We start from the raw sequence: 278,715 nt of genomic DNA on the forward strand, positions 1-278,715 counted from the left end.
AATAGAATATAAACACACTTTCGTGGGAGCAGAAAAATGTTTCAGGTGCTCTAGGCTTCACCGGGGTAAGTTTTCAACTTGCTGCCCAGTTGTGAAGCTGACGTTGCAGATCAGCCACCCGTTATAGACATTTTCTTTGGGGGGCAGGGGGGAGAAAACAGTTGTCCTACCTGCTGCGGAGCTCCTTTGAAGCTTCTTCCTACGTTGCCCTCAGGCTCTAATTTGAGGAGGATCTCAGCACAAGCCCCACTCAGTTTTCTACAGATTCGTCCATGGGGCACCCCATGGACGAATCTGTAGAAAACTGAAGCAGCCATCTCATTACCTTAGCAATGCTGGAACAAGTCCAGGTCCATCCATTTGGAAAAGCCTCGTAAATCCCAGGGGAAGGTAGAAGGAGCAGAGACCTGAGGTAGTGGATCTCTGCAATTTAATTCTTTGTATATCCTCTGAATTTTACAACATGGATTATTGTAGGTGGTCTTTTTTTTTATTCGTTCATGGGATGTGGGCGTTGCTGGCAAGGCCAGCATTTATTGCCCATCCCTAATTGCCCTTGAGAAGGTGGTGGTGAGCCGCCTTCTTGAACTGCTGCAGTCCGTGTGGTGAAGGTTCTCCCACAGTGCTGTTAGGAAGGGAGTTCCAGGATTTTGACCCAGCGACGATGAAGGAACGGCGATATATTTCCAAGTCGGGATGGTGTGTGAGTTGGAGGGGAATGTGCAGGTGGTGTTGTTCCCATGTACCTGCTGCCCTTGTCCTTCTAGGTGGTAGAGGTCGCGGGTTTGGGAGGTGCTGTCGAAGAAGCCTTGGCAAGTTGTTGCAGTACATCCTGTGGATGGTACACACTGCAGCCACTGTGCGCCGGTGGTGAAGGGAGTGAATGTTTAGGGTGGTGGATGGGGTGCCAATCAAGCGGGCTGCTTTGTCCTGGATTGTGTCGAGCCTCTTGAGTGTTGCTGGAGCTGCACTCATCCAGGCAAGTGGAGAGTATTCCATCACACTCCTGACTTGTGCCTTGTAGATGGTGGAAAGGCTTTGGGGAGTCAGGAGGTGAGTCACTCGCCGCAGAATACCCAGCCTCTGACCTGCCCCTTTTATTTCAAGAACCAGAAGAGCTAGACTTGTGAAAATAAAGACAACATAAAGTTAGGAAGCTCTAAAGCAACCAGTAGCCCTAGTTCGGAACCCTGGCAATCAGCCCCTCAAAGCCCAAACAACTTACTCCTATGCAGGTGTTAGTGGGTCTGGATATTTAGAGAAGGTTGTTGCCTCATTGTTGGATAAATCCTCAATCAAAGCACTAGGATCTGTTAATATCAGCAACTTTTGTATGCAATCTAATGGGAACGTGGAAATAAATTTTATATGTAACTCTCCACGCTCCACGGTAAATATCTATGTGGCTCATGAAGGCAAACATTTGGGCAGCCCTGCTCTAATTGATATTTGAAGTTAAGTCATGAATTTGAGTGTAAAGAATGCATTTGATTTTGCTAAAAATGGTGAGCAGAAGAAGTATTTCCCCTAAATAATTTGGAGAAACTATTAAGAACTGGATGGATGCAGCAGAGCCACTGGGAGTGGAGGAGGTGTGGGCTAGTGCTTGGGGTGAGAATCCCCTATCGGTCGGCGGAGTGGCCTCCACCCCTGGGGTCTTCCTTCCTTTCTTCCGCCACATCCTCGAACTATGGCAACCCTCTCTGCTTTGCCAGCTTTCTCATGCTTCCCTCCCCCTCTGCTATTCTCCTGTAACCATTCACAGCTCCTCTGGACCCATCTTTTGTTTCTATACTTGTCCCATTATCATCTCCTTTTACTTTGCACCATCTTCCCTTTTATCATTTAATGACTCCTGCCCTCCACCCTATCACTAGCCTGTCTCCTTTGTTCTTTCCATGCTCCTTTTTTCTGTAGCTCTGTACTTGCTTTAAAGCTGTTCATCTCCAATATCTTCCAGTTCTGAAGAGAGATGATTGACCTGAAACGTAACTCTGCTTCTCTCTCGGCAGATGCTGCCTGACCTGCTGAGTGTTTCGAGCATTTTCTGATTTTATTTCAGATTTCCAGCATCCCCGGTATTTTGCTTTTGTTGGAGAAACTATTTGTCTGCTTGCATATCTTTTCCAAGAAATCGCAGTCAAAACAATCGCAGATGGACTTGTCAAGACTGGCAGCTCTGTAAGAATATTCTTTGGTGTTGCCTGTGTGAAGCTGGTTTTTACTCTCTACCAGTTCGATCAGTGTCACTTTCTTCATCATTTTCTGCATCATCAGGTTCAAATGTGCCAGAGGAAAGTTTATATTCTGCCTCTTCTACTTTTTCTGAGCTATCTTCCTTTTCACTTATAACTTCAACTACTCTTAATCTGTTTTGGGTAGAAATCTCCTCTGTACCATTCACTTCTGTCACTGCTGTGTTGGTACTTCAAAATATTGAGGATTATTAAGATTACTGGGACATATTTTCTGGTCAGCGACATCAAAGCTAGCTTGGAATGAGCATGCGGGAAATGGGAAACCAGGCAAGGGATCTGTTGGCCGGATCTCGGCTCCGATAGTGCAGCATTTGATCTTTCAGTTTATGCTGGCCTAAAGTGCTGATTTTTTTTTATTCGTTCATGGGATGTGGGCACCGCTGGCAAGGTCAGCATTTATTGCCCATCCCTAATTGACTTTGAGAAGGTGGTGGTGAGCTGCCTTCTTGAACCACTGCAGTCCGTGTGGTGAAGGTTCTCCCGCAGTGCTGTTAGGAAGGGAGTTCCAGGATTTTGACCCAGAGACGATGAAGGAACGGCGATATATTTCCAAGTCAGGATGGTGTGTGACTTGGAGGGGAACGTGCAGGTAGTGTTGTTCCCATGTGCCTGCTGCTCTTGTCCTTCTAGGTGGTAGAGGTCGCGGGTTTGGGAGGTGCTGTCGAAGAAGCCTTGGCGAGTTGCTGCAGTGCATCCTGTGGATGGTACACACTGCACCCACAGTGCGCCGGTGGTGAAGGGAGTGAATGTTTAGGGTGGTGGATGGGGTGCCAATCAAGCGGGCTGCTTTGTCCTGGATGGTGTCGAGCTTACAACAACAATAACAACTTGCATTTATACAGTGCCTTTAACGTAGTAAAACGTCCCAAAGCACTTCATAGGAGCGATTTTCAAACAAAGTTTCACACCGAGTTACATAAGAAGATATTAGGACGGGTGAGGTAGGTTTTAGGGAGTGTCTTCAAGGAGGAGAGAGAGGCAGAGAGGTTTAGGGAGGGAATTCCAGAGCTTAGGGCCTAGGCAGCTGAAGGCACGGCCGCCAATGTTGGAGTGATTAAAATCGGGGATGAGCAAGAGGCAAGAATTGGAGGAGTGCAGAGATCTCGGAGGGTTGTAGGGCTGGAGGAGGTTACAGAGATGGGGAGGGGCGAGGCTATGGAGTGATTTGAAAACAAGGATAAGAATTTAAAAATTGAGGCATTCCTGGACCGGGAGCCAATGTAGGTCAGTGAGCACAGGGGTAATGGGTGAACAGGACTTGTTATGAGTTAGGATACGGGCAGCAGATTTTTGGATGAGCTCATGTTTAGATATTATAATGTGCGTTAATAGATGTTAATTGTGTCTAGCGCAATATCCCATCCTTTTAAACTGGATTTTAATGTGTGCTGGGCCTGACCATCTGGAATGGGAAAATAAGCAAGATTTAGAAAGTTTCTATTGCAAGGCTCAGTCCAGCCTGGGAACGTGCTTGAATATATAACAAGGCTGAACCAGGAAGATCTGTCGGGGCTGGCCATTGCCTGTATATGTGAGCACAAAGTTTGCAATGGTGTAGCCCTACAGCCCCATTCGAAAATAGTTTCCATAACTATGCTAATTGAATTTTTACCATCTTGTTTACTGCACCTTTTGATAAAACTTTTTTGTCAAGTACTGCTTTTTTTGCATATTGTTTTAAGAGCAGTCCACTTGATTAGCACTCCTGCCGCTGAATTCAATATCCACCCTCTTCAGGGCACCATGGCTGTAGTATGGTCAGGATGTGGAATTCTCTGCCAACGGCAGAGTCCATAAATTCTTTTCAAAGGGAATTAGATATTTGCTTGAAGGAGAAGAATATTAAAGGATATGGGGAGCGAACTGGAGAGTGGAATTAGACTAGGTGACTCATGTGGAGATAAACACCAGCGCAGATTTTATGGGTCAAAGGGCCTGTTTCTGTGTTTTAACTTTAGTAGTATGTACTATTTACAAGACACACAAAAATTCACCAATTTTACTTTGATAGCACCACCCAGCCCTGCAACCTCTACCATAAAGAGGGACAAGAGCAACAAGATCACCTGATCATCTCCAAGGTCCCCTCCAAGTCGCACACAATTCTGACTCGCACATGTACCACAGTTTCTTCATCGTCGCTGGGGCAAAATCCTTGGAATTTCACACCTATCACCATAATGGGATCACCATCATCATAAGGACTGTAACAATGCAAGGTGAAGGCCCATCTCCACCCACCCAGCTCGCTGGATTCATTTAAGACGCCCGAGGCTCAATATCGGGTGGGCCTCAGGCCTACCCATTCTCGTGCAGGGATAGTTCCCTATGCCCAGTTTGATGGGGTCAATGGCCCTGTTTCTGTGCTTTAACATGCTATGATTTTATGATTGTCTTACCGTTGAGTCTTTCTGTTTTAAGTCATACAGCTTTTCCTGCACCTCCTTCAAGATCTTCACAATAATGGACTGCAGTATCAGAATTCGCATTATGTGTTAGCATGCTTGCCATCTCTAACATGTTTGGAGGGCTTCATCCTGCACTAAAAAGATCCCATTATTTCTCCATTTATCGTTCACCAGTATCTGCAAAGTCTCATGGAAAAAAACTGCCTTTGGAAAACTGCCACTCAGCCATATTGTTACTTGTGTTACCTCCTTTAATGATCGATCGTTTTTACCAGTTAAGTTATCATTATTAGCTGCTCGAGAATTGTTACTGAATCACTATTATAATTATCATGTTTACTTTTTTTGCCATTTCCCCATTGAATTTACATTTGTTGAAATCAGGGTATTCCTGCCACTTGGTTAACATGTCATAACCCTTTTTTGCAAGAAAATATAGCCCATTATTTTCTAACCAAAACCTACTAAAAGGGATCCTTCAATGTGCCAATTTGGCAACCAGTATGTCCCTGCTGTGTGTCTTCTCTCTTCTATTCCCCTCAGAACAACTTGTAAGTGTAAAGGAGCCAAGCCAATACTGTGATTGTCACAAAACCAAATACACAGGAACAAAATAATGCAATGACTTATCACTTCAAACACTGTGGAGACAGATGCCAAAGTTGAGATCTACAGACATCCAATAGCTCAACTTGCGTTTGGACTGTGCATTTCTTAAAGGAGCCTGACTTCTGGAAAAAGTATTTGGCAAAATCTTTCTTTTGCCTAAGAATGGAATAAAGGCCAGAATAGTTATTCATCATTCTCTACATGATGAGGAATTTCAATCAGATTTACTTTATTGTGCCATATCTTTTTAAACAAATGAATTATGGTTTCCTCAACACTTTCTCATTCAAGCAATGGTGAGATCTATCAATCCAATTTTTATATCTCTTCTAGGTTTTCCTCCAGATAGTTTCAAAGGAACATTTTCAGTTTTTAATTTTTTTTAAACAAATGCACAGATTCTTTAATTTTTTACCTTTTTACAATGTGTGATGCATTGTCTACAGTTATAACTTTCAACTGTAAGGATTGATAAAAAAGTTAAAAATAGTCCAATCTCCATCATTCTTCAATGCAACAAACATATCTCACATCAATGACATTTCACTCCAATAGTTGATGCATTTCTTAATTGTCAACATTCCGAAGTGGGAAGAGTAGGGTGAGATTTTTATTAATGTGGCACGGTATTGTCTGCTACACATAACTGCCTCAGAATAATGAATCCTGAAAGGAATTCTAAGTGGGGATGGATGAGATGATTGCAGCATTGCATAGTTACAGAAAAGAAAACACTTGCATTTATATAGCACTTTTCATGACCTCAGGACGTCCCAAAGCGCGTTACAACCAATGAAGTACTTTTGAAGTGAAATCACTGTTGTAATGTAGGAAACATGGCAGCCAATTTGCGCTCAGCAAGGCCCCATAAACAACAATGAAATAAATGACCAGATAAACTGTTTTAATGATGTTGGTTGAGGGATAAATATTGGCCAGGATGAAATCCCCTGTTCTTCTTCGAACTAGTGTCATGGGATCTTTTACGCCCACCTGAGAGGGCAGATGGGGCCCTAGGTTTAAAGTCTCATCTGAAAGACAGAGTAGCACTTCCTCAGTACTGCACTGGAGCGTCAGCCTAGATTTTGTGTTCAAGTCTCTGGAGTGGGACTTGAACCCACAACCTTCTGACTAAGAGGCGAGCAAAGAAAGACCAAGCGAAATTATCTCTGTTTGAACTATTTGGATTTTTAAAAAAGTGCACGTATGACACAAGTTTCAGACCATTATATTGGTTGGAGGCTGACCCTAGAGCCACAGTATTAAAAAAGTGAGTGGCGAGTTGCATAAGGAGAGTTTGATTTCAAACTCCCTGGTGGCTTTCTGAGGGGCAGGAATTGTACCTGGTTTTCCTTGTGGCCTGGTGGTGCAATGTCTCCAATTCTCCTGAGAGTGCTGTCCAGCTGATCAATTCAAAAGTGGCCTGCCTCTGGGTCTCTCGTGCTTTACTGATATTTGTGTCCATCGCCTGGCAGTAGAGGTGAGCAGGTAATTGTCTACCTGGTAGGATAACTTGCTTCCAGCGGGAAGCATCAGCCACTGGGAGCGCATATCGGAAATTCAGGTATACACATAATGACTGGCTGGAAAATCATGTGCAGGCCCGAATTTCTGGTGGCAGGTGAGGCCTCCACTTTGTGCAGACTCACAAAATTACCCCCACTGCCTCTGAATTTCAATTAAACCAGGGCATGAAGCATTTAGCTAAGTGCCTGAGTTGCTCCTTTAAAGTATCCTCCTGACCGCATGTATACAATAAAGTGGCTTAAAATACTTACCGCAATACTGTCCTCTGTACTTCCTCAACTAAGATTAATGCCTATCATTTGCTGTGCTGCTACCTTGTTCTGTAAAATCAGGAGCAATCTCTTTGGATAAAGTTCAAGTACAGTGCAGCCAATTTATTACATTACTTTGTGCCATGTGTGAGTGATGTGAGTGAATTTTACCACGTTCTTAGTGTTGGCATGTTGTGTGCGCCACCTCACCCCAACCTGTAACTTCTCAGAGATTCCCTTGTGGGATGGGTAAGTAAGCTGGCTGGCTGTAGGGTCTCAATTGGTGTTGGTTGGGATTCAGGTGGCTCCCCACCTGACTCCCCAAAGCCTTTCCACCATCTACAAGGCACAAGTCAGGAGTGTGATGGAATACTCTCCACTTGCCTGGATGAGTGCAGCTCCAACAACACTCAAGAAGCTCGACAACATCCAGGACAAAGCAGCCCGCTTGATTGGCACCCCATCCACCACCTTAAACATTCACTCCCTTCACCACCAGCGCACCGTGGCTGCAGTGTGTACCATCCACAGGATGCACTGCAGCAACTCGCCAAGGCTTCTTCAACAGCACCTCCCAAACCCGTGACCTCTATCACCTAGAAGGACAAGGGCAGCAAGCACATGGGAACAACACCACCTGCAGGTTCCCCTCCAAGTCACACACCATCCAGACTTGGAAATATATCGCCGTTCCTTCATCGGCGCTGGGTCAAAATTGTGGAACTCCCTTCCTAACAGCACTGTGGGAGAACCTTCACCACAAGGACTGCAGCGGTTCAAGAAGGCGGCTCACCACCACCTTCTCAAGGGCAATTAGGGATGGGCAATAAATGCTGGCCTTGCCAGCGATGCCCACATCCTATGAATGAATTTTTAAAAAGTACCTCCTTGTACTGGTACTCAAGATATCCCTGCAACTGAAATCAAACACATCTACTGCTGTAATTGCCAGGTCTTGTCTGCTTTCTGGTACATCCAATGTCACTTATACAGGGATGCTGGATGGGTCAGATGTGATACTCTGAGACACAGCGGCCCCCTTTGTGCTTACTCCAAGTGTGCTGCTGATGGGCACTCCTTCAGCACGTCCGCTGATCTGTATGGGAACAGGCCTCAGGGTCTATGAATCCCTGCCTTAAGGTTTTCTCAATCCAATCTCACAGCATGTTGGAGCTCGGTATAACAGCCTGTAGATAGGAACCAAAGACCTCACGGCAGCAGTCTGAGGTTAGGGGCTTAGGGATTGTGCCACCAAGGGCTCCACTGCAGATGCCCCTGGAGTTGCCACACACTCCATGGTAGATGGCAGTGCAGACAATTCTTCATCAATGGTTGTTCATGCATGACTCCTCCATGTTCAAGTGATTCCCGTAGATGTCCCTGTTTAAACGGCAAGCTCCCTTTAGTCAGAATTCCCAGGCACTGTAGTTGAGGAAGGAGCCATGCTGGCTTTCTGACTAGCAGATGCCTGCCCCTTATTTGCCACTATGACTCACTCCTCCTTCCCTGTACATTCACTCGGTGCTGCCCCCTCAAGCTCACTACATCCTCCGGGGTGTGCAGCTTTGCGGGTGCTTGGCAAAGTTGGTGAAAGTGATGCATGGCGTGTGAATTGCTGCCTTGATCTGAGACATTGGCTGTGTTGGCATTTAGTTTTATCAGGCCACCAGAAATAAAATCAAAACACTGTCTTGAAGAACTACCTTCAAACAGTTTTGCATTGTAATATACTGTGTGCATGGGTTTTTTTGGGTGTTGTTGAGTGTCAGTGAGTGAATGGGTGAACAAGACATGACAAGAACAGAAGCGCACCCCGAGCCTGAGGGAGGGCTCCAGCTTCACCCTCCCCTATTCCCTCAATGCTCTTATACCCAATGATATCCAGGATGATCTCCTCAAATTGTGTCAATGGCTTGAAATTCCTGGGAGTACACCCCTTCCGGTCCTGCTATGCTCCTTTTATTCCATGCCATCTTTACCTGCGAGCAGAGTAGTAGTCAGAGCCTATCCTGCCATTCTAAACGACAATGGGTCATGCAGCTAGGTTGTCTCACAAGGATTTCCTGCGTCAAACCCCTTTAAGAACTCTGTCTGCCAACAATTTCAGTTTTAAGTTATTGCTTCTGTTTCTGCCGTGCTGCAGTTTGACCATGCGTGATCGGCATTTAGTGGGCTATTCCCCTCCTGTTAGGACTGTATAGACTGTATAGAATTTTCCATCTTAAAATAAAATAAAAAATCTGAAACATAGATAACACATTGAAGAAAAGTATAACGGGTTTTATTTCATAGCAGTTTTTCCTTATAAGCTCAATAGGTTGTGGAGATTCTGAAATGAAACAGAAATACGGGCAGATGTTTCACCAAGAATTCTAACAAATTCACAGTAGAGTCCAATGAAGAATTACCACCTACAAAATGAACACTTATAGTGCAATCACACAATCTGTTCTAGCATATGCTGAGGGGGTTTTTTTTGAACATGGTTAGAAAGACTCAGAAGTACTAGAGAAAGTAATTAGCAGTCTGTGCCCGGAGTTGGGAAAACATCAGGACGTGTGGGCCTCCTTTCTGCACTCTCTTCGCTCCTTTGAAGTACCTACAACTGAATGATTCAGGCCAACCAACGAACATGCAATCCCTCAACACCCACAGGGGCCACTTAACTGCCCAAACCAAGTGCACATTGAGCTCCTAGCTTGCCTTAAGCCCCCTGCCAAGCAATAAACCCAGTTCTTGCAATGAGTAATACTACCCAAATGCAGGAATCTGCAACTGAAAACGACCCCATGTATGAATCTGCAAGTGTCATATCATCTGTAACAATTTGATAAGTTTCATTTGTTTTTATTATTTGGGTTTCTATTGGTTGTGCCCCTCTAAAAAGGGGGCACTTTTGTTAGATTCTTTGGTTGATTACACTGGGGCAACCCAGTGTCTCCTTAAGGGTTTGACAAGAAAAGGGCAAGTGTCATAGTTCTACATTGTACTATGACCTCAGGAGAGCCTGCAAATTGTCTATACCTCATGAAAAGAAGGCATGTGCAGTTGAGAATTATTAGTGACATTTTGGTGGTAGTTTGGTGGTACATCTAATGGGAGACAACAACTTGCATTTATATAGCGTCTATAATGTAGTAAAACAAGGCGCTTCACTGGAGCGGTATCAAACAAAATTTGACACTGAGCCACATAAGGAGATATTAGGACATGTGACCAAAAGCTTGATCAAAGAGAGAGGTTTTAAGGAACGTATTAAAAGAGGAGAGAGCGGTAGAGAGGCGGAGAGGTTTAGGGAGGGAATTCCAGAGCTCGGGGCCCAGGCAGCTGAAGGCACGGCCGCCAATGATGGAACGATGAAAATTGGGGAGGCGCAAGAGGCTAGAATTAGAGGAGCGCAGAGATCTTGGTGGGTTGTAGGGCTGGAGGAGGTTACAGAGATAGGGAGGGGTGAGGCCATGGAGGGATTTGAAAACAAGTGTGAGAATTTTAAAACTTGAGGTGATGCCGGACGGGGAGCCAATGCAGGTAGCAAGCACAGGGGTGATAGGTGAACGGGACTTGGTGCGAGTTAGGATACGGGCAGCAGAGTGTTGGATGAGCTCAAGTTTACAGAGAATGCAAGGTGGGAGGCCAGCCAGGAGAGCATTGGAATAGTCAAGTCTAGAGACCAGTAGAGTTCCAAAGTACTTGTTTCACTGTTGCTACAGTGGGAACACTGGTGGTGAGAGGATACGTCAGCAAACAAATGGAAGCATAAATTGCATAGATGAATCAGCTGAGCTGGAGAATGGGCACTTGCCCTTTCTTGGAGACATGGGTTTGTTTTCACTGCTGTTAAAAGCAGGTAAAGAACAAGAGGCAAGTCAACATGCCAATCATGCATCACAGAAATAGAAAGTCTCATTAAAGAAGTCGTCAAATAATAAAAGGCTACTCTAGATTTCAGAAAGATGCTGCTACACAGGCAAGGCATTCTGTGGCCCCAAAAATAAAGGTTTCCAGCAGTATTGTGTTTCCCTGGTGCTGGCACAATGATAATCCTCTGTCAGAACTTGTGAAGGTCTCACTCCTGCTGGGACACTGAAGAGCAGCCCGAGCATTCTGTCAGTAACTCCCAATCACCTCTCCCACCCCTTCCCAGGACTTACCTAAGAGCCACTGCCGGTGACACTTCAGCCCGAAATTTAAATCCGCTTCGCCAGCAAGCTGCCTGAGGATGTACAGCAGGCATCTGCAGCTCGCCAGTCTAATTTAAATGAGGCCCAAAGCCCAATATCGAGTGGGCCTCGGGCCTACCCATTCCGGTGCAGGGATCACTCCCTGCGCCTTCTTTGCAGATCGGTATGAACCAATTCCACCCCCATTGTAACAAATTATGATGCTCATGAACTGATGCTGAAAACAAAAGATGACTAAATTCAGTCAAGTTCATCCATATTTTGTGTAACAGCCATCTCTTTCCACTACCTGAATCTGTTTCATATAACACTGACAGCATGTGGGGTACTGCTCTATAAGTAAACAATAATCTTAGAAATTACAGTACAGAAGGAAGCCATTCAGTCAATCATCCTTGTGCCAGTTCTAGCTCTACACCAGAGCAATCTGCTTTAATGTCACTTCCCTGCTCTTTCCTTATACCGTCAATATTTTTCTCCTTAAAGCAACCATATTGTTATCTGCTGTTCCAGAGAGAGAGAGCAGCCTTTATATTTTGTAATGCATTTTAAATAGTTACAGTATCTGCCTTCCTTCTAAATGTCTTGATTATCTCAGTCTCAATATTCACCTGTGGTAAAGCATTCCATGTCCAAATAATCCCTTGTGTGCAAAAAATCACTTCTAACTTCCCCCTTTTACACTTCTAGTACTCATCCTTAGTTTATTCCGACTCGCCAACCAGTGAAAATATTCTTTCAATATCGACTCCCTCAAGCCCTCAATAACAACCTCAATAATGGTGTGAACATTTTATTTTGCGTTAATCCATTCTCAGTTACAGCGGTGGGGGACCCTGGGAGTACTCAAATCAGAGAGCATTTGATGGGGTTAGGGCCACGCAGTACTCAGGGGTTGGGCCTGGGCACAGTGAGCAAACATGGGTAAGAGGGTGAGGAGCAGCAGCCAATAAATACTTGGAATGGGTCACCGATTATTGGCAAGAGCAGTGAACATTTGCCAGAAAAATCCCAGAAGCCTGTGAATTGGCTATTTCTGTGTAAAAGCTATAAAGTAAATGCTTTTGATTTGTTCAAGGAAAATAAATCAATAGCATTTTCTTTACCCACTGCAGCTAGACAAGTGAGTAGATACTGCAGTTACATAAGTAATCTGTTTATATGAACAATTGCTGTTTTCATCTTCGAAGTATAAAAGTAAAAGGAAGGCAGATACTGTAACTATTTAAAATGCATTACAAAATATAAAGGCTGCTCTCTCTCACTCTGGAACAGCAGATAACAATATGGTTGCTTTAATAAACATAAATAAAGAAGTTAATTGTTTTTTCTGTCCAAAATTAACATTTTTTGTTTTCCTGTTTTTTAACAAAACAAAAATTATTTTTACCCTCAAGTACCCAAATGGTTTCCGACCTTTGATCTGTCAGCAATTTTTATCACCTGAGAAAGGCTGGTGATGGGATGGAATTTATATTCAGTGTGTTCAGGAATGTTCTGTGAAAGGCCTGTCTTGCTATCAATCTCAAATAAACATCATTTACCTCAGAGAAATTACGAAGGTTTATGGTTCATGTCATTTTCAGGTTTTTATACGGAAATTGCCAATTTACAGATTTCTGGGATTTTTCCATTTGGTTGGACGGAGCCAGGGCTTACAAATAAAAACTCTTGGCGTGCTCTGTGAATGTTCATTAGGTTCAGAAGGGAAGTATATTTGGTGCATTTTTGAAGCCAAAATGAAAAGGGGAGCGACTTGCCATTAATCATCAACTAATCGGCACGAATAAAAACATTCACAGAGAAAAAAATAGACAGCATTGCTCAACCCAATCATTAAAGTTCAAGCAAATTGAGACAGGTCAGTGGCACCGGTCTACAGCTCCCAGTGAAGAAAGGGTTTCCTGGATTTACAGCGTAGTTAAGACAATTAATTCTAAGATTAAGAAAAACCATTTTATGCCTAAATGGTTAAAATTTTATACATTTCTTGTGTTATCAGTCTTACTTTTACCTCATCTGCCAAGGGAAAATGCAAAATTGTAGCTCAAACCAACTTCACAAAAGTTTTACAGTGATTTAATTGGTTCAACTTCTTTCTTTTATTGGTAGCTATTGCTGACAACTCATTTTTGATTCATAGTTTTTTGAACTTCTGCCTTGTACTTGCTGATTGGAATAATGCCTACATGTTCAGTGGTGACTTATTGCTTCTTATCAACACAAAATTCTGAATGAATCAGCAGCAATAATTTTGCACATGAGCAGGTGCAATGCCTGAAGTATGATGCCTGAAGTGTGATGCAGGACATGGAACGAGAAGTGCGCACAGATACATAGCATTTTATAATATCATAGCAGATCTCCTGTAATCCTGTTTCATAATGACACACAGTTTCTACCATGTATTGGATGAAGTGTGACAGAAATGAAGGCTAGATAAAAATGTTTTTATTCTAAGGCCAGTGGATGTCCTGTGACATTGCTCGTGGCAAGACAGAAGATACGCTGATTCCTTTACAGGATACACGGCAAGATGTGTCATGTTGGAGATGGATAGTGGGCATTTAGGAGCATATGGGAGGGGGTGGTGGGGGGTTTATGAGATTTAGGAACACATGGGGGCCTGGACTTAAGCTATACTAGAGGGAGGGTCATCCTGGAATTTTAGCTATGGAGACAATGGTAGGGCCTTGTCAGGTAGTGTCCTAGCCAAGGAGGGAGAAACTGCCATGGTTCCTATTCCTGTTCCCTGTCCAAGGACTCCAACTGAGACCAGACAGAACTTAACTGCAATACCCCCCATATCAAATAGCCTACAGACACTGGAGGAATTTCTGGAGTTATGCTGGGCATATGCTGGAATGGCTATGCACTGTATAACTGCTTTTATATTAGTGTCAGCTTGCACTACCGGCCACAGAAGTGCAGGTCCCCAATGTAAACTTGGCGTGTTCTCCAAGGCCCGTGTCCAGGATGACCTGGCTTGAATCTTTCTGGGTTAGGGCCTTAGCAAAACCAGTAGGTTTATATTGAAGTTACAGACCTATACTTCAGGAACTGCAGTGCAACATCCTACTGATACCGATATAAAAGCAGCGCAGGTGAATCAAGCGTTTGTTGAAGAGGTGAAAATAAGCAGTGTTCTACAATAACTAACTGAGTTTATCAGATCTAAAATGAAGTGACGTCTGCTGGAAACAGTTGAGATGGAGCAGCGAGCTGTACAACACATCGGGGCACTGATTGTGCTGAGCATGAACTGGTAGCATGCAGTCTGTTGCCATGATTCCCAAACGGTGAAATCCAAATTGCAGCTGGAATGTCTGGATGAATGCTGTGAGGCAAACAGTGGGCTTTCCCAGGGAAAGGAAAGGGAAATTGAAATAGGCCAATTGAAGAGTTTTACTGTCGGATGTGTAGGGCCATTGTGCCTGCTCACTGTCTTAGTCAAGGTGTGGAGATGCCGGTGATGGACTGGGGTTGACAATTGTAAACAATTTTACAACACCAAGTTATAGTCCAGCAATTTTATTTTAAATTCACAAGCTTTCGGAGGCTACCTCCTTCCTCAGGTGAACGATGTGCAATTTTCCACATCGTTCACCTGAGGAAGGAGGTAGCCTCCGAAAGCTTGTGAATTTAAAATAAAATTGCTGGACTATAACTTGGTGTTGTAAAATTGTTTACAATTAGTCAAGGAACATAGTACATTGTGGAGTAAGGCTGTCACCTTTTGTTAATTCGAAAACTAGATGGGGGGGCGGGGGAGGGTTTTGAGATTGTGCCTTGGGTTCTGAAGTTTGCTTTGATCAAAATTCATTCAAAACCTTAATAACCTCCATGATCAAGAAGCACAGAAGTAGGAAATCAGCTTTTATTTAATTCTGAATAAGAGACTTTTGAAGGGTTAATTTTTTTTGAATTTGTGCTGTTGGGTTGAGGGGTGGGGAGGAGAAGCCTTGACCATCAGATGTGCGTACCGGAAATTGGCCGCTCAAGATTCCCTGATCATTTCAATGAATGGCTGGAAAATCCCACTCAGCCCGTGCTCGAGTTTCTGATCGGTGAAAGCTCCCCTCCGGTAGCGCAAACCCTTCGAGACTGATTTGCACCTGAGAAATATCCCAGACAGCACAACCTTGGGAGGGCAATGTAGGGAAGGGAACGAACAGAGAGAAACTGAATTAAGTCAGATAATTGTTACATTTAACAAGCTGACAAAGCTTAGGCGCCAGGAGAGAGAAAAAAATAATTGAGCTCTGTACAGCTGGAACGAAAGTTAGGCTTTGCCGGCTGCTTTTATTATTCAGAAAGCTCTTAATCAATTTTCTTTTTGTGCTGTAGAGGCCCTCTCTCTGCAAGCAAGCATGTGCAGTGGCAATGCGCTCTGCAATTGCAATGCATCATGGCAACAGACACCGACTGCAGTCAGATGTGCAATGAATTAGTCATTTCCCAGCCAGATGCCTGACGGGGGAAAAACCTAGCGGCATCATATTGATAATTCTATCCTGAAAGCCAAGGGCCGGGAGGCCTGCCTCCTGCTTGTCTCACTGGTTGTGATTTGCATAGCAGCGTCGTAGGAAGAAGATAAATAAGCATTGATTTTACATCTGCAGGAAGCACGCACCTTCACTCTGGCTAATTACATTTGCCTCTGCATACATCAAGTTGTCACAGCTACACCTTTGCATCGACTGTAATTATATCAAAGGTTTCCAGGTATAGATAGTTCGATGTGTATCGGAATTATTCTGAGAACGGGAGCAGTATTGATCCCAATCCTTCAAACACAGGGAATCCTCTTATTACACAGAGTTAGGTTATGGCATTCAGTGAGAAATGGGAAGGAATGGAAATGGAGTTAAAGAAATAAAGGGAAAAGCAAATAAGGAAATGAAGAGATGTCAAAATAATGGAAATAACTGTTGCTGTATTTCAGAGTTTAAAAAGTGCTACAAAAACCTGGCCCAAAGAATTACCCCACACAATGTTTTGTTCAGAAGAACAGAATTTATCTACCCAGTCCATATTGTGTGGAGATGCCGGTGATGGACTTGGGTGGACAAATGTAAGGAATCTTACAACTCCAGGTTATAGTCCAACAGTTTTATTTGAAATCAAAGCTTTTGGAGGCTTCCTCCTTCGTCAGGTGAGTGTGGGATTCCATGAAAGGTACCGCATATATAGGCATTGTTCTCTGACTATATATGTTCTCTGTTCATTGTTTTATATATATGTTCATTGTTCTCTGACTATATATGCGGTACCTTTCATGGAATCCCACACTCACCTGAAGAAGGAGGAAGCCTCCGAAAGCTTGTGATTTTCAAATAAAACTGTTGGACTATAACCTGGTGTTGTAAGATTCCTTACATCAGTCCATATTATATTATACTTGAAGCTGGTAACAGAGAAACATAGAAACATAGAAAATAGGAGCAGGAGTAGGCCATTTGGCCCTTTGAGCCTGCTCCACCATTCAATATGATTATGGCTCATCCTCTATCTCAATACCATATTGCCGCTCTCTCCCCATACCCCTTGATGCCTTTTGTGTCTAGAAATCTATCTAGCTCCTTCTTAAATATATTCAGTGACTTGGCCTCCACAGCCTTCTGTGGTAGAGAATTCCACGGGTTCACCACCCTCTGAGTGAAGAAATTTCTCCTCATCTCTGTCCCAAATGTCCTACCTCGTATCCTGAGACTGTGACCCCTCGTTCTGGACATCCCAGCCATGGGAATCATCCTCCCTGCATCCAGTCTGTCTAGCCCTGTCGGAATTATTTGTTTCAATGAGATCCCCTCTCATTCTTCTAAACTCTAGTGAATACAGGCCGAGTCATCCCAACCTCTCCTCATACGACAGTCCTGTCATCCCAGGAATCAGTCTGGTGAACCTTCGCTGCACTCCCTCCATGGAAGATAGGAAGAAGCTCCTGGACTGAATAAAAAATTCTAGCCTTACTATCAAAACTCACTGTAAGATGGTATGATATTTCTCCATGAAATATAAACACATTAGCTTAGCAGTAGGTGTCAAATTGGCTCTGTGGTGGCACTCTTGTCTCTGAGTCAGAAGATCATGGATTCAAGCCCAACTCCAGAAACTTGAGCACATATTCTACCTGACACTTCAGTGCAGTACTATGGGAGTGCTGCACTGTTTGAAAGGCTGCTTTATCGATAAGATGTAGGGGCATTCTCCCTGTGTCCTAACTAATATTTAGCTCTCAACCAACCCCACCAAAAAAAACAGATTATCTGGTCATTGCTATTTGTGGGACCTTACTGTATGCAAATTGGCTGCCGTGTTTCCCTACACTAAACAGTGACTACACTTCGAAAGTACTTAATTAGCCGTGAAGTGCATTGAGTCATCCTGAGGTCATGAAAGGCACTGTATAAATACAAGTTCTTTCTTTTTCTCATGGTACAATATCACTACAATTTGAATTGTGATTTGGCTACAGCTGTCTGCTGTCTGGCAATGTCTTCGACAGAGGCTGTGGTTTATTCTGGAACCCAAGTCATCGGGTACTGCAGGAAACAAAAAGTTTGCCACTACTTTTGTAGTGAACTGTGGCAATCTTTCAAGCTGATGATGCATTTACTTTACAATCTTGACTTCAACAGCAGTGCATTAAGGCAACCGAGGTGTCTAGAGGCAGCAGCAACATATAAATGCTTCCTCTCTACGGCTGGCTGCCATTTTTCATGACTGTCAGAACAGTGCAGCGTGCAGTTTTCTGTATAAATCATCTGCAGCATTGGGGAGGCCAGAAAACAAAGTCAGTAAACATGATTTTCAGACAACAGTGCAAGCATAATTGTCTCCTGCTCATAAGCTGTGGAATCTGCGCGCGAAAGGGTATTACAGAACTCTTCTCTTCTTGAAGCAGTTCTGCAATATAAACCCAGCATAAGATTTCTGCAAAACAAAGCAGAATGTGATGGGAACAGTGAAGGCCGTCACTGTCATGGTTTGCAAATGACAAATTTACAATTAAAAAAAAGTCAATTTATGAATAACCGAAAGGTAATTTCATCCCTGTGAGTGAGGTTACCTACATACCTCACAGGTAATGGTCAGGTTCAAAATGTGACCATTTATGTAAAGCAGGCACTTACATTGTCATCATCCCAGTCCAAATGCAGAACTCATTTTTAGGCAGTATTTAAGACAACATTTAAATTACTATGAAGTCACAAATCTAAACTTTATAAATAGATTCCTGACTAACTGTAAAAACACACTGGCCTGGATCCTTCTGCAGATCTGGGGCATGTGGGAGTGGAAAATTGCTCTACCATGTCCCCGTTTTGCTTTGTGGGCCCCACCCCCGCCCCATGCTCTGTTCACCGGGCCAGAAAGTGGACAGTATACCTGTCCATATATGGGTGGGAATATAGAAAGTCAATGCAAATGAGGGAAATATGTCCTCCAATGTACTTCAACCTATTTGCATCACTAATACACACGGGGCCCTTATTAGTCCCAGGCCAAAGACGATGGAGGGCGGCACATGAAATTTTTGAGGCCTGTGCAATTGCCTTCAGTGCGATGGGTTGCACGGGCCCAAAAGGTATCAGCTGAAATTTTTCAAAATTTTGGTTCCCTTTCACAAGAAGGACAGAGGCTGCTCGCACCCCTACTGTGTGACCAGCAAAACCCTGCCCCCACCCCACAATCCAGCAGGAGTCCCCAGCGGAGGCTAGGGAGTCTGCCTCCAATATGTAAACAATCTCAAAGTCAAAAGATTGGCCAGGGTCAAGGGTACATCTCTGAGGTTGGATGAAGTTCCAGCCCAAAGGAGCTGCACCGAATTCTACTTAGGCAGAAAATCTAGGCTATTCTATCTGGGGCTGCAACAAATTTTATTCTTAGATGAACTTTGATGCTCATTAAAGTGACTGAGAAATGGAACACTTTTCACCTGTACCAACTTAGCGATCAAGAATAATATCTTAACTCAGCCCCAGAAGAACATCCCTTCTGCACCAGCATGAGGGTTAAATTGGTTTTCGTTCCACAGTTTTCGCCTTTCCACTCCTGAAGGTGGTGGCTCCAAGTGAGGTAAAGTTACAAAGGCTTCAGCTGCCCTTTAGCATCTTATTTAAGTGGCCTGTTTTCATGCGTCTCCCTAACCAGTGAGTATTGCTAGGCAATGGAGGTATTATGGCCAAGTTCAATAGTGTCTTTACCAAAATGTGTAAAAATACACATATTTTCAGGGGCACTGATCAGAAGCAGGAAGCTCAGTGATAGTGTCCTTACCACTACTCTGGCTCAGAACATAAACTAAGGATTGATCCTCAGACTTTCCTGGTTCATATGATTCAGTTCCACACCTGGTAGTGCACCAACTGAGCCATTAGGGGAACTCATAAAATTATTTTTTGGTTTAAATTGTCTAACTTGACTACCTCAGTGCTGGCACTAGCTCTTCAGCTGGAGATGTGTTGTCTACTCTAATCCCATTTCCTTACCTTTCCTCCCCATCCTCTTATATTTTTCCTTTTCAAATACTGATCCAGTTCCATTTTGAATTATGATATAGTGATGGTGGAGTATTCAATGTTCTAATCAGCCTCAATGTGAAAAGAGGTGGAGGCACTTTCTGGGGCAAGGAGATCCTTGGCTCGGATGGAGAAAAAGTTTAACTCATTGAAGGAGTTTGCCAAAGTAAGTTTTCCACTGAATATATCTGTTTCCGGTGCTATGGGCATGGCAGCAGCACACATTTTTTCCTCAACCAGCTACATTGTAGGAGAAATGCCCTAAGAATTACCTTAAATGTTTCCTCAAAATGGAGTCGGTAGTCATTTTGAATGCGAGGAAAGGAAAGGCCTAATGCTAATTTAGCCACAAAAGTTTATGCAAACAAAACACTCCTTACCAGGAACAGAAGACGAGCCTTACAGACCACAGGACAGGAGATGGCTTCTTAAGGGTGGATATAAATATGTCCTGTGGGCCTTTTGTTAGCAAAGTCCTGAAGCTAAGGAGTAAACAAGTGACCGAGGTCATTGAATTTGAGGTTATCAAGGATAACAATGGGGGCTGTGCATGGTGACTGACACCAGAAGGGCAGAATTCTTCGAACACATGTTTCACTCAGGTTGGTCGATAGAATTGGGGAGCCTTCTTTGGAAATTAAGGATGTGTAAGATAATATTTTTGACGCTGAAGTTCAGTCTCAGATCTCAGTCTTTAATTTTCAGTCTTTACTTCTTAGTTCTTTTAATGGTACTTTGTCTAGTATATGTAGAAGAATGTGTCTGTAAGATTGGAAAGTGCACCTCCGACAGAGGGAAAGGTTACAGAAATTATGATTGTCCGGTGATACCAGCAGATATAAGTGTATCAGTTTACCTGAGATCAAGACAGGTGAGATTTAAGGCAGGTAGTCCAGACACAGCTACCAGCGCGGAAGGTAAATTTACTAAGGAGCGGAGCATCCAGAAGTAGATTCATCACTCTGATGTTTCAGAAGGCTAACACCATCCTCCCAGAGGAAGACAAGGCAACCAGTTCATCCATGCCAGCTCCAATGAACAAGTTTGCATATGTCCTGGACACATAACTACAAGCATATAGACTTTAACCTGTTCCTTAGGCTGGGTATCTAATCCTGTTAATTTGCCATCTTTCTAAGGAGTCTAATTCTAAATTAATCTCACCGATTTATATCAATCTCAGACACTGATCTCAACTGTAAATTTATAATTAGCAAGCAGTTAATGCTAAATTATGGTGACACAACTGAACTGCCTTTGTAACCTCTGCTATTTATTTCATCAATCAACTCTCTCTACTAATTATTTGCTTGCTCAAGGTTTAAGTATGCTAATTGTGTTTCTGAGAGGTGTAAATAGTTAATAGTGTATAACTTGTCTTATTTCTTTGATGATTTGGCAAGGAAGGATTAATTTATTTACTCTTTAGCTGTGTATATCCTACTTGCAGGTTGGTAGAGTAAAAACTAACACGATCTGATGTAAGACATTTCGTCAAGCCAAATACGGGCATTGTTCACTCCTAGACATAAACCAGGTAATAAACCCAAGAAGGTTCCTTGACGGGAAGGTACGGTGAAGGATTAAGGATTCGTCTGGTGACCATGATAAGTATTCTTGTTATGGTTCTAATCCAGTCTTCTTATAGCATCCTTATGTTGGATGCGTGTTATCATTTGGGAATCCTTTAGTCTTTCTCAAACAATCACAAGGGGTCTAAATTCCAAGCAAACCTTTCAATGATGGTGGGCAGGACTGTAAAAGGATTCATCAACTCCTACTTGCGCACTGCATATTCTTGCAGAGTGGCCAATTTCAGAGCAATGGCAAGGCTTGTGAAGCAGCTAGCGCTTCACCAATCTTTTTATGATTACGGGGAAAGGAAACCCACAACAGAAGGGAGAGGCAAGCAACTGGAGGCAACATCCCATCTAGAAACCATTAATGAAGCTCGAACACTCCAGCAGCATGAGCTTCTATTGATGCCTGGTCAGATAATACAGGAACACAATGGTGTAGAACATCCACATGATGCGTTGCACAGCTTTTATGCCAATGGAAAGAGATTTGCCCCTGGCGATGGTCTGGAGAGCTTTTTACATGAGAGTTTCCTGGGTCGGCTCATCTCCATATTCATTGGAGGAGTCATCGGCAGAAGTCCCCTGTAAAATGGGTATAATCTGCTGGGCCTAGACAGTTGAAAGCATGGCCACCAGTAGTGAGGTGAAGGGGGAGGCCAGATTCAGAGGAACAGAGAGTTTGGGAGGTGGGGGGTGGGGTTTGTAGGGCTGGACATACAGAGGTAAAGATAGTTAAGGCCATGAAGGGATTTAAACGCATGATGAAAATTTTAAATTTGAGTCACTGGGGACCAGGAGCCAATGCAGGTCAGCGAGCACAGGGGTTTTTTTTATTCGTCAATGGGATGTGGGCGTCGCTGGTGAGGCCAGCATTTTATTGCCCATCCCAAATTGCCCTTGAGAAGGTGGTGGTGAGCCACCTTCTTGAACCGCTGAAGTCCGTGTGGTGAAGGTTCTCCCACAGTGCTGTTAGGAAGGGAGTTCCAGGATTTTGACCCAGCGACGATGAAGGAACGGCGATATATTTCCAAGTCAGGATGGTGTGTGACTTGGAGGGGAACGTGCAGGTGGTGTTGTTCCCATGTGCCTGCTGCCCTTGTCCTTCTAGGTGGTAGAGATCGCGGGTTTGGCAAATTGCTGCAGTGCATCCTGTGGATGGTACACACTGCAGCCACAGTGCGCCGGTGGTGAAGGGAGTGAATGTTTAGGGTGGTGGATGGAGTGCCAATCAAGCGGGCTGCTTTGTCCTGGATGGTGTCGAGCTTCTTGAGTGTTGTTGGAGCTGCACTCATCCAGGCAAGTGGAGAGTATTCCATCACACTCCTGACTTGTGCCTTGTAGATGGTGGAAAGGCTTTGGGGAGTCAGGAGGTGAGTCACTCGCCGCAGAATACCCAGCCTCTGACCTGCTCTTGTAGCCACAGTATTTATGTGGCTCGTCCAGTTAAGTTTCTGGTCAATGGTGACCCCCAGGATGTTGATTGTAGGGGATTCGGCGATGGTAATGCCGTTGAATGTCAAGGGGAGGTGGTTAGACTCTCTCTTTTTGGAGATGGTCATTGCCTGCGGCTTGCCTGGCGCGAATGTTACTTGCCACTTATGAGCCCAAGCCTGGATGTTGTCCAGGTCTTGCTGCATGCGGGCACAGACTGCTTCATTATCTGAGGGGTTGCGAATGGATCTGAACACTGTGCAATCATCAGCGAACATCCCCATTTGTGACCTTATGATGGAGGGAAGGTCATTGATGAAGCAGCTGAAGATGGTTGGGCCCAGTACACTGCCTTGAGGAACTCCTGCAGCAATGTCCTGGGGCTGAGATGATTGGCCTCTGACAACCACTACCATCTTCCTTTGTGCTAGGTATGACTCCAGCCACTGGAGAGTTTTCCCCCTGATTCCCATTGACTTCAATTTTACTAGGGCTCCTTGGTGCCACACTCGGTTAAATGCTGCCTTGATGTCAAGGGCAGTTACTCTCACCTCACCTCTGGAATTCAGCTCTTTTGTCCATGTTTGGACTATGGCTGTAATGAGGTTTGGAGCCGAGTGGTCCTGGCGGAGCCCAAACTGAGCATCGGTGAGCAGGTTATTGGTGAGTAAGTGCCGCTTGATAGCACTGTTGACGACGCCTTCCATCACTTTGCTGATGATTGAGAGTAGACTGATGGGGCGGTAATAGGCTGGATTGGATTTGCCCTGCTTTTTGTGGACAGGACATACCTGGGCAATTTTCCACATTGTCGGGTAAATGCCAGTGTTGTAGCTATACTGGAACAGTTTGGCTAGAGGCGAGGTTCGTTCTGGAGCAGAAGTCTTCAGCACTACAGCCGGGATGTTGTCGGGGCCCATAGCCTTTGCTGTATCTGATGCACGTGGAGTGAATCAAATTGGCTGAAGACTGGCTTCTGTGATGGTGGAGACATCGGGAGGAGGCCGAGATGGATCATCCACTCGGCACTTCTGGCTGAAGATGGTTGCAAACGCTTCAGCCTTGTCTTTTGCACTCAGGTGCTGGACTCCGCCATCATTGAGGATGAGGATGTTTACAGAGCCTCCTCCTCCCGTTAGTTGTTTAATTGTCCACCACTATTCATGACTGGATGTGGCAGGACTGCAGAGCTTTGATCTGATCCGTTGGTTGTGGAATCGCTTAACTCTATCTATAGCATGTTGCTTCCGCTGTTTAGCATGCATGTAGTCCTGAGTTGTAGCTTCACCAGGTTGGCACCTCATTTTTAGGTACGCCTGGTGCTGTTCCTGGCATGCTCTTCTACACTCCTCATTGAACCAGGGTTGATCTCCTGGCTTGTTGGTAATGGTAGAATGAGGAATATGCCGGGCCATGAGGTTACAGATTGTGCTGGAATACAATTCTTCTGCTGCTGACGGCCCACAGTGCCTCATGGATGCCCAGTTTTGAGCTGCTAGATCTGTTCTGAATCTATCCCATTTAGCACAGTGATAGTGCCACACAACACGTTGGATGGTGTCCTCAGTGCGAAGACGGGACTTCATCTCCACGAGGATTGTGCGGTGGTCACTCCTACCAATACTGTCATGGACAGATGCATCTGCGACAGGTAGATTGGTGAGGACGAGGTCAGGTAGGTTTTTCCCTCGTTTTGGTTCGCTCACCACCTGCCGCAGGCCCAGTTTGGCAGCTATGTCCTTCAGGACTCGGCCAGCTCGGCCAGTAGTGGTGCTACTGAGCCACTCTTGGTGATGGACATTGAAGTCCCCCACCCAGAGTACATTCTGTGCCCTTGCTACCCTCAGTGCTTCCTCCAAATGGATGAATGGACTTGGTGTGGGAAAGGATACAGACAGCATCGTTTTAGATGAGATGAAGATTGCAGAGGGCGGATGGTGAAAGACCGGCAAGGAAAGCATGGGAATAGTCGAGTCTGGATGTGACAAAGGCGTGGATGTGAGAGGAGAATCAAATGAAAACTAAACTTTTCCAAAAACACTTTCAAAATTAGCCTGTTCAGTCCTGTCACACTTAAGGGAAGTCTGCACTTCCCTCACGCTTTCCAAAATTTCAGATGCCCATGTTTAATTGCATCGCCTGCATTGAGCATACATGTGCTTCTCTCAACAGCTCATTATGCTTCTCATTATAATATTAAAATCAGTATGTCTCTGGTTCTCAGTGAGGCTGCCAAGCACTGACTTCACCCAACTGGATATGTTTGTGCAGTGGGGACGAGGCGATGACAACCTCCACCCATTCTTCTGGCTCCCAATTGCTGGCGTAAAGCAGTGGAAGATTTTTCCTATTATGTTTTAAAAGTGTGATTTTGGTAATAATATTTATTTTAATATATATTCATCTACCTTTTTAGATGCGGTAGACAAATTCCCTTTTGAGAGCTAAATTCACTGCAGTACTGCCACTAGAGGCCACTGAGGTCCTTTCATTGTTCCCAGTGGGTGGATTATGGAACTCTTCCACGGTGTGTGTTTACTGGGTTGTCAAAGCAGAAAGGTCCAGCAAATCCTCACTGGGTTTAGTTCAATAACTGCGCTGTTGGAGCCTATCTTAGTCTCAATCATGGCATACTATTATTTAGCTTCATCCACACGTAAACTAGAGCTGCATTTAAACAAAATGCCTGTAAGATGTTCTTAAAGGTGCTGTGCTGCCAAGGTCAAATCATTAATACACAACGTCTACCATTAACTATCTGTAAAACTAAAATCAAAATATATCTTAACATATTGAAAAGCAACAACCATTGGGGCATTTCTTGTCTCCATACTGGGCCAATCACTATAATGAATTATCAACTTCAGCTTCAAACATTTATTTTTGGGTCTTTGCAAAGTTAGGTTCAGTCTTTCTTTTTTCTGCATCTTTGGCTCTTCATGATCAATAATGGGAAATAAATATGGTGATTATTACCTTAATTAGTAAGGCCAGTTTACTGCTAGTAAACATAAAGGTTTCCTTTGCTCTTTACTTAAATGCACCTTTTGGTGGGTTGAGCAACTAATAGCATTAACAATATCTACAGCCTGAACTGTTGGCCTCATGATGTGCTGTATCATAACTTAACTTTATAAGAGCTCTTGGTCACACTGAAGTGGCTTCAATATTACTTTAAAGGCCCTTTGCTTTTGTCCAACACCATTCTTCCCTTTGCAGTTACTTTAACAAGATGCTGATTCATTGAATGAGTGGCTAATAGGCTGCAGCTTCAGTTTATTCATGATTTCAGATGCAGAAGCAAGGAAATCACTGACTACATCATCTGCCATCAAGTCCGTCCTATCGGCAATCACGCAGACCCAGTCCCAGGCTTCGAGGTCAGCAAGGGTGCTTTTGCTCAATCTCTCATAGCAAAGATGTCATCAGCCACTTTGACCTGGCAGTCACCTTTTGTTTTGAGTGCACTATCTCGCCAAAGGTGGCTAAGTGCTGCCACTTAATGAAGAATGTGGTTATCAGTCGTTTAACTGTAATTGGACATCATGGGATTTGTCAAGCTATTGACAACTATATAGCTGACTTCTGTGCTCCTCCGAACAATGTGCTGATCCACATAATTAATGAACCTCAGAAAGGAAGCAGAGAGCACGACTGCTGGAGGGATTTGCACCACCCTTGAAGACTGATATAGTCTTGTCATCCATAAGGAACAAAGAATTCTCTGTTCTCTGAGGCCACCCAGAGACGTAAATCTAGTCTTGAGAGTCACCCAGCATCCTGCGGCTTCTGAGGAATCCACAAGGATCCAAAACGCCAAGGCCTACTCCCTTAAAGCCTATCTTTGCTTAGACTAGGTGGTCCGAGCACACCCAACTAAGCATTAGATTATTTGAGCGTGAAGCAATACTGAATTCGCAGGATCCAATTAGCAAAAAAAATGTTGAAGTCTATGAGGATTCACATAATTTACAATTTTCCCTACAAACAGGTCTCCTGACTAAAGTATAACCAGACAGTCACAGAGGACATATAATTAGTTCATTCAAATGATGGGAACGCTCTGCTATTTACATTCATGTCTCCATTAATAATTTATATCAGTGAACCAATTTGAGCTGGGACCAAAAGATACCATCTGTTTCTTTAAAATGAACAAATCCACACGTTTGTGACAGTGCTCCAGTATAAGCTATTCATCTCACTTTGTTCTCTGAGCAACACCAAGGTCAATTTCATGAAACATCTGTTCGCATTTCTTTGCATCTGGACTCACAGCTCAAAGTTTATGACTGGTGCTGTGCAGTCTGCCTTACACCAGCTGGCCAATGATACAACACGCTCATATCAATTATGTACATGTTGGCTGGGCAGTTAGCTGAACTGGCCGGCTATTTAGCCAATCTACTATGCTCACTCACAGACAATCACTTTTTTCCTATCTCACTCTGGGATATTGCCAGTCAAATCTCTTTGGAGTCTACTAATACCCCAAGATCATTTTCTATTTCCTCTTTAGCTAACTACTAAAGTTTCAGTTAACAACCTGGATTCAGAAGCTCAATGCAAACTGGTCAGATACCAAACTAGGGAGGACAGTCTAACCTGAGTGAAAAGGAGTAAATGGCTCTTCGGTTCATGTTTACTGAACGAGGCCAAAATGGTCACATTCAATTATTCGATGAATCCAGGGAATTTTACATTCAGATTACAGGTGCTGCTTTGTGCCAAAGTTGACATATTGGTGGACACAGTCCGTGGCCCGAAGAATGGCTCCCCCTAGTGACGTTGCCTGTTGTGGTTTGGCATAAAATTCATGTGTGATCATTACCTTGATTGGCAGAGGGAGGGCAGTGCTGACTGCAGACCACCCCTGCTGCTCGTTGTTCAGGAGTTCTCCCAGGTTGGTAATCACTTCCCTGGAGTGGCAGGGCATTCTGATTTTTACATTGTTTCAGACTGTTTTTGTTTTCATTTACTTTCCAATTTTTTTTTCATTTCTATCCCTTTCATTTCCTCGAATGAAGATAGAATATGAGCTGCTTGATAGTGCCACTATGGTGGGATGTAAGACGCTATATAAATGCAAATTCATTCACTCATCTGTGGCGTCCGCCTTCCTAATGCTGCTGGAAACTCCAGTCTTTTTATGTCCTTGAGGGAGTGTTGCCCAGGCCCTCCACACCCTCACCCGGACAATCCTATCGGCCCCATAAGCATGGCGACTGGGTTTCTAGAAAATATATTTTTTATTCATTAAGGGGCCCAACTGTTCTTCTGGTCTGGACCCACCAGTAAGGCAGACATCGGTGGGGGATGCCATAAGGGGGTTATGGCAGCCTCATCTTACTGGGTTTACCAGAAGGCACTACTCTGCTGAGTCGTTACTGTGGATCTGTAGCAGCAATACCTGGCTTAGGGTGTCCCCACCCCTGGCCGGTCGTTTGCCTTGTAAAGGGCGGATGGAAGTCAATGCAGAAGCGTCCGGGAACAATGGAGACCTGGCATAACTGGGTCGCTGCCACTTACCTGTAGTTTTAATGGAAGACCAGTGGAATCCCAAGGAATTTTGGGGCCAATGTTTAGAGAGTGCTCAAAAATAGCAATCAGCAGCTCATCCCAGTAAATGTAAAAGAGCCATCATCTTACATAAGCCTTCAATACAGGAAACAAAAGCAAAAAGATTAATCATCTTTACTCAAAAATTGTCCATTTCTCAGCAACTATTGTACTTCAATAGGCAATTTACCTCTTTCTTTATTAACTTTCAACAGCTGATGTGACACAGCTTGAAAAAGAATGCAAAGCAACGTTACCCCCAACAACATCTGCTGAAGCTTCTCTTGTGTCATTAATACAGCAACTCCTAAAAGAGAAATTGTCTGGTAATCTCTTACTTCATTGAATGCAATGAACATAATAAATGCTAGCACACATCTGTATTAATATTATAACCTTAACTATTACTGGCATAAGACAATTTTAAGGCCCGATTTAACCCTGCCCGCCAGGCAGGAATGGGGTGTGCGGGTGGTTAAAATGGTGGTCGGGCGCTTCCCACTGCATTCCCGATGAAGCTCCCGCCTGCTGCCATTTTAATTGGCGGGTTTTCAGTCTTGGGAAAGGTGCCAGCCACGGGCATGTGAGGGCCTCGTTAATATTTAAATGCCACGTTCCTATGACGCGATTAGGACCCCGATTGAATTTTTACTCTGGACCGCAGCTGTTGCGCACAGTGCCGGAGCTGCCAGTGAAACCTGGCAACAAGTGAGGGCTGGGCCAGAAGTGGTCCAGGAGCAGCAATATTTTAAATTTTTTAATGGTTTCCTTATAGCCAGGATTGCTCCTTAGGGCCTCACAAGAGAAGCTTGGGGCTTCCTCTGCCATGGGCTTCCCTTCACCTCCCTTTGCACACACCTTCCCGTTACAGCCTATACAACCTTTAAGAACATAAGAACATAAGAAATAGGAGCAGGCGTAGGCCAATCGGCCCCTCGAGCCTGCTCCGCCATTCAATAAGATCATGGCTGATCTGATCCTAACCTCAAATCTAAATTCATGTCCAATTTCCTGCCCGTTCCCCGTAACCCCTAATTCCCTTTACTTCTAGGAAACTGTCTATTTCTGTTTTAAATTTATTTAATGATGTAGCTTTTACTGTGTAACAAGTGAATTTAAATATATAGTGCATCCCTTTATAAATTGTTACACCTCTACAGTAAATTTCCCCCTCCCCTTCCACGGCTGTGTGAGTTCCTAGCAGTAGGTTCAACTCAGGATGGGAACTCACTCTGCAGAGATAATGAGCCCCAACACCAGAGTTTGGACTTGGTGCGTGTGCCTTATTTGGCTAGATGTAAATTGCACAGTGCACTATTCCCTCTACTTCTGCAAGAACAGCGGAAATTGCACCCCAAGAAGCATTTGCTCATCTGATGATACCTTGGTAGTGAGTGCCAGATTTAAAACGTTATTGGTATTCCAGCTGGCACGTTTCGTCATTTGATCATTTGCCATCGAGGCAATAACATTTTCTCTAATCTGACAGTCAATATCTTTGTAAAGATCTTACAACTAATACCTAGGGACATAAAAGAGAACACGTACAAGGTAGATTTCAACCCTCCCCCCACAAGCGGACTTCGGGTGGCTGGCCAGCAGAGCACGATAGAATGAAAAGTTGGCTTCTGGACACATATGGCTGACAAAATTACTGTCAACCCTCAGACCTCACAAGAAAAGGCATACAATGATGCACATTCATGAAGCAAATATAAATTGTTAAACAGTTCAAACATTGAAAGGTGTGTCTTGCAGTATGAGGCAGGGTGAGTTGCTAGAATAATTGCAGTTTGTTACACGCTACACATTATTACCATTGAAAGAAGCATGTACATGCTTGCCGAAGAGACGCTCCATCATAGGTACATAGGAATAGGAGTAGGCCAGTCAGTCTCTTGAGCCTGTTCCGCCATTCAATTAGATCATGGCTGATCTATACTCAATTCCATTTAATTGCCTTTGATCCATATCCCTTGATACCTTTACATTAAAAAAAATCTGTCGACCTTAGTCTTGAAAATTCCAATTGACCCAGCATCCACAGCCTTTTGGAGGAAAGAATTCCAGATTTCCACTACCCTTTGTGTGAAAAAGTGCTCCCTGATTTCATTCCTGAATGGCCTAGCTCTAATTTTACGATTGTGCCCTCTTGTTAACCCACCAGAGGAAATAGCTTCTCTGTATCTACTCTATTGAATCATTTGATCATTTTAAACAACCCAATTACATCAACCTTCTACACTCAAGGGAATGCAAGCCAAGTTTATGCAACCTGTCCTCTTAATTTAACCCTTTAAGCCCTGGTATCATTCTGATGAATCTGCGCTGTACCCTCTCCAAGGCCAATACATCCTTCCTGAGGTGCTTTGCTCCAGATGAGGTCTGACCACAGCTTTACACAACTGTAGCCTATCTCCCCCTGCCTTTTGTATTCCAACCACCTTGAAGTAAAGGCCAACATTCCATTTGTCTTTTTGATTACTTTTTGTACCTATGCACTAGATTTTAGTGATTTGTGTACCTGGACTCCCAAATCGCTTTGGTTCTCCACAGTTCCTAGTCTCTCGCCATTAAGAAAATATTCTGATTTGTCTTTCTTGGATCCAAAGTGGATGACCTCACATTTGTCCACAGTGAACTCCATCTGCTGTAGTTCTGCCCACTCACTTAATCAGTCAATGTCCCTTTGTAACTTCAATCCGCACAATTTACTGTGCCTCCTAACTTGGTGTCAACTGCAAACTTGGATATACAACTTTCTATTCCTTCATCCAAGTCATTGATATATATGGTGAAAAGCTGAGACCCCAGTACAGATCCCTGGGGAACACCACTCATCACATCCTGCCAATCAGAGAATGTTCCCTTTATCCATACTCTCTGTCTCCTACCTACCAATCAATTATTAACCAATGTCACAAGGTTACCTCCAATTCCATGTGCTCTCATTTTTGCTAATTTCTGGTGTGGAACCTTATGAAATGCCTTCTGGAAGACAATATAGACAACATCCATAGACACTTTCTTGTGCACCTTGCTTGTGTCCTCCTCAAAAAATGTAACTAGATTAGTCAGACATGACTACATTGGTCAGACATGAAGGCATCAAGGTGGGCCTCAATGTGGTGAGGGAACCACAAACCCACTGCAGCACCAGGTAGTGTCTAAAAAGTGACACTGGCGTGATGGACATTCACAAACAACTTTTTGCCACTGAAGCTTGCAGACAATCCTTTCCCCAAATGGAAAGAAAAAACACAGAACTAGGTACATTTTAGCAAAAATTACTCTGCTGCTCACCATGTTGTTTGTAGCACAGGACTAAGTGGGGGACATTGTTATGTACAAAATGTATTTTTAAAAATACACAGAAAAGTAATGACTGCATCTTTATGATGTTGAGTATTTCCTTTTATTCATGTACACTTCAAATGTGCAATATGTTTAATGTAATGTGCTCTAAGTTGTCCCCTTGCACTTTATGTATTAGTGCATCATTTTCTTGGGCAGTCCCCTAAGTGATTCCTTATTGCAAGGAATAGATGTGGGGGTTCCTTGATCTTCTGAGCACCTGATTACAGATTCTACCATACAGTGTGGTAATGTCTGCAGACTGTCATGGAGCAGAATACAGCTTCAGTGGCACTTGCATTGACCTGAGGCAAAGCTCAGGATTGTAGGTGATGAGCACAGTTGGATCATCTCTCAGAAATGCTTCTGCTGATAATATTGAGTGGTTCGGATGCACTCTCCAAGGAATGATAAAGGCCAGTCTCGATACACTTGGAAACACGGTTAAGACAGCAATCAAAGAGGGATTTGCAACAGTACAATGTTTTCTGCACACAGAGACAAGTTGCTACAGTCAGGATTTGGCATCCACTAGCAATAAGGGCAAAAGAGTAACTAGGGAGAAAGTAGGGCCTCTGAAGGATCAACAAGGTCATCTATGTGCGGAACCACAAGAGATGGGTGAGATCCTAAATGAATATTTCACATCGGTATTTACGGTTGAGAAAGGCATGGATGTTAGGGAACTTGGGGAAATAAATAGTGATGTCTTGAGGAGTGTACATATTACAGAGAGGGAGGTGCTGGAAGTCTTAACGCGCATCAAGGTAGATAAATCTCCGGGACCTGATGAAATGTATCCCAGGACGTTATGGGAGGTTAGGGAGGAAATTGCGGGTCCCCTAGCAGAGATATTTGAATCATCCACCGCTACAGGTGAGGTGCCTGAAGATTGGAGGGTAGCAAATGTTGTGCCTTTGTTTAAGAAGGGCGGCAGGGAAAAGCCTGGGAACTACAGACCGGTGAGCCTGACATCTGTAGTGGGTAAGTTGTTTGAGGGTATTCTGAGAGACAGGATCTACGGGCATTTGGAGAGGCAGGGACTGATTAGGAACAGTCAGCATGGTTTTGTGAGAGGAAAATCATGTCTCACGAATTTGATTGAGTTTTTTGAAGGGGTAACCAAGAAGATAGATGAGGGCTGTGCAGTAAACGTGGTCTACATGGACTTTAGCAAAGCCTTTGACAAGGTACCGCATGGTAGGTTGTTACATAAGGTTAAATCTCACGGGATCCAAGGTGAGGTAGCCAATTGGATACAACATTGGCTTGACGACAGAAGACAAAGGGTGGGTGTAGAGGGTTGATTTTCAAATTGGAGGCCTGTGACCAGCGGTGTGCCTCAGGGATCGGTGCTGGGTCCGCTGTTATTTGTTATTTATATTAATGTTTTGGATGAGAATTTAGGAGGCATGGTTAGTAAGTTTGCAGATGACACCAAGATTGGTGGCATCGTGGACAGTGAAGAAGGTTATCTAGGATTGCAACGGGATCTTGATAAATTGGGCCAGTGGGCCGATGAATGGCAGATGGAGTTTAATTTAGATAAATGTGAGGTGATGCATTTTGGGAGATCGAATCGGGCCAGGACCTACTCCGTTAATGGTAGGGCGTTGGGGAGAGTTATAGAACAAAGAGATCTCGGAGTACAGGTTCATAGCTCCTTGAAAGTGGAGTCACAGGTGGATAGGGTGGTGAAGAAGGCATTCAGCTTACTTGGTTTCATTGGTCAGAACATTGAATACAGGAGTTGGGATGTCTTGTTGAAGTTGTACAAGACATTAGTTAGGCCACACTTGGAATACTGTGTACAGTTCTGGTCACCCTATTATAGAAAGGATATTATTAAACTAGAAAGAGTGCAGAAAAGATTTACTAGGATGCTGCCGGGACTTGATGGTTTGACTTATAGGGAGAGGTTAGACAGACTGGGACTTTTTTCCCTGGAGAGTAGGAGGTTGAGGGGTGATCTTATACAAGTCTATAAAATAATGAGGGGCATAGATAAGGTAGATAGTCAAAATCTTTTCCCAAAGGTAGGGGAGTCTATAACGAGGGGACATAGATTTAAGGTGAGAGGGGAGAGATACAAAAGGGTCCAGAGGGGCAATTTTTTCACTCAAAGGGTGGTGAGTGTCTGGAACGAGCTGCCAGAGGCAGTAGTAGAGGCGGGTACAATTTTGTCTTTTGAACAGTTACATGGGTAAGATGGGTATAGAGGGATATGGGCCAAGTGCAGGCAATTGGGACTAGCTTAGTGGTATAAACTGGGCGACATGGACATGTTGGGCCGAAGGGCCTGTTTCCATGTTGTAAACTTCTATGATTCTATGATTCTATAATATCTACACAAAAGCATGCAAAACAAGCAGGTGGCTCTGAAATTGCTGCTAGCCCCTTGCAAGCATCTGGCTCTGTGCAATTGACAGATATGCAGACCCATAACTGGAATAGCACAAGCTATTTCTAGACGTGCAACTCACAGAGGCAGGCAGTCAGTGGACTCACAAATAGGCCCTGGAGAAACCTCTCAGAAATCCTTCACACCTATTCCTTCCAATTGGATATAATTTAGTAATATACAAGAAAAACTTCTATTCTAAGCTAAATTGTAATTAATTTTTATACATAGTTGATCTTTTTACCTTCTCATCAGTTATAGAAGTATCCAACTTAACTAACATTCTACAGATAATTCAGATTCACTGTAGGATACAGACAGCCTCCTTCTGTGTTAGCTTGGCTCAGTGGTAGTATTCTTACTTCTGAGTCAAGCCTCCCTCCATAATCTAAGCTAGCGCTTCTAGTGTGGTACTGAGGGAATGCTGCATTGCCAATGTTGCTGTCTTTTGCATGAGACATTTGCTTCTTCAGGTGGACGTAAAAGATTCAGTGGCACTTTTTCAAGAAGAGCAGTTATCTCTCAAGCGACACCAAAAATAGGAAAATACCAAATAAACAAGTTCACCATCGCTGCAGATTGTTGTTCTGTTTCTCAAACTTGTGCTTTCAGAGTTTCTTAGTTAATAAAGTAATAATATTAAATTCTGAAGTAAAGTAAAAAAGAGAGTTTGCAATTCTTACAGTTTCCTAAATAGTCCAAGGTGTGGTACAACCGATTTCATTTGAAATTGAAAAATTAATTTTGGATTGCCTTGGAGTGTTTAAGCACCTTGGGATGTTAAAGGTGCTATATAAATGCAAGTTGTTGTTGTTAATCTTACTGTGATCTAGCTCCTGAAATTGGCCCTTTTAGGTCAGCTTAAGGATTCCAATGCTATTAATCATTTATCGCTGGAGGTTTAAAGTTATAAACCATCCCTAATATTTATATCATTGGTTCCACTGAGTTTTTTTCTGATTGAAAGAAAAATATAACTTGTCGAAACTGATACATTTCAAACGGTCAAGGTATGAAGCACAGTTATACTTAATCAGTATAAAAAGAAAAAAAAACTGCAAATGCAGGAAACTTACAATGAAATGCAATAGGTCCATAGTATCTGAAGAGAGAAATGGGAAAGGTTTCTGGTGCAGAGCCTTCATCAGAACGGAATTGTGTTTCCCTCTCATATTTCATATTATTATTGTTTGAATCTTAAAAGCAGTTTTAGAGATCTGTTAATAAGAAAATCAATAGGCTCATTATGATAAATTAGTGTAAAATATCTTTTCAGTCAAATAGAAATATGAAATATGAAACCTATATTTGTCTGGTCTTAGAAATAGGCAATACTTTTTCTACTTTAACTGTCCCAACTGTCATGTTTAATAATTCTCTTTTATTAAATAAAGATGACAGTTAAATGAATAAATATTACAATAATAAGCAAGCTTTTTAATGTATGAGAAACATGTTTTTGTAACAATCATTTTATTTTTAAGAAACTATACTTATTTTAAGAACAAGATGGGAAAATTGGAACTGATGGGTAGTTCAACCAAAATGGACTCAGTCTTGGGAAGGTCATTTTCATTAATCTTACAATTACAGTGTACCTGACAGAATGCCCAAGTATTTACGATAGCAATAGTACTATTTCTTCTGTGCAGTTATTATAGAGTTTAAGTCAATCTGGCAAATCTAATAGTAGTATTTCTGGTCCATAAATTACCAGATTTACTGAATTCAATCTCACAACTTGGTATGATGTATAACTTGACCTCGGGGTGCTAGTCTAATAACATAACCACAAAGCTACCGTACCCAGACTGACGATGTTTATTAATGGCAGGCATTTATCAACATATTGCAAAACTGTCAGGAAAATATTTTGTGCACTGCTATCGACAACAGCGTTCTAATGCAAGTGTTCCCTCTTTATTAATATTTCCACCCTCTTTTTCAATGTTCCTCCTAATCTCTCCTTTCGCTTGGCATCTGTTTTTTGTTCCTGCCTCAATGATGCACCTTGGGACATTTTTCTACATTAAAGACACAATATAAATTCAAGTTGTTGCTAAATAGTTCGAATAATATTGCATAGCAATACAGCCCTTTTGTTTTAATACTCTTCCAGTTATGTTTATTAATTACACTTGACAATAACCAGTGCACTTTGGTGAAAATAGAATTGCATTTTATACAGTTAAAGTGCTGTGCATTGGTTTACTTTATTTACACCTCCCCACCCCCCAACACACTTTAGAACAGTAGATCACACTATAATCAAATGAAGGGAGAGGGCCTTGTCTCTCCCTCCAACCTGCATTCTATTTTTGCAGCTTCACTGAATAGAATTGGGGAATTAGTGTCAATGTGTGGCAAATCTATGAGCAGTTTTGTGTTGGCAACCAAAGTCCAGGCATGATTAGCTTGAGCTTCCTAAACGTAGGGGCCCGAAGTTCTGAGGACCCTGACACTGAATGTACAGTGGGGGAGGTTATGCGGTTTTCAGCCTGTAGTGCCCCAAACCCATCCCAAATTCCGAACTCATGGTCATTTGCACGGTTGGGGGAGTTGGCACCCACATAAAGGGTGATATTTCTTTAGTGGGGCCAGTCATTCTAGCCTAAGATGGCCAAGAAAAATCTAAATAATTTAAAGTTGTCACTTTCCCAGAGTGAAACCAGTGTGTGAGGTAGTTGTGGGCCCCACTTCCATCAGGACCTGACCCTGGCATGCAAGCGCAACTGCATCATGCAGCCCATACCTAGAGCTGGGGGACAATGAAGGCGAAACTAGCAGGACTTTCCATGCATGACGTCCTCCTATCGGTCCCACCCTCTTCCATGAGAGGTACGCATGAGAGGATCAGGTGCAAGAAGAACTTGCCCCCACTTCCAGCAGAATTTATGAACATGCAAGAAAAGTGGCGGACACCCGGTGGAACTAGGCCCCACGTCAATTCTGGCCGGCCTACCTTAATGGCACTGCAGCCCTCCCCTCTCTTCCTCCCCTCCACCAGAAACCCAGCAATTCAAGGCCCAGCATTGTTAACTAGCTGTTGAGAGAGCAGACTTGCAGTTTACCTACACACACTTGAGTTAAACCTGACCCAGTGGTGAAAGGACAATGATCTCCTCAATTACTTTACGTACACACACATACACACGCACACACACACACTTATTTCAGTGCAGAAGAAATAAAATGATAAATGATTAAAAATCCTAAACAGCCCAGGAGATCTAAACAAATTGTTTGAATAAAGGATGCTGATTTGATTTATGGGGCATGTTGGAGGAAGGTAAGATAAGGTTGGACCAAATCAAGATTAATGACGGCTTGTGTAGCTGCAGTGTAAAGCGTTCCATCACATTTCCACACTTAAAGCTATACAGCCAATTTGGCTTCATGGATAAATCAATAAATGAGAGTTATTGAACTGTCTGGAGTTCCCTGATTTAACCACAAATGGATGACACAACCAACACTTCACCACATAAGTAGAGTTGCTGGCCATACAAAATTACTTACGCTGAAAGATATTGGACAGCCAACAAGTTCATCAATATTTGATCCCTTAGATCAGGGCCCATATAATCATCTTTATCTGAAAAATAACAATCAATAAGGTTTTTTTGTAGACTTTACGGTCCCCCACACCACCCCACCCCGTGACTGAAATGCTAGGTGTGCACAGGTTTGCTGCAGGTGATTCTGTTAGTGTCGAACTAGAGGAACTAATGGAAAATCAGCAATAACTTGCACTTATATATCAGCATATCATGCAAAGTGTTTCCATGCAGTCCACACAACGAATTACCTTTGAAGTGCAGTCACTGTTATTATCTATTCCCTTTTTATCAATTCCCAAGCAGAAAAATAGCCACTCAGCGGATATAAATGATGAAAAGTTTAGTAATGCAGCTGCAAATGACACAATATTTATACATAGTGCTTCAATGAAAGTGAAGGTAACCCTGATTTGCCCATGAGGCTCTGGATGGAGTAATAAGTCCAGTAGAAACACAAAAGGGATTACAGAGAGATTGTGAATAATTGTAAAGGGAAAATAGCAAAGGAAATCCACTGAAGTGAACCTTTGAAGAGATAAAACTGCCAACATTATATTGAAAATATAAGAACAATCAAGAACAATAAAAGGCCACACGATCCATCATTTTAATACCCTAACTGTCCAAGCCTAGCATCCCACATGCCCCAATGTCTCTGCCTCTGCTACTTATCAGATTATTCTTCCTTCTCTGTGGAATGTACAGTTAAACTTTTCTAATCTTTTCTCATGGCTCAACCCCTTTACATTTGGATCCTTCTTGATTGAAACGTATAAAATTCTGACAGGGCTAGACAGACTGGATGCAGGGAGGATGTTTCACCTGGCTGGGGTGGAGGGTCCTAGATCGAGGGGTCACAGTCTCAGGGTACGGGGTAGGGCATTTAGGACAGAGATGAGGAGAAATTTGTTCACTCAGAGGGTGGTGAACCTGTGGAATTCTCTACCGCAGAAGGCTTTGGAGGCCAAGTCACTGAATATATTTAGGAAGGAGATAGATAGATTTCTAGACACAGAAGGCATCAAGGGGTATGGGGAGAGAATGGGAATGTGGTATTGAGATAGAGGATCAGCCATGATCATATTGAACGGCGGAGCAGGCTCGAAGGGCTGAATGGCCTACTCCTGCTCCTATTTTCTATGTTTTCTATGTTTTTCTTGTTAGTCTTCTCTGCATTCTTCCTATGCATCCCTTTTAAATTGTGGCAAAAAAAACAATAAACAGCACTCCGAGTTGTCTGACCAGTGCATTATTAACTCTTAATATAATCTCCGTAGACTTGCATTTTGCTATTGTGGTAATATATCCCAACATCCTTTTTGCTTAATTATTTCCATCTCTCCATTGTTTAGACATTGTTTACCACTACTTCCTGGTCCCTTTTCAAGTCTGCCTGTGCTAATTCTATTCCATTCAATAGCCTAGAAATTGGTCCATACAACACCCGTTTATGGTCCCACTATGGCAGGCAGGAAGCGTGCACTCATTTCTGGCTGAAAGTGTGCCGCCCGCCATATTAGGTAAGGACAAACAGGAGATGTCCTTTACCCACGCCTGAAACAGGCATTAGGCCCTTTACATGTGCAAGTAAGGGGTCTAACGCCTGTTTGACGCCTCCTCCTGTAATGTTAAATCCATGCCGATTCATTGAAGATAGAGAAGGATAAGTTGGATAACTAAAGACCAGTTAGTTCATCCTCAGTTGTGGGCAATCTTTTAGAATCCATAATTTGAGATAAAATTAGTGAGGGTTTAGAAATATGTGAGCTAATCAAGGACAGCCATCATGGATTTGATAAAGGTAAGTTGTGTTTGACAAATTTAGTCAAGTTTTTGAAGAAATGACTGATTAGATAGATATAGTATATATGGATTTTAGGAGTTCAATAAGATGGCTCACAAGAGAAAATAGGGGCATGGAGTACAAAAATAAAGAAGTAAATACAAATTTGTATAAAACATTGGTTGGATCTTGGATCAGAGTTAGAATAATGTATGCAGTTTTGAGTGGCCCATTATAGGAAGAACCGTAAAACCAGAGGGAGTATTCAGAGTCGATTCACCAAGATAATGACAGGTATAGGAAACTACAGTTATGAGAAGAGACTTGAGATACTGTGACTATTGTCACTAGAACAGGGCAGCGGCTTTCTCCCCATAGCTCTGTATCTTCCTCTTCTTCAAATTTTGCTGGAGTTTTGGATTGTTCTGGCAAAGAGCTGACACAGACACAATGGGCTGAGTGGCCTCCTTCTGTGCTGTAAACTTCTAAATAGTTACTTTTTAAAAAATCCAACAACTACCATAGAACCTAATGAGCCCAGGTCCTGGTTTACTCTAATATGTGCACTATACAAATATTGTTACAAATATCACTATGATATTCTCATGTAGTGTGTGTACATCTGTGCAGGCCTGTTTTAAATGTGGATGGCGAAGCTCAGTTGAGTGCTCTCTTCCTGTATACCCAGTTGGCCATTGGCTATATGTCGCTTAAGTGGATGGTTAGGTGCTTGAGAGGTGTTAAAGGATCATTATTATAGATGTGTCATCACAGGCTGCTAGTTTTTCTTTCCCATTAATGAAATTGCATTCAGAAGAACAGATAATTTCAAAACTGCACATTTTCAACATTTCATTAGCAGGTTATAAATTATGATGATAAAGAGGCATTTCACCTGTTTTTCAAGAAAAGAGGATAATGCAGCCCATTATTATTTCATATCTCTTGTTAACTCCAAAATTAAGTATAAGGTTTCCATTGAAAGGCAGCATATAAAACCAGGCCCACATGACTTGTGAAAGAAATGACATTACATTGATGGCTTGCATTATTCTGGCCAGGCCTTTGTTAACGCTGAATCTTCCAGGAAAAAAAATAAGTTTAGGGAACAAATTATTAAGACAACCTGATGGGAAATCAGTTCTACAAAGTTACTAGAAAAAACGAGAGTTCAGCCTCTAGACAGCCTAAACTGCTGTCCTTACCACACAAAAGCAAATTGGGTTAAAATTGACAAAGCAGGGCGAAGCTCTGGGTGGGTGGGGGGGTTGTAACTTACAACTTCGGGAGAGGCAGAAAGCTGAAGGTATTGGATCAGCCGCATGTTATACGTCCCACCGGATTTTCCTTTCCATTCATTGGCGGGGTGAATAACGACCTGATACCGTCAGTTTCACACTTTAGCTGAAGTTGCCAGTTACCCCCTTGGATTCTTCAAGGACTTAATCTGGATGAATTTGATTTTTTGAGTAATTTTATTTTACATTTTAGTCTGCATCTTCTGTAATTTAGGTCTCTGCACGTCACATGTAGTGTGGACCCTGTCCACCAAGGCTGTTTACTTTCAGCTCCACAATGTTGCCCATATCTTTCTTTACCTCATCCACATCACAACAGAAACCTACACGTACACTTTTGTTATCTTCACATTCTACTTACATAGGAATTACAATACAGGAACAGGCCATTCAGCCCAACCAGTCTCTGTTGGTGTTTATCCTCCACATGAGCAGTTGTCCTAATCCTATGTGTCTGCCCCATTTCTATAGCCCATTCCTTGAACTACCTATCTAACCTTTTCTTATATGCCATGGTCTCTCCTTCACAATCTAATTGTGTATTATACAGCCTCACAACTCTGCATAAAAAAGTTTCTCCTGCCCTCTGTCCTAAATCTTACATCTATATCCCCTCATTGTAGACCCCTCAATCACTTCCCCAAAGTCCTCCTTTCCAGCTTCCCCACTTACTCTAGTGCTCACATCCTATCCCACATGAACTCTCAATCATCCATCAACCCTATACATGCTGACCTCCACTGACTGCCTGTCCTCCAACACATTGAATTCAGAATCCTTGTCCATAAAGCCCTTCGCTTGCATTGCCCCACCGTATCTCCGCAACCTCTTCCAGCTCTATTTCCGAGTCTGTGATCTCCAGTTTTCTGACTCTGGCTTCCTATGCATCCCCTTTCCTGTGCTCCCCCATTGGTGGCACAACCTACAGCCATCTCAGCCCTACCCTCCAGAACTTCCTTCCTAAACCCCTCCAGCTTGCTACTTTTCTCCTCACTTTTGAAAGCCTTCCCAAAACCTAGGTTTTTGGCAATGCCATAGCTATTCTGTTGCTGCTTGCTGTCTACACTCTCCTATGTAAAGTGCCTTGGGACATTCCACTACATTAATAGAGCTATAAAAATGCAGTTGCTATTGTCTCTGCAATTTACCATCGCCATACAATCACTCCTACTGTGAAGAAAAGCCACAGACAGATTAATAGTACATTATGGGTTTCTTTTCTCAACAATATAATTAGTTGCTAATTAATCTGTTAATTTTAGGACATTAAAAGGCAGTGGTGGCATGTTACATAAAATCTTGCAAGAGAGCTAGAAATATTTGTAAGGACAGTCGGACATTTGGACAACATTGGTAGGTAACGTTTTCCTGCCGTCTCACACCTAAACTGCACTAAATTTTAAAAACATCATTAAAAAAGGTTCTAAAAAAAACGCATTTGAGAGAAGTTTAAACCACACTGAATTATCTGTAAGTAACTAATGTAGTAGAGTAATAGACCAATCCGTTCCCTCATGTTACAATAACTGAGCCCACTGACGTCAAAATACTGATGTCACTCCTTTACCGGCCAACTTTATGTTGGGCTCAACAAAATCCCTCATTCAATTAAAAATTTGCTGGATTTCCATGAAACTGGTGATTAGGTTCATTTAGTAATTACAGAATTCATATTGTCCATTTAAAAAGAAAAAGATTCCAAGTAAATATATTTGAACTTTTGTAACTGTTCTTTAAAACACTCATTATTTTGAGTGAGAAACCTGGGAGAGAAGACAAGATAAACCAAAGACTAGTGACGAGCTTGAATTTTACAAGCCTGTAGATTGTGGGCAAAAAGGGAAAAGGTGAGCAAGGTAAGGAGCATAGCTTTGAGGACCTAAGAAAAAGTGGGATAGAGTAGAAGCCAGTGCGATGAAAATACAAGTAGGGTGGGATGAAATTCCATTGTAATCTAAGTGAGTATTGTTTACATTGTTTTGGGAAGTGACTAATCAGAGGATTATTTTTAACAATTTCCAAATGTAACTAAGGGTTTGATGCAAAGGAAAATTACACAATGAATCACCTCATAAAATCCCATCTAAAAGATCAAGGATATTACTTCATGTTTCATTTTTTCACCAAATATTGAACATGGATTTAGAACAGAGTGAGAGACGAAAGATTGAAAAGTATTGGCATGTAGAGAGAATTGGTGATTAAAGGGAAAATGTTACATTTTAGTTTCCGCATTGGTAATTAAAAATTTTATCGCCAGGCGAAAACGGGCGATGGCAAATCGGCCGCAGGATTTTCTTTTCTGTTGATGTCAATGGACTCCCGACCAGTGCCGTTTCCACTGATAACAAAACAACTGTGGGGTCGATTTTAACTGTTTTCATTGAAACAAATGGAAAGGAAAATCAGCCGGGGGGGTAAAAAAAACAACTGCCAGCAGGCGGGAACATTAAAATCGACCACTTCGTCTAGAATTGTCAGAATGTAGAAAAACATTCTCAGAATAATTAGAACATTTACTATTAGTTATAGTGCATCATGCTAGCCCTCTCATAAGTGTATAAATCTGTAAGTTAGGTATGCCACAAGTATGGGTGAGATATAATCATCTTTCTTATATGCTGCTGGTCCTTTCAGCTGGCTGAAATTCATAGAAATGTTGGAGTTTATGTTTTACTTGGTGTGTTATCCATTTAGTACACTTTTTATGAAACCTTCTCCATGAGAAAACACTCCAAGTTTTGTGCTGACAGTGAATTAAAGAAGCATTCTGAAAGGAATCAGTTTTCAAGCTTTCCTTTCTCCATGCCTATCTCCCTCCCCTTTAGCTACTGACACAACCTCTCTGTGTCTTGTAAACGTCTTTTGTTTCTTTGATTAATCTCGTTAGGCCTCCTATTGCCACATACCAATATCACATCTGCCATTTAACCATCTCTATACGCTTCTATAATCCTCCTTCACAGCATACAGAACTAGAAATATGCAGAAATTCATTTTTATTAATGTTAGAAAACCCATAACAATGATGAACTGCAAAGGGCATTCACTATTAAATATGTCAAAGATGTGTTTCAATTTACGGCCCTGAAAGTGTTTTAGTGATTCACGTGTCTTTTCCTGTTTATCTATTTTGTCAAACCAAAAAAGTCATTGTTACCATTCCAGTCTTATACAATTTAGTTGAGTTTCATCACATCACAATGTGAAAAGCCCTCTCGTGGGAGCACTTGCATAAGCATATGTCAGGACTGTACATTAGGCGATTCAGGTACTCTATCAAAATCTTTCTTATTAGATAATTTCCTTAGGGCCACGCTCTAGCAATCAGAATTATAACCAAAGCCTATTTCATGTGAAGAGTACTACATTACCATTTAAATGTGAGCGTGGGAGTTCAGTTCTTCATGCATATCTCTTAGAGAAGTGCTTTGTAAAATAGAAATATTGATTATAATTCAAATGACATTTGCTGCCAGTTGTAAGCACAACACTGAACACAGATTCTACTCCAAACACCAATCCCACAGCTTTGAAATTACCAAAATTGTTTGGAAAGTATTGTCATAATGTCCCATGAATGCGATTTCAATACGGCAAATTTGTTACGAATTTTTAAAAGATATTTAGTGATTATAACTGGCCTCTCCATGTCAATCGATCAATTGCTTTTAAATCTAAAACAAAATCTAAAATCCAATTTTTTAAAATCTGAAAATTGTTTACCTCTTAAGTTTTTTGAAATAGCAAATAAAATGAAAGAAAAATGTAAAATATTGGCAGTACACCGCAGAGCAGAGAAAAGGCAAATTCATATTTTGAATATATATCTGTTATCAGACTGAAGACTAAAGGATAGGGATCGTTTTGGTAAGGTTGGAAAAAATAAAGAGAAAAGGGGGAAATTGCAGGGAGGGGGGAGAGGGAAGCGAATCAGCAGATATTCCAATCACAAAGGGAATTAATGGGTTGAATGACCTACAATATGAAAGTATTGTTCCTTTATTGTCAGTAGTATTTGGAATCTTGTGCACCTGTGACTGTGGCTCATTATCTTATGAGGGAGAAAGGAATAGAAGGTTATGCTGATAGGGTTAGATGAAGAAGGGTGGGAGGAGGCTCATGCAGGGCATGAACAGGACAAAGCAGCCCGCTTGATTGGCACCCCATCCACCACCCTAAACATTCACTCCCTTCACCACCAGCGCACAGTGGCTGCAGTGTGTACCATCCACAGGATGCACTGCAGCAACTCGCCAAGGCTTCTTCAACAGCACCTCCCAAACCCGCGACCTCTACCACCTAGAAGGACAAGGGCAGCAGGTACATGGGAACAACACCACCTGCACGTTCCCCTCCAAGTCACACACCATCCCGACTTGGAAATATATCGCCGTTCCTTCATCGTCGCTGGGTCAAAATCCTGGAATTCCCTTCCTAACAGCACTGTGGGAGAACCTTCACCACGGACTGCAGCGGTTCAAGAAGGCGGCTCACCACCACCTTCTCAAGGGCAATTAGGGATGGACAATAAACGCCAGCGACGCCCACATCCCATGAACGAATAAAAAAAAAGAACACCAGCATAGGGCTGAATGGTTAGTTTCTGTGCTGTAAATTCTACATCATTCAACGTAAGTTATTTGTGTGAGGGAGGAGAAGCCTGCTGGGATTCCTTCTCCTTCAACCATTCAATGGATGCCTAGTGGAAGGTTGGCTGAGCAGTGTTAGTGCATGAAAGGAGATATTTGCAAACTGAAATGTCCTGCCTTGTCAACCAAGGAGGAGAAAATTAATTTGGGAGATAATTAAAAGAAAATGAGAGGGAAAGATTGCAAAGATTTTAGAGAGTAAGATGGATATTAATGTTCAATTCCAACAATTTCACACATTGAGGCGTCTATCAGTAGAACAGCAGTAAGCTTTGTTGCAGCATTAGCTGAAAGGCCCCTGGAGTTTCATTTATCTGATCTTTAGCAATTTAGATTACCAACAATGCCTATTTCCTTTATGGAAATCTACCTTTAGCTGGCTAATGCATAAACTGTTCAAAAGTATTTTTATCACCATTTGTACTTTACCAGCAAGTAATGGTAACTATCACGGGAAGATATTTATTCCGCATTGCAAACTAAAAATGGGAATGTCTTTTTATTTTGTAACTTCTTTATCTTTAACAAGTACTTTTGATAATTGCATTTGACAATCCAGCAATGTTTGTTCTTTTCTAGCTCACTGTAATTGTACCATTGCAGCAGCTGCTGTCCATTTTGACAGGTAAATTATAACATGGTCTGACTTTAATTGCTCCAAGGCAATAATGCTAGTAATTTTCTTAGTCGCAGGTTATTAATTAGTTTTATCTCCTTACTATTTCACAAAATGTGTATTCAGATGTTATTCATTTAATAGTTGCACTTAGACAAGTTTGAATTACATTTTACAAGTCCCTTCAAAATGTACCTTGGTAGAGACTTTCAACAGCTGGCCATCCAATTCGAAAGTCCGGTGGAGTCCTTGTGCTCCCATTTGCCCGTCTGATTCAAATTTTCAGGCAGGCCTTTAAATGGGTGCCCAGCACTCCCACCCAAAACAGGCAAGAGGCTGTTTAAATACACCTGCTGTAGGACCCTGATTGCAACTTCCAAGGAGAAATGGGCAAAGCATGCAAGGCAACTAGTTTGGTATCATCTGCAAATTTGACCAATTTTCACAGGGTTTCTGAATCCAAGTCATTGATGTGAATTAATATTGTTCCCTATTCCGATTCCTGGGACACCCACTCAGTACTTTGCACCACCTTGAGATAAGGGCCCAGTTTTCTGCTTTTGTGGAATTGGGGAGCATCTTCAGCAGAGGGACACAGATACATGCTTGATCCCAGAGGGGCTCTGGATTTGCTGGGCTCCCCAGCCCAAAGAGTCAACCAGCAGAGGGTGAAAAGGCCTCGGAGGCCTGCAGCTGCGTGACATTGCCAGCGGTGGTAGAAAATATAACATTTCTTTTTAAATTTTCACTCTGAAAACCACTGTACAGACCTCCCAACATTTAAAATTGAAATTCCGCCTACACTGTCATAGCTGGACATCAGTGCTGCAGAGGCGTCCCTTATAAAAACATAAGAAATAGGAGCAGGAGTAGGCCACAAAGCCCCTCGAGCCTGCTCTGCCATTCAATAAGATCATGGCTGATCTTCAACCTCAACTCCACTTTCCCGCCTGATCCCCATATCCCTTGATTCCGCTCGTGTCCAAAAATCTATCAATCTCAGCCTTGAATATATTCAGTGACTGAACATCCACAGCACTCTGGGGCAGAGAATCCCGAAGATTCACCACCCTCTGAGTGAAGAAATGCTCCTCATCTCAGTCCTAAATGGCCGACCCCTTATTCTGAGACTATGCCCCCTAGTTCTAGACTCTCCAACCAGGGGAAACAGCCTCTCAGCATCTACCCTGTCAAGCCCTCTAAGAATTTTATATGTTTCAATGAGATCACCTCTCATTCTTCTAACCTCCAGAGGATATAGGCCCATTCTACTCAATCTTTCCTCATAGGACAGCCGTCCCAGGAATCAATCTGGTGAATCTTCGTTGCACCGCCCCTAAGGCAAGTATATCCTTCCTTAGGTAAGGAGACCAAAACTGTACACAGTACTCCAGGTGTGGTCTCACCAAAGCTCTGTACAATTGTAGCAAGACTTCCTTTCTCTTGTACTCCAACCCCCTTGCAATAAGGGCCAACATACCATTTGCCTTCCTAATTGCTTGCTCTACCTGCATGTTAATTTTCTGTGTTTTGTGTACAAGGCCACCCAAATCTCTTTGAACACCAACATTTAATAGTTTCTCACCATTTAAAAAATATTCTGTTTTTCTATTCTTCCTACCAAAGTGAATAACCTCACATTTCCTCACATTATACTCCATCTGCAACCTTCTTGCCCACTCACTTAATCTGTCTATATCCCTTTGCAGACTCATTGTGTCCTCCTCACAGCTTACTTTCCCACCTAGCTTGTATCGTCAGCAAACTTGGATACATTACACTCGATCCCTTCATTTAAACCATTAATATAGATTGTGAATAGCTGAGGCCCAAGCACTGATTCTTGCGGCACCCCACTAGTTACAGCCTGCCAACCTGAAAATGACCCGTTTATTCCTACTCTCTGTTTTCTGTCTGTTAACCAATCCTCTATCCATTCTAAGATATTATCCCAACCCCATGAGCCCTTACCTTGTGTAACAACCTTTTGTGTGGCACCTTATCGAATGCCTTTTGCAAGTCCAAATATACTACATCCACTGGTTCCCCTTTATCTACCCTGCTAGTTACATCCTCAAAAAACTCTAATAGATTTGTCAAACATGATTTCCCTTTCATAAAACCATGTTGACTCTGCGTAATCATATTATGATTTTCTAAGTGCCCAGTTACCTCTTCCTTAATAATGGATTCTAGCATTTTCCCAACAACTGATGTCAGGCTAATTGTTTTCTCTCTCCCTCCTTTCTTGAATAACGGTGTTACATTTGCTACCTTCCAATCCATGGGGACCATTCTAGAATCTAGGGAATTTTGGAAGATCATAACCAATGCATCCACTATCTTTGCAGCCACCTCATTTAGAACCATAGGATGTAGCCCATCAGGTCCAGGGGATTTGTCGGCTTTTAGTCCCATTAATTTCTCCAGTACTTTTTGTTTATACATTAATTACTTTAAGTTCTTCACTCTCATTAGTCCTTTGGTTCCCCATTATTTCTGCAATGTTTTTTGTGAATTCTACTGTGAAGATAGATACAAAATATTTGTTTAACATCTCTACCATTTCCTGATTCCCCATTATAATTTCTCCTGTCTCAGCCTCTAAGGGACCAACGTTTACTTTTGTTACATTCTTCCTTTTTACATACTTGTAGAAGCTCTTACAATCTATTTTTATATTTCTTGTTATTTTACCCTCATATTCTATTTTCTCCCTCTTCATCAATTTTTTGGTCATCCTTTGCTTATTTCTAAAACTCTCCCGATCCTTAGGCTTACTACTCTTCTTGGCAACATTATAAGCCTCTTCTTTTAATCTAATACTATCCTTAACTTCTTTTGTTAGCCACAGATGGATCACTTTTCCTCTGGAGTTTTAACTTCTTAATGGAATGTATGTTCGTTGAGAATTATGAAATATTTCTTTAAATGTTTGCCATTGCTTATTTACTGTCATACCTTTTAATCTAATTTCCCAATCTACCTTAGCCAACTCACCCCTCATACCTAGGTAATTGGCTTTACTTAACTTTGTCTCATTACACAAGACAAGATCTAAAATAACCTGTTCCTTGGTTGATTCCACGACATATTGTTCTGGGAAACTGTCTCGAATGCATTCCATGAACTCGTCCTCCAAACTACCTTTGCCAATTTGATTTGTCCAGCCTGTATGAAGATTAAAGTCCCCCATAATTATTGCATTACCTCTGTTACAAGCTCCTATTATTTCTTGATTAATACTTTGTCCAACTTATCTTCACTGTTGCTATGGGATGGAAAATATGTCAGATTACATATTTCTGTTATTTGAATATGCTTTCAATAGGCAGACATATTGAGCGTCACCGGCAGGAAGATAGATGGGTGTCAAAATGAGCGGAGACGTAACAGAGTGGGCCCAGAAATCAGCAGAAGGAGGGCAAAAGATCTGGGCCAACTTCAACAAATTTCTGTTGTTTTCTATCCTTAAGCCAATTTCTTATCCACACCCATGACTTGAGTGTAACTAATCATCTTTCGTGTGGAACCTTATCAAATGCCATTTTAGAAGTCTAGGTATATCTACACCTTAGGGCTTTCCATAGTCCACTTGAGATGTCACTTCAAATAAGTCAAGGACCTTGGTCAGACAGGATCTTCCCCTTCTGAATCCATGTTGACTTTACTAGGTTATTACTGTACTCTTCAAATTTTCTCCTGATAAGTTTGTTTTACAAGGGATTGAAGTAAGATTAATGGGTCTGTGGTTGCCTGTATTTCCTATCTTTTTATAGAGTAAATTGTCTTTCTTCTTATGCTGACCTGGTGCACACCTTCCAAAAATGCACCATGCATGTCTGCCATTTACAATGATGTCCCCAGATGCTGTTCTAAAGAGCTTGAATTGCTTACCATCAATGTCCATAAGGTAGCACAATGGTCTTTATGTCTCAATTTTAAGCTAGAAGTGACCTTTACTCACATCCTTACATGTATTCACTGCCCACAAAACCTTCCATGGAATGTTGTCGCTTGCTGCATTCATCTGTGTCATCACCCCCATTATGGGTTGCATTGCTGACACCTGGAATTTTGGCAAAAAATAGCTATAGAAGGTGTTGAATATGGGGAAGTGAGAAGACGTGTCAGATGATAGTTCATCGTGACATTCTGCTTCTCTTCCAATTGTAATCTGCACCAAATGTCAGTGAACTATATCATGAAATCCTCATTTCACTCTACTAAAAATTCCACTCCTCTGTAAACTATTCTAAACTCTCTTCCTCTTTTCATCCTTTACAGCTATTGCCCACAGAGAAAGGGCTGCAATTGATAGAACATTTGCGGAGTGGGAAGGTGTAGACGGGACTATTAACACAGTGGCCAGATGTGGAAGCCATGGGAAAGCCTCGTGTTTAACATTAGCACAAATGTCTCTTTCAACCAACAATGGTTGGTCTTCTGTATCTTTTTAGTCTGCTACTGCCTCTCTGCTGCCTTTAGGACCTTCCTTCTCTGGGGCCTCCCTGAAGAGGCTTCCTTGTAAGACAAAACTGTACAACAGGCAGCACAGAAATACAATGCTTAACACGCCAGCCAAACTGTACTGCAGGATTCCCCCAGATCAATCCAGGCAATTGAAGTACGCATTCAACATGCCAAATCCCAAGGCAGTGTAAAGGGGGTTGAGACCCAGTGCAACAGGCCTCCACATCTTTTTCCTCTCCATAATGCCTGGAAAATAAATGATCTCAGATGCTACAGAGAGGAGCATTGGGGCCAATCTACCTGGTATACCACACAAATATTTGAATGGTTCATAAATTCTATCATTTCCTGATGGATGATTTTTAGGCTATTTAGGACCAAGATGAGGAAAAATTTCTTCACTCGGAAGGTTGTGAATCTTTGGAATTCTCTGCCCCAGAGGGCTGTGGATGCTCAGTCGTTGAGTATATTCAAGACTGCGATCGATGGATATTTTGACACTAAGGGAATCAAGAGATATGGGGAATAGGGCGGGAAAGTGGAGTTGAGGTAGAAGATCAGCCATGATCTTACTGAATGGCGGAGCAGGCTCTAGGGGCCATATGGCCTAGTCCTGCTCCTATTTCTCACGTTCTTACGTTCTTATGTTCATAAATTCTCCTATTTCCTGGTGGATGACTTTTGGAGGTTGTGGTTATGGTTATAAACAGTCTAGTCATACTTCTGCATTCAGCCATTTTGAATCAGAGGCCATGGAGAACATTCTGGGCCTTGCAAAACTTGCAGACCCAAGCCTGTGTGTATTAAGCCTAGTGACTGGAGAACGAGCCCCTTGGCAACACATAGACTAATGAACCTGTCACTGCTAACTGCAAGAAAATCCATTCCACTCCTACGGTGAAATGCAACCTTTGCCATAAGCAAGCTTGTGAATGAAACACCTACGAAAAGGTATGATCTGCACCTAGAGTTCTGGGAGATACTAATCTGGAGCCCTTTGCTGGAAGCCGTCATGGTTCTAAGGTCCCCCACACAATCAGGCTTCTAACAAGGTTAAAACAGACCAAACCAGAACGCAGCCACAAGCTAACAAGGATTTTTTTCTGATTGGCGGTCTCCTAAAACCCCATAGAGGGCAACAACCCAACCCTACAAAATCCCACTCTGTTTCAGCAGGACTCAAACGATCTTCCCTCGGAGGTACCAACTTCAATTTTTAACAAATAGAATACTTTGTACTGAAAGCATTACCCTCAGCTATTCCTTTGCCTTTAATTTCTTGAATTTTAGAATTTTGCCTGACCATAATCACAATAAAATTAGTTTGCATTAGGTTTGATCAAAATGTTTCCAGAGGACAATGACTAATATTTAGGTTTGCCCTCCACTTGCTTTTTGCCAGTACCAGTAACACTACATGTTGATGTGGTACTTTCTGAATGTATATATATACAAAGGAGTTATGATTCAACAAGAACGAAACATGTTATTTTAAAATAACAAATTGGTTTGACAACAAAAAGTCAATCTCAAATAATGGCTTCACAGCAGCTCAGGCTGAGTACGATCATAAGGGCTTTGCAAAATTCACAATGGCAAAGGCTGAGATTAAGGCACTTATACTTAAAGGCGGCTGCTCAATTTATGAATAACGATATTCATGCGAATTGGATGCACAGCATAAGTGGTGTGCAGGCCATGGCGTTAATTGAATAGCAGTGACATTTGTAAGAGTGGCGTTCAAGAATACAGTATCATAATGATGATGAGATCTCAAGGTGATTCAAAGGAACACTGGGAGCTAAATTGGGCCTCCCAGTGCCCATTCTGTAGGCGTTACGCAGCCTCCTATGGACCCAAAATGGCGTCCGGAATGCGCGCGCACACTTCGAGCGTGACGTGCGCTGGACGCCACCTTGGTTAAGGCTTTTGCGAACGCGCAGATAATGAACGCCGGCAGCATGTAAAGTAGAGAGAATGTGCGGTAGATCAGTGTGTAGTGCTGATTTAAAGGGACAGATGTGATTTTGGAACTCAATGCTCCAGCCAACGTATTGTCTTAACCTCACACAGCTGAACAGGTCGTAGACGGCCTGGAAGATCCCCCACCAGCGCTGTTTAAAGGGAGCATGCAGTTTAGTTGCTGGATTCGTTATTCTGGCTGCTGGTACAATTGTATATGTTTGTTGAAGCTTCCTATACCTGAAGAAAGTTGCAATATTATATAGAGAGTGGTCTGGCTGGTTGTGCATCACTGTTGGTGGCATTTAAAACATTGTGCTGAACAAGGTTGCTGCTAACCATGCTAGAGCTCCCGCTGGGCACTGAACACCACTGGGAGCATGCAGAGAGGCCACGCAGAGCAGGTCAAGCTGTGAGGAGAGGGAGGACGCGCAGGACACTGAGCAGGAGGCCATATCCAATGAGGGTTTTCAAGGACCAATTCTCTTACCTGAGTGAAGATCAGTGCATCCGATGGCTGCAGTTCACGAAAGAGGTCGTAACGGAAATATATCAACTGCTGCAGCCACAACTGCAGCCTCAGAACAGGGCGAGGGCAGCTTTACCTGTGGCTCTGAAGGTAACCGTGGCGCTGAATTTTTACAGCTCTGGTTCCTTTCAGGCTGCTGCTAGCGATATGTGCAACATCTCGCAGTTTGCAGTGCACTGCTGCACAAGGGAGGTCACAGAGGCACTGCACGAGCTGGGCAACAGAATCAACATATTCCTTCTTGTCAGACAGAAGCAGAACGAGCGAGCATGAGGATTTGCTCACATTGTAGGCTTCCCCATGGTGCAGGGTGCCATTGACTGCATGCGTATTGCCATGCGTACTCTACAACAGAACTCGGCCATGTTCATGATCAGAAATGGGTTCCACTTCCTCAATGTGCAGCTAATTTGCGACCACACGCAGCGCATCATGCAGGTCAATGCCCGCTACCCTGGCAGCAGTCATGACGCCTTCACCGTGCCGCAGTCAAATGTGCCACCTATCTTTCAACCAGCATGGCAAGTCAAAGGCCGGCTACTGGGCGACAAGGGTTATCCCCTCATGAAGTGACTCATGACTCCGGTCAGGAACGCACGCACAAGTGCAGAGCAGGCATACAACGAGAGCCATGTGGCCACACAGAACGTCATCGAGCACACCATAGGCATCCTAAAGCAACACTTCCGCTGTCTGGACCGTTCCGGAGGAGCCCTGCAGTAATCAGCTAGACGGGTGTCACAATTCGGCGTTGTATGCTGCATGCTGCACAACCTCGCCATTATGAGAAGACAGCCCTTGCCACCGCCTATCCGGCAAGATCCTGAGGCAGAGGAGGAGGAGGCGGAGGAGGAGGAGGAAGAGGTGACGGGGGAAGTGGAGAAAGAGGCAAGGGGGCAACAAGTTGCACAGGCTCTGTCTGCCGCGGCTCTACGTGCTCACCTTATTCGTGAGCGATGTCAGTAACCTCAACACCTCCTCCCAAGTCGCCAACAGTCCTACACTCCTCACCTTTCCTCTCCCACATGACCATCAAATCGTCCTCATGATTACACGTTGCTTCCTCCAGCAGCTCATCACATAAATAAAAACCAACTGCGAGTTCAAATCCAAATTTATAACGTAATACTTTAACTGTAGTAGCAAACATTACACTATTCACCCTTGTGCATTCCCTCAGTGCCTGTTGTTCGTGAGCCTTTGCCTTTCCTAGTGCTCCAACGAGTTGCATCCCCAGTGGCTGGAGCATGGGTGGTGGAAGGCTGCTGACCTTCAATTGAGGAGCGTGCAAATGGCAGTGGAGGACGACCTCAAGCAGCTCTGGGCCAGGAGGGCCCGGCTTCAGACTGCACCATCTCAGCATGGGCTGCAGCAATCTGGCCTGGCTGGCTGACAGACAACAGCAAGGGCACTGGGGAAGTGGCAGGGGTGGGAGCAGAAATGCTGTCATTCTGAGAAAGGACAGCAGGTTCGTCTGCATTGGTGCCTTTGCCACACACAATGGGGCGGCGCCTCAGCATTCCTGGTGATCTGCTGGAGAACAGATTGCTGGAATGCTGTGATGTCCTGGAAGCCCCATTCCACAGTTAAACCCAGAGCCATGACAGCGGCAGTCTGAGTCCGTAACGCAGCAGACAGAGCTTCCAAAGCAGCGGTCTGAGCTCCAAATACAGCACGCAGACCTTAGATGGCGGATGTCTCTGCTGCAATGGAAGCTGTGACTTCGGCCATCAGACGCTGCATCATAGTGGGTTCCACAGGTATGCTGATGGAGGTGACCACCCGATGGGCTTCAAGCTCTGCGCAAAGCCCTGTGCCAAGTTCGAGGTGGACTCCTTCATGCCCCTTGACATTGAACACAGGATTTCTGGCAGGCTTTCCAATGCACCAAGCATTTGGCTGTGTATGTGCATCAGCCTTCTTCTGTAACCTGGCCCATCAAAGTCATCATCTGACTCCTCGGCAGCAGAACTAGTGCCCAAGCTGGCACCTGTGGTATCCGTTCCCCCTGCCCCAGCTCCTGCGCACTTGTGCCCGGTGTCTCACCATGTGCAGATCCCTCCTCTAACCTTGCCTCTACAGTACGCACAGTGTCGGTATCTGACCTGGTGGATGCGAGTCTCGGATCAAGTAATGGTGCAGCTTCAATGTCACTGTCTTCCTCCTCTTTCACCTCGGACGGTGCCAGCTCCAATTCTTGTGTATCAGTAATAACAAAGGGAGATGGGTTGAGTTGTGGAGCGGGGATAGGAGTGAGTAAAACGTGCGTGCTGTGAACCCATCTGCAAGCACGTGAGTCAGAAAAGATTGTGGGATGCGGGAGATGTGGGAAACGAGGAGGATTAAGTATGCAGAGACATTCATCTTCGATACCTCCAGCACTGCCAATGGCCATGGCCACAGCGACGGCCCACCCAATGATCAACAGCACAGTCTCCTCCATGGGGGTGAGGACGTGTAGGTGTGCCTGTCCTCCCCCTGCTGCCTGCTGTTATGTGCCACTTTCTCTGCAAGACAGAGGGAAGTATGTCAGTGAGTGTCCTGCAAGGTCTTTGGGTGATGTGGCTGTCATGGTTGAAATAGCTGCCAGTGTGTGTGACCTGTGAGTTGTGGGTGTGTGGCTTGCAAGAGTGGTACTCTGTGAGGGCGAGGTTGCAGCATCCGATGTGCAGCGTTGGATGGAAAGCGTTTGTTGGTAGGTGGGTGACGGGGGGGTGTAGTGGGTGGAGCAGTGGATGAGGCTCATGGTGCATTTGGTAGGATATGCCACTTGACAGTTGAATTCACTCACCTTGACCACTCATGTCAAATCATTGAACTTTTTCCTGTATTACATCCACGTGCGTGGTGCAATGCTCCTGGCATTTACTTCCATCGCCACTTCCTCCCATTGCCTCCGCAGCATGTGTCTGGAGGGCCTCCTGCCCCCCTACGGATACAGGATGGCCCCCTGTCCGTCCACCTTGTGCACCAAGGCCTCTAGTGCATCGTCTGAGAACCTTGGTGCACACTCCCTTGCAGGCCCAGCCATTACTAATCTTCCAGCACAGATTTAATTGCCAATGCACTTCCTGCAGCCATAGTGCACCTCCCCCTTAAGAGTGCAAGCTGCCTTTAAGTAGTGCTGGCCACGCCCCCATATCGGGGCCCCCTGCTGGTGCGCGCAGCCACTCAGCAACACAGGTAGTGCTGGCTACACGCAGAAATCGTGGAAATCAGCAGGCAGCATGAATCTCACGTGCTGCCTGCATCTCAACCCACAAGCATGGGGTAATCATGCACCGCGACCCCAGTGCCTGCTTTCGGGGGTTAACCAATTTTACCCCCACTGTGTTAGTGCTGTAATGTAAACACTGGGGGAAAGATTGTACAATTGAGGATTGGAGCAAAAACAGGTACCAAACTCTGAAGATCAGTGCATGCATCTTTATGTTGTGAGCATAAATAAGCTCAGTATCACACAGAGGCGCCATCCATTGTTTTGTGCCAAACACTTCTTTCCTACGCAAAGACTTTATATAATCTTCACAATTTTTGCCCACCATAGCTTTTTGTCAGCCTTCAAAATTTTATCCCCCACATGCGACCATTTATCTTGAAGTGATTGAATCTTCTTTTTTAAATAGCATGCCGCAGCAGCCCCAGATATGATGGCCTTCCCATTGTGCAAACTCTGAGCAGGAGTTGCAATCCAGACCTGGAGCTCATTATAACTGCTGAAGTTCCAGAGGGATTGGCTATGCTCAGTACACACAGGCACAAATCTATTGGCATCGCGTTCTGGCTTAAAAGTCTGGCAACAGGAAATCTATCCCTGGATGACAATGAGCAGCAACGCTTGCTGATATCTGCCGAATTTAGCCTGGGGATTCCAAGACTAACTGTACCACTTTAATTGTTGCCCCAGCTGACAGTGCCTAACCCAGCGCAGACTGGTTACAAATCTGGGATCTTCTGGACGACATGGTTGGGTTCTGCACTCAAATGCTGGGTTGCTGGCATTTAAAGTTTGCTCAGGTACACAGAATGTTGTCATTCCACATAACAATACAGATGATGGTTTAGTCAGAGCTGTATAATTCCTCACTTCACTGTTTCATTATTCTGTTTACAGGACATTAGAGACATTTATTAGATCTCAATGTCTTTGAAAGAGAAGCCAATGATTTTTAACTTTTCCACCACTGGCACTCTTCCCTGCACCCCCCCCCCCCCCTCTCTTTAGCCTGCAGATTATTGCTTGCTTGCCTTTGCAGAATTCCCAAGCGCCTTGTACAGGCTCAGCACAGAATCTGCTGTCATGGCAACAGCAGTAAGTTATACATTTGCTAGTGGTTTGTTTCAGTCATGATTATAAATGCAACGCTTGTGGTTATATTCTGGTACTTTTCTATTCTGCCTAATATAATAATGTTATGATGTCCAACTACTGTTTGCACTGAAGGTTTTTAATAAAAAAAAGTGTGGTTGGATGTATTTTGCTCGTTTGGATCATTTTTATTCAATTCTATGCTGAAAAATAACATATTCGGTACTTGCATTATTGAAATGTTCCTACTAAAATATTCTGTTATGATATAATACTGAATATATAATTTCACAGTGATTAGGGATTGAGTGTGACAGTGGGTGTGAATACAATCCTTTTATCTCTGGGAGTATAAACCAAGTGGAGACTGATGTGTTAAATGAAACAGGAAAGTGTCAGCCTAGTTCATAGAGGTTATAGACCCAGGACAAGACCAAACTGGATTGAGTACTAACTGGCACATAATTGGAAATCATATTTAACCAGCCTAAAAAGATTGAACCCCCCATACTCGTGCAGCAGGGGTACTCTTCTGAGATTGAGGAAGTGAATATACAGTACAGGCTTCTAACAAAAGCAGTTGATACTCTGTTGGTAAAATTGTTCAAACAAACCTGGATAAATATTTGATTAGGAATGGGATTGCAGGCTACACAGGTAAGTGTAGACACAGATGATCAATGGTTCATGTGTTGCTAGGGCTGAGGAAGGGGGTGTATGTGCAGGGCAGCTGACCAACAGAGAAGATCAAATGCTCCATAGGCCACAATGGTTCCTGTGCTGCTAGAGTCATAAATATATCATCTGTGAATTCAGACTCGCTAGGTTGAATAAGGGAGTCAGATAGATAGAAGCTTAGTCCAACTACCTTTGAGGGGTGAGGTGGGGTGGGGGGGGTAAGGAACACATTTTGCCAAGCCTTCCCTCAGGTGATTAAATAAATAACATTGAATCCTTGATAGGGCAGATTTTATATTGTCTGTGGAAGATGCAAATTTGATAGATTGAATGTTTTTTTTCTCCTTACATTTTCTTTTTCTTTCTGCCAATTTTATCTCGTCGATCTGAAACATTGATATCTTCATGGGCCATTGCTTCATTGGCACTGGGCATCTCCCAGTAACTCACCCCCAGTACCTACATATGAACACTTCCAGCAGGGGTCAAGCTAATGCTGACCATGAAATCAAACCTTAGCTTAGTTTCCCCTCCCTAATTCTGGGCCACAGAGGGCAATTTTAGTGCCTTTCCCCGTCAGTACACATCGGGGATTGATGTTGGAATCACTGGATAACTTGTTGGGGAGCCCTGTATCAAACCCATGTCATAGTTGACTTACAAGATACTCGAGAGTCAAGTGAGTGTGCAGTGCATGGTTCCTTGCTTACCTGGTTGTCCCCCAGCCTGCTGCTGATGTTTGCAGTCTGAACTGTCTTTTTAAAGGCTGCCTTCATCCCAGTGTCATCCTGGTGAATTATTGCTGGACTCCCTCAAAGAGCAGTACATCCATCCTGAGATCGCAAAACTGAACACAATAATCCAAGTGAGGTCTGGCCAGAAGTCAGTACAGCTGCAGTAGTAGTATTAAATTAAAGCATCTTAACTGGTGTCTGGGAAGCAGGCGTTGACTTGCGTGTTCCTGGTCACCGACCAGCTGCACAGTGATAGAGTACAATCCCTTTGTGTTCATGTAGGCCATGGCAATGTGCCAAGGAATCCAAATCATCATCCGAGTACAAATGGCCCCCTGCAGCTTGGGACATCCAGCAGTGTGTTGCAATTGGGCAACTCTACCATGTACTTTTACTATTGAGTGGGAAAGGATATGAAAGCACTGGCCCTGCTGAACACTGCGTCAATCACCTGTTTGAGCTGTGGTCAACTTGTCTGCCAGTGTAGAGGCAGTTTCCCCCACCCCCCCCACCTCCTCCCATTATTGCTAAGTGAAGGCTGAGGGGTGACCTAATAGAGGTCCTTAAAATTATGAAGGGATTTAATAGGGTAGATTTTTCCACTTTTGGGCAGTCCAAAACTAGGGGTCATAAATATAAGATAATCACTAATAAATCCAATAAGGAATTCAAGAGAAACTTCTTTACCCAGAGAGTGGTAAGAATGTGGAACTTGGACTGGTCGAGGTGAATAGCATGGATGCCTTTAAGGGGAAGCTAGATAAGTACATGAGGGACAAAGTAATAGAAGGATACGCTGATAGGGTGAGATGAAGTAGGGTGGGAGGAGGCTTGTGTGGAGCATAAAAACCGGCATAGACCAGTTGGGCCAAATGGCCTGCTTCTGTGCTGTAAATTTTATGTAATTCTATGTAGTGCTGCCTGGTCCTGTAGGTTGGTGGAATATAGTGAATGTTCACCACTTGTGCCATACGCTAACCCTGGCATGCCTTCTTTGTTCTTCTTTGTCGTTTTCTGTTGAATTTAGTGAGAGCAGAGCACTGGGAGCAACTTCCATCGCTTGTGATTGAATGGCACGAAAAAGAAATGAACACACATTTAAGCAATTCCTTGCCCAACAGGCAAGAACCTGGCTGGTCTTCAATGCCCATTTAGAATGGGTGAGATTAGCACACTGCACATGCACAGCAGAAGTTGAGGAATATCACAGGGTCTCCCTTTAACACTTGCGTTACATGTGATTTAAATGTATAATGAGGCTTTGCACATTCTCGTACAACAAACACAAAGTTAGCATGCAGGTTAAGCAAGCAATTAGGAAGGCTAATGGCATGTTGGCCTTTATTGCAAGGGGGTTAGAGTACAAGGTTAAGGAAGTCTTGCTACAATTGTACAGGTCTTTAGTGAGACCACACCTGGAGTACTATGTATAGTTTTGGTCTCCTTACCTAAGGAAGGATATACTTGCTGTAGAGGCGGTGCAACGAAGGTTCACTAGATTGATTCCTGGGATGAGAGGGTTGTCCTATGAAGAGAGATTGAGTAGAATGGGCACATACTCTCTGGAGGTTAGAAGAATGAGAGGTGATCTCATTGAAACATATAAGATCCTGAGGGGGTTTGACAGGGTAGGTGCTGAGAGGTTGTTTCCCCTGGCTGGAGAATCTAGAACTAGGGGGCATAGTCTCAGGATAAGGGGCCGGCCGTTTAAGACTGAGATTAAGAGGAATTTCTTCAGTCAGAGGGTTGTGAATCTTTGGAATTCTCTACCCCAGAGGGGTGTGGATGCTGAGTCGTTGGCTGAGATGGATAGATTTTTGGACTCTAGGGGAACCAAGGGATATGGGGATAGGGTGGGAAAGTGGAGTTGAGGTCAAAGATCAGCCATGATCTTATTGAATGGCGGAGCAGGCACCAGGGGCCGTATGGCCCACTCCTGCTTCTATTTCTTATGACCTTATGTTCATTCTGGTAATTGTGTCTTTGAAGTCAATAGAAATAAGGGGGGAGATGTAAAACAGGCTGCTGATTCACTATCACCCGTTTTACACTATCGCAAAAAGTCAAAATGACTCGCTCTCTTTAAGAGAGCGCAATACTGACACGCTTCTGAGTGAGGAAATTGTTGCAAAACAGAGTTGGAGGAGCAAATTCCCTAACTTGCAATTTTCTGGCTTCTGCTCACTCAATTCTCCCCAGCAAAAGTAGGAATTTCCAATAAACAATGTACTTTCAATAGAATGGATATATCTTATTTTAGTGTTTTAAATACAAATATACATCTTTTCCAATATATACTGGTCTTTTTATTGAGTGGTGCAGAATTGTATAATGTAAAATCCAAAGTACTTAGGAGCAGCTACGGAGGAAGTTACCATGGATACAACTAGCCCCTGCTGATGGTGTGAACATAAGAGTGCTGTTTGGTTTATTTTTAATTCTGTTTTTTTTTCTGGAATTTCCTGCTCTAACATTTTATAGCACATTAGAAGTGACTGAATCAATCTTTGGACTTGTGACACTTGGTTGGCTAACAAATTGGCTTTTGGAGCCAGTTTTCAGCCAATTAGAAGGCAATTTTTGTCCTTTTGTGACAGCCTGGAGACAGAGCAAGCTGGGTTTTTTTTAAGTTTCATTATTTTTGAGTCAAGGCTTTGTAGATCTCATGGAAAACAAGGTATTTTGTCTGTGAGGTCAGGCATATTCATGAGGGCGACTTCCAGCAAGGGCAAGCAGGTAGCTCGCAGTGTCTACCACCTGAACTTCATACGGGCAGCAAGGTGATGCCATCACTAGTGAATAGTATTGCAGTCATTGCAGCTTCCTCATTCTCAACAGTAGTCTAATATTAATGTTGCTAGCTGAGCTGTTGCTAGGTGCTGAGTATGGAGAATGCTTAACGCAACATGCTGTGCTTTGTGAAAGACCTTGGTGCCATTGAATCTTGGAATCTCGGCTTTAGAAGAACTTTGAGGAATAAAGAAAAGGGCAGCCAGTTACAATGCATCCACATGATAATACCTTCAAAGAGAAATAGGAATGTAAGACATTTTGTGCGCGATACAGCTACTTAGCAAGTGTAACCTCAGGGAAACAGGAAGATAGGAAGTATTGGAAAAATGTCAAAAAGAGGATACTTGGCTTAAGCTGCTGCCATGGAGACCTAGAGCGGCGGATTGGTGAGGATTGTCCCTTCCAGCCTCTAAGCTACTGGGGCGTGGGATACAGGCAAACATTTCACAGGGCTTCACTGAATTCATTTGTACCATTAGGTCTGCTTTCCCATAAGTCAGTGTCTATGAAGAGGCAGAACCCAGTACTAGTAGCTTAGCAGGAAATGGCAAAATGATGCTGCCCTCTCTCAGGCTCACAGCACATCTGGGATTTTCAGCCTAGTCCAATGTCTTAAACAGCCCGAGCAGCCTGGGCTGGGGTTTCTACCGTGTTCTGAAAACGATGAGGAAAATTGCACAGTTGATGATGTGGGCAGGAATCCAGCAAGAGATTCAGGTTATGGTGACCCCATGATTTCCCCATTGAAAGTCTGGGTTTAATCCTGTGCTATGTGGAGAATGCTGGAATGAAGAAGGAAAGATAAGTACAGCAGATGGAGAGCAGCGGGTAGTCGGAACAGTGAATGGTATTTTCACAAATGGTGTGGTGTAATTTTTATTTTCAGTACTGTAAAATATCAATGGTAAGGTACTGTCAAAATAAATAGACAGCCTAAAGGTTATTAATCAATCTGCTACATACCTAAAGACAGATAAATACTGGAACGGGAAGCAAAGCAATACATTTGGACAATATCTTGACTTGCAGACATTAAGGCATTTTACATTGTAACGTTGCAGTAAGTGCCTTGGCAGGAACACTGTAAACTTTGATACTGTGCGTCTTAACTTACTGTTAACAATTCATCTTAACTTACTGCCAACAGTATATTAAGAAAGCCAATCAGGTATTCATCTAAAGCTATTAGCCCCAACAAGTGAGAGTAAGCTACTCAACCACTGGCAGTGCTGTGCCAACTGGAATTTGGCTGTTCATTAGCTTGTGGCATGAAGCATAACTTTGTCACAGCTTCCCTGGTGAACTGTGGCCCCCACATATGTTGTTCTTCAGGAAACTCCAGGTAAGCCCACCTTTGCCCATATTTGTGGCTGTCAGGGTAAACACTAATGAACATAGTCCTATGCTGTAATCTAACCTGTTTGGCATCCCGCTGTTCCTCCTTCTGCATTTTTTCCTCCAAATCGTATAAATAAAATGGTATTTTCATAGGGACAGCTGTTATCCCAAGGAGTAGTTTGTTAGCAAAAAGTAGGTGCACCATAACAAACCCCTTCAACCACAGAGTCGGCCAAAAAGAAAAAGCAAAAGTACCAACAGCCTATTCAGACGCACACCAAATAACAATGTATTCAAAGGCACAGGCTAGTAACCCTGGACATCTAACATCTATGGGTGAAATTAAGAAGCCGTATAATACTGGTGTAAAGATCAGGAAATGGTATCAGCAACTAAATGAGGTCACATTTGCTGCATTACCATATTAAAATTAGGCTTCTACCTCTTTCTGGCAGAAGCTTCTTGTGGTATTCATTCTGTCCGCTGGAAATTAACGCCGTGCACATTGTTGGCACAGATCCAGTATAAATGATCTGCACCACCATTTCTGCTCCATAATGTCCTACTTGAGCACATTTATGGGGTGTTTTTGAGGTCAAAATCGAGGCCTATCTGTCTATTAACATTATTGTCCATCGTGTTTAGTGAACTAAGTCCCAAATCTAAGTTGAGAGGCCATTTGAGGTCAGTTTCAAAGATACTTATTATAGACAGGCTTCACTGCATTTGGTGCTAAGCAAATTACTCCCAACAGAGCACCTATCTAAACTCACTGGAAAGTAGGCTTCTCTGTGAGAAAGAAGCTCAATAAAAGGTTTGAAGAAGTGTTCCAATCAATACGTCGCATAATATAGCATTTTCCTGATAACTGCATCCTTCAGCTGAGCGTGCCCCTTGGTTAGACTTTCTCCCTCTAACTTCAGCTGGAAAGTTTTTTGCCCTGTAAATTGCTGGAAGTGCAACCTGATAACAGTACGGTGAGGGCAACGGGACATCTGGGACCTTAGTGAATGATGGGACCAACCTTAACTAATGAGATTGAGGATCGAGAAAGAAATAGAGGAACGACGGAGAAGGAGAGTGAATTAGAGTAGGTTAATTAGAGTCAAATCAGATACAGAAAGGGAAATAAAGAGAGGGAAAGAAAGATTTGATTGAGAGAGAGCAAAAAGATGTTAGGAAAAAAAATTACAATTTTAAAAATCTCGCAGAACGATTTACTATCTATACGAATGAGACTCCTCAGTTTAAATTGTTCCCTTTCTGGGCTGGAGAAGTTGAGTGGCATTGCAGGAACATAAATCTCTTCATTAAAAAGATACTTACGCTGTTAAGTACTAGCCCTAACCTTCTGTGGTGAATTTAATTCGTTTTAACAGCTCAAATGCAGCAATTTCTTAAAACTCATGGGGAGGTTGAGGGCGAGCTGTCATTTTCACGAGGCTAATGGCAGAGCAGCGAAAATCGTCCAGCAACTTGTGGCGATTCTTAATTCACGGGGTACCTCTTCCTCGTCACATGTTGCTGAACGAATTACACATTGATAACGGCCATCAAACTCGCCGTTATTTTGGCAGCAAATTCTGGGCCATTAAGTTGGCCCTGATGTTTCTTAAGCTGCTGAGAATCAGCCAAAGAAGTGAGTTTCATTTGTGCCTCTAGAGGTACCAGCACACCGGTGACAAATATGAACAAACAGAGGAAATTCCGCAGCACCCTGCCGCTCCCAGAGAGGGAGCCCAGAGCCAATCGGCCTGAAAAAGATGTATCTTCGTAACTTTTACAATTAAATACTGCAGAGCAATGGCCCCAAACAGAGCTCTAATGATCAAATACCTTTGTTTCTGTTACAATTGGGCCTTCAGTAGACCCATAATGGAACCTATGCTTGCTATCACCAGACGTAGGTCCCACTGGGGCCTATCAGGGGCGCTTTGGGCATTCTACCTACAGTAGCCCAGGAACACCACCAGAAATGTCCCCAAAATGCCGGATCAATGTGACGGGGGTGGGCAGAAGAAGCGCCCACGCCTCCTTTTCAAGTGCAGTTTGTTGGAGATCTTGAGGGGATAGAAACCCAGGAGATCCAGGTTCCATCCCCACTGACTCATCATCAGAATTACAGCCCAATTGTTCCCATCCCCTAATTAGCAGAGTTTCTGGTCTCGCTGTTTTTAATAGCCAAAGGCCAGCTCAGTCTATCCATACCGTGTAGCTGTGTGTTTTTTTTTCCATTGCTGGCTTGTGCAGACCTTCCACAGCCACTGGGGAAATTGCAGGACCCAGAAATAAAGTCATGAATCGTGACTTTCAAACATGAGCAAGGTGTATGTGTGCAGTTGTTTGCCTATTGTTTGTGGAATTTGCCCTGCTGTATAAAAAGGGCAAGTTCGACAGCACCAGCAGCCTGAGGTATTATAGAAACACCTTTCCTTAAATTTGTGGGTTCAATTTACTGTTAAGCTTTTAATATTAATTAATTAAAAAAGAATTTACTAAATAATGTCCCTGATTAATCAATTCTTCATAACTTGTCAGCTACAGAGATTATACTGAGGTTTGTCCTGCGGGAGTAATTCTATTATGCTGTAATGTATTTGGCAATAACTGCTGGATGCATTCTGCGTTAGAAGTTGATATTAATCAGCAGTTTGTCCCAGAAGGTTCAACAAGCCAGGTAAGCAAGTAAATGATGAACTTTTCACTCCATGTTGTTTTCTGAGATGCTTTAAAGCTGTAGTTATGTTCTTTTAAAAAAAGGCAGGGATGATATTTTAATCCTGAACCAATAACCCCCAGAGAACTTATAGGGTGCAACAGTAGTGACAGCCGAGATCAAGCGATCACAGATCGTAGACTTGTGAAAGTAGGCCTCAGGCCTGTTGTTCGCCTGATTCACAGACCATGCTAATCAGCAGCTAGGCTGCCTTTTAATTGCAGATGGCTACCGTACTTTTCATACAGTACCAACACTGAGGCCTGAAAAATATGTTAATAACCTGACGGCAGCATTCCTTGTCTTTTTTAGCGGGGATGCACTGAAATTGTTGAGTGCATATTTAAAAGGGGCACTGCAGTGAAGGCGCCTCCATCCATTTTGAATATTGCAATCTTAAAGGGGTGTTTCATTATTAGCTTTACAGCTTCCATTGCTGCACTGCACTTTGATCGAGTCTCTTTTCACTTTTTAATCACACATTCTGTTGATTTCACATGTGGTATTGTTTTGCACTTTTCAGAATTAACTTTCTGCCCCTATTTTTCATCTGTGGCTTGTTGCCTGTTTCAATTTCAGTTGGCACAATCACAATTCAAAAGATTGGCATCCCACTGGGTACAGCTCCCTATTTGCTGGTTGAGGAGGTAGAGGTTCTAAGGAGTTATTAGGTGCAGGTACCATTTACATATAAGACAATCTTATTGCATCTTCATTTACCCAACCACTCGTGTACAGACCAAGTCACAACTACCTAGACTGGTCTGAGGAGATCCACCTTCACCACCTTCAATTCATTCGGGGAATAGTCACTGAAATATGGCTTGTCCTGGAGCCAATCCTTCAGGAAAGTGCCACAACGACTCAGCCTCAGACTTAACTCTTAAGGTAACCATTGCTTTGAACTTCTATACAAATGCAAAATTTCACAAGCAGTATTTTTAAAAATTCATTCTGGGATGTGGGCATCGCTGGCAAGGTCAGCATTTATTGCCCATCCCTAAATGCCCTTGAGAAGGTGTTGGTAAGCCTTCTTTTTGAACCGCTGCAGTCCGTGTGGCGAAGGTGCTCCCACAGTGTTGTTAGATAGGGAGTTCCAGGATTTTGATCCAGCGATGATTAAAGAACAACAATATATGTCCATGTCAGATTGGTGTGTGACTTGAAGGGGAACTTGGAGGCGATGATATTCCCATGTTCCTTTTGGTGGTGGAGGTCACGAGTTTGGGAAATGCTGCTGAAGAAGCCTTGGCGAGTAGTTGCAGTGCATTCTGTAGGTAGTACACACTGTAGTCACGGTGCGCTGGTGGTGTTGGGAGTGAATGTTTAAGGTGGTGGATGGACTGTTGATCAAGCAGACTGTTTTGTCTTGGATGGTGTCGAGCTTCTTGCACTGATGCACGAAGCAGGTGACAGGTGCTTTGCTTGCCAGGGCTAATCCTTCCTAACTTTCCTCATGGAAAGCATCAGTAGCATGATAGAACACTGCACTTTTACCTTGTGGCAGGTTTCCACCAATTGCATCATTAATGGCACACATGTGCACATCCAGGTTCAATGTCTAGCTCCTTTTCTGACCCAACTGCTTGCTCCCAGTGCTCCCTCCTCAAACTCACTAACTGCATCCTCCAAGCTATAAGTAGTTGGGCTGCTGTCTGCAAACATTGATGAGAGGGATGCTGTATGGTGTTGTCTTCTTCTGGGCCACCGGCAATGCTGGCAGACTGCTTTTCCAAGTCTATAATGACAGAAACAGAACAAATGTTAAAATGCTAGCTGCAAGAAATACCTTCAAACAGAGATGGCTTTGCAATATATTGTGTGTGAAGGTTGTGTATTTCCCAATGTGGCAGTGAGCGTGAAGAGGGACAAGGCATTACAGGGCCAATTTTGGCCTACTGGTTAGTTCCAAATGGTTAAAAAATAGTCCTGATCTAACCAGAATGGTAATGTGCTAAAAGCACTCAATTCTGTGGGTCAGCCTATTTATCTAATTATTCACAGGTTTACACAAATGTAGGGTGCATATGGTGCACAAATGACCTTAAAATTGTTGAATGAATGTCCTTACTAGGCTCTTTAAACTTACTGCCATATACAGCTTAGCACCTGACGATCCTAGATGCCCATTTATATGGGTGTGATTTGGAACCAGCAATGTACTGGCATAAAGGCTGAAAAATACCCATCATTCGAATATTATAATGAAGCTCCCATTTGTTTCAGTTGGGAGCTTCCTGTGCCCACACCCAGCCCACCAGAAGTGCATGTCATGTGCAAAAGGGGACAGAACATGAGCGTAACGATGAGTCCAGCTCCAACAACACTCAAGAAGCTCAACAACATCCAGGACAAAGCAGCCCACTTGATTGGCACCCCATCCACCACCCTAAACATTCACTCCCTTCACCACCGGCGCACAGTGGCTGCAGTGTGTACCATCCACAGGATGCACTGCAGCAACTCGCCAAGGCTTCTTCGACAGCACCTCCCAAACCCACAACCCCTACCACCTAGAAGGACAAGAGCAGTAGGCACATGGGAACAACACCACCTGCACGTTCCCCTCCAAGTCACACACCATCCCGACTTGGAAATATATCGCCGTTCCTTCATCGTCACTGGGTCAAAATCCTGGAACTCCCTTCCAAACAGCACTGTGGGGGAACCTTCACCACATGGACAGCAGCGGTTCAAGAAGGTGGCTCGCCACCACCTTCTCAAGGGCAATTAGGAATGGGCAATAAATGCTGGCCTCACCAGCGACGCCCACAACCCATGAACGAATTTTTTAAAAAACAGATTTCCATTCCCTTTTCCAGTCGGTAAAGTCCCGACTGTGCAAATTTATGGGACATTATGACATGAAAATCATCCCAAATATCAGACTGGTGCAAGCCTTGAGTTTGGGGGTGTCCAGTGGCACATCTTCCCCTACTGCTTCCATACTCTTATATACAAGGATGTCCAGGGTGGGCTCCTCCAAGGAAGTCGAGGGCAAATGATTTTCTGATCACTTCTCCAGTTTGGGTCTGTTTCCTTTCTACAAATGATTGTGCTCCCTGTAAAGCTATATCCTCCTCTAGAACTTCACTGTGTTCAGTGCTAAGAATTTCTAGTATGTGCTGCCCGCCCACTCTATTTCCCACCTGCAGGGGCACTTGCAATACATCTGTTCTGCCCACCCACTCACTACTGCTTGAATATCTTTGAAAAAGAATTAAATCTCACCTTTTCCAAAATTAGCTTTTAAGAAAATATTTCTGAAAAGGACCAATATTCCGGGTGGCTCAATTCAACAGCCTTTGAATTTTCAATACTAGAATATGGGAACTGTGGTTACTATTCAGTCGGTTAATGTACTCACCCACAAACCCTAGACTTGTAATTCATATCACAAGTTTTAAATGTAGCAGGGGCAATCAAATATGACATAGTAAATAGTCAAAATAAAAATGTTTATATCTTTATATCATGTCCAGTACATCTCCATTTTAGATCAACTGGTACACTTCAGGCATCACACATTTGCAAAATGTGTGTCACATTTCCAGTTGATTGGCTTGAGTCTCATTCATAAAACAACCACAAATCACAACTGAACAAGCATGAAATCTACCAATGAACAAGTATACAATGGAACAACCAACAGTCATCAGCATATGGCTGCTACTAAAACCACATTCCGGGGCGGGGGCGGGGGTGGGGAGAGCAAACCAATTAAAACATTTAGAAAAAACTCCTAATTTTTTAATCTTATTTCCATTATTTGCCTTTCTGACCATTTATGAGAAACAAAACAGAGTTGGGGGTCTGTTTTTATTTTCTGGCCATGCTCACACTTACCTCCACCTACTTTTTTGCTCCACTATAAAAACTGGAAAACTTGTAAAGTACAAGATAAGCCAAGTTATCTCCGAACCAGACCAGCATGAGTCATCTGTAGGTTGGGTTGCGTCTTTGAACTTCTGAGCCACAACCTCACTGAAACTTCCACACACACTTTCAGTCAGGAAGTTAGATTGGACCGAGTCGGGTGAAGTCTTCTGCTGGGCTTGTTCCAAAAGTGCCAACACGGTTCTCAAAATGTTAAAATCATTAATATTTCAAAATGATTTCCCTGTTTGGTGTTAGTGTAATCTGGTATTATTGTAGCCATTGTTCTCTAAGAATAGAGTCTAAATCATACCTGCAATCATTTTCTTAATAAATGTTCTTTTCAGTCATTGACAATGACCATTTTTGCCAAAGCTTGGGCTCCTTTCCCAAATGCACACTTCTGGCATGGAGCCTCACCCACTGGGAGCAGTCATTTGGAAAATCAGCTCTTAAAAGTTAATCTTGAATTTTTTGACTCTAATTAGATGTCGGCTGAGGCTCAGTGGTAGCACTCTTCCCTCTGAGTCAGAAGATTGTTGGTTCAAGCTGTGCTCTAGACACTTGAGCACATAATCTGGGCTGACACTTCAGTGCAGTAATGAATAAATAAACTTGAGCTCATCCAAAACTCTGCTGCCCATATCCTAACTCGCACCAAGTCCCATTCGCTAGTGCATGTCCTGCATTTTGTTGCATTCCTCCAACTCTGGCCTCTTGTGCATCCCCCACTTCCTTCATTCCACCATTAGTGGCTATGCCTTCAGCAGTCTAGGCCCTAAGCTCTGGAACTTCCCCCTCAAACCCCTTCACCTCTCCAACTCTCTCTCCTCCTTTAAGACGCTGCTTAAAACCTATCTCTGTGGCCAAGCATTTGGTCACCTGCCTAATGTTTCCTTCTTTGGCTCGGTGTCAATTTTTGTCTGATTACGCTCCTCGGAAGTGCCTTGGGATGTTTTACTACATTAAAGACGCTATATAAATGCAAGCTATTGTCACTGTTGAAGGAGTACTACATTGTTATAGAGTCATAGAGTCATACAGCACGGATAGAGGCCCTTCGGCCCATCGTGTCCGCGCCGGCCATCAAGCCCTGTCTACTCTAATCCCATAAGGTGATGTCTTTTGAATGAGAAATACTGAGGTGTTAGCTGTCCTCTTGGTGGATGTGAACGATCCCATGGAACTAGTCAAAGAAGAACAGTGAAGCTCTCCCAGCCAATGTTTGTCCCTCAACCAACATCACCATAAAAACAGATTATCTAGTCATTCATTGTGAGAGAGAGAGAAGCCAGGTTATTTACATTTAACTGGATATTGCGATTATTGAAAGTTTCTTGAACAATACTTTAATTGTAAATTATTTATATTTTGAATGTTTGTCCTTAATACATTAAATATTACATTATTACATTTGGCACTAGGATCAAGTTTTGCTAGGTATAGATCTATGGAGGAATCTATGATATAGCCTTTTTTTCTTAAATCAGTAATCTCCTCAGCACTATGGGATTGTATTTTCCAGTCATTCAATTCCTTAATGTTTGGGACCACAATTGCTAAACTAATGCAGCAATTTGTTTACAGGGGATGTGATTAAAATTGCCACAAAAAGTTATAGGTGATCTTCAATACCTCTCCATGGCTAAATCTCGAGGTGAAAACAACGAGAAATTACTATCCTTGGCCATTAATCCAATTCAAAGTCTGTCTCTTTCCAAATTACAAGTCTGTCACTCAACTTTTGAAATTAGCGGTGATGTACGTGGTTCTATCACTTTTGGTTCTGGTTGGGAGGTTTAGCATTAATTAACCTTGCTGTTTTTTTGTGTGCCTGCTATGCTACATTCTTCATAGAATTCTAATCAGGGCTCCAGAAAGCCTAAAGGCTTACAATTCCTCTTGCAGGCACAAATCATTCTGAACCCAGGGGGAAGAAACTCAATAAAAGTTTTACAATTAAAAGTCTTTGACAGGAATGCAGAGTTGACTTCATAATGAGCCATTTGAAAAACATTTTGTCCAGTCAATTAAATTAGACAAAAATACGCATCAGATTTTTAAAACATTTTTAGCCCTCTCTGCAGCATTGTACCAGATATTATGGCATCTCATTGCTAATCTATATATATAAAAAATAAATTAGCAGATCTGCCGGCATGTTACCCAGGGTGAGTCAGATGATATAATGTTTTCTGACACTAGGGGTGTTACCGATAAATCGATAAGTGTCAGAGGAAATGTATGGTACAGGCAAAACTTTTAATATATTACAGATAGATAAATTAGCATAGAATAAATATTTTTATATAATATGTATAAAGTTTTGAACAACATGTGTATGGAGCATTTTGTATGTAAAAAACCCCGATATAGGAAGTTTTGGCAGGACCATGCGGCAGTGGGAGGGGAAGCCAACAGCCAAAGAAAATATCTTAAACACTATTTCCAGTTGACTGCTGGGAGCCTGCAGACAAATAAAAAATGTAGACACCCTGCAGGAATCTGCGAGCCAGGCCAGCCATCGACCAAATAAAAATGTTAAACACTATTCCCTGTGAAGAACCCATGGTCAAGGCCAGCTGGACCGGCTAATGACATTTTTCCATATTGTTCCCGGTGGGACGCTTGTGAACGACACCAGCTGATGGCTGAGGAAAAACTGAAGTACCACATTCGCAACTGATGGCGGGGGAACCTGCCAAAAGATTTACCTACTCACTGTTTGGGGCTGGGACCGTGTTGGGAAGCCAATTGATTCAATCGCAGGCCTCAGGGGGAGGGGGCAAGAATAGTGCCATTGGAGGTGGGAGACAATAATGGAGCATTGGTGGTAGAAGCACATGAGAAGAATTACATAGAATTTACAGCACAGAAACAGGTCCATGCCGGAGTTTATGCTCCACAAGAGCCTCCTCCCACCTTACTTCATCTCACCCTATCAACATGTCCTTCTATTCCCATCTCCCTCATGCACTTATTCACCTTCCCCTTAAAGGCATCTATGTTATTTACCTCAACTACTCCATGTGGTAGCGAGTTCCACATTCCAACCACTCTCTGGGTAAAGAAGTTTCTGCTGAATTCCCCATTGGATTTATTAGTGACTATCTTATATTTATGCCTCCTAGTTCTGGTCTCCCCTGCAAGTGAAAGCATCTTCTCTACGTCTACCCTATGAAACCCTTTCATAATCTTAAAGACCTCTAACAGGTTACCCCTCTTTTCTGAGAAAAGAGCCCCAGCCTGATCAATCTTTCCTGATAGGTATAATTTTAAAGACCAGAAATGGCCAAAATACTATGGGAGTGACCTTCCACGAGGGTTGTCCTGCTTGTCCACCATAACTTCAGGGGGGGAGCCACAGAAGCCCCCTGAAACATAAACAGTAAATGGCATACTGAGGGAGTGCTGCACTGTTGGCAGTGCCATCTTTCAGGCTGAGACGTTAGACTGAGGCACTGTCAGGTGGATGCAAAAGATCGCACGGCACCATTCGAATAAGAGCAGGGGAATTCTCCAGGTGTCTGCCCAATATTTATCTCTCAACCAACCCCAGTGAAACAGATTTAAATAAATATATATTTGTACAGAAAACTAGTTCTCCTATCTACCCAAACACAGGGACAATACCGTGGATTTTGTCACATTAATTAAACACTTCATTAACCTGTGAGCAGAGCTCTGCAAAATAAAACCTCCCGTGTCCCCTCAGCCATCATGTTATTTCCTCAGCATCGAAATCTTTTTTCTTTCATTCCCCTTCTCATAAATACTTGTTGCTTCATTACTGCTGCTGTTCCTGGTGTAAGTATTCTTCATTTATTTCCTCCCAGCCACTCCTGCTGTATTATTTCTTTCTTTGCTACTGGTCCATTCGTGATGCAATATTTATTACCCACTTGTTGATTGGCACTGTATTTATTTGTTTTCAGCTGACCCATTAGGAGATTCATGTAATCATAGAATATTCCATTCAGCCCATCGAGTCTGTGCCAGTTTTCTCCACAAACCCACCAAGTCTAATCCCACTTTCCTGCTCGATCCCCACACCCTTTCATACGCTTCTTTTTCAAACGATCTCATTTTCTTTTAAAATGAATTGATGGACTCTGCTCAACAATGGTTTATGGCAGAGAATTCCACACTCTCGCCACTTTCTGTGTCATTTCTTTTGTGATTATCTTAAATTGTGTCCTCTCATTACTGTGACACCAGGCAGTGGAAACAATCTGTCACTATTTATCCTACCCTAACCCTTCACAGCCTGAAAGCCCTCTATCAAGTCACTCCTTAACCTTCTTAGCTTTATGAAAAGTACCCTAACATCTCAATTCTCTCTTCTTAACTGTAACTCCTCATCACTGGTAATATCCTAGTGAATCTATGCTGTACCTTTCCCATTGTTTTTATATCCTTCCTATAATGGGGTGCCGAAACTGTATATAATATTGCAACTTGGTTCCAATCTTACCTATCTGATCATAAGAAGAGCATCTCCAGCAATGGCTTCTCTTCGCACCCCGCACTTGTTACCTCTGGAATCCCTCAAGGATCTATCCTTGGCCCCATCCTCTTCCTCATCTACATTCTGCCCCTCGATAACCTGCAAACATGGAATCAGCTTCCACATGTCCACCGATGACACCCAGCTCTACCTCTCCATCATCTCTCTTGACCCCTCCACTGCCTTTCATAGAATCATAGAAATTTATGGCACAGAAGGAGGCCCTTTGACCCATCGTGACTGTGCTGGCCGAAAAAGAGCTATCATGTCTAATCCCACTTTCCAGCACTTGGTCCATAGCCTTGTAGGTTATGGCACTTCAAGTGCACATCCAAGTACTTTTTAAATGTGATGAGGGTTTCTGCCTCTGCCACACTTTCAGGCAGTGAGTTCCAGACCCCCACCACCCTCTGGGTGAAAACATTTCTCCTCAACTCCCCTCTAATCCTTCTACCAATTACTTTAAATCTATGTCCCCTGGTTATTGACTTCTCTGATAAGGGAAATAGGTCCTTCCTATCCACTCTATCTAGGCCCCTCATTATTTTATACACCTCAATTAAATCTCCCCTCAGCCTCCTTTGTTTTAAAGAGAACAACCCCAGCCTATCCAATCTTTCGTCATAGCTAAAATTCTCCATTCCTCGTAAATCTCCTTTGTGTTGTCAGACTACTTGTCTAACATCCAGTCTTGAATGAGCTGCAATTTCCTCCAGTTATACACTGGGATGACTAAACCCATCGTCTATGGCCCTTGCCACAAACTCCATACTCTTGTCATTGATTCCACCCCGCTTCCTGGGAACTGCCTCAGGTTAAACCAGACATTTTGCAACCTCTGCATCTTATTTGACCCCAAGCTGAGCTTCTGATCCTATATCCTCTCCATTACAAAGACTTCCACCTCCGTAACATTGCCCGCTTCCACCCCTATCTCAGCCTAACAGTTACTGAAACCCTGATCTATGCCTTTGTTACCTCCTGACTTTACAATTCTAATGGTCTTGTGGCCAGCCTCCGATCCTTCACCCTTTCTAAACTTCAGTTCATCCAAAACTCTGCTGCCCATGAAGCACCTTGGATCATTTCTGTACATTTATGGCACAAAATAAAGTCAAGTTTTTGTTGTTATCTCCAATCAGCCCACTGGTCACCTTATGACCAACACTATGGGAAATCCACTTTGTTTTCTAACAGTATATTATCTGTGAAATCAGAGTAAATTCAGTGAGATTGTGCTTTCCAGCACAGAACTTCATCAGACAGAATGATAGGTCAGAAATAACGTTATATTATTATAGCCCAAACTCTCTGACCTGTGCTCCCACCTAGTGAAGGTGTACACTAGAAGTATTGGCTCCTGCTTGCTGATGAGAATCCTATTGGGAGCCTGTGATTTGTCCCTGTATGGGCAGAAAAGGGAAAATACAGCCTTTCATTTCAACACAGTGGGAATGTAGAGAGGATGAAAAGCATATTGTGCCATCTCCTGAATCCAGATGTGCAACCAACGATCAACGTCAACATCATCCTCCCAGTAACAATAAAAGTGATGAGTTGCTCAACCTACTTGCCACATGTTCCTTCTAGACAACAGCAAGAGATTAGGTAAGGACCAGTCACTACTGTGATATCCAGATCATAGATGCCCTGTATTAACATGATGGTGAATATATTAAAATCAGTGCCAAAAGATGTAGCATTCTTAGGACACAGTGTGCCATCAACTGCACCCATGTGTTCATTCAGGCACCTGTGCATTATTGCATGGTACTCAACAACAGGAAAGGATAACAATCAGTGGACATCCAAATAGTTACCACTATCAAATAATGCTCCTTGTGAATGTACAGTTTCCAGGAAGTGTCCATGATGGCCATCTTTTCGGGAATTGTGGGCTCTCTACTGCTCCCAGGTTTGAAGACAAGTTGGAGGCTTGTCTCCTCAGATACATGGGTTTCCTGCTCGAAATGTGACTCCTGATACTGCTTCACTACCCCTTAACACTCAGTAAAGAGCGTGCAAGTACGCACATTCAAGAGGCAGGAACATCATCAAGCAAATATTCGAAGAGCTCAAACAATGGTTCTCCTGTTTGTTCCAGACTGTATACAATGCCAGTGAGAGAGCTGACAAAATGGTAATGGTGTGCTTCATGTCAGGACTCTGGAAAGGAACATGTATGTGTTTCTAGAAGATGGGCAGCTACAAGATGATGATAAGGCACTAGCAGAAGTTGAGCAGCCACAACAGGAAGGAGCATGGGTTCACCAGGCTCTGATTGAGTAATTCTTTTCTCAAAGCCTGCCATTAGGTTTCATTGGGTTATTTGTTTCTTTTATGAACAGCCATTCCTCAGTAGTGCTTTTTATGTGGAAACCATTCACTTCAAAAGTAAACAGTAACTACAAAGTTTAAGACAATATGTCAGACCTTTATTGACAATAATAAAGGTGTGATTAATGTAATGTACTGCTGTGCTACCTCTTGTAGTACATTGATTCATGCAACATGGTAATTCTACTCTTCTATTCCTACTGGAAGGACTGGATGTGGAATCTTCCTGAGAGATCTGCAGTAGATCTGCTTACCTTGATGCATGGCAAACCAGATATTATGTCCTGCGTACTGGAGATGGCCTATCCTGATCTAGCTGGGATAGTTTGTTTACTTTCAAGGTCCTCTCCTGTCATTTGTCCAGAGGTAGCTGCAGGGAAACAAGTGGCAGTGAGACGAGAGCCGTCCACTTGTTCCTGAGCTTCTAGGTGTAGGCCCCTGCTGAAGGCCAGTTGACCATTGCTCTCTTCCAGCAAGTCAATGCCAAGCAATTGAGAAACTCAAGGGGGTCAATTAAGAAACTAAAATGAGTCAAACTTGATGAGTAGCCTTTCCAGGATGGCCTTGGTTTCTTACATTTTCAGCATTTGCTAATCAAACAAAGGCCCCGGAACTTGCGATGGTAGGCTAATTAGGAGCACTAGTGATTAATCTACTTTGAGGTTTTTTCCCCATACGACATTGTTAAAGAGAAAGTATTTCAATTTTCAGTAATGAAATCTAGAGACCAAAATGTAAACAGGAAAGAAAATCATCCACCAAAAAAATCTTTCTCAACTGGACAATATTTATTTTCTGTTATACGTTGAAGGATTGATCTTGTATCAAATGAATCAATGATCCTTTGTAAGACAGTTCTGTTTGAAGGAAACATGAAATGCGTTACACATTATGCAGTACAACAACAAAAAAATACAATGGGCAATCATTGAACCCTGATGAATCAGTAGGTAAATGAACTGCAGGTATTGTATAGAGCCACGTAGATCAGGAAGGCCTTGGGTTCAATCGCCAGTCTGTGCTGAGTAGGCTTATCTCAGCAGAGTGGCAGTAGGGGTGCTATGCTTTACCTCAATATACCTTGGCTAGGGAAGGAAAGCTCAGCCACAGTCCCCTTTCTTGATTGCTGTCCAGTGACCCATCCTGGAAAGTGCCTATGTGAGAATGCGTGAACATTGGATGAGGATAGGACTGAGCTGTGACGTGCCCCCTGATCGAATAACCTGCCTGGAAAAAAGTGAGCTGTGAGGGGTTGAAGAACTAGTCGATCGGTGTCTTGAATATACTGGACCCCTCCTTTCAATATTTTTAAAGAAACCGCTACTGCAATATTGGCCGTCTGAATTTCTCCACTCCCTTTATTCACTTATCTACCTCTCCCTGAACTTGGAGTTCTCCATCTCCTAAGTTCCAACCCCAACATCATCATCAAACCTGCCGACTAGGGTGATGCTGTTGTTATATGGTGAAAGGCCCTCTACCTGGCTGAGGATGAATGGTGACTATCTTACCCCTTCTTGCTTGCTCCCTCTGGACCATGAACACCAAACCATTGTTTACCAAACTGCCACCAATACCTTCTGCAGATCTTCCCTCCACTGCCTACAATCTTGTAGTTCCCCAATCCAACACATCCTATTGTGATGACAGTGCAGATGGTATTTGTATCCGACCCCTATTACATCAGCAAAATATAATTTATAATTCATAGAAAGCATGAAAATATTTTAACATGTTTGGAGAGTTGTTGCCAATCAAACAAAACTAAATGAAATGCAAAATCTGCTACATAAATATATAATAAAGAGAATGCAGAATAGTGTTTTATTATAGAACAATTTAATGTAAAAAGATAGAGAAATACAAAAACACAAAATCAACATTGCTGGACTATTATTTAATGGCCATTTTTATATTTTTTATATTGTCTCTAATGACCCACAAATTGTTCTTGGTATTGACGCTGCAGTCAATTTTATTTGCTTTGCTATTCTGTTTCTTTCTTGGGTAGCAATTATGTTTTGAACCCAAGGCAACAGTGCTTGATATGGTTCCAATTTGATATTTGGAAAACAAAATATTAAAGTAATTTTTCATACTGGCATCGCAGATAAAATTATAACCTGGAGACCATTTCATATAATCATAGAATGCTAGACATTATAGCATAGAAGGGGGTCTTTTGGCCCACTGTGTCTGTGCTGATGCAAGATTTTCAACTGAAGCTGCCTATTCTGATCCCATTTCTGTGCTCTTTTCCCATATACTTATATATTCTTCATTTGCAAATACTTAAACAATTCCCTTTTGAATGATATTATAGCCTGTGCCTCAATAGCCACTTGTGGTAAAGTATTCCATGTTCTAATAACCTTCTGAGTGAAAAAAAAATTCTAACTTTTCCTATTCTATATCTATGCCTCCTTGTTACCAAAACACCAACCAGTAGAAACCATCTTTTACTATTTACCCGTGCAAAACCTTTCATAGTTTTGAAAAGCTTGATTAGATCCCCTTAATGTTTGTTACAGTGCAAAAAGCCATGATTTTTCATGCTGTTCTTCAGCTTTTCATTCCTAATATCGTTCTAGTGAATCTTTGCTGTGTCCTTTCCATGGCTCTAATATCGTTCTAATAATGGATTGGCCAGAACTGGAGACAATACTTCAACTGTGGCCTAACCAATGTCTTGTGCCAAATTCAACATCAATTTCTTCTTATATTCAATGCCCCTATGTATAAAACCCAAGTCTTTTTGTGGCCTCTTCTACCTGCAGTCACACCTTTAAAGATTTACGTGTCTGTACCCTTAGACCTCTCAGTCCCTTCATTCTGTGGTTGCTGCATTTGGTCCTAAGTCCAGGGAGAGATGATATTGACTTGCTCCACTTCTTCCTTCCATGCAGCTTAAGCTATTGCTATTGCAGGAGGATGGCTCTCTGGCCCAGAAGAGCCCCCCCATCCTTTGCTGTAGCTCTTGCAGTGGGACCTCTAGGCCATCATCACTGAATGGAAAGGTTTTGTCCACATTCCTCCTTCCAGCCATGACCATTTAGGGTGTACTTCCTTTTACTGCTCTTTTTCCCAAATGTACTACTACACATTTCTCTGCATTGACTGCATCTGCCACTTATCTGTCCATTATCCCACTAACCAATGTTCTCCTGCATTCTTCCCCACAATTTGCCACACTTACTCATTTGATATCATCCAACTTCAGTTTGTGGCTATGTCCAAATCATTTATATATATATATATATATATATATATATATATATAATGTGTGTGTGTAAAAGCAAACAGGTACCAGGAAAAATCCACGGGAAACATCATTATTCACCAACATTAAAGGTACCATAAAAATGGCAAATGGGGTTCCAGAATTTACATACAGGGGTATTGAATATAAAAACAAGGAAATTATACTGAATTTGTTGCTTATCCCATTAACCTGAACATCCATTTACCCCTACTGTCTGCTTTCTGTCCCCCAGCCATCCATCTATTGATGTGGTTACATTCCCTTTAATGCCCTGCGCCTCGATCTTCATAACAAGTCTCTTTATTCCAAGTGTTTAAGTTTATGTATATTGTTGTGTGTCTACTGTCATTTCTATTAATTTCTCTTCCTATAGGTTCCTACTATGGTAATCAAGCAAGTTCCCACCAGCCAAGTATTGGCCTCCGTGTACAGAGTAAAAAGGCAAATTATTGTAGTGTATCCAGCCAGAACCTGGTCCAATTAAGGCAGCACATTTTAATGGATTCAAACATCTTATCATTTTATATATCTGAATGTAGCCTGTGAGAGGCAAGACTAATTAGCACACAGGGGAATTATACACAAAATAGAAAAGAGAAGTTCAAGGAAAACACAAATGCCAAAGAACAATTTCTTTATGCTTTATGTCTTTTTCATTATAATGATTTTATGCCAAACCATTGAAAATAGACAATACATTACAGGGAAAGCAGTTCTGAGTAAATAGTCTTTGATTTTTCTCCTAATGCTATCTCTTACACTGCATCTATCTTGAGTAATACTCCTGTCTGAATAACAATGGAAGCCATGAATGCTATTTCAGAGACTATTGTGAAGCATCAACTCTTCTGTAAATAGTAATTGAATCAACAGCAAAAACTTGCTTTAAAGTAATAAAAGATTCCAATGGAGGTAACAGGCTCTGAGCAAGAATTTGGGGGTGGGGCCTGAAGGTATAGTCAGAGTTAAGTTTTGAAAGGGGTTTTGAAATTAGGGAAAGATGTAGCAAAGTAGAGGGGTCTGGGAAATGAGTACCAGAGCGCTGTGCTAAGATGGCTGAAGGCTGTGCCACTGATGGAGAGACGAACAGTTGGCCAAAGCCTGAAGAATGGAGGGTGTGAGATGGGACACAGGCCGAAAGGAGGTTTCACAGCCAGGTTGGGGAAAAGTGGCCATTTCGAAATATGTAACTGAGTATGAGGTATTTGAAGTCAATGTGTTGATGGACAAGAAACCAGCGGAGGTCGACAAGGGTAAATGAGCAGGGCATATATTTAGAAAGAAAGACTTGCATTTATATAACACCTTTCATGACCTCAGGACATCCCAGCCAATGAAGTATTTTTTTGATGTGTAGTCATTGTTGTAATGTAGGAAACGTGACAGCCAATTTGCGCACAGCAATGTGTTAATGAGCAGATCATCTATTTTAGTGGTGTTGGTTAAGGGATAAATGTTGGCCATGCTTTTCTTCAAAATAGTACCATGGAATCTTTTACATCCACCTGAGAGAGCAGATAGGGCCACAGTTTAACATCCACATCAGAAAGGCAGCACTGGAATATCAGCCTAGATTTTGTGCTTAAGTCCCTAGAGTGGGACTTAAACCTACAACCTCCATTGACTCAGAGGCAAGAATGCTACCCACTGAACCATGGTTGATGGTGGTAGGATGTAGAGTTTTGGATGGTGGTTGGGAAGCCAGTAAGGCGAGCGCTGAACTCAGTGGACTCAGCATCTTTGATCTGAGGGAAAAATATCATCCAAGGATCCTGCTGCTGATTATTATCCAGTAACTCCTGCTGGAAAGTTCATGGTCAAAATTTTAACTCCGAGCCAGGAAGACAGCGAGGGGTGGATTTCCTGATGGGAAATCCTAATTTTGAGGTAAGGACGTCTTTTAGTTTTTTTCTCTTGGTTTCCCGCCTGACAGGCCAGCCTGATTGACAGGGGTTGGGGTCGGGAGTCGTCGAGATTGGGAGTCATCGGGGTCAGGGTCAGGAGTCATCGGGAGGGGTCGTAGATTATGGGGGGGGTCAGAGATCGTGGGGGGTCGGAGATTGTGCAGGGAGGGTCAGAGATCGTGGGAGTGGGTGTCGGTGCAGGTAAGCTCGTTGTGCCTGGGGAAAGCAACCCTGCTCTTCCAGGCCCACAAGCAGTGCTATAAAGGCACTTACCTGCTGTTTTGGTCCTTCTCGCCTCCTCTCACATGGCATGAAGTAGAAGGCCCAGGAATCCCTGCCCCCAGGGGTTAAAAACAAAAAAAAATTTCAAAATGGAGCCTGCGGCCTCCTTGAAAGATTTTAGTGACCGACCCGCCTCCTCAGAGCAAGTTGATCTCCCGCCTCTCGTCCTGCTGCTGTAAAAACCGGAAATGGGTGGGTTGGAGGCAGGTTTTAGATTTTTTAAATTTTTACTGTCCCCCCCACCTCTTCCCCGCCCTCCCCCAGCTCCCCCCCTCCCCCAGCTCCCAACCCACCCGTTTTTCCGAGTTAAAATTTAGGCCCGTGTGCGTGGGTGTCAGGTAAGGTCAGGAGTGGGTTCAGCTGTGATCTCCCATGGTCCAAAATAATAGGAGGCCTCAGAGCCAGACAGGAGCAGAGCACCCAAAGTGCACTGCAGTTCTTCAGGCCCTGATTGCTGCTGTTACTGTGCAGGGCCAATGTCATGACTCAGGGGCACCCCCAGCACAGGCCCATGCGCCTGAAAAATGGCAGAAAATTTAAGTATTTTAAGGACATTTGCTGCCCATTGAGTCCTCGAGATCGGAGCATTCTGGCTACCATTGGGGGGGGAGGGGAGGCGGGGCAGAATTTTAAAATCCTAACCAGCCACCAAATCTTCCAGTTTCCAGAAAAGAAGGTTGGCCTAGAAACTGGGCACAGGGAACAATCCCTGCACCGGAACAGGTGGGCCCAAGGCACATCCAATATTGGGCCTCGGGCCCCATTTAGGTGAGATCGTCGCGCTGCGGACACCTACTGGACATCCCAAGGCAGCTCGCCGGGGAAGAGGCTTTGAATTTCGGCCACTGCGTAACCGGGAAAGGGAGGCGTTCGGCACGGTGGGTCAATTGGGACATCGGAATGGGGGGGGGTGGAGGCTAAAGTTTGGAGGGGAGGCGAGCGGTGGCCAGCAACAACCCGTGGTTTTAACATGGGGTCATTAATTGGGACAAACCCGAATATAATAGTGAGGAAACTAAATAAATAATTAGCAACAATTTCAATAAAGACACTTTAAATGTAGAGGCTTTCATTTCTTTTTACCGTTTAGTTTTACTTTAACTTAATTTCTAACTTTTTTTATTTGTTCATGGGATGTGGGCATCACTGGCAAGGCCAACATTTATTGCCCATCCCTAATTGCCCTTGAGAAGGTGGTGGTGAGCCGCTTTCTTGAACTGCTGCAGTCCGTGTGGTGACGGTTCTCCCACGGTGCTGTTAGGAAGGGAGTTCCAGGATTTTGACCCAGCGACGATGAAGGAACGGCGATATATTTGCGAGTCGGGATGGTGTGTGACTTGGAGGGGACGAGCAGGTGATGGTGTTCCCATGTGCCTGCTGCCCTTGTCCTTCTAGGTGGTAGAGGTTGCGGGTTTGGGAAGTGCTGTTGAAGAAGCCTTGGCGAGTTGCTGCAGTGCATCCTGTAGATGGTACTAATATAACCTATACTTTTCCTTCTTTTTTTCTACAGTTCAACTCTTTTCCTTGTCTTTCCATGTCCCGCTGGTCACCTTGAAGGTGGGACATACATTGGAAAAGATTTCCTCCAATTGACCGAGAACCAATTCCAAAGACTTTTTCCACCCAATTTTGTGCCAGATTTCAATAGTCCTGACTAGGAAAATCTTTGATGTATTAGTACACATCAAACCAGGAAATGCTACTGAACGATAAGTTATCTTGTCCGTGGCACTGGCAGCCCAATCATGCCCAGAGATTCAGTCAGCTACAGCTGATTTTTCCATCAGCAGTTCCACTGTATACCCAATGCATATTGCTATTTATAAAATGACAGTAAACATTGCTGCTATCTTGTTAATGGTGCATTCACTTTCTATGTATAATTGATGTTTACATATGTGCCACTGACGGTGAAGTAACTGTCAGAAGCTGCTAGTTACATGAGGCAGTGTTGCAGCCTTGAAAGAAGCCAAAACACAAAAGGCCAGCAACATGATTCTCTACCAGCTGCCTGGTCCCTAAGCTCTGGAATTCCCTCCCTAAATCTCTCCACCTCTTTACCTAAGTTGCTTCTTAAAACCTACCTCTTCCTGTCCTAGTATCTCCTTATGTGGCTCGGTGTCAAATTTTGTTGATTATGCTCCTGTGAAGTACCTTGGGACGTTTTACTATGGTAAAGGCCCTATAAATATGTACGTTGTTATATGGACTTTCCACAGCCATTGTACATTCCACAGCTTCGTACTGTGGTTTTATGTCCACTACAGCAGTAGTATTCACAACACAGCTCAGGAGCCACTTGCGCCCTACTTCCCCTTCATCTGTGGCCCTCAGCGGAGCTGCCATTCCATGTTTCTCTAGGCCTCGATTCATTGCCCACTCAGCTGTGAAATGTTGCCAGAGTCGGGATTCCCTCTCTCTATCTTTCTGTCCAGTGAGAAAGAAAAGGAGTGCTGTTCAAAAGTGGAACTATCCTGACACCTGAGCAAATGAAGCAACTCCATGAAAACTGCAGTAGCTTTGCCAAATGTTTACCAATGGGAGTCTATGCAGAGATATTTGTGGTGATGTAGTGACGTCTTTGTATGGAATTTGGCAAATCTTGTGCTTATTGAGGTGTACAGTGTCAATGCTGGGATGGACCATCCTTCCAACTTTTATATTCACTGCATCAAGCTCTCCTGGGTCAGATACTGCACTGATTAGGTGTTGGACGAGGCGGCCTCTAAACACTTCTGTTCTCCTCTATTCCTTCTTTGCCTTTTTTTATCTTCTAACTTTAATTTTACCTTTTCGGCTTAATCTATCTTTTTGTGCAATTCTCTAAAGTAATCTTTTGAACACTTTTCTTACCATGTTTGAAGTGGGAGTAACTAAAATGTGGAATTTAGCTGATTAAAAACTGACTCAAAAACTGCATTTTGGCCAATTGAAATCTAGAAAAGTGATGTTGGTCTGATTGCATCTAGTTAATTTCTGACATGTTGTTACCTGCCAGAAGAGGAAGGAGCTGCTGCTGACTGATGGCCCATTGAGGAGGAGCATTCATGGTGAGGTACACTAAGAGTTAAGGGGAAACTCAGGTTTTAATAACTCTTCCCTCAAATGGTCCTCGTCAATTAAAGAGAAGTTTGAATAAATTGTAATACTTGTTTAGGACTTTATGTCGTTATTGTACTGTATGTCATGATGTGAATGGTGATGTGTAGCTTTTAGTTCTCCTATGCAGGTACAAAAAATAATTTAAAGGCTAATGGAATGTTGGCCTTTATCTCAAGGAGGCTGGAATACAAAGGAGTGGAAGTTATGTTACAGTTCTATAAAGCTCTGGTTAGACCCCATTTAGAGTACTGCATTCAGTTCTGGGCACCGCACCTCAGGAATGATATATTGGTCTTGGAGGGGCTGCAGCGCAGATTCACCAGAATGATACTGGGGCTAAAAGGGTTAAATTATGAGGACAGATTGCCCAGACTTGGCTTGTATAGAAGATTAAGAGGTGATCTAATTGAATTTTTTTAAGATGATTATAGGAGTTGATAGTGTAAATGGAGACAAACTATTTCCTCTGGTGGGGGACTCCAGAACATGGGGCATAACCTTAAAATTAGAGCTAGGCCGTTCAGCGGTAATGTCAGGAAGCACTTCTTCACACAAAGGGTAGTGGAAATCTGGAACTCCCTCCCCCAAAAAGCTGCTGAGGCTAGGACAATTGAAACATTCTAAACTGAGATGGATAGATTTTTGTTAGGCAAGGATATTAAGGGATATGGAACCAAGACGGGTAGATGGAGTTAAGATGCAGATTAGTCATGATCTAATTGAATGGCCGAATAGACACAAGGGGCTGAATGGCCTATTCCTGTTCCTATGCACAACCAACACTGATTTTCTGTAAGGTTGCCACATTTTTCCTATTTAAAAAACAAGCTACGTGTAATTCTGTTCAGGACTCTGGATTTACTCACTCTCTGTCGAAGATTTCTTAGGTATGTTATTCACATTGGAAGATGAAAGGACCCATCCATTCACTGACAGTATAACCAATAGGTCATTCACAGCAGGAGTCATAACTCAAACTCACTTTAATCTAAAAGATTTTGATTGGTATCATAGCTGACGTAAAATATTCTTTGAATTATTTTCCTAGGAAAATATGCGTCCAGTGAAAAAGGTCAAGTTCTTATTACCATTGGATCTGAAAGGTTGAATCTTTAGTATTTTTTTAAAACACAATGCTTTGTAAGCAATATTACCTTAGCATGTGTCACATAAGCAGATTGATCTGAAGTAGGTAACATCACTATTGATACTAATGATAAAGGTTTGCATTAAATGGACATGAGAGTGAAGAACATTACGAAGCCTGTCTAATTAGCCTGGTATGCAAGCCATTTTAGCAATTAGATGCATCGATCTCTTATTAACACACTTGTATTTATCTAAGCCACAGAGATTCAATTAAAGGCCTTGTTTGAAATTTATGAGATTCCACCAACATTAAAAGCTCCTGCTTTGAAGTGAAAGATCCATTGGGTTACTGTAACACAAAGGCATTCATTTAGAAGCTGCAGTTACTTAAAAACTGATTTTTTTTTTAATATCCCTATGTTGCTTCCATTATATTAGACAGGCAGTATACTTTTTGATGTCCTATTTGGGTTAGATCCAAACAAAATCATGTCTCAGGTAGTATTTTAATGAGAGTACATTTTTATCCTGTAGCATTCTAACTGAATTTTTAAAGACATGGGAGTAGAGTGTCCCATTGGGCTATATTCTCTGGTACCAGCCTTTGATTTATCATAGATTATAATTCTTTAATGACTTTTGGATACAGTACTATTTCTGTCAAATATTCTATATGGACCCAGGGTCATTGTGAACAAGCTCATGATCTCTGAAGCAACCGACAATAGGTTCAGGCATCTTTGCCCTGAAATTCCATGTATCGAGTTGCACCAGATTTGCGCCAATGAGTCTGAAGTTGCACCCGCTGATGCTCTGCAGAATCGAATCTGCCAAAATTTGCTGGGTCCGCTCATTTAAATATCCATTGATGTTTCTCTAGTCCAAAACAGGAGTGATTTATTTAGGGTGATGGAAATTAGAGTGTAGCCTTTAAAAAGCCAGTCTGGCTGAAGATTGCAGCAGCAGGTTTGTGTTTGTATGGAATGATGTACAATGGAGAAAAGAGGGGAGATGGAAATTCAGCGGATCTAAAAATGTAACAATTAAGTTTGAAAAAAGAAAAGAAATAATTCTGACACGTTGAACAAGTTACTTTTTAATATATTATAACCTTTTTTTTAAAAGGAAAATCATGCAATTTACGACAAATAAAACAAAGATAGCATTCATGTCAGCATTATTTTCAGACACTCAATACAATAGGAAGTACAGCCGAACAAGCTGATTAAATTCCATTACAGAGAAATGCAATGCCAATAAACAATATAATGTAGCTCTCTGAAGTACATATGATTTGTAAACAATCACTTTACTTTTATCCTTAGTTTTACCTATTATAAACTAAAGAACAATGACTTAGTTAGGCACTTCATGAGAATCAAGGTGTACCAGAAATCCTAGAACCTTACAGCACAGAAGGAGGCCATTCAGCCCATCGTGCCTGTGCCGGCACTTTGAAAGAGCTATCCAAATAGTCCCACTCCCCTGATCTCTCCCAATAGCCCTGCAATTTTTTCCTTTTCAAGTATTTTTCCAATTCCCTTTTGAAAGTTACTATTGAATCAGCTTCCACCACCCTTTCAAGCAGTGAATTCCAGATCATAACAACTTGCTGCGTTAAAAAAAATTCTCCTCACCATTCCTTTGGTTCTTTTGCCAATTATCTTAAATCTGTGTCCTCTGGTTACTGATCCTTCTGCCAGTGGAAACAGTTTCTCCTTCTTTACTTTATCAAAACACTTTTATAATTTTGAACCCCTCTATTAAATCTCCCCTTAACCTTCTCTGCTCTGAGGAGAACAATCCCAGCTTCTCCAGTCTCTCCACATAACCGATGTCCCATCCCTGGTATCATTCTAACCAGGGCTAGTAAATATTACTCATTTACTAGACAGTAGCAAATTCCTAATCCCTTGTGGCGTGATGGAGAGCTTCAACATCCTAATTCCTTCCCCACACCAAAGGCGTAATTTATTTTTGTAATTTGTTTCCCAGTTCACAATTCAAGTAAATCTTTTGGCACGTGAACGTTATCAGACAAATATGGTTGATGGACATCCTACACAGCAATCAGTGAGTGACTGATTTAATATTTCTCCAACACTACTAGAAAGGCTTGAATAAAAAGATGTGTTTTCAGCACAAACCAACCACCATGCGCTTTGCTTAACAATCGAACACTGAAAAGCCAAGTCAAACAATAGTACCAATTTTTAATACAGGAGCAGCTAAAATAAATAATCAACTGTGCACTTAGACTTCTGGATTCTCAATTTTTTTCTACCAATTTTCCAATGTTCTGAGAAACATAATGGGTATGGTGGCTGGCAAATTGCTAAAAGGCTATTCAACCAGCAGTCCAGGTGCGGTTCAATTTTAGCTGTTAAAAATCAAAACTAAAATGAGATCTAATTGTCTCGCTAAACCCACAATAGAACACTGACAACCTGGCCACCCACTTTGTTAATCAGCAATATATTATTTAAAACAGCGCAGAACAGAAATTATGCTGGATCAAGCTGGGAGAGGATATTCCGCTGCAAGGCTGAATGGGATATAATGGGATATGCTCATGTATCTACAATAATCTAGAGGTCATTAGTGCTGGCGTTTAAAGCAAAGTAGAAAAAAGGCCTATTTCTCAGCATTCTCTGCTTCACTGTTGTTACCAGCAGCAAAGAAATTTAACCCTTAGACAGCCAGCAAATCTAGAGAAATAATTGTCTCCCTGGACCATCCAATTATGTACATTTTTAGTTCACAGACTCTGATCCTGAAACAACCATTAATATTACAATGAGAAAGTGCTCCAGTGCCAGGAGTACTTAATTACATTCATCTTAACTATAAGCAAATAAAATAACCATTTCAAATATAATTTTAGTTAAAAAATTAAAAGGCAATGACAATTTAATTCCGCTCACCTTTTCTGCTTCCTCACAGTTCTCTTGGTTTCCTATTCTCTAATTGTCTTGTTTTATTTTTTAAACTTTTTTTTTAACTTCATTTCTATCCAATCAAACTTTTCCTATCTTTTCTTAGCTTTGTTTTTCCTGAACACAATGGGCGTAATTTTAAGTTCAGGTGATGGTATTAACTGGGAGATTAGCCGTCCATTATACACTACGTCCGACTTTCCTTTCCACTGCAGTTAATGGAAGCGATGATCCAGCAGGGCCTATGATGAGTGCCCAATTTGATATTGCCAAGCTTACACTATCTCCCAAAGTTAAAATTACCTCCAACGGCGCTGAAATTACATTATGCGATACCAGCGTACGAAGGCTAAATGTGTTTGTTTGCTCTCCAGTATTTTAGCAACGGAGTTAAAGGAATTTCAGATGGATGCGTTAGGCACTCATATATTAGAATCCCATGGGATCAGTTCAGAGCCATTGGGGGTCATTTTAACTTAATCCACCCGGTGGGAAGCTGACGGGATTGGCTGCCTATTTCAAACACCACCCACTTTTAGTGTTCACTAACTTCAATGGAGAGTAAAACAGATGGCCAATCTGATCCTGTCAGTTTCCCACTGGGTGGGTTAGGTTAAAATTACCCCATTAAATTTAAAACCAGTCATTTACCTTGCTTCTTCCTCCCCCTGACTCGTGCCATCCATTTTGGAAATCTTTTCATTGGCTGAAAACCAACTTTAATGGCAATTTTTCCAGCCAATTGAAATTCAATACTTGGAAAACTGACATGGTCATGACCAGATCTAAAACTCTGACACATTTTTACACATCAAATCAAGAAGAGGGATACCAAAGGCATAGACCCACAGTGATCTCCCGAGCCCCACGGTGCTAGGTTGAGTAAAACTATCCATGGCACTCAAAGGGTTAAAATAAAGAACAAACGGATCGATCAGATCATCTGCTGAACACACACGGGCTTAAGACCCAGGTTTGAAATCCTGCTTCAATTATCATTTCAGGAAGAAAAGTTCAATTAACCCGTCCCAAAAAAATAAAACCTATCAGCAATACAGACCAGCAATGGTGATATCATTAGAGAACTACCCCATCCCAGACTAATACGCTCTCCCAGCTGAAGGGTGCCTGTGGGGAGGTTGTACGGCAAAAATGTGTAAAACTTAGGAAAATCATTAATAAATCAATTGCTAAATTCAAAAAGAATTTTGTTAAGAATAAAGATTGAAAATTCAGCTGTCTGAGGCAAAACATTTAAACACTGTTTGGGTTGTAACACAACATATTCAACTGAAGGTTTTCATCCCAGTGTCTTAACAGGACAAATAACTGTCTTGCTGAAGCTTTGACAGTGGTAAGTTCACGACCCTCAGGTATATGCTGCGAATCCAGCCACATGCTAGCTTTTGCGGCCACCAGCTCCCACTCAATGAAATATGCAGCTGAACTATGCTCCAGCCAGGCTAAGGCAACAGCTGTGGACCAGATTGTTCCTTCTGGGTCCGTGAACTGTTGAAGTTCATTTGAAGTTGTCGAGAATGAAATGTCACTACTGTCTGTTTCAGACCCTCTGCCACTGTCGGCCTGTGAGGCGCTCGAAGCCTCGGGGTTTCCTGGAGAGGAGAACCGCCGCACAGTGACTGATGGGGGGAGAAGTTCGGAACTACCACTTGTAACCCTTGACTGGATTTCAACCAAACTGCTTGAAAAGTGCCGCGGTCTTAACTTTTCTGAATCACCTTGGACTTCATCTATTCCCAAGTAACTCAAAGTTTCCACTTTCCCAGCTTCTGTCTGATGGATGGGCCCCGTGGATCCATTCTCTTGATCATGCTGGGCTGCTTTTTTGTCACTGAAGGTATTGGAATAGCTGTGAGGAGTGGGGCTGACATTTGATCGATGACTTGTGAAGGGCGAAGTCCATCTCAGCTTTTCCATGGGAATGTTAATAGCGTCACAAAAAGCCTGATTGAACAAGAACGCCCCTGATGCCAACTGCAAAATAACCTGAAAAATGCAATGATATCACTATTTTACAACGGCAATAATATACAGCTTGATGGGGATATACAAACAATTAATCATTCAATTCATAATATTAAGAGGTTTTATTGATGGAAAATAGAAAGTCCACTCATGATAAGTGTTAAATATACACAATTATATTTACAATTATTGTACACTTAGAGTTCAGACAAATTACTGAAATTAGATTATTTGGAAAAGTGCTGGTTAATATTTCCAACAGGAGAACATTAAATGGACTAGACTCAAGTGGATAGGGAAACAACTAACAGATCACCATTTGCATAGTGGAGAATTAGAAATACAAACTACAACACAATGCCCATTAAACATTCATTATTATCCATTTAATGGAAACAGTCATCATTACAACTGAGTGGTATGGGGAGGGGCTTTGAGCCTTTGTCTGTCTGGTGTCACTCATTCATTTATTTTTCTTATCTTCCCCTTCTCCTGAGTTGATTCTTCTATACTCACTGTTCACATTCACATGATTTAAAACAATGAAGAAACATACAGCTACATCCTGGATAGCCTGCATGTAATAATAGGCTTCAACAGAATCCAAACTATAATATTTCAGTTATAATCCTAGCCTAGATTTTTAACAGCATTTGTTTCTCTGAGTAGAACCTGTCACATTAATTCTTTTGCACTCTTCCCCCCCCCCCCACAAATTAAATGAGACATCTTTCAATAGTAAAAATAGTTGAACACAATTTTGTCACTAACCAGTGGTAGGTAGTCATTGTTCTCGCCCTCTGGCTCACAGATAGACTCACTCATCTTGCTGGGCGATCTGCACATAAATCCTTTGGCAGCCCAAGTCAACATTCGAGTTTTACTGAGGCTCAACCTTAAACAAAGTATAAGAAAAGATTCTTCAAAGTTCCGCCAACACTCTGGCTGGGAGACGATTAATGATAATAACTGGGCTATAAGTAATTTATCCCTTGATTTATTTCTGGTGAGTATTTGTAGATCTGTCCACTTAACACAGAAAGTTATATGTGTTTCTAAATGTATATTTCCATTACTGGAGTAAGCAGTGTGTTCAAAAAACTGGTCAGAAGATACTTTAGGGAGCTTCCTATGGAGACACGTGTTGTAATATTATGCGATTTGAACAACTTGCCTCATTTGCAGATCCTCAACTAAATAATTAAGCATTTACAAGTGATGGGACCCGAGACCTTATCTTAATATTAGCACAGGCCCGGGTGAGCAGTCCAAACACGGCTAAATACTTCAAGAGGCTTACACTGTAAAGAGTTTCCTGTAAAATGCATTCACTTACATAAATATAATTAATTATCAGCATGGCAAGCTGATAATGAGAAATGATGAATCTTAAATAATTTTAATATGATCCAGAACCAAATAATTTGTTACAGATGCATCATAATTTGATTTTTGCAGGAGGTTAAAATCCATTTTGACTATGCTAAAAATCAAAATGCAATTGTGAAATAGTGCACCCACGCAGTACAATACACGCATGTACTGTTATTCAAAATTCCTCATCAATGTTACATGGATCATATTTTTAAGTTACTGAGAGGCTGTTAAGAAAGCTCTCTCTCTATTGACTCTTGCAGCCTGATTTCCTCATGGCGTTAATGTGGCGAAAAGCACCAACAACAAGAACTTGTTTTTAGCGGCATTCTGAGTTTTGCACTAATAATGAAAGTTGTCCCAGTAGTGAAAACTTTCCTTGCTTTGCACAGGAGAATTGTGTTGTTGTTTTTGATATTTTGAGGAGAGTAGTAAAGTTTGTAATGAACGTAAATATATTTGGGGCTGATTCTCCGACCGGGCTCTCCAGGCAAGGAACAGTGCTTGCAGGGAATGCCGATCAGGAAATCGTGGGCCTGCAACTCCCAATTTTCCACCCATTAATTTAAACAGATGGAAAATAATCTTACCCACATTAATTGCCACTCCCCATCTGGAGAATTAGCCCTAATGTTTGCACTTATTCCTGTTCATTTACTTGCTTAATGTTTAATAAAGCAGTTAATAGCCAAAGAAAAAACAGTGTTAAGCCAGTTTAGTGCTTGTTTAGGGCCTATTAAAATGCAATGGGTTTCCTTCAGAAACGTAATCAATGGTGACGTTTTGTAACTTCAACTCAGATTAATGACTATTGTTGACATTTAAGCACAAATGCTCCTTGCTTCAGCAATGCAGTCCCAAGAGTATATTGCAGAGACAATTATGGGTGCAAAACAATTTTCTTTTAATGGGGGCAGTTTGTGGAGGGGGTTCAAATGTTTTTAGGGGCTATGTGACCACAGGTGGAGGAGGAAGGGTCAACTGACTACTTACTGATAATAAGTTTAGTTAATCCTCCTGCGCTCCTAAAACACATCCAACTTGTCCAAAATTCTGCTACTCACATCCTGTCCTGCACTAAGACCCATTTGCCCATTGCTCCGATCCTGACCAACCTCCACGGGCTCCCTGGCTCTCAATGCACTGAATTCAAAATTCTTGTGCTTGTTTATAAATCCAGCTAAGGCATTGTCCCCACTCCCAGCTCTGCAACCTCCTCCTGCAGCCCTACTTCCCCTCCTGCACCCTTAGGTCCTCTGACTCCTGCCTTCGGTGCATCCTCTGGCATTGCTCATTTGCTAGAAGAGTATTCAGCCGCCCAAGTTCTACCCTCTGGAAGTCCCTCTCTTAAACCTGTTGTTTTGATACTTCTCTGCTCCCCATTAAAAGCCTCCTCAAAATCCATCTTTTTGACCATGGCTTCTTGCCAACTGTCTTAATTTTCTTACTGCCACTTGGTCCATCTTCTCATATATGAAGCATCTTGGGATGTTTAATAATGCTCAATATACTATACAAATACTGTTTCCCTCAGACTCTTCTCATAACTCCAAAATCTGCTCTTCCAAAGTCCTGTGCCATTATATTGTGGTTTGTGGTCTTAGCTTTAACAGCAATATCAAATATTACAACACAGTGCTTACCAATCTCCAAATAACTAACCAGCTCTCATAGATTGTTCAACAACAAATCCAATAGCAACAAAAACTGCTCATTAACAATCCACAGCTTGTGCCTAAAGAACTCTGAAAACACTACTGCAATAGTGCAAAAACACAATAACATTTATAAAAATTTCCACCAGGAGAATGTAAGAGTGTTTCTAATTTTCTTTCATTCGGTTATATGCCATAATCTACTGATCCATTTAACATGCTGAGGTAGCACTTCTGATACAAGTGAAATGTATCATTTCTACAGCGACTCTACCTAACCAACAGTTTTATCTTTTTTGTTCCACTTTTCTCCCCTTCTCTCCTTAAGCCATTGACTCATGCTGAAGACATCCATGAACAGAAAATCACGAGCACTGCACCTGCAATTTTTCCAATGAGCTGCAGCGAGTCCCCATCACCGGGACCCAACATGCATATGTAAAGATATTTAAAGCCGGCTTTGGGTGGCTGTCCTTGCTGCCTGCTCGGTCGGGCAGATTAAAATTGAGAACGGTCATCTCCCAGCGGCTCCAAGCTGGGTAATTAACCTTGGTGATGTTAATGGATAGTGTTAAAATCGATGCCTACGATTCCCAGTTTAAGGCTGCTCCTCTCTTCCTGTCTCACACTTCAGTTTATACTTAAAAAAAGAAGGTTGGGTTTACAAACAGGAAGCCTTGCTGCAAATCATAACAAAAATGCTGACGCTTTAAAGATATACCCTTAATTTCTAATTGGAGAAAGAAAAAGCCATACAGTCTTCAGATGGAAAATCAGATCAAGTGAAAAATACATTGCTCTGAACACCTATAATCAGAGTTTGGCACTTTCTCGGGGCTAAACAAATAAATCCCAACTTCTTTCAAGGTCCAATGATTTTGTTTTAAAACTGTCTGGGGTCTGTAGCTTGCCTTCCGCTCCATTCCTGAAACTTGCAATCCTTAACTGGGCACTTTCTGCTGTTCACGTGTGATGCCAATCTCCTTAATCCTTCTTTTGGTGTCCCTGCACATGGGTGGCCCATCAGTGCTCTAGCATGACCTCATGGGCCATTTTCAGTTCGGGCCCCAGGCTTTGCTGCTCTCTCCTTCACCCAGGTCCAGACTCTCCTTCTCCATTCTGACGGTGGTGCAACCATAGACAACGTGATGCTCAGGATAGGTACACAACATGTGTCACAGTGTGAATGCCAGCTCCCCATCTCTGCATTTTCCTCGTTCAATGTAATGTACAGAGGCTTGGGGAGACTTTTGTTAGAAGTTCTGCTAGTTCAAGTTTAAAAGCTGACTTTGTGTGGTTGCAGGTATATAGATGTCATAGTGAAGTCCAAGTTGCATAAGGCTACTTCCTCGGGGTGGTCTCATACCCAACACATGCCACTGTGCCAACTTGGCTTTGGGTACACTGCATCGCTACAAAGTTAATACTGCATCACAGCAACCCAAAATGTGAAGCGTAATTGGGCCATTATTTAAAGAGTCCCCACTGGATTTCAGTGGCGTGCACCTCTGCAGTTGAGGCAGTAGATTCATTACATTTATAATCTGCTTACTGACTGATCCCGGGACATTCATTTTCATTTGGTTTTCCAGTTCTCGCTGCGTATTAGTTAAAACCCACTCAGATGTGAATGGAACAGTGGTTTGAAAAATACATTCAGCGTTAGATATGAGCAGGTAAGACTCCCTGCCAATAAAATTAGAGAATAACAGCAAACATAGTGAATACGTAAGTAGCAGACTGGTCTTTTACCTCTGGGACCTGGGACAGATCCAGCTGAAGTGTCCGATGTGAATTGAATTTGGGTTGTGTCAATCCAATTGCTGGTGGACATAGGCTCACAGTTAAATCTGATCCCTATTTCAGCACAAATTGGCAGTTTCAATCAGAGATTGTACAGGATGACTGGCATATGAAGTAGAGAAGTCACACTGATGCAGTGGGGCGGTAGAGTGTTTTTCTGAAGTTTGGGCTGAGACACATTACCAGGGAAGAGCTTTATTCTTTGTCTAAACCTGTTATATCTGAGCTGGGTGTACCTGATACTGACACAAGTGCCTGAAATGGAAAGTATTCCACATCCCAGCACTCACAGCCCTGACCTGGCAGAGCATAAAGAAGAAGCAAAAAAGAAAGAAAACAAGATGATGAATTAAGAATTAGTGGCACTAATGCCACAGTTCAGGTACCTTGCAGCAAACAGGCTTTCAACAGATCGCTGGGATGAAACTGAAGGGCTTCTCTGTGGTGCTGAAAAATAGAGAGGCAGTACAATCAGAAATAATTCAAAATGACATGTTCAGTAAGTGACAACTTATGTTTTCTTTTCCATAATTGAGAATATACATTATATTTTACTGCCAAAAATGAGGTACATTATAGAGCGCAGTCAAGATGAAAAAATGCATGCCAATTTTATTTTGTTCGGGGAGGGAGCAAAGTCATACACCATTTTTGTTACTGTAACACCACGGAGGTATCGCAGATCAGAAATTCCAGTGCATGTTGCCTACGCTTTTCCAACCGTTCATTTCAATGTCCCCACAAGTAAACTTACACTTCCATTATACTCTTTATTCTCAATTGACTATTCCATGGAAGCTGTCTCACACTGAATCTGAGCCACAATCCATCTTTTTATCTGTTCAACGTAATAACTTTCTGTGGAACAGTTCAAAACTGAAAGAGCTCCGTCGCCATGGCAATAGCATTTAAGTACTAGGATATTATTCAGGATATTACATTTTTCAACACTAGATTTTAATAAGGGGTCCGTGCGCTGTCAGTAGTCTGGAAGCATATTGTTATCTGTGGATAAGACTGTTGTTTAACCCTCTGCAATGCCGCAGATGGTTTTACCTATGTGGATGTGATTGGGCTTCCAGGGCCACTGTTGGGATCTATTATGGGTTTTGAGGCATAAAACCTCTGTGATACAATCATTTCAATCACCCATGTTTGCGCTCCTATTAGTCGAAAGGATAGCCTTTAAAGCTGGTTTTCCGCCAATGAAAAGCAATATTTTCCAAATGCGACCAAAGGAAGAAGAGATGAAGTACGCAAATGTTTTATATTTAATTTTATCAGGAGAATAAAGTTTAGAAAAAATAGATTAGATAGAAAAATTTAATACATTTTTTAAAAGTCCAGAGAATAGGAAAGAAGACGATGCGGGAAAGTAGAATTAAATTTTTAAAAAATTTTTTAATAAAATTGTAAATTGAGTTGAATAGAGTTAATATTATTGTAATAAATCTACTCCTGACGTGTACTATAATAAGATCCAAATTCCAGAAAGCCTGCTCCACTGGTAGATGTGCAATGGAGTGGAACTCCCGGCTGCTTCAGGACCCCGCTGTAAACCCCATCCCGAATTGCAGGGGCAAGTTATTAACATATTTGGGGTGCCTCTTGGTGCCTGTAAGTGGGTATCAGCACTGCCAGTTCTGACAGTGGCCCAGAAAGTGGGAGGGGTACCATACTGCTCCAACGCAGCACAGAAGGAATTCCCCAAATATGTTGTGGCCCAACTCCGCAGATCGCAAAGCAGTCATCTCCAGATGGTAATTGATCCCTTCCAGGATTGATTAACTGTTCCCTCCTACATTTTGGGATCTTCAGAAGCCCCGTTCCAGAACCTGTGCCAGCTCTCTTAGGTTCCATTAGGCCTATCAGGAGGTGAACTGGGCGGAACTTCCCAGGGAAGCCAATGAACTCCCGTAGCCATGCCTCCGAGATGCAGTGTGGGATGGGTGGATGATCCGCCCAGATTCCCCCTGTTGTAATTTTCCGACCTCCTCTGAATGTGGCAGAATCCCATTGAAAACAGGGTCTGCCCAATTTTCCAGCTCCCCTTTGGCACTTAAGGTGGAGATGCATGTGTTTGCATTAGTGTCATAGTGTGTGAGCTGGAAACTTGCAAATTAACAACCATTTTTCTAACAGAGTTGAATAGCACTTCTTAACTCAATTTACTGTATTTTCTCCTTCAGTCTCCCTTTCTTTGGCTTAAGCTCCATTTTATTTGAGTAATGGTTACATTAATTCATTTATTTTTTGTTTAATTCCTCAATATAGCAATTAACTTGGCTTGAAGTATACATGGTTCTAGTGTGCAGATTGTTTACACTATGCTTGTCATATGCAATTCATGGGCCAGGTGTATATTTTTGCACAGAAGTCTCATAGTCACTCACAAGGTGTAATCTTTCGAGTTATGATCATATGATTTCCTACTGGATGAAGTGTTTGGGAATGTCAAAGATGGGAAGCAATGTGGTTTTTCAGTTATACTGCACAGCAACATATTATTTTGCACAATCATCTATAATTGGTGGAAGAAATCTTTGTAAATTCTAGCCTGCAAATCCTATGCTACATTTTCAAAAATGGTTTTATTATAGTTCACCAACACTCCTTTCTTTGATAAGAATAAAAAACATCCAAAAAACCTGAATATCAAAACATCTAATTTGGTCTGCTGTTTCTATCATGACCACAGTGTAATTTTTTAAAATACATTAGCGATATTATTTACTACAAATCTATACTGTTCCTATCTGTCCCAGAGAAACTTCATGAACAATTAGACAAAGCAAAAGAAATATTACACAACTCTCCAGTGTGAATTCACTAAACTAAAGAAGTATCCAGTCCTTACCTTCAGTGAAGCTGCATCTCTCCCATCCTGAGGATGAAGGGGTACTGCAGGGTGATTGATTATTATCCTCCATTGCTGAAAAATACATAAATACTTTAGTTCAAGGTAACATTTTCTACAACTTTAGTCAAAAGAAATAAGTGAGCTCGCCAATGGCTCAGTAGATTTAGCCATTGAGTAGCTGAGCAACACAAACTAGGAATCTCCCGGCTTTAATCCCTGTCTGTCCTTAAAGGGACCACTGGAAAGTGCTCAAAGTTGGCCACCAAAATTTTAGCTCCACAGAAATAATGCTTCCACTTTGGTCGGATACCCTCTTTGGCTAATATTGCTGAATGAATGGTGATTTTTGAGAGCAGTTTTGTTCTGTGAACTTATGCCCACTGTGAACCTGGAAGAGACTGAGAAGAGCTCATTATTTTTGACGATGTTAACAACTCTGGAGAAGCTGGTTACTTTGTAATTGCTTGCCAGTTTCTCCCAAGTGGTTTGCACCCACAGCCCTTTGGGCATTACTAACTGAGCATATCAATATCTTGACCATTGGATTTGCGTTGCATTTATTCAGATTTCAGATTTGTTTTTCAGTGTTCATTTGATTGATTTGTTTTATTATTGTTTACTTCATTATATATTAAGAGTAAAAAGTGAGGAATCTGACCACGACTAAGGAGAGATGATGTGAATTTGTCTGAGCTGCAATAAATATTCTGTAATTTCCCTCTTTGGCTATAGACAGCAATTTAACTTATTGTATAATAAGATGCATTATCCCTGATCCTGCATGGTGTAGCATTGGTTCCAGATACAGAGTACTGACAGTGCCGCAGAAAAACTTGTGCTCCACCAAAGAGACGCTCCAAAAAGATCAAGGTTATATTTGCAATTTATCTGAAAGCTAATGTGGCCATTTTCAAGTACATTTTTGGCAAACTACCAATGGTGACTACTTTACTGAGATGACAACGTCTCTCTCAATTTTTGTGCTAGGCTGAGTGCACTGGTATGGAAATGAAGATAATTTGCCGATAACTAATGTCTTTCATCAAAAAACAATAATGCATTTTATACAGCTGGAACCAGAACAGCGTTTATTTGCTAAGTGGCTGTCCCAAATACCACAAAAACTGATGCAATTCACTGCCTCGCGATGCTTTTCACTTGCTGTAATGGGTTAAATGACCCATATATACACTCTAATTCACAATAACATCATTCCCAGTGCCTTATTACAAGTTACACATGTCAGACATTTGGACCACTAATAGATGTATTTGTTATCAAATGCAACAAATTCACAGAGGTGAGAATGGCTGTATGTTCCTCTCAGCGTCCCCAAGGTGCTCAATATTTGTCGAGTTTAGTGGACTGTTTTGAACCAAATGCAACAGAGCAGCAATTATCACAGTTCCGCACCTTACAAAGAAGGAAGACAGTCTCTTGATCCCTATATTAAAAAAAACCCCTTCACCAGTGCACAAGTGTTGATTAGAAAATTTAGAGCCACAGTGGGGAAATAGATCAGAAAGGCACAGTTCAGTGATGCAGAGATGAATTTAATAGACAGATATTGGCTAGGAACGTAGCAATACCTGTTTCTGGTATGCCCCCACCCCTCCCCACCCCACCTCACCCCCCAAAATTAGAATGCCTGGGAGGAGGGTTATGCCATGTCCATCACTATAGAACATAGCTACAGGTCTTGGCATCAAGAAGAAAACTAAGCAAAAGTTGATTTTTATCAACAGTGGGTGAAATTGGTCATCACCAGTAGCGTGAAACAGGCTCACAGCAAATCGGCAGCCTTTCCACTGACTAAAATGGAAAAGGAAACCAGGCTCAGTGTAAAACGGGCTACTGATTCGCTATGAGCCCATTTCTCGTTGCTGACAGAGACCCTATAGACTATGGATGCTGGGCACAGGAGAGCACAGCATTGACATCACTCAAAGAAGCTATTATGGAAATGTTTGGAATAGAGAGTCAGGAGGGATGACAGAGAAAAAAATGAGTGCATCTACCAATGACCCTGGGAGATGTCTTCCCTTCCATTCAATGGTTCCCTCTTCATTTTATCAGATAAGAGGTTTAGTTTGCAATAAGAGTTAGCCTTTTACGGATATTATTCTCTGCCTTGTAATATATAAACATGAGCAGTGCTTTTCATGTGTTGCCTGCATATGATAATGACTACTGTTGTTTTATCTCAGAAAAACCAAGATCATTCAGATTCCAATGTATCACTGCATCACACACCAAACCAGAAGATGCTCACACAGCCATCACTACTACACTAGACGCAAGTACAGAGACAGAGCCTTCTGCACTTCCACAGTGTACTAGATCACCAGCTCAGGAACACTGATGGAGAATCCATCAGCTGAAGATGCTTATGATAGCCAAGTGAGGGGAATGCAAATATCCTGTATTCAAGGCCCAAGCAGAAGCAGCGGTAAGTTTATAGAAACCAAGTGCAATTTTTCCCACCCAATATCTAGGTAAATTATACCACGACCTAAAGATCATAACAGAGAACCCTCACTCTGTACACTGGCTACTCAAATTTATCATGGGTCACCACATGTCTACAAACAGCAGACTGGATAAACTGTTTCGCCAACTTAAAACGCAGTCTTTGAACCAACGAGTGGTTCGGTTACTTAAGTGAAAAAACAGTAAAAATGTTGACATAGTCAGATATATATATTCCTACACTCTTTGATATATAAAACAACAAAGACGCAACTTACTTTGAATTTAAAACAGAAGACCACTTACTGTAAACTTTCTCTAGCTTACTTCCTGGTCAAGTTCACACAGATTTAAAAACCAAATAGCCTTGCAGTGGTTGCTCACTCTCCAGGCCTGGAGGCGCCCTCAATATAATTCAGTAAGATGAAGTTTCTGTTCATCAAGCTGACGATCACAAAGAGCTCCAGCCAATCAAGGGCCCTAAATTCTTGTGTAAGAAACAGCTGTCAATCAAAGTCACTATCCCAGATGGAGGCTATCCTTTGATGTGTGACCAGTGGGGCATTAGTAGGCATGCTGGCTGTGAGCCATGCTGGATAAATTAAGTAAAATGACAATTTAAGCCGCAAAGTGCCTGAAGTAGTTCTGAGGAAGAATGTGGGTTATCTTTGACAATGGTATAAGATTTTTGGGACTCCAAATAACATCCCCCCAAGTTGATTAACCAATTAACACTTCAGACCATCATTATGTCGGACAAAACAAATTTATACCTTAAGGAAAATCTAGCAGACAAACTGATTGGTTCAAGCTGATGGCTTCTGTTGAAAAGAACACTTTCTGTCGCTTAAGGAGTTAACCCCGTATATGCTGATCCTAGCAACACAAAAATACCGGTTAAAAAAATTCTACACTGGCAAAATTCTATTCTGTCTACTCTGGGAATAATTTGTAACAGGTGGAAATTCAGCCCATGAGAACTGGCAATGTGAGTTCAAAATATAATGGAAATGTTTAATAGTAAATTAATATACAAGAAGTCTTGACACAGTACCATTTAGTAGCCATGTTGATTGCTTTTATTGTTGTATCTAACACAGATGCTAACCTGTCCTGCTTTAATGACTTGCATAAGAGTTAATTAGAGCGTGCATCATTAGAATAATGGAGTGTTAGATTGTGCTACATTGTCCATTCAAGTCACTACCCAATCTGAACTACAATGACAAAACAGTCCCACAAATTGGATTTCTCTCTGGCTGCCAAAGGAAGAACAATGAGAAAAGAGCAGCCAATCCTAGCTCAGGCTGTAATCTATTTTGTCACACCTCTTAATTCCCTATTGACTGCTGGCCAATGTACCATCTCACACCACGTCTAGACTGACAGTTCGAAATATGCAGCTTGTCCGTTGGTAACGCTATCACCTCAAGGGTGAGCACACCCAATTCAGTTGAAGCAAAATCTTGAAGCTCTGAAGCAGAATGACATTTAATATTTTTAAGCCTATATTTGGTCATAGCTTGCTCATGTAACATGTCATCCCTGGCAATAAATATCAGCAAAAACAATCAAATTCATTAGTTCTCAAAACTTTTATACAAAAATAAATCTCAGCTTCTGACACCCCTTTAACTAAAGATACTGGCAAGTCTGAAAAAATTCTCTCCCCTCTTTCCCCTCCCCCATCCCCGAGCCCCCTACTCCCTGTTCACCCTCTTACAAGCCATCCCCACACCTGTTCCAACTCCGTCTCTCTCTTCCCCCTCCCCCAGACTCATGGCTGTTTATCCACCAGCCAGTCCCGATTCCGGTCACCCCCTAATCGGAGACCGCGGGAGATCTCGTCACCGAGATGGAGACTTCTCCATGGCAGCAACCAGTGATGTCACGGAGTGAGGAGGCCATCACTGCGACGAGAAATTGAAATGGCGAAGTTTTCTTGAGCTGCTAGCAGCGGTGCCCAGGAGATTCATGCACTATGCTGGGAGAGTTGGCAACCCCACTTCCAAATGACACCGCTCCCAGGAACATATTAGCATGAATGTTGCTAGTGAGGTCTGGGGCACGTACCCCTGCAAAATATTTTAATTTTATATTAAGATGGTGCGTTCTGGTTAATTTTAAGACATTTTACATTTCACAGATAATCCATTTTTAATGTGAACATTTTTTCCATCAATTTATATACGGTTGGTTACAAGAGTACTGTAAATCAGACGTTCACTGTTATGACAGTGCACATTTGTACTGTGAGAGTTCATCACTTTTTAGGCAAGTGAGCATCATTTTGAAATCAATTTTTCCAATAATTTTTAATAAACCATGCCATCAAAATTTAACTGAGGAATCCGCAATGTCATTGTTCATTTGTAACCATTACCCATAAAATCTCATTTCAAATCATTTAAAACACATGTAAAAACTGGCAAATTAAATTCTTACCTCTTCCAGAGGCAACTCCCCACTCCATTAAAATGTGCTTAGCTGGGCAGGTTTCTTCACATGCATGTGTGTTTTGATGGGTATTTCCATTTGCAACCGGTGTCATGCAATATAATCGCCTCTAACTGGCACAGCCCCAACTAATCCATCCCAGTACACACTTTCCCCTTCAAAATAAACTCCCCACTTCAACAAGGTAACATTTCTGAATCAAATAAAGTCATCATAACCCAAACCTTCAATCTAACCCTAATTTTAAAATCAAATCTAACCCTAACTTTAAACATAACACTAACCCAAAATCAAATCCAAAAATCTAAATCTAAACATAAACATAACCCTGAATCTAACCTTAAAATCTACCATAAATCTAACCCCAACTCTAATCCCAATATTACATCTAACCATACCCCGAACTCTAAATCCAAACATAGCCCTGAATCTAACCATAACTCTAACACTAAACACAAAGGCAGCAATTTTAACCCTACATGCCCAGTGGAAACTGGGCAGGTGGGCGGTTAAAATGGTCCAGGTTACTTATCTCTTACCCCTCGAGCCTCCCGGATCCTGCCAGCCACGATATTTACTCAGGCATCTGGATAGACGGCTAAGCCACCCGCCCAGAGCTGATGTTAATCAGACCCCAACAACATTTTTACTCGGACTAGGGAAGCCACCGTGGCTTTCTCGCTGGGCAAAACCGAGTCAGGACTTACCGGGAAGAAGAAGTGACAAAAAGTCTGCTTTTTACTTTCTTTTGTGGGACCGTGAGGAGATGAAGTTTACGTCTCTCCTGCCCCTCGCAGAACCCCCTTTCACATACCGGCAGGCGGCCAAGGCTGCCCATCTTTCGCAAGGCCGGAAGCTGCTTCCTGCCCACTTCCTGCCTGGAATGGGCGGGAACTGGACCAGTAGCATGGTAAGTAAGCCCAGTTATAGAACACCATGGCCTCGTGATGCTGCAGGTAAGCAAGAAACCAACTGATTCACATGGTTTTCCGCTGGGAGTTAAAATTGATCCCAAAACCTAACCCAAACCGACTCTAAACCTAAAACTGGGGAAAAAAAATCACTGGCTCCATTCTGGCACTAAGTGATACGCCAGCTCAAAGAAGTGGATGAGAACAACAGGAATATCAAGGTGCACTGTTGTTCTCATCCACTTCTTTGAGCTGGCGTATCACTTAGTGCCAGAATTAGCGATCCATGGTCAGATCAACTAGTTATTCACCTCGTTGCTGTTTGTGGGATCTAGATCTTGCTGTGCACAGAAAATGGCTATCCCAATTACCCACAAAGCAACAGCAACTGCACTTCAAAGTAATTAATTGCTCATGAAGCACTTTGGGATGTTTTGACAGCTATGGTGAGCTGCTATTCAAATATGATTTATTTCCTTTTTTTCCTATTCTCCTTATTTCCTCCTTTCCTTCCCCTTCTGTTTGCAAACATGGATTATTTATTGACAGAAGTCCTTGGTTATTACAAGTTACGCGATTATGACATGGGCCTATTACAACAGCAAACTCATAGTACGCCCTCTATTGTCCAGTGGAATACATTACATCTCTCCCTTCCTTTCCGATAGACTCAGAATTTGTCAGTTTCCTTTAAGCAAATAACTAGATCTTCTCAAGAATAACATGAACTTTTAAACAACAGGGTTCTTCAGGTATGATGAGGAGGGAGTGGTGGGGGGGGGGCGTCTTCTGTTCCTGAAAGTAAGATTGAGAACAGGCAGTGAGTGATTCTGGATATTGATGATCAGATCATCTGACGGAGAACCACTAAAATCAACATTGTGTTTGCTCTGCAAATATCACTAGTATTGCATAGAATTACATAGAATTTTACAGCATGGAAACAGGCCATTCGGCCCAACTGGTCTATGCTGGTGTTTACGAGCCTCCTCCCACCCTACTTCATCTCACCCTATCAGCATAACCTTCTATTCCCTTCTCCCTCATGTACTTTTCTAACTTTCCCTTAAATGCATATATGCTGTTCGCCTCAATTACTTTTTGTGGTAGCGAGTTCCACATTCCAACCACTCTCTGGGTATTATCATGCTATCCAAAAGAATAGACTAACGCCCAGATTGACTTGTTACCAGTTTTATGAAATTTGATCCTTAGTTTAATTGCTGTATGGAGGGGTATTAAGGAATGTGCAGAGAGGACGGGAAATTGGGATTAACGAAATAGAGCTGTAGTGGCTAACAAAATGACAGCCAGGCTCAATGAGATGATTAGTCTAGTCTCATTCTTATAATTATATCTGCACTCTACTGTAGTTTAAAATGAAACAGAACACAATCATCATTAGTACATTGGTGCACTGTACTAAACTGCTAGTCTGACATTGACAAAGTGGTATTTATATGAAGATTTTTATTTCATTGCTGTTGAAAACTAATTTGTGAATAATTAAGTTTTGGCAAACTTGTTACTATTAAACATATGCAAAGAGCATGCTTTAGGGGAATAGGTTTAATGTGCTGACACCCCAAGTAAAAGCAATCAAAACTGACCTTAATCATGCAGAAAGTGACCTTTGTAACAAAGTTGATGTTTAACAGTGCCTGTTGCTTTCACTAGTCTATTAGCTTTTTTAACCAATCTTGTACCTAATACAAGGGGAGTTATAGAATCTTGTTGAGATATAGTGCAAAGCAATAAAATGTCCCACTTTACATTGGGACACTGCTCCAAAATCTCATGCATTGGAGAAACATGATGGATTTGTCAGCAAAAACAAATGGATGCATTATCTGCACTGTCAAGCTGACCAAATCAACTGGCAAGACGAATGAGAAACAGAGGACCCGCTCGCTACCAGTACCTATAACAAACCCTGATCCTGCATCAGTGGCAGCGGTCTGCTTTGCAGTAGTTGCTGTGGGAGGATTGCTTTCAGAGCTGGTGGTTACTGTCACAAGGCTGGGCTAAGTGATGGTGCAGAGCTGTCACCAGTGTCAACTAGCTGCTCTCTCGTACTCCTCCAAGCATGGAACTTGTGGAAGGCATCTCCTCACAAGACCCACTGATCTGTCTCAGCACGGAACAGTGGGCATCTCTGGGTCTTGGAATCCCTCCCTCATCGTTGCCTGAGTTTGAACCCAATGCCTCATAGCAGCAGTGGAAGCATTCATGAGAGTTTCTACTAAGGTGCCTATGGCCAGCTTAACTGAGGTCATCACTGCAGATGCCACTCGTGTTGCCATGTGCTCAAAGCAGATTGCAATGCAGACAATCTTTATTCTATGACACTGCTCATGTGTGAAAGGACAGTGCAAACCTCGGTGTCCTCCAACCTACCCAGACCAGTCCCACTATTGTACGCAGAGAGGCAGTCACGGTGCTACACAAACCTTCCTGTAAAAGCAGACCCAGTAATGTCTGTATTCCAAGTTAACTTGGGACAGTCTACAGCATGCCAAGACACTGTCCTGTGTGATTAAGGGTATGGGGTCGGAAGCTCAGCTCGGGGTCAAATAGGATGCCGAGGTTGCGAAGAGTCTGGTTCAACCTGAGCCAGTGGCCGGGGAGAGGATGGAATTGGTGGTAAGGGTAAGGAGTTTGTAATGGGGGCCGAAGACGATGGCTTCAGTCTTCCCAATTTTTAACTGAAGGAAATTGAACCTCATCCAAAACTGGATCTTAGACAGGCAGTCTGACAGTACAGAGGCAGTGGAGGGGTGAAGAGAAGTGGTGGTGAGGTAGAACTGGATGTCACCAGTGTACACGTGGAAGTTGACCTCATGTTTCCGGATAATGTTGCCAAGGCACAGCATTTGGTGAAGAAGAGGAAACGGCCAAATATAAACTCATCTTACTTGCACATCCTTAAATGACATTTCTGTGTGTTAATGCAGGAAAGTAATAATTTGTAAACATACATATGATTAACAATTGTTACTTTTCTTCACATTCATATATATCCTGTGCTGCTCCTTTACGGTAATATTCAGGCCTTACCTCTATGCTCTTGTCAGTGAATTGTGAATTATTCAGAAAATGAAGCATTTCTCCCATTGTTTCGAATATTGAAAATAGAGCCAAGACTCAGCAATGACAGATTCCCAATCTTCAGGTCGGCTTTTTGCCTGTGTTCGGGGTAATGTCTTGGGAAACCCATTATCAAATAATGACTTCAATATTGACTGGTCTCTGAAATTGCATTCTGTTACTCTCCATCAGATTAAATTCTATCAGTTCCACTTAAAATCTAATCCCTCCCTTGGTACCATCCTGGTCCAACATATATCCTTTCAATTCTTGGATTTGTGTCAGGTAGCTGCATTCTTGCATTCATGTTCGTGCCTTAGTGAAACATTGCTATATTAACTTGATTAACTCTTTTTCTTTGGGTGGGAGAGTGTTTTCTTTGGCTTTACCATGAGGGTATATAGCCTGTGGTGCTCATTAAATGTTTAATTGCCTTCTACTATTATACGCAGCGCTGTACTACTTTACTACATAATCCCGTAAGTATGTGCAGATTGAACAAGGCAAAAAGCCAACATTACTCACAAATAACCCCCATTTTTCATATCCCCCGTAAGATTCCCATTCTGCTCCACTCTTAGTTCTTGATTTTTTTTTTGTATATTCTTTTGACAGCTCTCAGTAGATCAGGGAAGAAATGGGAATGACTGGTGACAATGCCATGATAAAACTGCTTAGCCAATGCAAGATCACATTATGCATAGACTTTTCAAACTGTTGATCCCTAACTCCCATTAGGCCAGCAATAGAAAGCTTAATGCTATTGGTATGTGCTGAAAATTAATTCCAAAGGCTGAGGTAACTGGTAAACCATTTACCTTTATAATCGTCGACATATTTAAAGTGCCTTTCTTTTGTTTGTATGTCGCTAACTCTGTTTTAAGTAATGTATATGATATCCAAATGCTCTTATATTGTATTTCTTCAAATGGTTGAAGAAAGCATAGACTGTGAAAATGATGGCCAGTTACTGCAGTGCTACCTCAGGGCTCAAAGAGTCAATGCAGCAGTTTCTTCTGAATGCTGAGATTAATTGTATGCAGTTCTTTTTTGCAATCTGATATTGATCCATTAGGGAGTGTCCACTAGACTTGAAGTTTAAATATTTTTGCACTGATTTACTGGTTGGATGTTGCACAAAAGCCGGATCAGAGCTCTGCTGAAATAAAGCAAAAGGATTGTTATACAATCAGCATGTATGTTTGTGTGAACAGGTAGTCTCATTGTACAATCGACTTTGCTCTGCTTGATGGAAAATAAATCATGTTTGACTGTGAGTCGCACTAGATCACATATCCCAGTCTATATGACAGAAATGACTGAATTTCAAAATTGCTAACTTCACATATACTCAGACATGTACTCCTACATTTGCACATACAATATGCTTCAATAAGTATATTGAATGGAGTAAGAAGTTCTGACATGCTAGCTAATAAAACAAAATAGAACCAAAGAAATTAAATTTAATCAGATAATTATCTACAGTCTAACCTCATTATATTACAGCCCCTGAGAACCAGGAATGCTGCATATTATAATGAGGTCCTGAATTGCCATTATCACACAATATGACACAATGTGAAATAGATAGTTAACGGCTAAAGTTCAATTGCTTTATAACAAAGTTTCCGAACGCAAAGGCGTGGATTAAGGTAGGAAAACACTGGCGTAGAATTTGGTTCATGCCAGCTGGGCAGAGGAAATGATCCCTATGCTCCATACAACAGGTAGGCCTGAGGCACACCCGATATTGGGCCTCGGGCCTCATTTACATGAGACCAGTGAGCTGCAGGCACTTGCTGGGCGTCCCCGGGCAGCCCGCCGCGAAAAGGATTTCACCCTCCCAAGGAGAACAGAATAAAGTGTTTAACAATTTTATTGTTAGTTAAAATTTTGCTTATTTTAGTCTATTGAGGTTAATATTACAGTAATAACATTATTCCCAATGTGTGCGAGGCATTAGTAGTAGAATATATTACTCTTTGTTCCAGTGTCAGTGTGTCAACTGGAAACAAAACTAGTCTGGGTGACAGCATCTGCTGGCAGTGTAAGAGTTCGGATAAAATATAGAAAGATAGAATATCCACAGGGATTCTCTCTAACTGCCGACCGTAACTTCAGCTGAAAACCTGGATAAATGGCGTAAATGGTCATTTACACCATTTCTCTGGGGTTTCCGCTGATCTTCCACCGAAGTTATGGTGGGAGTTCGGGAGAACCCGTGCAGAGGTTCTACCCCAGAGATGTTACCATGAACAAAATGAAGCATTGTTTGACACAGATGCAACTACAGCACTATAATCAATAAAAAAAAGAATAAACTTGCATTTACATAGCGCCTTTCATGACCTTAGGACGTCCCAAAGCGGTTCACAGCCAATGAAGTATTTTTGAAGTGTAGTCACTATTGTTGCAATGTAGGAAATGCAACAGCCAATTTGCGCACAGCAAGCTCCCACAAATAGCAATGTGATAATGATCAGATAATCTGTTTTAGTGATGTTGGTCAAAGGATAAATATTGGCCAAGACCGGGGAGAACTCTCCTGCTCGTTTTCGAAATAGTGCCTTGGGATCTTTAACGTCCACCTGAGAGGACAGACAGGGCCTCGGTTTAATGTCTCAACCGAAAGACGTCACCTCCGACTGTGCAGCACTCCCTCAGTAGTGCACTGAAGGCCTTGTTTACCAAAAGCTTGAGGGACTACAAATGAGTTTGCTACAGACCTAGTGATTTTTTTTGACATAGATGGAATAATATTTAGCTAACCCACCAAGCAGATTAGATTAAAATTACCCCCGGAGTATTTTGGCATTTTGTTGGCATTCCCAAATCTGGTTCCCTGGAAACTTTTGACAAGCTTCTAATAAGCTTAATTGTCCAGCTATTTGTGTTGTTGGAACGGTATTAAAGTTAGCTTACCAAAAGCTTGCTTAACCTTGCAGCAAGTATAGAAGTCAAAGTATGTTAAAGCCAAGTGTTCGCAAACCATTGCCAGTTTTTCCAAAGAATCGTCAAACAGTTGGCACACTCCATCTAGTGTCGGGAAACCGTAACTACACATTTTAAATTACCCAATTACTTGGTTCGAAATAAAATCAGACAAGTCATTTCGCAGCGACTGAATGCAAAGGAAAAGAAAGACTATCAGGTATAACAGAATCCAATCTTCTCTAAGAAGTATGAATCTGTCTGTGGTGTGAAAAACAGCATCAACTTTTCTGCAGCCAGAAACTGGAATTTACGGATTTTATTTTATACGTTCATTATAAGAGACAGGTAACGCTGGAGTTCAGAAAAAAAATCCAATTGCTTGCTGATGTACCATTCTGCCTATTTTTTCTCCTCAATATATGCCTGATGTATTTTTCATGACAACTTCTAAACCGCAACCTGACCACAAAGGACAAGTTGATGTAAATGATTATTGAAGGACTTCTAAGTTCTGAAACGAGGTCTGTCACTGATTATTTCTTTGTTGGTTTCTAACTGATTCCAGTGTCAGGCTGTTTAAGACTTTATGTTATAAAACTTTGTTGAACTTTCCAAATGATAATAAATAAAAGGGACTTTCTAAATTGGAACAAGAATAAGGAGGTATTGTTTTGCAGAATTAACTCGTAGACTGCCAACTGGCAATGCATGGAACCCACACCAGAACATAGGATTTGCTAGACAAAAAATAACCAAGGTCAATTTAGTTCGTCTTCTACCATGTTGATAGTCGCATGATACAATGATAATGGAGCTGTTGACTGATCATGTCTGCAACAGACCCAGACATCAGGCGAAGAAAACCCCCAATAGTGGAAAGCTTTGGGAACCACAGGTCCAAAGTCACTTGTTCCTCCCAAGTATGCTACACTTGCCATGGGCTCGATTGTCCCGAGATATTGCAGGTGCGTTGAGGGCTGGGGTGGGGGTGGGGGGCTCTGAAAATCGGGGAAATCCCGTTCGGGATCGGAGCCCGGCTCCAACCCTCAGACTTCCGGCTTCCCCATTGACGAGTCTGGGTGCGCGAATGCGGAAGTCCCATTGGCAATTAAAGCTGGTGGGATGATCATTTAGACAGTTGTTGAGGTAGTTTAAGTACTTGAGGTACTTAATTTTCTCCACATTTTGGCAGGGGTGCAATTTTGAAGCATCCTCAGCGTGTTTCCCGTGCTGTGGGAAACACTCCATGTTTCAGCCAGCAGCCAGTGGGGGATTCAAATGCTTATTTGACAGATGGGGAGAAAAGGTCACTTATTGCAGCAGGGCACTCTGTTATTTCAGACAAAGTTTTCGTTGCAAGATCTTTGTGTTTGCACTGAAAATTCTCACTTTCCAATCAAAATTCTGCTGTTCAAACATATTTAACTACTTTGCGGACCCCCTCAAACTCACGCAGTCAGGATGAGGGGCGTCATGGCTGCATTCACCACTACATCCGAGGACGAGCAACATCACCAGCCTCGCCAGGCACAGCGTCCACCTCCACCACGTGGAGCTCCACAACACAGTGCTGCACCACAGGCACCTGCACAAGAGCACAGAGGGCAACAACAGAGAGAGCGACATCGCAGGAGGCACTACCCTCACCACAGGGTCTACAGACCGAGGCTCAGCTTCCTGGACCTCTCTGAGGAGCAGTGCATACGGAGGGTCAGAGTCAGTCGCAGACATCTGCAGCCTCCTTCATGCCGAGCTGCTCCCGGCTGGACCGAGCAGCGTCTCCTTACCTGTCATGGTCAAAGACATCACTGCCCTCAACTTCTTCGCCTCCAGATCATTCCAGGGTGCCACCGGGGTCATCGACGGGGTCTCTCAGTCGTCTGCACACAAATGCATAAGGCAGGTCACCGACGGCTTGTTTCGCAGGGCCTCGCACTACGTCGACTTCCTCATGGACGACCTCAGCCAGACGGAGAGGGCAGTGGGATTCCACTCTGTGGCTGGCTTCCCACGGGTGCAGGGTGCAATTGACTGCACCCATATAGCAATCAGAGCACCTCCACACGAGCCAGGACTATTCATCAACAGGAAGGGGTATCACTCCATCAACACTCAGCTCATTTGTGACCACCGCAAAAGATTCCTTCACGTGTGTGCCAGATTCCCTGGCAGCTGCCACGATTCCTTCATCCTCCGGGAATCCAACATCCCGCCCCTCTTCCATGCAACGAACACCCTTAAGGGCTGGCTCCTCGGGGACAAGGACTACCCCCTGCACACGTGGTTCATGACACCTCTGAGGAACCCCATCATTGAGCAACAGCGTCAATATAACAACAGCCAGATCGCCACCAGGTCTATAATTGAGCATGCTATAGGGCTGCTCAAGATGTGGTTTAGGTGCCTTGATTGTTCTGGGGGAGTACTTCAATACGCACCAGACAGAGTGGGACACATTATAATAGTGTGTTGTGCCCTGCACAACATGGCACAACAGAGAGGGGAGCCGCTTGAGGAGGCCCCATCCACATCTGCCACCCACATTGAGGAGAAGGAGGCGGTGGAGGAGGAGGAAGAGGAGGAGCAGGAGCAACCCATGGGCAGAGCAGCGGCTCACCTGGCTGCTCGTGAGGCCAGGGAATCACTGATATGTGAACGGTTCTCCTAACATCAGACAGTGTGAAGAGTCCAGTCCTCACACCACCTGGATAGAGCAGCACCCACACCAGCCCCACCCCCACCCCCACCCCTCCCTGCACAAAACAGTCCTGCAACTACACATACACCCACTGTAGAGTGACCCAATGGGTGGCATCAAGTGTCGCCGTTCATGGTGAACCTCATGAAAGGGCCCTATTACAGAAGCCAGGCAAGAATGGCCAGGACGTGGCAGTAGTGGTGACAATAATAATATTTAATGTGAGTTTAACATAAAGTTAATATAAATAAAAAACATGACCAACCGTCAAACACCCTTGTGCATCCCCCTTCATGCTTACAAAACCTTCGCCTTTCTCTTCCGACTACTTCTACGTGGTGCATCCCCTGTGGCTGCAGCAGAGGTAGAGGCAGCTTGCTCTTGTTCATGCCATGACCGATAAGATGCTTTGGGCCTATGGCCTCTGGGTTTTGGTGCCCGTGAGGGCCCCTCCAAAGACTGCTCCACTTGCACCTGCACAGGGGCAGACTCAGCCACCTGGAGAGGAGGCAGCATTGCGGGTACTGGTTGAGAGGGGGGCAACGGGTGAGACATGGGAGCGCTTTGAGTGGCGTCCCCACTTCCATGTCCCCTTTCACCATCATCCCTCTCCTGGGCCAGGCCCACATCACTCCTACCACCCTGCTGGACAACAGTTTGGAGGACATGTGTGAAGCCTTTTAAGGCCAGTGCTAGTGTATCAGCCTGCCTGTTTAAGGCAGCAGAATGTTATTCACTGTGAGCCCGAATGGCCGTTGTCAGGGCCTGAATGGACTCATTTGTGAGCCGTGCTTGAAGCTCAATGGAGGCTAGCCTTCTCTCCATCGCAGACATTCCTGCACTTACCCGTGACAGTATCTCAGAGATGCCCTCACGTCCCTGTGACACTATCTCAGAGATTCCCTCCTGTACCTGTGCCACCATTCCACTCATGCAGGAATTGGACTCCTCCATCCTCTGCGCTATTGTGGAGAGTGCGCATGGCACCTGTTCCAGCACCTCACAAATGTGCTGCTGTCCCTCAATCATTCTTCTTTTAAAGGATGGCCCCCAGGGTTCATCATCTGCATCCAGCTGAGCAGAGCCTGGAGAGGAGTGCTCCCACTGACTCAGACTCTCCGTAGCTGCCCCTGCCACTAGTGTCTGCTTGTGCTCACATGTGTGTGGTAACTCACCAGGTGCCAACCCAACCAACTGAGGACTAGGACCCACCGAAGTGTATCGGCCCTGAAGGATGGCTCGCTCAGATGTGACGGTGCACCCTCAGGGGCCAGCAGGTCCTCTGAGGAATCACCCTCTGACGTCACAGCGGTCGCTGAAGGCTCTGTAAGAGAACAGAAGGCAATATTAAGCATCATCACAGATGTGTCATGTTGCGATGAGCATACTGAGGTGCTGAAGATGGCAAGGCATGTCAATTCATATTGTGTGTGCTGAATGTTAAAGTTGTGTCACCAGACGTTTGTCGGGTGGCAGTCTCGGCGTCCCCGATGGACAGGCACTCGAGAGTTCAGCTCAGTTCCAGCGCCTCCTGCTCCATGTCTGTGAGGACGACGATTTGTTGCGGCCCCCCTCCAATCCTCATCCTCTCCCGTGCATTCTGGGCTGTCTTCTCCTATAAGGGGAGAAAGTACAGACGCGTGAGTGAGTGATGGTGACGTGGCCATCCGATGAATGCATTGGTTTGGGTGTGGCTGACCATGAAAGGGATGCATCAGCGGGTGAGTATGAGACAGAGCCATGACATTGTATGAGGATTGGGTTGAGTGGTAGTGGTGGGGTGAGTAATGGAGAGGTGAGGAAGTGCAGGTAAGTTGAGGATGAGCCTTAAGTGGTTTTGGGCAGTGATGTGATAGAGTAGTGTTGGCAGTGCAGAATGAGTTGGGGGGTGGAGGGCGGTGATGTGGAAGACGGAATGTAGGAGAATCAGTAAGTGTACTCACTTTGGCTGACCTAGTTAGGTCATTGAAGCGCTTCCTGCACTGGACTCAGGTGCAGGAGATGTTGCTGCTGCTGCTGGTGACCTCCTCTGCCACCTCGAGCCAGGCCTTCTTGGTGGCAGAGGCAGGCCACTTCCTCCCATCCACCGGGTAGAGCACATTCCTCCTCCTCCTCACACCATCCAGTAGCACCTGGAGTGAGGCATCGCTGAATCTTGGAGCAGCCTTGCCCCTGTGCTGCTCCATTGTGCTGTGTGGGTGTTTGCTCCAGGAGCAGCCATTGGAGGACTGCCCCTTTAAATAGAGCTCCTCCAGCTGACAGCCTATGACGCAGGTGCGCAGTCCGCCCGCTGCGCAGCTTTTGGACGACAAACCCGGAAGCCAGGTTAAGTGGCTGCAATTGACTTGTGATCACGTGCGAAACGGACAGATTTAATTGGGCGGGTTACTCACGCGCCCAATTAACCCCCGCTGCCACCCCGCCTCCCCGCTAATACCAGGGCCCATACATCAGGTCTGAAGTTACTCATATACTGCATCCCAAAATATTATTTTCTGAAAGAAATCTATCGAATAACTGCATATGGAATCTGGATACATGCACCATTATCATTCAGCCAGGAAAATGATAGAGTAAGGTAGGGAGATTTAAATCGGTCGATAATTAAAGGAGATAAGAAAACTGATAATGTCAACAAAAATACTTACATCAAAGAAAGAGCCACAGCTAAAGAAACTACCAAATATTTCTCAGAAATGAGCAAAAGCTGATTAAATAACTCAGCTGGCTGTGAACGATAACCATCGTTTATTGTGAAAGATTCCTGCACAGATTCTGTGATAATGTTAAGCAGTGGGATTCCCCACAAAGTGTTTGGAATGGCCATTAACAGGGAATAAGCAATCTCAATTGCTGTAACACACGTGGTATGTGTTATTTCAGGTTCAGCAATTCTCCTTAAAGTGGGATTTCAGGATTAGCGGCCAAAAGGGAAGCCAGCATAATCTCGATGCTGAAATCCTGCTGCAGAAGCATACGTTTTGCACATTCATTAAATCTACGAACAGGATTTAGGGCCTTTTCTTTAATCACATGCCAAATGTACTTTCCAGTTCGTTTTTAATCACTATTCTTTTTCCCTTATGGACTGCAAGCTCTATACCTGACACTTGTCATGATCCCTAATTAAATATCCTTTCTTTACTTACTGCCTTTCCTTAGCTTCTTTGCGAGCAATTTTCTTCTGCTACCAAACATCTCTCACCAGCACAGTTGTTATTCTTAATCAGAATTCCCTCGATCCTTCCAAATCCATTTTCAGTTGTCTCTTCTGCCCAACAGCCATCCAGGAATTGAGACCTAGCAACTATATCACTGTTTAACAATATCATCCAATATTATACTCTGTGGGGTGGAATTTCCTGTGTATTTGCGCTCATAGACTCATGTAATCCTAGTGTAAAGCAAATACCCAATATAAAAGATCAAGGAAACTCAGGCGTGTGTTACGCATGTAATTGTGCTATGCCCGAATTCCCTTGCTCTTTTACCCCCTTCTATCAATCCCGATGTCTGAATGAATCTTGGCTCATTACTATGGCTCTGCCCCGTGTCGGAAGAGCTGTACACACAAATTTCCTGTAAAAACTTTGGTTCAAAATGGGTGTAAAATTAAGCCCGGAGCTTTAGGCGCAACAAAATCATTTACATTATAGTTTGTATGCAATTTTTTGAGTGATTTTTTAAAAAAAATTATCCTTACTGAGATCTGCTCTGTATTTTCTGGTTTTCCTTGAATGCATCTTTTATGTTATCAGTATGAGTCACGTTAAAAATTGAAAAGTTTCCACGATTGCATGTTTTTAAACATGCTGTGCCTAATGTGCTGTTAGATGCTTGAAACTTTCATTTTCATGTGGTGTGAGTTTGGCGCTTTCCTTGGGCCCTGATTGTTTACACCGATTTTTGCTTGTTTCCACTGACTTTTACGTTCCGCCGTATGTTAATGAGTGTGGCACAAAATTTGGGTGCAAATAGGCATCAGCAAAATGGGCACATGAAGTTACACCAGAAATTACGCCCCTGCAGGAAATTCCACCCATTATCTTTAACACAAAGTTTATTAAAGCTAGAGCACACATTAAAAGTCTCAGCTTAATACCTCCTCCCATATCCCAGTCAAACAGTGATCCCCAATGTTGAGAAGATGGCACCGGAGATGCACATGTGCCCTGGATGAAACATAACTTCAGGAGAGGAGGAGGGAGAAAACTACAGCTTAGGTCATTTTTCAGTTCTCACGTGACATCTGATTGAATTCCAAGTATTAATACTTTACATGCCAGTGATTTTGAAAAAGTTACATGGTTTCACAAGACTCTACTAAAGTTTGCATTCCAGGCGTTCATAGCTGGTGTAAGATTAATTCTTATAATTTGGATATCTCTATACAGGGTTAATATTATAATTGTGGTTCGTTAATAAAAGGCACCAAAGTAAAGGACCTAAAAAAAAGCCATCTTTTGTTAAACTATAATCTTCCCCCTCCCATCTGCTGTAAACTTTATCTATTCTCCAACAGTGTTATAACTGAGATGATCTTCAACAATTGTACTTTTGACTGCAAAACTGTCCCAAATTCACTCTGGCGGTGAAGCATGTTACGGTCCAAGCACATTATGCCAAAGAACTGTCAGAAAGAAACGGGTGGGAAGTGTTTCCAAACGAGAGAGGGTGTTAAAATCTGAATGCTGGCTAAATCATAGTTAGCTGTGGCTCAGTTGGTAGCACTCCTACCTCTGATGTTAGAGGGTTGTGGGTTCAAGTCTTGCTCCAGAGTGCAGAAAATCTAGGTTTAGTACTGAGGTGCTATCTTTCAGATGTTAAACCATGGTCCTGTCCTCTCAGGTGGATATAAAGGAGCCCATAGCACTACTTGAAGAAGAAGAGGGGAGGTGTCCTGGCTAATATTTATCCCTCAACAAACATCACTAAAAAACAGATTATCTGGTCATTATCTCATTGCTGTTTGTGGGATCTTCCAGTGCACAAATTGGTTACTGTGTTTTGTACAACAGTGACTACACTTCAAAAGTACTTCATTGGCATTTTGAGACGTCCCGAGGTCGTGAATGGCGCTATATAAATGCAAGTCTTTCTTTCTTGCACACCTTCTAGAGACCAGCTCAAGAGTGGCAGGGCCTTTGGAGCAGGGACTGCCTTATCATGGGGAGGGGGTGAAGAAGAGTAAAAAAAATTAGACTGATATTTAAACAAAAAACTTCTTAATCTTTCCTTATTTGACAAGGTGCTATCCCTGTGTCCAACTCACGCCCCCCCATAAACACAAACCCTTGACCAGGAGCACTAAGATTGCAGAATCACCCCTTATATTGATTATTAATTTAAGAATGTTTCCTAAAGTAAATTCACACTGAGAAATTATATTTCATTTACAGTATTGGATTCTACTGATTCAGTGGATCCCATATCATTATATATTTTATAATTCCTGGTAAATTAAATAGTTCACCCAAGGTTACAGTCACCTTAGAACGCTGGGCTAGTATTAGGTTTTCTTACATTCTGCACATCAACACATAACATTAAATCAATCAAAATGCTAAGCATGGGTTCTGATCCTGCAATGGACAATCTGCTGATTAACATTCAACAATTTTTGAAGAGAAGCAGAATTTTCTGCAGTGAAAATAACTCTAAAGCAAACAAAAACCCTTCAGTCTGAAGGTCAGTATGAAATTTGATCAATGCTGATTTGGTCTGACAATCGGATTGATTATTCTAGTATCACGTTCTCCATACTTAACTGCTTTTACCCTGGCTTAGCCTATGTGACATCCATGGCGGAGGGGCGAAACAATCGGGTGAAAATCATTTGTACCTTTTAAAGAACGCAGTGTAACTTAGTGCAGAATAGCATATGTGTGAATCATAAAAACATGAGTGATGGATGGATTCAAAGTTGTCCTGTTTGAAGAAAGGTGTGAACAGAGGTTTCACAGCTAATAATTATTCAACCAAGTGTTCATAGACAAAACGCTAGAATTTATTAGGTGATTTTAGTACATTAGGCAGTATTCCCCTTGTTGAACAGGTCTTAGAGACCAATTGCAGGAGGATAATTCATTTCTCTACAGATTAGTAATATAGCAGGAAAAATTGTGGATTTTTGTAATAGTTCAAGCACAGACACCAGAATTACTGCCCCGATTTATTGTTCGCAGAATCCCACTAAACTGCTCATCCCATTAACCTGCGAATCCCAATAATCTATTTTCTCCCACGGCCCTGTATCTTCCTCTGTTTCAAATATTTATCCAATTTTACCTTAGAAGCTGCAATCGTCTCTGCTTATGACACTGATAGACAAGATGCAGTTGTAACAGCGAAATCAGGTAGGGGGGATTGGCGAATTTTGCACTGCTTCGCAATCCCGCCTTTGCTCCAAGCGTCCGTCTAATATAATAAGGCAAAGTACTTTGGCATTGCCATCCGCCATGAAGGTCTTTTGTACCGCTCGAGGCAGGCAAGATTTCAAACTTGGGAACTTTTACCACTGAACATTGCATCGAGCTTCAAGCAAGAATTTGCAATTTCGATCACAGCTTTCTTGCCCTTCTCTTTCCTCCTTTCACATCCACTTTTCATCATACTTCGCAGTGGAATGTGAGCAGAAACCTCAATTAACTAGAATTAATTCTCCTATGTATGGGCTCGCTGAGTCACAGTAATGTAAATGGAAATTTAGGAGTTCGCCTAGCCTGCAAAGCACACTGGACAATGGGCAGCTCACAATCACAGCACAACCTTCATTTTTTTTAACCCAATGCAGTCCTCAACCAAATACAGAGAGAGAGGCTGGGAATTTCCCCGGTTCGTCAGAAGTAATTTCCTGTACACTTGGCACTCTCCTGTTTTAGTCTGCACCTGTACACAATTTATGGCTGAATAATCTCATTGGTTCCCAATCCACCATCGTTGATTTTACCCACTCAACTGCCATTAATAAAAAGGTATGTCCAATTAGCTGAAAATTGTTTCCAATTGTTCGATAAAATTAAACAGATGGCGAAGGAAGTAAAGCAGCTTTATATTTTCAAGACTTTTATCAATTTCTACAATTTCAACAATTATTTAAAGCTTAGCACTGCATAGCTATCATCTCTGAACTGCTCCTGCCACACCAGGAGGCCTCTGCCCCACCCCCACGCCACGAGGGCTCTGCCCCCCTGCACTATGAGGCCTTCCTCGTGCCAGGAAGCCTCTGTCCACCCCCATCCCGCGTCATGAGGCTTCTGTTCCCACCCCCACACCAAAGCCTCTGTTCCCCCTCACCCCCGCACCATGAGGCCTCTGTACCCCCTCCACCCCGTGCCATGAGGCCTCTGTTCCCACCCCCGCACCGAGGCCTCTGCCCCCCCACCCCCGCGGCATGAGGCCTCTGCCCCCCCACCCCCGCACCGAGGTCTCTGCCCCCCCACCCCTGTGGCATGAGGCCTCTGCTCCCCTGCGCCACGAGGCCATTGTCCCCCCCGCCATGCGCCAGGAGGCCTCTGTTTCCCCCCCCCTACCGTGCCACAAGGCCAATGTCCCCCCCACCCGCGTGCCATGAGGCCTCTGTTCCCACCCCCGTACCGAGGCCACCGTCCCCCACCCACCCCTGCACCACGAGGCCTGTCTCCCCCGTGCCACGAGGCCCCTGTCCACACACCCCCCCCCGGCGTACAAGACATCTGCCCCCGTGCCCGCACCACGAGGCCTTTGTTCCCTATGGCACGAGGCCTCCATAGACTCCGTAGAGGCCACACTTCTGGCAAAGTTACAGCGCCTGGCCTGAGAGGAAGCAGCTGCGAGCGGGAAATCCAAATTCCCAGCCGTAAATTTACCGAAAACAGAACATTATAGTGCATGCGCTGGAATTCAGGCCTTGGAGGAACGGGCACGGGAACCATTGAAGCTTTACGGGGGCACTTGGGAAATCACCCCTCCTGCCTCCCAGTCCTTTTGCTGTATGGTTACCCGCTCCTGAATGGCAACATTTTTCAATATACACACTGATGCAGGTCATTTTGGATAACTTGGCAGGTCAGCATGAAAATCATTGAAAGCACCACTGCTTTAAGATTGTTTGGTGCAATCAATGCCCATCATTTTCACAATTAATACGATTTGTATACAATTTATAGTTCTCCAGCAACTCTAAGGATCTAAGGTCATCGACCTGAAACGTTAACTCTGTTTCTTTCTCCACAGATGCTGCCTCATTTGCTGAGCTTCTCCAGCATTTTCTGTTTTTATTATCTAAGGATCATTATTTTCTTTGAGAGTACTATGGTTCCTCGCACCAAGTGGCAATAATAACACTATTATGTTAGAAATAAGAGATTAATGTTCTATTTACATTACAACACCGTAATATAAACTGCCTAACAGCATTGTGCCTTCACCCACAGACTGCAGTTGTTCAAGAAGAAGGCCCACCATCGCCCTTTCAAGGGCAACTAGGGATGGGCAATAAATGCCAGCCTTGCCAGCAACACCCACATCCCGAGGATGAATTTTTTAAAAAATGGTGCTGGTGTCTCTGCAGACACCGAGACCCACCAAACGGGCAAATTGAGTTCCTAATCCACCAGCACTGGGCAGAAACACCGTTTCACATTGCTGTCCTCCACGACCTTTCCCTGACGCTCGATGAAGTTTGCAACCAGAACATTAAACTTGTGACTGTGATTTTTTGAGCAACTGCACATGTGCAATCTTGTGAACGTGCAGCTGTTTGTGTTTCCATCGATCCTCTTGAACGTGTCTCGCAAAGCGAACAAGTGAACTCAGAGCAGCAGCAACTCCATCATATTGCTGATGGAAGCAATTCTGCAATAGAAAGAAGGAAAGCTGCTGCACACACTCGGGGTTACAAATTCTGCTATTGAGGATAGAGGTTTAAAGGCAAAGGTTTAAAGAAAAGGCAAAAATTAGTTTTTACTTTCAGTGTACTTCAGAGCAGAAATGACACGTTATTTTTGGTGTCTTTAAAGGCCACGGTGCCTGATCTCTAAGGCACACATTCCTTGTCAATTCTAATAAAGTCATGGCTGTGAAGTCGTATAATGGGCTTTTTGATTAACTCTACGATTAGACCACGGGTTAGAATATGAATATTTCAGTGCCTTACTCATAGTGGAAAAGCCATCATCAGCCCCATCAGATCCGTATTCAGACTGAGAACGGCCGAGGCCAATCGAGTAACCCCGGTGCTTCCGGCTTCCTGGACGTGACCTCCTTTGATTGTTCAACTTTGTTCCAGCAGCTCCTGAAAAATTCAGAACAGAATGAGGCAAAAGCAGTGTCACTAAAATAATAAAAGTCCTAATATCTCCTGATGTGGCTCGGTGTGAAATTTTGTTTGATAATGCTCCTGTGAAGTGCCTTGGGACGTTTTACTACATTAAAGGCGCTATATAAATGCAAGTTGTTATTGTTATTGCTGTTGTTGTAACATTGTTCCTCCTATAGCAATGTGTTTCTAATAATTGCATTTAAAGAGACAGTAATTCATTTGAAGGGTTATGCAAGAGTATTTAAAAAGCATCCTCACTTACAAGTGGAAAGGATACTTGTGTTAGGTTAAACTGTAGAATAGCACTGGAGCCTGCAATCATTCTGGAATCTGGAAATCCATTCTGTAGCTAAAGGTGAATACTGCATCCAGATCAAGATAATCAGAAGTGACCAAAATTGCAAAAGATCAGGATTGATCCCAATTTTGACCACTTCCAGTTCCTACCCATTCATCTCTGCTCTTCCTCCCTCCTCCCTGCATACACTTGCCACCATTCAAGAAGGTGGCTCACCACCACCTTCTCAAGGGCAATTAGGGATGGGCAATAAATGCTGGCCTAGCCAACGACGCCCACATCCCATGAATGAATTTTTAAAAAATTTGCATGTTCTATAATTGCAACACATACTCAGAGAAAATTAGGCTCAAAATTCTTGGGTCTGGGTGGCGCAGAAGCATCAGGGGTAGGGGGGGGTTTCACAATTTTGGGCAGTACCCACTCCTATCAGGTCTTTAAGGGTTAGCTACTGATATTATAGCTATATAGTCTCTCATGAGGATGAGCGGCCATTGGACACAGATGTTAACTATCATCAAATTGTCACATACACAGGATTATTGTGTTGCACCGAACTTGCCATTAGGTTGTACTATCAGACCAAAGCTATGGGTACCTTTTATTAGTGAAGTTCAGTGAAGGAACAAAGCCCATAGTGCAGAACACCATTAAAATAGAATGGAGCAGGACAGAAAATGAGGTAAACTAAGAAGCTATTAAGCTTGGGTCTCAATATCTAAGTTTCAAAAGATTGTAGGATGTGGGGCAGACTGAGAGAAGTAAGGAGTTCCAGACTTTTGAGGACCTGACAGATGCATTAATGTACGAGAAGATGAGATGAGTCTTAATTTGAACACAACGGGGATATAAAGAGGAACAGATGGCACACTTGGATTTATTAGTAATGATAAAATGGAGAGAAAAAAGTGATATTAACCTGTACTACTGTCCAATTTAACAATTCAGTAACAACACTGAATTTTTTGTGTGACCAAAGATAAACAAAACACTGAGCTTATTGAAATGAATCAATTCTAATACCTGCATGTGATTTTCTTAATAATTCCAGGAAATGCGTCCTTTCATAATGGCTAATTATTCAGTAGTTGCTTAGCTACGATAACATCTCTTCAGGAACATTGAGGTTAGGTTGAATATTAATTATTCCTAATGGACTACTATAACATTATTCTATCTGTCACTTCTGAACTTCTCAGTCAGCACAGCCAAAAATAGCCTTTCTGCTTCACCAAAGGAGCTGTCGACAGCTTCCAACATGTGTACAATTTCATTCCACTGTGCCATCCAAAATGAACAAACCTCACTGTTATAACTTCTGAGGATCAAAGCTTTTATTCTATTCAGGGCTCATCTTGTGAAGGCTTGAGTCTGCCTATAGCCTATAGTGGAGTGTTTCCAGGGATCAGGGAATGCAAACTGCTAACATGGGAACATAAGAAAGTACAGGAGTGGAAAAGACCATCTGATCGGTTCCAAAAACCATTACAACTCATTGAACCTATTAAAACAAGGGATACAGAATATATTGTAATATTTATCAAGATTGAAGATTCTGCTGAAATTAAGTCAAAGTAGGCCACACCATGATAGTACCTGTATTTGAATACTCTATAATGTTTGGCAGATATCCGTTGTTGTCAAGATACACTGGTACAAAAGCAGTGTACTTGCTAATGATATTACATGCCTTGCTGGTGTGAATCGCATTCAGCTGGTATCTTCGTCCAGAACCTACAGTCGAAGGGGCAAAAAGAAAATGCACATATAAGAACATAAGAAATAGGAGCAGGAGTAGGCCACATGGCCCCTCGAGCCTGCTCCCCCATTCAATAAGATCATGGCTGATCTTTGGCTTCAACTCCACTTTCCCGCCTGATCCCCATATCCCTTGATTCCCTTAGAGTTCAAAATCTATCTATCTCAGTCTTGAATACACTCAATGACTGAGCATCCACAGCCCTCTCGGGTAGAGAATTCCAAAGATTCACAACCCTCTGGGTGAAGAAATTCCTTCTCATCTCAGTCTTAAATGGCCCCTTAACCTGAGACTATGCCCCCTAGTTCTAGACTCACCAGCCATGGGAAACAACCTCTCAGTCTCTACCCTGTCAAATCTCCTCAGAATCTTATATGTTTCAATGAGATCACCTCTCATTCTTCTAAATCCCAGAGAATATAGGCCCATTTTACTCAATCTCTCCTCGTAGGACAACCCTCTCATCCCAGGAATCTATCTAGTGAACCTTCGATGCACCGCCTCTAAGGCAAGTCTATCCTTCCTTAGATAAGGAGACCAAAACTGTACACAGTACTCCAGATGAGGTCTCACCAAAGCCCTGTACAATTGTAGCAAGACTTCCTTACTCTTGTACTCTTGTGATTGCACTAGAGAGAGTACAAAGGAGATTTACGAGGATGTTGCCAGGGCTGGAGAATTTTAGCCATGAGAAAAGATTGGATGGGCTGGGGTTGTTTTCTTCAGAACAAAGGAGGCTGAGGAGAGATTTAATTGAGGTATATAAAATTATGACGGGACTAGATAGAGTGGATAGGGAGGACCTATTTCCCTTAGCAGAGGGGTCAGTGACCAGGGGGCATAGATTTAAAGTAATTGGTAGAAGGATTAGACGGGAGCTGAGGAGAAATTTTTTCACCCAGAGGGTGGTGGGGGTCTGGAACTCACTGCCTGAAAGGGCAGTAGAGGCAGAAACCCTCAACTCATTTAAAAAGTACTTGGATGTGCACTTGAAGTGCTGTAACCTACAGGGCTACGGACCAAGTGCTGGAAAGTGGGATTAAGCTGGATAGCTCTTTTTCAGCCGGCACGGACATGATGGGCTGAATGGCCTCCTTCTATGCCGTAATTTTCTATGACTCTATGATACTCCAACCCCCTTGTAATAAAGGCCAACAGTCCATTTGCCTTCTAAATTGCTTGCTGTACCTGCATGCTAACTTTCTGTGTTTCTTCTACGAGGACACCCAGGTCTCTCTGAACACCAACATTTAATAGTTTGTCACCATTTAAAAAATATTCTACTTTTCTGTTCTTCCTACCAAAGTGAGTAACCTCATATTTCCCCACATTATACTCCATCTGCCACCTTCTTGCCCACTCACTTATCCCTTTGCAGACTCTTTGGGGTCAATTTTAGGATGGCCGAGGGGGTGCATTCATGGCGGGGGGGTCCTAAAATTGGGGAATCCCGGAGCGGGTCTGGAGCCTGGCTCCAACCCGCCCACTTCTGGGTTCCCCAATGTCGCGAATCGGTGCACGCGCAGCCCCCGCCTGCGGGACTCCCACCGGCAATTAAAGCTGGCGGGATGACAGTTTAAATAGTTAGGGAGGTACTTGAGGTCGTTGACAGACCTCATTGGGAAGAGATTTTAGCAGGGATGTGATTTTGGTCTCTCCTCAGCGTGTTTCCCATGCTGTGGGAAACACTCCCTGTTGTTGCAGACGTGTTTCAGTCAGCAGCCATTGGGAGATGCAGAGGATTCCTTGACAGGTGGAGGGAATACCTCATTCATTGCAGCAGGGCACTCTGTCACCTCAGACAAAGTTTTGTCTGCCACACCGTTGTCTCCACACTCAAAATTATTACATCATACCCTAAACTCTGCTGCAAAACATATTTACCTACTTTGCGGACCCCCTCACACTCACACTGTCAGGATCGGGGTGGGGGGGATCCATAGCTGCATTCATCACTCCATTGGAGGACGAGCAACATGACCAGCCTCTCCAGGCACGCCATCCACCTCCGCCACGTGGAGCTCTATTACACAGTGCTACGCAACAGGCACCTGCACAAAGTAGTCGTGCAACTACACAAACACCCACTGTAGGGTGACCCAATGAGTGGCATCAAGGGTGTTCATAGAGAACCTCATGAAAGGGCCTTATTGCACAAGCCCAGTCAAGAATGCCAAGATGTGGCAGTAGTGGTGACAATATATGTAATGTGAGTTGATCAGAAATCAAATATAAGTAAAAACCATGACAAACCCTCAGAAACCCTTGTGCATCCCCTTCATGCTCACGGCACGTTTGCCTTACGCTTCCTACTACACATACGTGATGCGTGCCCTGTGGCTGCAGCACAGGTTGTAGCAGGTGGGGTGAGGCTGACCGTGAAAGAGATGCATGAGAGGGTGAGTATGAGACAGAGCCATGAGATTGTATGAAGATTGGGTTGAGTGGTAGTGGTGGGATGAGTACTGGGGAGGTGAGGAAGTGCAGGTAAGATGAGGATGAGGGTTCAGTGAATGTGAGGGGTGATGTGACAGAGTAGTGTTGGCAGTTCAGAAGGAGATGTGGGGTGGGGGCGGTGATGTGGCAGATGGAGTGTAGGGGAATGAGTAAGAGTACTCACTTCGGCTGACCTGGTTAGGTCATTGAAGCGCCTCCTGCACTGTATGCAGGTGGGCGATATGTTGGTGGTGCTGGTGACCTCCTCTGCCACCTCGAGCCAGGCCTTCGTGGTGGTAGAGGCAGGCCACTTCCTCCCGTCTGTCGGATGGAAGAGCTCCCTCCTCCTCTTCCTCCTCCTCCTCACCCCATCCAGTAAGACCTGGAGTGAGGCATCATTAAACCTGGGAGCAGCCTTCCCCCTGGGCTGCTCCATGCTGTAATTTTGCCTATTTTTTGCAGCATCAGTCAGTGGAAGACTGCCCCTTTAAATAGGGCTCCTCCAGCTGACAGCCTATGATGCGGGTGCGCAGTCCGTCCCTGCGCAGCTTTCCAACGCGAAACCCGGAAGCCAAGGCTTCAATTTACTTACGATCACTCGGGGAACCCACCGATTTTACTGGGCGCGTTACCTTGGTAATATCGGGCCCTTTGTGTCCTCCTCACAGCTTACTTTCCCACCTACCTTTATATCGTCAGCATTAATATAGATTGTATATAGCTGAGGCCCAAGCACTGATCCTTTCAGCACCCCACTAGTTACAGTCTGCCAACCTGAAAATGACCCATTTAACCTCACTCTCTGTTTTCTGTGCGTTTACCAATCCTCTATCCATGCTAATATATTACCCCCAACCCCATAAGCCCTTATCTTGCGTAACAATGTGGCGCCTTATCGAATGCCTTTTGGAAATCCAAATATACTACATCCACTTTATCTACCCTGCTAGTTACATCCTCAAAGAGCTCTAATAAATTGGTTAAACACAATTTCCCTTTCATAAAACCATGTTGACTCTGCCTAATCATATGATTTTCTAAGTGCCCTGTTACCACTTCCTTAATAATGGATTCCAGCATTTTCCCATCGACCGATGTCAGGCTAGCTGGCCTGTAGTTCCCTGTTTTCTCTCTCCCTCCTTTCTTGAATAGCGGTGTTACATTTGCTACCTTCCAATCCGCTGGGACCTTTGTAGAATCTAGGGAATTTTGGAAGATCATAAACAATGTATCCACTATCTCTGCAGCCAACTCCTTTAGAACCCTAGGACGTAGGCCATCAGATCCAGGGGATTTGTTGGCTTTTAGTCCCATTAGTTTGTCTAGTACTTTTTCTCTACTGTTATTAATTGTTTTAAGTTCCTCACTCTCATTTGTCCCTTGGTTCCCCACTATTTCTGGTATGCCTTTTGTGTCTTCTACTGTGAAGACAGATACAAAATATTTGTTTAACGTCTCTGCCATTTCCTTATTCCCCATTATAATTTCTCCTGTCTCTGCCTACTTTTCTACTCTCTTCCTTTTTACATACTTGTCGAAGCTCTTACAATCTATTTTTATATTTCTTGCTAGTTTACTTTCGTATTCTATTTTCTCCCCTTTTATCAATTTTTTGGTCAATTTTGAAAATTGTTAGAATCTATTATCAAGGACAGAGTGACTACTTGGAAAAGAATAAGTTGATTAGGGAGAGTCAGCATGGTTTTATGAAAGGTAGAGGTTTTTGACAGAGTCACTATGTTTGTGCATAAAGAGGAGCAATGGATTATGTACACGAATTATGTATATGGGCTTCAGAAGGCATTTGATAAGGCACTGCACAAAATATGGGAGGTACGAATGAGTAAATTGGCTGGGAGGTAGGAAGCAAAGAATTGGGATAAAAGGGGCATTTTTAGATTGGAGGGCATCAGTTCTCAGGCCCTAGCTTTTATATATCTTTTGTACCTCCAATGTATTATGTGGAGATAAAAAATGCAAGCACAGAAAATATTAAAAAGAAACAGGAAAATGCCTGAAGCATGAAATGGGTCAATCTGAGAGAGATAGATAAGTTAGCATTTTGGATGTTCTGATTATTGGTTACATCTGAAACATTAACCTAGATTTCTCTGTAAGATGTTGATCGGCTGACTGTGTATTATCTGAATGAATTATGCAGTCAGCTTCATTTATTTATATATATATATATATATATGACGTTGACTACAGACATACATATATCACATTCCTCATGCAGTATATTCTCTCTATAATTCTCATGTATCACCAGGCACTCTCTTCAATATCTGTGTCCTGATATAACCTCACCATGTTCTATTTCACATTGTTTTTCAGCCATTTGTTCAAAATCTCGAATGATGGACTTGGCTGCCAAGTGATGGATTGTTTCATTCCACATATCTTCCTGCGCAGTGTCACAATTTGTTCTGTGGTGAAGAAGGGATTCAAGATCATATGCAACTTCCCACTGAATGACTTCGCCGCACAGCAACCCAGTAACCACTGCCCTGTAGTCAGACTTGCACTGATAGGTGGCTGAGTTATAAGTCAATGACAGCTCCTGCAATTCAAAGGGTGATTCAACTTCAAGAGTTGATGATTGATGGTGACAATGTCCTGCAGAAACAGTCAAAATGATATTCAAGTATTAGATATTCAATACATAAGATGTTAAAATACAGACAAATCCACATATATGCTGATCTGATCGCACCAAATTTCTGATAAGACCCCAAAGAGAAAAATATAGTGAAGTGAGGGGAGGGTAGATACAGAAAAAACAAAGTTAAGGCAATAATAGTAGGGGAAAGACAGAATGGGGGAGCAAGAATAGACAGCAAAGGGAAGACAGGATGAGACGAGCAGTTTTTAAATATGTTTTTATTTTAAATTTATAATGATTCGGCTAAATTTTGAGTTTGTGCTGGTGTAGTGGGACCACTGGACCCACACAGTTTGCACAATTGTTGCAAATTGAGGATCTCGCATTGTCTTGTGAGGTCTGCTCATTTAAATATTATTTATGCATTCCCTGTGTGGATTAGGCACTGTGCAGGGAATAACAAAAACTTGCATTTATATAACACTTCTCACAAGTAGGAAGAAGTCTCAGAGCATTTTAGAACAAGGAGGAAAGGGATATGGTAGGCACCGTACACGGAGAAAGGGGAAGGTAATGGAGAGGGTAGGGGTTGGGAACCAGACCACAATCAAAAAAAGTGGGTTTTTTGGAAGGGTTCTGAAAGCAGAGAGAGAGAGGTGATAAGGTGGAAGGAACTGAGTAGAGAATTCCTGAGGGCAGGAGTGCAGTGGCTGAACAAGCAACCGCAGTGGTGAAGCAAAGGGAATGATGGGTGGATAAGGCCATGGAGAGATTTTAAAATTTGTACACTGGGACATAGGGGGCAGTGGAGCTTGAAGAGGATAAGGATGATGGAAATTTAAGACAAATTTAAGGGTGAGGACGCCAATGCAGCATTTTGGCTGAGTTGAAGCCTGTAGAGGGATGATAAGGAAAGGCCAGCCAGAAGGGCATTTGAGGTGACAAAGACATGGACTATGGTTTCAGCAGCAGAAGAGGAGCGATGAGTTGAGGTGTGTCATTTGCAGAAACGGCAGAAAGCGGTTTTAGTAATAGAGCAGATGTGGGGGTAGAATCTGAGCTCGGGGTCAAGCAAGATGCCATGACTCACCACTTCCTGACTCAGCTTGAGAGGCCAGCCCAGGAAAGTTGACAGACTCAAAGCCAGAAGCACTGAAGGGTATGTCAAATTTCCTGACATTCAGTTGGAAGGAGTTTTGGTTTTCCAGGTCTTGAAATCAGAGAGGCAATTTGAGAATGTGGCAACAACTTTTGGGTCAATGAAGGAGGCTACAAGGTAGAGCTGGGTGTTGTCAGCATACATTTAGAAGCTGACCCTCTGTTTCTGGATAATATCACCAAAGAGTCATGTGTAGGTAGTGGTAGAGGAGGGGGCTCAGGACGGACCTCGCCAGTACTCTGGAGGTGACTATGGCAGTAATAAGTCAGGTAAGAGTTAAATCCAGAGAGATTGAGAGAGATGACGAGAAGTAGGAAGCCATGTTCACAATTATGCAAGATGCCATCTGTGCCTCACTACTATGGACTGGATGAAAGCCAGATTGAAGGAACTCAAATGAAGACTAGCTAGAGAGGTAGGAACATAGTTGCAAGGCAAGAGGAAATCAAAGACTTTGGAGAGGAAAGGAAGGTTTAAATAGGTTAGTAGCTGGAGAGTGTGGAGAGATTTAAGGTTGGTTCTTGAGGATAGGAGTGATAAGAGTGGTTTTCAAGGAGGTGAGGACAGTACCAGATGAGACACTGTGATAGTATGTTCGGTACAGCAGCAGATTCAAAGGGCCACTATTGTGCCTTAAATTGGTACTGACCACTGTACAACTGATCCTACAACTGAACTATCAAATTTGGAAGAAATGTGTTTTATTTTTAAATGAACAGGACTTATCTACATTTTCAGGGTTTGAAATGACCCTTTAAATCTAGTAAAGATTAAACAATTAATGCATAGGTAAATTTATAGAGAGCAAATCTAGTCAGTAGAGACCATAGATAGTCACTCTGTTTTGGTTTAACATTGGTAAAGGTATAATGCTTTGGAAGACATCACAACTACAGCTGCCAAATATGTACTATAAACAATCCCACAGGCACTTATAATTGAATGTAATGGCTTGACCCATTGATTAGTTCCAAACACTTTGAATGACCTGCGAGGTGGTCCCCATTCAAAGACAATGGGAGGAATCAATCCATGTATATCAAGGCCTTCAGTTTTCTAGACCATAACATGTATCCTCTGCATCGTGCAGAAACAGCCAACAGTAACCAATTTTAACCTTGTGTGTGCTGTTACCAGCAAGAAAAAAATTCAACAAATAATCTGTTACAGAAATAAATGCTTCATTATAATAGGCGTACAATTGACTTTGAGAGCAGAAATCAGATGATCCTTTACACAAGCAAAACAACACTTCGAAAATGGCTTTGCTTAAAAAGCCTGTGACAAGGATATTACCTTTAGCCTTGCAGGAATTTCCAAGAACTTTACTGTAAAAAATTCTTTTATGAGCAGCAGATGGACGCACGAGCTAATTCCCTGCCCAGGCTCCATGAAATTGATATTGCTTTATCTTTATAAACTGTAAATTCTGCTGTCTGCCTGGCAAAAATAGGCATATAAATTGCTGCCAATGCAGTGTCATTTTAGGTGCATTGCATTTCTGAATGTTTAGATATTTTGAACTTGTATAAATGATCCCAGATAGATAAGAACTCTGAGACAATGCTACTGTTTTGTACATCTCATCCTTGATGTCAGAGTGTACCACAAAATCACCATTATTGTCAAATATAATTTGATTAAGACATGCTCACCCAAACTCTGCAGCTTCAAGGAGGTGCAAACTTTTCGAATTTACTTATGGGAGAATTTATTACTTCAGCTAAGTGATGATTGTGAAATCATCTATAAAATCTTGTGAAAAATACATAAATCCTCATCTACCCTGAGGTTAGTGAATAATTCATCATCTGAGATGGTCCTGAACCATACTCAATGGGAAGTCTCAACTTCCATCCCTGCTCTGTGCTGAGTGAGCTGTTCTCAGCTGGGGAAAGGAGCTCAGGAGCAGTGGCATTTTTGCAACTGGCCCCTGACCTAGCGAAGGAGAAAATCAGCCAGAGGTCTCACTCTTGATTGTGATACAGTACGCATGGGTGGAAGCTGGGTGAGGTCACGATTGGTTTGTCCGTGATGCACCCCACAGTCGACAATCACCCTCCAGGCTCACGCACAAAATTGAAAATCAATAACATCATAATTAAGCAATATGAATACAGGATCCTGCACCTATGAGGCTGTATTACCATTATTCTTTCATAGATGTAAAAGACCCAAAATGCTGGAAGGTCACAGATGTGACTAGTTATGAAGGAACGTCTCGTGAGTGAATGAACCACATGAAATTGCTGTCATCTGATGATAGTTTTGTCATTTTTTGTCTATGAGAATTTTGAGGCTTGACCATTTAAGTAATGGTTCAAGTGTGTACAATATTAATTTTTCAAATGTGAAATACCACCCTCGTTAGATAGTCATCCATATGCTACATAAAGGATATTTTGAAGACTGGCGCTCTTTCTCTAAATTAACTGCATCCTTTCTGCTCCCAATTTTAAAATTCCAAAAAATAATAGGTGGCATTCATGGACAAATTTAGACAGGTTTTTATATGAATGCTCCATTCAAGAATGTTACAAATATTAATGGAATTTAAGTGATTTGAGTAATATAAGTATTAAATTAATAAGATGTTTTAATAATAAGACCTCAATTTCTTGAGATACAGGAAACAATGTAATTTTAATAAGGGAGGATGTCAAGGCTCGCAAATTTGCACTGCGTCTCCTCTTTGCAACAATCAGAAAGCTCACCGGTCCATCAAAAACTATCAACTGCATCAGTTGGCCACACTCTCACCTCTGGGCTCAAGGCACATTCGAGCACATAATCTAAGCTGACACTCCTGCTACATTATCGAAGGTTTTAGTCCTTTGGATGAAAAGGTATTCCAACACCCCATCTGGATCAGGTGATTTCTACAACATCTAAGATTGGCCAACACCACCAAAAACAGATTAACTGGTCGTTCATTTCATTGCTGTTAATGAAATCTTGAAGTAGGCAAAATTTTTCCGCATTTACCTAAGTAACAGCTGCCTCACTTCAAAGCAGTTCATTTTATGTGAAGTCATTAAGATATTTCTGAAAGGCATGATAAGGTGCTATAGAAATGCCAGTTTTTCTTCCATTCTAAAAGCATAGGGATGGTGGCACTGTGGTGCTGAGCATTAGTGAACGGGGACAGACATAGGGGTACAAATTGGTTGCCTACTATATGCCCTGCCCGATCCTCAGTGCCACTAAAGTTAATGGCAGTGAAGAAGTGTGGAGTGTGGTCTATGAGGTAACGCCCGCTGTGCCCTACCATCAAGGTCCAGTTCTACCCCACGGTTCCTTACCTAAGCTGCATCAATGGCATTGCTCAAAAGTGGGAGAGGGAAAATCATAGAAGAAAGTCATACCTTGGCAGGTACTGACACCTCCTTCGTGACTGGTTAAAGGGGACTGCAAATTGTCTGGGAAGTCAGATAAAGGGGAAAAAAGGAGAAAAATGACAGTAAAAGGTGGAAAATCTGTCCACTAAATATCCCATTGGAAAAAGAAAACATCATTTTTTTTTAATGTGAGCACATCCCTTAATCTTTATATGAGATACAATGTATAACTCAAACATGACTAGACTTTAAGAACACTGTTAGAATTCCAGTAATACAAAGAGTTATCAGGTGCAAGCACACATTTGAGTTTATTGCTTGGTACAGCTAATGGCTAGTGATTTATTACTTTATGTTTCCAGATGAGAGAATACTCAGGAGTTTATAATGGAATAGTTTACTGGAAGCTAGTTAAAATCAAGAATAGTGTGCCCATTTCTCATGAAAAACTGGCCTGTCTTCAACAATCAGGCTAGCCTGAGCGATTGATTGCTTAATGAGGCTTCTTGGACCCAAACACATGGGGCTCAATTTTGAAATGGTGACGGGTTGGCAGTGGGGGAGGGGGAGGGGGGGTGAAGGAGCGCGTGGCAAACTGACATAAACAAAACTTACCGTTTCCAATGCGATCGCATGGTGATTGCTGACGATTAATGTGCTCTCCAGGTTTCGTGCCCTGATTGACAGGCTGGCTGCCGTCAGGAACTGCAACACGAGGAGGGGGGGGAGAGAAAGAGAGAGAGAGATACGTCATCCAGTGCTGGAACGGAAGATCGGGGTGGGCGGGGGAGGGTGGAAGATCGGGGTGGGGGGGGAGAGTGGAAGATCGGGGTGGGAGAGTGGAAGATCGGGGTGGGGGAGGGAGAGTGGAAGATCGGGGGCGGAGACGGGAAGGCTGGGGAGGTGAGGAGGAGGTCGGGGGAAAGGGGAAGATCGGGGGGGAGATCAAGGGGGTGAAGAGGGGGACATCGGGAGGGGTGAAGAGAGAGACATTGGGAGGACATCGGGGGGGTGAAGAGGGGGACATCAGACATCGGAGCAGGGTGGAAAGTGAGGTTGATTTTGTGTTTTAACTTCCTTCAATCGTTTTTGATGTACTTTATTTCAGAATCAGAAGTGGTGGGCAATGTGCCCAGGTAAGTTAAAAATCATTACAACCAAGTAATCTGTCACAAGTCAAGTGCTTTAAGTACCTCAATAAGGTACATTTGGCTCTTTAACTGTAATTGCCGGCGGGTCTTCCAGTTTCGGGACGCCCGCGCGCACACAGGTGCATCCTTGGAAAACTCAGAAGTCGGCGGGTTGGAGTCGGCTTCCGAACCCGAACGGGATTTCCGTGATTTTCGGAGCCCCCAACGCACCCGCAATTTCCCCGTAAAATGCAGCCCCTCGTATGAGAACAATCTCTTCTAGTGCAAATGGTACCATGACTTACCCCTTTTAAATTTTACAAGAACACATAGGCCTCGATATTTATGGGGAAGTGGGGAGAGAGCTGGGAAGCATGTTTGCGGGAGGTGGGGGGGGACCCGGAAATCCCAGGAAGGAGGAGGTCCCGTCATGTTTTTTATTCCGTTTCCCGCCTAGCAGCCAGCCAGATTGACAGGCCGGCCAGCTAGGGATGGTCCCCGGCAATCAGCAAAGATCATGGGGTGTAAGGTGGGGGGGTCAGCAAAGATCACGGGGTATAAGGGGTTGGTAAAGATCGCAGGGTATAAGGCTTGGGATGGCAGGTTTTGGGGGGGGGTTTGGTCGATCATGGCAGAAGATTTGCTTGAGGGCCCCCCGACCCTCTCCCACCTGTCATCGGTGGGGGGGGGGGGGGGGAATTAAAACTCCCCCCATAGTGCTTTTATTATTTCTGTTAAGAGAAATGCTACATCGTGTAGAACCGCATGTGAACATGGTGAATCATAAAGTTCCTCGTGACTAATTTTTGGCCTGCAAGCATGGCTGGGAAATAACGGCTCCAATGTCACGGAACACAATCCCACATTTACACCTGATTGCCCCATACGACTGGAAAATCAAGCTACCATCTGCCTTTGGAGGTAAGAGTTTTCCCAGGGCCCCTCCCATACCCCGTGCATTCTTCCATTTAAAAAAAAACATTGGGTGTTTCCTGTATCCTAACTCGCACCAAGTCCCGTTCACCCACCACCCCTGTGCTCGCTGACCTACATTGGCTCCCGGTCCGGCATCACCTCAATTTTTAAATTCTCATCCTTGTTTTCAATTCCCTCCATGGCCTCGCCACTCCCTATCTCTGCAACCTCCTCCAGCCCTACAACCCTCTGAGATCTCTGCGCTCCTCCAATTCTCGCCTCTTGCGCATCTCCGATTTTAAGTGATCCACCATTGGCGGCCATGCCTTCAGCTGCCTCGGCCCTAAGTTCTGGAATTACCTCCATAAACCTCTCCACCTTTTTACCTCTCGCTCTTCCTTTAAGACGCTCCTTAAAACCTACCTATTTAACCACCTGTCCTAATATCTCCTTATGTGGCTCGGTGCCAAATTTTGTTTGATAACGCTTCTGTGAAGTGCCTTGGGACGTTTTACTACACTAAAGGCGCTATATAAATGCACGTTGTTGTTGTTGTTGCTCTACTACCCATCTGAAGGCTGGAATGCCTGATTTCACTCGCGTAACAGCCTCCCATATTACACAGGTTCCGAATGAGCCCGGGAAGGTGGGAACTCTCCATATAGGAGTCTCGGCCATTGATCCCACCTCATGAGGACATTTGTCTTGTAACGGGCCGGTAGAGATTCCACCCCTTACAAGGCAGGCTGGAAAATCCCAGAAACAGCCGGGACCTGCTGTAAGAGGGTCCCTGCCATTTTCCAGTGGATTCCACTGAACTCCTGCCGGAAAAGCCCTCATGGATTTTCAGGCCCAATATATTATTGGCTAAGATATCGTTTAGGAATCAAGGATAGCATACAGCTAAAAGTTCATGATCTTCCAGCTGTCAACCCAAGACTGCAAGAACAATGTTCTTTTACACATAGTGCTTTTATAATACATCCTGTTAAATCTGTATCTCGGTCCCTAGAAATAAATCTAGATATCACACTGAGATGAATTGCAATTTAAAGTTTTTTTTCGGGGGGGGAAGGGTAATTATTCAATTGGTTGAGCAATTAGTTTGCAGAGAGGTTTCACATTGGTACTTTCTTCTCTCACTGACAAAAAGATGATTGTGCATACTTGCCCCTAACAAGGCCATTATCATCAAGGGATGGAGCTGGGATGGGAACTCCCTATGCCTGTAATTCCCACTTCTCCAGCTCAATCTGGATCCAGCGTAATAATGGAGGCCGGGGCGCCTCATGATTCGTTTGGTATCCTAATATTCTATACCTTGCAACCAGCCCAAACAGAGCATTTGCCCTTTTGTGAACTATAGTGGTTTATAATGGTCTGACAGTTCCTTCCCATGCAAATTATAATCTTTAGACAGGACAGCAGAAAAATCCAAGCCATGGGCAGTTCTGTGCACACAACACTTTGTTACTTCCCGGTCGAGCCACCTAGAAATATACTTGCATGGTGTGGGAAAAGACCATTGAGTTAGTTGTTCTTCCAGGATGAGAGTGCCAAATCTCCTCTCTAGGGAAAGCCTGGCTGAATTTTAGTCAAGACTGTGATTCGACTTTGAGTAGCTCTGGTGGTGTATCCTACTGATTTCTGGTCTTCTGTTCATTGGAAGTGTTGGACCGCCACAAAATGAATAGATGGGATTGGCCTCCCATTAGATTCATTGTGACACCTTATCCTATGAGTTAATGGATATCCTTAATGTACAAAAGGATGTTACTTGAATAAAAGTTCATTTGCCATTTCAGTAATCCACAAATCACTGTGACATTTTAATAAATGCCAAAATTTACCATGGGAGCATTTTAATTCTGAATTTGCACGTCTTTGCATTGTTTTGGATATAATAATTTGTCATTGTTTAATAAGAACTTTATCAAAAGTGTCAGATGTAGATCAAGCTAAACAGAAGCTTTGTTCCCCAATTCTAAAAGAAATGCATTTCCATTTAACACGGCGACAGCTCAGCCCAAGATTATTGGGAAGGTTTAATTATTATTTACTCTGTTGATCATAGAAGGCCATTCATAATTGACATGGTTGGTCAGACACATGCTTATTAATGACTTAATATCCCCTCTTATCACATACCCCAATAGATCTTTAGAGTTAAAGATGGATGTTTTGAAGATTTTTAAAATAGCACATGAATAATTAATGGATAATATATATGCAGGATGAATCTAGACCTAAGGCTTTGCCAGATGCTACCCACTTTGATCAAAATATAAAGTAATTACTGGTGATGACAAAGCAGCAGTAAAAAAACTAACGGAAATTTCCTTCCAAGTTTTTCTGTTATGCAGTTTTGAAATTCATAATGGCATACAGTAATATTTTTTAAACCAGATAAAATTCCTGACTTTGTTTATTTTTACACGAAAAAGTCAATATGAGCTTTTAGCAAGGAATATTACTTTACAATTGATAGAATCATAGACTAATACAGCACAGAAGGAGGCCATTCAGCCCATCAAGCCTGTGCCGGCACTTTGAAAGAGCTATCCAACTAGTCTCACTCCCCTCCATTTTCCCCATAGCCCTGCCAATTTTATCCTTTTTCTGTATATATCCACTTCCCTTTTGAAAGTTAGTATTGAATCTGCTTCCACCACCCTTTCAGGCAGTGCATTCCAGATCACAACAACTCACAAAGTAAAATGATTTCTCCTCATCCCCCCCCGCCTCCCAAAACCGGCTTTTTTGCCAATTATCTTAAATTTGTGTTCTCTGGTTACTGACCCTCCTGCTAGTGGAAACAGTCAATCCCTATCTACTCTATCAAAACCCCTCATAATTTTGAACATCTCTATTAAATATCCCCTTAACATTCTTTGCTCTAAGGAGAACAATCCCAAGTTTTTTGTCAAAATTAATGTGGACATGAATTTCACCCCAAATTATTTTCCATTCATTTCAATTTCAATGATCCTGTTATATGTTAAATTTGGAGATAGATTGGCCAGCAGAGATTAATCCAGTGCATCATACTGGCAGTCACAGCAAGCAATCTATATTTACTAATGACCAATGCAGGCAGTATTAGAACAAAAGATCTCAGGCTAAATAAGGCATTCAGTTGTCTGATGCTGCCTATTAGCTGTCTGTGATGGCACAGCAGCCTGAATTCTAAAGCCTTAAGCTTCTACCCTGGAGATTCAAAGTGCAGTCTTAACTGACGTTGAGATTCACTTCAGCACGACTCGGTTTTGTCAATAGAATCATAGAAAGAATCATAGAATCATAGAAAATTTACGGCACAGAAGGAGGCCATTCGGCCCATCATGTCCGTGCCAGCCGAAAATAAGCCGCCCAGCCTAATCCCACTATCCAGCACTTGGTCCGTAGCCCTGTAGGTTACAGCACTTCAGATGCACATCCAGGTATTTTTAAATGAGTTGAGGGTTTCTGCCTCTGACACCCTTTCAGGCAGTGAGTTCCAGATCCCCACCACCCTCTGGGTGAAAAATGTTTTCCTCAGTTCCCCTCTAATCCTTCTACCAATCACTTTAAATCTATGCCCTCTGGTTATTGACCTCTCTGCTAAGGGAAATAGGTTATTCCTGTTCACTCTATCTAGGCCCCTCATAATTTTGTACACCTCAATTAAATCACCCCTCAACCTCCTATGTTCCAAAGAAAACAACCCCAGCCTATCCAATCTTTCCTCATAGCTAAAATTCTCCAGCCCTGGCAACATCCTCGTAAATCTCCTCTGTACCCGCTCTAGTGCAATTACATCCTTCCTGTAATGTGGTGACCAGAACTGACACAGTACTCAAGCTGTGGCCTAACCAGTGTTTTATGCAGTTCCAGCATAACCTCCCTGCTCTTATATTCTATGCCTCGGTTAAGGAAAGTTTTACATATGCCTTTTTAACAACCTTATCTACCTGTCCTGCTACTTTCAGGGATCTGTGGACATGCACTCCCAAGGTCCCTTTGTTCCCTTAGTATCCTCCCATTTATTGTGTACTTCCTTGCTTTGTTTGCCTTCCCCAAATGCATTACCTCACACTTCTCTGGATTGAATTCCATTTGCCACTTTTCTGCCCATCTGACCAGTCCATTGATATCTTTCTACAGTCTACAGCTTTCCTCCTCACTATCAACCACACGGCCAATTTTTGTATCATCTGCAAACTTCTTAAACATGCCCCCACATTTAAGTCCAAATCATTAACATATATCACAAAAAGCAAGGGACCTAGTACTGAACCCTGCAGAACCCCACTGGAAACAGCCTTCCAGTCACAAAAACACCCGTCTACCATTACCCTTTGCTTCCTGCCACTGTGCCAATTTTGGATCCAACTTTCCACTCTCCCTTGGATCCCATGGGGGACTAATCTCTGGTCGTCCTGGATCTTCTTCTGCTATCGTGCCCCAAATCAGGTGGAATAGTGGCAGAAGAAGCGGGAATAAGGCAAGAGGAGGGGAGGTGGCCCACTGCCAGTTCTCTTCCCCCGAACTGCATTTTCCTAGCCCCCTCCCCGGTAGATACGTCCGCCAGCCGTTGCTTCACCTCCCCGCCACACGTAAATGATGGCAGTGAGGCAAAACCTAATAATCCGGCCATTTCTCTGCCTTTCGCCATGGATTCCACCAACCCCAGGAAATGGGTGCTGGTAACCCCTGAGGCAGCAGTAGAAAGCCCGCTCGACTCCTCTCCTCAGGCCACTACCTCTCACCGAATTATGGTATTGGCCCAATCCGTGGCCTTCATAAGAAATTCAAACCTGGTCCTCTTCTACCCCCTTTAAGTGGCCCCACTTCCTGTTCGGCTGCTGCAGCAACACTCCCGCTGCCTTCTACCTTCCTGGGGTGGGTTGAGGAATCTTCAGGCCATCAAGTAGAACTGCTGGCCAATTAGCCAAGAGAGAGCATTGATAGTCTCCAGGAGAAACTCACAGGTTGGTCTTATCCCAACATCCCAACCAAAGAGGATATTGAGGGTAGGTGGAGTAAAGTGGGGGAAATGAATTGGAAAATAACTTTCATTAAAAAATGAATCAAAAAAATTTACACTGTAATCTCCAACCTTCATAGAAACAAGTTGAACTTGGTGCTTAAATCGTTATATTACATTCTGCTTCACTTTTTTTTTTGTTGCTGTTTTTGAAGATTTTCTTTTTGGGTCCCTTCCTGCACGCTTGCACCATGCAGCAACGCCCAACCGAGGGAGCAAACAACAAGAACTTGCATTTATATAGCACCTTTAACGTAGTGAAACGTCCCAAAGCGCATCAGAGAAGCGTTATCAAACAAAATTTGACACCGGGCCACATAAGGAGATATTAGGACAGGTGGCCAAAAGCTCAGTCAAAGAGGTAGGTTTTAAAGAGTGTCTTAAAAGAGGAGAGTGAGGTAGAGAGGCGGAGAGGTTTAGGGAGGGAAGTCCAGAGCTTAGGGCCGAGGCAGCTGAAGGCACGGCCAACGATGATGAAGTGATGAAAATCGGGGATGCGCAAGAAGCAAGGATTGGAGGAGCACAGAGATCTCGGAGGGTTGTAGGGCTGGAGGAGGTTACAGCGACAGGGAAGGGTGAGGCCATGGAGCAATTTGAAAACAAGGATGAGAATTTTAAAGTCAAACAGATGACCTACTTGAACATGTGCTCTGTAAATAGGAGGTGGATTTCCACTCCCATCACCTCCCTGTGAGGAAGTGCCTGGGATCCACTCAGCTTGTACAGTTGAAACATGGGAATCCATCCATTGCTTTTTGCAGCACCACTAGGACTGCAGTAGGTGTGCCACTGCTGTCATAAATGTTTCAGTTTAAAACTCTTTATCCACTTATCATGAAGAGATATCTTGGACCTAACCAAGCTTGGAACATCCCTGCCACTATCTTATCAACAGCTCAATACTATGGCACCAGATATCTCCTCTTCTATCTTTTTCTTCAATATTTTGTATATTTCATAAATTACTTACATTTTCAATTTCAGAAAGTGTCCATCTAATTTTTTACACTTCTGTTCTGTATTCTGCAAGTGCAAAAACTACAAATAAGCATCAGTCAACCACAGAGGACAAGTCTAAGTGTGAGGAAAATGCCAAACTTCAAACTTCACTTATAAAAAGATTAAATGTCTTGTGGGACTCTGAAGCTGTTGCTAAAGCTCTAGTGTAATGGACGTGGTGCCCGTATGAGTGCACATCCAATGTTTGTCTCCTGTAACTAATCATTACTGCCTGCTGATTGGCACTGTATTAGGACTAACAAAACAACTCTTCCCCCACATAGACAAACCCATCAAGGCTGACACTTCATTGTGATCTGCATGATAATTCATATGCACTAATGAATGCCCATGGTATCATTCATGGCAAGTCGGATACTATGCGGTTTTATAATGACAAAACCGTTATCCCGTGTAATGCACAAGGTATTATTCTGTTACATAATCGGACCTCCTTCATTGACTCACCTTCTTCTGGCCCAGAAGCTAGCTAGGCTTCTTGATATTGTGGCAGCCTGGAGCCGTCTGGACTGCCCTGAGGCACTGGTTTTCCGCTTGCTGGTTGAATGCTAATGGGTTCTGGCCCTCAAAATGGAGTAGGCCTCCCACTGGGACTATCGGGCGGCTGGAGGGCGAGCTCCACTGGCTGGTCGCCTGAAGTCCGTACTGGGGGAAAATCTGTTCCATTGTGTCTGTCGCGGCCAACATCTACCTTATTACCCAGGAGTCTGCCTATCATTTGTCTCCATCCTCACTGGTTGTGTCCGTGTTTTTCTAGTTTGTAATTGGTTGTTTTCTAACTTGGCTATTCACCAATTACCTTTGCAAAACCTTTCTCGACATCTCAATCCAGCAAACAAAAGTTTCCGAGATACAACCCGGGACACTTTCTCATGCAAAAATAAAACTTATTACATGATAAATAAAAAATAAAAACACAAACTTGCTCAAAAAAATTAACTACAAAACTTTGCCTCCTCCCCTTCTATAAACAACGCAACACATCCCTCTGGACTTCTAAATATCCTTAACTCTGACACATGCTTTACAGTGTCTGGACCTCATTGATGTAGAGTGAATGCCTCTCTGAATGACAAGGCTATGCAGTATGCAGTATCCCACAAAGAATTTGCACACTTTGGATGGCTCACACTGTAAAGCATACCTTCTGTGATCCAGGTACCAAATCAGTTTTTGAGCACACCAAACTCAACACTTTGTCACTTTTTGGGCCCGGTTGTATCTCTGTTCTATGAGGTATTTAGAAATCTTTGAAGAATTCATGAACCATGGTCTCAGCCATTGCCACAATGCCCCAAAAGCCAGACATGTGGTCTATTATAATATTCAAACAAACCAGGCACATACGATGGGCTAAGAAGAAAAAAACATTCTATCAGTGTGTCGCAAAAGGGAGTCACTAATGAACGGATCAAGACTATCCGATTGGTGAGGATTGGGCTACACAAGTAAAGCAAGTTTGTGTTTAATAACTATTGACATATTTACATGACATAATTCAGAGGCATCCTATGAGAGGAATGTCTTTTCTGTGTGTCACTAGTTGAATTTTAATTAGTGTGTGGCAGCTGACTCCACACACTTTCATTAATGGTAACAACTTTTCTGTGTAACGACACAAGATGCATAATGAAGTGGACCAAGAATTTAATTACTTACTAAGTACAAAGTTTTTATACTGCACCAGTTTTAATGAGATACACCTCCTTAAGGATGCCAAGCACTCTGTACAATTGCGAACTAGACAGGATAACCCATGGACCTTGATTGATTTATAGTGGTTATAAAGCACAAGCTCCATGTAATTTTTTTGCTCTTCAGCCGTGCATTGTTAGTTGTTTTTGCAGCCACAATCTGGGTCGTAAGAACGAAAGGAAAACTGATAAACAATTGACCAAGAACTAGAGGCCATGGAGTGTTCCAGTAATCAGCTGTTAACTATTCCACAATTTACTTGTCGTAATGGCCAGACAGTTATTCATTGTTCAGTGCAGATGGGGGTAGATATTTGTCTTCACCACCTGAATGGTAATCTGGGAGAATGGATCAGCTGCCTGTTACAGTATCCGCCTGATTTTCATTCCATTATATCGCGCTACAAAGACAAAAATCAATTCCCGGCCATCGGACATTCCACCATCCCCCACACACACCCCAGTAATATCCTGGCCCACATTTACCTTTCCTGGCTGCCTGCCTTCCCCCCTGACCCACACTCCCATCCATGTACCTGGGCCATCAGCATGCTTGCCAGCCTAACGCTGGTGTTTTAGCACTTTAATGCTGTATTTAACAACTGTATGCACCATCAGTTGTGCAAGCAATTATTGTACATGTATTTAGCCCAGACATTGTGAGAGCTGTGGTACAGTTACTTAAAGTGTTTTTGCTTGGAAGCTTGTGATTTCTTCTTAATAATATAAAGAACCTAAAAAGTAAACACTTATGACCATTTTATTTTTTGGAATGGGTAAGGGGGGAATTCAGATTTTATGTTGAGCTTCTCCGCCATTATATAAATGCATTTTCCAGCAGTGGCCATTCAATGGCAATTAGGAGTGGGATATCCACCCTTGTCCAAAGTTGCCATGGCCAATTATAGCAAGTGCTATTGCTGCCCTAACTGAGATCAACTAACTAAGCACAGAAAGAAAGAAGAAGTGATTTTCATGTCCTCAAGGCATCCCAAAGCACTATACAGTCAATGAATTACTTTAGAAGTGCAATCACTGTTGTTCTGTAAGCAAACGTGGCAGCTAATTTGCGCACAGCAAGGTCCCATAGACAGCAATGTGAAAATGACCAGATAATCTGTTTTAGTGATTTTGGCCAAGGGATAAATATTGGCAGAGAGCTCCCCTGCTCTTCTTCGAAATAGTGCCGTGGGATTTTTTACTTCCACCTGAGAGGACAGACGGAGCCTCGGTTTAACGTCTCATCCGAAAGACGGCACCTCTGACAGTACAGCACTCCCTCAGGTGGATCCTGTCACTGTTAGCAATGAAAACTGTATTTGGTAGCAGTGAAAATTGTACTCGACCCCCCTGGAAATAAGGCCAGCAGGTGCTTTTCCAGAATCTCAGAACAGGAATTTGTTTTAAATAATAATCCGGATAGTTTTCTGGCCCCTTTCTCCTGTGAAGTTCCATTCTTTCTAATTCTACATTTAACCTTTTCAGCAGCACAGGCAAGCTTACCCAATTGAGTGCTGCAGGGTTGTAGGGGTTGCAAGTAAACTCAACAACAGCATTTCTTCTTGGTTTCAGCATTAAAAAAAGCTTCAAAGATTGATAGGGCCATCTCTATGATGCAACTTTGTCAACCTTAAGGACCTTGCCACTCAATTAGCTAAAATAATCATTTGAATCAGATTTTAGCCAAGCAAATATCAATTTTTGTAAAGTTATCCCACCTCCAAAATGCAAGTGCAAACACAGATAAAAAGTTGTGAGCTACATCGGTGACAATTCACACTCGCCCAGCCCAATGATCCCAGTAACTTGGCATGGAACCATTGCAGAGCAGAAGCATAGACAATTCTAGTCATCATCATTTTTAGGGGATCAGATCTAGCTAGCATTGCCAACTCACTTCGATTTTCATCTTCAGCAAATTAAGTGTTAGAACTCAAGCAATGATCCCATTCCTGACCCATCTTTAGCCTGTCTCTGTTCAGGAAAAGCAGCAGCACTCCCAAACCCACCCGCCCTCCCTGCCCTCCACCCTCCGCCCTCCGCTCCCCTTAACGCTCATAATTCTTGGCACAATGACTCACCCGGTTCTGAGTAGTTGCCAATCGATGCACTCTCTGTGGATGACCTGGAAGCGATACTGCCATCATTGTGCACCATGCACTTTCCTGTGGCTATCTGGTGCAGACTGGATTGTACCTGGGGCACATCCAAATCCTGGCTGCACGAAACACAGTTCTGATGCAGCAAAGACGGTCTCCTTTTTCCAGCAAGCCTTGACCTTGTGGCGTTTGTGCAAGAGCCTGCTATGTTTATCTGCAGATAAACATGATCAGAGTGCAATATTAGTTTACCTGGCCGAGCTGCAGTATATTCTAAATATTTGGCCAGCAAATACTGAAAACTAAACAAAGTGAATCGGTATATGTTCTGAGTTGTAACTGAGTGGGAACTGGGATTATCAACAAATAACAGTACATAAATACAGAGAATATTGTTAATCTAAACCTCCAAGTGGAGTGAAAAGGCTTTTAGTATAGACGTACAATTGTTCTGAGTTTCTGACAAGTGTCACACTTGACGGATCTCTTACACAAAAGCTTCCTATTAAATGTCATTTTTTTGCTTATTTCCAACATTAAATTTCTTGAATAAAAGCCACAGGAAGGTTTCTTTTCATTTCGGATATTTTCTGTGCTCAATGTATTTTTTTTTCATTTTTCTCCAGTCCCCTCACAAGATTGCAACATAAATACAGATAAGGAAGGCCATTTAGTCTCAACTATCCAAAAAAGGAAACTGATAGATCCCCATCACACCACCCACAACCTTAAGGTATTTTGCCTCCGCTACTCTTTCTGGTTGGGTAATCCATATGTGTGAAGAAATCTTTCCTGACATCAATCCTACACCCCTTGATGCAGTGCTCTGGGTTTAACTTTTCTTTGCCGATTAATATCTGACGAAAGATGAAATGCTTCCAGGTGAAATAGCGATTAACTTGTACTTCTTTCAATTTGATAGACTGTATCTGCTGCACCCAATGTGGTCTCCTCTACATTGGGGAGACAAAACGCAGATTGGGTGATCGCTTTGCTGAACACCTCCGCTCTGTCCGCAAGTGTGACCCTGATCTGCCGGTCACTTGCCATTTTAATTCCCCTTCCCGCTCCTTCTCAGACTTCTCTGTCCTCGGCCTCTGACAATGAAGCTCAACGTAAGCTTGAGGAACAGCACCTCATCTTTCGTTTAGGCACTTTACAACCTTCCGGAATCAACACTGATTTCAATAACTTCAGATCATAATCACTGCTCCCATTTTTTCGGTCAGCTAGTGCTGGTAATGGTTCTGCTGCTGCCATTTACAGCTGCTCCTGATCAATCTTTTGTTTCTTAACCTGTCCCATTACCACTTTCCTTGTCTTGCACCATCATCCCTTTTGTCATTTAATCACTGGTGTCCTCTACCCTATCACAGACCTTCCCTTTTGTTCTTTCCTCCCTTCCTCTCCTCTCCCCCTCCCCTTCCCTGGCTCTGTACTTACTCAAAAACTCTTTTAACATCTTCCAGTTCTGACAAAAGGTCTTCGACCTGAAACGTTAACTCTGTTTCCTTCTCCACAGATGCTGCCTGACTTGCTGAGCTTCTCCAGCATTTTCTGTTTTTATTTCAGATTTCCAGCATCTGCAGTATTTTACTTTTGAACATCTGACAGACTTCTACAACGTCCCCCTTCAGTCAGTTCCTTTCAGAGCTAAAGAGCTCCATTTCCTCTAATCTGCCTTCACAGATGGGGATCAGCCTGGTGGCTTGTCTCTGCATTGCTCCAAAGCTTCAATGTATCCTCTGCCTTTTCTTAATTAAACCATAAGGAGACATTGGGTTGCCCCAGTGACATCGAACAAAAATAAACCTAACAAAAGTGTCCCCTTTTTTGATGGACACAACCAATAAAGAGCTTAAGCAAATACAAAACAAAGGAAACCTCTGAATTTAAATAATAATATTATTTGCATTATCCATCACGCCCTCCAGTCCCCGCAGTGCCCACCGGTCGCGGAAAGCCTTAAGCGTGCTGGCGGACCCCGCGTACTCCTTCTCCAAGGCCACCGTCTCTCGATGATCCCTATCAAAAAAAGTTTCTTTCGGAAATAAAAAAACGTTGCATGCCGCACTCAATGGAGAAAAGAACCAAAGGGTGATTTGCAGCAAAAGGCACAAAGAGCTGAATTTTGAGCTCTCTGATAGACCCGACAGCCCATCTCCAATCTGAGGTTTGCAATCTATTATACTCTTATTGATTATTAATGGCACTCCTCACATTTCCCTGTGGATGTCGACCACTCCAATGTTTGATGGTGCAGGCCAGTTATTGCACTGTGAGCACTTCAACTGAAAACATCTTACAAAATTAGACAAGATGCAGTAACTGGTGGGTGAGTAAGATTTCTGAGAGTGCAGTTGATTTCTTTTCTGCTTTTTGCTTTAATGTAAAATATTTCTGCAGTTTTCAATTATATTCATGGAAATGATTCCTCGCATCAAGTTCTAAAATTTCACTTAGACTAGGGATTAACTTCAACTTAGATTTCATTAATTCATACAAATCATGCAATCAATTCACACCAATCAACTGCTGCCTGACCTCAGAACACAGGTTAAATAAATGTTTTGCAAACAGTATTACACTAACACTGAATATCAGCTCAAAGCACAGAGCTGATTTATAGCAACCGAACAATATGAAGCTGTGTGATCAGAACCATGCACCAGTCTGTGGGATCAGATCCTGACTAGGTTAATTTGCTGCAGTTTACATTGTTGTGCATTTCGTGCACTAGTTATTAAAATTTCATTTCCTGGTCTACATATTTTACCATAAATTTGGGACTGACCAGAAGTTTCTATCTGTTCAAACATTCAAATTAAAACAACATTTCTCCGTACAATTTTAGTGTAAAATTGTATTTCAACTCCATTGGGGCTGCAAAACTGGCAGTATCGGATCTGACTTCAACGGGAAGGAAAATCAGGTGGGCGGCCAGTTCAATATCGCCAGTTTTATTCCCCCGCTGAAGTTGAAACTTCCACCCGCAGTTGTTAAGCTGTCAGTCATTCTTCCTCGGGGATCAGATGTTGTTGCTCCTCCTCGTACATAATGGTGCCTGCAACAGTGAACAACATGCCGATGACTATCAATGATAATGGCTGTGCAGTACACAGAACATCATCACTAACTTGGCCAACTTTTCAGGATCATACGTGAGACAGCCATCTGAGTAGTCCAAGCAGCTAAACCATTGTGTAAGTAACTAATCCAGAAATGGGCTTCATTCTATCACTACCTATTGAACCATGGTAGCAATGCATAGCCCATATCTCCTAGTAACCAGTTGTCAAGCCTTCCCTCAACTTGGAAAATTTCAGTATGATTGGATCAGTGCAGGATGTGTGAGTTATGAGCATACCCTGAGAAGTGGACTTAACTTGCACCATCCTGCACTTTACAGGAATGAAAGCACTTTGGCTCACATTAGCTACGATTTTTGAAAACACTTTTCCTTACAAGCAACACAGGGGCAATCAGTCATTCCCTGGACTCAAGGAAACCATACTTTTGGGATTGCAGGTACTGCTCGATGCCAAGATGGTGCAATGGTAGGCACAGGGAAACATCGGTCACATTCTATGGACAAGGTAGCAGTTCACCCACCGATGTACCCAGTTCGGGTATGCAACCGAGTGTTACCATTGTCTTCACTGCCACGAGGAGGGCAGTGCTGACTGAAGTCTATCCCTGCAGCTTGTCATACTGGAGGTGGCACAATTTGGTAACAATCTTCCGGGACAAGCACGTGCTAATCCTCCATTAGAGCCAATGGATGTGGGCCCAGAGGCAGGTGGTGCAGATAGTCATTTTATCAAACCTTCCCTCTCATTCTTCCCACTGTCTCCTGTGCAATGTAACACAGTACGTATTGCAGCTTTAATACTCAACAGCATCTTTACAATAACATCAAAGCAGGACAAGAGCAACAGAATACAGTGGAGTATTTGACTCAATAAGATACAACTATTAACGAACCCTTAGTTGGCCTGATTAAGCACTAAGAATTAAAATAACACCAAAACATTTGTGCCATTTCTTTCATCAGATGGAAAACTCAGAATGTCAGCACTTCCCCTGTTTTGTTCTCCTTTTAATGCTAAACTCCATGGATGCTACCAGTGAAAAACATACCTCATAGTCTTTACACTACAGCTTTACCCATAACCAGGGCACACATGTTGGTTTTTACTTAATTTATGTTGTAGGAAAAAAAATCAAATAGCATTTTAAATTAGACATTCCTCCCCGCTTTAATTGAATCAACCTACAATAAATATATTTTTAATCCGGCATATGTTATTCTTGTTGAGGCTTATTATGCAGCGTAGCACTAAGAACAGAGGAAATAAACCAAGAACTAATGCTTAGGAGTCAATAGTAGTGGAGGGGCTTCAAAAGATCAAAGGAAGAAGTGAAGAGTAAGGGAGGTAAGGAATTGCTCAGTTTTGAGGTTAGTGAAAGAATGAGAATAGGATACTGTGAAAAGAGTATTCATTTCAACACAGATCCAGAGAGGAGAAGAGAGTGTCGGATGGTGTATTTACAGCTTAGAAAGAAAAAAAAAGAAAGTATAACACATTTCACATCCTCATGGTCTTCCAAAGTACTTCATAGTCAGTGAATTATTTTTGAAGTGTAGCCATTGTTATTATGGTAATATTTGCTCATGTCAGTGTCCACAATGTCATAGCTACAACTGTTCTCTTACTGTTAATATTGGACATACAGTGCTCCCCACTCTGATATAATTTCCTTTGCATTAATTGGATTCAACCAGAAGTCACCTCTCCTTTGCAGCCATTAAAATCGAGTGATTCACATTTCCTGTGCAAGAGGGCACAGCCCTATTAGTCATCAGAGCTCTGTTGAATGTGAGCCCATGAGATTAAGGGGTATGTTGTGATTAAAAAGGGCAGAAAACAGGAAATAATGGGCTGGCGGTGTCAGCTACTGATTGCAGTAATTGTCAGAATATCCTGCCCTATGAAAAATAATTTATTAGCACTGATGCCTGGTGTCATTTTAAATTTAATAATGGCATTTAAACATAGGAATATAGGAATAGGAGTAGGCTGTTGAGCCCCTCGAGCCTGTTCCGCCATTCAATTAGACATGGATGATCTGTATCTTAACTCTATCTACCCGCCTGGGTTCCGTAACCCTTAATACCCTTGCCTAACAAAAACCGATCAATGCTAATTGGTTCTGCTTACTGTTGGATGAAATAAATTCTACTCGATGCCCATTGCTCCTGTCCTGAGTTGAAGTTCTTGCACCTATATACTGGTGAGCATTAAAGCTGCAATATGCGCCATGCTACACTGCACAGGAGACAGAGGGTATTGCAGCTCTCTTGAACATGGGCAATTTGATTCAGCTGATTGAACTGGCTTCAAATACGCATAAGCAGACCATCAGCCAGCCAGTTTCAGCAACGGATCCTCCCTGACTGAGACAAACGCAGTCAAGGACTGCGGTACGGGAACCTTGAAAAACTGCAGATATGGTGAATGTGGTCATCGGGGTTTGGGCAGGCGGAAAGGGGTCCACCAAACATTGTGAATCTAATGGATGGACAGGGAGAGACAGGCAGAACACTGGGAATCAGCCAGGATATAGAGAGAAACAAATATAGTGCAGCTCATTTTCACCTTCACAAAGCTTCACCTAAGTTAACAATTAATCACACGGTGTGAGCTGAAAATTTCTAAAATTGGTCAACCCAGGGAGACAGTCATTTCCCTGACCTGCTGGCAGTACAAAAGTTGAGATACATATTGGTTTATTCTTCCTACATTTACTTTAACATACACATTTCATTAAGTGTTGCTAGATCTCACCATGACTCTTCCACAGTCTGCAAATAAATCAATGTCTTTAGCACAGGCTACATTCTGGACTGCAGTTTCTCCTATTTCAAGTTTCACTTAATGAACTGAAGCATCAGAACATAAGAAATAGGAGCTGGAGTAGGCCATACGGCCCCTCGAGCCTGCATCCTATGCACTGATGATTTGCTTGAGTTATGCAGGTTCTCTCATCTAGTTCATAGTCTACTTTTGTTTCTGAATTCAAACAGAACAGTGGCCATCTTATCCTCATACATGTAATAAAAAGCTTTCTTTATCTCTCACTCTGCCTCAGTTGTTAAGTGCACTGCTTGGCATTGTGTTTAGTTATACAGACCAGTAAAGTGCCAGGTTTGATCCTGAACTGTGCTAAGATAGCTTGTCTCAGCCGCGGTCCACATTAGTCTTACAGTCAGGGAGGGAAATAATCAGCCCACACCTAACTCACTGGAAAGTATGCATGTGAGTGCTTGGACTTGAATTAGACTTGGTTGTGACACCTCCACAGTTGAATAGCACAAGTGAAATACCAGAGCACCTGCAGAGCTGTATTCCAGCTGAGATAGCACCTTCAGGAGTCGGGGTAAAAATCAGAGGGGAGCAAGCTTTCTTTAAGTTTACAAACCTGATGGCGATTTCAAGTTCTGCAGTTTTTTGTTTATCAAATTAATATCTGATTTTCATGTTCCCTGCTGATCCTAAATACACTTTAGGGTCTGGAGACACTGGCGATGGTACAAAAATGATTTACAAGGATGATTTTTTTAATATTCATTCATGGGACGTGGGCATCGCTGGCGAGGCCGGCATTTATTACCCATCCCTAACTGCCCTTGAGAAGGTGGTGGTGAGCTGCCTTCTTGAACCGCTGCAGTCCGTGTGGTGAAGGTTCTCCCGCAGTGCTGTTAGATGGGGAGTTCCAGGATTTTGACCCAGCGACGATGATACCAGAACTGAGAGGTTATAACTAGCAGAAAAGACTGAACAGGCTGAGGCTCTTTTCTCTAGAAAAGAGAAGGCTGAGGGGTGACCTAATAGAGGTCTTTAAAATTATGAAAGGGTTTGATAGGGTAGGCGTAGAGAAGATGTTTCCACTTGTGGGGGAGTCCAAAACTAGGGGCCAGAAATATAAGATAGACACTAATAAATCCAATAAAGAATTCAGGAGAAACTTCTTTACCCAGAGAGTGGTTAGAATGTGGAACTTGCTACCACATGGAGTAGTTGAGGCAAATAGCATAGATGCCTTTAAGGGCTTGCTACAAAAGCACGAGAGAGAAAGGAGTAGGAGGATATGCAGATACAGTTAGATGAAGTAGGGTGGGAGGAAGCTCGTGTGGAGCATAAACACAGACACAGATAGTTGGGCCGAATGGCCTGTTTCTGTGCTGTAAATTTTATGTAATTCTTTATCTTCTGCAATATTCCTGACTCTATTTCTAAAATCTAAGCTTATATTTTATCTCGTTGGCTAAGAAAGCTGATTCCCTTGGGTTCTTTGAAATTATAATGAGATAGTCACAGTTGTTGATCTTTAGTTTTTCTCCCCATTTTAACTACCCAAGAAAACCAGGCTGATGGGAGCTGCAGTGGTTATCAAGTGATGTTCTTTCTCCTGTAGAGCTGTAAATGTCATTGCTTTTGACATTTGGGAGAGATGGAGCTACATTTAATGAAGGATTTTTTATGTGTATCCAAGGGAGAAAAAAAAAGGACACTACAATGTTTGCTACATCGCAAATGAGATTCATTAGGGCACATTTTTGCATTTTGTGGAGTCATTGTAATTGATGTGCTGCACTGATTGGCTAAAATCTAATTGGGGGTTAATTTCTTCACTATTTTCTGATACATAGTCAAGGAAACTCATTTTTTGTGGCAGAAAGATCATCAGGTGCCATTTCCGCTGGTTTTCTGCCATTTAATCAGTTCCCCCGAGTGCCCTCACTATTTTTGACCCTTCCCGCGATCCGTCCGCCGAGTCCTGAATGCCTTCATTTAAATATATGATAATGAGGGCCAGAATACATGCAGCAGACTTCTGGACAAGTTGTAATTTATGGATAGTGGAGGACAGGAGGCAAAGAAAGTGTTGGGATAGTCTAGTTGAGAGATGATATAGCCATGTATTAACAGTTTTAGAATTGAAGGGATTGCGTTAAGAACAAAGGCAGGCAATGTTGCATTGATGGAAGTAAGCAGTCTTTGTGATGAAAAAGATATGAGATCTTAAACTTTGCTCAGGATCAGACAGGATATCAAGATAGATAATTGGTCTAACCTGAGACAGTGTTTGGAGAGGGGGATGGAGTCAATGGCAAGAGAATCGGAGCCAAAGACGAAGGCTTTGGTCTTCCCGATGTTGAACTGGAGGAACTTATGATGCAAGACTCTATGGGCTCCTGCAATTCTGGCCTCTTGCGCACCCCTGATTTTCATCGCTCCACCATTGGCGGCCTTGCCTTCGGCTGCCTAGGCTCTAAGCGCTGGAATTCCCTCCCTAAACCTCTCTGCCTCTCTCTCCTCCTTTAAGAGGCTCTTTCAAACCTGCCTCTTTGACCAAGCTTTTGGTCACCTGTCCCAATATCTCCTTATGTGGCTCGGTGTCAAATTTTGTTTGATAACACTCCTGTCAAGCACCTTGGGACATTTGTGGTTCTTGTTGTTGGACATGCAGTCTGACAGCACAGAGGCAGTCTCAAATAACTACAAACCATTGTGATTTTTCCCACCGGAGATAGGGGCAGACAAATACCATCAGTAGACAAGCTCGTTACCTGGTATCATGGCTTCGTAGGCTGGCATCAATGATGCTTGTTCTGATATTAGGACTGTATGAGCTGTCATTGGGGTTTAAGCTGACACCTTTCAGGACCAAGTGAGTTGAGGACTGCTAATGGGAATGGGTTTGCTATTCCTCCCAATTTGGTATCATTAGCAAACTTTGATATGAACCCCTTTATGTCTACGTTGCAGAACAGAAGTGGTCCCAATACTAAGCCCTCGGATGTCCCACTAGGCACTGAATCTGCCGGACTGAGAAAAATCCATTTACTACGAACCTTTGCTGTCTGCTTCTCAGCCATCTCTGTCCATACTAACATTTTCATTTTATGCCATCGGCCCTAATTTTCTCAGCCAGCTTCTTATGGAGCACTTTATCAAATGCTTTCTGGGATATTCTGACCAGCTCCTACATCTCCCCTGTCTCTACTTCTCCTCATTCTCTCAAAATGTCTATCAGGTTAGGAATACATGATCCACCCATCACAAATCCACGTTGACTTTCTCTGATCAGTCCATGCCGTCCTAAATATTAATTTATTTTATCACTAATTATAACCTTACATTTTACCTTTAAACTGAAAACGCATATTTTAAGTTGTGCTAAAATTATTTCACAATTAATTTTCCAAAGTTATGACTTTGATAATGGGTGTCTACTTTCCAGGTAAATGTCACTCGCCTGAAACTCTCCCTGCCAAGGAGAGACGCTTTCTGGGCTATTCTGACCAGCAAGCTGTTGAGCCCTTGCTCTTCGCAGAGGGTTTTTATTGAATGCTGAAGATGGATCACTGGAGGTGAATGCTCTCTTAGAGGCGTACTGTTCGGCAATGTGATTGGTGCTGTACGCTCTTCTTCTGGGAGACGTTTTTGACTCAATACCTTGAAATGTATTTTAAATACGATTTATATTGAGTTAACAAATTGTAAAACACAAGACTTCATCCTATCTTTCTAATTCCTTCTTGGTAATTATTGCATCTTTCAAAATTGTAAATATTCCAAGGATATTGTTCAGGAATAAATTAACCAAACTGAATTCTACGCCACAACTAACCATTTGTTAACTCTGGCCCAAATCTAAATAGCACTGATGTTTGTAGCTAGTCCATAAATTTAACTTAAGAATAAAGGAGGTGAAAAACTCCTGTTAGAAAATGGATAGTGGCAAGCCAGGATAGTACATTGCAAAGCAATGATTCAAAAAAAATCCCATGTAAACAATATATATATATTAACAGTTACAACCCAGTCAATGTATGTATTCAGGTGAAGATTATAACAAATATCAGAGCTTCCCTTTCCCTCCCATGCCCCGCACCAAGCTAGAGTCACTCCAATTTTCCATTCCTGATCACTATCCAGTGACCCATACTGGACAGTACATGTATATGTAATCGTTATATAAAATTTCTAAATTAAAATTGTTGCAAAAATCATGGTAGACTCATAATCCTCAGTTAGCTACTGCTGAGTAGACAGGATCCAACTTGACTGTGATGCCCACCACAGTTAAATAGTCTGCAGTCCTGAAGTCAAAGAATATACAGGAAGAGTGGCCATTTGAGTGAGATGCAAGGTAGTGCCACAGTGGTACTATGTCTCAGCATAAATCTTCAACTTTGAACAAAGAGGAAGAAAATTAGAGAAGGAGAATTAGAGAAAAATGGTCGTCTATGGTTTCAGGGACACTGGCCTCTCTCTGGCATCTCACATAGGTACCTATTTATGCCTGAGTCTAGACAATGGTGCTGGAAGGCTATTTCACTACAGAAGGCATTATGGCAGAGCCTGATCCAGTCCTCACCTGACAGCCACACATACACAATTTCCAGTAGGCATTACTGCATAGCAAGTAGGAGCAAGAACCTTGGCTGTTCTTTTTTCCGTCCCTAGCTCAGAGGTTTTGAAGGCCATTGTATTGTCCTAATCACTAGCCTGGTTGAGATCGGCTAACTCAGCACAAACCAGGGATCAAACTGGGGTCTTCCTGGTCTGTATGGCTGAATTTTATACTGGACAATGCAATTGCCAACTGACCCATCAGGGGAAGCATCAATGGTTTAATCCTCAGTAAAAGTAAATCTACCATGTAGGAATTCCCCAATTTGGTGGTTTCTACTGGGACAGACCATGCTATTATCAACATGTCTACTCAGCAGTATCCAACAGGGCAGCAGAGTAAAAGTCTTCTATAATTTTTACAATTCTAGTTTAGAAATTTTAAATTGTCCTTTTACATAAAGATTACATTGTCTAAACTTCAAAAAGACTACCATTGGAAAAAAAATGTGGTAGTTTGGCATTATGCTGGATGCTGTTAATGCTAGGAATTTCTGGCCGGCATGTCCCTTTTAAAAAAATAAACCCCAAAAATGAAAAGCCCCAACCCCAGACACCTTACCTTCCTTTTCATGGTGTCCATTAATACAGCTCACTTCCTGAGGCAGTTCCTTTGCAGAGTCCACTACAGAATCTCTGCAGTTTCTCAAGTTATCTGAATTCATCCTAACAGACTCCTCTTCTTGGGAATGGTAAAACACTGAACTGTTGGATTCCTGAGACCACATCATGCTGAACCTACGCTGTTTGTCCTTAATCAAATCAAGAAATATAAACACTGAATCAGAGGTAAGCTACCGCACAAAAATATATCAAATCAGCAGTTGTGTTTGTAGCTCCAGCGCTGGAGTAACTAGTAACAAGTGGCTTACAAGTTCAAACCTTAGTTTTGACTGACTTTCAAACTTGTTTGTCTTTACTAGCCAAGTTTCACCAGCTTTCAGCCAAACTACAAGATGGACTATTGTGCAAGGCAGAGGAGGGTTAATGACAGGACCAATGTTGCATCGTTGAGGCACAGAACCAACCATTCCATTCCACTCTACTAACTGAAGTAGGATAATTGTAAACAATTTTACAACACCAAGTTATAGTCCAGCAATTTTATTTTAAATTCACAAGCTTTCGGAGATTTTCTCCTTCCTCAGGCAAATGTTTGACTGAGAAAATCTCCGAAAGCTTGTGAATTTAAAATAAAATTGCTGGACTATAACTTGGTGTTGTAAAATTGTTTACAATTGTCAACCCCAGTCCATCACCGGCATCTCCACATCATGAAGTAGGATAAGTGTCATTGGGAAATCCCATAGGACAACTTAGAAATTTAAATCAACGTAGGCAAGTGTGAGCTCATCCACTTTGGACCTAAAAAGGGTAGATCAGAGTACTTTCTAAATGGTGAAAAGCTCAAAACAGTGGAGGTCCAAAGAGTCTTAGGGGTCCATGTACATAGATCATTAAAATTTATGGACAGGTACAGAAAATAATCAAAAAGGCTAATGGGATGTTGACCTTTATATCTAAAGGACTAGAATACAAGGGGGTAGAAGTTATGCTACAGCTATACAAAGCCCTGGTTAGACCACACCTGGAGTACTGTGTTCAGTTCTGGGCACCGCACCTTGGGAAGGATATATTGGCCTTGGAGGGAGTGCAGATTTACTAAAATGATACCTGGACTCGAAGGGTTAAATTATGAGGAGCGATTACACAAACTAGGGTTGTATTCCCTGGAATTTAGAAGATTATGGGGTGATTTGATCAAAGTTTTCAAGATATTAAGGGGAACTGATAGGGTAGATAGAGAGAAACTATTTCCGCTGGTTGGGAAGTCTAGGACTAGGGGACGTAGCCTAAAAATTAGAGCCAGGAATTTCAGGAGTGAAGTTAGGAAACACTTCTACACACAAAGGGTGGTAGAAGTTTGGAACTCTCTTCCGCAAATGGCAGTCGATGCGAGCTCAATTGTTAATTTTAAATCTGAGATTGGTAGATTTTTGTTAACCAAAGGTATTACAGGATATGAGGCTACGGCGGGTATATGGAGTTAGGTCACAGATCAGCCATGATCTTATTGAATGACGGAACAGGCTCGAGGGGCTAAATGCTCCTGTTCCTATGTTCCTAAATATAAAAAGGGGATGGTGTACACAGGCTACTTCAGTTGGAATCACTCTTGCCTCCGAGACAGAGGGTCATGGGTTCAAGACCCATTCCAGGACCTCAGCATATAATCTAATTTAACATTTCAGTACAGTACTGAGAGACTGATGTATCACTGTAGCATGCTGTCCATTGGATGAGATGTTAAATTTTCTAAAACTTCATAACTGTTGCAGCAGAAACGTCCAGACTCCTATTATTCCTGTATTTTTGAACAATTTGTTATCTTATTCTTGCAACAATTTTCATTTATTCAGAAATGTTTATTATTAAAAGAACACGAGAATGTAAAAGATTGCATCTGGTCCATCTGATCTGTGGCAGTGTTGTCATATAAATGCAGCTCCAGTGTCTCATTCTTGTGGCTACCCTTAATCCTGCTTCACCATTGATTTTTGGAAATCACTGTTACTTCTTGCCATGATATTGTGAATAAATCGAATAAGACAACATTCATGAAGCATTGACCTTACAACGGCATCTGCGAACACAAATGTTGTTTGTCTTCCTTTGTTGCTCCCTTTCTCTCTTTCCTGACTGTCTGGCAAGCAGTTTAATCTGTTACTGCCCACAACATCTGCAAAATGCCATGTTCCAATTAAATTGGATAGAAAATCTCTTACGCAAGGTAACAGAGCTCATACCAGTGTCTCAGAAAGATAAGCATTTTTACTGAAGGCAGTAAACACAGAAAGAATACAAATCAATGTCCACAGACAAAACAGTGACACTACATGTCTTCCTCCTTTAAGCAAGCATTTCTTCTCCAAATGTATTTACACCACTGAATTCTAGACACCTTCCCCCACCCCCCTTAAAGCTGATCATCCACTGCATATTAAATTTGTTAGGCGAGGGAATTAAGGGTTACGGAACCAAGGCAGGTAGATGGAGTTAAGATAAAGATCAGCCATGATCTAACTAAATGGCAGAACAGGCTCAAGGGGCTGAATGGCCTACTCTTGTTCCTATGTTCCTAAATGTCTACTGATTGGTATGGCAAACATGCTATGATTGATTCTGTCCCAGGGCTTGCATGCTGTCGAGTGCATTACCTCCTCCTGTCGTCCTTCTAAAACCTACAAATCGGCATCAGCCAAACATTACTTCTTGATTTGTGTCCTCATCTTTACGAACATAAATAGGAGCAGGAGTAGGCCATACGGCCCCTGGTGCCTGCTCTGCCATTCAATCAGATCATGGCTGATCTTTGACCTCAACTCCACTTTCCCGCCCAATCCCCTTATCCCTTGATTCCCCTAGAGACCAAAAATCTATCAATCTCAGCCTTGAATATATCCAATGACTCAGCATCCACAGTCCTCTGGGGTAGAGAATTCCAAAGATTCACAACCCTCTGCATGAAGAAATTCCCCCTCGTCTCAGTCTTGAATGGCCGTCCCCTTATCCTGCGACCAAGACCCCTAGTTCTAGACTCGCTAGCCAGGGGAAACAATCTCTCAGCATCAACCCTGTCAAGCCCCCTCATAATCTTATATGTTTCATTCTTCTAAACTCCAGAGAGTATAGGCCCATTCTACTCAACCTCTCTTCATAAGACAACCCTCTCATCCCAGGAATTAATCTAGTGAACCTTTGTTGCACCGCCTCCAAGGCAAGTATATGCTTCCTTAGATAAGGAGACTAAAACTGTACGCAGTACTCCAGGTGAGGTCTCACTAAAGCCCTATACAACTGTAGTGAGACTTCCTTACTCTTGTACTCCAACCCCTTTGCAATAAAGGCCAATATGCCACTTGCTTTCCTAATTGCCTGCTGTACCTGCATACAAACTTTGTGTTTCTCGTACGAGGACACCCAAGTCTCTCTCAACACCAACATTTAATAGTTTCTCACCATTTTAAAAAATTCTGTTTTTCTATTCTTCCTACCAAAGTGAACAACCTCACATTTCCCCACATTATACTCCATTTGCCACCTTCTTGCCCACACACTTAACCTGATTATATCCCTTTGCAGACTCTTTGTGTCCTCCTCACAGCTTACTTTCCCACCGAGCTTTGTATCATCAGCAAATTTGGATGTATTACACTCGGTCCCGTTATCTAAGTCATTAATATAGATTGTAAATAGCTGAGGCCCAAGCACCGATCCTTGCGGCACCCCACTTGTTACAGCCTGCCAATCTGAGAAGGACCCGTTTATCCCTACTCTCTGTTTTCTGTCCTTTAACCAATCCTCTATCCATGCTAATACATTACCCCCAACCCCATGAGCCTTTTCCTTTTATGTGGCACCTTATCGGATGCCTTTTGAAAATCCAAATATACTCCATCCACAGATTTCCCTTTATCTACCCTGCTAGTTACATCCTCAAAAAACTCTAATAAATTTGTCAAACATAATTTCCCTATCATGAAACCATGTTGACTCTGCCTAATCATATTATGATTTTCTAAGTGCCCTGTTACCACTTCCTTAATAATGGATTCCAGCATTTTCTCGATGACCGATGTCAGGCTAACTGGCCTGTAGTTCCCTGTTTTCTCTCTCCCTCCCTTCTTGAATAGCAGGGCAACATTTGCTACCTTCTAGTCCCCTGGGACCATTCTAAAGTCCACAGAATTTTGGTAGATCATAACCAATGCATCCACTATCTCTGCAGCTACCTCTTTTAGAACCCTAGGATGTAGGCCATCGGGTCCATGGGATTTGTCAGCTTTTAGTCCCATTAGTTTGTCTAGTACTTTTTCTCTCGTGATATTAATTGTTTTAAGTTCCTCACTCTCATTTACCCCTTGGTTCCTCACTATTTTTGGTATGCTTTTTGTATCTTCTACTGTGAAGACAGATACAAAATATTTGTTTAACACACCTGCCATTTCCTGATTCCCCATTATAATTTCTCCTGTCTCAGCCTCTAAGGGATCAATGTTTACTTTTGCTACTCTCTTCCTTTTTACATACTTGTAGAAGCTCTTACAATCCGTTTTTATATTTCTTGCTAGTTTACTTTCACATTCTATTTTATCAATTTTTTGGTCGTCCTTTGTTGGTTTCTAAAACTCTCCCAGTCCCCAGGCTTATTACTCTTCTTGGCAACATTATAGGCCTCTTCTTTCAATCTAATACTCTCTTTAATTTCTTTAGTTAGCCACGGGTGGATCACTTTTCCCATGGAGTTTTTATTTCTCAATAGAATGTATACATGTTGAGAATATTGAATTATTTCTTTAAAAGTTTGCCATTGCTTTTCAAATGTCAAACCTTTTAATTTAATTTCTCAATCTATCTTTGACAACTCACCCCTCATACCTATGTAATTGGCTTTATTTAAGTTTAAGACTCTAGTTTCTGACTTAAGTACGTTACTTTCAAACTTAATGTGAAATTTCATCATATTATGATCACTCTTCCCCAGAGTTTATTTTACTGTCTCATTACATATTATAAGATCTAAAATAGTCTGTTCCCTGGTTGGTTCCATGCCGTATTGCTCTAGGAAACCATCTCAAATACATTCCATGAACTCATCTTCCAAACTACCTTTGCCAATTTGATTTGCCCAGTCAATATGCAGATTAAAGTCCCCCATGATGACTGCATTTCCTTTGTTACAAGCTCCCATTATTCCATGATTAATATGCTGTCCAATGGTATTGCTACTATTAGTGGGCCTATTAACTACTCCCACCAGTGTTTTCTGCCATTTGTTATTCCTACTTTCCACCCATATTGATTCTACTTCCTGATCTTCCGAGCCAACATCCTTTCTCACGACTCTCCTTACGTCACCCTTTATTACTAGGGCTACAGCCCTTCCTTTTCCATTCTGCCTGTCTTTTCTAAATGTCATGTGCCCTGGCCAATCGTGGTCATTTTGCAACCATGTCTCTGCAACCATTTATCTCTATTTGTGCAATTAATTCATCTATCTTGTTACGAATGCTCTGTGCATTCAGATAAAGAGCCTTTAATTTTGACTTTTTACCATTTTTTCCTGCTTTGACCTTACTTGTTGTTGCATTATTATTGGCTAAACTCTCGGTCCCTTCCTGCCACACTCTGCTTATCTTTACCCAAATCACTACACTGTTCTATTCTCTTAACTTTGCTCATTAGATTTCTAAATTTCCCCTCACCTGATCTCCCCCCCCCCCCCCCCACCACCTTTTTAGTTTAAAGCCGTATCTACAGCCCTAGTTATTCGATTCGCCAGAACGCTGGTCCCAGCCTGGTTTAAGTGGAGCCCGTCCTGTCGGAACAGCTCCCTCTTTCCCCAGTACTGGTACCAGTGCCCCATGAATTGAAACCCCTTCCTCCCACACCACTCTTTGAGCCATGCATTTAACTCTCTGATCTGTTTGTCCCTATGCCAATTTGCACGTGGCTCAGATAGTAATCCAGAGATTATTACCTTTGAGTTTCTGCTTATTAATTTAGACCCTAGCTCCTCAAACTGTCTCAGCAAAACATCATTCTTAGTTCTACCTATGTCGTTGGTTCCTACGTGGACCACAACAACTGGATCCTCCCCCTCATGCTCCAAGTTCTTTTCCAGCCGCGAGGAGATGTCCTTAACCCTGGCACTGGGCAGGCAACACGGTCTTCGGGACTCTTGGTCGCAGCTGCAGAGAACAGTGTCTATCCCCCTGACTGTACTATCCCCTACCACTACCACAGTCCTTTTTACTCCCCCCACTTGAATGGCTCCCTGTACCATAGTGTCGTGGTCAGTTTGCCCATCCTTCCTGCAGTCTTTGCTCCCATCCATACAGATAGTAAGTATCTCATACCTGTTGGACAAGGTCAAGGGCTGAGGCTCCTTCATCACTAGATCCTGGGTCCCCATACCTGCCTGACTCGCAGTCACACTCTCCTCTCCCTGAACACTGAACAAATCTAAGCTACTACCTAATCTAAGGGGTGTGACTGCCCCTTGGATCAAAGTGTCCAGGTAACTCTCCCCCTCCCTGATGCATCGCAATGTCTGCAACTCAGACTCCAGCTGAACAACTCTGAGCTGAAGTTCCTCGAGCTGCAGACACTTACTGCAGATGTGGTTGCCTGGGATCATGCTGCTCTCCACCAACTCCCACATGCTGCATATATGACACACCACCTGCCCTGCCATTGTTTGTTGAACCAGAATTTATTTATATACTTTAAAGAGTATTTATTTACTTCTCTATTCAACCTTGGTGCTCTCCTGCTTTGGTCTTTCGCCTACATTTCTCAATGATCAATGAATGAAAACCTTCACAATGGAGAAACCCTAATCCTTGAACAAATTAGTGCAAAGGATGGCAATTCTCTCCCATCTGGTGCTGCATGGCCTCTGTAAGCATGTTCTTTATACTAAGGAATTTGAAGTTGATATTTGAGAGTACAACAAGCTGTGTGAGTGGAAGAGAAGCCTGTACTCATTTATAATACTAGTCGATCACCCATGGCATTGCACAAGGAGAGTCAAATGTAATCTTCAGAAGTGGGGTTAGAAAGCAGGAGATAAATGGACTAGGGTGCGCAGATGTAAAATGTTGGTATTTCTGTTATAAATTCCTATGTATAATGGAAACTGCCTATGTTAAATTTGTCACGTTCTAATTACACTCTCCTGTACAAAATTAAAAAGATTGTATTGGTGCTTTACAAAGCTTTGGTCAGACCCCATCTGAAGTATTTTATTAGCAGGGAAGACCACAAAAAGAGACAATATAAATAATTACATAATAACACTCCATTAATCCCACACCTTGCCATGTCAAAGTATCTCAAAGCACTTCAGATAATGAATTATTTTTGAAGTGCAATATCTGTGGTTATGTCAGCAAACACAGCAGCCATTTTATGCCAGCAGCATCCCATAAACGGAAATTAAATTAACATTCCATTAATCTATTTCTTTTTGTTGGTATTGTTTGACTGAAGAGTATTGGTCAGGACATCGAGAGAATTCCCTGCTCTTCTTTGGAAAGTGTCATATGATTTTTAACATCCACCTAAATCAGCAGATGGAACTTTGGTTTAATTTCAGATCCAAAGGACAGCACTTCCAACAATGCAGCACTCTCTCAGGACCGCCCTGGAGTATGAAGTAGATTATAATCTTATATCGCGGTGTGAGGCTTGAACCTACAACTTCTAATCCAGAGATGAAAGTATTACAACTCAGCCAAATTGATATAAACAAGTTTAAGAGACGACTAGGTATGTTTCCGAAGAGAAAATGAATTGAGGATATGAAGAGGAGGTGAGTAATCAGGATTGAGATCAATCAAGAAGGGAAGGTGTTGTTGGGCATGATGGCATTTTTCTGTTTCTAATATGTTCAAGATTGCCACATATTTTAGAATCAGGGGACATTGCCTCAAGCATAGAAGAAAGGTTTGGACTTAACTACTTTATGCAGAGGTTGGTGAATGAGTGGAATGGACTGCCCGGGCAGGCACACAGTGTATACGATAGATATTTGAGGGAGTGGGTGATAGAAGGATTTTAGTTTCTGGAACTAGGCAGATGGACTCCAGTCTTTTTCAGTCCTGTACTTTCCCACCATCCTTAAAGTTGGTAAAAATCCTCTTTATTCTTAAACAGAAATTTCACTTAGAAACCCATAGAAACATCACATGGCTGCAATTTCTGCTGGGAGTCCAGCAGAACAACTCAAAAAAAGACTGGGACCTGGATATACCGGGTCCCAAACTTAGTTGAGAATTCCCACTCGGCCTTATAAGGGGCGAAGCCTCTGCCCACCCCTTACACGGTCACATGTGGAGTGGGCAGCGTTGGTGGGGGACTCCCTGAGCCGAGAGTTCCCATTTCCCTAGCTCATAAAGTGTCCAGCATAACACTGGACGCTGATACGTCCAATCAGCTGAGACATACCGGCATCCAAGAGGATCAAAGTGGGTTCTCCCAGGAGGGGGCCGATCCAGGCGAGGGAAGCAGTCAAAACCCCTGAATTTCGGGACAGGCAGCAGGCAGAAATTTCAGTAGCATGGGGCAGGCAGGCACCAAAGATGTGCCTGTGGGTGGTGTGTCTCCTCTCATGCCCCATGCAAGTGAGGTACCCTCCCACTAACCCCACAAACTCTGGCAGGTACAGCACTAATGGTGGCAGGCATGATCCCAGCATTACTGTTACTGCAGCCTGCACGTTTTCCTGGAGTTTTATATTTTGCTGCTTCAAAAGATCCTAATTCTGGACCCATTGGAGCCAAATCCAAAGCCCAATTGCTCGAGGGGCCGAATGGTCTACTCCTGCTCCTATCTCTTATGGTCTTATGGTCTAATTCAAAAATAATGAATGGAAACACTTTGGCATGAGTAGGAGTAAAGTGAGCAGCTCAATTTGCTTAAAAGTCCTACATAGTATGTACATCAGGTTAATACAATGTTTGCATATTTTTCATTTCTTAAATCTAAAATGCAAATTGCATGATTCAGCAACATGTTTTTAGTGATACCAATATATAAACAAGTGGTTTATGAATTTTTAACATGATTCTAACAACCTCCACAATTAAAGTACTAATGAAACTTGCCTGAACAGTTTGACAGTCTCCATAAATTATTTAATGGTTTTAAACTCTCTAAATAATTAAGTAGTGCTAGCTCCCTCTATGGATTAGTAAGTGAGTGTGCTGCCTGATGTATTGACAGGATGGTACCAGGTTAGATTCTGAGTTTCCACTGGATTAGCACATCTCAGTCAGGTGGCAGTGGAGACACTACAATCAGCCCCAGGATCCCTGGCTCACGAAAAGGAAAAGATCGGCAAAGATTCCTGTTCCTGATTGCCTTCAATAATCCTTGCTGAAAAGAGTGCGTGTGTGTGTGTATATAATCATCAGTGAGTACGGACTTGGACTAAGCAGTCATACCCTCCACAAGCAAATAGTCAAGGCTCGCACGTTAAGACCGGTCACTTGGGCATGGTCCCAGAGAACTGGACACCAGCGTGAATCAGAGACATCAGGAGATGAGGGGAGAAACGGGGTGGGGGGGAATTGGGGATTTTGTTTTTAAGTAAGCAATGTTAAATTCAAGAGTGACTGTATTGGGTTTTAAAGCCAAGCTTTCTTCAGTGAAGAGAAAGAATTCTTGTCGTGTTGATATATGTTCACAATTTAATTTAGCTTTCTCCCAAAAAGGCAATATAAACAAGATTTCAAGATCAGAAGATTGATTTCATATTACAACAGTACAGCTACACTGAATGTAGCTCAGTTCCCAGCTCTATTTAAATTGACTAATGAGTCACCAGGCAGAGTCTGGTTCTTTTGTAAACAAGCATCCTATTTTCCTTTTTGCAGAAGCCAATTTAAGTGAGCCCAAGATTAAATTGAATTAATATTGACAGCAACAGCTATTGACACACTGCCATCTCTTCAACAGCAGAAATGACCTTGAGTACACAGAGTGATATCCTTAGGCATTGGTTCTATACTCCAAAACAGGCTGCTGGTTATTTCCTGGGTGACCTAAGGTCTATGCAGTCAGCAAATACCACTGGTACCTCTCCTTCTGTTGTGAATCTATTACATTCAAATGTTTCTACTCATCTCATCTAAGTTTCCAAGGACACAGTTATTCTACCAACACCAGTCTGATACCGGTACCTACTGAGAGCTGGCAGTGTAACTTAGCTCTGCCAGCTCTGCATATCGGAATGCTGGTTAAATCTTAATGCTCGCAGTAAGCTGACTGTCAACGCAAAGTGGAAACTGCTTTGCATCAATGCAAAATACATAAGAAATAGGAGCAGGAGTAGGCCATATGGCCCCTAGAGCCTGCTCCGCCATTCAATACGATCACGGCTGATCTTTGGCATCTACTCCATTTTCCCGCCCGATCTCCATATCCCTTGATTCCCCTAGAGTCCAAAAATCTATCGATCTCAGCCTTGAATGTACTCAATGGCCCCGATTTTCAAAGGAAATTGCGGGTGGGTTGGGGGCGGAGGGCTGCGAAAATTGGGGAAATTCTGAGCGGGTGAGGAAGCCGGCCCCAACCCGCCGACTTCCGGGCTCCCCACAGACGCGCCTGTGTGCTTGCGCGCCTCACGAATGCGGAAGTCCCGCCTGCAATTAAAGCCGGCGAGATGATAGTTAAAGATCCAAATGTGCCTCATTGAGGTACTTAAGGTACTTTATTTCTGACGTAGTAAAGAGTTAAAACAATTTTAAACTTACCTGGGCAGCTTTCCCACGGCTTCTGATTCACACCTGGTGAAACCAGGCATGAAGGGCCAGATCAGGCAAAAATAAACGAAATAACTTAAATCAAAAACCAATGCACAAAGTTAAAAAACAAAATTAACCTACCTTTCCACCCTGCTCCGAAGTCCGACGTCTCCCTCTCCGATGTCCCCCTCTCCCCCCAATTTCTCCCTCTCCGATGTCCCTCTCAGTCCCTGATGTCTCCCATTCCGATCTCCCCCTCTCCACCTCTGAAATCCCTCTCTGATCTTGCCCTCTCCCCCCATCGATGTCCCTCTCCGATCTCCCCCTCTCCCCTCCGATCTTCCCTTCCCCCACCCACCACCCCGATCTTCTCTGTTCCAGTGCCGGATGACGTCTCGTTCTCTCACTTTCTCTCCCCCCCCCCTCCCACCCTCGGTGTTGCAGCACCTGTCGGCAGCCAGCCTTTCAATCAGGGTGCGAAACCCAGAATCAACTTTAATCACCATCAATTACATCACGATAGTGTCGGAAAAGGTAAGTTTTTTTTATTTGGGTTTGCCACACACACCTTCACATCCGCCCCCCCCCCCCGCTGCCATCCCACCACCATTTCAAAATTGAGCCCAATGCCTCAGCATCCACAGCCCTCTGAGGTAGAGATACTTTCTCTTATGCTCTAGCTTTGTTACAGTTTTCACAATGAATGTATGCCTGTAATGGCATGAATACGGTGCAAAAATCGTAGGACAGATCACCTTAATTTCCTACCAATCCATGGAGATCCATAGAAGGAGGCAATCTCCTGGCTGCAGTCTAATGGTAAGAACCAGCACAACACCACAGAATCCACCATGAAGTCACAACATCATGAGACCAACCTACACTCACCCACCACTTCAAGTCCAGTCCTTCGGATCAACACTTGCACCAGTAAGTAGATTTAATGTGTGCTCGGATGGGTTATATTTGCCACATGCATTGTTGGAAGAAACCAGGAAGCCCAGTGTATGACATAGCTCATATGCAGTTTAGCATACACAATGGAGCCCTAAGTATCAGAGGAAACCAGTGTCTATTGTGCACTGTAAATCTAACCTGGCCAGTGCAAGGCTGGCACAATAAATAACATAATAACAGGTAAGTATAGTGACAATTGCAAGGTCATACTTACCGATTTGAGGTTAGAGTGATACCTTGAAGTGTCGCACACAATACAGTAACCAATTAGTCTGTCCCCAGGGAACAAGTAACTTGGTCCCACTGGGGAAAGGAGTACCTCAGTTGTTGCAGGAAAGAACCATTCGATTGTGATATCACTGAGAACAGGTGCCATTGCTTTCTTCAGGGACTTTACCATCTACCAAACAGAAAATTGGATGATTATTCCCTTTGTCACTCAATTTTAATTTGTATCTCTGCTCTTGGAGGTGCAGAAGCTCCGTGTCATACCCATTTCAGCTCTGCTGCTAAAGTCGGGCCAGAAAGAGATACCGATTTAACCACCAGACAATTCCAGTGAGCTTTTATGCTGCTGGACCTCAAGGCAGATTAAAAACAGATAATCAGGTAAACAACCAGAACTCTTGAGTTTGACATTTACTCCAGTCCGTGTTTTTTTAAAGTTAAAGAAATCTCTTGTTTCTTAATTTGAGTGTAGTTTAGTGACCTAAATTTGTTGTTAGTACTCATTTTTTCTAAAATTCAAATTTAAGTTTGTCAGATCGGAATTTGATTCAGCTGAATCTTCAGATGTTCAGGTTCTTATTTACCAAACATGTTTAACCTACTGACATTAAATCACAGCTAGATCATTCTCAGTAAATCTCTTTAAAATAGCTATTGTGTACCTTTGGTTGTAACCTTTCACCTTCAGCAAGAAATTCTGCTGTTCCTTTAGAAACAGAGGCTAATCCCAGCACCAGTCTTCTGCAAGCATTCTGTCCAATTCCAAAACTATAGCACCTGTGGTGAAAGGTCAGCATGAGTGTTGTTTGCAAAAAACTTCCAGCAGTGCTATAAGAAAATACACTGCAACCATTTTCTTCCACTCATTTTTCCTACTCCGACAGAAATCAAAATGGAACAGTAACGATAGGTCTAGTGTCTCCAAGTATCGTGTCATAATGGAACCTTCCCAAGGGCAAAATTAAAATGCTTTACGTTGCTATAAAACAATCTATTCTTTGCAGTGAAAAGTTCACATACATTTAATATCAAATCAATATAAAATTATTATTTTTAAAAGTTTGCAGACTAGTTTTTCAACATCACAGTTCGTTCTTACAACTTATTTGCCTTTCTAGTTACAACATCTATTTAACGACTCTCGGTGTGCTTAAACATTCCTCTGAAACTGGTCTCTGTTACACAGGGAGTTAAACAGCAAATTATGAATTCAATTATATCCTCAGATCAGGAGCAATGTAATGAGATTGTTCACAAGCATGGTCTGTGTGCAGTGTTGGCCAATCGTGGAATCCAATTTCGTCTCCTGAGGGAGAATTCTGCAAAAATACTCCCTGATTCTTAAATCTAGCAAAATTCCACTATATTTATCCATCTCGCCTCTATTCAATCTCAGCCAGCCTCCTTAAGTGGCTCCAACCTATCCCCACTCCCGACAATATGGGAACTATGTTCCTATATGAGTAACTGAATATCTACAATCTACTCTGCCATTCATTCTACTCCACCCACTTAAGGGTGGGATAAGTCAATCTCAGGGTAGATTATAGATAATCAGTTACTCTTATAGAAGGAAAGTGCTGCATAAATAATTCCTAATTTCCAAAGATGACTACATAAAATCTAGAATACTCATCGATCCTCACATTACCAATGGTCATCCCTGGTCTTCTGTCCTCCAGATAAACATTCCTTTCTTGCCTCCTCTGTCTCAAGCAGTACAGATACCATTCTGACCCATAGTGTATTCGATCCTCTGACTCTATTCCTCCTCCTGTAATCACCAATCCCATTCCCAACCAGGTATTTATCCAATTCCTATTCAAGGAGTTAAGGGCACATTTTCCTCTGTTGATTTAAAACAAAAAATACATCAGTAAAAGTAATGGTCTTGTTTTATGCTCAATTTTCTTTCTACAATGGACAAACAGAAAAATGTCTCAATCTCAATTGTTTTTAGCTGGGAATCCATTCCATATATCCTCTATGCAATAAAAATGACTTCTATCCTCTACTCTTACTCAAGGCTTGTTAGTTTTAAAGCTGCGTGCTCTAGTCCTATGTTCTCACTCTGAGGCAGGAAACAAGCTAACGCCTATATCATCCTGGATCATGTCCCAGCTCAACCTTTTCTCCACAGTGAGCCTGATCGGCAGAGAAGTAAAAAGTACTCCTCCCCTCCCTGCCCCTCAAAGATTCTAGGTGAGATCAGCAACTAGCATGATTGCTTCAATTATCATGATGGTGCTTGTACTGAAAGATACGTTTTATAGAAAGGTGACTGCCCCATTTTATTGCACACAGCCACTGAAAGGAATAATGCAGTGATTTTGTCAAATACACAGTGGCTGAATCTAACACCAAAACGCATCAAATCTAAAATCCCTGGCATTAGAGTGTCATTGAAACTGGCTGAATAGATGAAAATTAATGCTAAATCAATCAGAAAGTAGGGATCTTGTGATGCAAGGTTCAGGTTTTAAAAACCTGTGGATTATAGGAAGAAAGGAGAGTGGAGTTCAGGATGAACAAGGAGATGGAGATGACATGAAGCGATTTGTGATGCAATAATGTTATGATCAAATCATGTTTTGACTGTATTGTGAATGTGCTGATAAATGTCTGCATCTGATATTAAAATTTGTTATTTATTTAAAAAAAACAATACTGGGGCAGCTGTAATTCCTGAAGTAAGCAATACCTCCTGGGCAAGCCAATCTGTTTCAGCTGCAGTGCTGCCTAAATACTCCCTTAAAAACAACTGAACGAGAGCTCCTCCAACGAAAAATTCACTGAACAGTGTTGAGCTGAGCCATACAGACCAGAAAGGTCCCAAGTTCAATCCTCAGTCTGTGCTGAGGTAGCTGAATGCACCTGTGTTGGTGTAGGACACAAAAAAATGGCCTCAGAACTTCTTAGATAGGAAGGGGGAGATATAAGCCAATGCTCCCACTACTAATCGCTAACCAATGACTGCTGTTGAAAAATGTGGATATTGATTAAGAACAGTAATAGATTTGTTTATGTCAGGGTCAGAGTTAGGGGAGCTATTCTGTTTAAGTTAGGTAAGATGACCCACTGATATAGGGTAGCACAGTGTTTTAAATAGAATTACTTACAATGTACAGCACAGAAACAGGCCATTCGGCCCAACTGGTCTGTGCCGGTGTTTATGCTCCACACGAGCCTCCTCCCACTCTTCTTCATCTAACCCCATCAACATATCCTTCTATTTCTTTCTCCTTCATGTGTTTATTTAGCTTCCCCTTAAATGCATCTATGCTATTCACCTCAACTACTCCATATGGTAGCAAGTTCCACATTCTAACCACTCTCTGAGTAAAGAAGTTTCTCCTGAGTTCCCTATTGGCTTTATTAGTGACTATCTTATATTTATGGCCCCTAGTTCTGGTGTCCCCCACAAGTGGAGACATCTTCTCTACTTCTATCCTATCAAACCCTTTCATAACCTTAAAGTCCTCTAATCCCAGAGGACAGATGGGGCCTCAGTTTAACATCTCATCTGAATGACAGCACCTCTGACAGTGCAGCACTGAAATATCAGCCTAGTTTTTGTGCTCAAGTGTCTGGAGTAGGACTTGAACCCACAACCTTCTGACTCAGGGGCGAGAGTGCTGCCACTGAGCCAAGGGTAACACTGCCAATGAATGCAAGATTTTGGCTCCTACAATATGTCCTCACAAAATCACAAAATAAATACGGATGAGGAAGGCCGTTCAGCCCATCTTAGCTCCACCCTTCCAGTAAGACCCTATAGTCTGGCCATCAGTGCTGTTCATGGGACCCTGCTGCTTTAGATTCTAGCTAAGGCTGTAGATAAAGGGTTTGGCAAAAATGGAAGCTGAGCATGTAGAATAAATTGCCCTAAAGTGCTTTTTATATGTATATATAAATAAACATATTTATGTTCTTGGCATTTTAAATGCTTCTTTGTCTTATTAAGAAAATTGTGATATGAAGCATTAATTTTCCTATACCCTTTACATTGAATCCAACAACATTTTTATAATTAGCGAAAAAGAATATAAACAATATAGAACAGTTTACAGAAAGAACAAAGTTATCAGGCAGAAAAATAAAAAGCTGATTCTTTGAACTAACACAGGGAACTTGGCTCTTAGTCTTTATGCAATAGCTTATCGTTATAAACACGTTAAGGAGAAAACTATAGCACCAAAGATAATTGAGTTCCAGATCTGACTGATCTCTCAGTTATTGTACATAATAGATAGTTCAACACCTGATTTGTGTTAGTATTTCCCCAAGACATGAGTTTATTTGGATTTGTCTAGACGATATATGTACATTCTGCATATTATACATAACCTATTGATTTTGTGCATGAAGCAACACGAATGGAAGCTGTGTAGTAATAATCCTGACACTTTGTGATCCAAGCTTCAAAGCAAATATCACATTATTAAGAACTACAAAAAAAATCCATGCAGCAGTTAAACCATAGACTCAATTCCTCTAGTGGTTCCATGGGTAAATGTGCAGCCAATTCTAGTGCAGAACTGAGCCATGGTGCCCATGGAGATTCCCAGTCTGTACTGAGTTAGCCTATCTGAGCTAATATGACATTAGGACCGCTTCAGTGCTATTATGATTGGGTGGGGAAAATTCTTGGGTTGGGAGAGGTCATAAGTCTGTAATTACTCCTATGCTGGACCAAAACTTGAGTCGGATCCAATGTATGCCGATTCTCTGCTCTGGATGCACTCCAGCATAAGTTCCATCCAGTTTCAGAGCACGCTGAAGAAGTGCCCACCCTCCCAATGGCAGCCGCATGCAAATGCCGGTGTTCAGAGAGGATGATGTCACCCATCCTAAATTTAGTGGCTTCCACCTTCTCATCCACCCTTGAGAATATGTGTCATTGAGGTGAAGTATTTGGTTAAAGGGATACTGCTGAACTGAGATTGCTTGTGGAGACATTTGGCATATCTGGGATTCACGGCAGGTACTGGGGGAAAATCATTCACTGTTGTATACAGGAATCCTTCACCTAAATTCTGCGTTACCCTTGGAAAGCACTATATTTAAAGAGAAAAACTGAGCTACTATCTGAAGGCTGCAAAATGGGCTTTTCAATGGGAAACCCACATTACATGATATACATGCTGGAGGAAGAGGAGCAGCAGGGGATTGTAAGGGAAGCCACATTAATCAGTCAGCACCAGAGAAGAGCCAGACCATCCCAGCAACACCCCATCCTAGATGTACTGACCTAGACACACTATTTGAGACCTTTCCCTAGAAGCTCTGTTTCAGAAGGCTGTGCTTCAGTCATGAATCTTTGGAAGAGCTCTGCTCGTTGCTGCAGCCAAATCTGCAAACAAGGTCCACAGCACGGGCAGCTCTAACCGTGGCAGAGAAAGTGACCACAGCTCTCAACTTTTACACCACAGCCTTATTCCAGGGAGCCACAGGGGACTTTTGCCAGATCAGCCAATTTGCTGTACACTTCTTTATAAGGCATGTCACAAAATGCCCTCTTTACCAGGGCAGTTCAGTTTATACAACTCGACAGTGCTTCCAAACAAATGTCTGAGAAGGCAATCAACTTTTTCAGATTCACAAGATTCCCAGGGTAGTGGGGGTTACTGATTGCATCTATGTGACATTGGATGGGCTCAAAGTAAATGCCATGTTTATATAAAACGAGAAGATTAGATCACTCCTCAACCTTCCAAACTCAAGGGAATACGAACCAGGTTTATGCAACATGTCCTCACAAATTAACCCTTTAAGCCCTGGTATCATTCTGGTGAATTACTGCACCCCCTCCAAGGTCAATATATTTTTTCTGAGGGTTGGTGCCCAAAACTGAACAGAGGAGACTCAAGCCCCATATCACATATAAGTGTTCCCATTGTAGCTGTTTTGTAATCAGTGTCATCTCTGTTAATAATTGTTGATGTACCAGGTTTTTCCCATTATTGTTCTGGTTTGCATAGGCTAAACTTAATTTTGACTACGAAGCTAGATAAACGCATGAGGGAGAAAGGAATAGAAGGATATATTGATAGAGTTAGATGAAGTAGGGTGGGAGGAGCTCATGTGAAGCATAAACACCAGCACAGACCAGTTGGGCCGAATGGCCTGTTTCCGTGCTGTAAACTTCTATGTAAACTCTATGTAAATTCTTTCAGTGAAAACCTTTTAAAAATAAAAACATTGCCTCCGTTTTCACTTAGCAGGATGAATAGAACTAAAATTTAAAAAAATCACAAATTTGCAACATTCAAACAAAAATAGAGATAACATTTTACACCATTGGGTATTTTTAATTCAAGGCCAACGGAACGAGAAAATCTTTGTGCAGTACCTGCTCGATCGTGCATGGTTGCGGACAAGTTCTATCACTTTCCCTGTGTTACTGACGGAGCCGTCAGTCAGAAGAAACAGCAGCCGAGGATGACCTCTGTGAACTGCCTGTCGGAAGATCCAACTCAAAGGCGATAGGATGTTTGTTCCGCCCATGTCTGCTCTGATTTTCCTGATATAGTCACAGGCTACAGCCAGTGTATCCTGCAAAGATTTATATTTTTTAAAAATTGCAATTAGGACTGATCTGTGCATGTTTTACCATTTTCCAATTATCTTTTATTTACTCTCAAATATCTGATTCAAGCCTAAAGAGTTTTTATTATCAGCCATTATTTCCATGGCTACAAAGTAAAGCAACTTCAAGCATCAAATCAATGAAAATAATTTGGAATAATGCAGGCTGGCCAGTGTGCAGGACTAATAAGGCTTAATTGGAATTTGCGATAAGGTCTTTGATCTTGAGGTGCGTGGGTGGACAGTTAGCATAAGCGGTATTCCACTCACTTCCCATGGTCATGGCTTTGAGTCTCATGACTGCTTGTCGCAGTGAAGATGAATATCATTAGCTTTCTGCCAGGCAGCCGTGAGCTTTCCAGAAGGGAGGATAAAGGAAAACTGATATGGCTGGTTTGTCCAATAAGTCTACCCCCTATCAGGGTAAGGTTGTCAGCAGTTGTTGCGATCAATCATTGAGGTTGCCCCATTCGCCCAGGGAGACAGGATATATAGAGGCTGGCCGTCTCAGATGTGGAGGAGAATTGATAAAAGCTCGCAATAAAAATCAGAATGAAGAACCAGGAATGAGAGAAATGAAATCAGTTCTTTGTGGGGTTTTTGTATTTCCAGCTGATATCTGTACACCAATACATTTAGTGTTATGAATAAAACATCTTTACATCTTTCTTTACATTCAGCAGTTAAACCAAATTTGATTCCTTAAAAAAAATCAATTTCAAAAGGAATTGAATGACATCCCTTTAACTTCTCAACTTAACACTTAATTACAATAAACATAATTTCCATCCAAAAGCCTTACTCTGTTTCAGTATTGTAAACAATTTTACAACACCAAGTTATAGTCCAACAGTTTTATTTTAAAATCCACAAGCTTTCGGAGGCTTCCTCCTTCCTCAGCTGAATGTGGAAATGAAATCCTCGAACCTATCGCATTTATAAATCACAGAACAATGCCTGGTGATTACAGATAGTCTTTTCAACTGCCCGTTGCCAAGGCAACCAAAGTGTTCAGACAGACAGGTGTTACCTACAGGGCCACCGAATATACAAACGGCCAGAACTAAAAAAACAGATGATGTGGAGATGCCAATTAAAAAATAACAGAGCGAGAGAGGCAGAAACATAGAAACATCCGGAAGGAAAAGACAGCAATTGACCCGTTAAAGCTGTTTCAGTTTGACTGTGTATACATGTTCACATGTATGAGGGAAGCAGTTATTCTAACACAGAGCATACTTGTCTTCAACATCCTCCACATTATTTTACATATCCTGAATATCAGTTTACATATTATAGAGCATTGACCATTTACATTTTTCTTTGAGTAAGCTAAACATTACATTTTCTATTTTTGTTTAGGTTTAACCCTTAGTTTACTGGTAGGTCCAAGGAAATGGCAGTCTCCCTGGGCTAGCCAGTTTTCAGCTTGCATACTATGAAACTGAAACAAATATTAATATTGCAGTAATTAAATTATTCAAATAACAAGTATAACTTTATAGCTGTAATAGTAACCTTGTACAACAGAAATAAACTATTAAAATATAATTTTAATGGCAAATAAAAAATAAACACCACTTTTGCTCACTGTCTTTCCTTTTTTTCTCATTCTTCTCCCTTCTTCCCCATGTTGTCCTCCTCCTTGTTTTACTCTTGTGACTTTAATTTGTTTTTCTGTCTAAACTAACCTAATCTATTCTAACCATTTTTTCTCTTTATGAAACTAACTTTAAGACCCTTCTACTCACTCACTTTTTCTTCCACTTGGCTCCCCCATCCATTTTGGAAATGAGAGCAGCTACCAAATAAAACTGGTCTCTAATTGGCTATGAACTGGCTTCAAAGTTTGTTTTTCCAACCAATTGAAAGCCCTAAGTCTGAGGATCAATCTTGTCCCGTCAATTTTTGAAACTTGCTAAACTTGGAAGGGCCTCCACCAGATAAGTAAATCCATTGAGGGCTTCCACAGCCCGCCTGCACCCAAGCAAGAGGGCTCACTCACAACATGGTAAGGCTTAAATGCCGTGTATATATAATTTCCCATTTTATTGTATTTCATGATAGAACATCAAATATTCAGTTTGTTGTTCATAACTAGGGATACAATTTCCCAATAATCAGCTTCAGGTTATTTCTCGAGGAACTTTCAATAATGATGGCATAATCATTAAGCCTCTTGTGTTGCTGCAACAAAGTCTGACTAAAGACAGGATTAAGACCTGTAAATAAAACTGAAAGAACAGTTGCCAGGGAGTGATTTCAAGGCTATAATATAATCTTGGCATATGATAAAGTTACAAACTCAAAAATCTTTGCTCTCTTGGTTTATAATGTTCTGTCATTTTTAGTTTCCTTTCAGGGGAAACGAGCGACAAAGTCCATTGTGCAAGACACCAGCAAGGTTTCAAAAACGTAGAAGGGAAGATGATAGAAATCGAGAGGTAGTAGTTAGGTGACACCAAAGGTCTTGAGATTTAAAAGCCTGTAGATTAGAGCAAGAAGGGAAGACCAAGAGAGGTCAGGAGTTCTACCATTTTTAAATCATGGGAAAGAATAGGAGACAATGCAATGAATCTTGATTCAGGATGCAAGGACACAAACAACATGCAAGGCAGTATATTTAGAGCATAAGTGGAGCAAGAGAGAAAGGTTCAGAAGGATAATGACCACTGATAAAATAGAAAAAAAACAACAACAGTTGTGATTGAGAAAAACCATGTTGGGGGGATGGATGTAAGAGAAGCATCACCTATTAAATGACAAAGTTTTTCCCAATCCCAATTATTGCAATCATTTTCAGGTAGCTGTTATTCTAGATATTCAGCAAAATGCTTTTAAGGGGCGTTGAAAGTTAATTTAAACCAGTTCTAAACAACGTGAAGGTACATTCTACGTTATTTTAAATGTGTTGCATATCAACTGTTGACTTCATGTTTATGGGATTAATGATAAACCGCAGAAAATGATTACTTACTTCGTTGTAAGACCTGCTAGCTGGGAACAAGGTCCGAAAAGTGGAGCCAAATCCAATGATATTAAATAGACATGAAGGCACAAGACTCTTCAAAATTACCAGCATTGCATCCTTTACAACAGCAAAAAAAGGAAAAGAGTTAGTGCATTGAAGTATACGTAAACTATTATCCATAGATACTTAAATCAGAATAATGTTATGGTAGCCAATCCTTATTTAAAGCAAGACATTAAAGTTGGTTTAGTTATAAAGGTCCTCCGTTTGATCCACTCGTGCTGAGTTAGTTGATTTCAAGCCAGAGCAGTAATAGGAGTGCTGATATTCATCTAAATGTCCCTGTGCTAGGAAAGAAAAAAAAACATCTAGGATTCCTGTTCTTAAATGCTTTCCAGTCACCCTGCTGAATCGTACATGCATTTTGACATTGAGAGAGGATTGGGTTTTGAGTGTGATGATCCCCACTGTGGTACAGTCGGCCAACACTCAGTATAAGGGCTCACACATGAAAAATGGGCACTTGAATATTGAAAGCACCTGTGGTGATAAGTTTTCCTCTTTACTGCCTGAGCGTTAAGCATCACCTAGGTGAAGTATAGAAAGGAAAATCTGGCTGGGAGGATCACATGCCTCTTTACAGAACCCACTTGATTTTCCTTGCATTTATATCAATAGAAGGAAACTTAGGTGTGTTCTGTTACTTCCGTGCAGTCCTCCAAGCCACATTTTCCTTTCTACGCTCTGTCTAGGCAGTAAAGTCAAAAATTTACCACCTGGTACCATGGGCCCGAATTTAGCAGGCCTGCGGGTTCCCAGCGGGTGGTCCTCCGGGAGCGTGGTCAACACGCTCGGCGAAATTAGTGGGTTGCCCACGCGATCGTAGCAGGCAACCCACTAATAGGAATCAATTACCTGCTCCTCTGGGGTCCACGGCGCTGGCCTGCGCGTCGGTCGGGCTGCGCATGCGCAGTACGATCTGTCAGCTGGAGGCTCTCTAGTTAAAGGGGCAGTCCTCCACTGACAGATGCTGCAACCAATGGGACAAATTGCAGCATGGAGCAGCCCAGGGGGAAGGCTGCTCCCAGTTTAATGATGCCTCACCCCAGGTATCATCAGATGGGGTGAGGAGGAGGGGGAGGACACAGATCTTCTCCCCGGCGGGCGGGAGGAAGCGGCCTGCCTCTGCCACCAAGAAGGCCTGGCTTGAGGTGGCAGAGGGGGTCACCTGCGCCACCAACATATCGCCCACCTGCATACAGTGCAGGAGGCGCTGCAATGACCGCAGTAGGTCAGCCGCAGTGAGAACACGAAGTCTTTCCCCTACACTCCGTCTGCCACAACACTGCCCCCACCCCACATCTCCTTCGGCACCGCCAACACTATTCTGTCACATCACCCTTCATACCCACTCACACCCCATCCTCATCTTACCTCCACCTACTCACCTCGCCAGTACTCACCCTGCCACTAACACGCAACCCACTCCTTATACAATCTCATTGCTCCATCCCATACTCAACCTCTCGTGCATCTCCCTCACGGCTAGCCTCACTCAACCTGCCACCACCTGTGCTGCAGCCACAGGGCATACATCACATATGTGCAGTAGGCAGCGTAAGGCAAACGTGTCGTGAGCATGAAGGGGGTGCACAAGGGTGTCTGAGGGTTTGCCATGGGTGTTACCCATATTGAATTTCAGAGCAACAAACAGCACACATTATATTGACACCACCACTGCCATGTCTCCGCGAATCATGTCCGTTGTGTCCAATAATGCCCGCTCCTGGGTATCACTATGAGGACCCACCACTGATGCCACCCATCGTGTTACTGCAGAGTAGGTGCAGGTGTATTTGCAGGGCTCGTCCGCGCAGACGACTGAGAGACATCGGCGGTGTAGCCGGCTGCACCCTGGAAGGATGCGGAGGAGAAGTTGTGGAGGGCCGTGGTGACTTTGCCAGCGACAGGTAAGCAGTTGGTGCTGGGGCCAGCCAGGAGCAGCTCGGCATGAAAGAGGCTGCAGATCTCCACGACTACATGTCGAGTGAATCTGCGCCTCCCTGTGCACTGCTGCTCGGAGAGGTCCGGGGAGCTGCGCCTCGGTCTGTGGACCCTGTGGCGAGGGTAGTGCCCTCTGCGACGCGTCTCTCTCTGCGGTAGCCCTCCCTCCTGCTGTGCAGGTGGGCGTGCAACAACACCATGTTGGGGGGATCCACGTCCCTGCGGCGGACGGCGTGGACTGCGAGGCTGCTGGTGCTGGTCATGCTCTTCGTCCTCCGAGGGTCTCCACACACCACCCAACTGGCAGGTGTTGGTCTGAGGGGTTGTGCAGGGTAGGTGTGTGGTTCCTCGGACTGGGGCTGCGGTTTCGTGTCGGTCTGTCCTCTGGCTTGGCGGGGGGTGGTGGAGGGCAGGGGTTGCCCTATGTGACGCGGTGGCCTCCTGCGTGGGTGAGGGCTCTCCCCCGTGGAGCGCACCTTGGCACCTGCCACAGGCTGCTGGCTGCAACACGCCTGGTTGGAGGGAGACTGTTTCCCCCAGTGTGGGAAACTCACTGCCTTGAACCTAAAATCCCACACTTCCTCTTTTGACAGCTGCTTCAGCTCATTAACTGACCACAACAAGCAAGGTAAGTACTCTCAAGTGGAACCCCGCTGGCTTTAATTGCCTGCGGGATTCCCACCAGCGGGGCTTGCGCGCGCAGCCCCGCACGTCAGCGCGGTACCCGGAAGTGGCCGGGATGTCGTCGCGATCCGGTCACGTGACCGGAGATCAGGATTTTCGGGGCCACCCCGCTGGGAACCCGCCGGAAACACGCTCCTAAAATCGAGCCCCATACGTCAGAATGAGCCAGCACCTTCAGGACAATCAAGGGCACCTTCTAAGATCATGTCCATTCGCAAAATGAGACTCATGTTTTATTTTTAGACAAACGTATAAAATTCTTAGAGGGCTTGACAGAGTAGACGCTGAGAGGCTGTTTCCCCTGGCGGGAGAGTCTAGAACCAGGGGTCATAGTCTCAAGAAAAGGCCATTTCGGATCGAGATAAGGAAAAATGTCTTTACTAAGAGGGCTGTGAATCTTTGGAATTCTCTATGCCAGAGGGTTGTGGATGCTCAGTCATTGAGTATATTCAAGACTGAGATTGATAGGTTTTTGGACACTAAGGGAATCAAGGGTTATGAGGATTGGGCGGGAAAGTGGAGTTGAGATAGAAGATCAGCCATGATTATATTGTAAACAATTTTACAACACCAGGTGACGAAGGAGGAAGCCTCCGAAAGCTTGTGGAATTTAAAATAAATTTGTTGGACTATAACTTGGTGTTGTAAAATTGTTTACAATTGTCAACCCCAGTCCATCACCGGCATCTCCACATCATGATTATATTGAATGGCGGAGCAGGCTTGAGGGGCTCTATGGCCTACCCTTGCTCCTATTTCTTATGTTCTTATGTTCTTACAATAACAACTTGCATTTATATAGCGCCTTTAATGTAGTAAAACATCCCAAGGCACTTCACAGAAGCGTTGTCAGATGAAAATTGACAACGAGCCGAAGAAGGAAACAATAGGACAGGTGAGACTGCCACATTTTCCTTCAAATGCAGATGGAAAATACTGATATTGTATATCCTCACCTCCTCTGCAAATTACAATTTTAAACAATGAATAATGATATGGTTTAAGAGTGGCTACTTAATTCAGATGGAGAATCCATTTATCTAAACTGTTAGCTATCAAAAGATGACTGGCCTCCCACTGAGTCCAAACCCAGATAAAATGCATTAAAAAAACTTAATGATCCTGTTTTCCGCTCCATGAAGTGAAAATGTAGCTCATTTTCAGGTTTCCACGTACCTACTAATTTTTTTTTACAATCTAATAATCTGCGTTTATCCTTTTTTAATGATTGCCAGTTATGCTACTTATCCTCTCATATTTGCTAACTCACTAAAATGAACTTGTAGCCTGCGTGAAATACTGTCTTAGGAATGATAAAGGAGGTGAAATTGCTCTGTGCTTTACAGCTACTGCAAGTATTTACTGTGTATTAAGTTGCAGTAACTGTATGGGATCGACAGCCATTGGAATATGGACCCACCAGTGAGGGGGCAGAATCCAATAATAAAATGTGCAACTAAGGTCTTAGGCCAGGCCAGACTGTCCACCCCTACACCCCCAATAGAATGGAAAGGAGCTGCTCCAACATCCTGTCCGGTCCATGGGTTGGATCTAGACTCCTTTTTATTAACAATTTGGCTCTGAATTACTCATCTATTATCCCAATTACAATTCTGTCCTTAACGAAGCTGTTCATGTGCTCTGTACTCACAAGACTTGGCCTTGGTTTGCAAATCCACTATAAACTGATCAATGCTTTATCCTTGTGCTTGCAACCTGGTATTAAACACATCTTTCATATGTAATATTCTTCTGAGATTTGAAATATTGCTTAAACTTGTCTATTAATACCTTCAAGTTCCATTTATCCTGTCCCTCACCACACATAAATATGTTATATATCTCTATTATTTCCTCACTAATCAATTGCAGTAAAGTATTAGCCTACACTTTGTCTCTTTCCCAAACCTGTTGCTGATGTATAAAAATCAAAGCCTTCTTTCTACTGTCTCTGCACTTCCATGACATGTTTTTCTAGTCTTATATGATCTGGGAGCTTTAAACCTTCCATTTCTACCCTTGTTCTGACACTGTGTAAAGGTCTGTAGCCAATGGAAACAACAGCCCTTTGGAAACTGCCTGAAACATGTCTTGGGCTTTATTGAAAATTTCTGCTTCTTTCTCTGATCACAAGGGTGCCACATTTCCTCTGAGGATAGGGTGTAACCTGGGCAGCCAGTAAATCATCATAACCTGGGCAGCCAGTAAATCAGCATAACCTGAGTGAGCGGTAAATTGGAATAACCCGGGCGGGCGGTAAATTGGAATAACCTGGGCGGGCGGTAAATTGGAATAACCTGGGCGGGCGGTAAATTGGAATAACCCGGGCGGGCGGTAAATTGGAATAACCCGGGCGGGCGGTAAATTGGAATAACCCGGGCGGGCGGTAAATTGGAATAACCTGGGCGGGCAGTAAATTGGAATAACCTGGGTGGGGGGGGAGGAAATTCAGGCGGGAAGCCGTTCTGCAAGTTCTCCACCGCCGCAGGCCATTTCTGGGATTTTCCTTTGCAAGTGGCATCAGCCATATAGTACATCCACCTAAGTATGTGTGGGTGTATAACAGTTAGACGCAAAGGACAGAAATAGGTCTTACGAAGTATTTCCCACCATCTGCACCTTAGCAGCATTGAGCAAAAGTAATGCTGCTGCTATTCTGGTGTCCAGTGTGGCTGTGGACAGCACAAAGCAAAGCGGGAGTTTTACAAATTGAAATTTATAGCCAGTAACACAAGACAGATTACGCTGCGGCAAGTATCGTGGCAATCTTCCTCCTCCTCACTTAAGGCGGCATAAACAGTTCCGGTGACCACCCCCCCCCCCCCAAATAATTAACCTGACCCCAGGAAACAGTCTGGAGTCAGGGACACAGGCAAGGCATGAGCAGAATTCTTGCCTGCTGGAGATCCACTGTGGCAAAGAGGACAACCTGTCCTGTGGTGTTTAGATATCAATCCCATTGCTGACCATTAGATGATTCGATACAACTTTAGCACATCATTACAGTCGCGCCATCCAAAGGCTTCATGCGCCAAATCATCGGAACGCAACCTAGCTACATGATACATGGTCTGCTTACCGACACACAGTTTGGTTTCCACGTTGGGCACATGTCTGCCACTGTGTGTGTGCTCCTTCTTACATCTCAAGATTACTTTTCCACTTGCATGACAAGATGACACAAAATTTAAGGGAACAGATAGATCCCAACTGGAGAAAGGCTCACAAATCACAGGCCTTTGATCCCCTTAGAGGAAACCACCCTCTAGATCTACACATTGGATTCTTCAAAGAGGTATTCTATTTGAGACTGTCTTTAACAAATGAGAGCTGAGTAGACTAGCATCTCAGTAAACAATGGGTTAGTATCCTTCAAATCGTGTCTCCTCTCAGTAGTGTTGGGTTGGAAATGACATTTTATACTGTTATCGCCAGGATGAATTTGCATAAAGTAGTCCTGGAGAGAATCTCATGGAAACAAACAATGGGTATGGAACAAAATTACAGTTCTGGCAGGTAGTCACACTGGATAAGTTGATGAGGTCTAACTCCATTGTAACCGGAGATGAGAATTAGCCATCCATAAACTAACTCTGCACAAGAAAACCTCCTACAGACATAGCAGAGACGTAGCGGAGTGATGCCACTTTTAATATGGATTTATCCTATTTAAAATCATATAAAAACAAAAAAAAATCCTTATTTCTATCACTAGGTGGACCATTATTATCCAGCTCAGATTTTGTGAAACAAGGAGGACATCTTGTCTCACTGTGCATAAACAGTGCATGCTACAGTAGATTTCACAATGTCTACTAACAGATACCTGGAGTATTCATCAGTTATAACTAGGAGACAATTTCCAGAGGGAAAAGAATGACAAAGGTAGAGTTTTACTTTTTGCCAAGAACCATCAGGTAATTCTGACACTGGCAGAGGTTGGCTTTTGTTACCGGGCAGTGTGGCTTGACATGAAACACAGGCAGTGATCTGATCTTCCACACATTAGTCTATGTCTGGAAACCATATTTTTTTTTACATGATGTTGGTTTTTTTTTATGACATCTTGGTGTCTGTCATGGACTAACGGTAGGGCGTGAGTTTGCAATGAAGAGATTATTACAAGCATTGTGTCTTGCAGAACAGACTCATCATTTGGCATAACAATAAGCTTGTTATGGGCACTGAAAAAAGATTTCAGAGCAATAATATTGAGGTCCATGTTGTTGGGACTCATCTTAGCAATGTCAGATCTGTTCTGATGACCTGCATCAAGCGTTGCCGGGTAGGATTGTTTTTAGTCTCACTGAACTTCTTGTGATGTCATCAATTTAGGAACTGCACTGAATGCAATTGTGACAAAAGTGAAGCATTTTTGTCTATGATTTATCAGATTCTTCCTTGCTGGTCTCAGCACACAGAAGGTTAAATTGATTGCTGCCAGCTGTTTCTGCAAGCTCTACAGAATATACATTATGGTCTGGCATACCAACGGCCTTGATGTGCATGGATTGATTGCTGCTATTGTTCTTGGACGCGGGCCCACTCACAGATCATTCAAAACATTTGGAACTGATGAATGGGTCAAGCAATTCCATTCAATTACAAGCATCCTACGGGGATGTCTATGCTACATATTTGGCAGCTACGCTTATGTAGGAAGAAAGTCATTTTGAATCCTGTGACCATCTTATCATCTAAATGTAGTTATGAGAAATACCATTTTTTAGTTCTTTGCTCTGGGATATCTTCAAAGGAACTTGGAGCCATATCTTGGGTGGTAATGCACAAAGACTGCATTGAGTCTAAAGCTAACAGAGATATGGCATGAACCAGAAGGCTCTGTGGTAGCAGATAGCCATTTAAGAAGTAGGTGACCAGCTTTCAAGGGTCAGTTTGACACTGAGGGTTCACAGAGGTGAAGCATTTTTGTGTTTCTGAATATATCCTGTAGTGTGTTGTATCTGAACCTTGATGTAGTTTATTAATCCATTTCAAAGACAAATTCTGCAGATCGTGTGCCAAATAAAAGTATTTCTGAATAGTTACGCGACCCCCGAGCGAGTAGACAGGGCTTGATGGCCGGCGCGGACACGATGGGCCGAAGGGCCTCTATCCGTGCTGTATAACTCTATGACTCTATGTCACCTACTGGAGGTGAGATGTGTCAAACTTTCTGACGTTTGGAACCACGTGTCATCGTGCAATTTGGATTGTTCAGTTTAAAGCTTGTTACAATTGGTGACATCATAATAATTAGTGTGTCAATTTCTTCAGCGATGTCCACCTTCGCCAGAATTCCTGCTGCACATTCTCTCAGATATAAAATGGGATTCCTCTGTGAGGTGTTGTAGTACTATTCATAGTCCAGTGTCAATAGTCAGTTTCTGCTGGAAATCTTTAACTTTGCCTCAGCCTTGGAAGAGGTCCAAGTATTCAGCATTCAGTTTGTCTACTGTGGAGGTATTTAGTACCTCATATGTAGTTGGAACTAAATGAATAATGTAGAACAGTCCCTGTTCTGATGTTGCCTGCTAGCTCAGTAGGGATCCAGTGTCTCCCTGTACTGCATGGAATTGTTGCATGTGTGAGTTTGTTTTTTTGATGCAACTGTTGTGGCAGATTTCCTAATAATAATAAGTAGCACTACTTGTGAACCAATGATAAAATCAAATAGTTATCGCCTGTAGTGATAGAAGATTTTTAAGTGTGTGGTAGGTATTTTTATCAAGATGGTTTATGTTGGCCTCAGAGTTCATTATGTCATTCACAGCAGTATTGAATATGGTAATCGCAGCCACTGCTTGTCAAGGATAAACAACATTGCATATGACATGTATAATCATCGTCTATACTGAATGAATTGCCATTTATATGACTTGGTTTGGTCAGTTCATTCTCTGGCTACGATTTGCATATGATGTGGTTTTGAGTATCTTGCATTGAGAGTTCGAGCTGCAATCTGTTGCTATTCAGCGCTATGGAGCAGCAGCATCTTGCTAAATACTTTTATTTGGCACACGATCTGCAGAATTTGTCTTTGAAATGGATTAATAAACTACATCAAGGTTCAGATACAACACACTACAGGATATATGTTTTTATTGCATTGGTTTTGCATTTTTGGGAATTTTCAGCAACTTCCTTGTTCCCATCTGTTGCTTGCTGGCAGCTGCATTTTAAGCTCCCACAACCAAACCTGAGAATGAGGGCCTGCTGGTATATTTCTCCACTTACTGGCTTAAGACGAGATTCTGAGAAGGCATGAGAGGGAGGTAAGTTTACACCCGAGGTGATCTTGGCACACTCATCTTTACTCAGCCACCCATGTCTACAGACCAAGGCTCACCTACCTAGAAATGTCTGAGGTTTGAATTCATTGCTTACACTTCATGAGGTTGGCAGTCACAGAAATATACCTTCTCCATGTGGCAAACCTTCAGACAAGTTCTACGACAGTGACAGCTTTGCCATTTAACTGTCAAAGTGAAGATGCCTTGACCTTTTGTGCTACTAGATCTGTTCCAGCAACATCAGGGGATATAGGCCACATTTTGTAATCAGTGGTGCACCAATGCACCAAGCAGGTGGTGACAGATGCCTTGTTTACAGGGTTGATTCTTATATTCTTTTCTCACAATGGAAGGCAGATACCAGCACGACAGAGCGCTGCACTTTTTCTGGATGGAAGGTTTCTCCAAAGTGCTGAGAATTGGTGCCACACTTGAGAGCCACACAGGACCCTACTTCCAATCCCACAGCCTTCTTAAGGCAGGCTGCAATTGATGGGCCCTTCACTTAAATGAATGTTTCACCCAATGCACAACCAATCATGTCCAACTGTGCCCAATAAAGTAGATCGATACACCATCCCCAGCATTGCCCTCTGCCCTACATGAAATATCATGGATACCAATCCGTTCCTCTGCTGCTATCTTATTCCAGTCCCTCTCAGGTAACAGCTGGAATAAAATAAAGCCCATTTTACTTTCCCTAATATTGTGAGGTGCAAGTGCTATCAGCGTGTCTTGTCTCGGTGCTTGCCCTTTCTGAAAGTGTATGGTGCGTGCCTTCTACTACCTAACTCAGTGCTTCATGTAAGTGATTCTCCAATGGGAGGTAGAAGTGTAATAGCTGATTGCTGAGTGTCAGTCAATGCCTCAGGATTGTAGTGCTACAGCACCTCCTTATGCTGGGTCATCAGATGGCCCTGCAATTTCTGGTGCCACATCTAATACTGCAGTGCCTGGACCTGCATGCTATCTGGCACATCACAAGTTATTTGAACTAAAGCAGCTACGTCTGATGGATGTGACATCGTCCTGAGAAGACAGTGCCATTATCCGTGCCAAATTCTGCCTTTTCCCTGCTGCTGGGCACTCCCTCAGTGTGGAAGCAGGCCGATGGACAGCCAAAAGGTCATTGATGCTCTCTCAATCCAATCTCCCAGCAAGTTTAAACGGGACAAGAGGGGCTGCCGCAAAAAGTAGCCAAGGTCAGAGCGTTCATTAGAAAAATTCTACCTGGACTTAAGACCTCTGTCACTAGCAGCTTCAGCTGTAACTGGCTCTCCACTGTGCTCTGCAGTTCCCCTAATTTGTCAAGCAACTCATTGCTGTTTCTGGTTCCTTGCTGTGTGCAATTTGGCTGCCGTGTTTCCCTATGTTATAACAGTGACTACACATCAAAAGTATTTAATTGGCCGTAAAGTGCTTCGTGACGTCCTGAGGTCGTGAAAGGCACAATATAAATGCAAGTTCTTTCTTTCTTCTTCTTTCTTTCTTTCCAGAGCTGCTACGACCCCTGCCCTCCAGCCAATCTACACAAGAAGTGCATGAATAGCACAAAATGAATTGACTTTACAAAGTGACACGAGATCAGTTGTACACATTATTATTGCACAAGCATGAAGTGCACAGTGGTTCCATCAGCACCAATTGTCAAGGAAGGGAGAACATTTAGAGAGGGAATAAAAGTGGTATGCAGCAATAAAGGGCACAATTTGTATTAGGGAAGTGATCTCTCATTTTCATTGTTATTTCTTATTCACAGTAAGAAATCTGTTGCATTCATTAGCAGACTGAGCCATTCGGAGTTGGATTTTACTCGTCATTTCAAATCATTGTTTACTCTCAACAGTAAGGTACCCTAGTGTTAATATGGATATGTAGATTATAAAGGTCACTTCTATTGAATATATGAATGACAATTATTCAGATTATTTCTCCTCTCTGCTCTAAAGTGTAATAGTAGATGGAAATTTAAGCAATATTCCCAAATGTTCTGAAGACATTACTATCGAAACACTTGTGAGAACCTCAATGGGGAATCTATCTCATAATGTAACAGTAATAAAACCAAAACACTCTGCGGGCTGTACCTTGCCTGACATTTTGAATTCTCTGGTGAATCTTTTACTTTGGAAATGCCTGCTTATCATAATGAATGCAGTAAGTCAGGATTCACTCACTGAGGCTTCAGGGCTTTTAAAGCCATTTACCAGCTTTTGAGAAATTAAAGATTTGAGGGATATTGTACTTACTAGATTTACCAATTAGTATTATCCAATTTTCAGGCATAAAGTAGACATTACCGTCAGAAAACTGGGTAGAGGCTTAAATAAGAATATTCTTGACTTAATCTTATTCTTTGTATCATAGCTAAGTGGTGATTCCGAGGTACAGATCAGTGAAAGGCCAGGAAGAATAATCTACAATGCCAAGTTGCAAATTGCAAAACTTATTTCATTATTATCCTCTTTCAGGTCCCCTTATATAGGGAGTAACTTTCAATTTTGATGCAGCATGGAAAACTGGCAGTATTGAAGTCAATGGAGAGGGAAATTGGGCAGGGTGCATAAGGGGCAGCCGACTCCATACCGCTAGTATTCCAACCCCATCGAAGTTGAAACATACTCCCATAGTGTTTCCACAGGACTCCGCAAGAGTTTTGGGGAAAAAAACGAAGCAAAATTGCAGTTAATCCTTCTGAACTATATGTTTCATTCAAATACGGTAATATTTGCCAGCTTTGTCACTTTTTATCATCTACTGCCCAAAATAATGAACTGCATTTGTTGTAGAGATGAATAACAGTTCTAATAGCTTATCAAGAGCAATCAAACTTGGTGAAGTATTAGATTGTTGGAAACAAAAAGGTGAGCTAGATGTTCAACATGTCAGGACCATCAAAAAGTTGGACTTTTTTTGTTGAATATGTTTTTTATGCCCTGCAATGTTGTCGTCTGTACAACAGTTAATGTATATTCAAAGAAAGAACAATCACAAATATCCATTATTGAAGCATGATCTACTGCGACATAATCGTTGAGGGCCACTCTAAGGACTGTTACAATGCACTGCTCTACAGAATGATGTGTCTGTGCTTTCCGCACAGCGTGCAGCTGATTCCAATCAGTGAGCATTTGTCAAGCCAAAGGCCAGGGACTTCCCCAAGGAAGAAGTTCTATTAAACAGCTGTATTTTAATAGGATCTCTTTACTTATAGTACCGAAGCTGGGATAATCCTGCCTCTAATTAGCAATCCTTTGCTTTATTTTCCTGGGGACTAAGAACAGGACAAGGAACAATAGTGAATTGCAGCTCAGTGGAAATGGAGCAATAAGACTGGACTAAGGATGCCCAACTCAATTTACCTGGAACCCTAATAATTACCAGATAGTGAAGACTTTCATCATATGCATCGGAGTTAGATTTATACCCAGAGGTGAAGGACCAGTTTATAAGCTTTTGTGCCACTCATTCAGGGTCTAATAAATAGCAGAGAGATTCCACTTTCTAGTAACTTATGGAGCTGCATTCATATAATTTAAAAAAACAAAAGTTGGAACTCAGTTATGAACTGAAAACGTTTGTAGACTGAACTATCAAATCATTTGCATCTACTTCACTGCAGGAGGGAGGGGGAAGGGATTACAATGATACATTGAAGCACCAGTACCATGAACAAAGGTTTGTCCCTGCAATTCACCATGCAGAGTTCCAAACCCAGGTATGCCACCAAGTTATACCCAGGTACTTCCTCACAGAAAGAGAAGGAAAAACCAAAGGGTCAGTTACCCTGGGCTGTTATTAATTGTTACCTAGTGTCCAATTTCCATAGTGACATGATTGAGACTTGGGAGCATACCTACTGGGTGTGCTTTCATTTGATGGTTTCTGGTGATGGAAGACTTGGAAAAGGAAATGGGAGAGAAAAATAACAAATTATAATGTGTTTTTATTCTCATAAGCATTAATGTATGAGATGTAACAACCTCTAGAATAGTCAGCTAAGCAAAATTTACCTCAGAAACAGCTTCATATATGAACATCATCGAAATTAAGGCACTGAATTAGTTCATTTAGATCAGAGGTACTAATAATATGGTCTGTGTTCTCTTCATCTGAGGTCCTCAGCAGACCTGATGCTCCATGTGTCTTTGGACTTCCATTTATGGCCCATCCAGCTGTGGTATGTTGCCATAGCTGGATTCAGCATTGTTATCTCTGCTTCTGTACTGTCCAGTGAAAGTTGGCATCCATAGAGCAAGTGAAAGAGCATTATTAAAACTATAGCACCATTGGTACTGTAGGTTTTTACCCCATTCCTGTGAGGAAATGTTTGACCTCTACTTAGCAACTACCCCATGTGGCATATTTTAAGATCTCACTGTGTGGAGAATTACAGGCACAGACCCATGTTCCATCACTTGATGGTGCAATGTGTTGGAACATTCATGAGAATGGCTCTTGAACAAGATGCTGCTCAGGACTGTATCCTTCAACACACAGTGATTAACAAAGAGTCATTACCTTGACGCGATTGATGTTCATTCCACTCATGCTTCCACTCCGGTCTATTAGAAAAATAAACTCCCCTTGTGCCATCCTTAGATCCGGGTGAGCAGTCTTTAAATCAGGGCAGAAGTTCATCATGATAACAGGGTTGTGTCCAATATCCTTGTTTAGGCGTTTTCTAATGATCTCAGTCTGTCAGGGATAAAGGATAAATTTAATTGACCAGCTGAAGAAACATGCCATATATAAAGTGATAATGTATTTTTGTGGGATCTGAATTTTCCTTGGAATGTGAACCCTATCTAGTGAATCCTGCTGGAAAGTGTATGTGTGTAGAAATTGGATGAGCGCAGGATTGGGCTCAGCTATGATGTTTCCCACTGCTGCCACTCAATATCTAGGCTTGTGGATGAAGAATGGCTACTTGGCTGCCATGCTGGATGGCATCTGGAATTGCATCATAGCACAAGTTAGCCTCTTGATGAAAGGAGGGGGGATCATTTTTCAGGGAGACATTGGTTTAAAATATTTCTTACCTCAGTTGTTCTTTGGTTATAATCCATTGTCATACATTGCAATCATAGTGTACAGTATGCAAGGTAAACACACAATATACATGGCACAGTACAGTATGCAAGGTGAATACACAATATACATGGCACAGTACAGTATGCAAGGTGAACACACAATCGACATGGCACAGTACAGTATGCCAGGTGGACATACAATAGACATGGCATAGTACAGTATGCTAGGTGGACATACAATAGACATGGCATAGTACAGTATGCTAGGTGGACATACAATAGACATGGCATAGTACAGTATGCCAGGTGGACATACAATAGACATGGCATGGTACAATATGCCAGGTGGACATACAATAGACATGGCATAGTACAGTATGCCAGGTGGACATACAATAGACATGGCATAGTACAGTATGCTAGGTGGACATACAATAGACATGGCATAGTACAGTATGCCAGGTGGACATACAATAGACATGGCATGGTACAATATGCCAGGTGGACATACAATAGACATGGCATAGTACAGTATGCCAGGTGGACATACAATAGACATGGCATAGTACAGTATGCCAGGTGGACATACAATAGACATGGCATAGTACAATATGCCAGATGGACATACAATAGACATGGCATAGTACAGTATGTAAGGTGGATATACAATAGACATGGCATAGTACAGTATGCAAGGTGGATATACAATAGACATGGTTAGTACAGTATGCAAGGTGGATATACAATAGACATGGCATAGTGCAATTTGAGTAGAATGGGCCTATACTCTCTGGAGTTTAAAAGAATGAGAGGTGATCTCATTGAAACATATAAGGTTCTAAGAAGGCTTGATAGGGTAGATGCTGAGAGGATGTTTCCCCTGGCTGGAGAGTCTAGAACTAGGGTACATAGTCTCAGGATAAGGGGTCGGACATTTAGGACTAAAATGAGGAGGAATTTCTTCACTCAGAGCATTGTGAATATTTGGAATTCTCTACCCAAACGGCTGTGGATGTTCAGTCGTTGAGTATATTCAAGACTGAGATCTAAGGGAATCAAGGGATATGGGGATTGGGTGGGAAAGTGGAGTTGAGGTTGAAGATCAGCCATGATCTTACTGAATGGCAGACCAGGCTCGAGGGGGCCGTATGGCCTACTCCTGCTCCTATTTCTTATCTTCTTATGTAATAGCAAGACAGGCAGCCTTACAGATTGCCTTGAAGACAACCCTGGAGATTAATTCTCAGGAATGGTAGAAACATTAGCTTGATAGGGAGTGGAACAGTGTCTGAGGAGAGGGAACCATGGAGGCGTACTTCTGGAGGGCATTTTGAAGATGATTGTTTGTACAATGGCTGGAGGTGGTAATTAGGAGAAACCATCATCAATAGCTTTAGTGGCTGGCAAAGGTGGTTTGTCAGCTGCACCTTGAGCCTCATCTACCTTATCTCCTTGCTGCAGTTTTTTGCCTGCCATATGAATATTTTCAAATGAAATTCCCACCTATTTATGGCAGAAACTAGTCCTATTTATGGCACCAAGCTTTCACTCCACTGGAAATGTGCATGTTCCAAAATAGCCAGCGATGCACACCATCAGTCTGAGCTGGAATTTGGAACCTAGATTTTTCCGCTCTGGTTACACTGACCTTCTGGTGCAATTCAGATGGGAAACTTCTTCAGGATCTGCCCTGCCAGCTCATCGCTCACCCTTGACAATTCTGGGATTTCCTGCCAGGTGGGATGTACAATACATCTTCCCAAATACAGGCAGGCATATTGGGATGTTATGAAATATATCATCCAATGTATTTATCATCATTTGTGTCATAGCAACATTGGGCACAAGAGAGGCCTGTTTGTCCCTGGAATCCAACGTTGCCATGAGTGATGGAGGTGCCCTCTAAAATTGTAATGATCAAATGACTGCAGAGCACTGAACTGCAGAGGCTTAGGTAGTGTTTTGATAAAAAATCAATTATTTTGCTATTTTACAAAGCAACATAGGGGAAGCTAGAGAAACACATGAGGGAGAAAGAAATAGAAGGATATGTTGATAGGGTTAGATGAAGAGGGGTGGGAGGAGGTTCGTATGGAGCATAAACACCGGCATAGACCAATTGGGCCAAACGGCCTGTTTCTGTTCTGTGGATTCTATGTAATTCTATGTAACATGGAAGCCATCAATCATTGCTATGCTGTGGCTGGCTTCCAAAGCCCACTTGAAAAATGTGAATGACCCTGAGGGGTTCAGAGATATATCCTTGTGGTAGGTGGAAGTCCTGCCCTGCCAAAGATGCATTGGGATTCCACAAACGCAAAACGACTCGGACATGTATTTTAGCTACATTTACACTAATGTCAGTTTAAACCAACTCCCTCGGCCCCAATTTTAACTCCGGCAGGTGATGGGCTGGTGAGTAGGATTTGGAAACTCACCTGTTGCTCCAGAAACGAGGCCCAGGGTATTTTAACTCCCGGGCCTCATTTAAGTCCTGTTTCAGGCAGGAAGTGGCAGAAAATCGGACAGCCCAACACAAGGTAGCCGACAGCTTCAGCTTCCGGGGCAATTTCGTGAGGGGTTCTTGCATTCAGGAAGGGGGGAGGGGGAAGTCCGGAGCTGGGGACGCCTAAGCTTTCCCTGTGGTGCCCAGAGGAACACTCCTGCTCCTACTGGCCCCACGAAGTAAAGAGAAAAAATGTTCAGCTTCATTTTCTTTGCTGCAGGTCCTAACTGGCCTACACCTGGTGGGAAAGCTGCGGCACCTTCCCCGCTCAGGCCTCAGTTAAAATTGCAGTCAGGTCCTGATGACATCATCAGCATCCAACATGCACGTGTAAAGAAGGACCCCGCTGCTTTAGGTGTCAAAATGCAGAACGGTGCGATCCTGCCAGCATTCTGGCCGATAAGCAACCTGGGCGATTTTAACTGCTCACCGCCTGGTTTCCATCAGGCGGATAGGGTAATCCTCTTGTTTCCATTTATACAGGGATTGCTAGTTTACAGTTCTGGCAGGTTCCTTGCTAATAAATATAGGTTCATTCTAATTTAAGAACCATTTCCGAAGGTGTGTTTGCTGAATAGTGTAATCATGTGGAATGGATTTTATACACAGGATCAGTTCTTTTATTTTACTTCTTTATAAGCTAATAAATTGAAGACACATTTATAGTTTATTGGAAAAATAAGACCTATCCAAAGAAATAATCATGGCAAATTTATTTTACCTTTTTGTACCTGTGATAAAAGCAATAAATTAAGGGCTGCATGGATTTCTATTAATTCTAGTTTGTTGATCTCCTTTGGGATAGCAAACTGACCAAAAAACAAATTAGAAGATAATCTTTTTCTCTGTCTTTCTCCTGAATAGTACAATGGAGAGAGAAATGGGAGCTATTCCCTTGCATGGTTCTGTGCTTGAAAAGCACTGTCCTCAAACCTCCCCTCGGGCTTTTCTAGTATCTGTGCTCAGTGAGGATGCAACAGTTTAAATTATGTACAAATGGGTCTCAAATGATGTCACTCGTGCCTGAGCCCAAATTTCCTCTACTGTTGCTGGTCGCAGATCAAGGGCAAACCGCCCCCATCAATACCTGATGATACTGCCTCCTGCATTGGCATTTGGGTGCTAGCTTTGTTAAGGGGACAGGCTGCTAGAGTCTAATAAGTGTTGGTACTTAGAATAACTCCCTGAGGGCTCTGTTGATAAATGCTCTGTCCAGTCTGAAACTAACAGTGATTAACTGTAAAAAGTAATTCATTGAATGCAAAGTGCTTTGGACATGACAAGATGGTTGTATAGATACAAGTTTGAACTGAACCACACAGACATGGAAGGGCGATGGTTTGATCACTAGTTTGTGCTGAGTTAGCTGATCTCAGTCAGGATGTTGGTAGGAGTGGAACAATTGGTCCTGATGCCCCAGGCTAGAAAAGGAAGGAAATAATCAGCACAACTGGTGTCTATCCTGTGAATCTTGCTGAGAAGTGTACGTGTGACAGTAGGACCATACTCCAGCATGAGCCAGTGGCTTCCTCAAAACAGTGGAGAAAACTAGAGGGAAGGAAAATAGCAATGCTGTTTATGTGCTTTATGTAAAAATTTGGTATTCTTGGAAGAGCACAGAATTTATAATGGGGGTAATTTTAATACCCCATCATGGGCGGGGGGGGGGGCAGGCTGGGAGTTAAAAATTTCAAAATGGGTTACCCGACCCCAATCCACCTCCAACTTCCAGTTTTAACAGAGACAGGTTGTATGGGGAGCGACTAAACTGCTCTCCGGGGTGGGTCCATCCTTAAAATATTTTAATGAGGCTGCTTTCCTCAAATTTTACCTCTTTTTCACACTTAACTCCTGGCAGCCGGGTTTTCCGGGCCTCGGGAAAACCAGCAGCTGAAGGGAGGCGAGGACGGCCAGATGGAACTGGTAAGTGCCTTTCCAGCACTGCTTGTGGGCCAGGAGGAGCAGGAGTGCTTCACTCCGGACCCCCGAGCTAAACTGTAAGCCGACCCCCACAATCCGACCACCTCAATCCGACTGGCTGAGGGCGGGAAACCAATTCAAAAATTTTAAACTCGTATTTCCGGGTTTCCCGGCCGCTAAACCTCCCCCCTGCTCCTTCCTCACCTCCCCGTAAATATCGGGGCCAATATCTCTGAAATACTTAAAATAACCCTGTTGCGATATAGTACTACTCCTGGTACCAAGGTTCATCTGATAAAAGAAAAGTGCTTCCACATATTTCCGAGAGTACTTTGTAATTTTGCCAGGGGTTCTTTTTGTTTTGTGATATATATTTTTTTGTTCCATAACTTTTTTTTGCTTTTCCCCAGAACTTTTGTCCATAATACAGCCGATTAATTGATTCTGACTTGGAGAAATGAAAGTGTAATTTATCAAATTACCCCCATTAAATAAATGGCAAGAATTGATTTAAATTCATTTACAATCAATTGATGCTTCAGAAAAGTTTCTCAGACAGGAATAAGCCCATTAATCATCCCCCTGTTGACATCCAACAACTCTGTTAATACTGAACTGGGTACACAGATTGAATAGAACCTCATCGTCACTGCAGGATGATCACAGCGAGTGTTGGCATTTTATTGTAGAGCTGTGTGGAATCTATTATGTGCTCCTCTTTCATCATCAATAACAACAACTTGCATTTACATAGCGCCTTTTATATAGAAAACTGTCATTGTTTTGGTGATTAGAAATTAAAGACATTCTTTGACCTCATTGTATAATCAGAAATAATTCATTACCTTTTTTTCTGAGCTGGGGTCCTTTTTAGTTCCTTTGATGAAATCGCTTCTTCCTTTTAAGTGTTGCTCATATTCATCAGGTGTCATGTCTCCACTTTCCATTAGGATATGTGGCATATGTGGTTCTGAGAACATATATTCACAAAAATCTATCAGATAAGCTTATCTTCATTAAAGGACTATGGGGTGCAAAACAGCATATCAGATAACACTCTTTATCAGGGACAGCCAGATGTACATCCAGTACAAAGCCAAGAGACTAAAAATGCAACTCTTTCCTTTGGCTAATTTTCACCCCTTTTCTCCCCTCTTTATCTTCTGAAGGTTTTGACTCCTGCGGGGGTACAGTTCCACAGGTACTGGCACTCACCATGTGGCCATTCGTCCTGGGTGAGCCTAGAGAGTGACAGTTGACAGCCCTTTCAACAATGCAGAGTATCATAGCTGAGACTGATTTTCTCTACATCCTGACACCCACAAACCTGCACTTTACAGCAAGGGTCGCTGGATATCAATCAGGCATGGGAACCCCAGCTGTAATCGCATTCCTAACCCTGGGTACACAGATTGAATAGAACTTCATCGTCACTGCAGGATGATCACAGCGAGTGTTGGCATTTTATTGTAGAGCTGTGTGGAATCTATTATGTGCTCCTCTTTCATCATCAATAACAACAACTTGCATTTACATAGCGCCTTTTATATAGAAAACTGTCATTGTTTTGGTGATTAGAAATTAAAGACATTCTTTGACCTCATTGCACAATCAGAAATAGGGTTGGGAATGGGACTACAGCCAGGGTTCCTGCTGAAGCCAGTTTTAACATTCCCATTGCCACCCTGGTTGAGATCAGCTGATTCAACACAGAAGCACAGGCTCAGGTTTCATGCGTATGCTGATGGCACCTCCTTCTTCTTTCCAACTCCTCTTTTGGTGCCAAGGCTATTGCTTGACTCTCCAACTGTCTGTCCAACATCAAATCTTGGATGAATTTGCCCTTGACTATAGAAGATTAAGCAGTTATCTAATTGAGGTGTTCAAGCTGATTAAAGGAGTTGATAGGGTAGATAGAGAGAAACTATTTCCTCTGTTGGGGAAGTCCAGAACAAGGGGGTATAACCTTAAAATTAGAGCTAGGCCATTTAAGGGTGATGTCAGAAAGCACTTCTTCACACAAAGGGTAATGGAAATCTGGAACTCTCTCCCCCAAAAAGCTGTTGAGGCTGGGGGTCAATTGAAAATTTCAAAACTGAGATTGGTATATTTTTGTTAGGCAAGAATATTAAGGGTTACGGAACCAAGGCAGGTAGATGAGTTAAGATACAGATCAGCCATGATCTAATTGAATGGCAGGACAGGCTCGAGGGGCTGAATGGCCTACTCCTATTCTTATGTTCCTATGAATCAAAATTTCCTCCAATTCATTGTAGATGAAACTGATGCCATCCTTTTTGGCTACCATCAGCCACCATGTACCTTTCCTCTTAACTCAATCAACCTCCCCAAAAGTTTTGTCAAGCTGTCCAGTAGTTTGGAAACTTGCCATATTTTTATCTGGAGATTCTTTTTTTCACTCACATCCATTCTGTCACCTTCAGAACATCTCCTGCTTTTTCCCTTACCTCTGTCCTACTGCTCCCAAGACTGTGATCCGTGACTTTATCATCTCAAAATTTGACTTTTTTAATGTTCTCCAAGCTCTTACCTTCCATAAATTATGCTTATTTAGAATGTCATTGCTTGTGTCCCTTACCCATTTAAAGTCATGCATTTTCATCAACCTAGTTCTCACCAGGATCCATTGGCTCACTGTGCCACTCCATATCAAATTCAAACTTTTGTTCTTACCTTCAAATGCTCCGCAGTCTCATCCCACCTTGCCTCAGTTACTCCCTCAGCCCTATGCCCCTGTTCACACCCTTTGCTTCTCTAACACTGGTCTGCCCCTTGTTCCCTGTCATTCAACCCTTGGTATCTATTTCTTTCAATCGCTATGCTTCTGCCCTCTGGGACTCCTTCCCCAAATCCCTCCACCTTACTTCCTCCCTTTCTGCTTTCAAAAACCTTCTCAAAACTTTCTCTTCTTCCTTTTCATTGGCCCCATCCACTAATTCCATCTGCCCATTCTTCCCTCTCAGTCAGTGTTCATTTCTTTTTGTCTACGCTGTAAAGTGTTGAGAGGCATCATTCCAACATGAGGAATGCTATACAAATGCAAGCTGTTGTCATACTACAATGTTTCAAAGAGGCTTTAAGCACCCATGAAACCTTAGGTTATGGAGAGGCCTCCAATGTAAAGGCCTGACAGTAGGTTGCTGTGGAAATTTTTTTGTCCAAGATGCGTCTCGCTTTTGATAATTATCATTTTACTGAACGTAATCTGCTCCCTCGTCATTCCCAATTGGATTTTAATTTTGCTTGCTGTCGAGCTGCTTTGCTGTGCCTGCGTGTGCTATTATTCCAGCTGATTACAGCCCAGCTCCCCGTCCAGTCAGATCAAGAAAACACACCAAGTAATGAGCCAAAAAATGGCAGAAGAACCAACCACTCAAATATCCATTGGCTAGTCCTTTGAAATAACAGGAGAAAAAACGAAAATATTTGTTTAAGTGGGAAAAACGGTTGGAACGTGAACTTGGACCATCAAAAGCAACGGGATGTCAATTGAGCAATGCGATTTGAAAGAAGAACCAAGACGTGACTTGGATTTATGTGGGAGAACATACTGGTTTGAAAACCTTAGATGGTCAATGGCATTGAAATCGAAACATGAATAGGGAATGTGCAGATCATATTGAATTATGTATTAGCATTGTGGTTTGAATCAGAACTGTGCACAGGGATTGTCCTTCGATAATGGAACCGAGGCAATTGGAATTGGTCTGAAGCTAAATCATATGCTAATTTTGTTTGAAATGATAATGGGTAAAAGAATGACAATGGATGTTTGAAATGAGAAAAGGCACTTAGAATGTGATTTTGGTTCATAAAAGACACTGCCAGTGAGATTTCAACTCAACAACACGATTTGAATGAAGATATGACTTAAATTTCAGTTGGGAGATGATTTGATATTAGAACCAAAGGTACCAATGACATGGAACCAAAATCTGAATGTGTAATGTGGAGCTTAAGTGCATTTTGAATAAGCAGTGTTTGAGTCAGAAGTGTCCGCAAAGAAATGGATTTTAAATTATGGTTTGAAATGAAAGCCCCCATTGGGATTCCTGTGTCCTGACATTCACTGGAACGGTAGTGCGTGTCAGAATAAAAGATTAGCAAGTTCAAGAACCAGTCGGCATTTGGAAACAATAATCAGATTCCATAGAATCTTAGCTGGTTTCATGTCATTGTGATGCCTCCTGCACTGCCCAACCCCTGGTTGTTGGTATTTTTAAGGCCCAATGAAAGAAACACAGACACTGTGAGTTTTGCATGTTTTATACAAAATAAATTAAGTCACTGCCCTGTTGTGCAGAAGGTGAGTTGGTGGAATTTATTTATGTATTGCACAGGCATGTGAGCAGTTCCACTCCAAATTTCCTTGGAAACCAGAATGCCCAGTGTGGTCCACTTCACACTTAAATCTACTGACTGTCATAAATCTATTGTCTGGTGGGAAGGCGAGCAGCGGGGTTAGTCTGACACTACTAGATCGGTAGCATTAACTTGACCCCTGAGCCCCTCATTAGCCTCTGTTGTGGCCCCAGCAGAGTACTCCACTTGCTGCTGTTGGTCCTGTTCCTATTCCCACCACAACTGCAAGTCCCAATCCTAGTCCCGCTCCCACCATCCATTCCAGCTCCCACTAGAGCACAGTACTTTAAAAAAATACTTGGCACGTGTGCTAGTGTATCCCTCCGCATACAAACAGCCACTTGTTACGAAAACATAGAACTCAATTAGATGCTGGGACGTGCTTCTTTTCAGAGAGTCGTTGACCTCTGGAATAACTTGCCAGCACGTACAGTGAGCCTGGATTCGCTGCAAGTATTCAAAAGAGAGTTGGACAAGTTCCTAAGAATGGCAAAAATCTTAACATATGGAAAGTAGATGGGTCATTAAGGGTTGTGTCACCCAGTCAGCATGGTTTCCTGGAGCTTGCTTGATTGCCTTTGATTTTTTTTTCCTGCTCTTCCAGTTAATGGGGCAGGGAGATGGAGGCGATGATGTGCGGAAGATACATTGTGCAGGAACGGGACAGGCTCAGTGGACCAGCTGGTCTTTCCCTGCCTTTTTTCGTATGTTGGTAATGGTACATGCAGGCAGGAGTAGAAAAATTGTATTGTTGAATAGTGAGGATTAAAACTTACATTAACTTTATTAACTTTTTCTTTTAATTATGTTGGTCACAGGTTTCAATTGTACAGGATGGTTCCTTTTGGAAAGAGAGTCCATTTCAGTTAAACCACAAATGATAGGCCTGACAAAAAATGCCAAAAATGGCAGGACAGTTGTGGGAGAAAAAGTATGAGAAATAACAGCTTCAACAAAGACAAGGTCCCAGGGGAATAAAATGGGTCAGCTGCACAGCACAAGGACAGGTGGAAACATTTTGGTGGGCTCTACCATTCAGCGACCAGCCTTCCGCCACTGGATCGGGATCAACTGGAACGCCAACGTCAAAGGCATAGATAGGTATAACGAGCAGAGTCACAGTCAGCGGGAACCCAGCAATTCAAATTACTTCGGTACTTCCTGGCCACAATGCTAGCTGACGCTGTAAATGGATCCCTCTCCTCAGGTACTGTTGCTGCACTACAGATTCACCCTCTGTGGTGGCAGGAATTTTGGAGCCCCTTTCTTCATCCCCTGATTGAGTCTAATATCTGCTGCCCGGTCTAAACTGAGATAATTTAATTACAATTCACAGTGATAAACAAAAATAATCAATCTCATCGTCACAAGCCTAAAAAAAAATTTCCACTGAAAACAGACTAGTTCAAACACAGCATGGTATTGGCAAGGAATCATCAGTAAAATTCACCGACAGATTACTGATATAACATTGATTCTTAGTTGTTCAAGAGTTTTATGTTTTAGCAATTAAGTATTAGTGCAATGCCCTACTATAATGCACAATCATGTTATTGCAACTTCATTTTCCCAGTAACGCCTATAGCTGTTTAATACCTAATTATCACTCGCACAACATACTGACCAGAACTCTGTTGACCTGAGTGTGAAGGTCACTTCACCAACAACTTGCTTCTATGTAGCGCCTTTAACTCAAAAAATGTCCCTATGTGCTTCAAGGACTCGCCACAGGGACATCAATTCTCTTCTTCCAGCAGTGGAGAAAAGAAGCCAGGGGTTATCCTGTAGTAGTGGGTGTTCTTGGCGGAGGAGAGTAAGGCCCAATAGCGCTTGATGTGATTCAGTCAGATCTGGTAATGAATAGATAAACCAGTTGTGCGCCACATCTGCTCAAGGAGTGAAGATAGGGCTATACCAGGGGAAATGATTGGGTTTTGTTGGGAAGAAGGGCACTAAAGGTGGACATGAGGGACTGGTTAAGCAGATCAACGGTTGCAGGAGTATTGTGGCAAATGGAGGATCAAAGGTTAGGCAGCAGAGATTTAGAAACTGAGAAATTGCTAGAATGCACAGAGAGCCACCCCTGCAGCCAGTCCATATCTCTTATGTGGCTGCATTCGAAGGCAGCACGTGGTTCTGGTGGCAATGTTGGTTCACAGTACACCTTTCATCATATATGTGCCACAGTACTTGTGTGTCCTACGACAAGTGTGCTCCATAGCTTCTTTCTAATAAATGAGTGTGTAGTAGAAAGGAAAGGATTGTCTCCATGCTTTGCATGCTTCGTCTGTGAGGGTGCTGCAACTCCAAAATTTGGTTTGGCCCATGTGAAATATGCCCCAATGATAAAATAAAATATGTATTGCTGAGTACACTTAATTTGGCACTCCTCCTGATAACACTAAACTTTTTCCTCATTTGTCCCAAGGTTCATTTATTCTCTTAGCTACTGTTTTGACCTTTTTTTTGACATGAGGATGTCCTGCTCCAAAGAGATCACCCTCTTTTGCTGCACCTCCTTCAGCAAAACCTCCAAGATTTCCTGAGTAAAAAAGTTTTTTTCCACTTTCCTGCTTCCAGATAATTTTAGACGTGTACACTTCTGGCCACTTTGCCTATAGTTGGTCACAGTTTTTCTCCAGTAAGCACAACCCTCATCACAAGAACCATTCCCATCCCCTTCAAGGGTAAGCAGCACCCCTTTAAAGCAGGGTTTTTTTTCTATTTGTTCTTGGACACAAGCAACACTAGAGAAACACATTTATTGCCCACCCATAATTGTCCTGAGGGCATTAAGAGTCAACCACATATTGGGGACTAGAGTCACATGTCGACCAGACTAGGTAAAGGTGGTAGGTCCTTTCCCTAAAGGATATTAATGACTTCAACTTGCTGTACTGAGACGTGATCTCACGACTTCTGGATTGCTGGTCCAGTGCCATAACACTAGGTTATCATACCCTACTTAGCTCGACAAAATTCAACAAGGCCAGCCCTCCTCAATACCAGTGCAGGCTAGCCTGCACCATGGGTGGCACAGGCCCAATTTTGCCAATAACACAAAATGGGGGCCAATATTTTAAATAAAAATAAATAATGCTTGCATTTATAGCATTATCATAGCAAAATATCTATAAGCTTTTCACACAATGCAGGCAAAGGAAGACTTAACAAAAAAAAACACTTTATCAAGTCAATATAAATAGCTTAGCCTTGAGAATCTTAACTCTCCAAAGCACTAAAGTGTACAGTTTTACAGCACACTGTCCTTCAAGGATCACATCACTTGAACCAATCAGCAAAACTAGGATTTTTCAAGTGTGTCAGATTGTGCCTTCCACAGAAAGCAACAATTGGAATGCACTCTGCCTTGCTTTGATGAAGGCAGTTCAGCTGCTGCATTTGTAATACAAACATTGCAAAACATGGCAATTTGGGGCATATTAAGCACTGAAGTAGCATTGACAAATGTAGTCATCCAGCACATATACTCATCCATGCACTCTTGGGCTCCGAGGCCACTGGAGAATATGCTCATTCACTTTTGTCTTTCAGATGAGACGTTAAATGGGAGTCTGTCCTCTCAGGTGGACGTAAAAGATCCCATGGCACTATTTCGAAGAAAAGCAGGGGAGTTTTCCCCAACGTCTGGTCAATATTTATCCCTCAACCAACTTCACTAAAACGGATTGTCTGATCATTAGCTCATTGCTGTCTGTGGGATCTTGCTGTGCGCAAATTAGCTGCCACTTTTCCTACATTACAACAGTGACTACACTTCAAAAGTACTTCATTGGCTGTAAAGTGCTTTGGGACATCCTGAAGTCGTGAAATGCACTATAGAATTTTTTTTTTTCATTCCCATCCCTCTTCTTGGGGCGATGTGTAAAAATGCATCAAAGATTGATATGGTTACATTATAAACATCTGAGCTTTCAACTTGCTGAAAGAACAACCCTCATGGGTGGTTTAGAGTCATGAAAAATTTGTTTTGCAAAATTGCTCCTGCCTCCATTGCTGGACCAAGGAGAGTCAAAAGAAATAGCAAAAATTTAAAACTGGTTTAGAAGAAATTAAGATTAGAAAAAATGAAATAGAAACATAAAGTGAAATTAAAGTTAATAAAATAAAATTAACACTGATAGAGAATAACAACATGCATTTATATCGTGCCTTTAACGTAGTAAAAACTCCCAAAGCACGTTACATGAGCGTTTTCAGACAAAATTTGACACCAAGCCACATGAAGAGATGTTAGGTCAGGTAACCAAAAGCATGGTCAAAGTGATAGGTTTTAAGGAGCGACTTAAAGGAGGAGAGAGAGGTAGAGAGGTTGAGAGGTTTAGGGAGAGAATTCCAGAGCTTAGGGGCTAGGCAGCTGAAGCCACAGCCGCCAATGGTGAAGCAATGAAAATCGCAGATGCGCAAGAGGCCAGAATTGGAGGAGTGCAGAGATTTCAGAAGGTTGTAAGGCTGGAGGAGGTTACAGAGATAAGGAGGAAAAACAGAGTAGCAGAATGAAAGTACTTTAATTTTTTATTCATTGAAATTTTGTTTTTAGCACTTATTTTAGTGGTTGGAAATGCTGTCTTTCAGATGAGATGTTAAACCGAGACCCTCGTCTGCCTGTTCAGATGAATGTAAAAGATCCCATGGCACCTTGTTGAAGATTGGGGGAGTACAGTAGTGTAGTGGTTATGTTTCTGGACTAGTAATATAGAAGCCTGGACTAATAATCCAGTGAGAACATGAGTTCAAATCCCACCATAACAGGTTGAGAATTTAAACTTAGTTGAAAAAAATGTCTGGTAATAATAAAGCTGGTATCAGTAAAAGTGACCATGAAGCTCTCAGATTGTTGTAAAAAAAACAACTGGTTCACTAATGTCCTTTAGGGAATGAAACCTGCTGACTTTACCCAGTTGTGGCCTATATGTGACTCCAGCCCCACACCAACATGGTTGGCTCTTAACTGCCCTCTGAAGTGGGCAAGCTACTCAGTTGTCCCACCACCACCTTTTCAGGGCAACTCGGGATGGGCGATAAACACTGGTCTTGCCAGTGATGCCCACATCCTGAGAAATGAATAAAAGATAACAGCAGCGAGTTCTTTTGGTCTCCTGGCCAGCATTCATTGCTCAATCAACACCACCAAAACAGACAAATTGTTCAATCATCTCTTTGCTGTTTGTTGGTCCTTGCTGTTCACAAAAATATAATTTGTTGGTTGTTAATGGCTTTGAGATGTCCTGTGAAAGGGGCTATATAAATGCAGGTTCTTTCTAAACCGAAGATCAATCTTTTATGTGTTTTTACACTTTAAATCAGGAAGGACTGGTAGGATGAGTCATCTCATTGGCAGCAAAGAGGGGACATCATACTGGTGTGGTAAAACATGAAAAAATAGTCAATGTTTATATATCCTTTGTATAAATGGAACGTGTCAGGGACTAATGGGTTGTAGAAAAACAATCACTCATGTCACAGCTAACATAACTCACTCACACCTGTGCCAACTTGTGAGCTCGGCAACTAGCGTCACTCGCTGGTTTATTATCTGTAACCCATCAGTCGCCTGCCTTTATCCTCCTGTTTAAAAATGCGCTGTCTGTTTTGTTTTAGAATGCGATATATCTTCCCTGTGAAGTAAAACTGCACATTTAGAATCTGTCATTTTTCTCTAATAAAATGAATAGGCATGCTTCCAAATGAACTAATTGAAAACTACTCAAAGGTACAGGCTGGAAGTGTCCTGTTTTATGGGAATGTATGTCAGATTTGCTCAGTTGGTAGCACTCTCATCCTGGTTTAGAAGGCTGTGCATTTGAACTGGGAGGTCAGTGGTTAATCTAGACTGAGACTTGAGTGCAGTACTGACACAGTGCTGCATTGTCGGAGGTACCGTCCTTCAGATGAGATTTTAAACCGAAGACCCACCTACCTGTTCCATCCGAATTACTGGATTTTAAAGGTTTCATGGCACCCTCGATCGATGCCACCAAAAACCAGATTGACTGGTCATTCATCTCACTTCTTGTTGGCGGGACATTGCTGGTACAGAATGGCTGTCATGTTTGCCAAAATCACAAACAAGTCACTGCACTTCAAAAGGAATTCGCTTGTGAAGTGCTTTGAGACTTCTTGACGTCATGTGTAACTGCAAGCATCCTTATGGTTTGCACTAATATGATTATTTTGACATAATTGCCTTAAACCTGCATTCTCCACTTTCAACTAAATGTGGTTATAGTGGATTGACACATAATTATTAAAATGCAAATTAAAGACTAAAAATTACGGTTGGTGATAATAGCAGATGAACACTTGAAACTTAACACATTTAAAATAGACGGGTTAATGCCTCCATCAAAGTAGCAGACAGAGGAAATGTTAATATCACCAATAGACATTTATATTCTTAAACCAATTGTTGGTGATCAAACCTGAGTAAGCTAAGCCAAAGAACACTTTCCATCAATATGCCATCATATTCCACATGTGTTGTAGGTCACAATTGAAACACACGTACACACTCTGATTCACTTCTAACCACGGTCCACTTTCACCAGCAGCTTTCACCACAGTATCCTGGATGCAACAGATGAAATTACATTTCTCTTTTTGTACTTCATTATATACATTTAACAGGGCTACCCATTCCACTACTGATTAATGTATTTCACGTTTCCTCCGATTTTTTAGGCTCCTTGCCTAAAGTCGCTGAATCTTCAGGGTACAATTCATTGGGACTGCAGCATTTAAATGACAGCAGAGAGACAGAGCTCAGGAACTGGACCCATGTCTCTGTCTCTTGCCTCTATTAGTGCTGGCCTCGGAGACCATCAGATGAGGAGTGGCAATAAACCATGGTGCAGTGGTAAAAGGCTCACTGAAAGCCCTTGAAAGCTCCAGTCACTAACCTTTCCTAGCCCTCAACTCAGTCTGAGTCCTGTTGACCCTCTAAAGATGGAATATTGTGTCTCGGACAACAGATAATCAAGCTCACAACAATAATTTAGTTTAATAACTTCATTGAACAGCACTGCAAAACACAGGAAGAGTTAATAATTGCCTCAATTTCTGGGATCAAAAGTACCATGGTTTCAACATACTATCTTCTTGAGTCTGTTCTAACAGTCAGCACGCCTATTCTGTTCTGTTCTAACCTGTCCTGAGAGTCAGTGGCTACGCTACTTACCTTTATACCTAACTAACCACTAAGCCACCTGATTGTCACACGGAGATACTGTTCTCTGCCTTACTTCACATACAAAGGTTATCTGCTTATACATCCTCTTTCTACACAACTGAAACAGAGATGAGTCAGGGCATTACTTCTATCAAATACTCGCACCGACATTGCAGCTTCAACAAAGCTACCACTTCACCCTGATAACAGCAACAATTTTTCTGGTAAGAAATGACTCTATTCTAAAAATTAATGAATAGCTGCACAAGAACATACTGGCCAGCTTAACATAATCTCACTGGTTGACAGTAATTTTCCATAACAGCAAAATATTAACAGGGCAAGATTGCAGAATATATATTGTTACGCAGCACTACAAGGTTTGTGATATACATATTAATTTATGGTCATATCGTCCCACTAGTCACAAGGCCTACGCTACAGTCCTACAGTAAAATTTTGCATTCAATCTTTGGGGAGCCTCTACCCCTTTTAAACATGGCTCCACTCCTTCTGGCGCTTCAGCAAATGTCCCTCCGTGGGGCGGGCATCCCACTGGGAGTCCACCCTGAATTACTAATAACCCCTGACCCATAGGTCAGGGTCATGGGAGGTGAGGACAGCAACTGGAAGTCCCACCTTGACCCTCCTCCGGTACTGAACCCGCCCCCAGTGGACAATCTATCCCTGGGCATTGGCAGGTTATTCAATCATGGGCACCTAAGCCAAGTTCGATCCTGTTCTTACCTGATATGAGCACGTCCATTTTAACCAGCAGGAGTCACTGGATAGTGATCTGATGTAGGAAAACTGACTGATTCTTTTTCCATTCCTGAAGCCAATTGCAGCACAACTACTGTCACCCTAATGCCATTCATTTAACTCAGGGATTGAACCTTGGACATTGCCAATTTTGTACACTGTTCACTGGGCCGTACTATTACAAATTAAGCCATTAGGGCATCCATACTATTATTTCTATTTTAATATAAAATTTACTGTTCAACGGGCGAGATTCATAAAAATACATTAAATCAAGTAATACAGTTCTGAACTGAAAAGAAATCAAATGTTTCCCTACCGCTGGGATGGATGATGATTTCCACAGGTCTATCAAAGGTGTGTTTCTCAGCCAATGTAATCATCACACTTGAAGCACAAAATGCAGAGGGGTCTGCATCAGCTCGTATTGAATGTGTCGGACTTTCTACACCTGTGGAACAGTAACAATTGGAGATTCAGTCAGGGCAACAACTGATGGCTTTATCACCAACAGATGGAAGAAAGGAAGGAAGGAAGGAAAGAACTTGCATTTATGTAGCAAGATGTCCAAAGCGCTTTACAGCCAATTAAGTGCTTTTTAAAGTGTAGTCACTGTTGTAAAGTAGGAAACGCAGAAGCCAATTTGCACACAGCAAGATCCCACAAACCGCAATGAGATAAATGACCAGATAATCTGTTTTAGTGATGTTGGTTGAGGGATAAATATTGGGCAGGACACCAGGAGAACTCCCCGGCTCTTCTTCAAAATAGTGCCGTGGGATCTTTTACATATACCTGAGATGGCAGATGGGGTCTCAGTTTAACGTCAACATCCAAAAGACGGCACCTCTGACAGTGCAGCACTCCCTCAGTACTGCACTGGAGTGTCAGCCTAGATTTTGTGCTCAAGTCTCTCAAACCGGAAATTTACTCAATTAAAAGGGAAGGGAAGTGTAAGAAACAAGTACTTTCTCACATAAATGATCTTTTAGTACTTGTGTATGTGTCTTTAATAAAAAAAATATAATTATTTCCTCCACAGAAATAATTTTTGTAATATCAGGAGGAGCCTTTGCTGATTGCTACTCAGTGACTCTTTGCTGAAAATGTATCTTGAGTGAGAGCATGTTTAGGCTTGACTGGGATGCTTTCCATGATTGAGATCCTGTTCACGTTCACTACCCAGGTCCACATATGAGAATGGAGACTTGGGTGAGGTTCTGGAGGGCTACCAATGCTTGGTTAACCATAGCTAAACATGAACCTGCATCTCCAGGAGAAGGAGGGAGAAAACTGGAAAACAAAATCAAAAGAAATGGTGCCTGACTGGACCTCACAGCTAACTAGCTGGGAAAGCAGATGGTAAATACAAGTCAGCCCTACTTCCCATATCTTCCTTAGTATATCAGCCCTTGTAAACTGGGCCTACACAGGGTAACTAGAGGAAATCTTGCTTCTAGTTAAGTCATGATAAAGAACCCACTCTACATAAATATAGCGACTGTTGGATGTGTTTGACAATCAGTCAATTCCAAGGCCTGAAGTCAAGAGTGGCTGCATTTCCCGTCACTTGACATCCCAGTATGTTCCGATAACCTGGTGAAGGACTGGAAGTAATTCTTCATGTTTCTTTTCTAGAATTGAAACAGGGGACCTTCCTGTTCTGCATTGGTCAGTTCTGCACTGGGTACTGGGTATTTTCCAACTGAACCATCAGGTGAACCCACCCCTTTTAATACTGATAGGACGTCTTTCAGGTAACCTTTGCACAGTTTCTGCCACCTGGGTGACAGCCTGTTCAGTAATCATTTTTATAATTGAAAATTGCACAGCAAAAGTCAATTGCTGCATTTAAAACAACCCAGTCACATGCACAAGCAGACATACTAGGAACATATGGTGCATCATTTTTCAAAAATACAGACCCCACTCCTCCCCACCCAGTTTTGGACTGGTTGAAAGATAACAGCTCCACCATGGCCGTTTGTTCATTCTACGTAGCATTAGGGTTTCTTTACGTGAATACATAGAATGCTTCATATTCTGACCTGCCAGCAAGCACGGTGCTCTGATTTCAAGCTGGAAACTAAACTCGTACACAGTAGGATTGGTGGCCTCATCATCCAAGAGCTTTGCCAAGCAGAACTGGTTCCCACTCTGCGTTTGGTCCTGAGGGATGAAGCCACATCGGTGCCTGTCTTTGCTGGGGAACAAATGCATTTCAATATGCAAATTAATATCAACAATTTGATATGATATTCTATTTTTTTAATATAAAACCAAATAAAAATCCTCCATTCCATTTAATATTATAAGATCACAGTTTGAATTGATAAGTTTGTGGATTAGTATGATGGTTAAACCATACTAGCGAACAATGTCAAGAATTTAGATATTCCTGTCTTGTTCCTCTGAAACTCTAAATACACTCCTCCCTTCCCTGCATCAGTCAAGACTCTGCATCATCTCCTACACTAACTCTTCCGCTCTCAAGACCTCAAAATTGTGGAACTCCTCATACCTCTCTGGCTTCCCTCCCTTCTACAATCGCAAGGCATTTAAAACTCAAGCTTGCGGCCTCCTTCGCACTAATACTTGATTTTTTTATTATTCATTCTCCGGATGTGGGGGTAGCTGGCAAGGCCAGCATTTATTGCCCATCCCAAGTTGCCCTTGAGAAGGTGGTGGTGAGCCTTCTTCTTGAACCGCTGCAGGGAAGGTACTCCTACAGTGCTGTAAGGTAGGGAATTCCAAGATTTTGACCCAGTGATGATGAAGGAACTGCGATTTATATCCAAGTCAGGGTGGTGCGTGACTTGGAGGGGAACGTGCAGGCGGTGGTGTTCCTACGCGCCTGCTGCTCTTGTCCTTCTATGTGGTGGAGGTCGCGGGTTTCGGAGATGCTGACAAAGAAGCCTTGGCGAGTTGCTACAGTGCATCCTATAGGTAGTACAGACTGCAGCCACGGTGCACCGGCGTTGGAGGGAGTGGATTTATCTTGTTTACTCTCTTACTCTCCTAACCTAGATGTATCCGGCAATGTGGACCTTGGGCAATCACCTAAATTCTCAGTTTAAAAAAAACTGTAAAAACTTTGACTAGACACCGAAGAAAAAAGTGAGGTTTTAAACAATACAATAATCCGTCCTCACTTGTTATTGATAAGGTTTTGCAGACTGACATTAAAAAATGTGCAAACGGTCAGTTTTGTAAACTTGTTTTTTTTTTAATTTGTTCTTGGGATTTGGGCAACACTGGCATGGCAGGATTTATTGCCCACCCTCAGAGTCAACGACATAGTGTGGAACTGGAGTGACATGTAGGCCAAACAGGGTAGAGGTGACAGGTTGCCTTCCCTGAAGGGGATTAGTTGGGTTTTTACAAGAATCTAGCAGCTTTTATGGTCATTTTCTGGTACTAGCCCACAAATTACCAGATTTATTGAATTTACTTTCACAACTTGCTATGCTGGGATGTGAACTCATGACCTCTGTTACTAATCCAGCACCCTAACCTCTAGGCTACCATCTCCATTGATCCAACTCACTATCAGTTCAAAGCCCAAATCTAACCCAGTAAAAATAGAAATTGTGGAAAAAATAGCTCAATAAGGAAGTGTAGGGAGTCTCAGTCCTGCCCCCTGCGCATCGGTGGCTCTGCCCCAAACAAGGCCACTGGAAACTCCGGTGTACCGAATGTCCAGGTCCCGGCAAAGTTTGCGACCTTCCCGCCAGAGTTCCAGCGGGGTTGCGGCGGAACAGCTGAGCAATTTCAGGGCCCGTGTGTTTGAATTTGCAATTGGAGCTGCCTTTAAGTTGATGTATTTCTGTAATAGTCATGAAGTCATCCACGGTGATAGCAGATGTTGCTGTTGTGTTTAGTGGCTACACTGGAGTTCATGAGTACAGCCCTGCAGGATTCTGAGTAAACAAAACCATGAATCATAGAATGATACGGCACAGAGGGGGGCCATTCGGCCCATCGTGCCTGTGCCGGCCCTTTGGTAGAGCTATCCAATTAGTCCCACACCATGAATGAGGGAGCCCGAAGTTTATAGTATTCAAATGAATACACAGCAACGGAACCATTGCAGCTAATGAATAAGAATGCTGTAGGAATTGGAAGACATCTGAATAGTGGGACAATTATGAAATTGCTTTGGGAATAATAGAAAAGTAACAAGTAGCTACATTCGTTACAGTAATAGATGAGGCACTTAAGGCCTGTAACACTTTCACTTGGGAGAACAATGCCGATAAACAAACAATAGACAAAGTAGTTAAACAGTTCGAGAAACACTGCCTTCCATATGAGAACCATATATTTAATTCCAGAGATCAGTCTTCTGGAAACTCTATAGACAGTTATGTGACAGTGTTAAAGGCACAACAGACTTATATGAGTATGCAGCAATAAAGGACTCTCTCATTAGGGAACACAGTGTTCTGGATAAAATTCAACAGCATAAGAGAGAGGCTGCTAAGGGCCCTTGTTATGGCATTAGAAAAAGCAGTATACATGATTTGCTCATCTGATGCACCACAAAACCAAATGTAGGAAATCACAAGTCTAACTGATAAAGAAGAATCAGTTCATGCAGCCATTAAAAAGACAACATACCAGATGTATGGTAAAGAGAAAACTGGTATTAAAATATAGCAGACAAAAGGCAAGTTCAAGATTAAGAAAGGTGACAGAAGGTACAAGCTTTGGTTACTAGAGCAGTAAAACAGGACACTTCAAAATACTGCTGGGCAGAATTTGAAAAGCAACACAGTAGAAAGCAAGAAAGAAAGACTTGCATTTATATAGCGCCTTTTGCAACCTCAGGACATCCCAAAGCACTTTGCAACCAATTAAGTACTTTTAAAATGTAACTACTGTTGTAATGTAGAAAACCTGGCAGCCAATTTGCGCACAGCAAGATCCCACAAACAGCAATGTGATAATGACCAGATAATCTGTTTTAGTGATGTTGTTTGAGTGATAAATATTGACCAGTAGAGGGTGACTTGTTTGTAGATACAATTACAGACAGAGTAGGAGGAGAATGGGCACTGGAGATAGATGTCAATAGCACTAAATTGAGGAGCACAAAGAAATCTCCTTCTTAAAAAGATTTATAAAATTCAAAACACGAAGAGTAAATATACCCAGCCAAAGGGATAGTCTGGAATCAGCAGACCGGCTAGTGCATGGTAACAGTGAGGTACAAAGGCAAAATGTCAAAGTAGAGTTGATGAACATTCCCATGGTACAGCAATTTTAGGTTTCAAAGCAGGTGACAAACATGGTATAAAATGCTGGCACAGCAGCATGGAGACTTGTTTGAAGGTTTAGGATCTTTATCGGGTGAGCACCACATAACTATTGAGGAAAGCATTTTATCAGTGTGGCATGCGAACAGAAAGGTGCCATTTCCACTGCGAGATAAACATAAAACAGAATGTAATCACATGGAAGAGACGGATAAAATCACCATAATTAATAGCCCCAATTTTAACCTGAGGCGGGAATACGGCATGTGGGGGCTGAGATGGGAGGAAAGCATTCACGATAGCGGCAGCATGAGGCCCCGAGCAGTGGGCAACACCCAACCACCATTTTAACCCCCCCGCCAACACCATTCTTGCCAGGTGGGCAGGGTTACAATCGGGACTAATGTACCAACTGACTGGGTTAACTCATTTCCTATAATAAATGCTAATAAATCCAATAAGGAATTCATGAGAGACTTCTTTACCCAGAGAGTGGTTAGAATGTGGAACTTGCTACCACAAGGAGTAGTTGAGGTGAATAGCATAGATGCATTTAAGGGGAAGCTAATTAAGTATATGATGGAGAAAGGAATAGAAGGTTATGCTGATAGGGTTAGATGAAGTAAGGTGGGAGGAAGCTCATGTGGAGAATAAACATTGGCACAGACTAGTTGACCAGACCAGAATGGCCTGTTTCTGTGCTGTAAATTCTATGTAAAATGGCAAGTTGTGAGAGTGCTCAAATCCAAGACATTAACAAAGTCATAAGGAGGAGCATTTTAAGTGATCATTTAGTTAGAAAATCACAGCTTAATTTGCAAATGCAAAGATCTTCCATAAACTTGATTCATCAGTGGCGTTCTGGCAAATTAAATTAGATTAAGCCAGTTTGGAAGGTATCAATTTTTGAGACTACCTTTTAGGATTTCTCCAGCACCAGAAATCTATCACAGGACCGTTCACAGAATCTATGCAAATATTCCAGGAGTAGACATGACAGTGAATGATATCATTTGGCCGTTCTCGCAATAAGACCATGACAAAAGAATAAGAGCTGTCCTAGAAAAGACCGGACAAGTCAATCTGAAACTAAACAGAGATAAGTGCAATGTTTTGAGTAAACAAGGAGGGAAACCACCTCAAAAAAGGTTTCAACATCATGTAACAATCCACAAAAAAGACTGAACTGATGAGATTCCTAGATATGGTGAATTATCTTGCCAAGTTTATACCCGATGGCTCCGAATTTCTTCGGGAGTTCCAGTAGATTCTCGCCATAACTCAAAAACCCACCAGAAAACAACAGGAATCCAGGCCGAGTCCTTGCCGTTTCTGGAGTTTTCTAGTTGACCTTATAAGGGATGGAACGTTCACCTGCTCCTTACAAGACAAATTACTTCAGAGGCAGCCCCCGGGATGGGAACTCCCTACGCCAGGAGTTCCTGCTCCCTGTGCTCAGTCGGGACCTGTTGTGGAGCTGAAGGCCAGTGTGCCTCGTCAGATGAGGTATACCAGCTCCAGATGGGTGGAAGTAGGTCCCATCGGCCTGGATGATGACCAGGAACTGGATTATCTGGCTGCACAGGCAGATGGACTCCAGAGGTATGCTACTAGTGGCTTGGGTGTTCCCAGGCTGTATCCAAACTAGGTACCCACCTGCTGACACATTAACCTTCGGCAGGATCAGTGCTGTCGAGATCTCGGCATAGCTGCCCATGGATTTTCAGGGGAGTAATTTTAACCTAAGTCACCAGACGGGAAACTTATGGGATCGGGTGGAACACCAGTTTTACACCCCGCCCAATATTACTCTCCGTTGACTTCAGTGGAGAGTAAAATCGGACAAGGTGTAAAACCAGCATTGCCCCCAGTCCCATCAGTTTCTCAATGGGCGGGATAGGTTAAAATTGGCCCCCCCATGTGTCTACGATGATGGCTCCACTGCAGATGCTACTTGACAAGACAAATGTGTGGGGACAGTTGAAAGAACAGCAGAAGACATAGAAAGATAGAGACAGGAGTAGGCCATGCAGTCCCTCAAGCTTGTTCCTGCATTCTATTAGATCATGGCTGACCTGTACCTAAACGCCATTTAGGTGCCTTTTTTCCATCTCCCTTGTTAGATAACAACTCCACCACTGAATTCCCTTCCCTTTTTGTTTAAACTTTTCTGTCTGAACAGTCTTTAATTAGTTGAACAACACCAACAATATTGGACTTTATCTCCCTTATCTAACAAAAAATCTTTCGATCAAGGGACGCTAGCAGCGGCCCAAACTTGGACGACTTTCCTGATGCTGCCTCCTACCACAGATCCGGGTCCATGATGGTGAAGTCTGTGGCCCAATATCCGGGGCTGTTCGAACCTCACCCGCGGGTGAGCAACTCTCCCGAATTTAACCCCCACTATTCCCAGCCATCACCTCGCTCAATCTAATGGTTTAACGGAAAAATTGGTGCAATCAAAAACTTGATCAAGTAAGCAAAAGATGGCGGTCCAGCTGTGCACAAGTGTCTTGTGATTTACAGGAGCGCTACGTTAGACTGCAGTAAACCACCCCAGGAGCTGCTCACAAATTGCAGGATAAAGTCAAACTTGCCCATGAATGGACAGATTCAGAAATCATTAGGAAGAGGCTAGAGCAGGAATCCAAACCGAACATGTCCTGTGATGATTTACTTGATTTCCACTTTGCCGTCGAGGCTGTTTGCTGAACCCCAGCTATCACGGGGTTAATTTTTTGAGTTTGAGATGCTGGCCGAGAGCCTTGCCTACCAGCCACGCATACCAAGGATTCGAAGGTGCCCTGCCTACGATTAAGCCATCCATTACTGGGTGTTCCCCGGACGCATAGGGAAGGAAAATCAGCCCTTTAAAGTCCAATATTGTTGGTGTTGTTCAACTAATTAAAGACTGTTCAGACAGAAAAGTTTAAACAAAAAGGGAAGGGAATTCAGTGGTGGAGTTGTTACCCCAAGAAGTTTGAACTTTCAGTTGCAACTATCTTTAAGTAAATTTAGTTCCATGATAGACATGAAGTCATCCAGGCATGCAGACCTTAGTCTGAATCGAAATCAGAAAGATTTTGCATAAGCTGTGGGATATCTGAATAAGAATTCAACTCTCATCTTGCCATCCCAGAATTAATTAGACATTTAATTTGAATAAAACCGATCTAACCAGCTAAACAAGACTGATTCAAACATTAAAGTGAATTGACAATTAGTCTGCATTGCGAGCTGAGATAAAATCTGATGCGGCAAATCTGTAATTTACCTTTTGAGCTGATTTTCGACTGAACTTTGTACGTCGGTGTCAGTAGAGACCAATTTGGGGACATACACTGATGGGAGCAGCAGCCTGACTGTCCCATTTGGCAGAGTCTGCAGCTCCAAGGAGGTACTGATCAGTACAGTTACTGTTTCAAGTGGAGGGATGATACCAAAGTTCACTGCAAATACCGTCCTCTCTAAGTCTTCATCCAGCACAAAGCGACCTGTGAGGAAAATCAGGTGAAAATCTTCTCATCTTAAAGAATTTTAATTTCAAATTAAATATTACAAAATACTAAATACACTCAAGCAGCATTGGCAAGCATTTCTAGACATTTGACTAAATATATTAATTATATTTTATTCAATGGTTGTTTTTCCAACCAAATAAATAGAAAAATGATCATGCAGTTGACAGGGCTGTAATTTTATTGGCAAATCATAAGGTCCTTATTTCACTTTTATTTTGCTAAATTGATGTGTTCATCTAGATGAGATATGAGATAAGTTGGATGAAAGATGAGCTCTTTCCACACTGCCTGAACAATGTGTCTTAACCATGTCCTAACCTTGACTCATGGAAGAGCTGTCTCCAGAGCAACTTGTGACAGTTCCATTTAGTCCCTAGTTACATCAGTGACCAACACCCCATTTTAACTCAGTCGTGTGGACGGGGGCTGAGACGGGCAGTGTCCCGAACCCACCTCATCAGTGTGAGGCCCTGGAGGATTTAACTCGCAGGCCTCACCGCGTAGGTCCCGTCAGGTTCCTGTCCGAAACCGGTGAGATGCAGCAGCTGCCCAGTGGGCGGGAGTGCAATGTCGGGCAGGGAATGAAGGAATAGTTCCAGCATTCAGGTAAGTGGCAGGGAGGGGTTTGTGGGGGCCTTGCTTTTGTGGGGGGCAGGGGGGGGTGGGTGAGAGCCAGGTGCAGGGGAAGGCCTAAACTTTCCTTGTGGGGCTCGGAGGAAAGTAAAAAGATGTAGAAAGCCACGACGATTTCTGGTTAAAATAGCTGTTGGACCCTGATGATATCAATGTAGCCCGATTTGCATATTTAAAGGGACCCCACTGATTTCTGGCGGGCGTTCTTCCTGCCTGCTCAGAACAGCAGCTTAAAATCGGAACCTGAGGGAAGAGAGCGGGACCTCGGCAGGTAAGCCCAGCAGGCGATTTTAACTGCCTGCCCAGTTTCCACCAGGCAGGCAGGGTTAAAATCACCCCTCAGGTCTTTGTTATGAACATCCATTCATTGAGACTATAAAAATTAATTTTCACGCAAGACCCTTCAAGAGAAAAGGCTTTAATCCATCTGAAAGGTTAAATTGTAGCTTAGGCCTTTGGGTGAAAATATTCTTTCAAACGCAGGACTACCTATGTATAACTTATAGTGATAAAATAATTTTTAACTTGGTAATGATTGCAGTATAAAGCATTGAGGAGTGTGGGAGTTAAGACACCTGCCATTATCTGCACTGAGTTAACTGATCTCAGCTGGGGTGGCAACACAGATGCTAAAATTGGCCTAGGGTGGGGAGAAAACAGTTTTCCTATGATTGACGTTGCTAAGGGTGGATACAGAGGCATCAAATGAGAACAGGACAGGGCCCAATTGTGATTCAGTCCAATAGACAACCAACACTCATTAAAAAAAATTGTCATTTAGGCGAATCTCGGTACCTGTGAAATTGTAACCCAGCAACAGTCAGCCCCTTCAGGAGAGATGGGAAGAAAATTAGGCAAGGGGGAGAGACAGTTTTCTGGCATTTGTCAATCTCATGCCCTAGAACATGTACCTCCTGTTGGCTCAGCACAGATCTTAGGTCTCAGTGAGGCCAACAGTTATGTTGATCCATCCAGCAAAAGGATGATGTGCGGAACTGAGAGATATTAGAGGGAAATAGTGTTTCTATCCTTATTAAATAAAAGAAGTATTTCAGGTGTCTTTACCATTGCCGTTCTGGAAGGCTCCGGAGGAGATATTACAGCAGTCAAAATAACAGTCATCTATTTTAGCTTTGTCTTTTATTTGCACTGTTATAATGCGTCCAGAAATCATTGCTTCAAATCCAACCACAGTAGTGAATTCATCCAAGGGATAAATAAAAAGACCTGGAATAAAACAGAATTCCTTAGATAGAAAAGTCAGTGTTCCCCATCCCTAGAATCCTGAAACATGAGGGTTATGACTGTTCCATATATTTTGTCTAAATATTAAACTTTTCAATAAAGTACAGGGAGAAGAAATATTGTATAAACACCAGCAATACCACCTCTCCCTCTAGCGATTCAGTTTAATAAAAGAAGCCTTACACAGAAGCGGAATCAGATTAACAGGATATTTTAAATAAGGTTTTTAAATACAAGAAACAAAATGTTCACAAAGAAAGGGAATGTTTTTACAATAATAGAGCATATTGAATACTGGAAATGCACAGCAGGATGGTCAGCATCACAAAGAAAAAGATAGGTCTGCCACCTATAATCTAACCCACATTCCCCCTTTCTTTTCTGTTTTTGGAGGGACCATTCCCTGTGAAAAGCCCTTGTTCATTCATCTAGTTCTCCTGTAGCCCCGGCAGACGGAACTCCTGTTCATTTGTTTCTATCCGCAATGTTATCCAGTGCCCCAAACACACGAAACAGTGATTTGCATTTAACTCTTCCAATCCAGTATCCTATTATTCTAGCATATGTGTGATGCTCAAGCTGTAATCTCCTCTAAATTGGGAGACCAAATGCAAAATGGGTGGCCACTTTATCAAAGAAAGAGTAAATGGCCTGCTGTTTTTATTTCAGATTTCCAGCATTCAGCTATTTTTTATCCCTTGAATACGGGATATATGAATAAACATTTCCAAACAGGGTCCTTGAAAGACACATCTCCAAATACTGCAAAAGTGCATTCAGAAATATATTTTTGGGAGTTTTGAGCCTTAAAAGCTTCCTTAAGTTCAGCTCTTTGCTGCAGCTTCTGCTGCTGCTCCGTTTAACCCCTAACATTTCCAGCCCTCCCATTTAAGCTGCTTAGTGTCTGCTCCGTGGGAGATCCTGCCCTTCCAAACAGCGAGCTGCCTATGAGCAGTGCAATTAGCACTGGCAGCTAATTGATAATATAATTTAATGAGGCCGGCAGGCGCAAGCATCCCTCTGGGCACTTCTACAATGCCTACCTGCCCCATGAAGCTGGCACCTTTCCTGCCACTGAGCCTCCACTGTGGCGCCTTGCTGCAGTATCCCGGGAGCCAGCCAATGTGATAAGATCAAGGGCTGAAAAGCCCAGAATTTAAACCTGCTGATTTCCCAGTAGCAATTGATCAGTCTGTAGGGGATATTGACTTTTAAAGAGCTGCTGGGCCCCACTTCTTCCAGGATTTAGTCCAGGCATGCACTGTACGCCTGCTTCAAACATTGGAGGCAACTTAGGCAAAAGCAGCAGGATTTAGGACAGTTGATGCCATCCGCCAATCTCACCTCTTAAATTGGCATCACCATGAAAGAGATGGGTGGGTGCAAGAAGCATTCGCTCCTATTTCCTGTGGAGTTTTGGAACGGGCGACGAACGAACAGGGGACAAGCTGAACCAGGTTCTCACCCCGCACCCCCTCCCAACTCCCAAAGTTATTCTCTTCTCCTGCCTGGATTACATGAAAATTGCACTCTATAAACCTAAGGAATTTCAAGGGGACGGTCTGTTGAAAAGAGTAGGGGCGTTAAATTGGGCCATGTAGCACCCGTTGTTTCGGCGCGACGTGGCCTCTTCGACATCCAAGTTGGCGTCTTGGATGCGCACGCACGTTTCCAGCGTGACGTGCGCCAGACGCCATCCTGGTATAGGAGTTAGCGCAGGCGCAGATAACGAACGCTGGAATCATGTAAAGTAGGGAGAAAATGGCTTCAACCAGTCTACAACGCTGATTTAAAGTGATAGAAACCATTTTGGGACTTAACGCTCAACTCAACGCACAGTCTTGACCCCGACCATCTGAACGTGCCTTAGAGTGCCTGGAGGAGCCCCCCACACCGACGCTATTTAAAGGGACCATGCAGGATTTACAGGTTAGTGGCTGGATTTTTGCTTTTGGCTGCCAAGACATTTGTAAATATTTTTGGAGGTCTGCTACACTTGAATACTAAGACGTGGGGACACAGCCTAACATTTAGAGCCAGGACGTGCAGGAGTGAAGTTGGGAAATGCTTCTACGCGCAAAGGGTGGGAGAAGTTTGGAACGCTCTTCTGCAAACAGCAGTTGATGCTAGCTCAATTGAGAATTCTAAATCTGAGATTGATAGATTTCTGTGAACCAAGGGTATTAAGGGATATGGGGCTAAGTCGGGTATATGGAGTTAGGTCACAGGTCCACCCTGATCTGATCGAATGGTGGAACAGCCTCGAGGGGCAAATGCCAAAGCCACTTGCTGCCTCCTGATATGTGCCAGCTTCTCCTGCAAGAAAGCGGGCTGTGTGTCTTGGTGATGTGCCTATCATGGTTGAATAGCTGCCAGTGTGTGTGTGGCCTGTGAGTTGTGGGTGGGCAGCTTGCAACGGTGGTAATGTGTAAGGGCGAGAGGGTTGAGTACTGATGGAAAGAGTTTGTTGTTATGTGGGTGATGTGGGGTGTAGCGCATGGAGCAGTGGATGCGGCTAGTGGTGCAGTTGGTAGGAGACGCCACTTGACAGTTGACCTCACTCATCTTGACCACTCATGTCAAAGCACTGAACTTCTTCCTGTTCTGCATCCATGTTCATGATGCTGTGCGCCTGGCATTGACTTCATCCCCTACTGCCTCCCACTACCTTTTGGGTGTATGTCTGGAGGGCCTCTTGCTCCCCCTCCCTCCGCGGATATTGGATGTCCCTTCTTCTGTCCACCTCTTGCACCAAGGCCTCTGGTGCATCAGCAGAAAACCTTGGTGCACAGACTCTCAGATCGGCAGATTGGTGAGTTCTGGCATGCAGATTGGAGGGTGTGGGATTTAGTGGTGCGCAACCGTTATTCAATGTTCTAACATAACTCATCAGTATGTAAAAATAGGAATGGGACCTGCATCTGTGCTTTACGTGTGTGATGTCTGATCTCCGTTCAGACTCCGTGCAGACAACAGGCTGTTATAGTCAGCAAATAATAGGTACCAGCTACCTTTAAGAGATTTCTAACAGACAAGAGATTGGAACTTCCCCCTGCTGGTGGAAAGTGTGAATTGCGTGGAATCCTCGTTCAACGCTGATTTCCAACGCAGATTGCAGGTAAGTCCTCAGGCCTGACGAAAATCTCGTCCTGCCTGCGCAGGGACCACTGGGCACGGGGTAATAGCGGATCGTGCTACCCCCGCCCAAAAACAGGCTGTTGGCCCAGGGCTGCAGAAAACTACTGAGCTTAATTCGAATTGTTAACAAAGACACTGACTTTTGAACTGAGGTGACCTGGAGTTCGGTCACTGGTCTGAACTGGCCAGAACCGGTTTGAATTCGTTCCGCTTTTTAGAGGGACAAAGGAGCTGTGATGAGACACCAGGCCTTATTTAGGAAAGGAGTAATGAGGTGATGCTACCTAGCCCCTTGGAACAGAGCCAATCAGGAGATGACACTGACCACTCAAGGAATTTTAAGCCAACCGGAGAGGACAGCATCATTCGAAAAGACAGACTTGGAGTTAAAACTGAAGAATTGCAGGCTTGGTGCCAGAGAGTGTGTTTTTGAGGGAGACTCCGGAGACTAACCATCGTGGAAGTAGGGACCCTACGTCAGGGACGTAGAGACTACATCAGGGACATAGAGACGACGTCGAGAGAGAGAGAGCGAATCGCCTGGCCAGCGTTATCTCTCCTTTCCGGGTAATATAATATCCTTTCTATTCTGTGACCAGTCAAGGAGTGTTAGTCAGAGAAACCTAGTGGGTGTGCGTTTAAATCTTAATACTCAGGGAGTGTTAGTCAGGGAAACCTAGTGGGTGTGCGTTTAAATCCTAGTTTGAGTATAAAACTGTATAACCTGCTGTAGACTGCATGCCTATATCTAACTAGACGTATAAGCGGTATGTACATGATCTAATAACGTTAATAAAGCGAATTGAGAATTAAGAGAGAATTGACTCTTCCTCTGTGTACTAAGCCAAAACCGTTAACCGGTGACTTCCGGTCAACACAGGCCCTATCCAATTTTTCCCACCAGATGCGTGACCTCATCTCATTGACTCCATACATTCTTGAGTTCTTATATAAACAGACCAGATAGTGATATTGGTTCATGCAGCAGTCAGGATCTCCAGAGTTCTAACAGTAACAAGTACAAATGAGAAATTCAACAACCTGGTTGGAAATGACCCATAACAAAGCTTTGCCATTGAGAATTGTTGCTTTGCGGTGGGGAGAGTCAGTCCAGGCAGTGTTAAGAGGTGTGTTTTATAACATGCCGAATAATTGGCAATGGAATCAAACTTAACAATGTTAGGGGGAAAACAAATAATGGAAATAATAATTATCCAATGAAATGTTCAAGTCCCTTTTGTCAGAGAAAATGGAGTTCTCCCAATTTTAAGTGTGATACTTGAGCAGAGGGATGAGGCTGCTTAACTTTTAACACGTCAGTTAGAAAAAGTGGAGGAAAGCACTGTTCTCCCCCCCCGCCACCCCCCAGCACCCAACAACAGGATTGTTCCATTGGAATGGACATGTAAGGAAGAAAGAATTTGCATTTATTTATGCCTTTCATGACCTCACTACATTCCAAAACGCTTCACAACCAATGAAGTTATCTTTTGAACTGTAGTCACTGTTGTAACGTAGGGAAGCGCAGAAGCCTTTTGCTCTCAGCAAGGTCCCACAAACTGCAAAAGGTAAATTAACAGATAATCTGTATTAGTGATGTTGAGTGAGGAATAAATGTTGGCCAAGCTACCAGGAGAGCTCCCCTGCTCTTCTTTGAGTCGTGCCATGAGATTTTGTACGTCCACCTGAGAGGGCAGACAGGGCCTTGGTCTAACTTCTCATCCAAAGGACTGCACCTCCGCAGCACAACATTCCCTCAGTACTGCACTGAAGTGCCAGCCTAGATTACATCTTCAAGTCTCTGGAGCAGGGCTCGAACCCATGACTTTCTGACTCAGAAGCAAGAGTGCTACAAATAAGCCAAGGCTGAGAGCTGTAGATGGTCAACCAAGAATTGAGGAACCTCTCCAAATGGCTCTACGTTTCAAAATGGTGCCCAATGCAGGAAGTTGCAGAAGGCTTTCTGATGTCTGTTAATCTATTAGTGCTAAATTGGACCTGAAGGAATCACTAGATGCCACTTCGCCCATTAAAAATCCACCGGTGCATTCGAATTGATGAAAAAAGGATTTCTCTTTGTTTTGATAACCTACTGACTGAGCCTTACTCCTCAGCAAATGGTTCTCTTGTTCCTGAATGCTCTTAATGCTTTTGATGAAACCCAATGATCAGGTAAATTGCTGGAGGCTGTGAGTACTGCACTGATTTCTGTATTTCACAATGCAGACAAAGAATGTATTTGTCTGCTTTGTGAAGTACAGACATCAGTTACTTCAAATCACAGGCCCTTCCAATGTCTAGTGCAAAATAGTGGTTGGAAAGGTTATAAAAGGTTATGGGTATGTTCAAGATTCTGGACCAGCTCTGATCCACAAGGAACTGGTTTGCTTTCGATAACATCCACAAGGTCTCGAGTATATCCTGGCCCACTGTAACTGAAACAAAGTCTATATGTTATAGGGCTGGCTGTCAGTGTGAATTTGAAGTGGAAGTTCTTAAAGATCATATCGAGGAAGGTTGGTTTTGGACTATCCTTCATTCAGTCAGTGCTGCTGTCGACAACTTTAGCAGAAAGGTCAGTGTGAGTAGAAAATGGAATTTGATGCTGACCCTCTTAGAAAAATTAATCAACAGAATTTACCCACTAAATGATTAAACAAGATCTTGGAATTAAGAAATTTATGCAGAGGTGACGAAAGTGATCAATTTCTGAAAAGTTGCCTGCAATCTACTTCTAATCTGCTTATCGCGGTTAATCATGATTACACTCAATGCCACAGAACAAAATTTAAGTACAAGTAAAATTTAACAGAAGAGAGTTTAATCTGTATTTCAAAATGGGAGTGGCTGCACCTGGAGGAAGAGAAAGAGCCAGAGGCATTCAAAATAAAAAGAATACAATTGAAATATTAATCAGCCTCTGTGCTGACATATTGGGAGCAATTTTAACCTAACCCGCCCGTCGGGATCGGGTGCAATGCTGCTTTTACTCCCTGTCTGATTTTACTCTCCATTGAAATCAATGGGGGGTAATATTGGACGGGGTGTTCCACCTGATCCCATGGGATACCCACCCGGAGAGCTAGGTTAAAATGACCCCCATTGTGTAAACTGAAAAAGACTCAAATACATCATTTGAGTCACTGGTTAATGACAGAAAGATCTGCAGGTTTATTAATTGTTCAGGCAAACACATAGCAAAGCAAAATCACGTATGTAAGAGTCTGTTAAGAGTGGTTTGCTCAAACCTAATAGATAAAGTAGGAATTAATTAAAGCTGCAATTCTATCACATCACTGCTACCAGAGGCAGCCCTGACTCTGGCAGTGGTGCTGTAATTCAAATGGGGCAGCACCAGTATCTGTGGCAGCACCTCAACACTTATTCTCAGCTGCATATAGTGACACCACTACTCCCGGCCAGAGTGGAGATGATTGAGTAATTACCCCATCAATCATGCCTGGAGACCACATTTCTGTAAGTGACTTGGATTGATTTCATGTCCGTAATTTGTATGTAACTATCCTCCAGTCACTGCATTTTGCTGGAGAAATCACCCTGCTTTTATCGGGAGATGTTGCTATAGTTGCTATAGTTGGTCGAGACTCTTTTTAAATAGACTCTCTAGACTGTTTGATGTCGTACGCTGTTTAAATAGACTCTGTTTACTGAGTAAATAGATTGCGTTTTCTGTAAAATAGACAGCTGTGAATCCTGCTGTAAGTCCCAATCTGCCTCAAACTCATTGGCTGACACAGTGGTGTCAGTAGTCACTCTGTTTATTCTTTTCAGCACCTTTGCCTGCAAACAAAGTGGCTGTCTCCAGTGGTGCAAGCTGCTGTTGGCTGACATCTTTTTTTAGTCGGCTCCAAGAGCACCTACAAAGCCTGATTATCTGGCCTTCACCTGAACTACAGCCAGAAAGTTAAGTTGCAAATATAAACTTGCATGTGTGCAGTTCTCCCTTGTCCCTGTTGCTCTGAATTCCACACTGCGTTGTAAACGGGCACAATTAAAACCCAGGGGGACACGGTACACATCGCAGACCATAGTATAAACATGATAATGGTTGTGTGGACTTCAAATCCATTTATATAGGGTTTGTTTTTCATATTAGCAAAACTGCTTCAAATCTAAACCAAAACTAATGCATGGATTACCAAATCAGTACATACAATCTTAGAAATACAGCACATGAGGAGAGAAGGAGGCTGGGCTATCTACTCCAATCCCATTTTCCTCCCCTTTCCCTGTGCCCTTTTATAGCTCTGAGCTCTTCCCAAGACTCAGGCTGAAGGTGTTAATTTTATGTGAAAATTCCTGTGGGGAATGTCAGACGAGAAAACCAGAAAGAATGGTGACAGAGAGAGAGAGAGAAAGAGAGAAATATACTAATTTACAAGGTTATTATGTTGGGGCAAAGGATTTGGCATTGCACAATATTCCCTGACAAATCCCAGGAAAAATCTTTAAAGGTGGGAGTGCAATTAGAAAAGACCATAACAAAATCAAATGGGATTTCTGGGTTATATGCGTAGGGGCATTGAATATAAAGCAAGAAGGTGCCATTGAATTTATGCAACAGTTGGAATATAGTGTGCAGTCTGGGCACCCCATTATAGGAAGGATTATAGACCCAAGGCAAGGATATAGAACTTTAGCAGGAATAAGAGCCCTGAAATCACGAGGCTTTGCTGGTCTGTTAGCCTCACTTCCACATTGGGCAGTGCATTTACCAACTGAGCCACCTGGAGAGCTGGGAACATTTTATTGCTTTGAAGATTAGGTTGCCTATTTTCTTCACTTATTAAAACCACAGTAATCAATAGCAGACATGCAAATATTCAAATATTATGGTGCCATTACAGTGAGAGTGCACGTTACAAATGGTGAGGGTCTTCTGTGTTTATTTCTACCTTGAAATTTGACAGTCGGGTCAGTTCAGACCCAACCTAACCTAATATCCAAACTGTGATCAGAGCACTCAGACCTGATGGAATTCTCTGCAGTGCAGACATGCACGGATAGTCTCTCCTGCGCATTGCGCTGTAAGTTGAAGAGGGTAATGAATAAAAGGTGAGCTGTAAGTGTACAGAATGTTGTGGGCTGAAGTCATTTGCTGCAAATAGGCTTGATTCAAAGTAAAAACAAGGACTGAAAACTGAGAGAAAAACACCATATTTGCAGTTTGCTATTGACAGTGGACGGGCAGGTGCTTTTCACTCTATAAGTAAATGCTTTTCATAATATTAATTTTGGAAAAATATATATAGTAAATATGCATTGCAGAATGCTGCTGAACTCAAACAATATATTGTTAGAGTACAGGTAAGAAAGTTCCCATCTTTTATTAATGATAGGTCACTACTGTGCTCAAAGGCTTCAAATACATTTGTTCATAATTCCAATCACCCTTTGAATGCTGGAATGATTAAAAGTCCCGATAAGTATTAGTCCATTCAGCCACTCAGAATTAACTCTTTCTCATCATTTAACTCATTTACTCAACTGGGTGCTGTCAGGCTGTAAGGGCCACAGGTGGGATTTCTACGTCAAAACCCAGCCACATCTACAAAGCAGATTCTGGGCTTTACGTTGGCTGTAAGGTCAGCCTTTAAATCTGGTTTCCTGCCAATGAAAGCTGTGTTTTAATTTTTTTTAAATTGCTCCCACCTATAAAGTGCATCCTGAAGTGAGAGGCGGCTCCAGCAACTTCTGCCCACATCTCACAGAAGACAGAAGCCTCCTGACACATGACTGTATGACTATTCTGGGGCTAGACACCCTTGTTAGTTGTTATCTCTTGTGGTTCTGCCTCGTGAGCCTCTCTTCCCAGATTTCCTGCCGTTCCTCTTCCTCTTTCGGCTCCAACAAAATGAAAAAGGAAAATCCCTTGGGGAAAAGCATTTTGCAACCTTCGGCTTCATTTTGGGGAAATACCCCGAATCAGAAACAGTAAGAAGGGAGACCTCCAAGTAAACCTTGGTGCTTCAAAAATGAAGAGCAAAAGAAAATGTCGACAAAAGACCAACCCAGAGCAAAGTTGAGTCTCTATCTAACAGCACAATGAAATTCATCTTTAAGATCTCAGCATCGGCCTTCTCATCTATTGTTTGAAGTCACCCCTGTTTTATAGTGGCATAGGTTAGATCAGCGAAACCTAGGGTGGAATTTAGGACTTTTGGGGATAACTTGGCCACCAGAGCAGTAACCTGGCAGAGTGGATCATCTGCCCGCAAGACTTTTGTTCCATTGAAATCAATAGAGTGAAAATTGGGTGGGTTCTATATTGGGTGGGCGATCCGCTCTGCCAGGTTACTGCCCAGGTGGTCTAGTTGAAAATGGCACCACTCATCATTTGCATAGCTGCATCTTAGATAGGGCGGGCTTATCCTACTTCCAGCAGAATTTAAATGAAATGTAAAAGTCACGGATCCGCTCTCCTCCCCAAATTCCGTCGTTCCCTCCCCCCCACAAATAGATCCACCAGGTTTATAAGAACATAAGAACATAAGAAATAGGAGCAGGAGTAGGCCAATCGGCCCTTCGAGCCTGCTCCGCCATTCAATAAGATCATGGCTGATCTGATCCTAACCTCAAATCTAAATTCATGTCCAATTTCCTGCCCGCTCCCCGCACACTGGGGCTTATCAAACCAAGGGAATTTCAGGGCCATAGTGTCACTTGCTTTTGCTGGAAGCCTGTTCCCATTGGAATCTGTTCCCCCAATAATAGTAATGAATGCATTCTCAGTCTGGATGTCTTCCTCTTCCTTGCCGCCATGGCTCATGGCTCATGGCACTCTCCAGAAGCTGCAAATATGCTGCTGAAATTCCAGTTTCTGTTTTAACATGCTGCTGGGCTCCCTGTTTGAATTTGGTGCGACTGATGGGGTTTGGAAAGATCTGCTCTCACATCGCTGTTCCCTTATTAGTAGATTTAGGATCTGTACACCATCAAGGGATCAGCTGCAGGAGCTTGAGTCATTGGTGTGTTATCTTAGACCACTTCTATCTTCACCTGCTGCCCACCTGATGTTCTGCCTTTCTCTTCCCACCAGACCATGGAAGAGGTCACCAGCTGGTACAACAACAGGTGCTTCACTCACTGGCATTTCAAGTATTTAGACCTCTGGTTTTAAACCTTTAAAGTGCCAGGGGGCAGAGTGCAGGTTGATTGTAACACCAGCTTGTTACTGTACCAGCTGGTTATTTCCTCCATGGTTGGGGAAGTGGGTTGGAAGAGGCAGAGCATCGGGGTCTGGACAGGTTAGGAAAGGTAGAGCATCAGGAGTCGAGCAGGCAGGTAGAAGTAGAGGATTAGGAATTGGGGAGGCAGGGAGAGGTAGAGCATCAGGAATTGGGGAGCTAGGGCATTAGGAATTGGGGAGAGATAGGTCATCAGGATTCAGGGGGGTGGGGAGAGGTAGAGCATCAGGAGGCAGGGAGAGGTAGAGCATCAGGAATTGGGGAGGTGGGAAGAGGTAGGGCATTTGGAATTGGGGAGAGGTAGGGCATCAGGATTTGGGGAGGTGAGGGGGGGAGGTAGAGCATCAGGAATCAGGGAGGTTGGGGGAAGTAGAGCATCAGGAACTGGGGAGGTGGAGAGAAGTAGTGCATCAGGAATCGGGGAGGTTGGGGGAGGTAGAGCATCAGGAACTGGGGAGGTGGAGAGAGGTAGTGCATCAGGAATCGGGGAGGTTGGGGGAGGTTGAGCATCAGGAACTGGGGAGGTGGAGAGAGGTAGTGCATCAGGATTCGGGGAGGTTGGGGGAGGTAGAGCATCGGGAACTGGGGAGGAGGGGAGAGGTAGTGCATCAGGAATTGGGGAGGTTGGGGGAGGTAGAGCATCAGGAATCGGGGAGGTTGAGGGAGGTAGAGCATCGGGAATTGGGGAGGTGGAGAGAGGTAGTGCATCAGGAATCGGGGAGGTTGAGCATCAGGAACTGGGGAGGTGGAGAGAGGTAGTGCATCAGGATTCGGGGAGGTTGGGGGAGGTAGAGCATCGGGAACTGGGGAGGTGGGGAGAGGTAGTGCATCAGGATTCGGGGAGGTTGGGGAGGTAGAGCATCGGGAACTGGAGAGGTTGGGGGAGGTAGAGCATCAGGAATCGGGGAGGTTGGGGGAGGTAGAGCATCAGGAACTGAGGAGGTGGAGAGAGATGTGCATCAGGAATCGGGGAGGTTGAGGGAGGTAGAGCATCAGGAACTGGGGAGGTGGGGAGAGGTAGAGCATCAGGAATCGAGGCATGGAGAGAAGTAGAGCTTCAGAAACTGGGGAGGCGGGAATGGCAGCATCAAAACTTAGTGGTGCTCGCCAAGTCAGCAGATGTATCTGTTTCACATACCCACTACTGTGGGATAAAAAAAGTATCTTACTCCTACTTGAGGCATGTTCATTTTACAACTAAATGCACCATTTGAGTGCTCACATTCTGTCAAATAGCTTATAAGTAATGACATCTAATTTTTTATAAACCAAAAAGATATTTTTCCAACAAACCTCTTTAATATATTCTGCAGTTAATGACTACATACCTTCGACAGGATGATCCTCCATATTGGTGTAAGCTAATGAGGCTGACATCCCCAGAGTGTAGCCTATCATACATGATGTGACTTCAGATGCACTTAAAGGCAGGTTGAGGTTGTTGTCTCGGTTGATAAGCCCTGGCATTTTGTTGGAGAATTTTCTTTTGTGCGTACGCACACACACACATTCATTTACAGCGACGTCAGAAGCTGCTCAACTGGTGACAGCCTGATAGGGAAAAAGAAAACTCGTGAAAAGCCATCTGCATCATCCCAACAATATTAAACCACCCACATACTCTGCTGGCCAACATCCAAAGCACCACCGACTGAGTGTCATCTTATTCTTCATAGAAAATGAATTGAGAATCAAATGCAAGGTAACCTCTTCTAATTATAATCAGAGTGTATACTACTTCAAATTTTAGACTCATAATCAACTCTTACAAAGTAATACCTAATTTTTACTTGGGTAAAACCTTTAAAACAATTGAGTAAGTGGACTTGATATCAAAGCACTGCCTTCTGATAGATAGCTATAACAAAACACTGCACCTTCCTTCTGACCTCTATTGGCTACATTTCAAAAACCAGCAAAGGCTCAATCTACACAGTAGCTTCCTCCAAAACGGTAATGGAGTTTCCTTGTATGTGAATTCTGCAAAGCAATGTTGCATTGGCTAACAAATAATCCAGATCTTTATTACTTTTCCGCCATGTGCTTTGATTCAGTTTATTGTCTTTTGACCTATGGAAATCTGTAGATCGGGAGAACAGAGCTCAGAAGACGAGCACTGAAAAGCCAAGGGGAAAAAAAATCACGACCAAGACAAGTATTGTTATCTTCGATTGTTTTTGACATTTGATTCTGAGCTTAGATTTATATGAGATACTCTACAGGTAGTTCAAATTCTCTATGCCCATTCCTCCCAACCTCTATCCCGATCTCCACATCACATTGTGAGCCTAGTCACACACCAGCCTCACTGGATTAATAAGTGCACTCTTTGTAGTTATGAAATGAAAGTAAAGCAATAAAGGGATTCAGAGGAAAATCCAAGCTGATTAGGATAAACGGTTCCTCTGAACAATATTCTCTTTCAATGAAGTATTTTAAAAAGGATTTCAAACACTTTTAAATTCAATTAATAGATATTTCAATTCAGGCTTCTTTTCGATAATTCCCTCTTGTGCTGAACACAAACGACAAGTTTCTATAGTTAAGCCTACACTCCCTTTGAACTGAAACTTGAATTTATGCACAAAATAACTGGGATAGTATGCTTCCATACATTAGCCCTTTTACTTTGCGGTAGACATTGGATATGGGCTGCACACCATATCATCTTCACCTCTTCAAATTAGCGGAGAACTCTGACAGACTATATAATGGTGAAAGGTCATCGACCTGAAACATTAACTTTGTTTCTCTCTCTACAGGTGCTGTCTGACCTGCTGAGTCATTTCCAGCATTTTCTATTTTTATGACAGATTACATAGCTCAGGCTAAAAATGTAAACATTACTTTTATTAAGAAGTAAAATTACACAGAGGCAAAAATAGATCAGACAATTAGCTAGCAATATATGACTTAATATTCACAGGTACCCTAATGTGTCCTCTCATTCCAATATAATAAATTATTTTGAGATTCCTAGAATGGGATTCTCCTGTTTGGGGAAGTGTAGTGTTGGTGGGAATTCCGCCCACCCCTCAGACTCGGCCCCAACCCTGACCCATTTCCCTGGGTCAGGGGTCATTATTGATGCAGCACATGCTCCCAGCAGGAATCCTGTGGTATGAGTTTTAAAGAATTCTGATAAAAAGATGCTGGGGACTGAATTCTCCTCCATAATCCTGCCTGATATGAAGCAGGATAGTAGCAGAGAATGAGGCAAAATCTGGTGGTGAGGCCTACTGCCACCTCACCAGCTGACCTCAATTTCCCTCCACCCACCCCCGCGGGTCCTAGATCCACTGGTTTTCCGACTCAGAAATACCACACCCGAAGTTCTATCAAGTTTTACGGCAGGCTGTGGAAGCGTCTTTCAGAACCAGATATATGTATATCATGGAGTTAGGACAGGATGATGTCACCCGTTCTAAATTCCATGACATCCACCTTTCCATGCATCCTTCCGGTTGTACACCACAGTACAGCAGTTGCCAGGGCCCGATTATCAAGGCAGAAGTGTGTGTTTAAAGGGAAATTGCTGAAGTTGAGATTTGTAGACATTTTGCCATTTCTTGGGATTTAAGAAAATACCGATATGATCACAAGCAAGTGTTGAAGTTCAAAATAACTCTTATTGCAAAATGTAAAATCAGCTTTGTATGTGATGGAATAACAAATATTTTTAATTTGGATGCTTTTGCTTTGAGTACGAAGCTCTTTTATCTTTTGTTTCCAAAGATCAGTGTTCTTCTGTGTTGGGTAATTGCTCACAGGGACCACACTAAATAGGTGCCTTTTGATGTATTTATTCTAATTCTATTTCTTCAAATATGCTCCATTAACAACAAAAAAGTTGCACTTTGGTTGTACATATTACGGCAAACAGCTATGCTCTTCGCGGAAGAAGTGATAAAAAGTAGCAATAATGACAGTAGTTGTGTGCGTGGGGGTAAGCTAATCAGAAATATTGCCCAATTAGTTCCCTAAATAAGAGTTATTTGCTCATATGCCATTCCTCTAAGTTACATAACTATCACGAACAGACATAAATCCAATTTGTCCTTCACTGTGAGAGATTTGTTTAACACATAATCTACCTACATAGGCCATGGAATAGCACTTGCCTCCTCCACCATTGTGCTAACAATGCAATTATACTGCAAATCGCAATTTGTAACTCATACCTATTTAAAGTAGCAATGAACCAGAAGATTGCAGTTAGAAGTTCCAATTTTGTGAACTTGACAAGAGTGGAGTTGTGCAGGCTCAATTCACTAATGTACCTGTTCACATAACCTAGGGCAGGCTGCAGTGAATTGTGCAATAAAGCCTCACCTCATCATTTGCCTAGGGCACATGCAAAGAAAGAGATTGTACAGAGATCTTGGCCTGTAGCACACTTGGCCATGGGGTGCAAAATCCAGTGAGGCAGCAGCTCTGAGAGTGCTGCAAGTGGCCAGAAAATGGGAAGTTGCAGCGGTGACAGAAAAGTTGACTAATTGTTCACATGGTACAGCAGAGACGTGCAGGCAGCACTGTCACTTATGATGCTGAAGAGTTGGAGATCCTGCCGCAGGAGGGGCACCAAAGGAGGGTGGCGATACTTGAGGCTTAAAACCACACTCTTCTGAAAGCTGTTGGTGGTTTTCTCAGTGTGATCAGTAGCTATGGACGCAGAGGATAATCCTATTCTAAGAATTAGTCATCCAGTGTTTCTCCTCCTTCAAATAATACGAGCACCATGGAATGCTACACAATGAAGGCATCGTGGCTGCTTCCTGGCTAACAGCCACTGACATACATAATGATGTTTATGTGTTTAAGCGGCATAACTAAGTGGAAACCTTTTCTTTTAATGAAGGTCATGGGATTGATATGAAGAGCTCTGATGTCTATATAGGTACCATAGGAAAAATGACAGAAGTGTTTTCCCATTGCGAACGTAGAAACTGCAACTTTTCTGATATTTCTGTGCATTTGAAGACTGCCTGATGTAGCAGATGTCTTCTGGGGTAGCTTGGAAGGACGCAGTGCATGAAAGCCACTACATACCATTGGTAACCTTTACTTCTGCAGGAACAGCTGTTCCTGATCATGTTGTCACCTACGGATCACTGGGCAACAGATGGCACAACTCTGTGCCAGCTTCTCTTGCAAGGTGGAAGCAGCACGCCAGGAATCATCTGACATGTCAGGGTGCAGCTCCCAGGGTAGCGACAGGGGTGGTCAGAACTCCTCCGTGGTCTTTGCACCTGCATTTATTGGGCCAGCAAAGAATCCTCTTAATTTCAATTATGGAGCATGTTCAGAACCCCCAAAGCAAGGTGTGATGTCAAAGCCAGCCGAAACTAAAATTAATGAAGAAAAGAATTGATGCGAAAAAAATGCGAAAGCAGAAGGCCTTCCCAGCAAAACCAATTAGTGCATGAATCAAAGTGCAGGCAAGAGGCCATAAAAACACAAATAAGCAATCATAGTCAGCAGGGATTTCAAAGGGGAAGGTCGTGCTTGACCAACTTTATTGAATTCTTTGAAGAAGCAACAGAAAGGGTAGACAAGGCCTTCGATAAGGTACCGCATAGTAGACTCATGACTAAGGTCAGAGTATGTGGAGTCAGGGGACAAGTAGTAGAACGGATGGCAAGCTGGCTACAAAACAGAAAACAGAGAGTAGGGGTTAAAGGGAGTTACTCAGACTGGCAAAAGGTGGGAAGTGTGTTCCACAAGGATCGGTGTTGGGACCACTGTTGTTCACCATTTACACAAATGATTTGGACTCGGGAATTGGAAGTACAATTTCAAAATCTGCGGACGACACCAAGTTGGGGGACATAGTTAATACTGAGGAGGACTGCGACAAAATACAGGAAGACATTAATAGACATGCAAATGAATTTCAATATAGAAAAGTGTGAGGTGGTACATTTTGGTAGGAAGAATAAGGAGGCCACATACTCCGTGGAAAATAAGAGTCTAAGTAGGGTAGAGGAGCAAAGGGATCTGGGGGCACAGATACACAAATCACTAAAAGTAGCGACGCAGTTTAATAAGGCCATAAAAAAGCAAACACAGCACTGGGGTTCATTTATAGAGGGATAGAATTGAAAAGCAGGGAAGTTATGTTAAACTTGTACGGAACCTTGGTTAGACCACACTTGGAGTACTGTGAACAGTTCTGGTCTCCATATTATAAAAAGGATATAGAGGCACTGAAGAAGGTGCAAAAAAGATTTACTAAGATGATGCCAGAACTGAGAGGTTATACCTATCAGGAAAGATTGAACAGGCTGGGCCTCTTTTCTCTAGAAAAGAGAAGACTGAGGGGTGACCTGATAGAGGTCTTTAAGATTATGAAAGGGTTTGATAGGGTAGACTTAGAGAAGGTGTTTCTACTTGCGGCAGAGACCAGAACTAGGGTCCATAAATATAAGATAGTCACACATATATAGATGTTAGGTGAGGACAGGATCAACTTTACTACTCCATAGACAAATAGACTGCTAACACTCAATGGCTGATTTTACAATTACATAGGAACAGGAGCAGGCCATTCAGCCCCTCAAGCCTGTTCCGCCATTCAGTTAGATCATTGACAAATCTGCTGGAGTTTTTTGAGGATGTAACTAGCAGGGTAGATAAAGGGGAACCAGTGGATGTAATATATTTGGATTTTCAAAAGACGTTTGATAAGGTGCCACACAAAAGGTTGTTGCACAAGATAAGAGCTCTTGGCCAGGATTCCTGCCCACCGGGGAGGCATATTGAAAAATCACAAACTGCTGCAAATTTTTCATTCATTAAGATTGTAAAATCGGCCTCTCGCTGTTCAAGGCTCACACATGAAGAATTGTCCCTTAGGCAAATGTACCAGATCCCATGGAATTGTACCTCAGAAGAGGAAGTACGTTCTGGAAAGGAGAGGAAAAGGGTTGGGGGGGGGAAGAGAAAACACAATCTAGTTTCTTGGAGAATACCATGCTGACAGTCTGTGCTATCTGCATATACTTTGTACAACGTCCAAGTGTTGATCAATAAACAGCTTGACTTTTATGTTGGCATTCATTCCACAGAGCTGCCATGTCATTAGTATCTGTGAACTGTGACTGGCAGTGCACCAGATAGAGACAAACAAGATGTTCAGTTTGACAGATTCCTCTAAGCAGCACTTACTGATGATGGCTATTGATGTTTTGACAGTTTGCATCTCTCCAAAAGTATTGTTGTCAGTAATTAATCCCTTAGAGTTTTTGTTCAGTCTAGCATTACATTCTGGTGTGTTCACCCCTGAGTAGTTCCATTTAAAACAATAGGTTAAGCCCACATTTAAATAGTGTTCAGACAAATATCATATGAATGGATTAAACGTTTGTCCACCAGTAACACCAACAGTAATTTTTTGGCAACAGGCATTGCGTCACGGGTCAGAGTTACGTCTATAGTGTAAAGGCATCAATTTCTGCAAACCATTGCCTTCAAAACTAGTAGCCATGATTCAAATCTCTAACCCAAGGGTCTCTTTACATATTATAATGTATGTTAATAAATGCAAATGAATGTGAGGTCAAAATGGAATCCAGAAGGAGGCAATAATGGCCATTGTAATCCCAATTGAAATTTTCTATTTTTATCAAACATTTTGTCAAACAGCAAGACACTTTCCCTAGACTAGTGACGTCTTTACCAATACCCAAGAAAACGGGCATAGCATGGACAATCATAGCAAAAAAAGTTAATGAAGCATCCAAATTTCAGCAAAGTGCACAAGGTCATCGGAAAAGTAGCAGCGTTCTGAAGTGAAAAAAGTTTGCGCTATAGTCAAAATGTAAAATGAAATCGTGGTGGTGCCGTCATCAGAAAGGTCATGAAAATATTGAAGTTCAAATATCTATTCTGCTATCCTAGACTCCTGGCACATTTATATTACAGTTTCTAATTCCGTACGATCTCCCAGTCCAGTGAGAATAGTTCAAAAAGTACCAGGTATAAATGCTTTTAAATGGCATGGTGTCCTACTGATCTCATTTTTCATTCAGAGCGTTGTACCTCATTTTTTTCACAAACCACTTCAAAGCAGAGTTACTTTTCCAACAGTTTTGCACAATTCAATGAAATTTGGATACTTTGTTAACTTTTTTGCTATGATTTTCCATGCATGTGCATTGTTTACAATGTTAAAATTGCAAACGCCTGACTCGTGCATATTTGTTTTAGAATGGAGTCATAGGAACATAGGAACAGGAGGAGGCCATTCAGCCCCTCGTGCCTGCTCCGCCATTTGATAAGATCATGGATGATCTGTGATCTATCTCCATATACCTGCCTTTGGCCCATATCCCTTAATACCTTTGGTTGCCAAAAAGCTATCTATCTCAGATTTAAATTTAGCAATTGAGCTAGTATTAAGGGATATGGGCCTAAGGCAGGTATATGGAGTTAGATCACAGATCATCCATGATCTTATCAAATGGCGGAGCAGGCACGAGGGGCTGAATGGCCTCCTCCTGTTCCTATGTTCCTAGTATCAATTGCCGTTTGCGGAAGAGAGTTCCAAACTTCTACCACCCTTTGTGTGTAGAAATGTTTTCTAATCTCGCTCCTGAAAGGTCTGGCTCTAATTTTTAGACTGTGCCCCCTACTCCTAAAATCCCCAACCAGCGGAAATAGTTTCTCTCTATCCACCCTATCTGTTCCCCTTAATATCTAATAAACTTCGATCAGATCACCCCTTAACCTTCGAAACTCTAGAGACTACAACCCCAATTTGTGTAATCTCTCCTCGTAACTTAACCCTTGAAGTCCGGGTATCATTCTAGTAAACCTACGCTGCACTCCCTCCAAGGCCAATATATCCTTCTGAAAAATAAAGTGTCAAGCTTCCAATGCTGCTGGGTGAGACCAGCTAACTCTGTACGGGCCAGGCATTGAACCTCAGATTTTCCTGGTCTGCATGGTTCAGTATTGTAACAGATGGTGCATTTATATACTGAGCCATTAAGGCAGCTATCAGTTGCTTTAAGAAGGAACTCTCCAATATGAATGACCTTTCAGAGGGACTGAGTACTGCAGAAGATTAGATACAGGCTATTTTTTTGTCTATATTCAATTTCTTACTTATATTTTGTACTGTTAGAAACAGCATGAACATTCAAGGTCACACAAAACATTTTGTCAGCAGAAAGCCATCAACTCAGAATAGATGAGGGTAAAAGTTATAGTCCACATGATCAGTGTTTGAAGTGATAATTGTTTAATCACCCTGGGCCAGTAGACTGCATCCTAAACATCTTTGTCATTGTCAAAGATTGGCTACTCATTCAATATTGATACAAAAACAAAATACCACGGATGCTGGAAATTTGAAGTAAAAACAGAAACTGCTGGAAAACACTCAGCACCTGTGGAGAGAGAAACAGAGTTAACGTTTCATCAGAAGTGGAAGATGTTAAAGATTTTAAGCAAGTTTTTAAATAAGTACAGAGCCAGGGAAAAAGTTGTGGGGGGAGGAAGAACAAAGGGAAGGGTGGAGGGCAGGAGTGATTAAATGACAAAAGAGATGATGGTGCGAGGCTAAAGGGGGTGATAATGGGACAAGTAAAGAAACAAAAGATGGTTACAGAGGATTCAATGTTTATGATTGGGTGTTTGTTTAAATTAAATCACAGGAGATGCATCATCTTCTGCCTTTGTTTAACTATCTATGAGGGGATTCACAAGCCACCTGGCTAACAGCTCGAAGGAAGCTCGAATAGCCTAGCACTTTGATTGACAGATTTTTTTTGAGACCTTAGAGAAGAGGGTAAGGTCCTTAAATGGCTGGAGCCCTCTGTGATTGACAGTTTGTGGTCAGAGACTTCCTTTTGCAGAATTATATTGACAGGCCACAGACAGTCTTCAATCAGAGGCAGTCACTGTGGGTAAACCTTGTGGCCAAACGACTGTGTATTTTAAATGTCTGTACAGGTTTAGCCAGGAAACAAAGCTGGATTTTGGTTATGGCAAATAAACCACTGATTTTAAGATCCTTGTTTAGGGAGAAAGTGAGTTTCATCGTTGTTTTATATATCAAGGTGTGTATGGAAATATATATCTTATTTTGTTAAGCTGTGTACTCTTCATTCATCTACCTAATATAATTAAATCCATTTATTGGTTGAAAGCCTCTGTCTTGAGTTGACAAGAGTGATTATGCAGTTCATCGTTTGGAGAGAGAGGAGAATACACATGGTGACATGTGATTAGTTCCAGTAGCTGGTGTACAGAGTAACAGATCTCCGTTACAATCCTTGGGTCTCACTTTCATTTCCCTAAATATTAGGAAGGAAAGGGTCCATTCTGGTTCATAGTGGACATGAGGGCCACTACAGGAATGGGTGGTGACACTGAACCTAAGAGCATATTTAGCGCAAAATCCCCCAAAACATGACATAGGCATTTTACCTCTGAGATTTGGGTTTAAATCTAGCTTACTTTAGTTTAAATGGGTTGGCAATGTTAAAATATTGCATACATGAATTTGATCTGAATACATTCATTTGACACAAATCCATGTTAACCAGTACACTAAAATACTGCTCCGATCAATTTCAAATCATTTATGAGCACATGTACTCACAAAATAGTTAAAAAAATTATCTTGCACAGGTGCAATAAATATGACCAGTTTGTAACCAGCCAACTAAAAGCCAGTAGCAATCTAATCTACCCGTCTAGACCTTAGTGTAGGGATAGGTCAGACTGTTATCCTAGTCTGTCAACCTATTCCAATGTTCTCCTGGCCGGCCTCCCATCTTCCACCCTCCATCAACTTGAGCTCATCCAAAACTCTGCTGCCCGTATCCTAACTCGCACCAAGTCCTGTTCTCCCATCGCCCCTGTGCTCGCTGACCTACATTGGCTCCCGGTCCGGGAACGCCTCGATTTTAAAATTCTCATTCTTGTTTTCAATTCCCTCCATGGCCTCGCCCCTCCCTATCTCTGTAACCTCCTCCAGCCCTACAGCCCTCCGAGATCTCTGATCTCCTCCAATTCTTGCCACCATTGGCAGCCGTGCCTTCACCTGCGTAGGCCCTAAGCTCTGGAATTCCCTCCCTAAACCTCTCTGCCTCTCTACCTCTATGCCTCCTCCTTTAAGATGCTCCTTAAAACCTACCTCTTTGACCAAGCTTTTGGTCACCTGTCAATATCTCCTTATGTGGCTTGGTATCAAATTTTGTTTGATATTGCTCCTGTGAAGCACCTTGGGATGGTTTACTACATTAAAGGTGCTATATAAATGCTAGTTATTGTTGTTGTTGTAAACAAGAGTTGTGATAGTCTGTGGTTCTGATTATCCCCCGCTTCGATAATAGCCTCAACGCAGTTGCCTTTACTATTGGGATTGCTATAGTATTAATTACATAAACCAGACAAAAAGAGGTTTCATTTGAAGTAATATCTGAAAAATAATTCACCTTAAAAACTATTAGCTTCATATTATGTTACCTTAATCTGCATTGCACAGGGTTTATTCCTGTGCAATATTTGATGTGCTTGCTCACTGTTTATATAAAGGACTGATTTGGCTGCCATACTCAATAAAAATTTTCCCACTTATTTATCCAGAAAGTGAATTACAAATGCACTGCTCAAACAGCGATAACTACATAATGGAATCTTTGTCTGAGAAATTCAAAGAGGGATATAATACCCATAATGTTGTGCAGAAAATCTGACTGTTTTATTCATTGGAAAATAGAAATCAAGGTTACAATTTCAGCTAACCATTTTCAGCCCCTTCCACTATGCTCATTTGGCAGAGGAGGGCCCTCACTGCCAAAGCTTATGCAGAAAATTAGCAGTCAAGTCTCATGAATCAGAATTAAGGAAGTTGAGCTTGTTCTTGTTGGAAGAGAAGATTCTGAGGTTTCTGAATGCCACAGTTGATCCACACAGGTTGTGCATATTAACAAAGATTTCAAAAAGCACAGAGCATAATTAAAAAATTATAAGTAAATATGCTTAATGAGCCAAATAGACTTTTCGCATTCCATGCCTTCTCATGTTCTTAGTACAGCATCCATTCATGTGTCTGCATTAGAAAAGAAAATTAGCAAGCTGAATGTCTTTCTCATTTCTCATCTTATGTTCATAATAAAGGTTATTTGCTTAAAAGCCTCTGTAAACATCAAGTAATGTAATTAATTATCTAAAATGTGCCATTACTCTATGTAAGTGGTTCCCATTTACAAGCACAATTAAGCCAAACCTATATAAAAGATTGCAGAAGTTAGAGAATGCAGTGGGAATCTGAAATTGGAGACTAAAATAGAGAAGCACTTTTATTTGTGCCACTTTTTGTCAATGTCTGTGAACAAACAAAGTATTTTTCTCTAGTTTTATCTTGGTAGTGGTTCCTTTAATTCGATCACAGTACATAAATGCTGAGAATTTCCTCAGCGGTTCTCCTGATTGACCATCGTAACTTTGGCGCAAACCCCGGTTAGACGCGTAAATGTGTCCGCGGATACAGGGTATCCGCCAATCAGGAGAAACCTCAAGGAACTTCCCGGCAAAAGAGTTGGAGACTGATTGCATTCAGAATTATGTCCCCGGCCTAAATTGTTGGGAGAACAGTTCAGTCTCTGAGCAGAAAACCTGATGGAGGACTAGGCCACGCAGTTTAAACAAAAATATACTGTGTGATTTGTTCAGTTATTTGCATGAATGGCAGCTCCTCTTGAATTTAACTGACAGTTACTCAAATCCAAGAAGTCCCAGCATTTGTTTTGGGAAGCATTTAATTAGCCCAAAACTGATCAAGTCAACCCACATGGATCCTGAAATTGGTAAGATTATCATAGGAAAAGAACAACCAAAGTATATGTAAACATTATATAAAATTATAGTTTAGCATAGAATTTGCAAGCAATTTATTATCTTTCACATTTTGAGGAGCTAATATCGTCTATATCTAATGTAGATATATATATATATATATATATATGGATATATAGATATATATATATCCAGATATATATATTCAAAAGCAAAATACTGCGGATGCTGGAAATCTGAATTAAAAACAGAAAATGCTGGAAATACTCAGCAAGTCAGGCAGCTTCTGTGGAGAGAGAAACAGAGTTAAGGTTTCAGGTCGATGACCTTTCATCAGAACTGGAAGAAGTTGGAGATCCAAGAGTTTTTAAGCAAGTACAGAGCCAGGGAAAGGGGAGGGGAAGGAAAGGGAGGGGAGGGAGGAGAAAAAGGGAGGGTCTCTGATAGGGTGGAGGGCAGGAGTGATTAAATGACAAAAGGAATGATGGTGCAAGGCAAGGAAGGTGGTAATGGGACAATTAAAGAAACAAAAGATGGGTCTAGAGGAGTTGTAAATGGCAACATCAGAACCATTACCAGTACAAGCTATCCCTAAACATGGGAGCAGTGGTTATGATCTGAAGTTATTCGAATCATAGAATCATAGAAATTTATGGCACAGAAGGAGGCCATCATGTCTGTGCTGGCCAAAAAAGAGCCATCCACTAATCCCACTTTCCAGCTCTTGGTCTGTAGCCTTGTAGGTTGCGGCACTTCAAGTGCATATCCAAGTACTTTTTAAATGCGATGAGGGTTTCTGCCTATACCACCCTTTCAGGCAGTGAGTTCCAGACCCCCACCACCCTCTGGTGAAAACATTTCTCCTCAACTTCCCTCTAATCCTTCTACCAATTACTTTAAATCTATGCCCCCTGGTTATTGACCTCTCTGCTAAGGGAAATAGGTCCTTCCTATCCACTCTTTCTCGGCCCCTCGTGATTTTATACACCTCAATTAAATCTCCCCTCAGCCTCCTCTGATCCAAAGAAAACAACCACAGCCCATCCAATCTTTCCTCATAGCTAAAATTCTCCAGTCTTGGCAACATCCTCATAAATCTCCTCTGTACCATCTCCAGTGCAATCACATCTTTCCTGTAATGTGGTGACCAGAACTGTAGGCAGTACTCTAGCTGTGGCCTAACTAATGTTTTAAACAGTGCTAGCTTAACCTCCCTGCTCTTATATTCTATACCTCAGCTAATAAAGGAAAGTATTCGATTTGCCTTCTTAACAACCTTATCTACCTGTCCTGCTACCTTCAGGGATCTGTGGACATGCACTCCAAGGTCCCTCTGTTCCTCCACACTTCTCAGTATCCTACCATTTATTGTGTATCCCCTTGCCTGTTCCATGGCTCTTCCCTCCCCAAATGCATTACCTCACACTTCTCCGGATTGAATTCCATTTGCCACTTTTTTGCCCACCTGACCAGTCCGTTAATATCTTTCTACAGTCTACAGCTTTCTTCCTTACTATCAACCGCACGGCCAACTTTTGTATCATCTGCAAACTTCTTAATCATGCCCCCTACGTTTAAATCTAAATCATTGATATATGCTACAAAAAGCAAGGGACCTAGTACTGAGCCTTGCGGAACCCCACTGGAAACAGCCTTCCATTCACATAAACATCCGTCGACCATTACCCTTTGCTTCCTGCCACTGAGCCAATTCTGGATCCAACTTGCCATTTTCCCTTGGATCCCATGGGCTTTTACTTTTCTGACCAGTCTGCCATGTGCGACCTTATCAAAAGCCTTGCTAAAATCCATGTAGACTACATCAAACGCACTACCCTCATCAATCATTATTGAAATCAATGTTGAGTTCAGAAGTTGTAAATAACTTATTTATTTGCTTGTTCATCTATTGTTCAATAAATTGGTAGTTTAAGCCTATAACAAAATTCGGTTTTAGTATTACTCTGTTGCTTTCGAAGATGAGGATGCATGGGGTGGAACTAATAGCTAAAGAAATCTGAATAAAGGTTGAGGGACTTCAGTTATGTGGAGAGACTAGAGAAGCTGGGATTGTTCTCCTTAGAGCAGAGAAAGTTAAGGAAAGATTTAATAGAGGTTTTCAAAATTATGAAGGGTTTTGATAGAGTAAATAAGAAGAAACAGTTTCCACTGGCAGGAGGGTCGGTAACCAGAGGACACAGATTTAAGATAATTGGCAAAAGAACCAGAGGGGAGGTGAGAAGTGTCTTTACGCAGCGAGTTGTTTTGATCTGGAATGCACTGCCTGAAAGGATGGTGAAAACAGGTTCAAGAGTAACTTTCAAAAGGGATTTGGATAAATACTTGAAAATGAAAATTTTGCAGAGCTATGGGGAAAGAGCAGGGGAGTGAGACTAATTGGATAGGTTTTTCAAAGAGCCGGCACAGACACGATGGGCTCTATGATTCTATGATTCAATGGCATCGATTGAAATAATGCAGTGAAATAAAGCTGAGTGCTCAGAGTACATTAAATGAAAGTTCATTTTTATGTGCTTATTTTTAGTGTACTGGCAGATCCACATATCTTAATCAGAGCACACCTAGAATAATGCTTCTGAGCCACTTGTTAAGCTGCTAGCCAAGTACTGAATGAGCTCAAACACGTAACCGTTAACTATTGCTACCGTGTAATGTTCATATTTCTAATGCTTTTTGTTCTTCCTGCGAGGTCTAATGTACCCAGAAGGCCCTGCATTAGTTCATAACATATATCTGTAATGTCAACCATTCTACTTTTTGCTAATTTTGAAGTAACGATTTACGGTGGTTGTAAGTGATGGAAAGATAACAAGGCATGCTAGCAATCCGGAACTGGCAATAGCAACAGCCAAGTCCTTTCCTCAGTTCAACAAGAGCCCTTTTATCACATCACAACCTATAAATACATCTGATGCTCAGGCATTCTTCCTTGGTTGCGATTGTGTGGGAAGGAGAAGTTCAATCATGACATGGTCATAGCAAGTTGAATGTCAACAGTTGTAGTAAATGTCAGTAATCCTGCGAGCAACATGCTGCTCCTGAGGACATGTTCAGTCACAATGTAAGGGTCATATTTTATCAGACCTGTGTGCTACTACTGTTCAGCTCTATCTTCTCAAATGTAGGTTTGTATCACAGTGACATAACTAATGGTCAATCAGCATCTGTGGAGCGAACAGTCTAAGTTTTGGGTGTGTACCCTTCATCAAAACTACAAAATAAGGGACAGACAATAGGAGACTGTAACCTCCTCCAGCCCTAAAACCCTCCAAGAATTCTGCGTCCCTCTAACTTTGGTCTCTTGTGCATCCCCCACTTCTTTTGCCCCACCATTGGCGGCCATGCCTTCAGCCGTCTAGGCCCTAAACTTTGGAGTTCCCTCCCCAAACCTCTCCACCTCTTTCTCCTCATTTAAGGCGCTGCTTAAAACCTACCTCTTTGATCAAGCGTTTGGTCATCCATCCTAATGTCGCCTTCTTTGGTTCAGTATCAATTTTTGACTGATAACACTCCTGTGAAGCGCCTTGGGACATTTTACTACATTAAAGCCACTACTGTACATAAATGCAAGTTCTTGTATAATAATACGATCAGAAAAAGAAGGGAATATATAAAAACACAGACAAACAAACACAGGAAGGAAGCATCAGTGAAATGATGTAGCAGATCAAGTAATAGACAGAAGCACTGAAGAAATAAGGGACATTAAAGAAACAATGAACATGTGAACAATCAAGGAATCGAGAGGCCTGAGGAAAGTGCAGGAAAATGGGAGAGATGGAAAAGTTAGGGGTCAGGTTTTAAATCAAAACAGGTTCCAAAATGAAATAGAAGGTGTTGGCAAAGTACTGCTGGTCCATCGACTCTGAGAAGAAAAAGTATAGGTCAACAGGAAGGACACCCTCTCTGCTGTTTTGCCCAAGTGGCTATTCTTCATGTACGAGCCTAGATAGTGTGTGTCAACAGACTATTTCACTGTGGGGAGTATCAGAGCTGAACTTGATCCTGCCCTAACTGAACATCCACATGGGAAACACTTGCAAGTGTTGGCGATCGGGAATGTGAACCATGACAAATTTGCCTCCTTGGGGGCACTGAAACCCATGAAGTGACTGTACTTCTGCTCTGGCTGAGACAGAGTATGCAGCACAGGCTCATGATTGAACCTGGGACCACTCTGATTGTTTAGCTCAACACCACAGCACGCAGTTAATTTATTTACTAAAACATCAGGGAAGCCGATCAGCAAGAATTAAAGGAAAATGCCGGACGATTATTTTGTGCAACTCATTAAACCTGCTCTGAGCAGTACTTAAGTGATGTATTTCCACACTTAATAGCTCAAAAAGGTTTATCGGCCAGATACTTTGGTACCAATGTAGCATAGCACGCAATATGAAAAAAACATTGACTGCCAACATCTGCAACCTGGCAAACAAGAAGTGTTGCTAGTTGTGACTAAACTGATTTTTGTTACCATTACTGTTAAGCTCTGCAATGAAATACTCGGATTCAGATAGTACTCATCCATGTAATTACACTGTGCGAGCAAGACTGTTCACCTTATAGCCCATCTATTAGTGCGGTTATTACTTTTTGAAAGGTTTCTAGTCACTGAAGAAATGTGAACTACACTTAACACTGCTGAGTTTCTGGGGGAGTGCTGGGTGGGAGCGAAGTTATCAGCCTGCCGCAGTGGAAAGGTTCCTGTCAGCAGCAAAAATTGCTTCCACCCACATAGTGTAGCCCTGCTGTACCAAGGAATTTGCAGCAGATGCCTACCTATTAAGAAAAATAAATAATTTGCATTTATATAACACCTCAGAATGATCCAAAATACTTTACAACCAGACACTTTAGAAATCAGTTTCAAAAATTAACCATTAGGATCCAGAACAGGTAAGAAAATCAGTTCTCCAAACATGATATTAGGAAAAAAGAACACGACAGATGGTTCTCATTCTTTTAAGGTGCTTTAATAGCCTTTGTTGTGTTAAGTTTGTTCAAAAGTAGCACACATGTAAAGAGCACTTTATGAAGATAGTTTCTGTACTGTAACATTCTATGATATAAGCCACAAGACCAAAGTAACGTTCCCATATAGAAATCCTACATGTAAAAGTTATTTGTGACCTGCGAATCTTTTTAAAATCAGGCTCATTCTCAATGTGTCATGTACTGATGCTCCATGGCTAAATAAAAGTGCTCTCTCTTTCAAGACTACACTTTTATCTTGTCATAACATCCACACAGTCGATTAGTATTCTAAAATGTCTTTCATTCTTGCCCACTGGTGATGCCTTATGCCTCAGAAGATAGTAAATGATTACATTCATATATCGAGTGCTGACTTTATAATGTTAGTATTCTAGTCAGTTGGCCAGACTGCTAAATAACAATCTGTAATTATGGATTAGATAGTCTTTGCCTTTATGGTGATGAGCTTTTTTTTCAACCTGATCCTTTACAAACCAGATTATTCTTTTCTGTTTAAAATGAATTGATTTCAGGGTGTTCAGGAGGCATTGAGGTGATTGGCACTCATCAGTGAAAAAACATTTTACTGCCCAAAAATATATCAGAATACGGCAGCATTCATAGAACAGCTCCAAAGTATTCCCATCACACATTAATGCTCAGGAACCTGTCAAGTAAAATGCCTTACAGGATCTGAATGTTGATGAATCATTATTCATTACTGTCTGCCATTGTCCCCAGCCTTGTGCTGTTCATAGCCTCTCAACTCCATGCATGCATCTTAAACTGGGCAATAGAATGTTCCAAGCCGCAACTGCAGACTGCCATCACTCGAGTCCAACAAGACAGAGAATTATAGATTATAAGAGTCTTTTCATCTGTCTTCAGCATGGCCCTGCCTCAGTCAGACATCCCTGGACCATCAATGCTCCTCTACCATCAGTAAACAAGAACTATAATTCCTGCACAAAAATGTTACAGGTAAGTATGTCACCTTTTGCCAAGTCTAAAACATTTGGAGCTTTATGTTGCATCTGGTTGAGTCTTGCTAATTCAGGATTACCTGATACTAATGCCACACAACAAAATTAGGACGATGTCTTATGACATCTCCAAATCGTGATGACATAAGAACATAAGAAATAGGAGCAGGAGTAGGCCATACGGCCCCTCGAGCCTGCTCCGCCATTCAATAAGATCATGGCTGATCTTCGACCTCAACTCCACTTTCCCGCCCAATCCCCATGTCCCTTGATTCCCTTAGAGTCCAAAAATCTATCAATCTCAGTCTTGAATATACTCAATGACTGAGCATCCACAGTCCTCTGGGGTAGAGAATTCTAAATATTCACAACCCTCTGACTGAAGAAATTCCTCCTCTTCTCAGTCCTAAATGGCCGACCCCTTATCCTGAGACTATGCCCCTAATTCTAGACTCTCCAGCCAGGGGAAACAGCCTCTCAGCGTCTACCCTGTCAAGCTCTCTCAGACAAAAATTCACCAAAAAAATTATTTTTTAAATCCCACTTCACTGGGTACTACTTTTAATTGTAATAAAAATGCAACATTGAGCAAGTTAAAATTATGAGATATTCGTGACAATGTAAAATGTTTCATTTATTAACCTTGCTCTCCAAGGTAAATATTTAGACAAGTGCCCATTACATGAACCAAATGTGACTAAAAATAAAGCTAGGGGCTGCTGAAGGCAATTTTTTTCTGAACCTGCTTGATGGACAAGTTTAAAATGTTAAATAGTAATTTCACTATTTTTTTATGGAACTGCAAATGTCCTTGAGTGTAACTTACACAGCTTTAACTTCCCTAAGACACAAGGGGATTCGGCCTGCCAAATATTCAATATAATTATTGGCCTAACCAATTAAATACTGGAAATGAGCTTTTTCTGATTCTGCATGGATACACAGAGCCAGACTATTCTATTCCAGCTTGCTTCTCTCCTTTGGCTATATTTCCATTTGACACTCACAGTGTGGCCTGATGTCTATGGACATTTCATTATCCCCTTGATGCTCTCCGATTTCTGACAGAACCCAAATTTCCTTCATCAAATGCAGTTCAACGGCTTTGATATTATACAAGGATAGAAATCTTTATAGATTTATACTGTAGAACAGTTGTCATTTGAGCAGCTCAGGCAATACAACAGTTCCAAATTCGCAAAGATAACTATAGGTGAGGGAAGCCATTCAACCCATTTAGCTCACCTTTCCACAGAAAACTACAATCTCCCCTTTATAGCATCCAACTGACTCTTGAATAATTCCAGAGTTTTTTCCTCCACTATCCAGAATATCATTCCAGGTATTCATTTTGCACAACAAAGTCTCTTCTTTCCTGATGTTGATCCTAAATTTATGTCGCATTGCCCTGTAATCATGATTTAACTAGAAATAAACTCTGAATTAACACTTCCTATCCCATTTAATATCTTATACACCTGTATAATGTCCCCTCTCATTTGCCTCCTGAAGTATCTTGAGTTTTCCTCATAACTCAGTCCTCTGACACTAGAGATCAGTGTTGTGGCCCTTCCCTCAACCACTTCCAGGCTTTAGATGTTTCTCTCATGCCTCGGTGACAAGAATTCAATGCAAAGTACACCCAGATCAGAACACTATGGGGTAGATTTTCACCCCAAGTGGACTTCAGGCGGCTGGCCACTTGATCGTCCGATAGTATCGGCAGGAGGACCGAATCCCATAGCAGTCGGCCGGCAGGCTGTGGCCGTAAAATGAGCATCCAGTGGCAGCCCACCCCACAAAAATAAACACTTATGAACCTGTCAGCTTCTCCTCAGCTGGACCACCAGCTGATACTGGGCAGGACATGCGCAGTGCAGGCTCCATCCAATACTCTCCCAAAATGGCAAATGGAGGCCTATGTACTGCATAGGACCTACGATTTGCATTTTAAATGGACCTACCACTTGACTCAGGTGGGAGGCCAGTAGTAAGGCAGCAAGAAGATGGCAGCAGCCACAGTGACAGCCGGAACAAGGTAGTAAGTCATCCCTCAACATTTTCGAGGTGCCACTGCCCTGTTTCCGACAAGCAGGAGGCTTCTTAATCTTCCCCCATATGTTTTTAGCACCATGTCCTCAGATTTATCCTGATCTGGCGATATCCTCAGCGTTCTGTTTACCTTATTGATTGCTGCTTCTCAACAACCGGACATGGGAAGTCTACTAGCTTTCTCAGACTGATTAATTATACCCCCATTTTTTTCTTCCAAATTGTGACAAATTGCATTAAATTTCACCTATCATAGTTCTGCCCACTGGCAAATGTTATCTAGGTCCTTCTCTAGTTCTTTGGCTGCTATATCACTCAACTGTTTTCCCTCTCCAGTCATCACTTGCAGATTTGACCAATTTACATTGCTTTTGTGAATCCAGGTTATTTAGGGAGATTGGAATAGTAGAAGTCCAGCACCAACCCTGTGAGACTCCACTCAACACATCTCCCCATCTGATGTCCCTGCCCCAACTAGTATCCACTGCATCCTCCCTATCAGCCAATTCCTTGTCCATCTGCAAGTTATACCTAGGACACCCACTGCTTTAAATTTGTGTAGCAATAAGAACAGCTTGCATTTATATAGCCTCAGAGCTCTTTATTGTAAAAGGATTTGGTGAACACTGAACACGGAGAAATGGGAGGGGAATAGAGATGGGAAGCAAATGGCAATGTCAGAGGAGGAGAGTTTTGAGGAGGGTTTGAAGGCAGAGAGAGTGTTTGCAAAGCCGGGGGAGCTGGGTAGAGAATTCCAGAGGGCAGTGGCCGAATGAGTGGCCACTGATGGTGGAGAGGAGAGTGCGAGCGGCGAGAAATGCAGTGTTAAAGGAGAACACAGTGCATGCAAGAATATAAGGCAGAAGAAGATCACTAGGGTAAGGTGGGGTGAGACCATGGAGCGATTTGAAAACAAGGACAAGAAGTTTGAAATTGATATGTAGGGCACAGGGAGTCAGTAGAGCTGTGGCATTTTGGGTGAGATGAGGAATGTGGTGGGTTGGTACACAGGCATTGGAGAAGTCAAGCCTTGAGATGACGATGGCATGGACTAGGGTTTCAGTGACAGAAGGGCCTTTCATCCATAACTTTATCAAAGGTTGCCTGGAAGGGTACAGTAGTGAAGTGGTTATGTTATTAGACTAGTAATCCAGAGGCCTGGACTAATAATCCAGAGAATACGAGCTCAAACTGCCATGGTGGATTTGAAAATTTGAGTTCAGTTTTTAAAAATCTGGAAATAAAAAGCTGGTATCAGTATAGGGCCATCAAGGTGTCGGATTATCATAAAAACCCAACTGGTTCACGAATATCCTTTAGGGAAGGAAACGCACTATTCTTGCCCGGTCTGGCCTCTATGTGACTCCAGTCCCACACCAATGTGGTTGACTCTTAACTGTCTTCTAAAGTGGTCTAGCAAGCCACCTAGTTACCACCAAATTTTCAGGGCAACTAGGGATGGGCAATAAATGCCAACCTTGGCAGTGACCCACAGAGCCCAAGAATGAATTTTTTTAACATCTAGGTACACTATGCCAAAAGGTTTTCAAACATGCACTTGATAGATCAGAATGAATTCTTTAAATAACCTCCAGTCATTAAATCTCCGAATAAAAAATCCCTGGATTATCCCATTTCCCATTCACAGACTTTACCACAAGATCACATAGTACATAAAAAAATAACTTGGATCTTCTGTAATACCTTTATTAAAGTGAATAAAGAAAATTCAGATTGGGTCAAAAAACCCTGTGGATTGAATTGGGGGGAATTGGATGGGAAGTGTGATTTGTTGTGGACAGTGGTTTATACAGTGAGCACCTCCAATAGGATAAAATGCCACTATGGAATCCCTCATTAGACCCTATACAGACTTGGCAGGTCCATTCCCATTCTATGCCATAGGAATGCACATGAACTGGCAAATTCTTATTTTTCTTTCAGGTGATCCATCAGAATCTGTGCTTCTGGAACATTGATCTGACCAAGATGACTATTCTCCTTAGCAGTGCTATTTTTCCTGTTGCAATTTCTATGTACTAAGTTTTATGACCACCCCTGGCTATGCATAGGGTTTATACAACACAGTGCTGAATTCCATTATTTAGCTTGGCAAACTGAAATTCTTGTGTTATAATCCCACAAAATCCCCCCAGCCCCAGTAGGCTTCATCTGTACCTTAGTAACATTAATGAGTTCCTCTTGTTTTGTTTGATTGTCTTTTATGTTTCTGTTTAGCTGATACAGGAAAAATATGTGGCACATTGAAAGTAAATCGAGGCTAATAGGATTAAAAAATCCAAAGCTTTCGGATGGCCAACGCAATGAATTATGACACCAGAAATATTTGTATTGAATTTATTTTCAATTAATATATAATGATAATTCTCAGGTGTACTGGAACATTTCAAAATGAAATAAAAAAACAAATGGTTACACTACCATTATTCACACATTGTAAGAAAGCTATGCTGATAGCAGCTCAAGATTATTATACAGAGGATGAGAGACATCTGGCAGAGAGCACAAGACAGTAATTCAATCCTAACATGCTGATGATGTCATTAACTCCTGACAGCCAAACTCAAGTGGTTTAATAGTATCATTAGAACTAAAGATTTGTCATTCTTGATTGCATTTTCTGTATTTAACCTGATGGAAAGTTAACATTGGCAGCATTATCATTAGCAGCGCTACATTTAAGTAAACAATTCCAGTCTTACTGGTGAGCTTATCAGTGATGTTAAGTTCTGAATGACCGTGATGAATGGATCATAAGGATGAATCTCCACCCATTTGTACATTAAAAATGTAATCAGGGGTCTATGTATGTCATAGAACCCTGATTTACATATTATGAGTAGCCCCTCACCTGAAACAGACAGGTGCTCTGGCTGCCCACATGAGGACCCTGGCAAGGTGGCAGCTCTCGAGCGGCAGGACAAACAGGGCTGTAAGTGGCCCAGCACCATTTTTGGGCTGCTACCTCCACACTTATCCTGGGCACGGAGAGTTAAAATCGGTCCTTTTGTGTCTCTCAAAGTACTTCACATACAATGAATTACTCTGAAGCGGAGTGACTTGTTATCTAGGTCAACATGGCAGCCAATTTGCATACAGCAAGATCCCACAAACAGCAATTGAATGAATGACCAGTTAATCTGTTTTTGGTGATATTGATTGAGGGAGGTGATTGAGAGAGGAATCTTGGCCAGGACACTGGGACAATTCCCTGCTCTTCTTCAAATACTGCCATGGGATCTTTAACATCACGAGCTAATGGGCCAGACTTGCCAGGTGTTGCAGAGCATCCAATGTCACTCACTTCTACCCTCATAAATACCAGGTCAAGTACGTCCATCTCAGGGATTTAGATAGTGAGGTAGAGGAGGGTGCACAGAGTGATGCAAAGGGCATAGCTTAGCAAGTGGTAGTAGTGGATAAGGAGAGGAACACTTGCCTGTCCTCACCTGTTGAGCCCAGCGATCTGGACCTCACAGAAGATTTATTAATTTTCTCAAACGATGCATTTGAATAAAAGGGAGTAGATTTTTGTCTTCAGCTCCTGGGAACTAATCTGGCAGAGCAGATCACCCACCCTTTATAGAACCTGCCAGATTTTCATTCCATTAATTTCAATCACCTGTAACTTGAGCACCTTGCCAAGATCCAAACCTGCTCGGAGCCATTAAGATTAAAAGAAAACACTTTAATCTTTAGCTAGCCCCCAGAATCCCACTGACCCTTCAGATGGCAAGGTTCTGGGGTCAGGCATCATGTTTCACTGGGCACCCCTTCGCTGGGGCAACGTAATAAAGGCAGAGGGAGAAGTAACAGAAAGAGAGAGACACACACACACATCAGAAAGGAAAGTGTATCAGAGGGCAGGGTGGGAGTGACAGAATGAAAGGAGCAGAGAAACAGAAAGCAAGTGGCAGAGACATAGGCAATGAGCAACAGAGAGTGTGTGCTCCAACAGAAAAATGAGGCAGAAGTGCGGCATAAACCCTCTTTACATGTGTCAGTGGGTTCTCCGCTGCACTTGTGGTGAAGTTACGGCAAAGGAGCGGGAGCTACTCTGAGGATATTCCTGGTTAATGATAATAAATCCCTCCACAGGGAAAAAGATGTAGAGAGAAAGGGAAAGGGCAAGAGTAATTGAGACACAGGGAACAAGTAACAGAGAGAAAGTGGCACATTAACAAAGAGAAAGGGGCAATGTAATAAAGGCAGAGGGAGGAGTAACAGAAAGAGACACACACACACACACACACACACACAGAAAGGATCAGTGGGCAGGGTGGGAGTGACAGAATGAAAGGAGCAGAGAAACAGAAAGCAAGTGGCAGAGACATAGGCAATGAGCAACAGAGAGAAGAGGGCAGGGTAAGTGGGAGAATGAAAAGTAACAGAGACACAGGGCGAGTAACGGAGAGAAAGGGGCAGAGTAAAAGATGCACTAGGAGAAAGTAGAAGAGAGAGATGCATACAAAGAAGGAAGAGGAATAAAAGAAACACAAAGATGGAGTAATAGAAAGAGGGAAAAAGTGATAATGGTGGATTTTCCTGGGCAGGTCCATAAAGGAGCCTCCCTAATGGAATATGATCAGGCTCCCTTACAGGCATATATATGTACCTCCCTGCCCAATATTCCTGTAGTTGCTGCTCCTGGGTAATCCAGTGTGCGCTGGTGCACGACCAGGAAAATCTACCCCATAGAGTCAAAGGGAGAGAGCAAAAGAGAGAGAGCTTCCCTCAGCTTCACCCGTGTCCCACCCAGAATTTGGAGTATTAATAAATGAAGTAAGTGAACCTTCTGAATATAATTGGAATGGATTGTAAAAAAAAAACCAAGACATTTATTAATGCTATTATTATTGGAAATACTCAGGAAATTAAAAGCAAAAATGTAGCAGAAATTTTAAAATCTGTGGTCCAGTTTCCTTTTTTTCCCTCCCTATTTTTATCTCCCAGCTGGAAGGTGTGCACTGATGGCCTAGAGTGACTCATCTGCTGACTGTTCTACCTTTGCTGTGAGAAAATGTCTCACTTCAACTTCACAACTCTCCCACATAGCCTTCCTAAAATCGGCAGCTCACCATGTGGGTTAACGCTGGTGCCACACTTTGGCACTCCATGCAGAGCTCCATCAACAGACAACCTCAGCAGGACACCTGCTGTAATATAGTTTAGTGCTTTATCAAAGTCATGCAACTTTGAACTTAATTCAGGATGGTACAAATTGAGAATGTAGGGACTGAAATTTGGCTCTTGGTGCAAATTTTTGTGCTGCTTTGCCAACTCAAACAGCCCCAGTGCAGAATTGGTTGTCCTGAAATCTGCACTTCAGCTCATTGGAATAATTATGCATACCTGCTACTGTTGCTCCTTAAAACCTACCTCTTAACCAAGTATTTGGTCACCTGTCTTAATATCTCCTTATGTGGCTCGGTGTTAACTTCTGTCCATTAACGCTCCTGTGAAGTGCTGTAGAACGTTTCATTATGTTAAAGGCATTATATAAATGCAAGTTGCTGTTATTGTTTGCCCTTGAAAAGGGATCCAGTCCAATATGGCAAGAGGAATTTCTGGACATGTTGTCCAAATTGAAGGGATGTGTGCACTTAAAGGTAAGTGCCTTCATATGGGGACAAGTATTTATTTCAGCTTCATCAAATTTCAGGATCAATTTCAGATATTTGTGAGCTTTGGCTAAGGCTGGAGAGAGGGGTATTCCAGCGTGGAAGCACAAAACTGATTCTGTGAGTAAGTGAATACACGGTATAACAGCTGCTCCCCTGTTTCAGGGCTGGTTAAACGGACATGCAGCTACGTGAGTTGGGTTCAAGGAGGTCTGCCCAATCTTCTCAGTTCCAGTGAGAAAAGCCCTAACATCTGAAGCCACTTTTATAACTGCAATCCCTCATCCTTGGTAATATCCTGGTGAATCTATATTGCATCTTTTCTATTGTTTTTATATCCTTCCTGCAGTAGGCTGCCCAAAATTGTACACAATACTCCGGCTGAGGCCTAACTAAGGTCTTGTACAAGTTCAACATTACCTGCTTGCTTTTTATTCTATGCCTCTAATTCAAAACAAAGGATTCTGTTTGCCTTTTTTGTAGCCTTATCTCCTTGCGTTGCCACCATTAATGACCTGCGTATCGACACAGTAAGGTTCCTCAGCAGCTCTACTGCATTTAAAATCTTACCATATAAGATGTATATCCTTTCCCTCTTCTTACTTCCAAAGTGTATTACTTCACAACCTTGTAAATTGAACTGTATCTGCCACCAATCTTCCCATCCTACTGGCCTATCTTGTCCTCCTGCAGTCTTTAAAAGCCTCATCATAATTTCCCATACCCCTAGTTTGATGTTATTAGCAGATTTCAATATTATTCTTTCAATTTCAATGATCAAGTCCAGATCATTCATGTATATAGTAAATAACAATGCCCCCAATACAGACCCCTGTGGAAAACCACTAAACACATCTTTCCAGTCTAAGAAACTTCTCTTTAGCACTAACTTCTGTCATCCAACTATTTATCTTTCCGTAGTCACATTCCCCTTAACTCCATGTGCCAGTACCTTTGCCAAATCTCTTATCTGCTACCTCCAAATGCTTTGTGAAAATCCACATAAACCACATTCACTGTATTTCCTTCATCAATACTCTGTTAATTCTTCAAAGAATAATATAAATTTGGTCAAGCACAACCTGCAATTTAGAAACCAGTGATGACTGGCCTTGATGAACTCATCTTTCTCCAAATGCTCAGTAATTTAGTTCTGTATTCTAGACTCTAGGGGCCTGAAATTCTGGGTGTCCTTCTCTGCCAGGATAGGGGGCTAGAGGTTTCAAAGGAGAGGGAGCAAGGGGAATTTAGAAGGAGGTTGAAGTCACCAAGAATTACATGATATAAAATGAATAAACTGACTTAATAGGGTCTACATTGAGACAGTCTCCCATTGATTCAATTTTCTCACTCTCGTTCTCTCTTTACCACAAAATCATCCTTTCTGTGTGCAATTCTGTAATTGTGGAGTTCACTATCTCATCCGTTCTTTTTGTTCCTTGTGCATGAAACTTCAACCACACCCACTTACCCACATGCTACATATCAAAAAGGAAAGTCTAATGTTACAATTGCTAAGAAATGTCAAAACAGATACTTTTATTTTGTAATTGCTACACTCAGGCAAATTTTAAGACAATTATTTAATGTGCAAGAGACAGAAATAGACTGACAGGCAGCTTAGTTTTGAGTTCTGTTCAATGTACTTTCAATTGTTAATTTTTTATTTGGTCCTGATAATGTTTAATATTTTATTAAGCTCAATAAAGAAGAAACATTGTAAAATCATTAAAGAAAGTCATGTCAGGTAACAAGTTAATGAAAACAGAGGCCTTCTGTTTTCTCTGTATCATTGGTTTTATACAGTGTAATATATACCATATAATTACACTGGCTAGTTACATAGTTTCAATTTTACACAGCACTATTACTCTTTTTTAAAGGTATAATCCATGAATTAACTTTTATTTAAAAAGTAAGTTCACCCAGATTCATTTAAAGTCTAAAGATAGATGTTTACGAGTGATAAATAAAGTAATTTTTGTGCATTAGATAATGAAGATGAAAAGAGAAAGCTGCTTCAGAAACGAAAGCATAGATTTCCAATATTCCTGCAGTTTGGACCCAGATAATTAGAAGTGAGTTTTAGACAGACTCAAATGGAAGCGTCCTATTTGCACCCAATTCCAGGATCAATTAGCACTGCTCCAAATGTAGATTTGGATTGGTGCAGGGAACAAAAAAAATTGTGTGCAAGTGAAGTCTGAAGGGCCAGGGACAATTAAAGGGAAGCAGCAAAATAGGGTGACAAATATTGTGAAAAAATTTGGAATGGCTCGAAAGGCAATTTAAATCATTAGCAACTGTGCTGGACTAAGAAGAGACAAGGGAAATTTAAGGAGGAGAAAACCCAAGGCGCAGGCTTAAGTCTGCAGACAAATGATATCTATACTTACCCAAGGGGTATTAAACAAAATGTGTATACAGCCTTTTGTAGTACCCACAATGAATTTCACCCCTATTTTGTTTAACTGATATAGGGAAGCGTAGTGTGTTCATTATTTTGTATTATTACACAAAGACAAGTTGTACCAGTTGAAATAAGTGAATCTGATCTTAGTCCTCGCTATGTTAAATAAAGGAGCTGAACAATTCATATCTGCTCTCGTCTTACCAAGTGTTTTCTCAGTCCGCCTTCCGGGAGATTGAAGAAACATGCGTACAAAAGACATGAATATCTAGTTCAGATTACATGGGGATACTACTGTTACACCATTGAGTTATGCTATTGTATGGTTAGATATTGGACACAAAATGTCCCAAAATGTAAGACACTCAAATCATTTACGGAAATGACTAGCATCTCTGTACCTAAGAGATTATCGAAGGCAAGACCCTAAACTCGTAACAAAGTCACTGGGATGGTAGACCATAAGGACTGTGAAAGAGACACATGAAGGGTAATAGAGAATGAGGTACTCAAAGAAGGAGAAGATGGCAAAGGAGTAAGGCAACATACTGAGATGGAAATTGAAGATGACAGCTACACTTCCAGCATGTCAGATTGGGGTGAAGTACGTGGTGGAATCTGTAGCCAGGAGGGCGGCCTTAATGAGGGGAAATGATTCACCATCTGTAAGCCAAGTTTCGGTCAACTCAAGATGTAAGATGAGCTCATCCAGCATGAAGCTGTAGAGGGCGAAGGGCTTATTTGCGAGGGGCGGCAGGTCAACACAGATAGTGAGAGAATGGAAGAGGGGTCAAAAAGGGAGTGGGAGGGAAACAGAGATGGGGAAGAAGCTAGACAATTTTGTTGTCAATAGTGGGAAATGGGACATAAAAGAGGAAATGAAGTTAAGAAACAGAAACTATAGTTATGTAAATAAAGATACTTGAGAAACAAACAGCATTACAAGATAAAGGAAGAAACTATCAAGAGAAAACAAAAGAGCAAGAAATGAAAGGAAGAAGAAACAGAAATGGCATGTGAAAAGAAAGAAAGTAGGCACAAGTAAGGAAGGTTCTAAATTTTTGGTGCAAAGAATAGGTGCACATTTTTAAAAAAGGGAAAAAAGTTCTTATTAGGAAGAATAATGAATTTGAAAGAAAGATGAAAGCAGAAACAAGATAGAAAAGAAGAGTGGAACCGAATGTTTTTTCCCTTTTAGGTTCAACCATAATGGGCTAAATGTTCAATGTATTCTTCATTAACATTTATTTCACCCTTCAATTTTCCTTCCATTCCATTCCCTCCAAAAAAGTGACATTTACCGAACAAATTACCCTCCAGCACCTCACGCAAGTGCTCATTCTTCATGCAGTGAACCTGAACAATGGCCGTTGGTCGGCTATTCAACCATTGAAGGCATCTCATCTGAGGTCAATCCTGTCCTCACTTGGTGACCATACGAATGCACTTTCCAGCAGAAGTCACTGGAGAGAGATCAAGAGCAGGAACCCTGGCTGATTTCTCCCGTCCCTACCCCTTTGGTAGTGAGGCAAATTATAAAGTCCCCATTGCCGACACGCTGCCTCAGATCAGCTGATCCAGCACTGACTGGGGTTCAAGCCTGGGACCTTCTGACTCCATGCGGCTCAGTACCATACCAAGCAGTGCATTTACTCACTAAGGCATTTCCACACGATTTAGTGCCTTTGCCAACAGATGGAGACAATTTCAGTTCAGAATTGTCTAACATTGTATTGTTTCTGGTCTAATACATTGTACTGCTGAGCATTCAAAGGTGTCTTACCTGCTATCGATCATGTTAAAAAGCAAAGCGATGCGGTTACAATTATACAGGAAATTAATGCTCAATGCACTTTGCATTTCAAAAATAAAACACTATTCAAGGATTATGCAGAGTGCATGGTTACCAGGCAACCATTCGACACAGCATAAAATACACAGTATCATCCGTCTGATTCAATTCCATCTGATTTACTGACTGCGAAGAAAAAGGTTAACTTTTGAACCAAACAAGTAGACAATCTGTATATACATGACTTAGCACCAGTACTGTAGCTGCCAGTCTCATTACACATCACAAACACAGGTTGAGCAAAACTAAGGAGACAAAATGCATCGCAAATGCTTTTACAATATATCTGTTTTTCCAAAAGGATGTGTTTAAAACAGGTCACCAAAAGGAGAAACTCTCCCTCTGAAAGAGGGAATCAACAATTAGGCACAAGCAAATTGTGAATCATAAGGCTAATCATTAAAAAAAAGTAACGGTGAATTTGTATTCACTTTGTCACTAAATTAATCTGCCATCAGTTGATTTAAAGAGAGATATCGTATCTGAACAACATGTAACTCTGAACTGGTATCTTGCACTTTACTTAAAATAATTTCTCCTACCAGACAATGTATGAAGCATACAGATAACCATGCTGATGTGAAAACGATCTTTTGCCCTTGTTTAAACTGATTTATTTTTAATAATATTGTTTGTGAAGATAATTCAGGATTTCTTGAATCTATTATGTAAGTCAGTTACGTTTCAGATTTTAAATATACAGAACAAAACGTAAATCCATTCCCTAAGTAATGACTTAAAACAATATTCTGCATTGACATTAACAGCAGAAACATTTTATTTTATATCATGTTTCGCAGGATTAATTTTTCCTCTTAAGCGAAACTTTTTTATGAATTCAGTCTTATATTTTAATGTTCACCGCATCCTTGGTATGATCATTTTTATCGTATCTGGATTTCTGGGTAAATGTTTTTTAAAAAGAAGTGTGATAATAGTTTGAAAGGCAAGTGTCAATTCACAAAATGGAAATGGTCTCTTTAAATACATTAAAAAGTAACATCCTCAACTACATTGCCACGATCTCTGAATATAAAAGTAAACCCCAGCCAAGATATATTATTCAGGAGAGTAAGTTAAGAGGAAACATTACGCTTACCTTTTATTCTGTTGGGAAATGGTTTTCAGTTTCCGTTGCCCACCTTGACCAGAATCCCAAAAGAGATGGTGAGAAAATCTTGTGAATACCTGTGGATCTGGGATGGTGGCTGAACCTCATCAGCACCCCACAGCAACGGCTCATCGGGGGCTTCACGCCCTTTGTGATCCTTCTCTGATAGCTGGAACAGAAATCTCTGCCAGCAACGTGTCATTCTAATGACATGCTTCTGTCATCATAGGCTGCCTACTGCTACCTCAAATCACTGATTACCAGTGATCATTAGTCATTTTAAAGAATGCTTGCAAGGCTTGAATGTGGGAGCCTCAGATGGAATTATCTGATGTGGCAGACTTTGGTAACTGCATTATAGGGACATCATTAGCCAGATCCGTCTGTTTGTCAGCATGTAACCATGACAATCGATGCGTAGCTGTGTGCCTTCCTCAGAGGATGCTGCAAAGTCTTCAACTACATTTGTGCCTTCCACTGTACAATTAATTTGATTCTGCTGCTCGGTAACCTTAAAGCAGAGTCATTTTCATTACGCAGGTAGGAATGAGCCACATCATTTATCATTATTAAAAGACAAGATTTGTCAAGTTCGCTGAAGTGTACGGAAATGGAAAAAAAAAAGCAACAGGCTATTAACAGGATATTCAATGTTTCCACTCTGCTTAATACTAGTGCAAATTCTCATCCTTTCAGTGTTCCATTTCCCTGGCATATTACAGACTCTCAAGTTTCAAACATAACAAAGGGGGAGGTACAGTGATTTAGAAAGGTTGTTTTCAGTGTATGCAACCTGGGTTCAAGTACATACCATAGAGTCTGATATAGCTATCATTTGTCTAATGGATATGAAGGGGTTTAGTGAAATTATTTTAGACAGTCCCAGTGAGTCCAAGTACCAGTTATGTCCCCAGTTTAGCACTAAATTAGTCATTCATTCCTATAGTTGTGAGGCATGGATACAGAATAGATCATTCAACCTTACTCGCCCAGTCTGGCATCTGCAAGAAAGTAACTGTCCAAATTATAGGAAAAGGTATATTTTAATGCCTGATTTTTAAAAAATCCATGAAGATTTTTCTTAGACTGCACATGCCTCAGTACCAAGAATCCATGATGTGGGGAATAAAACGGCCACAAGGGTGCAGTAGGGACTGCTCTTCCAAGGCTGAGGTCAAACGCATTGTTGGAGCAGCTATACATGACATTAACCCCTGCCTTTTATTTGACAGATGTGTCTGACACTGTACGAGTACAAACAGCAATTCATTCCTTTCCCCAGCATTGTCGCTCCTTGATGAGCAGGGGAACATTTTTCAAATACACAAAAATGTAATCCAATCCACAATGCAAAATTATTCTGTTGGACAATGTTTGGAGAATGTGACTAATGAAAATGTATCGGTACACTGCACATTCAGCCTGTAACATGTTTTCCTTATGTTGGCTGACTCCAGATCAACTCCCTGGCTGGGCTCCCGATGCACAGGTCAGCCTCTTTAAGATGCATGGGTCTCTACCCCTTCAGTGATGTCTGGAAGTAAGGGGAACAAACAGGCCAGGTTTCCATTATGGTAAGAATTTTTTTTCTGGAAAGAAAAGTCAGTATTTTGTAAATATATATCTTTGACAATGGAAAAGTATTTTGAACAAAAAAGGACTCCTTCTGGATGCTCTTTCCCTTGAATTAATAATAGATGACCATTGAACCAGGGAACTGAGGATAGGCAGGTCGACCGATGAATGAAACCACAGGTTTGATATTTGTGATTCTACAACTCTTTTCACGTATCCATTATTACTATTCAATCGATTTCAGCCTCTATTGTACTTTCTCAATTCTGTACAGCCCTTGAAAGGTCCAGTCCTGCCTCAAGCAGTTTGCAAATAGGCATTTTTGGGCACCCTAGTTTCAAAAGGACATTGATGCCTTTGAGAAGAGAAGAGTGATAAAAATGATTCTAGGATTTAGGGATCCATGTTCTAAAACCAAACTTCTTTTCATTGGAGAAAAGAAGACTGAGGGATGACACAATCCAGGCATAGTTGGCATAGATAATAAACAGGCTATTTGACTTTAAATAGCTGCTTACAATCATGTACATTTGATTTGAAATCAATAACGGTCAAATTAGACTAGATTATAAGGTGTGTAGAAGAGACTGCCAGCAGAAGAAATTGAAGTTGAGTTGATTAACACCTTCAGGGAGCTGAATAAATATCTAGTTGGAAATCAGATTAGAGGTTATGGGATAGGTGCAGACCGAGGCAATCAAATCCGTCACAGGACATGATGTCCCTCTGCTGCTGGGGAGTGGGGGAGAGCTGTAGACTGAAGCCCGGGTTGATATGAGAATGGATGAATATTCTGGAGTTTTACTTGATTACTTTGGGAGTATTTCTAATCTTCCTGTAGGTGCGGGAGAGTCTATGATCCACAGATTATACGTGGTCTGTGGAAGGAGTGGGCATAGTGTGTCCAATGAATGACCTTCTGATTCTTGTAAATATTCCATTGCTAATGACACCATCTTACATCATCTTGTTAGGGTCTTTTCAATCAGTGGACTGTCTCTTTGTAGTTGAAACATTCAACCAATCGGACTTGGATTGGATCAGTAATTCAGTAACACTTCCTTGCTGCTAATTTATAATATTTACAATGAGAAATTTCTAAAACAGCATTGTTACCCTTGGGACTTTTCTTCTTTAAACTCCCACCACAGCTCCATGCTTTGTGACGGGACATTGGCACTAGTCTGGTTCTGGGGGAGTCTGTCTCAATCCATGGTCCTAATATTATATTAGCCTGAAAACCTCCTTGTTCAGCCACACGTTTTGGAGGCAAGATAAGCTCAAATAGTTCTCCACGATTCACAGCTGGTGGCACAAAACAGAATGGGAGAGAGTTTGAAGCTTAGCTCAAGGCCAAGCAGGACACTGAGTTTGTATACCATTGTGCACCAATGACCACATATCCTCTCCATCACCAAGACCGCCTACTTCCACCTCCGTAATATCGCCCGTCTCTGTCCATGCCCCAACTCATCTGCTGCTGAAACCCTCATCCATGCCTTTGTTACCTCTAGACTTGACTATTCCAATGCTCTCCCATCTTCCACCCTCTATAAACTTGAGTTCATCCAATACTCTGCTGCCCATTTCCTAACTCGCATCCAGTCCCATTCACTCATCACCGCTGTGTTCGCTGACCTATATTGACTCCCAATCTGGTAACGCCTCGATTTTAAAATTCTCATCCTTGTTTTCAAATCTCCCCAAGGCCTTGCCCCTCCCTATCTCTGTAACCTCCTCCAGCCCTACAACCCTCCAAGATCTCTGCGCTCCTCCAATTCTTGCCTCTTGCGCATCTCCGATTTTAATCGCTCCACCATTGACGGTCATGCCTTCAGCTGCCTAGACCCTAAGCTCTGGATTTCGCTCCCTAAACCTCTCCACCTCTCTCTCCTCCTTTAAGGTGCTCCTTAAAACCTACCCCTTCGACCAAGCTGTTGATCACCTGTCCTAATATCCCCTTATGTGGCTCGGTGTCAAATTTTGTTTGATAATGCTCCTGTGAAGTGCCTTGGGACGTTTTATTACGTTAAATGTGCTATATAAATACAAGTTGTTGTTGAATTAGGGAAGGGGAAAAATTAGCTCGGGACTCCCACTCCCAATCCAGATCTCCATCCAATGACGCTTGCTGGTAATGATTGTCAAATGAGGACAGGATCAGGCTCAGCTTGATGCCCTCAACAGTTGAATAGCCTGCTGACACTTCCTGTTTAGAATCACACATGAAGAATTGCCACTTGAGCAAGATACCAGAGGGTGCCCTTTGTCCATGGAATTGTACCTCAGGAAGGAGTCAGCGCCCTCAGGAGAGGAAGGGACAAAAAGTGATAAATTATATTTTTCAACCTTTGTCCTATCTAGTTTCCTTCTATCCCATAGAACAGTTTTCCTTTATATTTGTTCCAACCTCCACGTCTAACAATCAAGTTCCAGACTGTGATACTATCCTTGTACCCCTATGAGTTATAGATCTCATTTGAACCCCCTATAAAATATATATACTGTACCTGCAAATATTGCTGCTTAGTGTCTCCCGCTGCAGTTTTATTTTCAATTTTACTTTTCCCTTTTTATCGTAAATTCAGCTCTCCTGAAAACTGGTACATTAATTTTATTGTCCTTTGCTCCAAGTCCTACACCGGGGTTGTAATGAAAATACTAGGATTACCAGCACTCAAGTACTTATCACAACACAGTTCCCATTATGTCAGCCTCAATACTAATTCAAGTATTGCCTCTTCACTCCTCTTGTTTACACTGGCTCCATAAGTTGAAACCATTGAAAGATCTTAACATTCTACTGTTTACCACGTTCCCTTTCATGATGCTCTCGGTACTTGAATAATTCAGTATTTTTTTTTGCCTTGAGAACAATTCTGAGTTATTTATTTGGCCGCATTGGTCTCCCAGATTTCCACCCAAATAGACTCAGTTAAATCTATTCTGTAACGTGTTTGCTAATGGAATCTTTTTAATGTATTTCTGAGGTAAAGTTCCTCAAATAAAAAGTTATTTACCTAGAAAGGGAAAAATATGATTTTTTTATTCTAAACCACAATTAAGAATCGTGAAAGCATTAAAATTTTCTTCGGATCAGAGGCTGTATTCCGAAATACGTTCATAATTGTTACGTCCATCATGGTGATTGATTCTAGCTGTTAACAATTATAATCTTTGCTGTGATCTTATTTTGGAAAAACATAAGACCTAGAAATTCAATCATGCTGGAAAATAGGCAGAGAGGGGGTGGGGCACACACTGCACACGCCTGTTAACGTTGTCCCAGGCAGCACGTAATATTCGTGCTGCACGCTCATTATAAAGTGTCGGGCAGGCTACCAGCGCTACCCGTGGTATTCATTGGCTACATGCCAGTTTGTGGGGGCCGGAAATTGGGTGTTTTTGATGCCACTTAAAGGCAACCAGCACCTCTTCAAGGGGAGGTGCACTCTGGCTGCAGACAACAGGGAAAGCTACTGCAGAGAAAAATGCTCACCCGCCACCTACTCCGCCAGCGCCCTTGTTAGTGCTACGCAGCCAGTTGAGCCAGACTGCCCCGGCCCACACTGAGAGGCTGCAGTCTGCAGCCGGGCCCTCAAGGCCCACAGCTGCTCAAGGTCGCCCACCACGGCCACCTGAAGTGTCATCAGTGGAAGCTCAGCAGCCTTCCAGCTCCCGAGCTGGGGAAACACTTGACTGGAGCACTAGAGTAGGTGAAGTAACACCCAAGACAGGCACTAAGAGCTTGCACAAGGGTGATTCAGAATCATTTCTGTTAACTGTTAGATACAGATGGAATTGAATTGTTTGGACAATTTGTTTTTTTGTTCTGGATTTGGTGTTGGTGTTTATATTTGTAGTGAAGTGAGTGCAAGACCCATTAGGCTGGACTGCAGCAAGGCAATCGGATAGTGGTAGTAAGGATGGTGGTACGGTTTGTGGCACTGTTGGTGTATTGGGGATGGGAGGGATGGTTTAGATGAAGAGCTCTTCAATGAGCTGGTCTCTCTGAGAATTCTGGCAGCTCAGGGCACTGGTGGTCGATGCCTCTCCTGCTCTTCCTCCTCTTCATGTTACTTCTGCTCTTACTGTACTTGTTGCTGCCCATGTGGTGGTAAGGGCAGATCCATCATGATGAAGTTATGCAGCAGATGATCAAAAATCTGGATACCCACTCGGGGGTGTGCTGCAAAGCCCCTCCCGAATGGTCCAGGCAGCAGAAGTGTTGCGTGAGCACGGTAATTGTTTAACTGGTATAAAGGTGGCACAGCGGACTGGTGTATGATGAATGAGTCATAACTGCTGCCAGGAAACCGGGCAGGGACCTGCATGATATGCTGCCTGTGGTCGCAAACCATCTGTACATTGAGGGAGTGGAATCCCTTTCGATTGATAAAGGTGCCAGTCTGGTAATGGGGAGCACGCAAGGCAATGTGGGTGCTGTCTATGGGACCTTGCACCCTGGAGAAGCCTCCCAAGCAAGCGAAGCCCAAAGATGTTCTGTCCTGCTTCGCTCTGTCTATGGGGAAAGTATTGTAGCTGTTTCTCCGGGCATAGAGAGCTTCATTGACCTCCCTGATACAGCAGCATGATATAATGCCGACGTCACCTGTTACAGTCTGAAAGGAGCGCATGGCATAAAAGTTAATGGGCACGGTGACCTTGACAGTCACAATGATGTGGAGATGCCGGTGATGGACTGGGGTTGACAATTGTAAACAATTTTACAACACCAAGTTATAGTCCAGCAATTTTATTTTAAATTCACAAGCTTTCGGAGGCTATCTCCTTCCTCAGGTGAACGATGTGGAAATGAAATCCTCGAAATGAAATCGCATTTATAATTCACAGAACAATGCTTGGTGATCACCAAGCATTGTTCTGTGAATTATAAATGCGATTTCATTTCGAGGATTTCATTTCCACATCGTTCACCTGAGGAAGGAGATAGCCTCCGAAAGCTTGTGAATTTAAAATAAAATTGCTGGACTATAACTTGGTGTTGTAAAATTGCTTACACTTGACAGTCACAAGCAGTGCTGTCCGTATCCTGGTACGAGGCTCGAGTTGTGGCTGCAGCAGGTGACATAGCTCTGTGACAGCCTGCTTTGTGAAACAAAGGCAATTGCTGCTCCAAGAAAGTCACGTGGGAGACGTGCTCCCTGAATACCCGCTGCGGGTATGACCTCCCTGCATAGCGCCCTCCTCCTCCTCCTTCTTGTCACCACTGTTCCTGCTCTTTGCTGTCTTCCTTTTTGCTCCTCCAGCTGCAAAGGCAGCCCTACCAGACCACCCATGACTGCAGTCAAACTGTTTAGAAGGCAGCCAAAAACAGTGCAACACCAGCAATATCTTCTTCTCTGCAGTCAAAATTAAGTTTCCAGAGCCAGATAACAGGCGAAAAAATAGCCAGATGTTAACCAGCAGCCTGAAATGACAAACAGGCAACTAATCTGCAAATACTGCATGATCCCTTTAAAAACCCCTGTGAAGGGTTCTACCTGCCTATTAGTGCCATGAATTGTTGGGCAAGTTTATCACATGACGAGTCAGGCACTGGGGCAGCCCCCTATCACGAAAGGGTCCTCCAACAAGCATGGGATCCTAATTTGAATATTTTGTCCAATGGTACTGTACATTTTGCATTGCTGTAAAATGGTTTTGACATTGCATTGATGCAAAATAGGCAGCATGGCTGAAGCCAAACCAGTGTCAAACTAGATTGGGCATTAGGTGCAACAATACTTCAATAAGGTAGTTTCAATCTACTTTGGCTTTGAACCAAATGTGTGGAGCCAGCAGTAGAATCCTGTACTATTTACTTTAAAACAGGTACACCTATCAAACTGGCAACTGCAGTATAAAAGGTAGCAGCTACCTTTTGACCCCAAATTAAATATATTTTCTAAAACATTTTTACAATGTTTTAAAAATTATATAACTACCTTAAGGTGTCAGTTTATCCCTGCTGGTAGCACTCTTGCCTCTGAGTCAGAAGGTGCAGGTTCAAGCCCAATTCCAGAACTTGAGCACATGATCTAGTGAAGTACTGAGGGAGTGCTGTATTATTGGAAGTGTCATCTTTCAGATGAAATGTTAAACAGGTGTTCATGTGGATGTAGAAGATCCCATGGCACTATTCAAAGAAGAGTAGGAAGTTCTCCCAATGTCCTGACCACCATTCATCCCTCAACCAACACCACCGAAACAGATTAACTGGTCATTTGTCTCATTTGCTGGCTGTGGGACCTAACTATGTACAAACTGGCGAACACATTTCCCTACATAACAACAGTAACTCCACTTCAAAAGTAACTCATTGGCTATGAAGCATTTTAGGATGTCCTGAGGATGTGAAAGGTGCTATATAAGTGTAGGTTCTTTCTTAAAGCTCAAAATTGTCAGTGTAGAAAAATGCACTGCTAATCTCCGTTTTAAAAGATAACAGATTATATATGTAGTTAATGGTCCGAAAATACCACTGGACCTGGATAAAAAAATCTTCATTTATAAAAAAACAATTAGTTCTGCTTCAAATCTGCCATTTGGATGATCTGCACACACTGTGATGTATAATGCAAGGATCAATATTCTTGTGAATCAAGAGTCCTGAAGCAGTTGGGTCCATTAACAGCTGATTCCATTAGCCAAGCTCATGATTAGCATTTCTGCACATTACTATTAATACACTGACTACCAGTGAGCTGATGGTGGATTCAGATCTGCAGCAGGTGCAGCAACTTTGGTGGCTTCTTCATATCAATCAGACAGCAATGAGAGCAGCTGAGATGTCGTGAATGGCAACTTACTGAAACACAGAGAGAGATTACTTCAGGAATATGACTAAAGAAACAGAGAAGGCTTAAATATGCAATTATTTTGTACCGTAGACAGAAGCTTGGAAGTCGTGGGATAGATTTTATTATAAATGACCACAGTGTGATGATTTTTCCCAGGTCACTGATTACACCATGCATTGATTCCACTAAAGACTGTGGTATAAAGTGAACTAACATATGAAAGAAAAGAAAGACTTGCATTTCTACAGTGCCTTTCAAGACCTCAGGTTGTCCCAAAGCGCTTTACAGCCAATGAAGTACTTTTGAAGTGTAGTCACTGTTGTAATGTAGGAAATGTGGCAGTCAATTTGCACACAGCAAGCTCCCACAAACAGCAATGTGATAATGAACAGATAACCTGTTTTTTAGTGATGTTGGTTGAGGGATAAATATTGGCCGGGACAACTCCCCTGCTCTTCTAACAAATGGTGCCGTGGGATGTTTTACATCCACCTGAGATGGCAAATGGGGTCTCGGTTTAACATCTCATCCAAAAGACGGCACCTCCAACAGTGCAGCACCCTTCAGTACTGCACTGGAGTGTCAACCTAGATTTTGTGCTCAAGTCTCTGGAGTGGGACTCGATCCCACAACCTCTGACTCAGAGGCGAGAGTGCTACCACTGAGCCATGGCTGACACCAAATTGACTAATGCATTTAGTGGGCCAGAAGTAGATCTGAGGATCTCTACTGCTGCTGGAACATTGAAAATCAGGTCATTTATACTTACAAGGACAGCTAATGGCAGAACCGTCCATTTGCTATCACCAGCCTTATATGGCTAAGTACTACATCATTCAGTGCATTTGCCTACCAAGCCTTCAGGGAGCTAGTTCTTTTAAAATGTTGTATCTCTGGGAGTAAATGATTACGGAATGCCAAAACACATTGAGGTGATGAACATTCAGTGTTTCACAAACAGTGTTTGACACTGTTGAAAATGCCAAAGCATTGTACCCACAACCTAAAATAATAGAATTCAGTCTAAACATCTCTCCCTACATGCAGGCTAGAAAATGTTCCATTATCTTGGTAACAGCAAAGTACCGTAAAATTCAGTATAAAAGTCAAACCTAAGCAATAAGTCAGATATATGCCTTTAATGGTGAGCAGCCAGCTGGCAAGCAATTTAACAATCACACAACCAGGTTTGCAAGCCATAAAAAGCTGAGTGAAAATGCAGCTCATGCATGAGATGTTAGGGCACTAGAAATCCTGACTGAGGAGCTTTGCCAGTTTATTATAAAAATGCTTTCACACAATTATTTATCCTCTTTTTCATTTCACTTTCAATTAATTTGTCACAGTGGTTTAGTACATTTATCTCATAACAAACAGATGAGTAAAAGAATGAATTCCCCTATCCCTCCCAGTTTTGCACCCCTGTAGTAGGATAAGTGCTGAAGTAGACCATGATTGATTTGTTGCCCAAGAGAATGGGTTGCTCTTTTAAAGTATTATCTATGCCGTGTATTGTAGTTCAAATTCAATTAAAAAAATAGTTAAAGCTACTGCGCTGCTTTCTTAAAGTAATTAAAGGTTCATTAAATATGGATTAGACACAGCATTTTGAATTGAAAACACAACTTAATATAATAAAACAGAAAGGCACTGCACAGAAAGAAAAAGAAGAGAAATAAATGGAATAATTGATGAGAGAGGAAGGCTACATTAATTTTATCTGGCCGGCTCATGCTCTAGACACTTTCAACCCTATTTATGTTTTTTGCCTCAGGTACACTGCTCACAACTGAGAATTTGTCTAAATTGACATATCTAGGTGTCAGAATGATTCGACTTGACTCCAATTGGATATAGTGATACTTTATTAACTTCACACAAGGATCAACACATGCAAGTGTCTAAGCAGTAGTTAACAGTACAGAACGAGAATTATATTACCCGTTCCGTTCTGGGTAGAAGGTGTGTCCATTTCTCGCTCCTCTCGCTTCTACACCTGATCAATTAAGGACCTTCACTTTTATACCCTTAAAAGAAAGTACAGAACTGCAGCAAAATACATCCAATCAGGCATTTTCCCCAATACTCCCCTTAATTTACCCAATCATATGGACAACACGTACTTGTCAGAAGAGACAATGCCTTGTGGCTGCCCATCTCTCCTTATCCTAAGCTCAATGTTTCTCTGTCCCTGCAGTTGATGAGTCACCCTATAGGCCTTGAAGATAACGGGAGGTCTAGCCTGCTTCATTATTCCAGTGTGTCTGAAGGAGTGGAGTTACCGTTATGGTGCCTCCCTTAGTTTGCAATGACAGGAAGCTCATGGCTGTTAGTCATCCTGCAGCTTCAGTGAGTTAATTCAAAAGCAGTCTATTTGGTGACACAGTAATTTCAGCTAAAGCTTTGTCTATTTAACCCTATCGACCCTGGTTCCTCTAAATACCTTTTAAATCAATATTTCCTTAAATAGGTAATACACAGATTAAAACTAAACTGGCCCTAGCTTGTACTGAGTTGGCTAATCTCAGTTGGGTCAATGATTGAGGTGTTGCAATTGTCTTGGTTCGATGGACAGAATGGCCTCCTTCTGTGCTGTAACCATCCATTCATTCAGTGTTCCTGGGTTAGGGAGGGGAACATTGGCCAGGATTCAGGCTTCTATCATCAATCTAATAACTCCCCCTGGATCTGCACATGTGCTGATATTGGGTGAGCACATGTTCAGACTTGGCTGTAATTCACCTCCCCCCCCCAAACACAAATAGCCTAACAACATTTGTAGAAATGTGAATCCTGACACACAGAAAATTCAAACAGTTTCATACACTAAAATTCAAATTCATACACATGAAAATTGCAAGACCTCGTACACATAAAAGCAGCACCATGCATGCAGAAAAATCGAGACCTCTCATATGCACAAAGAAGCCAGACCCCAATATACACAAAAATCTAGACCACCCCCCATATTAAGAACACTAGCAGGAAAGGTTTTATTAAAGAATCCATTTATGTTCAGGATTCCATTTTGCAGTTAAGGGACAATTTTTGGAGAATCTGTTGAAACGGGCAATGTCTGTAGAATGTCAACAAATCAGCTCAGATCTCCACGGCTCTTCTGATTGCCACCATACAACAGAGCCTTGTGCAGTTCTAATCTTCTAATAGGTACATCTATCTGTTTGACGACTACATGTTTACATTTTCTGTACAAGTAAGTAATATGTTTACTTTTTCTGAACAAGTAAATACAGCTTCTGTTAAGAGACCCACTCTCTGGAATGCTGATTTGATGTAAGTTGACATAAAACCAAGAGTGAAGGTCATGGACGAGATATGAAAGCAGAGAGGTTCACAGATGAAGGAGGCTGAAAGCGCTCATCAAGCATCCTCTGCTGGTGCCAACATTGAAGAAGAGGACTATGAGGAGGAGGAGAAGGATCACAAGGAGGAGGAAAATGAAGATGGGAAACCCACCGCCAGAGCAGCCATGCACATTGCTGCCCGTGATGCCAGGAATGCCCTCATATCTAACAGGTTCTCATAACGAGATGTACAATGTGAAGAATTTGACATACTCAGGCCGCCTGGAACAACCACCACCAGCATCACTACCCCCCACCCCACACCACCCCACTACCTTTGCACAAAACAGTCCTTCAACCACACATACACCCATTGCACACCTGCCCCAAGGGTGTCGTCATGTCTTGGAACTTGTGATGAAGCAAATGAAAGGGCAGCTTCACAGATGGTACGCAACAATGGCCAAGACATGGTAGTGGTGATAATGATTAAATTTAATGTGGCATCACAAAAAAAATATATAAATGAACCTCATGACATTTCATCAAACACCCTTGTGCATACCCTTGGTGAACATCAATTGCTTAGCCTTTCGCTTTCTATCGCTTCTAAGTGGTACATCACTCTGTGGCTTCAGTAGAGGTAGTGGCACTTTGCTCAGATCCCTGCTTTGACTGTTGAGATGCTCTCGGCCTAAGCCTTCTGAGTTTTGGAGCCCTTGAGGGCCCCACCAAAGACTGCTCCACCTGCACCTGTGCAGAGGCAGGCTCGGCCATTAGGAGAGGAGGCAGCATTGTGGGTACTGGTTGAGGAGGGGGCAACGGGTGAGAAATGGGAGCGCTTTGAGTGGAATCCCCGCTTCCATGTCCTCTTTCGCCATCATCCCTCTCCTGGGCCAGCGCAACATTACTCCCACCACCCTGCTGGACAGCAAGTTGGCAAACAGATGTGTCGCCTTGTATAAGGTATCTGTCATCCTGTTTAAGGCGGCAGACATGTTGGCATCCAGAGTCTGCACGGGCATGGTCATGGCCTGCATAGACTCATTTGAGAGCCATGCTTGAAGCTCGATGGAGGCTGCCAGTCTCTCCATTGCAGACATTCTCACACTTACCTGCGACAACAATCCACTAGCGACGGAGTTGGACTCCTCCATCCTCTCCACTGTCGTGGAGTGTGCGTGGAACATTTTCCAGTACCCTGCAAAGGTGCAGCTGGACCTCAATCATTCTCCTTCTCAGCGATGGACCCCGGAGTTCAGCGTCTGTGTCCAGCTGAGCAGAATAGGATGCCCCCCGACGCAGACTATCCACAGCTGCCCCTGCCACCAGTGTCTGCTTGTACACACTTGTGAGTGTTGAATCACCAGGTGACAACCCAATGATCTGTCTAACAGGACCCACCGAAGTGCGAGTATCTGCGCTGGTGCATTGCTCTATGTCCTGTGACATTGCACCCTCAGAATGAATGAGCGCCTCTGAGGAATCAATGTCTTCCATTTCCCCTGATTGTTCTTGAAGTTGTGAAGGCCCTGGAAGGCGACAGAAAGCAAAATGAATTATTCATTGAAAAAGTGACAATCTTTACAATGACCATACTGAGGTCTGGCACAGTTCACTCATTGATAAAATCAATACATCATTGGCATGATTTTAAATGGGAAGAACGGGTGGGTTGGAGGTGAGGGGACAGTAAAAATTTTAAAAATCGAAAACCGATCTCCAACCTGCCTCCATCCCGCCCACTTCCGGTTTTCACGGAGGCAGAACGAGAGGCGGGCGACCAACCCGCTCTTAGGAGACGGGTCAGTCAGTAAAAGCTTTCAAGGAGGCAGCGGGCCTCCAGTTAACCCGAGGGCAGGGATTCCGGGCCTTCTACTTCACCCCATATGAGAAGGGGCAAGAAGGCCCAAAACTGCAGGTAAGTACCTTTATAGCGCAGCTTGTGGGCCTAGAGAAGCAGGAGTGCTTTCCCCAGCCCCGACAGACCTACCTGCAGTGACCCCACTACCTTTAATGATTAATCTCCGACCCCCCCAACCCATGATCTCCGATCCTCCGCTCCACGATCTCCGACCCCCCTCCCAAAGGGTGTCGTCATGTCTTGGAACTTGTGATGAAGCAAATGAAAGGGCAACTTCACAGACGGTCGCAATAATGGCCAAGACATGGTAGTGGTGATAATGATTAAATTTAATGTGGCATCACAAAAAATATATATAAATGAACCTCATGACATTTCATCAAACACCCTTGTGCATACCCTTGGTGAACATCAATTGCTTAGCCTTTCGCTTTCTATCGCTTCTAAGTGGTACATCATTCTGTGGCTTCAGTACCCCCCAAAGACTGAGCCCCCCCCGCCCCCGATGACTGAGCCCCCCCCCCCCCGAAGTCTGAACCCCTCCGACCCCCCCCAGATGACTGATCCCCTCCCCCCCATCTAACACTTACCTTTTCACGTCCTCTTCCTTCTTCTCCCATCCAACTGAGGCCAGCCTGTCAATCAGGCCAGCCTGTCGAGCGGGAAACCGTAAAAATAAACACGTCCTTACATCAAAATCATAAGGACATCCGGGAAATCCGTACTTCCGGGTTTTCCATCAGGAATTCCACCCCCCCCCCCCCCCCCCGATAAAATCATGCCGCATGTATGTGAAAGATGTTAAAGTTCTGTCACCAGCCATCTGCGGGTTTCCAGTCTCCCCATCTCTGATGGATAGGGATGGAACTGTCCCACTTATTTCCATGGCCACCTCCTCCGTATCTGTCACCTCCACTTTACGGTGGACCTCGTCCCAATGTGGTCCTCTTCTCCTACAAGAGGAGAAAGAACAGACCTGTGAGTGACTGAAGGCGACGTTTTCACCCTGTGAATGCACTGCTTTGGGTGAGGCTGACAATGAAACAGATGCATCAGAGGGTGACTATCAGACAGATTCAACACATTGCATCAGGATTGGGGTGAGTGGGAATGGTGGGTTCACAAATGGGGATTCGAGGAAGTACGTAGAAAGTAAGGAAGGCTGATGACGAAACTTAACTGGATGTGAGGAGTTATATGATGGAGTGCCAACACAGGGCGAGGGGGTGTTGAACAACACAGGATGTGGGTGAATCAGCAAATGTACTCACTTTTCCTGACCTGGCTAGGTCATTAAAATGCTTCCTACACTGCAGCCTAGACCTGGGCACCATGTTCCTGCTACTGACCTGTTCTGCCACTTCCAGCCACACCTTCTTGGTGGCAAAAGCCTCTCACACCAGCCAGTAGTATCTCAAGGGAGACATCCAAGAACCTGGGTGCTGCCTTTCCTCTATGTTCTTCCATTTCACATTTTCCTTCTTTCTCCTTCAAAGTCCATTTTTGCATTGGCCCTATAAACAGTGAGCTTTAAATCACGTCTTGCGGGTGCACAGTACGTCCGGTCTGCAGCTTGGAGATGCAAAGCCCGGAAGTAAAATTAAGTGCATTCAGTTGAGTTGAGATCACACAATCCGACGCTCTCAAATTACTTCCGGGTTTCCCGCGCGATTATTTATCCACCTGTTGAATTTCCGCCTCCAGGCTAAAATCATTCCCAAAGGTCAATGACCTTTCATCAGAACTGGAACAAATTAGAGTGTTAAGAGTTTATAAGCAAGTTTAGAGCCAGGGAAAAGGGGGAGGGGGAAGAAAAGAACAAAAGAGAAAGTCCATGAAAGGGTGAAGGGCAGGAGTGATTAAATGACAAATGGGATTATGGTGCAGGGCAAAAGGGGATGGTAAATAAAAACAGAAAGTGCTGGAGAAGCTCAGCATGTCAGACAGCATCTGTGGAGAAAGAAACAGAGTTAACGTTTCAGGTCGAAGGCCTATCGTCAGAACCTGACAAATAATAATGGGACAATAAAGTAACAAAAGATGGGTCAAGAGGAAGTGTAAAGGGCAACAGCAGAACCATTACCAGCACCTACTGTCCAAGAAAATGGGAGCAGTGGTTATGATCTTAAGTTGCTGAACTCAATGTTGAAACCAGAAGGTTGTAAAGTCACTGGATACAGTAGTGTAGTGCTTATGGTATTAAACTAGCAATACGGAATTTGCGAGTTCAAATATCAGCATGGTAAATGATGAAACTGAGTTCAATAAATCGGGTAATTTATGGGCCCGAAACAGAGAAAATGACAATGGTAGCTGCTGTATTGTTTTAAAAAAACCCAACTGGTTCACTCTAGACCCATCTTTTGTTTCTATACTTGTCCCATTACCACCCACCTTGCCTTGTACCATCATTCCTTTTGTTATTTAATCACTCCTGCCCTCCACCCTATCAGAGACCTTCCTTTTGTTCTTTCCTCCCCTTTCCCAGGCTCTGTACTTGCTTAAAAACTGTAAACAATTTTACAACACCAAGTTATAGTCCAGCAATTTTATTTTAAATTCACAAGCTTTCGGAGACTTCCTCCTTCCTCAGGTAAATGTTTACACACTATACACAAACATTTACCTGAGGAAGGAGGAAGTCTCCGAAAGCTTGTGAATTTAAAATAAAATTGCTGGACTATAACTTGGTGTTGTAAAATTGTTTACAATTGTCAACCCCAGTCCATCACCGGCATCTCCACATCATGCTTAAAAACTGTTTAATCTTCAACTTCTTCCAGTTCTGACAAAGGATCATCGACCTGAAACCTTAACTCTGTTTCTTTCTCCAGAGATGCTGCTGACTTGCTGAGTATTTCCAGCATTTTCCGTTTTTATTTCAGATTTCCAGCATCCACAGTAGTTTGCTTTTGATCCAGCATTTTCTGTTTTTATTCCAACTAGTTCACTAATGTCCTTCAGGGAAGGAAACTGGCTACCTCTTGTCAGTCTGGCCTATATGTAACTCCAATCCCACACTATATAATCTCTGTATGTAACTCCAATCCCACACTATACGATCTCTGAGGTGGAATACTAAGCCACACAGCTATAAGGGCAATATATGTTGCCCATATCCTGAGAATAAAAACGTAATAACCCTTTGTATGA

The 278,715-nt window shown here is 42.6% G+C and overlaps 1 protein-coding gene and 1 long non-coding RNA gene across 2 annotated transcripts; both read right to left on the reverse strand.

The window, feature by feature from the left end:
* Nucleotides 1–90,074: 90,074 nt before the first annotated feature.
* On the reverse strand, nucleotides 90,075–231,673 carry vwa5b1 (von Willebrand factor A domain containing 5B1). The gene is made up of 21 exons (XM_067970091.1): nucleotides 231,486–231,673; nucleotides 219,632–219,793; nucleotides 217,687–217,906; nucleotides 211,200–211,354; nucleotides 209,471–209,602; nucleotides 197,663–197,787; nucleotides 191,880–192,056; nucleotides 178,384–178,494; nucleotides 175,171–175,373; nucleotides 169,481–169,595; nucleotides 168,805–168,990; nucleotides 156,884–157,073; nucleotides 155,162–155,361; nucleotides 145,820–146,051; nucleotides 129,162–129,470; nucleotides 124,253–124,390; nucleotides 122,194–122,331; nucleotides 98,496–98,570; nucleotides 96,025–96,085; nucleotides 91,578–91,701; nucleotides 90,075–90,827 (listed from the first exon to the last, which is right to left on the reverse strand). Exons 1-21 carry the CDS (start codon nucleotides 231,622–231,624, stop codon nucleotides 90,075–90,077), a joined length of 3,945 nt encoding a protein of 1,314 aa, XP_067826192.1. The 5' UTR covers nucleotides 231,625–231,673.
* Nucleotides 231,674–272,270: 40,597 nt separating this feature from the next.
* On the reverse strand, nucleotides 272,271–277,010 carry LOC137300840 (uncharacterized). The gene is made up of 3 exons (XR_010958164.1): nucleotides 276,912–277,010; nucleotides 274,814–275,230; nucleotides 272,271–272,420 (listed from the first exon to the last, which is right to left on the reverse strand). It is a non-coding gene; the product is annotated as an uncharacterized lncRNA (long non-coding RNA).
* Between the last annotated feature and the right edge of the window lie 1,705 nt (nucleotides 277,011–278,715).

The sequence above is a fragment of the Heptranchias perlo genome, chromosome 32, assembly GCF_035084215.1.
Source record: "Heptranchias perlo isolate sHepPer1 chromosome 32, sHepPer1.hap1, whole genome shotgun sequence".
NCBI lineage: Eukaryota > Metazoa > Chordata > Chondrichthyes > Hexanchiformes > Hexanchidae > Heptranchias > Heptranchias perlo.

Bases quoted from the DNA above. Each gene is read 5' to 3' on its own strand.
- vwa5b1 (XM_067970091.1), bottom strand. From the start codon at position 231,624: ATGCCAGGGCTTATCAACCGAGACAACAACCTCAACCTGCCTTTAAGT. The intron at 211,355-217,686 runs GTAAATTACAGA...TTTGTTCCCCAG, and splicing joins GTCGAAAATCAGCTCAAAAG to CAAAGACAGGCACCGATGTG. The intron at 98,571-122,193 runs GTAAGGCACTGA...TGTATTTTTCAG, and splicing joins TGATGGCTTTTCCACTATGA to CAATGGAGGATAATAATCAA.